Raw genomic sequence first — 228,544 nt, 5'->3', positions numbered from 1 at the left:
ATACGTTTGAGAAATTGCAGCAATATGGTATGTTATGTTATGCTTGCTTTCAATTCAGGCAGAGTTTGTATGCCCCCTCTATAAACATGATCTTTCAGATATATCCCTACAACCACATGGATCACAAAAATATGTCAAAGAGAATGGGCTCTATACAGGTCTGAGTAGGGCAACTGTAAATTATAAAATAGTTCTAATAATAATAAATCTATAATAAAAACTATATTTATTATTAGAACTATTTTATAATTTACAGTTTATTTCATAATGGATGTGACCAGAGGGTCGGTACCTCTTTGATGCATGTCGGTGTCACCACTGACAAGGTGTCTTTTCAGACGGACACAGAAACCCCACGAGTGCGAGTTCTGTTTATTCCATACGATCCTTCAGGCCATCAGACAATGTTGTGTGTGTCATCCAGTCTCGAAAGTATATTTTAGTTAAAATTATGAATATTTGCATAATACAAAACCCAATTATGATATGCTTTACTGTGGAATTTGAATTTAAACTAAGTATTAAATTATTAAATAAATTTTAATTGAATTTGTATAAATAAAAAATTTCTGGAAATGGAGAATATTCCAGATATTCCTTTATAAACTCTAATTGATTTAATTCTTTCACAAACATTATATAAATTAATTACAACATTTAATATGAAAATAAAAGAATATTTATTTCTTAAATATAGATGTTATAATTAAAGTGATGTATATATTAAATTAACAAATTTTTATGAATTTACGTGCCTAAAACAAAATATCGTGTATTTATTTTACGCGAAAGAATCAAATATTATAGTTCTTTCTATGATGAAATTGAAGAAAAAAGTAATATTACTTGAAACAAACGTTCCTATTATTAAAAAAAAGTGAAGTGATATTACTTGAAACGAATGACTTAAGACGATCTAAAAACACTCCATGCCAGATACGCATCCTGGTATAAATCACTTTTATCCAAGGCAAATGCTTCCATCAGGATATGCTAAACTTACCAAGGACGGTAAAACAAGAACAGAATAGTGGAAGACTATCTTTGAGATTTATTGTAAATGTTTCGTGAATCAAAGAAAATCACTCACTTTAAAACTTCTGTACACATTTATCTTAGTAGGTTGTATTCTGTGATTTTACCTAAACAAAAAAAAACTCAATATTTCCAGTTTCGTACTGCATTAGTCGCAAAAGCAAAGATTGAGGGGAATAATATGCCTAAAAAGTATAGAAAATGGTTAAGCAACTGGACAATAACACTTCCTATCTGGGAAAAAAATAAATAAATCACGTAACAGACGTTCATTTATGAAATACAACTTGATAACAAACAAATAAAAATAATATCAAATTTATTTTATTAAATTACATAAAATAGCTTAAAAATTGTAGTTAGAATTTTATAAAACTTTTTTAATTGAAAGACAATTACATTATTTTGAAAATATTCAAAAGACTGTTGTACAACACAGTTATTACACAAAGTTACGTCAAACATTGTGCTAACAAAAATATGCCCGAGTCCAGCGTAATTATCGGAAGTTATCGATACTTCTTCACGAGCGTACATCATCCGAATCTAATTAATTGATGTAAAATGATGTGATAAATTTGCAGAAAGCTTTTCCTTATGATGGATTATGAAATAATGAAACAGTTTTTCTCTTAGCGTATCAAATTAGAACAGACATATTCTGATTAATTTATATGGTTAAACTTATTAACAAAAAAATAATTGTGATGCCAGTAAAAATAAAATCTTTTTAAAAACAGTTCTTTAAAGAATATTTTTTAATTAAAATATTTAATTGTGTTCATTTATGATTTTCTGTTAATAATATAAAATGCTGCAAAAATGGCTAACAAATAATGATAGAACGATCCAATTTGCCGTATAGCATTGCTGCATGCCAAACCTAGAACATAATTACAAATTAATTATACACATTATTATTATTTTTATATTTTGCAAAAAAATCTATTTTATGGTTAGACTACACCTATAACACTTTATACACGATTTTGAGTTCCATAAGTAAAGTGGTTGTGGCTCTCATGCCATAAAGCCGTGTCACAAAAATTTTATGGCACGGATGCCACAAACACTGTTTATACATGATTTTGTTATAACCGTAAGTATAGTGTTGTAAGTGTAGTCTAACCACAAAATATTGTATGAAAAGTCATTTATAATTAGCAATAGTGGCATTCATGGAAATTGGCCAACTTGTTCCACTCATGTGCCAAACTTCCATTCATGTCATGATATGATCGATATTATAAACTAATTACACAATATACTATTATTACCTTCATGATTAAATGTGACTTTTATTTGCTTTGGAGTCTTGCAGGTTGGTTTGTGAGATGACTGTTCATTTTCATGTTCTGATTGTTAAATATAAATAGTAATGTAAAATTTTGTCTATTAATAAATCATTTATTTAGATAAGAACAGTAAATACAAATTAATAATGTTTATCAATCTGTAAAGGTTAATTAATTAGAATAAAAATGCCCACCTGTACATTCTGTAAGAAATGCATCGTCCAAACCATAGATTCCGAAATAAAATGGATTGCAAGTTACGGCATCGAAACCTGTAATGAAAGCATAAATGAAGTATTAAAGTCAGTGGAGCTATGAGGTCCTGGCAACCTCCAAAGAAACAGAAAAACAAATACTAGAAAATTTTGCAAAAATCTTTTCCTAATTAAAATTATTTTTTATTTATATTGTGTCACGTCTTCTATTTCAATACTACTTAACAAGTCACATAAGATGAGAATTTTATTGAATTAACATTAAAAATATTTTATCCATTCGACTTGGCTTCCCTGAGATTAAATTCCAAGTGCGCCACTGATTAGAGCATTAATATAAATTATTAATACTGCAGTTGTAAACGTTTTATTTATTTACTTAATTTAAATAGTAATAAAAAAAAAAAAACAAACCTTTGCAAGGATCTCTACTGACAAATTCTATTTCTCTCTCTAAAAAAACAAAATTTCATTATTAAATTTTGTAATGTATTTCAAATTCAACATTTTACAAAGTGGATTGTTCTTAAATTTTTATAATGTCCGGTTTTAAAATTTTACTAATATAGATATTAAATAACAAAATTTTAACTTTTTACAATGTAACTGTATGAAATAAACATAAGCCCTTTTTTTAATAGTGCTTTTATATGTATACCTTGTAAGATATTGACCTATTATCCCTGTTCTGATTCCCTTAGCTAGTTTTTCTAGGTTTATTTCATTTAACACTATTTTCCAGCTGTTTTGGAGGTCTATTGCGTCATTTTTCTTAATGATATTAATGTATTTTGCTAGTCTCTTAATATGTAATTATTCTATAATTCTAAGAATAAAACTTTCCCTAAACTCTTGTACTAGTTTTGCCTATATAACCCTTAGGACAATTTTTTAAATCATTTTTACTAAAGCTAAATGTACCTTTAACAGCGAATGAATTTTAAAGAGCACTAACATTTTTGATCTGGGGGTCATTCAATATGATGTCCACATTGGGGAGGGGGACGTGTAAAAATTTTGTGACTATGACAGGGCCTATTTCCTATTGGCCTATTTTTAAAATTAGTCTCTCCTTGGCAAAAAATATACATAAATGAATGTAATATAGATCTCTTTTATAGAATTGCTTGGTTTTAATATCAGGATGGCAGATCGAGTGTGACATCAGCATGGGGAGTGTCTAAAAACTGGTGACAAAATATGACGGAGGGAGTAGGTAGTCGACAGGAACTTAAAATTGGTGACATCATATTTAAATGACTCCTCTGAGTAACACACCATCTTTAGGAGTGGATAGTTGGAAGTGAAATGCCAGTGTCTATCAGGAAGAACTTTCAATTATCCATATCTGAAGATTGATTGTAATTAATCAAAAACATTAGTGTTTTTTAAACTTTGCTTACTGTTAAAAAGGGCATGATTAATTCGGCTGAGTAACTACAGTGACTTTAAATAATACATTATTAATTTTTATGAATTAATCATAAACGTAAATGAAAAATTCTCTCACTCGTTTCACTAGTCTGTCGACAACCTTCATCTGATTTATCAAATTGTTTCACCCTCTTGAAGCACACTCTAATGTTACCATTTTCAGGTCTGAACTAAAAGCACATGAATAAAAAGTTTTTTCTTTAATGGCATAAATGTTATTCTTAATAACAATATAGTTAAAAATACATATATAAATGAATTATATTTTATTAAATATTTAATAATACTCAATTTAGATATATATGAATACAGAAAAAATTTTCCAGATTCATAATTAAAAGAGAATAAATAACATTTATAAAAAAAAAGTCCAATAACAAGTTGCATAGCTTTCCTGGCAACAACATTGAAAATTCTGGCGGCATCATCTTTTATGATATTTTATTAAAAATCTTTTATTATTATTAATTATTATAAAATGGCAAAATTCTTAATTTTGAGGGAAGGAATGGGTTTTATAAAAAATTCTAATTGCTAATAACCAGTAAAATCATCATTAAGATCATCAATCTGACCCTACTTGACACACTACTCCCTTTATCTTCCCACTCCAAAGACCTGTAACCACCAAAATTTAAAAACCATAGAATTATGTCCAAATTGCTCTTATAAGATTATAACATTTCTAGTAAGTTATAACAGTGTTTTCCAAAATAGAGCAGAGCATTTTGCAGAGGTTACCCCTTTCAAATGACTGCCAACTCAAGTTTGTTTTGGCCAACCACCTTTTGTTATTTATTCTCAATTTGCCATTGCTAATTTCTTCCTCAGATGCTCCAGCCATCCCTCCAACAGTCCCTCAGCTGTAATTATTGTCTATATCTGTCTCCACCATCTGTCAAATCTTGCCACATCGTCTTTCGGGTCGACTCTTCCTCTAGATCATCTAAACTAATTTTCGAATTATTGCTGGATGGTGTCAGAATCCTGAAATAATTTTCCCACAATAATTAGACACTTGAAACTATCCGAGTGATTGTAACAGTAATATACTAACAACAGTGCTTAAAATGCTGATTCATTTCCATAAACTTTACATTTAACAATAGGAAAGTAAGTTTTTTTTATTTCATCTATTAAAAAAATTGTCATACAGAGATTAAACTTAGTTAAACATAGAAAGTTTTAAATGTAAAAGACATTTTCAACATTCCACAGACAAATTCATAATATATAGAAGTTCTTAATATGGAAACCTGACTGTATATTATTTTGATCTAAAAATAAGTGAGGTGAGGAATTTATGGAAAAGTTCCACCTAACTCCACCAGAAGAATATTATACAATTATACAATAAGCAATGTTATATTATGGTAAGGTATTTTATTTAAGGCGATTTTGCTTACTTGTAGGCAGAAAACTTCCACTTCCTACCATCAAAATTAAAAATTCACTATCTGATTTGTCGTCTTTGACTGATGATATTACTCATGTGTTTATTCTAAATTATTATAATTATTTTAGAAAATACCAAATAATCATACTGTAAATTATAATTAAACAATTAAAAATAATGTTTACAGATTACTGAAAACTTTACCGTTACTCTCGGGAAAGTTCAACAAGCAAGTGAGGTAAATAAGCACTTAGCTTTGTAATGTCATTAGCATTGTATCCAGAAAGTAGAATAAGACAATGACATGATCAATAGTTTGAGGAGGCGTTTTGTCAAAGTTCGGTATCTTTCTGTGTCAATTTTTTGGAAAACGATTATGAAAAATTGTATCTACACAACTGGAACAGAAAGTTCATAGTACAACCATAGTTCCAGCAAAAAATTAATACTATATATTGTAACATATGGTATTAATCCTAATTTTTTGCTGGAACTGTAGAGAGGTGTGGTTGTACTCAGATGATAATTTAATCAAAACAAATTACGTTATTATTAATAGTTATTGTTTAAATTTAAACCAAATTTTTTACTTTCATTATTAGCAGTCACAAAAGTCCAGATCTGGCAATTTAGAAAAATCCTGAAGTTTAATACTGTTATTTAATTTCCAAGAAAGATTTTTTTATTTGTTTATATTACTAAATGTTATAATATATATTTTATTTATATATGCTACTGATAAAACCTTACCCTTAATTTGTAGCCAAAACTTTTGTAGAAGTATTTTGGCTGCATTTGCCAATATTGAACTCCATCAGGATTTACATGTAGTAAAAATTCTTGATCCATTTTGCTACGTACCGTACATTCTAAATACTGAAATTCAGCCGATGCTGTGAATATATACAATATATTATAAACTTAAAATTTAAGAAAAATAAATAGTAAAATAAATTATACTTGATTTACCTGAACAAATTTTTTTTTCTACTATCTCAAGGACATTATTAACTCTGGAATCTATGACATTTAAACTTGGTACAAATTTCTGAAGATATTCTCTATTCTCTCCAACTGCATATATTTCGGCACCTATTGAGAAGGAAAATGAAAATTAGATGTAAACAGAACTTCTTAAAGAGATTTTAAATGTAAAATATGTAATTTTTGGCTACTAGATCATTTATATTAATTATTCAGAATATTTATTAAATTAAACTCACAAATTCACACTCGGAAAATTTTTAATATTAAATTTATACAAAAATCTCATTAAAATAACTAGCTGTATTTAATGTTTTGTTAATTTAATTAACTAGAATATTCTGAGAAATGAAAAGATGTTTTCTCAATTCGCTACAGCTTAAATTGTTCTGTTCATCCTTTTTTAAATTAAACTGTAATTAAAATGTTTGCACTATAAAATGACACAGAGTAAAAGGTGATTAGATAAGAAATTAATTTCCTCTCAATATACTCCGAATGAGAAAGCAAGTTAATTCCTAGCATATCAGCAGTTTTCTTAAATGGACAATGCATAGGCTTTTATTATCCTTTTAATCTACTCCATTATTTTAATAGTTAGTTTGGTGAGTTTTGGTACCAATATTTTTTATTTTTCTTTTACAGAAATGTCTTTTGCATGTCTTGAAATGTCAACCATACTAGATACGGTACATTCAGACTGCTAAATCTCTCTCTAAACAACATTGACTAGGAGAGTGATTCTCAGCCTTTTTTTTGTCATGGTACACTTTTAATAATTTAAAAATTTGGTGGCACACACAGTTAGTTCAGTAAGTACCGCAGGACGTCATAACAGTGATTTTTAAACGTGGTTGGTTATTTAGGTCACATTGTCTAAACGCTTTGGTAACTACCAGCAGTTACCAGTAATACTGGTTACAATTTCCAAATGAGCCCTAGGAAGGTAGAACTTATTGACCTACTTGTCTGACGTCACTTATGTATGGGTATTCGCAGTGGCAGCACATTTCAAAAATCTCGCGGCACACTAAAGTGCTGCAGCACAGTAGTTGAGAATCACTGGACTAGGACTAGGGGAACACTTTAATTATAACTAGAAGCATAGACATTATGGTTGAATTGATCGTTTCTGTTACTAGTTTCTGTGGATTTTTTAAAAATCTAAAATTTTTAGCTTTTTTTCAGTAACTTACATCACACAAGGAACTCTTATTAATACAGGCTTTATTATATGGATATGCATATCCACATCCAATAATAAAGCCTATATTAATAAAAAATCCACATGATGGTTTAAGCTTTCAGGAGCAAATATAAAATATTTCAGTGTAAAACAATAAGAACGAAGTCAAGCACACAGAGATTGAACCTCCCCATTGGGAATAACTGAAATATTAAATCAAAGTAATAATAAGGAAGAAAATTTACTTTATGTAGCGATACCATAAAAATTAATAAACTAAATTACAAAAAAAAATTTTTTTACTACTTCCATCATTTTTAAAATCCTGTGCAAAGGTCTGAGCAGAAACAAAGTTACAGCTATTTTGTTTTAATATGTTATGGAAGAATATACTGTTTGAATCGACGATTGAAGTTATTGTTAAATATTATATGATATCGATATGTACTGTACAACGCATTGTGCCGTGGTGATGTTAGCAAATATTTTTCTTGTTATGTGGGTTAAAAGGTTGGTGGTGCTGTTGACCCCTCAGGAAACCATTGGTGACTGTGAACTCATTTTACTCTCCCCTTTTTCAGCACTGACCTTCTGTGAGTCAAGTCAATATTATCTTTTGTGTAATCTTTGTTCCTTTGTCACGTAACCAGTTACTCAAGTCTAACCAGTTTACTTAATCTCCAAAAGGGAACATCCAGTCTAACATATACAAACTGTACATTTTAGAACACTTTTCCCTTAATAAAAGGATACATCAAAGATAAAGAGTAAAATTCTTTTGATAGTATAATAAAAACAATTATATAAAATCAATTCTACTACATTTAATCATTTTGGGACCGATCTGTAATGATAAGATTTCAATGTGTCGGTCAGTTATTATTCACTTAACCTGGTTAATTAAATGAAATTCTGGTTTTATTGACTGACATTAGAAGTACATGTTAAAAAAAATTAAAAACACATATCTTAGATTTTTTAATTCTAATTATTAGTAATTCATCTAATATTGTTTGACACTTTTAACAATATGTAGTCATAATTGATGCATTAGTGCACTAGTAATATAAACTACTGTACTCTGAACAATGGTTAATGTTTAATGCTCAAAGCACTGGTTAAGACATAATGGGCAGTTATCAATTATCATTATCTGATATATATTGAAGCAAATAGTATGAGAAGCCAAATTTATTATTATTATTTTCAATAGTAAATAGACAATGATAACTATAACCAAATTTGATTAAAATAAACTTAATGTTATCAGCAAGATAACATTAAACAATTGATAACAAACTCTGTTATTACAATAAGCAGATTCTATATTATTTATGACTGAGATAATGAGAAAAATTCATAAAATAACAAGTAAATATTAAACAATCTGCCAGGTTAGTAGTAGTAATAATAATACCGGTTCAAAAAAATATTTCTGAGCAAGTATTACTATTACTAATAACCAGGTCAATTAGAACGGTGTTAAATTGTTATAGTATTGTATTTTCAAATATATTACCCATGGTCATTTGTTGAGTTGTGTGGTGGAGAGTTATATATGCTAATTTTAAAATTGCAATTATGAAACTATCATCTCTGAAACAGCAGCTGCTCCTAGGTACAGGGTATATTGTAGAGTGAATTATGTAAAGGTTTTTATTTTTATTCTAGCAATTTTCTGCGAGTTATACATTACAGATTATATGCACAAAACACAACAGTCTACAGATTTATTTATCTAAAATGTTTATAACTTAGAGCTTTTTGTTGATGTTCCAAGAAACAGAATTTTAATTTTTTCTAGGAGCAAAAAGCATTAATCAAATATGTCATTAAGAAAATTTTATACACAAACCTCTATGTTTATTTATCAATTCCCTTCTGGCATCATCAATTTTTCTCAACAGTTGTACATTATTCTCAATAACTAATCCATAGTTGTAATAAATTACTACCTAAATTGATAAATAAATAGAAAAAAAAATTAAATTAAAAAAATATAAAATTATTTTGACATATATAAATTTATAATTAACTTTAAATGTTTATGAAAAGCATCTTAAACGATTCTATTTCAAATAAATCTTGAAATTAAAAAAAAATAAAAATCTGCTTCTCTGTATGTCTATACAGAGAAGCAGTTGATTCTCATAAAGAGACAATAAGAGCACATCTAAATAGAAGAATCACCAAGAAAAGCTTTAAAAATTTGGCTTAATATGAATTACAACTGGACTTAATATCATTTACAACTGGAAGATTATTTCACATGATATTTTTTACTAGAGATTTTTTCATAAAAAGTAGATGATATTTCTTACAATTTAAATCTTAAAATTTTAATACCTTTGATGGCATACCAGGTAAAGAAGCGTATTCTTGTTCAATATTCATTAATGTTCGATTTATGGCTTGTAAAACTAAATTTTCTTCAAGTAATCCAGCATCATTATCTATGAATGAGAATTAAAATTGCTGTTTAATTAAAATGTTCTTATTGTAATTTATTAAAACGAATTAATTCTAAATCAATTTCACATTACGGTACATTAAAATCCACCAGTACATACACCAGAAAATGCTTGCGACACAAAAATTATTTATCTTTAAAAATTAGTTGAGCTTGGTGTATGTATTAAGTCCACCTTTGAACTGTAGTCATATCAGTTCATATCAACAAATTAGAAAAATGTGTATCATTTTCATATCATTGATGAATTTAATGCATCAGCCATGATTAACAGATTCATTCTAACCTTAGGAATCACATGTATAATATACTGTGTATAAATATACATATTATATTTTTACAAATTTACAAAATAACAACATTACATTTGAAGTTTTCTACTAAATTATAAATCAAAATTCAAATTATGTTAGCTATTCAGTTTGATTTTAAATAAGAGACTATACATAGCACAAATTAATTCTATAATGAACTGTCAATAATTTAAATTTTTAAAGATTATGGATTTTATATCCCAGATGTTCATAATATATATATATAAGCAATAGAAAAGTATTTAGAAGGTTAAAATTATCTAATACAGAGATTGTAAATCTATGAAATGCATACAATGTTGACATCAGACACACTACATACACAGTAAGAAATAAACAAAATTATATGATAAATTTATCTTAATTTTAAATTTTTTATATTCAGTTCAATTTATCATCTGTTTTCATTCAACTTTTCTTAAATTATTCTAATTAAAGTACCAGCACATTCATTTCACTTTAAAAATAATTGTTCAAAATTTTTGACGGGAATGAATTTCTTAAAGTTGAATATAAAAATGTGTGAAGATTGAGTGTTAATACAATTTGCCGACAAAGGTAATATAGAATGTAATACCAAGACCGGTGAACAGATACAATTAATACAACACACGTCTTAATTGTCAACTTTTTCTACTCTTTCTTGGCATTGTATTTAGCGAGCCAACACTGATTATAAAAGTTTAGTGCCAGTTAGCAACTTTGGATTATTGTTACAAGAAATTTGAAGTAATTTTTATTTTGTCATAAACTTTATTAAATACCAGAAATATGTTATGACAAGACCAAACTGCTAATAAACATTTCGGTCTTATCTATAGAGTTCTTTTCTATTAAAAAATGCAAAAACACATTACATTTAATTGTATCATATTATAGTCATTCAGAATGATAAAGAAGTGAGAAATTAATAAATTGATGTAGATTTTATTACACCTGTATTTCCAACAATTAAGTAAATTAAAATACTTTCTGATCAGAAAATAATGACATTAAAAAAATCATTTGCAATGTTAGGACTATACCTTACATACTGTAAATATTTCTAATTTATGATAAAATAATAACACTGCTTTCTTGGCATTTATTAACAAACTCCAGTAAACAGTGTTTTTATTTTATTGGGTTTTAAAGAACTTGGAGTTATTTTCACATTAATTATTTCTAGTTTAACATGTACAAACTTTATAGATAACAATCGCCTTTTTAAAATGTTTCTCCACATCAACTTCTACTTTAAATAGTTTTCTTTGCTTCACTGATATTACTGCTTTCTCAATTTGACAGAAAGCACTGAATATAAATAGTTATGTCCTAAACACTATATTTCAATGCCTGGCTGTATATTTCAGCCAGATAATGAAAATATGAAGTTCTTATTTATTATTTTATTTCAGTTACAGTAAATCATATAAATAGATAATAAAAGTGAGGGAAAAAATCTATAATTGCACAGAAATTTTTTTTTTCTATATATTATATAATCGTCTTATCATAGATATATGTTTTGAATTTGAACTTTTTCTAGGGTAAATAACCTAATGAATAGTGTGATGTAAATCTTTTTTACCTTTGATGTATTCATCTAAATCACAAGATGCAATAATTCTATTAGCATCAACAGTATCAGTTATAGTTTGCATGTCAATCTTTGTTGTTTCATCTTCAACATTTACAAAAACTCTGAAGGTGTTTTCCCTTAATCCATTATTATTTATCAGTTTTCTGAAAAAATATAAAATTTCATTTTATTATAATTACAAGAAAGTTTTAATTTAAATATATTAAATTTTCTCTTGTATTAGAACAACTTATAAACAACTTTTGACAAAAAGAGTCCTGATTGTAAATAGTGTTTTCTGAATGTTCAAATAGGCAAATTTCTTTTACAGATTGAAATGGCATAATAGTATGCAGAAAAATTTTAAGAAAATTCTTTAGAATAATTTATTAAAATATGTGGCAATCATATTACAGCTAAATAAATAAATAAAACAGAAAAACTTTGGGTATTTAACAAATAAACTTACGCTATAGTATGTAGCTGCGTATCAAAGTGATTGCGTTTATCAAGAACGATGACGACATTGCTTGGTGTTTCACATACGTCTGCAAATCCATCAAATAATGTAATGTATAATTTTAAAATATATTAAAATCAATAAAAAATTATAATTCATAGTGCTTTAAAAATAATATATTTATTTTTTTGAATATCAATTAATTTATCTCTCCAAGCAATTAACAAGTACATCTCTCTGCATTTTTGGAGATCATGAACACAGTATTTCCTTTAAACTTTGTATTCTCGGGCCTTTCAGCCTATCCTCAGAAGACAAACTATTGTGAAAGAAGTGTAACATGCACAGTGCCGTAACTAGGAAGGTGCAACAGGCCTGCACAGGGCCCAAAATGCATGTATTTGTTTTATTATTTTCCCAAACTTTTAATCAAGGGACCTAAATGCAAATTCTCACACAGGGAACAGGAATGGCTAGTGATCACAAAAGACAGTATATGTAGATGTGTATTATTTTTAAAAAATTAGATTCTAGAGTAAAGTGGTTTAAATACAAAGATATGAATGCCTGATACAAAAGATAGGAGTGGCATTTGTAACCCTGTATTTTAAATTGCAATCTACAGCATAACCAGCCACTTAAAATGATTGAAACATTCATTCATTAAATAGATTTTGCTAAATTTAAATGCTCCCTGTTTTAAAACTATGTATTCGGTTGAATTGTTTACTTGATCAATTTGTATTATAGTGGAACCTCGCTTAACGGGCATAATTCGTACCAGAATCTCACTCGTAATGCGAAACACTCGTTAAGTGAAACAATTTTTTCCCATATAAATTAATGTATAATTTGATAATGTGTTCCATGCAAAAAAAAAATAGTCAAATATTTTGTGTATAATGTTTATTCAAAGAAAATTACACAATATACATTGTTAAGGAGTGTGAATTATCTTCATCTTTTCTTCTAGTGCAGAATGAACCAACCTGAATGAAAATTCAATTTGCAAAAAACAAAAATCAGATAATTTGTTTGATAAACACACCAAACAATATGCCAAATTCTTGAACTATGTAAAGGCTATAATTAAATATTAGAAATTAATTAATTTGACTAGAGGTGGGTAGTTAATTATTAAATTTAATACGAGATGGAAACATTAATTTTTAATTTAGACATTTCTGGAATTTAATTTGGAATCAGTCATTAAATTTAATATGGATGGAAGCATAACTGCCTACCTCTACTCAAATTAATTAATTTCTTTCTAATATGTAATTATAGCCTTTACATAGCCCAAGAATTTGGCATATCAGTTGGAGTATTTATTATATGGTTGTTGTTGTTGTTTATACATAATATGTGTGAACACAAGCAACATTAAGATGCTAGCTGAATGAGTGCTAAACATGAATTGATGGAGCATTTGGGACTTCCCCTCTCCTGGCCACATGTTATGCGAAATGTCGCTCGTTAAGAGAGTCATTTTTTACAATTTATTTTGCTCGTTATGCAAAACACTCGTGCGAGATGCTCGTTAAGTGACTTTCCACTGTATATGAAATGAAGAAAGTTTCAAAGTATAAATGAAATTTTTTAAACAAAATAAACATACTTTATTTACATCTCATTTTCTGACAACACATATTTTATTTTAAACTTTAATAATTGTTGTAAGTATCTAATAGATTCTTCTCAAGTTTACTATGCAAAAAAAGTATTAAAATTTTTCAGGAATAAATTGCATTATTATTTTATTTTATAAATCTATTTATGAAGTAAGAGTTAGGAGAGATGATAAGAGACACAAAACAATACATTTTTAAAAAATATGTAATTATATTAAAATTTAATAAAACTAATCACCAAATTCTAAAGATAAATATAAAAATATTAAACTTACTCTCTTTAGATGGTGTACATTTTTTATCCTCAACTAGAAAAAATTCAAGAATATTAATTGAAATTTTTAAATTTAAACACACAGTAAAATCGCAATTACAGTAGACCCCCCTATAACACGAGTTCATATAACACGGATTCTTATAACACGGCTAAAAAATTGCGATCAGGTTCGTATAACACGCTAAAAGAGACTCATATAACACAGTAAAATGTCATTGCCGATTTGTGTCACGACAGGACTGGTTGAATCTGGACCAATAGTGGATATTGTACAAACCGTTAAGTTTAAACGAGCACCGGACCTACTAAAAAACATTTATTATTCAACAGCCATAAAAATTCTATTTTTATTAATGATGTCTCCAAAGTTAAGTTATTTTTCTGCGAAAAATTTGCTGATCAGGAAACACGCGTCCGCCGTTTGACGAGCCGCTTTGCGACGAAAACAAGCTTAAGCAATGGCGTCGTCGAACGGTGCACACTCGGCAAGTAATCCTACAATTTTTTGTTTATAGCATAGTTTATATGGATTATTCCCAAAAAATTATATGTGATTTGGAAATGTTGAGTCAAATTAGTCTAGAATCAATTAATTTTATGGAAGAAAACCTTTCAAACTGCCGTAGCCCCTAAACTGCACATGTGCCGGGCTGTGATTGGCTCATGTATTTAAGTGGCTCGTACAACATGGATTCATATAACACGAAATGTATCTACCATGTTATAGGGGGGTCTACTGTATCTGACAATATTGAGACTGGGAATTTGACAAATAAATAAACAAAAACAAAAAAATATTAGGTAATGGACGTGTTGAAATTTGTTAAATTATTGCTATTATTACCACACATCTGGTGCACCCAGGTTCCCTAATATATTTGCACATCTATGATAATATATTCAGGTTTACTCAGCATCACAGAGTGAAGATTGTTATAAAGTTGTTCATTACATGGCAAATAACCTCAGGGTTTACAGAGCTTCAGAGATGGTCACCATAAATGTAGAATAAAATATGTATCATACAACAAGTTCAAACACATTCTTGTATGCTTTTTAAAACCATCAACAATACGTGTTTGTTTCAGTGCATTTCCAGCCTTCACAGAAGCAATGTTGGGAATTTTATGGAAGAGTAACTTAGCACTTTTGACATGCAAGAAGTAGACATAACATAACTATTCAATGCACTTTGACAGCATAATTTTTCAACTTCATTTTGACTGATTTTGATTTTACTTTTTGTCAACTTCACCTTCCTCACTTTCACAGTAGTTCATTGTTTTTAATTAATGAAGAAATAATGATGAAATTAAAAATATAATAATGAGGAATAAATGTACTGCACTTACAACTATGCAACTTTACAGACAGTTGGCACATTCCAGTGGTGTGAAGATAACAAATACTGATGAACAATGGATACTGTATATGAATATACAGTATCCATTTTTCATCAGTGACACCAAGTCAATGTCCAAATTTTATTCTTCTCTTTAACAATCATCCAAAAGACTTGCATTGCCGAACATGCAGCAACGAGGACATCGTGGAAGAGATGGAGGAATTGCAAGTAAAAGTTGGTATACACAATTCGTTTTTTTTACATTTAAATTTTCACTGATTCTTTGAGGAGGCATTTTTCAAGAGACTAATCATCACTTCTTAGATTCCGGTTTCTCGTAATCTGATCATATAATTAATAAACCAGAAGGGAAATGAGGATAAAAAGTACGAAAGGAAAAGCTGCAGAACAAAAAAAGATGATATAGCAAAAAGTTGTCCAAGACATTGGCAATGCTGATTTCATGCAGATATAACAACAGAAATTAATACAAAGAGATACAGGAAAATAAGATGGCAAAAAATAAATAAATTCACAGACAAAACTTTTGATAGTATGTAAAATATTATTAAAATTCACTCACTGAAGAACAGTTGGTTGAAAAACATATATCATGTATATTGAATAAAAAGCATAAATCTAAATAAAGCATGATATTGGGTGTTGGCTATAACCCAGGAATGTCTTGAATACCTTTATGTTGTCAATGTATTATATACAATAAATTTTTTTTAGTTATTTCTCTTAATTTTATATTTTGTTTTATGATACTAGTTCAACTTTTTCACTTTTAAATTTTTGCTAATTTTTAAAAGTTTAGCATTGCAGGAAACAATTTTCACAGAACCATCTCTCATAAATAATTGTCTTGTGATCTATAATTTTTGATTTTTTCTCATATAGAGATGATCTACAATTCTTTCAGGATGCTAATAGTTCCTGATAGAGTTAAATCTCATTAGTTAATGTTATATCATACAAAAACTTTTGTTATTTATCGATCAACCGTAAAGATTATGGATTTTTCAGAATTCAATTAAAAGTGACTTTGAAGTTTTCATCAATTTACTAAATAAAAAGTAATAAAACAAAGTCAAGAAATGCTTAATTCATATTTAATACTTTTTATATTAAAAATTAATATGTATTTTTCCTGAATCAATTTCAATTATTGCTTAAATAAAAAAATAATTTTTTAAATTTTTTTTACCTTTTACTGGATCAGTTGCTTTTGGTATTTCATTTTCAAACTTTGCCATTATAGCTTTAGTCTTTTTCTCTGTTAAGTTAGTAGTGTGTGCTTTCTTTTTTAAATTATAATATAAAACATAGTTATAAACTTGGTTTTCCAATTCTGATTTAAATGTTTCATCTCCCATTTTAGATCTTCTTTCACAAAAACTTAAAGACTGCTTAGAAAGGGATGACGAAAAACCTTGTTTACTGTAGTACATTCTTAATAACTGACTTAACTTAGGAAGTCTTTTATCATTACGAAGTTTTTCCCCCATTAAGTAACCTATGAAGATAAAAAATTTATTATTTGTTAAACCATTTATAAATAATTTAATAAAAAAATAAAAATTTCTATTTACCATCAACAGAACCTATCAGAGTAGCATAGGTAAACATTTCTGTATTGGTTTTTGGAGTATATTCTTTACTGCAGTCAGTTGAAATCCAGCGTCCTGCTGATAGTTGAAAATTTTCAGGTAAATGAAATCCTGATTCAGCAACTTTAGCTAAAAAAGAAAACAATTTATTATAAATATTGTATTAAATTAATATCGATTAAAATTCATTCTTTTAAGTTACTTTTTCAAGATTAAATTTTTATTTTGATGTGTAAATGGGGAAAATTGTTAAAGTTTTGTATAACTACAGTCGAGTCCGCATAAGTTGACACCCCAGGTGAAGTGGAAATGTGTCGAGTTATCCGATATGACGACTAAAATGAAGTTGAAAAAAACCACAAAACTACAATTAGGAAAATACAGTAGTGCTTTATACAGTATGTGTACATACATGCAATGTATCTCTCTGACCATCCATCACTGGCACTAAAGTTGGTTTCTACTCCAAGTACCCCAACGATTTTCATCTCCTTTTGTTTCCGTATCGATCCCGAAACAGGAAGATTCGATGAAGGAATTTGCTTCAGCCAACGTACCAGAGCATCTTCGACGTCTTTCTTCGGTGACTTTCTCTGGCGGGCTAATGTTACCTTAGGTAGCCAAGATGGCGGCTCGTCTCTGATTTTAGCAAGGAAACAGTGGGACGCACGTTCATACCTAACCTAACCTATTCTAATAAATTACCATCATTATTAGCAACAAAATTATTAGAATAGGTTAGAACGTGCGTCACACTGTTTCCTTCCTGGAATCAGAGACGAGCCGCCATCTTGGCTAGCTAAGGTAACATTAACCCTCTGGCATTTTCGAGACAGCCGCGATAATCTCCATATTAAATTGTGAAAGAAAGAAAGAAACAGCCGCGACGAAGATCCAAGAAAAAGTTTCTTAATTTCCTCTTTTTTCTCCAGGATTTCCACAAATGTTGTTCTTGGAAGAATTTTTCTTTTTGTTTTGCAAATTCGGCTTGCGAAGTTTCCTTACATTCAAATTCAGACACAAGTTCGTATTTTTCCTCCGGTGTAAGCGTTGTCAGCTTTCCAACACTCATTTCTAACAGAAATGTGAAACACGTGCTACAAATAACGCATGACGTGAGAAAATGCAAAATCGGATTCTGCCGTGACGTTGATACAGATTGTATATTTTCTTTTTGTTTATCTGTTATTATTATACATTAAAAAAAATACATAAAATGTTACGGCATTTTTATTAATATATGTATATATTAATAAATAAGCCGATTCCCCTCCTGATAAAAATGAGTTCACACCGCATGCGGTGTAAACTCATTTTTTTCAGGAGGGGAATCGGCTTATCAGGTGTCTAAACGAGTGTGGGACAGCAAAAGTATGTCGATTTATTCAGTGGTGACGAGTTAAACGGTGTCGAGTAAACCAGAGTTTTTTTTTTAACATTAATGCCTATGTAAGTCGGCCGGGACCACAAAAAACTGACTACTTCACCGAAGGTGACTAGTTATACCTATGACGACTTATGCGGGCTCGACTGTATTTAAATAATTTGCAAATAAGTTACCTGAAAGTGAAAAAACAAATGAAGTTTGAAATACTTTATCATCAAACTTAGGATCACGATTAGACGGAGGCAAAAATTCATTTATCTTTCTCTCTTCGTTTCTTAATGCACCTAATATTCCAAACAAAACATCTGATAAAGAAATTGCCCGAGTTTCATCTCCTCCAAAACTCACAACACCATCTTCTAGAATTGCTGTAACAGGTTTTTGCCGATCCTGATTACTAAAAAGAAATGATTCACAAAGATAAATCAGATTTCGCGTATATTAAATTATTAATTCTAAGATCAGTTTTGTAGTCTTTTAGTCGTTAAAATATTCATTTTGAAAAATCACAATATGAGCGCATGCATTGCTATATGCATTATGCATGTTTAAAAAGCAAGTAAAGTAAATTAAAATCGATGGGTTGAATGCTTACGTACTTCCGTCTTCGAGAAAATCGTCTCAAATTTGCCCATAGATTTTATAATATTGAATATTTCAATTTCTTTTGCGCCTTTCGTCGGGTTTACTTTAATGGAAATTAATAGTACATTTTTTTGTTCTTTCTTGTCCTAACTTTCCTATCAACCAGGTCGTCGTTTTCTGCCAGTTAATTGCCAGACTCTTGTTGTTTTGCATTAGTCCTTTGTTTTGTATAGCACGGATTCGCTTAACACGGAATCCGTGTATATGAATGTAAATTTTCAGAATGTAATTACCGTGTTTTATGAGGGATATCTGTATTAGCATTTGAAATCATTCAAACAAGTTATAAAGCACTTATTTAGCTCCGAAAATGGCCAAATCCGCAAAACATGTAGTCATAAACGCGTATAAATTTTAAAAAATGGTTGTAAAATATGCATTTCGGACAACCTTAATTTGATCCACTTGGACATAAATCGTGTTAATATCGAAGTTCGTGAGGAAACAACACGCACATATCTACAAATCTCTTGATCTTAAATGAAAATATGAGGGGTTTTGCAGAAAAAATAAGTCAAACATTTTAAATATTTTACTTTTTAAAGTTTAAACATAATAAAATTAGTTATCATCAAAATTTATTCTAATGTTAATTTTGAAGATAAACATTTAACTTACTCTGGTAAAGGTATTTCATCGGTAGTATTAGTTTGTCCATCAGGTTTTCTTACTGGTCTGGGTTTTATATCGGCTTCATATACTGTATGCGATAACGAAAAGAATAAATTGCATATTTCGTTATCCGTGAAATCACCTTCCTCAAGCTCTGCTATATTATCCTGCTCCTTAATAAATAAATCCAGCAACTCTCTTCGTTCTTCGGCATAAATTTCTCTTTTTCCATAATATGTATCTCCAGTCTTTTGCACAGGATATTTCAATCCTTCACAACTAAATCTAAAAAAATTCAAATCAAATTAATATGTATTGTTATCAATAAAGAAAAAGCTTAATGAATACTTACTCTTTTAGGAATGTCAATATGTTAGTTTCAATATTTCGCTGGGGATGCTTTTCTTCAAATTTTTCTACTAAATATATAAAATTATCCAGAGTTAATCCTAACGATGACTTTCTAGGCATAGCATCATCAAAGCATTTTGGCTGAATTTTCTTAGTGAATTCATTCGGATTCAATAAAGCTGTGGCATGTTGAAAAATAAACACTGCAAATATATTAATATTTGAAAAGATATTTGAATAAATTAATATTTGAAAAGAAAAAGAATATTTTTAAAGTGAATAAATATAGAAAGAAATAAGAAAATCTTTACTTACCTAATACAAATATTCGGATCATTCTTTTTTTTCTGTTAAAAAATATTTCAAACTCTTTTAGAATGAAAACTCTCTCTTTAACATTAATTTAATCTTACGTATTACTTTTATGAAAAACTTTAATCCTTATTTACAAGGCGAGAGAAAAGTAGCTAGCAAGTTCGTGTTGATCCAATTTGATTTACAGGGAAGTGACGAGTGGCATTCGAGGAAGTCACGAAGCCTGAGTTATGTTAACAGTGCCTACGTCAGCATTCAAGGTATCACTGAGCGTACAGCAGCAAGTATACAGATACGGTTGACATGAGATTGTAGAAATGTAATTTCAATACCACTTCCAACACTTGGCTTTCAAATGCCGCTATTCTGTTTTCCATTTCATGTAAACCAAATAGCGTTAACACGCCATGAGGTCAAACGTATAGCCACCTTTCTGACTCTCCTACATATCAAGATTATTTTAATATAGAGATATTAAACAGTTAATTTCTATAATGCATTTTATACTTTCAATATCTGTTCAATCTGACAAATATTTCTAAATCAATTTATTGATTATATACTGTAATAATGAATTATAACATTATTTACTGGAGAACAAATACATTAATAAGCTGAAAAGGAGTATTTGTTAGCAGGCTCCGTATTTCAAGGAGTCGACTACAAAGTATAGAGGAGAGGAGGGTATTATGGAATACCATTTACATTTCTAAAAATAACTTTACTGGTTTTTGATTAAAATCCCCACCATCATCATGAGTATACATACTATTACTAGTTGTAATGAACTGTCACTTGTAAAAAAAAATACTATTTATTTTGTTGTTATAAAAAAAAAAAATTATTTATAAAGTCACAAATGGAATAGTCGGGTAATATGGAATAGGTGGTTTAAACCATTTAAAAACTAACTATACCTCATAAAACAGTTATTTTTAACTATAAAAACCACATTTTTAAAATTATGTGCATGTCATTTCTGCTTCGAGTCTATTTACAAAGCCAAAGCCACAGATATAATTTTCTTTCTCTGCTCCGGTACAGTCAAGGTAAGCCCACAGAGAATAGCTGAAGCATTGAATCCAAATTTCCCTTCGTTGATCTTCGGAGAATTTTCCGTTACAGAAGATACATTCAACGTCTTCATTTTCCAGTTATATGGAATACTATACTTTTACGTCGGGTATTATGAATTACCTAGTATTCCATAATACCCGACACGCCATCTTGGAAAATGAACCTTTACACTGATGAACAAAACACTGTCAGCTAAAAAACGACCACAGTATAACAAACTACAATTCTTTTAGTGTACATTATGCTTAACATCAATGTTCAAGTCACATGTGTACTAGTAGGTTAAAATGTTTGAAAACTTGCTTGCAAAAACTCTTAAAAATCACAAAACACACTTTGTAGCGAGTGGTACGACAACAAGCAGTCAACTATCACTGCACTGTATCATAGGAGTCTTTCTTGAGTAATTTATGGCATTCCCAAGTGATAGCAGCAACAAACAGAGCCGAAACCTCGGTATTCCATATTTCCCGACTATTCCACAATACCCTCCTCTCCTCTAAATGCCGAGGACTTTCATGAATTTCGCGTCATTTTATCATTCATTCGTTCATTTTTATTTAAACTTATCAATACTAAATATTAGTATATTCCCGGTTCCGCTAAGCATAGCCGGAAAAAGCATAAGATGATGGCTAAAGCATAACCGTCATTTTATCAATAGGATCAAACATTAATCAAGTGTTAGGCCCCTCTCGTAAGCGCGAGATTCTTTGCAAATACACGAAACACACCCATAAAGCCGGATGCGGTTTGAATGACTCATAAAAAGTATTGAATTTCGGATTACATGCACATAGAAGATTGCCAAGTCTGAGTAGTTGTCTTTTAAATAATAATCTACGCAGGCCTTAATTAATGTACAGTACGTTATATATGTGTTTTATATTCGTATCTTTGTTTATCCGTATAATATTGATTCCTTACTGAAATACTGTATAATTTAGTAACAAATACAATTTTTACGAAAAACTTCTATTGTACATTCGAAAGCTACAAATTACACCTCTTCATTGTACAACAAATAAATTAAAGCCGTATAAAAGTAATTGCATAATTAAAATTTTAACATTTAAGTTTAAATTTTATTTTACACATTCTCTTAGTTTAGCAGCAAACTCTTCAATTAATTCACAGTAATTAAAAGAACAAATCTCTCTGCTGGCATTTGAAACTATTAAGTAAAGAAATATAGTCCGTGTAATGTAATTTCAATATTTGTATCAAGTTGTTCGCTTTTAAACAATAATATAAGAAGAAAAAAAAGGGTAAAAAACCGTTATTCTTGAATCAACCCTTATCCTTTTTAAGAATAGTGAAAGCACTAACTTCTACCGAAAAATAGTATAATCGAATTTGGTCTCTTATTTAAATACACGTGTAGCCTGTACTGTATACTGTATATTGTACAGCAAGATTAAATATTCATTTGAAAATTTTGAAACTAAACTCAATAGGAAGACGTTGCATTAATTAATATCTGTTGAATAATGGGAAAATCTGACGTTTGTATAGAGAGTTTTGCTTCATAATCCACGTCTATTTTCAGGTCGTTCGAGAGAAATAAAATTGGAATATATTGTACACTGAAAATGAGGACCACTTTCGGCGTGAAGCCTTCAGTCATGGCTGATTCAGACGTTGTATTAATCCGTGCTGCTAATAATGTATGTATGAGTTTTCTATACGGTTACCACTTCTCCAGGTATTCGCACCCAATCTCTGAACTCTGGGTTTCACAGATTTTTAAGAACCACTAAATCAAATTTTCGAGCTTGCCTCTTCGCTACAGTTGCCTCAAAGTACTCAGAACTTTAATTCGTTTCTGCATTAAAATAAAAGGAGAATAGAAAACTTCAGCATCTTTTAAACTGTGGAACAATAAATTAACATATATGAAGGGAACCTTTGCCCTTTGTACCCAGGCCGCCTAATACATTTGCACATCTGAGTGTTCATTGATCGGGATAAAACTGCTAGTCACGTGACCAAAAGAATTCGGCTATGGTCACGTGATAAAGTCTCTTCCGGTTTACAGTTTCAGAGATGATCATCTCAGCTTCCTTTATATAATGCTACTTTCTACAACGTACGATAGTGTTTTAAAAGAAATGTGTTCAGATTGAGGAACGAAACGAACGTTTGAATAATACTAAAATATTCATCAGATATTATACAATTAATTTTGAATTTCTCAATTATTTTTACACAGAATATTTCGCGATTTAAGGATTTTTTTTTTTTTCAATACGAAAATTTCATTTTTAATATAATGTTACGATTTTATTTTTCTTTCTGTAATGAAATTTTACAAGTCGGATTTCCTTAAACGAAAACAGAACTAAATTTTATCTATTTGCATATATTTGTTTAACGTTACATCTGCAAGACGATAACCGTATCGGTGCTTTTATATTTAGTTTCATTATATAAATTTTAATCTTTATATTACGCAAATACAAGTCTATAGCGTATTATATACATTGCTGGATGATATTTCTGAAAAAAAAAGCATACGCCCTTACATACATAAATTAGTTATTAAATAAATAAAAATGAACATCTTCCATTTTTTTTTTTTTTTTTTTTACGATTTAACTGTTGGTCTTTTCTACTTTAAAAATTAAAGAGTAACTAAGAAACTACTGCATCTACATTTTGTTTTACTAGACATTAAAACTGCAATTACCTCAAATTCCCGAATAGTTTCGCTTTACCGAATGATATACTGTGTATATTTAAATTCTTCAAGGAAAATATTCCTTAAAAGTTCTTATTTTCAGTATTATATTCTAAATTATCCAATGGCAGTGAAGATTTTATAATCTTTAACAAGCTATTTTATCTGGGATAATACAGATAATTTTCTGATACAGACCCACTTTCACAAATAATGATGTAATCGCTCTATTACAAGTATTACCATACTTTTAAGCAATATGCCCGTCTAGATATTTAAATTTTATTTTCCATTAAAAGTTTGCATGTGTTTAACAGATTATTTTAAATAAATGCGCTAAACACCGTTAAGATATTTACGAAATTCGTGTAATTTACATCATTTATTCGTGAAAATTTCAAAGTTCTATGGAATGTTAACCTTATGTAATTATTATCAATTCATAAATTATGAAAAAATTAATATAATTATCATTTTTTTATATTAAAAAAACTAATAAAAATATCAGTCAAATGCGTTATAAACCACTTAATTATTATTCGTTAGGAAAATACTGAAACATAATTTTACGAATAGAAAATTCTCTATCAAAAGTGATTATATGAAATAAAATCTGGGGACGCCATTTTGTTTGATTACATAGAAAAGTAATACATTAAAAGTTACTTACATAGAACAGTCTTCAAAAATATTTCATATATATTCTCTCAATTGGATCCAATTCTTCACGATTGAAGAGAAAAAAGAAATTTTTTCGAAGGTCCAAAGCGCACCTTACTTCTATCACGTGTTATCACCACCCAATTCTAACACTAAATTTAAAATTTATCTTATCAGTCTGTTGTTAGGGCGGTACCACCTGACCGTTACCTTCGATAATATGCGGTACTGTATATTTTTGTCTCCCACATAGAATAATTTGCACCTTATATCACTGTTTTTCAAATCTGAAATCATATCATAAAAGCTATAAATGTATGAGTTGTCCCAGATAATATATATTTGAAGGTGTTGTATAGAATTGCACATAAAATACATAAAAACCACTGTCATAGTAATTTTAAAAAAAAGTTTTTCAAAAGACAAATTGTGTAACATTCTTGATTCATAATTTGGAATGGAAAGTAAATACTTATGCAAAAAAAAAAATTCCAATATTCCTAATGCAAATTGTTCTATAAAAATGAGCAAATATAAAATTTTAATTTTAATTTTTTTCTAATATTGCACTAGTATTGAACCAAAAATCATTTAGCAATTTATCTATGCCCTTAAGTGCAACTCTATCAAAGTCCGAAGTTTACCTCTTCATTATTTTTCAAGATAATACTTACCTAAACTTTAAAAGTTATTACATAAATAAAGAATATAATTAGGGCACTTACATTTTGAATAAACTTACTGACAAATACATATAGAGTATGAAAATTGAATTACCATAGTAGAATACGTATGGATATTTTTATGTAAACGTTAATTATAAAACCAAACAATTTCGTAAAAATTAAATACGGAAACAATTTCTTATCAGAATTTACGAATGATTACAAAATAATTCAATGCAGTCTGAATCAATTATTAGGCATAACGGGAAATGAAATAATTTTTCAGATAAAAATCAGTCTGACTAAAAGAGTAAATCTAATCGGGCTGGCAAATAGTTTTGATAAGTTTATATGTTACTTAAATAAATTCAGAAGGAAAACATGTATAGTCAATTAGAATTTCATTTAATAAATATTATACATTTTCACAAAAAAAAATGCTATTTCAACTAATACTGTTTTGTAGAATTTTTATAAACAGTATATTTTACAAACACTCATTTATTAACATATATTTTTCTAATATATATTAGCATGTAAAATAATTTCATTTGAATAACAATGACTACTGGGATGAAATTATACAGGGAGATTTCTTAATTTACAGGGGAAGCTCAAATTTCACATCAACTGCTGCAGACCTGGCTAGACCCACTATTGTAGATAACTTGACTACCTAAAAGAAAAAAATAAACATTTAGGTAGTGTTTCTAAATGCTTATATAGAATAACTGGAAAAAAAATAATCAGAATTAATAATAAACACCTTGATAATCCAGCACACCAATAATATTTAATAATGTAACACTTTCAACCATATTAAATGGCCATTGGAATTCAGATTGGAATTCAAAAATGTACAAAACTGGAATACAGCATATGATTTACTGTAAATATCAGGTGTCCAAAATTAATACAAAAACTAATATAAAATCAACTTTGATATGCTTATGTATAAAAGTATACAATTGAGCAGACTGTCATATAGCAGACCAAAGTTAGGGTACTTCATAGCATGAATTCAATACACTTGCTCTGATCTTCAGGATGATTTGTAGATTTCAAGTCTAATGACTGCATCCCATGTTGGTTTTAGGGAGTTTAGCCTCATTGAGGTTTACTTCATCATCATTGTCCAACTCATTAGCAGGACTCCTTTGATGAACAGGTCATTAGAGATCTAGATAAGGAAGTCTTACCAACATACACCATGAACATACTCTTGTACACAAGACACTGCAGTGACTCTGCACCAAGTAAAAAGCCACAGACTGATTATATATACAGGAATCAGAGTTGCTGATTTTTGGGGGTCAATTTCTCCATCCCCAAATGGCTAAGTAACTCTGAATATCTCATACAAAAGATAATTGTTTTTTTAGGTAGTGTGCAAAATTTCAGGTTTTTCTATACAGGCATTGTGAAATATAATCAATTGAAAAGTGCAAAATTCACTGAAAATACTTTATTTTTCTTCTTCATCTGGCACTGCAGACACTCCAAGAGTGTCTACTGGGTCTAGAAACCTCAAATTTTAAACTTACACCTCTCTCATTATCAGTGAGGTGCTGGCAAAACTTCTGGGTCAATAAGTCAAAATTCACAGGAGTTTCCCTTAGAGCTATATTAATTTTATAGTTTAATTTCATGCTTATAAAGATAAAATTACATTAAAACAAATGATTTTCATTCACAATGTTATCCAGAATAACGACAGTTTAAATTTATGTGAATTGAAACTTTTTATAATGATTTTACTAACAACAGTGTATTGAAAGCATTTGGTCAGTGGCTATTGCTGAATGCCAACCAAACTAAGTCATTGTCTTAGGTCTTGATGTAATAATACAATCATTAACCAAAAAATTACTGATATCCAAATTAATTATTTAGATAATAAACTCCTAAGAAAAAAAATTTAATTATCTTTACCAAAGAAAATCTTGGCATTTCAAAGTGGCATCTGCAAAGTTTTTACCTACAGGGTGCAGCACCAAAATCCGGACAAATTACACATCTTTTCCAAACATATTTTTATTGCAAAAATGAAAAGGTTTACAAATTTTTTTAACCACATTGCTTGTAAGGCCATAAAGAATACATTTACTCAATATATCCCCCTCCTGCTTGAATGACCGCCTCCATTCTTGGTCTGAAGCATGTGCAGGTGCGCTTTAAAGTGTCACAGTCCGTATTGGCAAATGCCGCTTCAATAGCGTCTCTCAATGATATGATGTTTGGATGTCTGGACTTGTTCGTGACCCTTTCAACTAAGCTCTATACATAGAAGTCCAAAGGATTCAAATCTGGGCTGTTGGGAGGCCAGAATTCTTTCAACCAAAACATGTCGACATTTTCCGACAACCAATTTTGCACCAAATGACTTGTGTGGGTGGGCACACCATCTTGCTGGAAAACATATGGCTTTCCAGACGACACAGTTTCCATCCATGGCTTCACTTCATTTGTCAGAACATGCAAATAAACTTCTTTTGTGACATTTTCCTCTTTGTTAAAGAAATACGGTGGCATGACATCACCCTCATTGTACACAACACCTAGCACATGAACATTTGCTGGAAATTTTGTTCTTGCAATAATAGGGACATCTTCAGGTCATGGGTGAGCCAGTGGTCATTCCTTTGATTGATTTTCACATCAACAGTAAAAATTTTCTTGTCAGAAAAAAATCTGAGTCATCCAGCAGCATTGTTTCTTAATTAAGGAACACAAAAGCAGGTTACAGCGTTCAACTTGCTTTGTCCTGGCAGCTTCGGAAAGCATCTGTCTCACTTTAATTGTGTAAGACTTGTAGCAGAGGTCCTCCTTGATGATTCTATGCATAGTTTTCTCACTCACATCAACAACCGTCGACAATTTTTGGATCAACTGACCTGGATCCTCAAAAATCAGCTCCTGAGCCCATTGAATGATTTCGGGTGTCCAGACAACGTGCTCCTTCAAGCGAGTTTTCCTCACTGGTGTTGTAAACCCTTCATTGGACGTCTCTGACTCATTGTACTATGCGACAACATCATACACAGTCAATCTTGGGTACCTGAAGAACAGAATGATTTCTGTCGCCGAGCACGAACACTTTTGATAATTGCGGCTGTTCGGTTATACTCCACACTTAGTTTCAACATTGCGACTGTTTCGAGGTTATGATGGTTTAGTACATGTGTCAAGCTATTTGAACACCAAACACGACATCTACTGGTGGTATAGAACGGAGGGAATTTGAAATTGAATTTTGTCTGGATTTTGGTACCGCACCTTATATTTTCTTGTTTTCTACATTTTGCTTCAAAATGCAAAGCTTACCTTTATTAGGGATGGGAAGTCAGTGTTAAGGAGTTGAATGTTTTTATGGGAGTCAGAGTTGATTGAAAAAAATACAGACTCAAGAGTCAAGATTCATGTATTTTTCTGCCAACTCTCCATCCTTGATCTTTAGTAAAGAAAAACTCCTAAGAAAAAATTTGACTGTTATCTAAATTGTCATAATTTTTATTTGGTGCAGTTTTTACATCTCAGATGTTTGTTTGGATAACAATTATTTTTGGTTAATGATTGTGTTATTACATCAAGATCTAAGACGATGACTTACAGTTGGCATTCAGCAATGGCTACTGACCAAATGCCTTCAATGTGCAATTAATAAAATCATTATAAAAAGTTTCAATTCACATAAATTTAAACTTTTGTTATTCTGGATAATGTTGTGAATGAAAATATTTGTTTCAATGTAATTTTATTCTTATATTATTTTATTCTTAAATTTTCATAATTTTTTACTTGATTCAATTTTTGTTTACATTTCAGATGTTTTTTGAATGTTATAACACCAAAGACCTGACTTCAACAACAATCACACTCCCTCAGTTAAAGGAACACAAAGTGAACATAAAGAAAAGGAAACCTGATATTGTCGTCTATCACAACTGCACTAGCAGCCTACATTATAGACAATGTTGTCAAAGTAAACCTCATTGAAGCGAAGCTCCCTAAAACCAGATCTACAAATCATTCTTAAATGGCAGAGAAATCAATCACAAAGATATTGAAACAATATCAAGCATGTGGAAATCACGCTACAAAACACCCAAATTTTTGTCTGCTATATGATGATCAGCTCGTTATATACTTTGTGGATATACTTCTATATATTTATATAAGCTGGTTTTTTATTAGAATTTTGTATTAATTTTGAATGCCTGGTATTTACAGAAAATCATACTGTATTCAAATTTTGTATATTCGTGAATTCCATTAGCCTGAAAATGGTTGCTTAATTTTGTTAAAAATGTTACATTATTAATTATTACTGGTTTGCTGGATTATCAAGGTATTAATTTTGAATATTTCTAAATTTGATTAATAAAAAATGTAACTATAAAGTTATAAACATTTTTAAAACTAATTTTGAATCTTTTTACAATACACAAATTTACAAAAAGATTACTACTTTCCTGGTTGTTAGAAAATATAGGAAAAGTATGATGAAAAGAAGTCAAATCTTGAAGCCCCTTTTTTTGTGTTTCTCAATGTTTTGACACTCCAGGAACCCAAAAATGTAAAAAAAACTTTATAAAAGTGTGTGTAAGTGCATATGTCAGCATCTATTTTGCATTATATCACAGGACTAGATAAACCAAAGTTTTGAAGCTTAGCAGGATTATTTCTATACATAGAGTATTGACACTATTAAATTTTGATGGTTAAAAGATCAAAGGGAAATAGAGGGACATGTGTCATACCTCAAGTGGGGTTGATTTAATAAAAATTTTATTCATTATTGACATTTACAAATTTTTTTAAAAAACCCATCTTTACCTTCAAAATTAAGCCTTTGTCTTTTTATAAATAGCAATATAAAAATTATTTTTTAAGAAAATTGCATAACAAAAGTCATCATACATAATTTTAACTTTGTGGTAGTGTGTCTTAGTGTTTTTTAAACTTAAATATTTTTTTAAGTAGAGAAATTTCTCATAATTCAACAAAATTACTCCATTTAATTTTTTGTTAATATATTATGATATAAAATTTAAATAACTGAAAATTATCAGACTTCCTTTTTGATTCCCTTAACCTCCTGTCTGAAGGCCAAGAAAGTCAAGCAAAGACCTTTGCTAGCTTTTGTATGTTTATTACAGTATTCATTTTATGTATTTATACCTCCAATTTAATTTGAATATATACAGGTCTTTTTTGTTGTAAAATCAAAACAATACAAATATTTAAATATTTTATAAATTTACTGCATTCTTTATATCAAAAGGAATATAGTCATATGTATTCATGTAATAATACTATATAAACATACTACAAATAACAGTTTAATATTTTATACATCCATGCTATTACTGCCATATCTGGATGGCTCTGGGAACTTGGATTCAAGTAACACTAATGATTATTTCTAAAAAATTTAAGATTCTATGATTCAGCTAAGTCAAGCCATTGAGCTCACAATCCTCACTGTGGAGATGAAAAAAAGAGCCTCTTTGTTTCTAGAATGTAGAAAAATAAAAAATGCATGTTTTGATAATAGCAAAGTTGAAACCGAAGTTTTCAATGCGAAAACGTGTACGTCAGACATTCTGCGCTGCTTTCCTGTAAGCCTAGAAGTTTGACAATGGCGTTTGGAAAGTCAGTGGAATCATGCTCGACATTCCAAACGCCATTGTCAAACTTCTAGGCTTACAGGAAAGCAGCGCTGAACGTCCGACGTACACGTTTTCCCATTTAAAACTTCGGCCTCAACCTTGCTAATTTTAACCTACATAAACTTATGACTTTTTTGATTGTATTATTCATCTTTTATCATTTGCTTTTATCATTACTTTCATTTTTGTTTTATTTTAATGCAAAAACCTATCAAAATTGGCTTATGAAGCTCTTATTTTAAATTTAAAAAATGTACCCACAACAATTTAATTAAACAATAATGATAAAAATAATTGTTGTTATTATTGTCTAATTAGTGTCTGAATATCAGTTATTATAATTATTATAACATCTATTTTTCATTATTAATTAACATTAAAAATTCGAGATGGGTAAATACTCAAATACTAGAACATATTAGTATACTTGAATACCTGCTACAGTATTTTTTATCCATTTATTAAACATTCTATTGATAAAAAATAAATTTGAATACTTTGAATATCTCCAATATTTCACCATATGCACAGTCACAGTGGCAGATCCAGAAGTACCCAAAGGGAAATTAACTCAAAAATTAAAAATATTTGAATAATAATTACCTTTTATTAATACATGCATGATGATTGTATTACAAATAGTTCAATAAACCATATATGCCATCATAAATATTTATAAAACAATGTTTTGAAGTCTGAACAAATTTTAATTTTTTTTTCTTTGTGTCAATGGATATCCCAATGTATCCACCACTGCATACAGAAAGAACCTCTTTAGCACCTCTAGTCTAATTTGTGACAAGAAAAGAAACAGACTAGATTCTGAACAATTTTGAATTCTTGTTTTATTAAATAAAAAACTGCAGGAGGTGAGAATGAGAACAATTAATTGTTAATCTCTTGATAAGATAAACATAACTATAGAAAGCTACTTTAAAAACTCAGTCAAAATTTTTTAAAATTTACTAAATTGTTTTTCTTTTACTTTTTGTTTTAAGTTAAAAAATAAATATTAAATTATTAACTAAGTATATAAGATAATAAGTTCACTAAGTATTCAGAATATTCAAGACAATTGATAGTTCAAAATAGCCAAGATCTAGTTAATATTCAAATTTTAGAGAAGTGATATTTGCCTATCTCTATTAAAAACAATAGCAAGTAGGCATAGAAATGTAAAGGACATATACAACAATATGTTCATGAAATTTTCTCATAATATATTGACTGCAAAAAAAATTTATTATATAAAGTGCTTTAATATAAACTTTATATAAACTTGATGATAAATTTTTACAATTTCACTGTAAAAATAAAATTTAATTAATATAGAAAAACTGTCCAACTATAAACATTCCCGATAGATTGATATAAATATGAAAGTTGTATCAAATGAAAGAAATAGTGAAAGAAAAGCTACATCTATTATAGGAACAGAGAAATAATAATAATAATAATAATAATAAAAAGTATCATCTCATAATGCTTTCAGTAAAGTTATGATCAACTAAGCAATGAAGCTCTGTTATAAATTTTGTAAATTATTGATTTTTCAAATCTAAAATGTTTTATTTTTATATAATTATATATTTAAATTGAAATTATTATTAATATAACACATTAGGTGACAAATAATCTATTACCATTTTTGCAGCTTCATCTAAATCTTCACAAGCAAGAATTCTTAATTTACTATGGGCAATCAGTGCTTTAGCATCATCAACTTGTGTGCCTAAAACAAATAAAAAATTAATAGATAATTTCATATAAATTATTTAAGCAGAAATGATTTTTACCTTGTAATCTGCACACTATTGGTATTTTAAGCTCTAATAACTCAGCAGCTGCGACGATTCCTTCTGCAATTATGTCACACCTCATAATGCCTCCAAATATATTCACTAAAATAGCTTGAACCTTAAACAGAATATATACATATTTATACACTTTTCAAATAATTTTTGAAAATTACTAGCATCAGTTTGAATACTTTAATTTCCAAAGTTTCATTTAATGACTATTTTAAAGTATAATTTTCAACAATTTATACCCAAAACTTGATAAATTATTTATTTAACAAATAATAACCTTTGGATCAGCAGTGATTAATTTGAAAGCTTCTGTTACTTGATCAACTGTTGCTCCACCTCCAACATCTAAAAAGTTAGCAGGATTACCACCATGTAACTTGATTATATCCATTGTTGCCATAGCTAATCCTGCTCCATTCACTTTAAGAAATTTTTAAAATAGAAGTTTAACATATATTAACTTATAAATTAATACTATATTTATTTTTAAGATTAAATATTACAAACAAACATCATTACTAAACCCAATATATTATAAAGCTACACACCAACCAATGCTAAATATTATCGGGCTAGAAACGGCTATAATATTAAGACAATTTGACACTAGAGTTAGGTGTTAGGCACCATCTCTTGATAAATTTAATAATTATAATTTTAATTAAATAATTTAAATAATTTAGAACTACTGGAAAAAAAAATCAATGGTTATATTGTAACCTTATATATACTGAAAGAGGAGATCGGACCTGAGGTCCAGGTAGCGTAATTGGCAACGCATCTGCACGGTAAGGAGGAGTTGCGGGTTCAAATCCCGCTCGGGGCTGATTCTTTCTTCCAGTAGTTCTAAAATTATTTAATTAAAATTATTAAATTTATCAAGATATGGTGCCTAATGCCTAACTCTAGTGCCAAATTGTCTTATAAATTATTAATATTATAGCCATTTCTAGCCTGATAATCATTGGTTGGTGTGTAGCAATAAATATTACACATCAACTATTTATCAAAACAAAAAAATTTAAATGAAATAATAAATCATAATGTTAAACAATAATCTTGTTCTGGACAAAAATCACTGACAATAAAACTGTTAAGAGCTTTTACTATTATGTTTTCAATTGATAATATTCTCAATGACAAATAACTAATCATGCTAATTAGCTAATTAGGGAATTAAAGCTAATAAAAAAAAGTATCTAACTTTGAGAATGACACATTCTGCTGATGCCACACCTACTGATACTGTTAGAAGTATTTGTAAAGCTATAATTAATATTATTAATGACAATATATTTACAGTGAGTTCTCAAATTATGAATGTTTGACATATGCAATTTAAAAAAATAATTTAACTATTAAATGAAATTAAAATGAATTTGTCTGAGGCTTCTGCCTGTCTTTGGATGATGGACAAAAAGGTTGCAGCTATTTTACTTGTCTCTTGATGGTCATTTCTCATAGTGGTCTGCCTGGGACATCCAGTCTACCTACCATGTATATATACCCTCACATATCCATTGTACTTAATGCCTCATCACAATCAGAAATGAACAGCCCATATGGTAGGCAACTCAGCCATCCTGCTGCCCTCAAGATGCTACATTTTCAAACTATCAAGTGTGTATACTGTCTTTGATTATGTCTCGTGGAAATTGAAAGCCTGACATTTGGAAACCTCCAAACAATAGATACACTGAAAATTCTAAACACTTAAGCATCTATGATCTTTATACGGGAAACTAAATTAGCAATTTTTAATGCACTCTGGTGGCATTACCTAGCATGCAATCAAACTACAACTGCAATCATTTATATATCTGTCTGAGACATATTTACATGTCAAGTTTTGCAGTACCTTGGTATGTAACTTTTTGGATCATTCTAGTAACAAAATTTATCTTTTTACACACTTTCTCTTTTCAGAATATTTGATTTCTTTATATTTTTCAAAACTAATGTAAAATTTATCAAAAATATTTTAATTTTATTTGGCTATCATTTCAAAATGCTGATTTTAATTATCTACAGTCAAATTTTACCATGTAACATAACAGTAAAAAGAATTCTCTTAAAATAGACAAGTTCCTGCATTCGAAGCATTACTCTCTGTAGACTTCTGAAATAACAGCACACTCACTAATTAACATTTCAGAAAGATGAGTACTAGATGATAAATCTTATGGATATGTTAAATCTTAATATTTTATTGAAATTTACTCTTTAATGACACAAGGGCCATTCCTTATAAATTAGGCTTGTTGGTTAAACTTGGTGACCAATTTTGTGCATCTTTCTAATACTCATTGCTAAAAAGTCCATAAAGTATTGGTTGCAATCATTACAATAACAACTATACTGCTTGTGATAAGTGGTTTGGTTTAACTTGTAGTACAATCAATGAGATTTCTTGGATAAGAGAAACTTTTAAAAATTTTGATTTTGTAGAAAATGGTAAACTAATAGATATCTGACTTTTGATTTGAGAAGACACTATGATAAAGATGTTTAAGGTCATCAACGCTAATTTTTTTGTAATGATTTTTGCCATCAATGCAACATCTATGACTTTTAGATGCCAGGCTATGTTATAGTGTTGCCATTAAAAGGAAAATAAATTCATTTTTACAAATAATAATACTTATGAGTTTACATTTTCTAATTTCATTTTTTATTTATTTGTAAAAAAATTAAATACATATATTATTTCTTTAATAGCAACACTATTTGCAATGTTGATATTTAAATATAATTAACCAAAGAAAACTTAATTATAAATAACTACAAATTTACCTAGACAACCAATATCTCCATCTAGAGGAATGTAATTCAAATTAAATTTTAGAGCTTGCTTCTCTCTAGCATCTACTTGGGACCAATCTTTTAATTTAAATAAGTCTTCATGCCTAAACCCAGCATTGTCATCAAATCTGCATTTTGCATCAAGACAATAAACTGAAATTTAAAAGACATACCATTTTTAGATTATATATAATATGATAATATTCAAAAACTTATTTCTAAAATTAAAGAAATTTTTATTTAAGAAATTCAATGTATTAATAATTAATTTATTTGTAGTTAGATTATATTTATTGTTTATTCTTTAGTTAATCAACATAAAATAAAATGCAAGATATTGATTTACACTGAATAATAAATTTTAATAATCTCATAGTGTTTTCCTTTCATAAAAAATTAAAATTTGTGTCAATGAATGAATGAATGAATGAATGATGATGTAACATGACAGTATGCAGAGTTACAATCGGTTATGTTCAAATTGCAGGTGTTCTTAACTTTGAACTTTTGAGAATCTTGATATTTTTATAATAAGCATTTTTTTTCATATTGTAGATGCCATATTTGACATCCAAGAAGTATTGGCCAAAACTTGGTCTCCATTAAAAAGTATTTAGTTTAAGATCAAACCTAAAAGTTCACTCTGCCTTCCCAAACACAAATGTACAGAGTGAGTTATCAAAAGTCTCTTAGCCTTTTCATTTCAAAAGTATTGAAGATATATTAATTTTGTTATGACAGGATCTTTTTCTGTTGGCGTTGAAAATTATTTTCAGTCAACAAAAAAAGGAGTCCCATCTAATGAGTGCATTAGGAAAATTATTTCATTGAATGAGAATCGAATGAATTTTTTTTGATAAAATGATATTTTGAGTAGATTTTAGTTTAGTTCAAATTTCTTTGTCTAATGAAGATTTACTTTTAACATGCAAAACTTCAACATAATTTGTAATTAGATAAAATTATATATAATCTGCATATTACATGAATATTGTTATGTATTGAAGAAATCTTAATGTTCTTAGTGTTCACATAATAAATTAATTTAACATTATATAATACCATTAAGCATGTTTGTGTTAATAAAATATTCTTTGTAACGAAACTTAAAAAAATTTCTATATATTGAACATAAAATTTTATAAAGAACTTAATTACCTGTTCCTGAGGCATCTTCAATCATTGGATTAATTTCTATCATAACTGAATCATATTTTAAAAATGTTTTATACAATGTTTCCATCATCTCCACAGCCTGAATAAAAATATAAAATATTTAAATGAAAGCAATTCATAAAATCAAATAGATTAATTAATAAAGAAATGACAATGATTTCAAATATGATTCTCTCACAAAAAAATAACAACAACAAATATTCATAAGATTTTTTTTAGCATGTTTTTGGTTTTTTTGTATTTTACAGTGCTATCTTAATGCATAAAGACATTAGGCAGTTGCCCAGATGCCCTATGCTAATCTATACACAGACCAGAATTTAATACTAAGTTTCCGATCACCCACCAGTTACGTAGGCAGGGCCAAATGCACTGCTTTTCCCAGGGACCTATAATGCTGTTAAAATGGTTCTTTTCACAGATATTTATCAGTTCATTTCATATCTCAACAACACGACATTAGTATGAAAAATATACTTAAAACTCATACTATACGAAATATGAAATAAAAACAGAAAACTAGCTTACTATTAAAAATAGCATTAGATAGCATTAAAAATAAACTTATGAGGCATGTTCAGAAAGTAAGTGTACTGTGACCATAATGGGCTGTGGTTTTTTGTTTTTTGAGGGTTGGCAACACTAAGTGGTAGAGAGAGATCTCCTGATGAAGTGAGCATCGCAAGAATACGGTAGTATGTAAACTCACGTTGTAGTGTCCAGTTGTGTGAAAGATGTCAATAAGAAATCCCGCCAAGTGTGAGCCATGTGCTGTGATCCACTTCCTACTCGCACAAGGAATAACACCTACTGAAATTTTTTCACAAATCAAAACAGTTTACGGCAAAGATGTTATGAACAGAACGAGTGTGTTTTAGTGGCATAGGAAGTTTAGTGGAAGTAGAACAAATGTTCATGACAAACAGAGGAGTGAAAGACCTTCCATTTTGACTGATGAGTTAGTGGGGGGAATCAAGGAAACTGTTCGTGAAGACTGCCGATTGACAGTGGATGAAATTTCTGCAATGTTTCCACAACTCTCCAGAACTCTCTTATACGAGACACTCACAGAAACGTTGGGATACCGGAAACTGTGCGCAAGATGGGCCCAAAAACAGCTGACAAAGAAGCACAAGAAAAATTGGGTCAGTAGCACCTGCGAGTTTCTTGAGCGACTTGAATTGGAAAGTGAAGATTTTCTGAGCTCTATTGTGACTGGAGATGAAACGTGGGTGGCTCATTACATGCCCGAGTCAAAAAGACAGTCGTCACAGTGGTGTCACATCAATTCCCCATCTGCCAAAAAAAAATTCAAAACCACAATTTCAGGCAAAAAAATCATGGCCTCAGTGTTTTGGGATTGAAAAGGCATCATTTTGGTTGAATTTCTGCCTCAGGGGGAGACCATCAATGCACAACAATATTGTGAGACCCTAAAAAAACTCAAAAGGAGAATTCAAAGCAAAAGGAGGGGAATGCTGACAAGAGGAGTGTGCTTGTTGCACGACAATGCCCGTCCTCACACAGCTTTAGCCACCAAGGCACCCTTGGACTCGTTTGGTTGGGATGTTTTGAACCACCCCTCGTATTCCCGACTTGGCGCCTTCAGGTTATCATCTTTTTACCTCCCTGAAGGCACACATGGGTGGAATTAAATTTTCAACCAACAAACAGGTGCAGAAAGAGGTTCTGAAGTGGGGGAAGGAGCTGGCAGGAGAGTTCTTCAAGGAGGGCATAAAGAAGCTTGTGCCACGGCTCACCACATGCATTGAACGGAATGGTGATTATGTGGAAAAATAGTCAACAAGTGTAACAACAATATCCTGTAATTTTTTTTTCAAATACACTTTTTCTTAAAAAATATAAAAATCTAGTACACTTACTTTCTGAACATGCCTCGTTCTAGTAATAAACCTGATTGAATTATAATAGTTAATCAAGGTTCTGAAAATAAAATACATAAACACCAGACTTTTCTAGTCTAAGACAATATTCTCAGTAAATAATGTTAATATTAATGTAAAATATTAAAACATAACATTTTATTACCAATATTGATATAAAAAATAATGAACATTATTAAGTAGTGCAGAATAACAGAAATGTAGGATATTTTATATCTGATAAATTTACTTATCACTTAACAAAATTCAATGTACAGGAAATGTACATTGTCCTATTAACTTCATTATTCACAGAAGTCATACACACATTACATACAGGAGTCATATTAACTTCAAATTAAAAACTAATAAAATGTGTTAAATAGAAATGCTATGTTTCTTATGTTAAATAATGTTTCTTATGTTAAATGTTAAATAGCTATGTTTCTTAAAAAAGAATTTCAGTAACACAAAAACATTTTTACTTAATTTTTTTATATTTTATAAATATAAGATTATTTTTTTACTGCATTTTAAATAAAACAAGCTTTAAACATTTCTTTTTGTTTTTTTGTTACGTATTTCATATTTTTAAAATGAAACATTTACAAATAAAACTTGCAGAAAACTATTTTACTGAAGAAAACCAACATAAAAGCACATCATTCATCAATGACCAAGTAGTCTTAGTTAATTAAGATCATCATCAAGAACAACTAAAATAACAATTTGAATAATTCAAAATTAATTCAATATTCTTTCTATCAGTTAAAAATTTCAAACAAATTCTATGAGTAGAACATCAAGCAGATGAATCCTAATAAAGCTCCACGTTTTGAACCTTTTTTTATTTTATGAAAAAAATATTTCTGATTGAACTTTTTCCTTTCTCCTCCACTAAACTTCATTATCCATTTCTTTGCTGACGGTAGTGCTTCTCCATGTATAATGTTAACTATTTCTGATTCTTGACTCTTCTTCTAAATCTGTATCTTTTGGTTATGTATTAATTAATATATATTCTTTCTTATTCTTTCTAAGCTCATACCTTTCTATTTAACGCCTTTATTTGTATTGAACACATCTCCTCTAAAGCAGTTGTCAGTCTACCTTTCACACAATATTCTAAATGTTCCTTTTCATTCTGATGTGAGAGGTCCCAGAGAGTCCAAATCTCATTAAACGTACAAAAATTCAATTTGAGAAAATATTGTTATGAAAAAAATGTATGAAATTGATCTGTCATGAAGGTATGAAATAAACTATATAGTCAACCCCATGAGGTCATGAGTTGTTGCTAACTAACAGGTTAGAATGTTTAGAATGTCAATCAGAAAGATCAAGCTTTGACTCTGATGCTCATAGACATCACAAAATTTAGAAATAAATGAGAAAATGTAGCATTCTTTTTAAAGAAAAACTATTGCATTGTAAGTTATAAAAACATAAAAAAATTCTAAGATATCAGAAAAGAAAATATCATCACGTGAGATACGAGTGAAGGTTGCTTCTCTCTTTCAACCTTTTTATCCTCTGTGTTGGTTTCCTTGTCATCTATGATTTCATTTTCACCCTGCCACTTTATGCCAACTTCCAGCCAGTTTTCCCTGGGGCCACCAATCAGCATCGAGACTAAGTGATCACCATCAGATTGCATGGATAAAAGACTGACCTTAGACTGAATTTTCTACATATCTGTTTGAGAGAAGAAATTCTCAACCGGAATTGTGTAAGCATTGTTTTCCAAATAAACAGCTTGTACTGTAAAGGTGACTGTCTCAGTGTTGACAATCACGCCCACATTATTTTCGCATCCTTGTTCATCTTGACAAGAAGACAGGTTAACCTCCCACCCTCTCCCTATCAGCAAACCTCACAGATATCTAGTTTTCTTTGTTGCTCTGACAAAAATTCATCTGACCGATTTCCCTTCCATCAGTACTATAAATACTGTCAATTTCTATGTCAAATTTTGCTCTTCTTTCTCATTTCTGAAGCAAACAAGAAAAGTATGGTTCCTCTTCAGTATGATCTTTTTTCCTACTGCCTTCCCTAAGGCTTTGTAAAACCTCAGACCTCATAAGTCCACATAACGTGAAGGGACCTTATATGCTATATCTTCTGTTTTCCTCTTTTTGGTGTTCAAAACTATCTTTTCAAACTCATTGTGTTCACAACCCATGATGTTTTGCTAGATCTTTTAAGAGTAATAATTCAGTCACCAGAAATTTTCACTTCAAAAATAAATGCCTTTTTTGTAATTCTCAAAAGGCCACTTTTTCTCTAGTCTTTATTTTGTTTATTCTGTATTTTTATTATTCTGTTGCCTTACTTTTATTTAATTTTTTTATGGATCCTACAAAATCAAACTAAATTATATAAATGTAAGTATATAAGTGTATATAAGTGAAAGCATTCTTTCTGTATTTCCTCATTTCATATTCTTCCACCTCATTATAAATCCATATGTATAAAAAAATATGTTGATCTTTACTTTCCAAATAATCAGTAGATCATCTACATACCATCTACAAATTTTATCCTACCTTCAAACTCATCCAGTATTTCATTTTCTATCCTAACTCACACCTGAGTGTAATGATTAAAAATCTACTAAGGTAAGATAAAGTCATATGCTTACCAGATTAAAATGGGTTATATCAATATTACCATTCCTATTAATTATTAAATACTAATAATTGAATACAGTAGAGTGTCGAAAATTGGAGTCAATTGGGGACTGGGGTTGTTCCAATTAGTCATTTGTTCTGATTTCCGACTTTGTACGAAAAAATATATTAACCTGTCCGATGTTCAAATTTTTCTCCGTTGCGTGTCGCTTCGTGTTAGAATTTTCGTCGATTTTAAGCCTAACAAAAATTTTTATAATAATAATCGAGGCTTTTTACAAACAAGAGACAAGTCGCTCCAAAATTTATTAGACGATCACCATTTACACTGATGTTCCAGAACAATTTTATAGACAGCCGGACCTTCCTTTTTAGGCTACTCAACTGCCTACTTTTTAAAGAAGTCCCATACCAATTTTAAAGATTTTTTAACTTTATTGGTTTTTCTGTGTTTTTTAAAGGGAACTTTTTAAAAAGTAGGCAGTTGAGTAGCCTAAAAAGGAAGGTCCGGCTGTCTATAAAATTGTTCTGGAACATCAGTGTAAATGGTGATCGTCTAATAAATTTTGGAGCGACTTGTCTCTTGTTTGTAAAAAATATATTTATCCATCTGACGAAAATTAAATAATCGAGGCTATCGTATCGTTAAAAATTATTTCTGCATTTTGTACAAACAAAATAAATATATCAAAGAATATAAAAAACATGAAAATTATACTTTAGAAGTAAATCTAGTATCAAAAACGTTCGATTCAGCACGACACAGTCTGACTGAAAATTGTTCCGATTTCCGGCCATTTCAATTACCGACGTTCCGATTAACAACGCTCTACTGTAGTTTGAAAGTGAAAGATTGGATGGAGATCCAGGAAGCATAACTGACAACACATCTGCATGATAAGCAGCAGTTGTGGGTTTGAGTTCCACTTTGGGCCAATTCTTTTTTTCCATAATTTTCTAAATTATTTAATAAATATTAATTTTAATAAGAAATGGACCTAATGCCCATTATTCAGTACTTAATTAATAATAGCAGTAATATAACCCAATTTAACAAGGCCCAATATAATTATTTGGCTTTAATATAACTATTGGGTTTATATATGTATGGTAAGATAGTCCTCTTCCTCTAGTGTCAGCTCAATCAGATTTTTGTATAACTGATTCTTAAGTCCATTAGCTTTCTCCAATAAAATTTTTTTTATAAGTTTTAAATTTTTTTTGGATTTGTTCACGTATTGACTTTTACAAACATTTCACTGAAATGATTAAGCATTGATAAATGTGAATTAGAAAAGAAATCAAATTAATAAATTTGTGTAAAACAAAAATTTTTCATAAAAAATATTGTCCAGTTTTGAAATTTTTTCGTCATTGATTCTTATCTAGATGTTTTATGTAAATCACATTTCTAAAATCTTTTTATAATTTTAAATACAAATTATAAAATCAAATTAATTTATCATCTAATGATAAATTTAACAAACACACCCAAACAACCTTTAGTTATTAAAGAATTGCAGCATTTTAAGAAAGTTTGGGTGTGTTTGTTACTTTACATGACAACTGTAAACTATATGATAAACTTACTTGATCTAAACAGTTGTCTGAAAAACCAAGCTCTTTTGCAATTTTATATAATTGCTCTTTATTTGTACCAGTCGTAATATCTATTGGCTCTTTTATAATAGCATTAGGATTCTCTTTAGCCACTTCTTCAATATTAACACCACCTTGGGCACTAGCTATTATTACAGGTCCCTAAATAGATAAAAAAAATAAACTTTATAATATTTCAATTTACATGAATTTTTAAACAATGTTTTTAAAACATAAAACATAATTAATACATTAAAATAAGTAAAAACTATTTTTATATTAAAAAACATTAAAATTTTTTTAAAGAAAATCATGCAAACATTTTTCATAAAAACTAAATGAAAATTGTGCACTATTTTAGAAGAAATTTTAGTATTTTCTACTAGTTTGACAGAATCATATTTAGAATGAAGTTAAATAATTTTTGTTAAAATTATGAAAATATCATGCAAACAGCCAGATTCTTTATCAAGCTACTAAAGAAGTAGCCTGAAAAGATCTGGTTGTTTGTCTGATATTTAAATTAGTTATCAGGTTGGTTGCATATGTTAAAAATATGCTTTGTTCATGTATTGAAAATATATTAAAATCACTGAATACAAATAAAATTATTTTCTACATCAAAATTATTTCAAACAAAATGAGATTTATATATTTTTATACAATTAAAAATAATAAATAATTATGAAAATTATATCATTAATAATACTTCATACTAAAGACAAATTAAATTTTTTAAAATATTAATTTAAATTCTATGGAAACAATGGCTAAATTTGTAAAAATGTGTGCTTGCAATTAATTGGCAAGGTTTATTACCAAAAAGAAACCTTTCTTAATAAATTTTCCAATTAATGTTCATACTTCTTTCACATTTATTTACTTGATGGAACCAAAAACCAAAATTAAAATGAAAAATATATAATTATTTCATACAAGTAACAAAGCAGTATATCAGAGTGGTTAAACAAAACAAAGTTAAAAGAAATTCGTGATTTTTTCCGTTGAAGACTGATTGAAAAATTAGAAAATATCTTTTGGCACCAGAGAGTAAAAAAGTAGCCAAACTTGGCACATGGTGTGCATCCCTGATATGCAAACTAGTGCATGTTTTTTCATGAGACCACATCCATTTAAAGGAGCAAGTGCCCGTAATTAACCCCTATTTTCTGAGTAGTGTAAAATAGTCTACTAAAACAGATGTTTGAACTGCTCTACAATCAACTGGTTTTTACTTACTAAAGGAAGGAAATCTATTCTAGTCAAAATGGAACATTTATTACATTTCAAAATAAACAATAAAAAGTGGTAAAGTGTAAAAAGTAACCATTACTGTAAATACAGTTATTTCTTGGGGTTGTGAAGGTAATTTACAGTTTGGTTTAATGAATTCTGGTAAAATTTTTGTTCACTTTACCACACGAAAACTAACATTGACAATGGCATTCAACCACGGCAACCAGCAAAATTCATCTTAACACAAGGATTCACTTTATCAGCATTCGTTTTAGTGAGAAACTATATTCAATTCTGTAAATCATTTAAAATGTTCTTTTCTGTTTATAAAGTTTGTTATTTATTGAGAAATGACCTAAATTTAGACTGAAAATATTTTAATACAAATTTTTTCATAACTTTATAGTAGTGATTTTTTGTTTATTACAGTATAATGTCAAATTTTGACTAATTTTTCCAGTATAGTTAATATAATTGAATACACATGCTTCCCTACTTACAAACAGGTTAGGTTCCAGAGGATTTGTTTTAAGTCAAAAATAACCTAGAAAGTACATTTGTACATAGAATAATCACAAATTATTAGTGTTAAATCTTTCAATGTACTGCACTTAACTTTTTTCTGCTTTATCAGCAGAAAAAGGTTAAGTGCAGTTTTTTTTCTTTGCGATACAATTTTTATAACCACTTTTCTAAAATTCTTCTCACAGTTTCTGCAGATATTTTTACTCAAAATTCTACAGAAACCTCAGCAGCAAGCTTAGGAGCACTTATTCATAGATTTTTCTTCACTTTTCTGACAATGGCACATTTCTGTCTGAAGGTAAATATTTCAGGGCATCCAGTTTGAGCCTTATTTACTACATTGTTTGTTATTCTGAATTTTGTAATTATATCTTGTATTGTAGACTTTGGAATGTGGAACTGTTCTGAAAGATTTTTTACAGATTTTCCATTTTGTCATTCCTTAATAACAAGTTCTTTAACAAGACTGGTTGACTCTTGTTTTTATTATTTACAACAAGAAAAGAAAACAGTTGAAGTATCAAATAATATCATTTATTTCATCTGTCAGGATACTTTTACAATGCATCCCCTGCATTAAGCAGGGTTTTACTATATATATACACATGTTACCAACAAAACCCGATTTTATGCCAAACTAGTTTGGCGTAAGCGTGTCAGGCCAAACTAGTTTAGAATTATTATTCAAGTATATTAATGGTTAATTTAAAGTTCATCATAGAACACAATCAAGTTGATTTTTAATTTTAGTTTGATTTTAAAAGTTATTTTTATTATTTTGTTTGAATTTTTAAAAATATTTTTGAAAGTTAATTACCTTTAAAAGTGCATGGCTTAATTTAAAAAAATACAAACTGATAAGTACTGATTAGCTTATTTTTATTTTACAGTTTTGTGCAAGTGTTGTGTCACTTTTAATCAATACCATTTTTGATTAATGTTATCCTAGGTATCAAAGATGGCGACTCGTCTCCAATTCCAGCAATCAGAAGACAGGGAACAGTGGGGACGCACGTTCTAACCTAACCTAACCTATTCTAATAATTTGGTTGCTAATAATTATGATAATTTATTAGAATAGGTTAGGTTAGAACATGCATCCCCACGGTTCCCTGTCTTCTAATTGCTGGAATCAGAGACGAGCCACCACCTTTGATATCTAGGGTAACATTAACTCCGTTTTTTATAATTAAGTAGACTATGTTTGAATAAATATTGTTCATCTAATTGATTGCCTTTTAATTTTATTTTAACCATTATATACTTGAATAATAATTATTTTAACCATTGAATAAAATTATTATTCAATTATTAATTTAATTTAACATTAATAATTGAATAATAATTATTATTCAATTATTAATTTAATTAATTTAACCATTAATATACTTGAATAATAATTATTATTCAAGTATATTAATGGTTAAAATAAAATTTTAGTTTGACCTGACACGCTAGAGTTTGACCTGACACGCTTACACCAAACTAGTTCGGCCTAGGCAAAACTAGTTTGGCGTAAAATCAGGTTTTGCCGGTAACATGTATATATATATATGCAAACTATCATTTGTAACATAAAATACTATAATTCAAATATAAATATTTGTCATTTTTATCATAGGAATTCTGCATAAAATTTTTAATTATTCATTGACTATTTTATTTAACATTAGTTCTTGACTAAGTATAATAAAAGATACAATTTTCTCGTATGTTAAAAATTTTCATTAAAAAGCATAATTTTTTTACATAAGAATAGTTAAATACTAAATGATTATAAGTAACATATAGTTAATTATTGCAAATTCTGAAATTGTTTTGAAAATTTTAAAAATGTTTACCCCATATTCACGTTCCAAAGCAATTGCAAAATAAAATTCTCTTCTTGGATAAAGTCTTTCAGTTATCATAACTTTTTCACAAAGCTGGCCTTTAGAACCTGTCTGTTTTGTTATTAGCATTCCACCTATCATTCTAGATGCCATTTCACTAGCTTCTTTTGGTCTACAAAAAGAAAATAGCAGTTTATATACAGTATAGCAACTTATTCTAATCACTTTGTAATCATATATAAAATTTTTAATTATTCCAAAGACACTTTAATAAAGAATTCTATTATTCTACATAGAAATTAAAATTAAATTTAGAATTAATTTATAAGAACATATATTAAGAATAGAAAATTTTTTAAACTTAATATATTTTTAGATTTCAAATGATAAAAACAGGATCAAAACTAACCAATTGTAATTTTTCAATATACAGTACAATCTTACTAATCCAACATGTATGGGACTGATCAGTGTTGAATTAAAAAAATTGCCAGATTATTGGAAATTCACACATTTTATGTCACATAAAAATGTGGTATAATGAAAACAATTAAGTGCACAAACAAATTTGACAGCATGAAGTCAACTGTTGGACACAGCAAAACACATGTTGGACTATTGATCAAAACATCAAATAAACTGCTATTGCTGGTAATCAATATGTCAATTTAGTAGATTTCTATTAAATTTAGTAGAAATATTGGTTTAAACTAGTGGAAAGCTTCTTCCAGAACCTTCGAAATTAAATATTAAAATATTAATTAAATTTAGCAAGAGATGGCACTTAACACCTACCTCTAGTGCCAAATTAGCAATCATTTGACTTTAGGATTTAATGATGTTCACTCTCCAAAATAAAATATCTAATAAAAATATTGGAACATAATGAAGTGTGTAAATGCTATTTCAAAATTAAAAATATATAGTTTTAATTTGTTTTTAGTTCATTGTTTTTATAATCTGTATATAAAATGACGATGAACAATATTTGTAGTCATTTTCCTTAAAGCAGCATATTTGATTTCTTAGAATTTTTTGCTAAAGAAAAGTCTTCATTTGATAGATATTTTATGTTAAACACACGAGAAAAAAGGTAAATATCAATTAGTGCAAAAGATGTTGATATAAAAAAAAAATTACAACATATTCAATGAAAATCTAAAAATTAATTCTTATTTTAATCTATTTTAGAAAGATTATAAATATCTAAAATGTTAACAGAAAGATGAACTTACGAAAAAACTTTTTGAACACCACCTTTTAGTCCATTGTCAAAATGTCCCTTTCCACGCCCTCCTGCCAATACTTGTGCTTTTAAAATAAAATCTTTTCCTCCTAGAATATAATATAAAATCAAATACAATATCTATTTTAGCTTTTTAAATACAGGTAAAGTAAAGTAAATAGTAAAACGATATTGACTTTAAAATTATCAACAAAATTTAAATTAAGATCAGATCAATCATTATTCTTGATTGATATTTTAATCAAAATATAAAAGGAATTTTTATATTTCTTTTGGACAGTGCTATAGCCTACAACAGAAGGTTAGCAGGGATGTCATTTTAAGTGTTATTACTAAAGTATAAGTGAGAATAAAGGAGATTGATTTTATATAGATTCATTTTTAATTTTTAAAATTACTGTTATTTTATAATAAACTAAATTATAAAAAAAATAAAGAATAAAGTAAAATGAGTTAGAAACAATCTCCAATAGTTATTTTAATTTAAATATAGTGAAACGTACTACACCTTTAATATATCCAGTAGGAAGTCTTTAATAGCTTAAAAAACGTTAATATAGTGAATACATAAAACCAAACTAAACATGTGAAAGTCACTCACAACAAAAAACGAACCTGTTACAGACATGTATTTTGTAAAAAAATCGTCTCACGAATGTTTTCGAACTGTATAAAGTTCTTCTTCAGGTGGAAATGGAACACTCAAAAAAATAGAACAGAAGATTTCAAACAGAAAATATTTTACGTGCATCAACCAAAAAGAGGAGCTCAACCTTTCACCAGCCTGGCAACTCCTCACAGACACGTATCGCTAATAACTAACATCCAGCCGCAACAGCGCATGTCCATCACAGCGGAATTCAGCAATTTTTCTGTTTGAAATCTCCTGTTCTATTTTTTCAAGTGTTCCATTTCCACCTGAAGAAGAACTTTATACAGTTTGAAAACGTTCGTGAGACGATTTTTATGTGAAAGTAATTTTTTTAGACTACAATATAAATAATTTAATTTTACAGATAATTTACATTAGCAAAATTATAAAAAAAAAAAAAATTACTTAATTTCACTTAATTTGAAAAATCTTTATACAAAAAAGCATTTTATTATAATTTAAAAAGTGCTTTAAATTAATTATTATTATTCCTTATAGACTTTCAATCTATTAACAAATATTACCTAACTTTTGTGCTATTTGTTCTGCTTCTGTTGAATTTGAAGCAACACCAAAATTTGGTACTTTAACGCCTTCATTTTTTAATAAATCCATACTAAGATATTCGTGAAGGTTCAAGTTACGTTGTTGTTGATAACCATCTAATGATGCTGCTGACCATTTTATCTGAAAATTGTAAAATCTTATTAATATACTAAAAAAATATATATTTTAAAAATTAATTTATTTATAGAAAAAAATTAAACTTTTTTATTTTAATAAAATATTGTTACTTTCAACTATTTAAAAATTCCAAACTGGTTAAATCTAAAACTCATTTATTAGTAAATCATTAATGAAAAGTAAGTAAAATACATTTTTTAGTATTAAACAAAAATGTATAGTACATAACACAATTATATTAACAACAAATATCATGTTTAATAAATTAAACTTTACCATTAAATTTAAGATTACAGAAGACTGATAAAAATACTTTTTATATTTTATACGTAGAATAACATCAGATAAAATCGCACTAATGTTATTTTTACTAACAAAAAATAAACTGAATAATAAATACCCTGGGTGCAAAGATAATGCTTAATTGTCAGACATGATTCATCAGTTCACACATTATCAATATATGCTGGAGCAGTATTCACACTTAATGTCTGATAAATAGTACAATGCTGGATATTTACTATATCATGCATTTATTATTTTATTTAGCATTCTTTAATATGGTTTCATGATCAAGTAACATCATTTTCTCAACTATCTTTATACTGTATTTTAAGTTAGAAAGGAACAAAGTTTTCTTAAATTTATGTGACTTCTAAAAGTAGAAGCAAATTTTATTCCTTCCTAATTTATTCGTAAAGAAGTCAAATATTTCTGAAGAAATGTAATATTGTAAGATAATTAGCTTGTAGCTAATGTAAAACCTAGCACAAATTGTTCCAAATTGTGTCAGTTTATGAAATTCAGAAAATCTGGGTCACCTTACTTCCGTATTATAAAGTGTACTAAATATAATACATTACACTCATCTGACCCATCATAAATTTTTAAATTCATAAAAGCCAAAATAATATTTGAATAAAAAACATTTACATTACAGTTCCTGTTGACATTAACTTCAAATCATTACAAAAACAGTTGTAATCAATGCAATTATTAGAACATGTGTAACATATAGAAAGCTACAGAATACATTAAACTAAAAGGAATTCCAGTAAATAAATAAACTCCTGATCAAAAAGCATACAATCATTCAAATGTAAAATTTATACAGTGGGTGATCAATTAATGAACAGTTCGGCTAACAAACAAATCAGATAATGAATACTTTTTTAAAAGATTTTTATGTTCGGACAATGAACACCTCACAGAACAAACACATGAAGAAGAGACGTAAAATAATGAATACCGATTGGTCTTCCCTTGTCTTCAGGCAACAATTCAAAACTTTTCAGAGCATGGGAGATGTTGGCATCGACGCTCAATCTGGAATATACTGATTGGATAGTATTCCTCCAAACTTTGAAACTCTTCCTTGTAATTCCAGCCTTTTATTTTTCTGACAGAAACAATTCTTTTATAGTATTCATGAGACTGTCGGGTGTGCACTCATTAAGTTTTGCTTCAGCTTTTATTTTCAAAAGGTGAGAGTATAATAGCAAAGATAGAGAGTGGGCAGAAGATGTCTGATGTTGCTGGGTAGTATGGCTCAAACAGGTTTACAGTAGGCCACAGTTCAATCTTATCTAAGAAAGATACTGTATAATCAAGAAGATTCAAGCAGCTAAAGGAGTAACAAAAATCACATCTGAGAAATAAAGAACATTGAAGAGCTCATAATGGAACCTGAAACTGATCTGATGACAGAAGAATGCCAAGAAAGTTGGCGAGATATGTTTTCTTCTGAAAAAAAGGATTAATATCAATATCTGCTATTAATTAAAGATCTTTTGAAGAAGTGGGGAACGTCAGATCAATGGTCTTAAAATGGCATACAAACCAGGTTGAGGTTAATAGGCTTAGAGACCTCTACAATTACAATGCTATTAATTACTTCTGAAAAATCATGAAGAAGAGAGAAAAGCAATCGACATTAGACAGATTCTTTAACCCCACAAACGAAAACAACATGACTAATAAAAATGCAAGACTGTGTAGGCCCTATATATGTATTTTTATTATTACATATAAATAAATGTAGTAAGAAAGTATATATTTTTTATTTTTTGGGGTCTGCAGAACGAATTAATCAAATTCCCATAAAAACGTGCGGTAAATTGATTATCGGTTAACGAACAATTCGGATAGCAAAGTCTTCGAATGGATTATGTTCGTTAACCAATCACCCACGGTACTTATTATATATTTCAATTGCCATAGATTAGTGCATTATGAATATGTGCCATTTGGAAAAAATTTCAATACTTGTATTTTGCAAAATCTAAGAAAGAAAGTATGATAAAAAAAAAGATGACTGGATTTGTATAAGAGAAAAATTTAGCATTTACACTGTGACAATGAAAGATTACACACAACCAGGTCATTACAGGATGTTTAGTATGAAATTCTTTACCTCTTCTTCCTCATCCCCAGATTTGTCACTGGCAAATTCTTTTTTCGTGCCTCAAGTGAGCACTAAAAGGACAACATTGTATAACTAACAGGAAATTGTGACCAATTTGTGGAATGAACTTAGATCCATTCCACAATTGGCATTTGCAGAGCCAGAGATGTAATGCAGCAGGAGGGTCTCTATTTTGAAGATAATATTTAAATAGTCTAAAGATGTATTTTATCAATAAAATGAAAAATTACTTTTTTTTTTAAATCAAAGCTTGTATTAACTGAAAAATTATAATAATAATACCTTGTAAAATATTTTATTTTCTAAATTTCCTCATCAGTAAATATAAATATCATCTTTATACTCTGAATATAAAGCAAGTTTTTTTTTTCATTTTCTTTTGTTTAAAGAAAATGCAACCTCCATAATTTTTAAGTACAGATATTTTGGATTAGATAATCACTTACAACCCACACCTATCTATATTATTTATATCAAAAATAATGTTTCTTATCACAAAATTATTCAGATTTCTTTTATTTAATTAACAAGTGAAGAAATTGGTGCATGGTATGGTTGAATAATTTTGAATATAAGGTTTTAATGATCCCAGAAGTGCACCATAACAATTGCTACTTTGTTGAAATCGTATTACAAAAATCTATGTATAACAAAGATATACACAATAAAAGTTCATTAATCCTGCACCTGATAATACTAAATTGTCCAATAATCCCGGCATTATGTTTTTCAATCAATCATAATTACAGTATATTCATGCACTATCATTTTTAGATTGATTAAAAAGCATGTATAAATAAATCAAAAGCATATAGCAGTAAGTCTGCTACAAAATGTGCAGTAATATCTATAAAATTCGGATTGCATATAGCTTATCAAATTTTACAAAAATATAAAAACATGACACGTTGGCATTTTGATAATTTGCACCACTCCAGTCCTGTAGGTGCCACATTATAATAAATATAGTAAAAGTTTGTTAATTAATAAAGGAAATTAAAATTTTATACTAACCATCTTGTTATAAACAAAGTTATATTAATGTTAATGTGACTTAATGCCAGTTGATCATCTATGATTGTAGACCGATTAAAATAATTTAGTTTAAATTTCTTTGAATTTTTGTAAAAGTTTTGAGCAAATTGTAATAATTCAATGAACTTTGATATCAATGTATTTAAACAAAACATTTCTATTATCTAATCTTATAAGTCTAGAGGTATCAGTTATTTAAAAGTTCGTCTAACATTCTATATAACGTTTAATAGATCTATAACTACAGTAGACGAATTAAAAATCTTAAAACTGACAATGTTCTCATTAAAGATTATTCAACAACATTAATATAGGTACAGTTTTTGACAATGATAAAATATTTAAAACTTCGATAAATTGTGGAGAGAATAAATTTAACAGATAAATATTGTTCATATACCAATTTAATACTTTTACTACATTAATTTATTTCCTATTAATAATTTCAAGTAAAAAAAAAATTGAATTCATGGATATTTAAAAATAAAAACTTTAAAATTTATTTAGTTTGTAATGATATTTACTCTACATTTTATCTACAGTTCAAAAATCATTTTACTTTCATTCCTCTTTATCATCATTTGTTCCATCATCTATTTTGAAAACTTTTTGCAAGGCATTTTACTATGCTGTAATATCAGGAGCTTTGCATTCATTCTATTTAAAATATTTGTTATATTTTCATTAAATGACATCTTATTCCAAGTATATTTTCTTTCTTAATTTTGTTTCCTTAAAAATGATCATAAAAACAAACAGTAATGTTATCCTTAAAAAACTGATGTCATTAATTACAACTGTATTATATTTAAAACATACAAGAACTATTGTTTAATTAAACCTTTAAGTCCAGCAATAATTGAGTTTAACTAAAGTGAACATTTATGGCCATAAATTTAATGGTCTTTTTCCAGCTTCAAAAGAAAAACAAAATTCTTAATAAAATGAAAAGAACTGTATATCATCAGTTCAAATTTGAGTTAAGTTTGAACTCTAAAACGTTATAGGATGAATACTTTTGAAAACGTCCTGAAAGACAACTTATAAATCTAATTCCTCTATGGGTTTCAGGAGACAAATAGTGTGTATCAGTCTGATGAGCTCAACTTCCTTCATTTTCACTTCGGATCAGGACCGGATTTACATAAGGGCATTTGGGGCCGGTGCCCAGGGTCCCCACAAAACTATGTTTAAACATAATTTTTTTTCTATTACCGCAGCCTAGTGTGGCCTAATCATGAGGGCCACAGGTAGAGAAAACCAAACCTGGGGAGAAAACCTATGAAACATAGTGAAAAAAAAATTTCGGAAAAAAAATTTTACATAGGTACTTTTTAATTAAATTAAAATAATAGTTTTACACAATAAAATATACATATGTTTACAATAACCTTATTTTTAAATAAAATTTACAACTTCCTAGTTGAAATCTAGTTGAAAGTACAGTATTTTGTGTAAATTTTCTAAATCATCAAATTTGCCTACTCTTAAAGGGGGCCCCCACCGTATTTGTGCCTACAGGCCTCTAATTGTTAAATCCGTCCCTGCTTCTGATCGTTCTAAAGCATCAGCAGCTAGTGCTGTGAAGAGTCTAGTGCTGAGGGAGATAGCAATGGCACCTATATATTCCATGCCATTGTAAAGGACCTGCCAAGCTGCTGATAGAGAAAGTTCCTCCTTGTAATTAATTAATAAGAACCAGCATTATAATATGTAGTTATCGGATGACTCAGGCATGCTCTATTGGCCTTATGCCAATAGAGCATGCCTGTACTCACATATAGCATTTTATTCCATTTTGTGTAATATTTAGGCCAGGGGTCACCAAAGTGGTCGATATATTATTATTAGGGGGTCGATTATCAAGCTTAGGCTAAAGATAAGGGGGAGCTAAGGATCAAGCTTATCCGTCTCACTGATTGTCAGTTACAAAAATTATTATTAACACACATACAATAAATGAAAAACAAATGCAAAATTAAAAGAAATGTATTAAAGTAGTAAATGCTTTGTTTTGCTTGTAACACAAACTTTTTGGTGGGGTCGATGTGAGGTTTCAAAAACTTGTAGGGGGTCAACGATCAGAAAAGTTTGGTGACCCTTGATTTAGGCAAACGATCCAATGCCTCCCATTTTTAAATCCGTTCCAATTGCAACGGATATTTCAATAAGATATAACGATTTGATATCTTTGAACATTCAAATTAATGTTCTGTCAAAGAAAGGGCAACATTCACCTGAAGCAGGACTCTGGTGGAGCCCAAAAATGCTAGTGAAGTGAATTTTTTCTGATACTGGACCTTAGGTTTTGGGTGAGAATGATTTAATTCTCTTTATTGAATACAAAGTCATCGTTCTTCTTCCTTGAAGACCATTGTTCCAGAAAGTTTGAATTAAACACACGTATATTCACCACCTGGTGTCAAAAAGGGCTAACCCGTAAAACAAAAAAAATATGATCTCAATGCTTACATAATAATCCTTTGTGTGGCATGAAATGTAAGGGTTATTTTGTGACTCTCATCAGAAAATTGAAATGGAGCAATGTGCCAACATTAAGTTCTGTGTGAAACTAAAGAAAACTTTTACTGAAACATTTAAGTTACTAAAATAAGTATATGGGGATGACTGCCTATCCCACATACAATTTTATGAGTTGGCTGTCTTTGACACGATTAAACCAGAGTCAATTGAAAATTATACAAAAAGTGGTCATCTGAATGTCAATTACAGACAATAACACTGAAAAAGTACATTAAATATTGGGTAAGGATCAGAATGCAAACTGTAGAATGTTGGCAGGAGAGTTGGGATTGTCCACATGATTTTACATGATCATTTGAACAAATGTAAGGTCTATTCCTGCTTTTTCTGCACTCACTCACTGAGGGACAAAAATATATGTGCATTCATCATGCTCAGGACTTCAAAACATTATGCCACAACACAAACTTTCCTAAAAACATTGTCATGGGTGATGACACATGGTGCTAACAGTACTATTTTATTAAAAACACTATTTTATTTTCAGAAAATAGAAAAACACTATTTTATTTTCAGTAAGTCTAATTTGATTTCCTTGGTGGTGTAATAAGTCTAGCGGTAAAGTAAAGCCAATTCTTAGTGTTCACAAGCCATTAAGAAGACTAGACAAGAAGCATATAATAGTACTTTAAGTCAATTTCACTTTCTAGTTGCACTGTTAACAAACATTTGCTAATCAGACTTTTTCCTGTTTGATCAGTCAAACAGGAAAAAGTCTGATAAATGTAATTAAATGTTTTCAAACCTCACAAAAGAATTTTTATCTAACATGCTTTTTTCCATAATGTATCAAAAAGAAATTTACAAATAGGTGATACAAACTCTTATTCATAGATTTAAAAAAAAAAAAAACAAATCAGATTTATATCATCAAAAATCTCTTAGAGGCCATCTATTAATTACACATACAGTTTAATAGGGGAGGGGGTTCACAAAAAGTATATCATTGTACTTGATGGGAAGGAAAAGGTTAAGACTCTGTCTGCATGGACTTTTTTTACTGATAATAATGGCATACAAATTTGTTCTTAAAAGCCTACTTAGTAGTCAGTGAGTAAACTATCAATTACAAAATATTTGCAGAACTTAATGGAAATAAAAATACGTAAAACTGAATTAGTTATGAAAATATTTGTTTTTAGATTTTTATCAGACACTGCTTTTTAGCTGCTGTCTCAGCTAGATTATTTGCTTTAATTTATAAAATATGAGATTTTAGACTGGAATAGATATATTCTAATGTTTAATAAAAGTGTACAAATTCTGCAACTTGAACACAAACTATATGGTGTATTTTCTCGGACACATGGCAAATTTCATCACTAATTTTTCTTCAGTTGATACGTGTATTAAGTTTTGTACACGTTTCAGGCTGTTGACGTCCCTCTTCAGCCAACTTTAAATCACAGATTTTTACAAACATAAAATTGTTTTTAAAACCTCTCTGTACATTAATTAATTTTTATCATCTAGTCGATCTTTTTTCATCGAAGCCAGAGGTTCTATTGTACAAACGAATTCTTATTGGTTTTGTTGCGTATGACTGTATTCATTTACATAGTGATGTGGTAGATGGGCCACCTCGTGGCAATCTTCTGTTTATAGGCATTAATTTTATTTTATTATTTTACATAAAAATAATTTACTTATTTAGATTTATAATATGCTGAGCCAATTTTTGTTTATTTTTATACTAAAGTTTTTATTTATACATTTCTTACTTTTTATAATTTCTATGCTTTCTTTAAACTTTCTTTTATATGTTTCTTTTTCTTTATGAAGGATTTCCACATTATCTTTATCTATTTTGCAACCGTTTAGAGTACAATGGTCATGAAAAATGGAATTTATTCTATGATATTTTAAGTCAGCTATATGTTCTTTTAATCTGACTCCCAATTTTCTTTTTGTTTCTCCTATATAGTGCTTATTATTATTACAAGTACAAGGGATCTTATATACTACGTTTTTAGTTTCAGTTATTGCTTGTTGTTTTTTCAATAGGTTGAGGTGTTTTAATCTGTTAGACAGTTTTTGGTATGACGGTGCAAGTTTAAAGTCTAGTTTTTTGATTTCTTTGTTAATTTCTTCGTATAGGCCTTTGATATATGGGAAAGCAGTATACTTCATATTATCTGCTTGTTCATTGTTATGTGGTATTTTTGGAGTATTTAATTTAATTTCCCATTTATTTAATAGTCGTTGCAGGTAGCCCGCTAAAAGAAATTTCTTTTTAATTCAGCTACGTCCTTATGTATATATATCTTTTGACTTGTTCTATGTTTAATCTTAGAATATTCCATTTTAAATGTATTATATTTGATATGCAGTGGTATATTAGATTGATATCTTATTGTTATGTTTCCCGAACTTGGCTTCTTGAACGCTCGAAATTCTAAACTCTGTTTTAATCTTTTTATTGTGATATCCAAATAATTAATTTCTTGACTGGTTTCTTCTTCTTCTACTTCGAATTTTATTGCTTCATGTATATTATTGATTTGTTTTTTAATTCCTTCTATTGCGATTTTTGCTTTATTATATATTAATAGAATATCATCAACGTATCTTTTATAGAATTTTACACCTCTTATGCTGCTAATTTTGTTATCTACATCTATCATGATTAGTTCCGCTAATTTTGGTCCTAATTTTGGAAACGTGTACAAAACTTAATACACGTATCAACTGAAGAAAAATTAGTGATGAAATTTGCCATGTGTCCAAGAAAATACACCATATAGTTTGTGTTCAAGTTGCAGAATAAGTACTGGCACGGTTTCATAAATACTACAATAAGAGTGTACAAAATAGTATGGGGCCATCCATTAATTATATATATGGTTTTTGAGCCACTTTAGATTTCCTCCCGTTTAATTTTATGTATGTAGTTCATGGTTTCCCTGACATTGAAGAAATAATTAAAAGAGAGGGGATTTGTCAAAAGTAAAACTGGAAAGGAATACTAAAGGATCAAAAATGACTTAAAAACTATACACATAATTAATGGACGGTTCCATACTTATGTACACTTTTATTAAACTAGAATATATCCATACCAGTTTAAAAATCTCACATTTATAACTTAAAGCAAACAAACAATCTAGAAGAGAAAGTGGCTAATTAAGTGTCTGATAATAATCTGAAAGCAAACATTTTCATAAAAATACATAAAACTATTAACGTAGTTATTTCCATCAATGTTTTTAATCAAATAATACAATACCTTCTTCTCAATAACCAGAACAAATTACAAAACACAATCAACAAAACCTATAAAATATCCAGTAACGAAATTTAATGTAAAACTTGTCAAACATTTTCAATCTTAAACAAGATTTGCATCAGGTCAACATTATATTCTAAATTGCAATGCTCAGTAATAATCTGTAATAAGATGTTTGATTTACATAGTTATATTTTATGTTCTAATTATTTTAAAACTAGCAGATAAACCCGGCATTGCTCAGGCAAAAAATAACAACAGCAAAGATTAAAATTATTAGATTATTTTGTACTTCTAACCATTATACCATATTATATTATAGTATTTGATTTATATTTACAAAAGTTATCTTATGAAAGAGTCTATCACACCGAATGACCAATCTAACACATTTAAAAAATTTTTTAAATGTGTTAGATTGGTCATTCGGTGTGATAAACTCTTACATAAGATAACCTTTATAGTTATATGGCCGATCTTACCCGTTTTCATCGGGTGCAGGAATTAGGTTCCCATCTTCCGAAACTAATTACAGAATTTTTAGATGGGTCTAAAAATATGTTCGATTTTCCACAAAAATGCAAAAAACTGCATATAAAATAGTATGGTAGAAGCCAAGTTCTTCCAGGTAATCCTTAACCCTCTCCCTCCCTCTATGAGGAGAATTTCGAAAACTCCCTAATTAATGTGCATTCTCATGACGTACTTTACTAAAACGCAGTTAAAAACACAGAAAATCGCATCTAAAATAGCACAGTAGAAGCAGATTTCTTCAGAGTAAGCCTTAATCCTCTCCCCCCGTGAGGAAAATTTCAAAAAATTCCTTCTTAGTGTACGTACATTCTCTTGACATACCCTAACTGTGTACCAAATTTCAACTCCTAACGGTTTAGGCTCTGCGCTTATTATTATTATTATTATCATCATCATCAACCCATCTCGATTATATTATATGTTTAGAAAATTTTCAAAAACTTGTTCTGATCATTCCAATTTGGCACATAATGCCGATCCAATGCAGATCTCGTTTAAGATCGAAAACGTTCGAGTTTTACATTAAATTTCATTATCGAATGTTAAAGTCGTAATCCAGTTTTCTAAGATTGCACCAATAACCGTGACATATTTCTTACGAAGGTGAACGACATCGACGAATAATCCAGCTGTAATAATTTAACAATACGCTTACTAACGTTTATTTCACAACAACAAACACAAGACGATATAATCCACGTACACATATATCTACAATTCACAACCCACATGTATTTACAAACAAATTAATGCAAAAATAATTACTTCTTGACAAAATGTAACGTTTGAGTACAGTAATTTAAAGAAAATGAATGAAGAAATCATAAATAGGTTTAATAAGTACTTTATGATTTTACATATAAAAAAACTTAGCAGGCAAACAAGGTCACTTCGTAAGGAAGTTTTACTTTTCATTAAGATTTTGACTGTTTATGATAAATTTTTAAACTTTTCTGTTTCTTGTCATCATCAGACTTACCAATTTAGGCAATTAAAAGATAAATGTAAGCTTTATCATATTTTATTACCTTCAATTCTGAATGAATTAAATCATAACACAGTAAAATACACAACATACCTTTGATTTGAATGCAGTATGATTTCCAAAATCAAGAATTCTTCTCAGTAGACGAGACATATTGAATAGTTTCTATGTTATAATCGAGCTATTAGGAGACGTCGTCCAGTATGAGTCTTAAAAACACGCTTCCAAACTAAAAAATAAACACCACAACAGAAAGTAAAAACTTTAGGGTCAGAGGGACATCAAACATCAACCTTGAGAATTTATACATTATATAAACGCTAGATGGCGCCATATTTATAATCAAAACTTAAAAAATAAAACCGGTGAAAAAAATATAATCAAATTATTATTATTATTATTATTTAAAATGATATTTTAAATATAAATTAGAATATTAATATATTAGACTTTACGTGTATTTCTCGTATTGTAAGCGGTGATATTTATTGTATTGTATGTATTGATACACGCGCTCTTCGGAATGTAAACGTCAGCTTTTAACTTTGCCGCTTGAGTAGTTTTATACGAATCATTGCAAAATTTCTCGCGTATAAATAAACGAATTACGTGGTTAGAATTTCCTTTTGTGACAACAATAAATAAATTTCGGTTTAAATATTTATTCGCGTGTAGTTTTAAAAATGATCGCTGATTTACCGCTGGATACCTCACAGTCTAATCATTAATTATGTGAGATAAGCAGTGTATTAATTAATTGAGTTTATTTGTGAATTATTTATGTTAAATAGTCTTCATTTAGGCCAACTTTATATATTTTGTAAAAAATTGAATCGTAGTTTAAAAATTGCAAAAAGATTTACAGCAATTTCCTCTCGTCTGAAAGACTCCTAATTACTATTAATTTACTCTCGTGATTATTTTAAGCATTTCTGTCTGGATTCTAAAATATCCCACAAAAAATACAAAATAAGGCGCCATCCATTAATCAACCACGTATAGCTTAGAGCTTCTGGGCAATTTGTATGCAAAGCTGTACTCTAGGAAAATCATCTCCCCCTTTAATTACGTGTACAATAGTTTCCGAACTCCTCCGACATTGAAGAAATGACTTAAAAAGTTCTGCAGATATTTACTGATAAGTTTATTCAAATGCCTAATAAGTAGACTTATAAGAACAAATCTGTACGCCACTAATACTCAGTGCCGTAACTAGCCATTCCTGTGCCCTGTGCAAGAATTTGCATTTAGGCCCCTTAACTAATTAGGTTTGGGAAATTAATAAAACAAATACACGCATTTTGGCCCCCTTCCAAGTGCGGGTGCACCTGTTGCAGCTGCCTAGTTACGGCACTGCTAACACCACTAAATACTGCTGGAGGCCGCAGACAATACCGCGAACTCCTCCATCCCACCATATATAGCGATGTATTTTTCGTGCTCCTCCCTTAAACTGTAGGCATAATTAGCCTAATAGACGGTCCCTAAGTTTTGTAACACTTGAATAACTATTAATACTATTATTTAATAAGTACACTTGCGTACAAACAATGACAAAGAAAACTTTTTGTGGATAAACTATAAAATATGATGTTATTTCACTGTAATTGTGTCTGAAACTCGATGAAAGTTTTAAATATTTCTTTCAGTAAGATGTACAATTTACAATTCTTATTCTTATTGCTCTTTAACACAATATATATTGTTTTGAAATTAGTTAAAATAAGAATGAAACAAAAGGTTTATTCTGTTCTGAGTGAAGGAAGATAACCAAAATAGTTTTAAGAACTATCCGGTTACATCTTGTTGCTATTTTCGATTGTTCAGCGACACAGAATAATGCTCGTTTCTTTATATTTTGCAATAGAATCTCTAAAAAATTCGTGAATATTCGTAAGAATTACGTCAATTTAACTTTAATTACTAATTTGTGATAACAAATTTGATGAATCGAATTAATACGTTTTAAGTATTAAACAATTATATAGAAAATATATTCAGTATATTGAACCAATATGAACACTTAATAATTCATTAGAAGGTAAAACTTCTTAACAAGATTGTTCTTTTGTAAGATTTCCTACAGCAGAATTGTGTACAGGAATTTTTTCGTTGAATTTTATAAATTACAAAATTTCCTAAATGAGAAAAATACCTTAAGTTTTAAAATTTATTTTTGAATGTTATTTTAAATATTTAAATTTATTTTCTTCCTCTCGAAGTTTAGTAACAGATTTAGGTTATTATAAATAGAAAAAAATTAATTAAAATATTTAATTTTCTTTTTATATTTGAGCAATCAAAATTTTGGAAATTCGACTACAGATAAACCTGTGAACAACGGCCACCGAATGGAATGTAAAAAATGGCCGTTGTTTTGGGATTATTTTGTATACATTTTTGTTTAACGTTCCTAAAAAACCGGTCGCCATTTTGAGGTGGCCATTTGTGGAGGTTCGACTGTATTATATCTGATTCTTTTAATAAAAATTTACATTTATAAAACAATTTGGTTCATACCGGAAGAAAATTCTCACTTTAGTTTTAATTTCTTTACTTTATATATTTCTTATTTCATGTAAAATCGAGTCATTTAATTTAAAACTTATTCATAAATGTTCTCTCTTTACGAAAGGGATAATTTTCAAAAGGTTAAATTAAATATATTATAAATTTATTCGGAAATTATATCAAACTTTACTGGAAGGCAACGGCATAATCTCGTTTCGTTAGTGTAATAAAAATAGGAGGATAAAACACCTTAACTTGCAAGATTTCTTTCGATCATCATCGGAAACCCGACACGTGCTATTTACGAGATAACGCATTAATAATTTGTTGAATTGTCAGGTATATATAGAGGCTTATACATAATATCATTCCTTATATACAGCGACTACTTAGCAGAGCTGCTCGATTATCTGGCTGCTGAGATTTTTGAGTGTGTATATATCCACAGCGCTATATGATAGCGGGTGATACCTCCACTCGAAATATTTCTGATATCCATCAGATAATAACATCTTTCTCACTACTTATAACAAAGTAAGTATTTTAATATTTTCAAACTTATAAGAATAAAATTTTAACTTTTAAAAAATGATTTTCAGACTTCCAAAATGTTATCCGCTCCAATCAATAGCCCACTTTCGCATGCCACCTACGGAGCACTGTCTTCTCCGTATCAACGCAATGCCACCGTTGTCGATATGGTACCTACAGACATGTTGTATATGATACACGAACATTGGTATCGTTTTCCACCAATGAATCCACTTTGGCACAGCCTTTTAGGAATAGCTATGATTTTGTTAGGGATAATAAGCGTTATAGGAAACGGAATGGTTATATATTTAATGATGACTACGAAATCATTAAGAACGCCGACGAATTTATTAATTGTTAATCTAGCATTTTCAGATTTCTCTATGATGGCATTCATGATGCCCACAATGGCTGCTAATTGCTTTGCGGAAACTTGGATTTTGGGACCTTTTATGTGCGAAATATACGGAATGGCCGGATCGCTTTTTGGTTGCGTGTCCATTTGGACAATGGTGATGATTACTCTCGACCGATACAATGTTATTGTTCGAGGAATGTCAGCTACTCCTCTTACTCACAAGAAAGCCGTCGTAGAGATTTTGTTTGTGTGGGTCTGGTCTATCGGTTGGACGATTGCGCCAATGTTTGGTTGGAATAGGTAAGATTTTATTTATCGTAATTATTTAGATATATGAATTGAAATTTAATTCGCAAATAGGTACGTTCCTGAAGGTAATATGACAAGTTGCACTGTGGACTATCTCACAAAGGAAATTGTATACATGTCCTATGTTATCATTTACGGATGCGCGGTATATATGACGCCGTTAATAACTATGATCTACAGCTACTTTTTCATCGTGAGGGCGGTAGCACAACACGAAAAAACTTTACGAGAACAAGCTAAGAAAATGAACGTCGCTTCTCTTCGTGCCAATACTGATCAACAAAAGCAAAGTGCAGAATGCCGATTGGCCAAGGTTTGTTGTTAGCCTATATAAATGAGATAATGTATTTAATTACTTAACCATCGTGTTAATTCGATCCATTTTATACAGATTGCTATGATGACTGTTGGTTTGTGGTTCATGGCTTGGACACCCTATATAACTATCGCTTGGTCGGGAATCTTTACGAAGGGGGATCGTCTGACTCCTCTTGCAACCATCTGGGGTTCGGTTTTTGCTAAAGCTAATGCATGTTATAATCCTATCGTTTATGGCATCAGTCATCCCAAGTATCGAGCAGCTCTTTATGCAAAATATCCATCTCTAGCATGCGCGGGCGAAGACACCAGTGATACAAAATCAGAAGCTTCTGCAACTACTGTAGTTGATGATAAACCAAAAAATCCAGAAGCTTAATATCAACAACTTCGTTCTTCTTAGATATCAATTGTGAACAAAATGTCATAGCAATAAAACATTTAACATATGTAACAAAAAATAGAAAATTATTTTTCAGAATAAAATTTAGAAGCATGCAACCAAAATAGTTTTGTAATTATTGCTATATAAATTTTATACATAAATTTCATTTTAAAAAAAATCTCTTAATTATTATTATGTTCTAGTAATAATTAACGAATTTAGATAAAAAATTACCAATTATAATTTATTAAAATATCTTACATATAATGGAAAATAAAGGACTTATTACAATATTTTACAATGGAAAACGATTTGTGACGTTCAAAGATAATGTGACGATCCGTGAGAAAAGCGGGAATCTAAATATTTTGCATTATCGATCAGTTTTTTCCTTTGAGAAGGATTTATGCGATTTATTGTTAAATCAACATCTCGATCAAATGGTCGTCGTTCTTCTGGTTTCGATTTTTCCATTTCCTAAAAAGATCATATTTAAACATAATTACATAATATAAATATTGATAATTTAATGTTTAACTTACTAATAATTTAAAATAACCCATTAATTAGCCAGTCTCTCAGACAGCTCCACGTTCATTGTTGTAAGTTTTGCCAACTGATCAAATCATTCAGCTAAATTTGAACGGGCCGGTATTGATAAAATATCCGTATTAATAACGTTTGAACATGTCGACCTACAGTTAACTTAAGAATTTAAATTTGAAAACTTTCTTTTTTACTTTTGTAAATAAGTAAAATCTATCTAAAACGGAAAGCCCTGTACTGGTAAAGATTGCTGTTCTACAGGAGTTAGTTATATTATGCAATTAATACCTAAAATGTCTTCCTTTCCCCATTAGACAGGTTCTAGTTTATATTAGTACATTTCATATAAATCGTTCCGTTTTATTTTCTGTTTAGGCCGGTTTACTTTTTGCAGAGTCTGTTTTAGACAGGTTTGCTGTATTTAGAATCAGTACAGTTAATTGGGTGATAAGGAAATATCCTTGACCTTGGAACAGAAAAGTCTGAAAAATCTTAACTATAAATTTAGACAAATAATTTTGCAAATGTTTCCCTATTTGCAATTATTATTATTATTATAAATAACTAATGACGATGAATGTCTGTGTGTGTGTGTGTGTGTGTTTGTCCTTCATGGATTACCACACCATTTATCCGATTGCCATGAAACTTTGGGAAGTTGTTTAATACATTCCCGCGAAGGTTTGTGGCATATGTGAAGATCACCATTTCCCCCCTTTCAAAAATATATTTATATATGGATTAAGGCTTTTATGTCCAACAGATGGCGCTAACTTCAGACGACCTAAGTTTGCTTTTCTGTGAGGCATTATGCTTTTCTGTGAGAATGGACCTAAGCAGATCATTTTCTACCTATCTATATAAATAAAATACAACGTTTGTTTGTTCCTACCGATTCCTTTGAAATTTTGACACAACGTTGCATTCGAATATGCACGTGTTTTTATATAATATACATGTCGAAATTCTCCCTACGGGGGGAGATGGACGGGATTAAGGCTTACCGTGAAGAACTCGGCTTCTATTTATACTATTTTACATGCGGTTTTTTGCGTTTTTAATTGCGTTTTAATAGGTGACGTCAACAGAATATACACTAAAAAGGGATTTTTCGATATTCCCCAGCGGGGAAAGGGACAGGATTAAGGCTTACTGTGAAGAACTCGGCTTCTATTTATACTATTTTACATGAGGTTTTTTGCGTTTTTAATTGCGTTTTAATAGGTGACGTCAACAGAATATACACTAAAAAGAGATTTTTTGAAATTCCCCCCACGGGGGAAGTGTTACACATTTATAATAGATACATTTTGAGCCACAACAACGCGTGGCCGGGTCAGCTAGTTATTATTATAAATAACTAATGACGATGAATTTTTGTTTTATTTAAAAAAGAAATTTTATCCAATAAATTTTATGTGAAATTTTGTTTTAACAAATGAACTTAATAAAGAAATTTATATCAATAGCTCATAATAAATTTATCTAAACAGTTTGTTTTCATACAAATTAAAAATAAATAAATAAATACCAATATTTAAAATAGGATTAAACACTCTTTTCAAAATACTAAAATAGGGGAAGGTTTGAAAAGTCATAAGATCCCAACCACTTTGATGAGAACGATAATTTTTTTTAATTCTCAGCAACTACAACGTTTGATAATATATAATTTAATTTTTGAAAAACCTTTTTAAAAACAAGAAAATTTAATATTTTAAAATTAAATGTAAATGCACCATCTTGCCCCACCCATGAGGTAAGATGAGGATATCATTTTTATATACAAGAAGGACAAATTAAAATGGTTAAACTGTCGTTTTCTTCAATATTGGCACAAGAACAGTGTGCCCACTTAACACAACTGCTACATTTAGCCCAACTCTCTGTAGATGAAGAGTACAACCCTCCACAATAGAGGCATTCTGTGTAATATGTCTTTTGTTAGGCCTATCCTTGCTGATGCCTGTAACTTTTGATTTTATGGAATTACTTTCAGTAAACATAGACTGTTTTTCTGGGAGTGCCGAAACTGTTGTTTATTGTTTTCGTTGTTCCATCGGCTGCTGCTTGTACAATGTATCTGTTAGAATTGCTGTTTTCCCTCACGTTCTGCTATTTTTGATTTTTTTTCTTTGTTCCAACATGTGGAATTGGCATTATTTCTACGGGGGTGACTTGAATAAAAACAGAATGAGTAGGCCTACTTGTAGTGGTGTAAACAGTGACTGTTTCTGCACCCAGATTAGGCATACCTCCGCCTTCGTGGCTTTGGTTGTTCCAAAACAAGCATCGTGATGTGTCCTGCTGCTGAAGGGGCCTGTTTGTCATCTCTGCAGCAATAAAGTCTGCCTCCGAAAATACTTCTGGATTCATTGGCCATATTCATAGTCAACCTAGGGCTGGATGGATACCCCATCTTGCCCCAACATGCACATTTCATACTGATTGCAAACACAGGTAAACTTCATTTCAAAATTAAACAATTATAGTCTTAAAGGTTACTTCGAATACCATAATATCTTCATCTAAAAGGCAATGTAAAGGTTCACAATGATACTTACTTTGTAGAAACTTTGTAGAAGGCGTAAAATTAAATGAAGTATTGCTGAAACATGAAAAACGTTGTCTTACTTCCAAAAAAAGAGAGTGATTTGGACGTTCTCTCGCTCCATGATCCCTTTTGAGGCTGACATTTAGTTCCCCAAATAACAGCTAGATGAAAGCACATTAACCATGAATAAACAGACGTCCCCATCTTACCCCATGACCCCATCTTGCACCACCTTCCCCTACTTCTTAATTGTTACACATGTTACTGCAGATATTTGTATTTCTTAACAGATTTACTTTAGGTTAGTTTTAATTATAGGTGTAGTTAAGATTTTCAAGGTTTTATTTACATAAATCAGTAAATAGAAGTAGAAAATAAAATATATTTTTTGACACACTGCAAGAATAATAGAAACTTTTTCACTTAGCTCTTGGACATGAAAAAAATACAGTGGGTGATTGGTTAACGAACATAATCCATTCCAAGACTTTGTTCGTTAACCGACTATCGATTTACCATACGTTTTTATAAGAATTTGATTAATTCGTTCTGGAGACCCCAAAAAATAAAAAAATATATACTTTCTTACTACATTTATTAATATGCAATAATAAAAATACATATATACACAGTCTTGCATTTTTATTAGTCATGTTCTTTTCGTTTGTGGGGGTTAAAGAATCTGTCTAATGTCGATTGCTTTTCTCTCTTTTTCAGGATTTTTCAAAAGTAATTAATAGCATTGTAATTGTAGAGGTCCCTAAACCTATTAACCTCAATCTGGTTTGGATGCCATTCTAAGAACTGTTGTTCTGACATCCTCCCACTTCTTCAAAAGATGTTTAAAAGCAGATATCGACATTAATCCTCTTTTCAGAAAAAAACATATCTCGCTGAGTTTCTTGGTGTTTTCTATTCAAGAGTTCTTGGCATTCTTCTGTCATCAGATCAGTTTCAGATTTCATTATGAGCTCTTCAATGTTCTTTATTTCTCAGATGTGATTTTTGTTACTCCTTTAGCTGCTTGAATCTTCTTGATTATACAGTATCTTTCTTATATAAGATTGAACTGTGGCCTACTGTAAACCTGTTTGAGCCATACTACCCAGCAACATCAGACATCTTCTGCCCACTCTCTACCTTTGCTATTATACTCTCACTTTTTGAAAATAAAACCAACACAAAACTTAACAAGTGCCCACCTGACAGTCCCACAAATGCTATAAAAGAATTGTTTCTGTCAGAAAAATAAAGGCTGGAATTACAGGGGAGAATTTCAAAGTTCGGAGGAATACTATCCGATCAGTATATACCGGGTTGAGCGTTGATGTCGGCATCTCCCGCACTCCAGAAAGTCTCGAATTGTTGCCCGAAGACGAGGGAAGACCAATCGGTATTCATTATTTTACGTCGCTGCTTCTTCTGTTTGTTCTGTGAGGTGTTCGTTGTCTGATCATAAAAATCTTTCACGAAAGTGTTCATTAACCAATCACCCACTGTGCCACTGATCAGTTAAAAATAATTTCTAATTTAATTATATTGCAATTGTTATAATATCCATGTGTGTTAACAAATGTAAGAAACACATACTGTGCATGCATATTTTTATAATAATGATCAAAATTTTATAACTGAATAAAGCATATTTAGTTACAGTAATATATATTAGAATAACTGCTAAAATAAAATATTAGTAATCCTTCTAATTCACATCTTTAATACTTAAAGTATCAAACTAATTTAAAAGCTTTCAAAGATTTGCATACATCAAGAGCAGATTGCATTAGTATTATCCACATAACACAGTTTACATTATCTAAATTTTTCAATTTTTACAAGAATATGGCAATCATGATAAAATACAAGGTAAAATAGCCACTAAAAGTTTTTAAATAAATTTATAATGTCAGATGTACAAAATAAATTTGTCAAAACTAAAATGAAAATGAAAATTTTACATCCTGGAAATGTTGAATGAGTCTTGTGAAACTTCATAATCTTAGCACTCATACTGAATGCATCAATTGATCAGAATGTGACAACGACAATTTCTCATTTATATGAAATATAAGAAAACTTATAATGAATAGATGTATTTTTATAACATAGCAAAGAATTTCATTTGCATTTAGTTTTGTATATTGTGTTTTTTAGGTTGTTTACAAAGAGAAATGCTATGAAGTAGTTAGAGTGCATTACACTCTTCTCAGACTTTAAGTAAGGTAAACTTACTTTGTTACTTGATATACGTGCATCCTTTTGTAAGGTTTCTGATAGAGTTAACCTTTATGCAATGACTATTCTAAAAGTGACTGAATAATGGAATAAGGAAGACACTCGTGTCAGGAATCTAGATTAAGATGTATCAGAAGGATGACAAAAAGGCAGTTTTGAGAACTGTTTGACTGGCTCTCATTAACAGACAAATAATTGCACTGAAATTTGATCAGTTGTTACAAGGGCATCAACATGTACAGTACAGTACAGTACAGTACAGTAGGAAACAGACTGCTTGAGAGTGAACCTAAGAAAATGACTTCCCAAAAAGTATTTAACTTGAGTAATATGGCTGACAACAGACTGACCTAATGATAGCCAGAAAGAACTGATATTCTGAATGGCAAAATATAGAGTTCAGTGATGATGAATCCAGAATATGTCTGGAACAAAGTGATCAATGTTGACATGGTTAAAGAAAAGACTTGTCAAGGTTTAACTACTGAGAGGTATAAATTTATAATATCTGCAACAATGGTTTAGGAAGCAATTGCATATGAAAAGAGTTAGATTTGGATGTTTGTGCCTGAAGTACATAGACAGAATGATAAATTTGGTGGTTACATCCAAATCTGTTTTATTATTTAATAATTTTCATTAACAAATCTAAAATTTTTTAGCAAAGATTATAAGCTAATAAATAAAATATAAATGTGTCATTTGTTTGTGGTATTGTATCTGTGCAAAGCCTTTGTAAAAGTATTTATGTTTGAATTTGTAATATTATTGAATTTGTTTTTCCTCGATATTTTCAGGAAATTTATCTTTCTTTTTATTTATGTATTTTCCTGTAAACCCATTTCATCAAATTTTATAGAAAATTTTGTGAAGGCCCATAAGTTTTTCAAATGTCCAAAATTTCATTTTAGTGAACAAATCATTTTAGTTTATTACTTCTGATGTAAAACCTAATGAGATGTAAATGTTTTGAAAGTATTTACTTAAAAAATCTTATTCAAATTATTTTTTCCATCTATTTTTGACGTTTCTTTAAAATATAATTAATATTTCTTGAAATATATAATTTTAAATTATTTTCTTGCCAACTGCTCCACTAATAATTACTTTCATCATCACCGAGAAAAATATTTTAACCTTTGTGAATATTTCTGTAAAGTACGATAAATAGTTAAAACTTAAAATATCAATTATAATTTCATCATAAACAAACAATATTTGAGAAAATACAGTATTCAAAATATTTGCTTAAGGTCATTGATTCTGGTTTGTTTATGAATCTTTAATGCTTGACTTCCTCAGATTTTGTTTCAAATTAAATTTGATCAATATTTATTTATACACAACCACTTCTGTGAATATCTTAAGAATTTTACTTAGTTATTTTTGTTGTTTGTCTTTTTATTTCTATTATTCTCAGTTCTGAAAAATGTTTTTGTTTAAAATCTCAACAGCTATCTCAACTTAAATCTTATTTCTTGAATTTACATTTCATGCAAAATAAATTATAAAACTTACAGCTTTTCTTTTCCTATTTTTCCTATGGATTTCTAATAGAGATTCAGGCCGTTTAGATTTCTGAAAATTAATTTTAAAATTAATCAACATTTAGCAAATTTATTTTTATAACAAATTTGTTCATATTGTGAAAATATACGTTATACAAAATATTAGTATATTTATATTAAATGTGTAAATTCTGCAATTTTCTAAAGAATTATCATAAATAAATTCAATTATGCAATGTTCAAATTATACTAAAATGATTATCAATTAATGATTTTCTCATTAATTAATAATGTCAAAAACTGATATCTCTAACAAATACTTTGTGATTATATCAGTAACCATATATAAATTAATAAATTACACATAGTTACTAAAACATATTTCACAAGAGTAAATTTATAAATACAAAATGTTCCAAAAATTATACACACACAGTCCATAATTGTATAATATGTTTTTGTTTAAATAAACTTCAACACTTTTACACTTATGGAAAGAAATTGAAGAGAATTGTCCCTAAATTATAAAATTATAATTAAGAAACTAAACAATAAATTTTTACAAATACAAAGTATTTTTTTGGGAAACTCCAAATATCAGTAACAATAAAGCATTATGATTCATTTCGTTTATTAAAATAAATAATCATTTTTCAGCAAGGAATCCTTAAATAATTTTAAGAAAATTGTGAAATCTCAATTTAAGTATAATAAGTGCAGATAATTAATGATAATTAAAATTTATTGAGTTTTTTTTTTTCTATAGATATGAAAAATTTTAATACACTCAATTCTGTTTTCATACAGTTTCGACATAATGCAGTCTAGAAAAATTCAATTCTCTTTTTACACTATTTGTGTTCTAACACATTTCTATAGATTTCCCTTTTTATAAAATCTCCATTTGTTTTAATTCTAATAAAAATATTCATACTCCCTTTCTTAAAAAAATTACTTTTTAAAAAGCTCAGATTTTTTTAAAAAGCATAGCAGTCTTAAATGTCTATGATTTGACTGTTTGGCTTATTTGAACATGTGTAGTGACAATCTTTCATTTTGACTTTAGCCTACAATTGAAAAAAATCAGAAAAACTTTAAATTAAAGTTTTGCAATTTATTTGTATAATACTTATGATTTGTTTCAATACAGAATAGTTTTTGTATGCCATTTAGCGTTAAAAACTAAAATTTTACATAAAAATTTTGTTGATAAATAAGTTGCAATTCCTCCTCTGATTTATTAATTAATTAAAATTGAAATATTAATATTTTGTTTAAAACCTCTCAAACCTTTATTAGCAAAATTATTATTGACCTGCAGTTTTCAAATTGCAGATCTATAGATTCCCACTGCCATCTATCTGTCCATCCTTGGTCTTGGGAACAGAATTAGACAAAGATCGAGACCAGATATGGAAAGATTAGGGTCTGGGTCAAAAGTCATATAATTTTTAAAAATTAAAATATGTATAAAAAATTACAGTCCAGCATTATGACAATACTACAGTATTATCAAATATTTTTGGCTGTCTAAAAATCTTCAGGATAAATGATATAGAACAGAACATAGAAATTAATATACAGATTTGAACAAATTATATTATATTACTGATTCACATTATTTTTATTGGTTTTTAAGATCTGAAACCAATCCCTATTTTTCATACAGACAACATCTTTTTTTATATAGTTGTTTTTCTACATGAATTTCTTGGGAGTGCACCAACTGTGTAAAACAGAATTGGGTTTATATAAATCTAATTCATTATTTATAAATATAATTTATTAAAAGAAAATTCTTAGAAAAAATATAATAAAAATTCACTCAATAAGCTTTGTCCTATTTTTTTTTTTTTAAATTTGGTATAAGAATATCAGATCTCATTTATAAATCATTTATTCATGTAATTTCTACCATTTTCCAATGCTTTTTGAAAGCATCTTTTGAAAAGAAAGGCATGTAGTCTTTTTCAATAATGTACTTCTGATAACTGCTGAAGTTTTTTCATTTACTGTTGAGATTTTTTCTTTAATTCAATAACTTTGTTATTGAATTAATGAAAAAAATGGCTTCAACAGTTATCAAAAGTATTTGAGTTATTGAGTCTAAACTTAGAGTCAAATCAGACAGAAGAATATCTGAAAGGGTCAAGTTTGGAATGTGATAAGACAATATAATCTAATTTAATTTAGTAAAACTTCTATATTTGCAAACTGGTTACAGTTTTTATATCATCACAAAAAGAAAAGAATATCTTACATTTCTTTGCCTATCATATCATATATATATATGTTACTATATGAACACTAGTTATGTCAAAATTTCTCCCAATTCTGATTCATTTGAACAGCTTCTAAAGTTTATTTTTGTTTAAAAAAATTGATTTAAATTATGAGCATGGTGCATTCATTAATTAATAAACTTCAAGCTTAAGAATGGAAAATGATTGAAAAATCCAGAATCAATCTTTCAAAAGAAACCCCAAAATTCTCCATTTATATGTAAATACGCATATTTTTATTGTGTACTGCAAAACAAATTTGTAATCTTATTTTTGATAAAGTTAATATTGCAACACTACCATGAAAAAAATTACAGCTAATTCTCTTTTACTCAAAGAGCAATCCCATAATGTCACTTAAGTCCACCATCTTTGGAAATTGCTTTGTTGGCCAATGCAGTGACTGGGGAGAAGGAAAAAGGTAAATAAGGAGATGCACTTCTTTTTTTAATGCTTCTCACAATTGGTATGTCTTGTATGTGCTTTAATCCATGGTATTTAACACTAAATTTGACATATGAACAAGCATCATCATCACGAATTAACCAATTTTTGAATTTATTCACTTAAGCCACAAATGTCTAGACTGTCTCATCTTGAAAAATCAATTTTTAAAATTCAAAACAGCAGAAAACCTATTGCAAACAATTATTTTTACTTAGAACTGAGCAAATTGCATTTGTTATGATTCACAGTATCATCTGTGAATCATAACAAACACTTCAATATAAGCTGAAACTAATTTAACTTGAACAACAATCTTAAATACTTTTTCAGTGATAATATAATGACAATGAAAGATCGAGAGGATGTGGAGGCAGAGAAAGGTCATGTGTCTCGAGAATGATTTTTAATATTGTTTTGTGTTTATTATTACGTATCTCAAATTTCAAAAGTATATTACAAATTGAAGTTGAGTAATTAAAACTAAATTGTTGCATAATTCTGTTACAAGATTGAAAACGAAAGCCAACAATTGTAAAAACATCAGTTTATACTTATTATTTTAAGCTTGTGTACCTTTCTAAATGTTCTACCTTTGTCCCTGTTGACTTGTACCCTAATTCGTTTAATTTCTCTTGTAATTCCAGCAACTGTTAAATTCTTTAAGTCCATGTTTTTATAAGTACAGTAGAGAGTCATTAATCTGAATCTCGGTTATCCAAACGATTTTCAGTCGGACTGTGTCGTGCTGAATCGAACATTTTTGATACTAGATTTACTTCTAAAGTATAATTTTCATGTTTTTTATATTCTTCAATATATTTATTTTGTTTGTACAAAATAAAGAAATAATTTTTAACGATACAATAGCCTCGATTATTATTATAAAAATTTTTGTTAGGCTTAAAATCGACAAAAATTCAACACGAAGCAACACGCAATGGAGAAAAATTTGAACATCAGACAGGTTAATATATTTTTTCGTACATAATCAGTTATCTGAACAAATCACTAATCCGAACAACCCCAGTCTCCAATTGATTCGGATTAACGACTCTATACTGTAGATTAAAACTTCCCATTGAGTTTCCACTGTTTACTCATTACTGGAAGTTAAGTACATATCAAGCTGATGCTAGCACCAGAAGTGACAAGATTTAAACCATGCATACCCATTTAAAAAATTTTTAATATCAAACTGAAACAAATAATTAGTTTTCTTGTTAATGTGGAAAAATCATTTTAAGAATTGGAAACAGTGATGAGATATGCTCAATTCCAATTTCCAAAAATTGCCCAATTTTTTTAGATTCCTAATTCTGATTAATAATCCCATCACTAATGAACGTATTATCTTATAAACTAATACTATGAATAATAATTATAAAATAATTAAAAGTTATTAAAATTAAAATAATAAAATGAAAAACAATTAAAATAACAAATAATGATAATGAATTTCAAATATATTAATCAAAGTCAGATTTTTTTTACAAAAATGTATACATACATTGAAATCTTCCAGTTCTTTGGCTATCTTTTCATTCTTAAAGTGTTCAGTAATTTCTTTTAAATCTGTAGTTGGTTCTTTTGGTTTCTTTTCCTATTTAAATATTAGAACTTTTATGAATGATTAAATATGGGAAATTTCATTATTTTCTCAAGATGTACTCAGTATTGTCACTATATTGAGTTGTTCGGAAAGTAATTTCGTTTTTTTATTACTAGAGGAATTAGATGTATTTTTATCAGCCAATTTGATTTTAAACCACATTTTCATTATATAATTTGACAGCTGACATTTTAAGGCTTATTTGTAAAAAATTTTGTTTGATTTTGTACAATTGTTTTTCTTCGGTGTCCCATCAAATATGGAAAATCAAAAGCATCATTTTCGGCATATTTTGCTTTTTTATAACTAAAAAATCAAAATGCTGTTCAAACAAGAAAAAAATTGTGGTACATGTTTGGAGAAGATGTGTTGAGAGAAAGACAGTGCCAAAACAGGTTTACAAAATTGTGTTCTGGCAATTTTAATATCAAAGATATACCACATTCTGGATGGCCATTTGAAGCCAATGAAAACAAAATAAAGGTACTGATTGAAGCAATCTGCCATATAACAACACGTGAAATCACTACAAGATTAAATCTGTTAAATTGAATCTGTTAAAATAATAAAATAATTTTATTATTATTATTTAAAATGAATTGGTTTCATTTCAAAGCTTGATATATGAGTTCCACACATGTTATTAAAGAGAGATGCTCTCTATGGTGGGATTTTAAAGAAATTTTGTTTTGAGCTTTTACCAGACAATTTAACAATTGATTCAAAAGTGTACTGCCATCGAGTAAACAAATTGACAGAAAAGGCCAGAATTGATCAACAAACAAAGTGTAGTGTTTTACCATGATAATGCCAAATTTCACACAAGTTTGGTAACTGGTCAGAAACTGTTATAGCTTAGATGGGATGTGTTATCACACCAACCATATTCGCCAGATCGGGCACACTCAGATTATTACTTGTTCCAATCTATACAAATTTTTTTTTAACTGTAAGACATTTACTTGAAATGACAAATGTCAAAAATCACTTGGATCAGTTTTTTGTAAACAACGATCAAAACTTTTATGAATGTAAAATCATGCTACTACCAGAAACAATGACAACAGGTTTTTGACCAAAATGGTCAATATATAATTCAATAAAATATTTATTTATTATAAGAATATTGTGTTTATTTTTCTATGGAAAAAACGAAATTACTTTCCAAACAACCCAATATAAGTAAAAATTATTTATATTTAGAATACAGTGTTCTTCTCAAGTTTGTTTTAGCAAGTCAATCAACAAGCTAAATGTTTCCCCTAACCAGTTAAAAACACTTTTTATTTTATTATTATATTATCTTTTAAACGTAACTTGATGAAGGATTAGTATGCTGTTGAATATTATAACATAATTATTAATTTGTTGTCATTAACCAATGTTTCTAAGTAAATTTGGAGTAGCAGCCAACTAACATTGTAACCAACCATTTAAAATTTTTTCCTGGGAAAAATACTGAAATATAAATCATATTTTATAAACAATGTTCCCTCTAAGCTGCATGGCCGCACACTGCTCAAATTGTTGCTGCGCACGAGAATTTATGTGCCACATAGGCAAGCACTGATTTGAATTGTTGTTTACTTATTTCTCACTCTGTCTGCAACATGATTATTGCTACATATATTTTGATTAAATACATTAAATCATTGACAAAAGGTAATATTTCATATGAAAGTACGTTTTAAAATGTATTTTAATCTCTACTTTATAATTAATTATTTTAATTTTTATAGGAAAAAATAAGATTTTATATATATACTAGCGGGTGGGCCTGGCGTTGCTTGGGCAAAAGTAACAATACCGAAGATTAAGATTATTACCTTACCCATTTTCACAGAATGCAAGAATTGGGTTCTCCTATTTCCAGAGAGAATTTTTAGATGGATCTAAAAATATGTTTAATTTCCTGCAAAAATGAAAAAAACTGCATCTGCATCATGGATGTCACTTTCTCTTAACAATTCCATTGTTACGTAACACTTTCATTGTTACTTAACACTTCCATTGTTATTTGACACTTCCATTGTTATTTGGCACTTCCATTGTTATTTGGCACTTCCATTTTTACTTAACACTTCCATTGTTTATGGAAGTGTTAAGACTTAATCCTGTCCCTCTCCCGTGGGGAGGAATTTTGAAAAATCCCTTTCTAGTGTGCGTCCTCGTGATGTACCCTAACTGTGTACCAAATTTCAACTTTCAACGCCTAACCGTTTTGGCTCTGTGCTGATGATTATTATTATTATTATTATCATCAACTCGTCTCGATTATATATATAGATGCTCAGAAAAATTTTTTGCTCAGAGAAGTACAGCTAGCATGTTCTGCTCAGCTACAAAAACAATTAGAGGGAACATTGTTTATAAATTCATCTAAGCTAATATAATTTAAAATTATTTTAAATTTCTTTTATTGTATGGCTTCAAATATTATCTTAATGAAGAGCTATAAAAAATTCAAATAAAACTATCCACGAAATTGCAAAATTCTGCATGTATAATGAAACTGTTTACAAATTTAATTATCTTTTTGTCATACTTTTTTCTTAGTGTTATATATTTAATGTTTGAATAATTGTAATGTCCAGCAATGATATTTTAATTTAAAAAAGTAAACAATAATGGCTACCTGTGTTGATAAAATTACCTGACTGTAAATATAAAAATTATAAGATAATTTGTTTGAAGTTGCATAGAAGTAAATTCTGTAGACAGAGCAGTTTCCTTCTCTGCCTCTCTCTATTTTTAAATCTAAATATCACTAGTATATTTACTTTTGATTTCTTTAATAAATGGTCATTTTGTATGTACATATATTGTTTTAATTTTTATATGTATAATAAAATTTACTTGTATCATAATACAAGTTGAGCTTGAGTATACACAGTGTATACTGTGTCCTTTCAACATCACAACTTCACTATATAATCCAATAGTATGAAAGTATCAAAATAAATATTAAATTTAATTTATACATAAATAAAATATGAAATAATAAAATTTATAAAATTCTTTATAAAATATATCTATACTTTAGCTTTTCTTTCTACATCAGAAGGCGTATCTGTCCAACAAGACCGATCTTTCTCCTTTTCAGAAAGGACTCTTTGACTGAATGTTCTGGGTCCCAATCCAATTTTCACTCCAAAGTTATCAGGTAGCACAGTCATCCATTCTTCTCTGTGAGATGTAGTAACATTTTGATTCTAGAATATTTTAAAAGTTTAATTTATGTATTTCATTTAAATATTACACAAATATTTAAATTGATTGTTAATATAAATATTTTAAATTGTGCACTTTAAATTTAATCATATTTTCTTGTTCAATAATATTATATATTAAAATAATTACAGAATTTTATTATTTTTGTTAAATAATAATCGATTATAATAAATTTAATCTGTAATTATTATTTACACATATCCATATTTAAAAATAATTTAAATCTAAAAGTCCAGCATATTTTAATTAAACATCATTGATAATTTCATAATCAATGGCAAACTCTAATAAAAATATCATTTGAAACCATTTTTTAATGGTAAATGATTTCAAATGATACAAACTGGTGCCTATTGGTAGGAAACAGTGACAAATGGCAAGTCCTTTGCAATCATTTACTTTATACAAGAGAATATTAAATGATGGAAATGATATGATGTGTTATCAAATTATCTTGTAATCAGATGTAAATTACATTAAAATTCTCTTATTTAAAACCAAGGTTTAAAAGAAAAAGTTATAACATATGGAAATGATATCTGCAAAAAGATACAGAAGAAAAGAAGAAAACAAAAAGAATAGATTGTTAAGGAGAAATATAGACAGTAGTTTTATTTTAGTTAATTTTTAAATAAGAGAATCTTAAGTTGTAATTAACATAGTTTTCAGATTTTAGTTTTGTATTTAAATTTGATAATGTTTATTTATTCTGTTCTAAACTGTTGGAATTGAATATATTTAGTGTTCTAAACAATTTTTTGTAAATTATGTTTAAGCATCTGATGATGAGCTTATCAGCCTGAAAGGACAAGGCCTAAGCACTTTCAGACTGATAAGCCCATCATCGTATGCAGGTTGTTGTATGTATTATATTCCTAATAATAGTAAATGTCTAATTTGTTAAGTTACAAAGGAGTGTTCATTATTTTGATCTTGTAATGTTTTCGCATTTTTAAATTCTGAATGAAAAATCAAATAATACTGATTTAATTTAGTAAGCAACGTCAAATGACATCATATGGAAAATGTTCTATCTATAATCATAACATATTATTTGATTTTATATTATTTCACATTTTAAATACACTCATTATCATAAAAATTAGTGCATCAAGGAGTTGTCGTACTTTTGCAAACTTGGCACGCAGATAAGTCTCAAGCAGATACGGAAATGATTAGAGTTATAGCATGATGGCTCATTGTGTAATACCTTTGCCTATAAAAAAAGCATCAAAGGCATCCTGTCTGTATTTTACCTGTTGTAGAGGAATGCTGTATCACTAGGTATGCCTTTATGTTGCAATCAAAGACTATATGAACAACTAATCAAGTTTGAGAGGGGAAGGTTCATGAGGTTGAGAGAAGACAAATGGTCATCTTACCAAATAGCCTGCCACTTAAGCAATTCTGACAACACCGTGAGGTGTTGGGACCATTAGATGAGAAAGAATTCACACACACACAGCCCCCAGGGTCAGGACACCCTCGGCAGACCACTGGCCAAAAAGACCGCCCAGTGATCTGACAAGCATTCACACATCCAACCATATCATTGTCTGCCATCCAGACACAGATGGTGCCATTGGTGTCTGTCTACCATTTTGAGATGCCTGGTGAGGAACATTTGTTATTGTGGCAGCCATTACATGTGCTGCCATTGACAGCCACCCACCGTCACCTCCATTTGGAGTGGTGTTGCTCCTGATGAGATTGGACCATAACTGAATGGTACCGGGTCATCTACAATGACAAATCCAGATCCAATTTGGGCACTGACGACAGTCATGTTCATGTCTGGAGGCGTCATGGTGAACACCTCAATCCTGCCTACACTTTGGAGTGGCTCACTGCCCCACAGTTGGTGTGATGGTCTGGAATGCCCTCACATAACAGCCATTTGCCTCTAGTTGTGATCCAAGGGACCACAGTATGTTAGTGGCATCCTGAAGCCACATGCATTGTCTCTCATGGCAGGGTCCCAAGAGCCATTTTCCAACAGGACAATGCTCGACCACAAACAGCAAGGGTATCACAGGACTGCCTCCACCACATTGCCACACTTTCCTGGCCTGCCCACTTCCCTGATTTGTCACTGATATAACACATTTAGAATCACCTGGAATGCCAAGTTGGACAACCTAAGAGTTTGGCCAAACTAGAGAACCGCCTGCAGCAACTGTGGACCAAGATGCTTTGGGACACCAGACAGCACCCATATGCCTCCACTCCCACCCATAACATATGGGATATTCACTCTAGAAGTAGCCCAACAGGATACTTGAACCTCCTTTCATTTGTAGTTTTTCCTGCAATAAATGTTCCTTTTGCTTTCATTTTGTAATCACTTACTTATAACACTGTCACACTCACACAAGTAAAATTTCGTTAAATTCCGACAACTCCTTCTTGGTGCACTAATTATTATGTCAACGCGTGTATATCAAATAAATTTTCACACCAGTTTTTAATGTACCATTTAACATCAATTAGTCATACAAAACGATTCTTTTGGACATCATTTCTCATGAATTGATACCAACTTATATTGTGTTGCATCATTTGATCATGTTAGCTCATTTTATGGGGATACTATAGATTACCACCTATGGAATTTTGAGACTGAGTATATTTCTGAGCTGAGGGGACTGAGATGAGTTCAACGATACCCTATTTCGGACCAGAGATGAAAAATAAGAAAGTTATCATACTTTTTTCTGGCAATCGCGCGATGATCGGGAGTTGCGTTAAGCCTATTGCGTGTTTAACAGGCAGTCTGGCAAGTCAGCCATATATACCTTCAACAGAGACAGATGTTGATCCACGAGCACACTGATCGTCTGCAGTTGGAGTTAAGTCCTTTTTGCACACCCTCGAGCTCCTTAAACTCGAGGCCTACAGCCCCTCAGTCGCCAACACACTCGCTATCGCTTGCGGTCGGCTAGTACTATACACCGCTATTGCAGCTTGTCCAACAAACCTAACGTATCCCTCCGGGAGATGACTGTCACTGCTAGGAGGCGGAAAAATCTGAAATGGCGTGGAATGCACTGTGAAAGGCAAGAAATCGTAAATATTATAACTTTCTTATTTTTCATCACTGGTCCAAAAGTAGGGTATCGTTGAACTCATCTTGGTCCCCTCAGTTCAAATATATACTCAAAGTCCCGAAATTCCATAGGTGGTAATCTATAGTACAGCCCATTTCATTAATAACAAGCAATATCACCTCGCACCATGTATCATTTGAAACAGTCCAAAACCCAATCCAGAAATATTTTAACTAGAGAAACCACAAACAGAAGCTGATAACTAAACAGAACCGAAACTTCTAAAGAATTTGAATTTGTCAATATCCTAACATATTCAACATCCATTTTATTTCTACAGCATCGTTCTTACTTTCTGTTCAAGATGAATTTTCATGTTCTTTGCACGACGTTCAAAATCTTTGATAACATCAGAGTTATCCTCGCTGTTTTGAGCTTCACACGGAAGAGGTCCGATGTAGCCATCATCAGAATCCTCCGAATCCTCCTCCTCTTTTTTAAATCCCGGAGGAAGCGCGGGACCGTAAACATTGCTGTTAAAACTCTCAGATTTCCAATTGGAAGGAAGAGCGGGTCCAATTATTTGATTGTCTTCCTCGTTTTGATCTTCGGCTTCATCGACAGAATCATTTTCAACTAATTCTTTCTCCTCCTTTTCTTCTTTACGAAAACCCGGAGGTAAAACCGGTCCAATAAAGCTGGAATTTCCTTCCATAACAGAAAAATAAATAAAATAACAAAACAAAAATCACATTTTATTTTTATTTTTGTAGCTGTCAACTTCCTGTCTTGCACATTTTAAAAATTAGCCTAAAAATAGCCAAAAGTTAAAATTCTTTGTTATTATTTTATTATTTTATAATATTAAAAAAGAAATAAGATTAATTTACTTTCTTAAATTAATGTTAATACGACAATAATATAATATATTGTCTGAAGAAAAATTTTTTCTATGTATATCGACTTTATTATTTAATTATATACGAAAATAAACATTAATATTTTCAAACTTTGTAATTATATTTTCAATCAATAAAGTCTGAAGTAACAAATAGTACATTTTTTAACTGTTTCCGCCTTTTGAGCGCTGAAAGGGAAGTTTTTTAACCGGCCCATTATGGGGAGTGGCCGGGCGGCCGAGCGGTCAAGATGGCTTACCGCTCTGGAGGATCCTGGATCGAATCCAGACGGTCCCCAGCAATTTTTCGGGGGTGTTCCTTTCGGATATGTCGAGCCCTGTCCCTCACCACCCGGCCTGGCCAAAACCCGGCTTGCCAAAAGAGGTCCTCTTCTTACAGAAAGAGTTAAAAAAATAGTCCACAATGGGGCGGCCGGGTAGTGATGACGGTCCCAGACGGATTATCCCCCTAAAAATTCCTGGAATTTTTTTCAACCCGTCCAGATTCGATTCCGACTTTCCAGAACTGTAGACTGCTCGGCATCTAGCCATCTGCAAATAATAGTTGCAACTCGTGAATTAAAATACTTAAAATGCATTTTTGTTCTTTCCAACCTGTGGGCACTAAGAGAGCCTTTTGTCAAGCCCAACATGGGTTTGGCCAGGCTCACGATGGAGAGAAATTGGCCCCGACAGATTCGGGATGCAAATGTTTTTATACAAGCAGGATAAGCCAAGGCATTGTCAGCTCGCGTTTATCAAAATTTGTTACGACCGAACAGCCATTAAAGAGTGCTAAAACTTCTTAATTTTTAAATAAACAATTTAGTTCTTTGTTCACAATTAAATTTTTCATATGTATTATTTTTTTCTATTTATTTATTTTGTAAGAAATCTGATACTTAAACCGAAAATGTTTACAGTTTTTATTTTCCCGGCTGTTGTTTATAACAAAGAGAAAGTATGGCGAGCGGTCAAAAATTACCTCCTCCAAGAATTTCACATTTTTTGACTCGGAGCACCTTGAGACGTCAAGAAATGTAGAAAAAGACAAAGAAAATCAGGCATTTTTTTCTGTTATGGATGTTAATGTGTGGGAGGCATGAATTTGTTCACTCACTTTGAAGCTTATAACTCCTATGTGTTTTGTCGAAAATTTCTGAATTTTGCAGAGAGGTTTGTGTATTAGGAGGATTGATGCTGTTAAATTTTGGTGGTTAAAAGTCGAGGAGTGGGAAGATAGTGAGAGGGTTACGTGTCATATCTCGAGCGGCGGACGTAATGAAGATTTTACTTCTTATTAACATTTGCAATTTTTTTTTTTTTTTTTTTTATAAAACTCGATTTTACTCTCAAAATTAAGCTTTTTGCCATTCTGTGATAATAATATAAGTTTTTTAATAAACTATCTTAACATATGGCACCACACATCAGTTTTAAATGTTGCTGGAAAAGTTAAGCAACTCCTTGATGAATTTTTTAAATGAGTTTTAAACAAAATTATTATATGAATATCATGTATTTAATTTATTAATTTAAAAAATTTTAGAAATGTAAGATTAAAAATAAAAGCTATTTTTAATTTTGTAATTTGATATTTGCACACTTAATACACATAAACTTCTATGCCTTCGATTTTATTGTTCCATAACTTCTTACGATACATAAAACTGACCAAAGAAAGCTGCATCAATTGTATGATTTTCAAAATATTTGAGCACTTCCATAAATACGAATAGTCCTATCTAACTTTTAATAAGACTGATTTATAATTTACCTTTTTTATTTTTACGAAAAATATTATTGGCTGAATTCAACGCAATTTTAAAGTAATCCTGATTAGTTTTGTTAATGGTTCTTGTCTAAAATTCTTTACAGTTCTTTCCACGGGCTTAATGTAGAAGAACTATGTCATTACACCGAAATTTATAATATGTTAGCGCAGTGGCGTAGCTAGGATTCTCCGGACCCGGTGCAAACCAGATTGTGGACCCCGAAAAAATTTTTCGGGTCTTTTTTTCGTGATTTTGGAGCCCCCATGGGCCTATCGTTTTCCAGGGGCCCGGTGCGGACCGCACCTACCGCACCCCCCTAGCTACACCACTGTGTTAGCGTATAGAGTGCTAAAGATTAACTTTCTGTCTTTCAGTTAGCAACTTTAAATCATGTTGAAAATGCATGACTGAAATTTCCAGATAAAAGTTCAAACTTTGAAGTAGATGTAGTACTTTACAATACATTTCCAGCTTTGGAATGTATGAAAGAATGTGTAAAAACTAATAAATGAAATGTTTTACTTTGATTTCTTTTATTAGTTTTTACACATTAATTCTAATTTTTTCAGTATATATATTTTTATTATAAATTTGTAATGCAAGCATTAAATGATATAACTATTATAACTGTAAAGATTTCCTTCTTCACTATAATATACCATTAATAACAATACATTTTCAACTAACTTGCTTTTTTATTTTATTAATTAACTACACTAACTTATCAATTTTACTACGTTCTTTATTAACGCATAACTCTTGAGTAGAAGTTAACTTTTTGAAGTTTTAGTACTTTATATATTTTGTTTTCAATAACAAAGTAACTTTATTCACTAATTATCAGTTTGCTGTTTGAAACTAATCAGACGAGGACTAAGGTGGTAACTGTTTCAGATGCATTTTATTACCAATTTTTCTGTCAGATATGTATTTCGGACGTAGCTCCTTATCAGCATGGGCGTAGCCAGGAAGGGACATGGGTGGGCACGGTTTCCCCCAGTTAACCTGGTGTCCCTCCCCAGAAAATTACAGCGCGGCCCCCTCAGTTGACCTGATGCCACTCCCCAGAAAATTACAGCCTCTACTATGCCCCCATAACAAAACCCTGGCTACGCCAATGCTTATCAGCCTAACCTATTCAGATATCAGAACAAATGAGTTTCAATATTTAATAATGCATGTTAATTTAATAAAATTGAAGACAAAGTCTGTCCAAAAGGGACCATCATTTATTTTCTCTGTGTTCCAGACAATACACGTTCTTGGCGACTGACCTTTCTCTGTAGGCTACTTGTCGCCAGAAGTCAAAAAAGTCCATTTATAAAACACAAAATATATCCAATTAAAATTACAAGTAATTTCTAAAAAAGAAACTGGTGGAAAAGGAACTAATTTATAAAAATGGAACTATACTACACTTAATAATGTATCATTTATCTTATCTTTATATAGCCACTTTTTGTATATATATACAACAAAATGATATAAAAGTAGCTTCTACTCCCGTTTATTTTCTTCGAATAATACCCCGGATACAAATACTGTATATATATATATATACAGTATTTGCATCCGGGACAGACACTAGACTTTTTTGTTGACTTTGCCACATCCATTCATTAATCCTTTTGAGCCTGTAGCTTATACTATTACCAAAAATACTAAAAATAAAATTCCAATTTACAACCACAATACTTGCATTGTAAGATAATTAAAATATGGAAGCCCTTCATATAATAATATATGAATTTTACTATATTTAATTGTAAGTAAACAATAAAAATAAAACTGTCTTTCTCATCCTATTCTCGCAGAATATTTCCTAAATTCAGAGTAACGCTTCAATAAGTAAATGATTTATGAGTAAAATGTCAGTACGTGAGGATTAATTTCGTTCATACTCCATTGCTGATAATTTTTGTCGTAATAAGATTGTGACATATAAAAAGATTTAAAACTGATAAGATAATTAAATATAAATAGCTTATGTTTGTTTTTTTAATTGCTTTCCTTATGAGATTAGCAGTGCCATACAGAACTACACTAGTGTAGCTGTACAAAAGTAATTTGTTGAAGTAAATATAATGATTAGATTTTATTTACACATGCTAGTATCTCCTCATTGTTTCAAAATTTAAAACAAAATAATGATTATTTAAAAAATTCTCTTTGCACCGTAACGATACGACACGCATGCAATCACGTAGCAACGCCATATGAAAATAAAAAACCAAAATAAATAAATTTTTAATTATATAAGTTTAAAAAGTATCTATTGGTTTTTTTTATTGCTTAGATTAAATTTATCTAATAGTATTCAAACGTTTTCAGTGTTAGCGTGCATACTCTACGCGTTGTTTTATATATTAAACTAATAAAAATTAATTGCATGTAATTTATAATGTGTTACGTGTATGAAAAAGTATAATTCACTGCCAAATTTTCTATTATCCTCCTCCTAAAAATTCCAATTCGAACCCAAATTTTCTAATTTTTTAAGCAGATTTTCTCGCATAAAATGTTTAATGCGATAAATAAATCTATTTTGCAATTTTATAGGTAAGAGGAACTTTGTATAAACAAACATTATGCATCTTACGAGCATTGAACTCAAAAAAAAAAAAAAAAAAAAAATACACGAAGAAAACCGCCGACGATTCCTTTGTAATAGGTCAACATTGGCGATTGCGCTTTTAATAAACGTCACTAATCTTTTTATTTATAAATTAAAACGCGTAAAAAATTATATTTCCTTAAATATATATAATATTTTTATATAGAAGAATAAGTACAGTTTATTTTATTTTAATTATTATTATTGTTTTTAATAAAATTATATTTAAGGTGACCTATAGCTATTAGGAAAGGTGCGGCGTCGCAGACGAGAACGGAACTACGTCATCGTTTGAAACGACTGTAGCGACACGCATTAACTTCCTTTGATGCCAAAGAGGCTTTTCACAGTAGTAAAATCTTAATTTAACTTGATTTTTCGAAAGGTAATCGTAAACCGAGTTAAGTCTGAATAATATTTAAGCATGAAAATGGGCGAAGAATCACCTATTACGGCACTCGTGCTACCGATATTAGTTCGTCCGATACTGGACAAGGTAAAGAATAACATATGTAATTTTTTTTTTTTTATTTAGGGAAAAATTAATAATAATTCGATACGTTTATATTAAAATGCAAACTTCAATGTTTTTAACTTACAAAACTAAATGTAATTAGCATTTCAATTGTATACTTAATTATATTTTCATATAATTAGGTGTAATTGATTACAATCAGTTCTATGGATTCATTCTGGTGGGAATATATCTTATCTTGTACTTAAATAAACAGATAAAGCTCATTAATGGTTTCACTATACAAGTCTGACCGTAACATTTACAGTTGAACCTAACTCAACTATAATGTGGACTTTTCATAAACTTACATGTAAGAACAGAAATTAATCATTGTGGTGCGTTATCCTATGGGCAAAAAGGGCAATTGCCCAGGGCCTTGAATTGTATCTCCCTAAAAAAAGGTTTGAAGTTGACACGCTGCACGAGACTTCCTAAGTAAAATTAGCCTGGGCCTCATAAACGTGCCGTTGATTAATCGCTGGTAATTTCTATCTATTAAACTATATTCCTTTCAAAATGTATTTTGGCCACTCTTCGGTTGGAGTGCACTTTATATTATACATTATAAACACGAGAAGAGAGTACATTTATATTAGGTCACCATAAATGGATGGAAATTACTTGGATGAGGAAGAAGCAATTGTTACATAGCTTTATTATAATTACTTATTATTTCTTGCATTTACAGATATATTTAAAATTTCAAATAGTAAATATTGTTAAGGGTAATTGCTTCAAAACATCTGACTTTAAACTTGACTTTTGTTAAGAGCTGAGTGATTACTGTATATTTTTTGGTCCTATAAGATACGCCGTTGTTGGATACGTCATATTTTTTGTTAAACTTTTTGGGGAAAAATAATCTTCACAGTATAAGATGAAAGTTAAGACGAGTCTTATAAGCCTTATGGGACTCGGATAAATTTTCGGTACAAAAAAAGTGTCTTATAAGGTAAAGAATATAGTAAATATAATGTAATTTTCCTAATATCTTATATGTAAGACATGAGTGATCTAAACTACAAATTAGGAAAAAAGTGATGAATTTAATTGAAATGTAAAATTCATAATGACAGGATTAAAGTAAATAACTTAAATCTTGATTAATGATTGTCTTAAATTTTTTAGAGAGAGGATTAAGGTTTTTTTTTAATTGATTCTGTTAAAAATTTCCATTATCATCTAATATGTCTTTTTATAAAGACATCTTAATGTCCTAAAAAAAATTGTTTGTGAAATTGAGATAGTTTATAAATTTTGAATATTTCTTGAATCTTTATTCTCATTTTCTGACATTACACAAATAATTTAAATAGAGCTTTATTGATATATTGTGCTGAATAAATTAAGGATTAAAAAACAAGGAAAACATTTAAACAAACATACATATGAACATTTTCAATAAATGTTCTAAAATTAAACTTTTTTCATTAATCAAAAATTTGAATTAAATAAATTGAAGTGCTTATTTAATAAGCAAAAGCCTCTATAAAGATATAAATGCATTTAGAGAGGAATAATTTTGCTTATTATACATTATGAATATTTTATTTTAATTTTTGTTCAATTTAAGGAGCATCACATGCATATTAAGATATTTAAACTTTTAAAGGTTTTTTTTTTTATAAAGTTTATCTTGTTTAATTGTATTTAAAATTTTATTATAATTTATTTAAAAAGTAATGTAAACAAAAAATTAAATTTATAATTACACATTCTTACTCGTGCAAAGGTTTTAGCATTGAAATATAACAAAGCATTATGAGATAATTGAAATGAGTTTTGTCAAGACTAAACCTGTTATGTTGTATGATGAATATAATATAATTTTGTGTCATTCCAAGCTAGCAATTTAAAGCTATTATCAATGATTAATTTGGTTAAAGTTTTACTCCTTAATTTGAGATTGTATGTCTTTTTTGTTACAAGATCCTTTTTCTTAAATGCCTTTCTGTCACTCTTATACAAAAGTTTGCATTTTTTTCTGACAGACAAAACTTATTTTTTAAAAAAGTTTGGTACTGTTACGTTAAATCTCTGCAAAATGAGTCACATGAAACATTCCAATGTTGCACTGTGTCACGTAGCATGATTTTGAGGCATGGTAGATAAAGCATGTTATAAGAAAATTCAGTCAAAATTTCTTTGTATCTAATCAAAGTGAATTAATAGTTATTTGTTATATTTTGACAATTTTGTTAATCTTCCTACATTAAAGCAGACATTCAAAACTGCAAAAACAATATTTATTTGAATGTAACAGTAACAAAGTTTCAAAAAATTACAATTAAGTAAATTTTTTTGTTAATTTTCTTATATTTAAAATACATTATCAAAAAGTCAAAGTGCAAAGTTAGGTTTAAAATTAATCTAAAATGAATATTCTTGGACAGTTAAAATTACTTAATTTTTGTTATTTTTGTTACATTAAATCATTTTGATAAATATAAAGAAAAACTACAAGCTACTGTTAGCTTAGATTAACAATTTGCATCTAAAAAGTGCAGGCTGAAGTTAGGTAATGACAATTCCTCAATCATACAAAACTCAAATCTAAAATAAATGAAAAAACCTTTGATCTCTGCATTCATGTATTCGTCCACACATCAAAAACAAATCTACATGTTAGATGCAACTCTATTTTAGCTTTTTGACACACTTAAAGTAATTTCAAACCAAACACCCACTGGATTACATTGGACTACTTTATCGTAATTATATTTAATTAATTACTAAATAATTTGTTACAAGAAGGAGGTGTTAGATGCAATTTCTTATTAAATTTATAATTATAATTAAATTAATATTTATTAAATAATTTAGAATATTCAGAAGAAAAGAATTGGCCTGGAGCAGGACTCGAAACCTGCAACTCTCACTTACTGTGTGGATTGTATTGTCAGTTACGTTTCCCAAGTCTGTTTCAATCTCTTCTTCCAGACATATTTAAATATGATATAACCATCCTCGGTTTACATATAGTACCGACTGGGAACGCCTTTGGTGCCCTTGTCAAATAAATTCCTACTCATGGCACTCATCTGGCCATTGCTCAACCCACACATACATACATAAATAAATCTCACAAAACCCAATAAATTTGTAAAGCCAAACAGTAATTAATTAAATATAATTGCAGTAAAGTAGCTCAATATAATCTGGTGGTGGTTTGGCTTTACAAATTTATCATGTTTCATAAGATTTGTTAATTAAAATAACTTCATTTCATTTGCCCTTTTTGAAAAACAATGAAAAATTAAAACTTATTCTTACAGAATACAAACAGCTCAATCATCTTTCATAAACAAAATGAAAATAGATAACAAAAACATCGTTCTCCTCAACAGTATATCTAATGGGAAAGCTAAAATAATGGACTAATTTGCATAGCAACAGATAACAGTAGATTAATTGCAGAATAAACATTTCATTAAAAATAACTAAATCTGAAACTAAAAATTCAAATAAAAAGAAGCATTTTTAATATTTTTTTAAACTAATAATTTTTAGTTAGGTTTTACTTTTTGCATACTTTAAATTCCTTGTTTAAAAACTAATCCAATAATCCAATTTGGATACATTCTTTCATAAGCCACACAACAGCTCACAATACAAATATCAGAATGTGGCATGCAACACATTGTGAAGGGGTTGAACATAACAGTACCAAAAATTTTAATGGGTGTAGTATAGATTGCTCCCTATGGAATTTCAGGACTTTGAGTATATATTTGAACTCGGGACTGAGATGAGTTCAACAATACCCTACTTTTGGACCAGAGACCAAAAATAAGAAAGTTATGATATTTACAATTTCTTGCCTTTCACAATGCATTCTATTCCATTTTAGAGTTTCCACTAGGTGGCGTTTGACTGTTCAGACTCCTCCTGGAGGGGAGCTGCTGGTAGACCGCCCAATGTTTAACCTCACTAGTTATTGATTCATGATAGTTCTTGAACAAAAGAAAAAAAGGAAATGTATACTGAACTACAAGTTCCCTACATCTTGGTTCCCTGAGTCAAATATGTACTCTGTCCCAAAATTCCATAGGAAGCAATCTATAGTATTCCTATTTTAATTAATTGTAAGCTATTTTTTTAATTCACTCATTTTAATTTAAAAATTACTATGTGATAAGTTAGACAAGTTTTATAGAAATATTTAATATTATTTATAATTGATATACATTTAATATAAATAAACATCACTAAGCCCATGAGTATCTAATGAAATACCAACGATCGCCTTAAAAATCAGGCTATAAATTGGCTAATTAAATGATTGATATAAAGTAATTTGTTACTAGAGATAGACGTTAGGCACCATCTCTTATCTAAGTTAATAATTATAATTTAAGTAAATATTAAATAATTTAGAACCTTCTGGAATAAAAGAACTGACCTGGGGCGGGGCGGGGCTTGAACCTGCAATCTCCGCTTGCTGTGCGGTGCGCTTGCCAGTTACATTACCTGGACCCCAAGCGAGTCTTCGCTTTCAGAAGTATATTAATTTAGATATAACCTTACTTGGTTAAATACGGTACTGTAAGCTTCTACATTCATGGAACACCGGGGATGTAAACCACACGTACAGGAACCACTTACTGGTGTTGGAAACGAAAAAACGTTAACGTTTTCGAACTTTGGAAGTTCTTCTTCAGACGATAAAAACAACGGAACGCAGATCCAAAAATAGAACGATTATTTTTAAACAAAATCAAACACTTCACATTAAAGCCGGTTGATTGGACATGTGCATTCCGTGCGGGTAGAGGACGATTAAAGGTCCGTGTTGATGAGGGCCTGCCAGGTGATGGACAAATTGAGTTCTTCTTTATAGTTTATGCGGTGGTGGCGCGGCTAGACTTGTAAATGGAGATAGCCTCTAACCACCTCAGGTGTTCAGGGTGAGGTGATGAGCCTCGCTTGGTTGAGGGCCGCCTCAATGTCAGGATTGGCTGCGTAAGTTGCAAGAGCAGTAGGGTTCCTCCCATGTAGAATATCTGCATTGTGCTCACGTATTCTGATTCCCAATGATTGTTTGGTTGAACCGATATAAACAAAGTTCCTGTCACACCTGTGATCCTTAAGAGGTGTAGAGTAAACGCCCGGAAGAGGAGTCCCTATGGGGAGCCCAGTAGCTGGAGACTTATGCGAGATAGTCATCAGGCAATTAGAGCAAAAGGTCCTACTGCAGTATCTTCCTAACATCATCTTGTATAAAAGATATATTGACGACATAATCATCTTATGGAGAAATGTACCTGATGTGACTGCATTTGTAGAATCGGTTAATGACAATCCTTGATCGGTTAATGGCTTGATTGTAGAAATACAACAGGCTAACAATATGGGGATCCACTTCTTGGATCTAAACATCAACATTTAAGGATTGTCTATACACACTTCAGTCTACCGTAAACCAGGTACAGCCTCCCTTTACATCCCAGTTGGGTCATGTGACCCTTTCCAATACAAGACCACTGCATTCAACACGTTAATTAAGATGGCGTTTTCACATTTGTCCACTCCAGCAGCACTGGCCACCGAATTAGAACATATCAAACACCTAGCGACCATCCACGGGTACCACAAGCTAATTAATAGATTGATTAATCGTCACCATCGCTCCACATGTGTATCCGCCATCCACTCACGTCACGACAATCAACCTGAAAATGAGACACGGATCCCCATCACATATAATCCGTACATGGCTTCGTTATGTAAGGGGATTGCCAACAAACGCCGTATTAAGATCGCATACAGAAGATGTCCTACCATCTTGGACATCCTCCATAACGGGAAGGATTCCCCCAACAGACTTCCGGGCATTTACTCTATACCTCTTAAGGATCACAGCTGTGACAGAAACTTTGTTTATATCGGTTCAACCAAACAATCATTGGGAATCAGAATACGTGAGCACAATGCAGATATTCTACATGGGAGGAACCCTACTGCTCTTGCAACTTACGCAGCCAATCCTGACATTGAGGCGGCCCTCAACCAAGCGAGGCTCATCACCTCACCCTGAACACCTGAGGTGGTTGGAGGCTATCTCCATTTACAAGTCTAGCCGCGCCACCACCTGCATAAACTATAAAGAACTCAATTTGTCCATCACCTGGCAGGCCCTCATCAACACGGACCTTTAATCGTCATCTACCCGCACCGAATGCACATGTCCGATCAACCGGCTTTAATGTGAAGTGTTTGATTTTGTTTAAAAATAATCGTTCTATTTTTGGATCTGCGTTCCGTTGTTTTTATCGTCTGAAGAAGAACTTCCAAAGTTCGAAAACGTTAACGTTTTTTCGTTTCCAACACCAGTAAGTGGTTCCTGTACGTGTGGTTTACATCCCCGGTGTTCCATGAATGTAGAAGCTTACAGTACCGTATTTAACCAAGTAAGGTTATATCTAAATTAATATACTTCTGAAAGCGAAGACTCGCTCGGGGTCTGGGTGGCATAACTGGCAAGTGCATTGCATAGCAAGTGGAGGTTGCAGGTTCAAGCCCCACCCCAGGTCAGTTCTTTTATTCCAGAAGGTTCTAAATTTATTTAATATTTACTTAAATTATAATTATTAATTTAGATAAGAGATGGTGCCTAACGTCCATCTCTAGTAACAAATTACTTTATATCAATCATTTAATTAGCCAATTTATAGCCCGATTTTTAAGGCAATCGTTGGTATTTTATAATATACATTTAATTCTGCAAACAAATTAAAACAAATGCTAATACAGTAAGACCCCACTTAACACTGATTTGATATAATGTGGTCTGCTTGAAGCCTAAAAAAATGCTCAAAATTTATGCTGATTCAAATTATTGCAGCATTTCATTGATTTGTATATAATACAATTATTTACAAACACTAATCAATCAGCAAAAGGTGGCAATTCATTGTAGCGCTGTACTTTCCTTAAATCTATGTTTGTTTTGTGCAATTTTGGAAAAAATATAACAACATGGATGCCATAGGCAATATAGACTTGGTTTGGCAAGAATTAACTGATAAATGTATGAACAGAGTGTGGAAGAAGTTATGGCTGGAGGTATCCAAGAATTCTCAACAAGAAGAGCCTATCGCTGTATTGTTAGGTTGACCAAATTGTCAACCTAATTGATACAGCAGGTCTAGGAGATGTAGATGAGCAGAATAGTGAGGAGGTACTGCAGATTTTCTGGTGAGAGTCTTACCAACAATGACCTTCAAGAACTGGCAGAACAAGGAATTTGTGTAGAACTGGAAAATAGAGATTCTGAAAACAAAGAACCCAAAGAATCTCTCTACAGATTTCCTTAGTAAAAGTTTGGTAACAATAACCAAAATTGTTGATCATGTAGCGAATGATCCAGATTTTGAAAGGAGTGCAAAAGCAAAACAAGGCATTTTGGATGTGATCTTCTGCTACTGACATTTGCTTAAGGAAAGAAAAAAGATGACAAATGAAACTACACAACTTTATTGCAAAAAACAAGAATTTCAGAAAAGCCAGAACCTTCATCACAAAAAAATGAACTTTACATTTCTGTGTGCATATGTTTGTGTTATTTGACATATATTATTATGCAAATTAATATAAAAATAACTTAAAATGAAAGTAAAATTTGTTTATTTTTGGTCGCATGCTCCTCTTTCTCTATTTACTCTATGCTAAAATGACCTCGTTTAATGCTGGTTTGCTTAGTGCTTTGTCATCTAGGAACACATCTCTCGTGTTGAGCAGGGTCTTACTGTACTTTAATATTATTTTATTTTCTTTTGAAAGCATATAATATTTAAATTTTCATTCTTCTCACAGAATGAAAGAATTTTATAATGTATAATAAGTGAAAGTATACTCTTTTAAATAAATCTATGTATAGCACAGTATTATCAAATGTGTTTTTTTATTTTTTTATTTTGTTTTCAAGTATCATAATATCATATGGATAACTCATAATGACCTATATGAGCACTACTGGCAACCACAATCTGAATCTGGACTGCTGGATAGTTTTGTTTAGATTGTCAGCCAATTGCAAGTTTTCAAACCATTTTTTCGTTTGGCTTTTTCTACTTGAATTACATCAAAAACAAGTACTGGAACTGCCTAACTCAATGTCATTTGGAACAATGCATTCAAATTACAATGGTATCTAATGGTATCAATATACATCTAATGTCAGAGTAATAGTTAGCAATAGGAAGTACACTTTCTCTCATTAATCGTAAATAATAGTTTGAATGAATAAATAGAATAGCATGTTATACTTGTATACCCAAATAGATGTAGCAACATGACTGATGATTCCATTTTCTTTCCATTAATATAATAGTTGAGAATAATTGAGCTGGACTAACAGTATTGCCTACCAATTCTATATACAGATCTGACTGCAAATTAGTTGAGTGGGGCTGGCCTAAATCTTGCAGAAAATTGCTAGAACAGAAATAAAACCTTTTGCATAATTCATCCCATCCTCTGCAGTAGTCATTGAAAGCATATCACTTAAGTTATTAAATAATTTATAGTGTATAAATTTGTTTTATATTAATATAGCCTTACTGTCTTAAGTGGAGCAGAAGAGTGACACAAATGCACATTTCCTAGATGTCAACTTTCGCCTTGATGCAGACAGAGTGCAAACCTGCATACATTACAAACCTTGCTACGTACCAATATTTATTCCATCAAACTCTGTGGACCCTTTTTCTTACAAGATCGCTGCATTCTGTGCGCTAACTAGAAGGGCACATATGCACCACACTAGATGGGAGATACTGTGGCAGAACTAAAGCGCATTGAAAACGTAGCGGTAAAGCACGATACATAATTTATCATGCGTGTACGCCAACCTAATAACAGTATGCCACACACATAGCACAAGGTAAAGCCTAACAGCACCCATAATGATAGTAGCAACCAATCACACACAGTGGTGCAATACAACCAACACCTAAGTTCTATTTATAAAGAAATTGCTACCTGTAAAGACACAAAGATCTCATATAAGAGATCTAACACAGTATATGGGTTGTTTCACAATGACATAGACAGGACAGAGGAAAGTTGAACACTGGGTGTCTATATGGTTCCTCTCAGAGACCAGATTCCAGCGAGATCTAGTATACATTGGATCCACAAAGCACTCACTAAGCAAAGGAACACGGGTAAGATATCGCCAACCAAAGACATACCACAATCCTAGCTGCCTATGCCACAGACCTTGAAATACAAGCCAACCTCCATAGGCCAAATTGGTAAAAATGTCAGATCAGGTTCAACACCTTCGCAACTTGAAAGCATTAGAAATATACAAAGCCGGTCTTGCTGGCAACTGTATTAATGCGAAAGATGCTGCCAATATTTCATATGCATGGAGGTGGTGCTATAAGAAAAAAGCATGAACAACATTAGCACATTGCTAATGTTTCTACACCAGCAAATACATTGTATTATTTGTGGGGGTCAACTAAATAAAAGATGAGAAAAACTGCCAAGTGTATGAATTATAGCACTTTATTGTGTCATAAGCAATATTTTTATCACTTCAGTGGCATGTACGATGAAAATTAGTTTCTAATTTTTAAATAATTTGAAATTTAAAATAATTTTAAACACATTGTTTGAATTCCAGTTTTGAATTTTATACTGGTCAATAGCCTGACGAAGACCAAGATTTTGGTCGAAAACATTAGTTTTTATCTAAAGCTATTCATACTGGGATACTATTCGTATTAATCAACACACTAAAAAGGTTTTTAGTGTGTTGATTAATATTAATTTAAAAAATGAAGTAAATAAATCAATTTTTTAATGATAACATCTCTGTTTACAATTTCATTAGCAAAATAGCATAAAGTAATGTTGTTGTGTATAAACAAAACAAAACAATTGCACAATCAAGATAGGGAATTATTTTAAATATATATATAAAAATAACAATTTTTAGTTGTCAAATTTCACTTTATAACAGTGAAAACATGTAAGTGTTTATATCTTATAAGGATGACAATTATTCTCATATCAGTTATCAAAGTTTCTTTAAAAACACCATTATGTAAATAGGAGACAATTACTTGAAATTGTCTTTTAGCTTTCAAGATACACATTCAAATAAGAGTGTCATTGAAATGAATTGAGCATAAAGAAATTGAAGAGAACTAAAGACAACATATATATACGACCTACTGTATTTTCTTGAATTAGTGCCTGGGTATTCAATTTCACAAGTCAAAATCTCACTGCATTTATTCAAGTCCAGTGGCTTTTTGAGGTCAAGTGCTTAATTTTTACTGTTGATTATTTCGACTACTCTATTTCATTTTGTTTCAATGATAATACAGTTGGTAGGTAGCTTTTAGTCAAAAATGGAAAAAATATTTAAAGCTTCTCAATTGCTAAATTATAAAAGTAACTCTTAGTATTTTTATTATTACTATAAATTAGTAATAAAAATGATTATTTCTTTAACTTACTATATGATTTTCTCAATAGTTCAACTAATTGGGCTGCAATTTGAAAAAAATTGTAGACCTATAAATTCCCACTGTCATCCATCTGTCTTTCCTTAATCTCAAGAATGGAATTAGGTAGACAAAACTCAAGACCAGATATGGAAACCTTAGGAGCAGGAGGCCTGATTAACTATATATAAACTTCCAATGCAAACCAGAAGTCACATTATTTTAATTCAGAACTTTTCCCCTGAAAAGAGTTAATATATGACTGTCATGACTCTATTGCTAACAGGTGCAAGTCTGATGTATAGGGGCAGGACACTACTAATTTGAGGTGGAGAGCATATATTTTAAATGAATTTAATTAAAAATTGCAGTCCAGTTGGCATTGTGACAATGTCCTAATAAATAATCGCTCGTTACTATCTGATTTGCTTACAGATGGTTTGTTGTTCTGCTGTTCCTTCTTGTCTTCCTGGTATGCTTGGTTCTCCAGACTGACTTAATAGTTCCAAGCATTGATGGGCTATTCTGATGGCTCAGAGGACTGTTGGTGGGCCAGAGATAACTTTTTCTTGAATTGTTGAGAATGATGGAGATCACATAGACCTTGAGGAAATACTTGATGAGGTCTTCAGGAAGCAAATTTCATGTCTTCATCCAGTAAATCTTTGCTAGTTTGACTTTTGTGGGAGCTGTGATGTGGCACCTGTGAGTGCACTAAACTAGCAGCTATCATTGAAGCACTAATCAACTCCAGAATTTCGTCAGCCACCTGTCAGTCACTTCCATGTTCATCCGACTATTTGTGCTGAACATAATTTTGACTCCCTTGATCTTCATCAGTTTTTTTATCTTTATGGACCTTATTGAAGACAATGAAAGATGGCAACTTCCTATTATTGGGTTTTTTGCATAAGACAAAGGATGAAACAGGATTTTTGTTGTCGTTTGAATCAAAGAACAAGAGCTGACCTGCTTAAACAGTATTGTTACAGACATTGTTCATCTAATAGGCAGTCTTGTCCATTGTTCCAATAGTACTTGGTTTGTATTTCTTTCTTATAATTAAAGATTGGATGAACAGAATGAACTTTTCCTACTTGTTTTGAATACTTCTGAAAGAACTTTTTGGCTTACAATCATCTATTGACATGGGAATAGCAATTCTTGCCAGAAAACTTTGCAACTAATCATGACTGGTTTCAAAGTTTTCCACAGATGAATCACAAACTGTTCACTATTGAATATTTTCCTGTCCTTCCTCATGACCATTTTCCTCAAATGTAAAGGTGTTTGCATCTATCCAGTCTTCTATTTTCTCCTCCATTTCTTCATCTGCAAGTTTTCTTTACTTCCTTGTAGTAGCTTTTTAGATGCAATGCTAGCTTGAAACTTCTTTTCATCATTACAACATTTTCAAAATCTTTTGGATTCAACTCTGGGTTTTCTGGCAAACTCCTCTTGCCCATTAGTTTTAGCAAATCTGTGGCTTCCAATTTAAAACTAATTTTTGTAGCTGTGAATCTTTTTGCCTTTGTGTGTAAAAATAGGCATGTATTCGACATTATTACCAAAGGCTAAAACTGTTTATAGCAATGTATTATATCTATCTACATTGATTTGTTAAACAACCAAGTCAAATTCCAAATTGGAATCTTGAATTTAATTTGGAATTTAGTGATTCTGATTTGGAATTTTGTAGTTGAAATTTTAAGCAGGTTTCAAACTACAAAATTCATATAAAGGCAATTTTTATATGACATCATATAAAAATAGCCTCTTCTATTGATATTTGCTAGTAGTAATAGATATATATATAACAGAAATGAAACAGAAAAAATGATATTGATAGTTAATGCTTGAAATGGCAACTTCTAAACTGAATACATGTAATTATCTTGTTTTCACTGACTGTTCTGGAGGCCAGGATGTGTGGTAGGATGGGTTATATGAAGATTTTATTTTCATTCTCTCAATTTTCTGTGGATTATAGGCTGTCATGGGTTATCCACATGAAATTATAGTAATATGTTATTTCTACAGCATGGTTTCACTCAGAGCATTGTAGGAAATTCTCTACTTTTTCTTGAATATATAATTTTTTTTTTTTCAATATATCTACCTTTCCAGCTTAACAACTGATGCTCATTTTTTCACATTATATAACAATATATGTTAGTTTTAAAGTGTTCTTAGAACATCAATACTGATCTTTATCCAATCATTTATCAAAAACGTGTTCTATTGAATGATGAATTGTAGCCTATATTAGAATCAGCTTTTTCATTAAAAGCAGTAAAGTCATCAACATTAAATGCATATTAGAAAAATGTGTTGCTGGAGTCAGTTTATTTGGAAGTATGTCAAAACTGACAGAAAATTGAATCTGTGCAATAGTACAATTTACAAAATTAATAGGGAAGAAGGTTTTGATATAACTAGTCAAGAATTATATGTAAACGTCCCAAAGCCTACTGTATTAATACTAAACCAATTGATTACTGTATTTTATCAGGCTATTTTTTTGCTACATAGTTTAGTCAAGAATTGTTGGTAGGAAAAGAAAGTTCAGATAAAAATTCTGAAGTTTCAAATTTTACACTAAAAAGCTTAAAGGAAGGCATAAACTTAGCTGCGAAATTAGAATTTTTCAGTTGAAACATCTTCATTCAAAAAAATAAAAATAATAATAATAAGAATAATGTTTCAAAGAGTTTCAAAAATGCAGTGGAACCTCGCTTAATGAGCACAATTTGTTCCAGAATCTTATTTATAATGCGAAACACTCGTTAAGTGAAACAATTTTTCCCATATAAATTAATGTATAATTTGATAATGTGTTCCATGCCAAAGAAATAGTCAAGTATTTTGTGTATAACGTTTATTCAAAGAAAATTATACAATACACATTGTTAAGGAGTGTGAATTATCTTCATCTTTTCTTCTAGTGCAGATTAATCCGACCTGAAATGCCAATTTGATTTGCAGAAAACAAAAAGAAATCACAGCTAATATGTCTGATAAACATGCCAAATGATATGCCAAATTCTTGGGCTATGTAAAGGCTATAATTAAATAGAATTAATTTGACTAGACATAGGCAGTTATGCTGCCATCTCATACTAAATTTTATAATTATAAATAATTAATTTTTAATTTAGACATTTATAAAATTTAATTTGGACTTGGTCATTAAATTTAATATGAGATGGAAGCGTAACTGCCTACCTCTAGTCAAATTAATTAATTTCTAATATTTAATTATAGCCTTTACATAGCACAAGAATTTGGCATATCGTTTGGCATGTTTATTTTATAACAGGCTACGGTTGTTGATATTTATACGTAATACGAGTGAACACAAGTTTGGAAAAATGTATGATTATAAGCGACACTAAGATGCTAGTGGAATGAGTGCTAAATACAGACTGATGCACACAATCCAGGATTTCCCCTCTTCTCGTCACTCATTATGTGAGGTACTCGTTAAGTGAGATTCCACTGTATTTAGCACCACATTATGAAATTTACAAATAACTATCAAGCAAAAGCAAACAAATTCAGCTCTTTAATTTTTTTAAAAAGAGAAGATATTGTACATGAGTTTAGATTCTGCAGAAGAAAGTTCAGAAAAGTAAAAATATTCTGCAATAGAGAAAACATTCATATAATTCGCATTCAACCTTTTAAAAACCAGTAATAAAAATTTGAAAACAAACGTTTTCGACCGTTAACTCGGTCTTCATCAGGTTCTAACTATTGAGATTCAAAACAGGAATACGTTCTGGAACAGTTTTGAATCTCAATAGTTAGAACCTGATGAAGACCGAGTTAACGGTCGAAAACGTTTGTTTTCAAATTTTTTTTACTGGTTTTTAAAACGTTGAATGTGAATTATTTGCTCACACCAGTACAGAAGTCGAACCTTTAGAGAGAAAATTCTCAATTATATATAAAAAACACATCTTTTCATGTTTCCAGCACTTCTTTATAGTTCTAACAAATGTTTTTGGCTTGATTTACAGGCCTTCTTCAGGTTAGAAGCCATTCTAAGTAGGAGTTATGCTGTGTTCCAAAATGGAACAATTCAAAGTTCCTTTGAGGTTATTTAAATTTCATATGTTATAACTTGAGATTTATAAATGTAAATAAAATTATTTATTGAAAATATAAAAGAACCTATAATAAATATTAAGCATATGAAGGCGATTAATAAAAAAATTATTAATTGATTTAAGTACATTTATATAAAAACACTTGCCAAGTTTGCAATATGCTGAGGCTTTCCTGTTGTTAATGCAAAGCCCTTGACTTGCTACTTTATATATGTTGATGGTTTCACTTATTCTTTATTTTTTCACATCAAATATTTTTCTTACTAATTTTGCATCTTCTCAACATGGGGACACCCCGGGCTTGCTTGCATATTGGGCTAAGACAGTGTTATAATTTCTTTTAAGAGTGTCATATTTGTTATTTTATTCCGGCCTCAATCGATCTGTTAGTTGAGCCTATATAAGTTAGCCATCTGCTGAATCTAGAATCTTCCAGAGGTATGGTGGCACATCAGAGGCTCTTTTCTTGTTTATTTGATCTTTTCCATTGGTTAATAAACTGAATATTGTTGGGTTTCTTTTAAATGCTGTATCTATTTGTATACCTTTTGCTATGCTAGAATAAACATTGTTAAGCAAATGAGTTAAATTCAACTGTTACATATTTGCAGTCAGGTTTTGGTTGTTCTGCTTCCTTGCCTGACTTGTTTTTTAAAATTCTAGCCAGTTCAGTAATTTCAGGTGTAGTTAATGCACTTTTGTTTTGTCCAATTGGTTTAGTATTAGTTTCAGCATAACTCATAATTAAAATGGCTTCTAACCTGAAGGTGGCCTGTAAATCAAGCCAAAAAAGTTTGTTAGAACTATACCAATTGGACAAAACAAAAATTATTCTTAATAAAAATTAAATTTTCAATAGTTATAAAAATAAAATGATATACTTTTGAAGTTAGTCTTTTTTTTTTTTTTTTTTTTTTTTTTGTCCTTAGTCTGGTATAACATTTAATGCTATACAAGATTCTATAGGAACCTAAGCACTATGTTATATGAGAATTATCTGTGGTTAATCCTATAAGAATATTAAAAAATAAAAGTAATGAATAATAATATTTAGTAGTTCCTTTTTATACTTAAAAGAAAGTTTTTTTAAGTATCGTTTTTGCAGTCAGAGTTAAAAATTTATTATTAAATGTCTTTTGTGTTTCAGTGAAAGGATATTTAATTTATTAGACATATGTTAAGAGAGTTTTAGCTTAAATTTGGGCTCAATTTTCTCTTAAATGGTAATAAAGTTGTGTTATTTATATTAGCAGCTTATATCACTGTTGCCTTGGATTGTGTATTATAAAACAGAGAAATGCTTCTTATCCATTTAGCATCTTTGTGAAGTGTTTAATATTAATTACAGTATTGAATCTTCTTCAGTCTTTATAATCATCTGCCTGAATTATTGTACTGTGGATCACAAGTGGAAATCTGATCTAACAATACTTTTTAGTGATTGAAGAGTGACTAAATGATAAACTTTTTTCACTTGCTATTAGCAATAACAAAGGCTCTTTTTCAATCAGAGCCAGTATAAAAGTATTGATAATTAGTAAATAGTAGTGATGATGGTTGCTCAATAAAAAAATTCTATGTTTAGACAAGAAGTCTGATGATTGGCACAATAAAAAATGATTGAAACAAACTGGGCCACTCTGTTTGCCATAACACATGCTTTAGGCCAATTGGAACTGATGTAAGAAGCAAATGGGGTGGGGGCTCCACCTTTTGTTGGAAGCCATTTTCAATTCTTCTCAAGAAATGAGATATGGAGAAGCACTAATGATAATATTTTGAAAGGAAATGGTGAAAATATGGTTACTAAAGTACACCATTTAGCACCTGACACTAAATCCAAACAATACACGGAAAGAAAGTGTAGTCAGAGATATACAAAAAGTTTGGAAAATACTATAAATGTTAGCATATAAATGCAAATGCACACATGTATAAAGAAAAAGTAAATAATTAGTAGTATTAAACATTTCTTTTAACTATAGTTACATGTTTCCTAAGATATAACTATAGCTAAATTTAAGAAAATATGATTTTACTTACCATATGTGGATACTAGAAGTAATGTTTTTTTAGAAAAACATTACTGCCAGTTATATATTTAATTCATAGTGATAATATACATATATGACAACTAAAATATGGCAATAACTAAGTTCTAACATTTCTGATATGAACTGCATTCTAAATGGAGTTCATATCAGCAACCAAATTTTGTATTTAAAGTAAGAAGCAAATCCAATCTCCCGAAAAACCTTGTAACCGGTGCAGTCCAAGTTGTTACGCAAATGTTTTCGGACCCTCACTAGGTCCTTCTTCAAGCGAAATTTGAAAAAGAAAATTTCGCTTGAAGAAGGACCTAGTGAGGGTCCGAAAACGTTTGCGTAACAACTTGGACTGCACCGGTTACAAGGTTTTTCGGGAGATTGGAATAGTATTAACCCGGTGTGTATAGGTGAATTATATGTAAGAAGCAAAATTAGTTTGCTTGTCATATCAAATTTTTAACCCTATTGCTTTGAAAATTTATCAAAACATATGATTAGAAATAAACTTGATTTTAATAAAAGAAAAATGAATAAAAAATAAGAAGCTGAAATTTCATTTTGAGATGATAACTTAAGAAATTATTGATTATTTAAAAAAGTCTAGGATTATGATACTACTAGTTAACTATAAAATTTAATAGAAAGTATATTGAATATTAGATTTCATAATTCTTAGTCAATAATTTGAACTTTTTAAATTTTAAAAATAAATCTTTCTAAAATATAATACTATCCTGTAATATTAGTTTAAAATGACATCCAGATTATATTAGATAATTCATTTACATGAAAAATCACTTCATGGTGCTTATTTTCATCATCAAATTTTTCTTTCTAGCAAGGATATTTTTGTTACAAAAATACAATTAAGCAATGTTAAATCTCAATTTTTAAAATTCATTATTCTAAAATTTCTCAGAATATATTAAGCTTTGAATAGAACAAATGATTTTGTTCAATTGAAATAAAACCTTGTAGGAGTAATGTATGATGTGATGTATGCAACTAAAGAAAGAGTTCAAGTGCAATTTCTCTATCTACTTGACAATCTTATATCAATGGAAAGAAACAGGAAAAAGTAGAAAAGGAAAACTAAAAAAAAGATATTTTTGAATAAGTTCAAAAGACACAAAGTTACTTTTATATATATAAAAAAGAAATTATTGAGATTAATGAAAATATAATATAGAATAAAATAGAAAAAACTGCACACTTTTTTTGCATTGAAATTATATTTATTAATAATTTCAAGGATAATACTATATTTCATATAATTGAAATACTATATTTCATATAATTTTCTGTAGCGATTTTCTCAATTCTAAGCTTTCCACAAGCAATAAATGTTAATAAAAGTATATGAAAATAATTTGTTTCAATGGTTCTATTTTCAGATATTGTTTTAAATTTAGATTTGTTATAATTTTGATCTATAAATGATGACATAAAAAATAGAATTTATTTTTGATTCATAAATTTACTGCTGTTTCAAAAAAACAGCAATAAATTTGTTTTGTTTTCAATAATAGTAATTTCAGATTGAAACTTCAGTATTATTAAACAAAATTGTCATTAGAAATGATGATTATAACATTTACATTATGGTATGTTAAATAATATAAATATTTTATATAAAAATATAAAAAAGAAGAGACAATGTCTTCACATTCTTTTCATATACTTCAGGAACACAAATGTCTTTTCAGTGAATTTGACCTTTTATTAGAGGCTCTCATCTACCTCAATATGCAAGAGACATCAAAAAAAATGTCAAGGTGATGATGTGTATATATATATCATGAGGTTTGTGAAAAGGATTTATGTATTGTTTCTTCTAATTTTTATATATTAATGTTGTCTAGACCATTCTATTTATTAACATAAATATATTATAATGATGATGTAGGAATAGTTTAAATTATAATGTGTAAATAGAGGTTTTGCTACATTTAATCACTATTAGTGTATATTTCTTTCAGTTACAACTTTTTTTATTTATTAAGATCATACTTTGGTGAATTTGTATTAATCTAAACAATTAAAAATTATATAAAATTTTTATTTTCAGAAATCCTGTATCTTAGTTGAAACATTTTAACTGAATATAAATATAAAATTTATTCAAAATTAAATGTCAGATGTTTTGAGGACGTGTCAGTATAAAATTTGCAAATGAAACATGAAAAGTTTAAAGGAAAGGTTGTATTGTGCCTCGTACTGACTTTTTTCCTCAAGAAATGTATATCCTCCTAGTTTTGTTTGATGGTAATCTTTGCTAAAGCAAAAAATATCACTAAGCGCATTGCCAGTGTTAAATAAGGATGACCCATTCTCCATTTATATCACTACTAAATGATTAGTAAAACTGGGTCAAGTAAATTACTCTCATCCTTTGAAAATTCTTTATAAGCCATTTCTTGATGACCTAGTTATCATTTCTTATGAAGTTTAAAATAAAATTATTGTTTTATTAAATATAACTCTAAAATTTATCTTTTTGTTTTCAAAATAAGTTTTTTTTAGCATGAAGTTAAGATTTGAATTTTACTGATTTATATTCAGATTAATATTTCTGTAACTTAAGAATGAATAGAAATAATAAATAGAAATTATTAATTTAAAATAAATGTATGTTGTTAGTTAAAAAAAAAACTTGTTAGCCTTTTCAATTGAGATAATTTTTATAACATTGAAATTCCATAAATTAAATTATTCACTATAATTATTTGAAGATGACGATTAAAGTAATAAATATTTAAGAAATTTCATATATAAAATAATTGTATGCATTATTTGATAAAGAAACATTTAATAAAAACTTTATTTTTAAATATATATTATTTTTTTTATATTTTTAAATATAAATTTTTATTGCTATTTTAGTTAGAAAGAAAAGATGTCACTGCTGCACAACAGCTAAAATTGGCTATTTCTAAAGTAAGTATTAAAGATTTGGTTATTTGATACATAATTAAGAAATTTTCTCAAAAAAGTTAACTTTTATTGTTTTATTAATTATTTTGTTTTGTGCTACAAGGACTACAATAATGCTTACATATAATATAGTTATATATAATAGTTTTTTAATCCTCATATAGATTTTTTAATTGCCTTTTTACAAATGCATTTTGGATCAGTATTATTTTCTCTGACCCCTCTTCAGTGCTATAAAACAAAATTTGTATAAGTAACAAAACTAATGCGAGAACAAAAAACAAGAAACGCTTTAAAAAGCTGTTTTTCTAATACCTTAAATTCTTCATACACTCCTTTTACACCTATACAGTACTTTCGGTTCTGTTCACATTGCCTTAAAAATTACGGTTTTTTCCATTGCAACAGTGCACTACAGCAATACTACACAAATAATTACAAAAGTATAACATCTAATTAACGTTCTAGCCTATTTTTAATATAAATTTCAAAAGTCTTTAAAACAATCAATTATACATACGTACATACGTACAGGCTTCCCATAAAAATGTTCTAAAACCGTCAATTTTTCGGATTAAAGAGACTATTACTAGATCAACATATAATACAGCTACCATAGAAAATTTAGTAAGATTTTTTAATTTTTTTAATCAATATTTATTTCAATCCATATATGACATTTAATAATCCAAAAATTGTATTGTTAAATCTTTAATTGTAAGGTTTTTCTAAATATAATCATATTTTAATTAACAAATCTTTCAGCTCTTATTAAAATATACTTAAAAATGTTTACCAATAAATAATACACATGATTGGCTAATTAAGGAAACCAAAATCTTTTTATTAATGAAACATTTGACTTGCTATGAGTCATCTTCAGCACTAAAACATTGGAAAATGGAATACCAAAGAATTAGAACATTTTTGAATCACAGTTAACTGCACATGCAGTTAACTGTATTCCATTTTCCAATGTTTAAATGCTGAAGATGACTCGTAGCATATCAAACGTTCATTAATAAAAAGTTTCTGGCTTCCTTAATTAGCAGTCATGTGTATTATTTATCGTGGTGCCAAGTTTCGGACGCTTACCAATATTCTTTGAATGCTGACATGCAAAGTAGAATTAAGCTATCCATTATTTTCTCAGAAATATTGAAACAAGCTTGAGATGTTTTTCTTTTAAATACTAAATTATTTAAAATTTACCTATAAGCAAATGCTAATTTAAAAACAAATTTTAAAAATTTTGATTTTTTTTTTGTTCTTATGTCCTTGTTTATTTACTTTTCATTGGTTAATTTTGACTGCTGATAAATATCAGAGACAAGTTTTTCAAATTGGCAATGTATTAAATATGTGGTGGTTTTGTCATTTAATACTGGTTTATATTCAATAAATAATAACAATAATTTTGAACTGATTAATTTTTATGTTTTTATTAACTTTGTTTTGAAATTAGGTTAATACATCTTTTATTATCAAGTTAACTTGCCTTTATTTTTAAAAATTATTGAACTTTAAAATAATTTTCTAATTTTTCAGCCAGTTTTACATATATATATATATATATATATATGAGTATATAAAATGATGTTTTAAAAAATGTTAAAATATAATTGTGTGTATTATTTACAATTATAAATACATAAACACATTAAGTGAAACAATGTATAACAAAACCAATTTTACTATAGGTTAAATTATATAAACAACAGTTATGTTTTCTATTATGTTTGCAACTTCCAGCATTTAATTCCCCTTGATGAAATCAATTTTATTGTTTATAAACAAAACTCAACATAAATAACTGTAAATTATTACATAAGTACTCAGCAATATTATAATGAAACAACATTAAGTGAAGATTTGCTGTATGTGTAAAAATAAAATTATAATTATTAAAAGAGAGAAAAACATTGGTAAATTGCATTTCATCCTTATAATGTTTTGTTTGAGAAAAATTTTCAGTTAATGACTACATGACCATTAAAAATTTTATACAAATTGCAAATGTTTAGACTTACATGAAAATATAAATCATGGACTAATTATATAAATAAAATTTAACAATAGAAATAAACAACTTTAGAATCTGTATAGTAATGTTTCATGATACTACTAAAGATATATTTTTAAAATTGCAATGATTTGAAAACAGCAGCACCTGCAGATTATAAAAAAGGGGGAGCACAAGCTATAAAAAGGGCATCTTAGTACATTATGCAAGAAGATACGTATATATATATATATATATGGGTATTCCTTGATTAATGCAGTTAATTAATGCTGATGCTATCATGTTAATCAAATACACCTCTGTACCTGACTGAACAATCACCACTCACTAGAACAAATTTTCAATCAATAATAAATATTATTATTTTAATTTCATCATCAGTAAAAAGTTTTCTGTGATAAAAATGAGTAACTAATTTAAAAATAAAATGAAACCTCACAGCTCCCTCAGGGATTAAGAAAAAAGCAACCCGAAGACACATTGGGGCACTTGCCAATGTATGAGTGTTCCTTCTTGAAAATAAATGTAAATTGCATAAAATTTATTAAATTTTTATATTTAGTATTATATTTCATTTTGCTATATTTGTAGTTTCTCTAGTACGTGGCATCGTTCTGTTTGAAATAATGCAAGTATCTCAACTTCAATCAGAACTCAAACTTATAAGAAAACTATGCTTTGTTGAAATGAAACTTTTAATCTTTAAAATCCAAGTGCTTTTATATCTAAATATTCAAGCCTTAGTTTTGAAAAAACAAGAAACAAAACATTAATTATTAATTCTAAGACATACAAATAAAAAGTAAATGCTTCTTCTGTGTAATGAAATGAAATGGGTTCATTTAGAATGTGGGAAAAAATGTCTTCTCAAGAAATGTAAAAAAAAATATATATATATATATATATATATATATTAAAATATCTAATGGTTAATTTTTGACATTCGTGCTCTGAAGATCATCCACCATGGTTCAAAAGCACTTAGGTTTTAAAGACTTTATGATTTTCACTGCAATAAAGTAAAGTCCCTGCCTTTCAGACTTAATGCATTCCTAAAAATATGTATAAAAGTTTGAAAGTTGAGCAATAGAGTTATATGTTAGAAAGGGAGTTTTATTTCACAAACCATCAAGAACCTTTAAAATCCAGTAACACAATTTAATGAAAACATCTAATGAACATTTTATTTTCAGAAAGCTAAAAAGAAACATTAAGATAGGAAAGTTTTACTTTTTACAATGAATATATGACAAAGCATACATTATTTAAAATGTTAAAACTAGATTGAACAGAAAACTGATAACAAAAATTAACTTTTATGAATGATTTTGATGTTACTGAAACCAAAACTGGTAGAAAGCAATATGGCACAATAATTTTAAATTTTTGTTTATTAGCTGAAAGTGCACAAAAGTGTAAATTGAATGTATGAAAAATTATTAGGATGTCACTGCTGCACAACAGCTAAAATTGGCTATTTCTAAAGTTGAAGCAGCACATACAGGATTTGTATATGATCTTGTCATGGGATTAGTAAGAAGAGCAGAGTTATCAGTAAATATGGCAGAAAGTTTATTAAAGTTACAAGGATCAATTCCAGACACAAACGGTAAGAAATGCATTTTTTTAGCTAGGCTAATTGAAAATTTTTGCATCGATAATTTAATTATTTTAGTTTATAATAATACATGATTATGAATAAAAATGATTTTTACATTAAAAGTAATGTTTGTTATATCGTAAAGGTAATGAAGTTCATTCTTCATGACTTGCACTGATTTTTTATTAAATATAATTTTATTAAAATCTCTTAAAAATCAGAGGAATTCTTTAAAATCTTTAAACAAAATGAAGTACACAGATCAATTAGTTAGTCTAAAGACCAAAAATTCTTGTCTCACTATCTTTTACTTGATGAAATATATATCTGGGATGAATATGTTAAGAAAGAAGTAGAGAGAGAGAAGAGAATGATGATTGTAGAAGATGGTGATATTCAAGAAGATTACTGGCAAACATTATCCAAAGATGATCTTGACAGAAGAAATTGGATCAATACAAAGAAATAAAAAAATACTACAAATGAAACTGGAGAAGGATGTTAATAAAGAATATGACATTCGAAATGCATTTCATCAAGTAGAAGATAGTGAGGCAAGAATTTTTGGTTGTTAGACTAACTAATTGATCTGTATCTCATTTTGTTCAATGATTTTAAGAGATAATAATACACTGATAATAAACAAAATAAAATTCATTGTTTAGAATTTTTTCCGTTTTTAAGCAATAAGTTTTAAAAACTTTAATTATTTACTGTTAAAAATATATCAAACTTAGTTTGATATATTTTTAACATTTACATATTACATATGATATTTTTTATATCATAACATATTACATATGATATTTTTTATTGCTTCAAATTTTTCTCACTTCAGAATACAAATGTAGTCGTCCCGAGGATAGTTTTCAAGAATTGAACAGGAAGTCTTCGTCCTTAAAGAAAATTTTGAGTCGTATTCCAGATGAAATTAATGATCGTAAAACATTTTTGGAAACAATCAAGTTAGTGTGTTAGTCTGTGTGTTAGAGATTTTAATGGCTTTAGTTTTATGGATTTAATTATAATTCAGAGTTCAAAGTTTGACTAAGAAAATAATATATATATATTTCTTTTTCTATGGAAGTTAAAATAGTTATATTTGATTATTGAAATTTTGTGTTTGATTAAAAAAGTGTGTAAATTCAATTTATAATTAATAGCACAAAGATGACTTTTAATGACAGTAACTTGATAAATTACAATTTATCATTATGTTCTCGAAAATAATCTGTCAATCTACTAAATGATAGGCTTTGTACTGGATGGTTGTACTGGAACATTTTCATATTTTTCAAAAGAATGTCAAAGTGAATTATGTTCATATTGCAAATAGGTAGAAAATTTATAAAACTCATTGCTTCTGTTCATTTTCAATTGTAGAGAAGTATTTATTTATTTTATATCTGAAAAACTAAAATTAACATTTTAAGAAATAAACAGTGCTGTGATGTCTAATTAAATTTATTATACATTTAGAAAACATTATAAAGCATTAAACTTCAATATTTTCCAAAACTTATTTTGACCTAATATATAGTACCCTCCTTCCAATTTGTACTAATAATTATTCTATACAATTGTTTAGATTAGTGAAAGTTTGGATTAATTATGTTACATATAATCAAAGAAAGCCAAAAGACAGACAAATAAATTTTAATTTTTTAAAATATACATATGCTGCATCTGGGATATATATATATATATATATATATGTTAAATGTGTAGTGTATACTAATTTCACAAATTCATCATAATACCATAATTATAAAATGATGATATAAAATAGAATTTTGTATTTTATTTTTTGAAAAAAATAAGAAAAATGAGAGAGAGAGAGAACCATTGGGAAACTATTACAATAGAATCTCATTTTAACGGATTGCTTGGGACACTGAAAATTATCTGGTGTTCTGATAATCTGTTTATATCACAAACAACAGCTTCCCCACTCACCCAGGAAAATATTTATTTGAAAACATTTCTATTTTTTAACCTCTACATATAAGACATAACTGTACTTGAAATTATTCAGTCTCTTGAGATCTCTATCCTTTATTCTATAGAAGTGTGTTACAAGATCATACATTATACTGTACATGTGTATGACAAATCTGATGGAAACTGCCTCTTTTAATGCTTACAGTATATACAAAGTGCAGTATGTCAAGTTATTTCAGTGCATTGATTAAAATGGACTATTCTGTACATATAATTTTTGTGAATAAATAAATAAGTTTTTTTCTTCTTCTAAATGTTAGAAAGAAAAATTTCTTTAACTTTTGCTTTGGTATATAAGAAAAAGAAGTATTGAGATTAACAAATAATTTTTAAATAGACATCAAAACATGATAAGCCCCTTAAAGATTCTTTATTTATAGAAAGTTATTAGATTTAAATAGGTTTAATTTTTGTTTTGGAATCTATTTTAAACATTAATGTAGTATATACACATGTATATATAATACTATGTAAAAACATAGTATATATAATACTATGTTTTTTTTTAAGTGTATTTTTAATTACAAATGCATGAGAAATATAGGATGTTGTATTTCTTAAAAATTAAATAACATCACTTACCAAGTAACATTCCAATTTCAAATGTTATCAAATTGAAGCTAGAATGTGAAACCTGACACAGGCTTATGAAACATGCAAAAAAACTTTTGTGTTCTTGATAAATATGTTTGCTGGAGTGCAAGGAATGTGTTGAGATTTTCAGATTAATATTAATGTATACATAAAATAGAGAAAATTTCACTTTTTCTTTTTTTCTTTGTTTTATGTATATTGTATCTGCTTAATAAAAGTTTTTATTGTGTATTGTAAAATATGTATTAGTGCTATTTTTAAAAAAAATCTTATTACTATCTTGTAGATTTTGACATTGATATTTCTTGTTTCGGGTATTACTAAAATAGAAAAATTTAGCTCTTGTTGCATTTTGAAATTGAAATGGAATTAATTGAATTGATGCTTATAAACTCAAAAGTACTGTATTACACTTAATTTTATAATTTAAATAAAATATAAAATAAGATTAATGACTTGAAACCGTGTCGTGCTTGATTCTTGTTAACTACGAAACACAATATAGTGCTTTGACGATCACTTGGCTTTCTTCTCCCTTTTATTTAGTTGACTATTTAGTTGGCTTTCTTCTCCCTTTTATTTAGTTGACTAAATAAAAGGGAGAAGAAAGCCAAGTGATTGTCAAAGCACTATATTGTGTTTCATAGTTAAAAAAAAAAAAAAAAAAAAAAAAAAAATATATTAAGAAAATATTTGAAAATTATATATATTACTCAGATGTATATAATTATTTTACAGAGAAATAGCAAGTGCAATTAAAAAACTTTTGGATGCTGTAAATGAAGTTTCTGGATATATTCCCTCTCCTACTGGAAAACAGGTTGGAATAATGAAATTAATTTTTAAAATTTTATTTAAATGTTGTTAGTCAAAAGAATTCATTTCAAAAATATTCTCATTTTTATTAGTTTTTTTCAAAATATATTTATTATTCTTTTTTATATAATGCTTTTCTATATATTGATATTATTAAAGAAATTAGTAATAATGTGATAACAGTAATAAATGCAAAGTTTAATTACATGTAGTATTGGTATATATTTTGACAAAGACACTTTATACAAAACAAAATTGTAACCAAAATAACACCAAAACTAATTACAATAACAAAGAATAACTTTTAACTTTAATAAATTAGCAAAGTCAAGTATTACATTAAAGTGATTAAAACCACTCCTTTTTAGAAGTAGTATGAATCTCAAATGCCTGAATCTCTGAATATTCTAAAGCCTTCTTTCTGTTCATCTGAAGAAATCTCAAGTCACTTTTAAGAGTAATGTGAGTAGTGGATAATGTTCTGAGAGGGCTCTGAGCTACTCTCTCATTGTATGGAGAGTATCCAATTTTCAAATGGACATGTCTGAATGTTCTCAGTTTGAATCCACTTTATATAGTTGCAAGTTTTCTCAGACATTATGAATTGAAAAGTGTGGAGTGATTGATTGGATGTGGTTGATTGAATAAGGCAATACAACACATGGGCACTCTTCCAAGGGAGATGCCCGCAAGGAGTTTTTATGGGAAACTGGCTTCTGTTTAGGTGTTAGACATGTGAAAAAAAACTTTGTAAATTCCACTTGGCCAGTCTGTTGGTAAGTTGCAAACCCATAATCAGCTACCAGTGTTTGGTGGTTTTATCTGCTTTGCACTGGTGGACCTATGCAAAACATGTACTGAAGACTATTGTACAAATCTCCAGTAAAACATTACAATTAAATTAAGAAAATGTATCTAACCTTTACTTACCTGATGCCAAAAATCTTAGATATCATTACTTTGTCTTTTACTGGAATTGTCTTTAAATTTAGTGTTATAATTGCACATTAAATCTTTTTCAACTAATTGACAAGACTATGTCTTGTTTATAAAATCATGGTGCTGTCATGGCTTACCAGCTTAGAGGTATGAAGAAGTATAGTACATACTTAAATTCATATTCAAATACTATGAAACTCCATGTGTTTCTGAAAAAGACACCTTTGTTTTTTTTCTTTGTGAATTGTAAAGCTTACAAATTTTATAGCTTTACTATATTTATAATGTTATTGTTTGTTCATTTTATTACTGCATTTATAGTTATGTGAACAAACAAATATAGAAATTCTTTTTTTTTTTGTATGTTGTACTGTAAATTAAATTTTATTTTAATTATTAATTTTTACTCAAAATATATTTAAAGTAAAAGGAATAAAAATAATTGTATTCAGTAATTCAAGTTTCTATTTTTAGTTGTTTGATTTGTATCTAGTGTGTATCATATATATAAATTTTAAGCATATTTTTTAAAATACTAATGAATAAAAAATTATTTGTAGGCATTAGAGCAACGAAAAAGAGAATTTGTGAAGTATTCTAAGCGTTTCAGTAACACATTAAAAGATTTTTTTAGAGAGGGACAGTAAGTATCTTTATATTTTGAACTAGTAATTCAAAATGCAAAATATTAAATAATTCATTGTGTGTCAAATATTCACTAAAGAATCAAAATAATTTTAGGTTTAGTAGTAAAAAGATATTTTTATAGTATTTATAGTATTCAAGGTTTTATTTTTTAATTCATAAGCTTCCAATGTTAAATATTTCCCAAAAAAAAACTTAATCTAAAATGAACAAAGTTGAATTAAATAAAAACAATATAACTAAGCTCATTAAAAAGAAATAGTTTCAAATATTCAAAATAAAGTGAAATTTTACATATTATTTATGTATACTTATTTAATATGATGATATTAATTACCGTATTTTACAGACTATAAGATGCACTTTTTTCTTCGAAAAATTGCCTCCAAAATTTAGGTGCGTCTTATAGTCTGTAGCGTCTTATAGTCCGTAAAATACGGTATTTCTTTTGATTTATCAGTTGAAAATGTAAAATTGTACATTTAGATAATTTTTAAGTGATAGCAGATGAGATATTCAAAATCATTATATGTAAGTCATCTGTTTTTTAAGAAATATTTTTTCCTCCTTTTTAAATATGCAATAAAATTAATATTTGATTTTTAGCTACATTACCAGTAAAATTACTTTAAAAGATGGATTTCTTTCACATTTTGTTTGCAGGCACCCATTTGACAAATTGTTTTAAAGAATTTTTCCTGTTTATTTTAAAATGTATGAGAATTATGTTATTCCTACCATAATGCAGTGTTGACTTACAAGTTCCAACTAACAAGTTTTTTGAGATATGAGCAGTCTCTCAGCCAATTTTTTGCTTCAAATTGAGAGCTAAAATTCGGATTACGAACCAGCTTCAGATACCCCACCACGAGTTGTAACAGAGAACACCACAGCAAACCATGAGTAAGAAAGAGGATAGAAAACTGCCATAAGGTGTGTGGTGTACCAATGTTTGATGCAACGCTACACTAGTGACAAAGGAGAGAAGTGTGCAAGACACTTCTGTGCCTGCACGAAAACAGTGAAATTACAGTGCTTTCCTATCAATGGATTTTTAAACGAATAAGCAATAATTATCAAGTTAAAATTGTTGCCTACTGCCAAATTGGGCAAGTAATTTAAATGAACTGAAGATAAAGAAACACATAGCACAACTTTATTCAAAACTTACAAAGCTTTTATATTTTTAAAGTACTGTACAGTATTATACAGTAAGACCCTGCTTAACACGGGGGAGCGTTCCTAGATGACAAAGTGCTAAACGAGGTCATTTTAACATGGAGTAAATAGGGAAAGGGAAACATGCACCCAAAAATAAACTGATTTTACTATAATTTTAAGTTATTTTTATATTAATTTGCATAATAATATATGTTAAATAACACAAACATATACACACAGAAATGTAAAGATCATTTTTTATGACGAAGGTTCTGGCTTTTCTGAAATTCTTGTTTTTTGCAATAAAGTCGTGTAGTTTCATTTGTTGCTTTTTTCTTTCCTTAAGCAAATGTCGGTAGCAGAAGATTGCATCTGAAATGCCTCGTTTCACTTTTGCACTCCTTTCAAAATCTGGATCATTCATTACAATTTGATCAATAATTTCAGTTATCGTTACCAAACTTTTACTAAGGAAATCTGTAGAGAAATTCTTTGGGATTCTTTGTTTTCAGAGTCACAATTTTCCAGTTCTACACAAATTTCTTGTTCTGCCAGTTCTTGAAGGTTATCATTGCCAGAAACCTGCAGTAACTTCCCAATATCTTGCTCGTCTACACTATCTCCTAGACCTGCTGTATCGATTAGGTTGACAATTTGGTCAATCTAACGATACAGCGATAGGCTCTTCTCATTGAGAATTCTTGGATACTTCCAGCCATAACTTCTTCCACACTCCGTTTATGCATTTATCAGTTAATTCTTGCCAAGCAAAGTCGATATTTCCTATGGCATCCATGATGTTATATTTTTTCCAAAATTGCACGAAACAAACATAGATTTAAGGAAAGTACGGCATTACAATGAATTGTCACCTTTTGCCAATTGGTTCATGTTTGGGAATAATTGTATTATATACGAATCAATGAAATGCCACACTAATTTGAATCAGCGTAAATTTTGAGTGTTTTTTTATGCTTCGAGCAGATCGTGTTATATTGAATCAGTGTTAATCAAAGCAGCATTAAACAGGGTCTTACTATATTATAGTTACTACTGTATATGATTTTTTAAATGTTTTTCAGCTTTTTATATACAGTACATTTATTTTTATATTCAATAAAACATATACAGTATTACTGTTTATTCATCCGTATTCATATGTATATTTGTTATCCAGTGTATTATTAGGCTTAGCTCTGTCATTGATAGACATTGTGAATTTGATATGAGGAAACAGAGATTTTTAGTAAAAATCATTGTTTTGATACATAATTGAAGATGTTTTTGCTTATTTCAGTTGTTCAGAATAATTTTCTGGATTATTTTTCCTAAAAATCCCTAGAAAGCTCTTCTAATATTTATCTTGAAAAAAAATGGAATAAAGACAATAGAGTAACTATCACTTGCAAGTACTATACAGTGTGCAAGTCATGTTAAGATGAAAGTACAGTACTGTAATGACAAACTTACTGGTTATAACCATTTTTTGGAAAAGCAAAGCCCCTACAAAGTGCACTTTTTACTACAGAATTGTTTGAACAAAGCAGCACTTCACAGTGTTGTGAAAATTTTTTAATTTTCAACCATACATCATTTTCGTTACTCTTTCAATGGCTGACGGGCTAGCTTATAGAAAAACACATGATCGAGTGACATAGGCATTAGTTCACTTTCATGTTGTGTGTGATGCCACTGCCTCATTTCTGAAGTTTTCCATTTTTTCTTTCTTAATTTATGCAGCAAATGCTGCAACATATGCAAAACTTTGTTTTTCCAACCATGAGTCCGAAGAAAGTGAGTGTGAAGGACAGTGCTGAGAAGAAGCAAATAATGTGCATTAAAGAAATTTTCAAAAAACATGACCAAGGTGTGTGTGTGTGTGTGTGTGGTCAACTTGGTGAAGTAGTACGAGCATAGCACTTCTACAATCTGCATCATATTGAAGCAGGAGGAGTTGATAAAGGCTATAACATCGGCTAAAGGTGTTAAAATAATTTCTAAACAGCACATCTATCTCTATGAAAATATGGAGAAGCAACTCACAGGATGATGGCTGCTGATGTAGGCTACAATCTGCAAGCTATTTATGCTGATTTGCTGCAGTAGATCCCAGGCACTTTGACAATTGGAGCATTAGTCAAGCTGTTTAAAGCCAGTCGTAGCTGGTTCAAGAATTTTAAACAGGACCTGCATTCACTCTGTTGTCAGGCATGGTGTGGCAGCTGAAAATTACCTCAAAACTTTTGCCGGAATTATAGCAGCCAAAGAATACATCCCCAGCAAGTCAACTGTGACAAGATAAAACTCTTCTGTCAAGAGACACCAAGGTGGATTTACATAATGCAGAGGAGAAGAGGCTGCTATTCCACAAGCCCGTGAAGGATGGGCTAAACCTCTCACTGTGTGGCAATGTGAGTGGTGACCTCAAGATTAAGCTGCTGTTTGTTTATCATTTAGAAAACCCCAGGACCTTTTAAGTCACATAACCTAAAGTTTTTCTTTCAGAATCTTATCTGGAGGGCAAATCTGAGGGCATGGGTCACCAGGTAGTTCTTTGTGGAGTGGGCGAATTTGGTTCTTGGTCCTGACATTAAGAAATATCTCCAGGAAAATAACCTACCCCTGCAAAACCACCTTGTCCTGGACAATGCACCTGCTCCCCCACCTAACCTCAAAGAGTTTAAGTTTATAAAGGTTCTCTACCTTCCATCCAACACCATGCTATCCTGCAGCCCATGGACCACAGGTGATTTTTAATTTTAAGAAACTCTTCATCAAGCACCTGTTCTTCTGCTGCGTTGAGGTGACGGAGAGCACAAACCTTGCCCTTCAAGAGTTCTGGAAGAACCACTATAACATCATGATATGACTTGGCAGGATGTTACCTTGACCTCTATGTGGAAGAAGCTGTGGCCCGAGGTTGTGTCTGAAACAGACTTTGAAAGACTCTAACCTGAAGCAGAAGTAGTGGAGTAGATTGTATCCCTCGGCAAGTCCATGGGCCTGGACATGAATGAAGGTGACATCAATGAACCCATTGAGGAGCACTCAGAGGAAGTGACAACAGAGGAGCTAAAGGAGCTACAGACACAGCAGCACACAAAGGTTTTACAGGAAATAGGTAATGTGGAGAAACTTATTTCTACAAGTGAAATAAAGAGAATGTGGTAGAAACTTTTAGACTTTATTGAAAAGAAACACCTAGAAAATGTTTTCAACTGGGCAGATGACAGTGCTATTTAATGACACTTGTCTAACACGTTTCGGAAACAGACCTTATTGGTCAGATTTTTATCGAAAACCCACGGATGAACATGAGGAAAGCATGGCAAAAAGGGCAAAAATCAGCAAATAAGTTTCAGTTATTCAGTTTGGCTTTTCTCTTCCACCTCATCAGCATCTCCAAGTCGTCTGATCTCCAAGGTAAATGCTGTACATTATACAGTACTTAATTAAACCAGTTTATTGCAGTACATTCTATTGTATTTTTATACAATATTCATAAGTACTGTACATACATTTTTCTTATTTAAAAACATGTAACAAAAAAATTGTGGTGTTTTGGGGGTCTGGAACAGATTAATGGCACTTCAATTCATTTCAATTGGGAAAATTGATCTAACATATGAGTAATTTAAGTTACGAGCGCCATCACGGAACAAATTGAACTCGTAAATCAAGGCATCATTGTACTTTAATTCTACTATAAAGTAAATCTTATTGAAATTAAGTAATTGTTTCTACTTTACTCATATGCCAGCTTTTTTAACTACGAGTCATCTCGTAGATGGCAGTCAACGTGTTAAAGGTTTCATATGATTGATATGTTTCATGTTTCAAATACTACCATATTATCTCACACTTTCATTAGGTTTCGTAGTCAATTAGTTTTAAATAGAATTACTTAATTTCTGATTTAGTTATCATAAATTTGTGCATGTTTTGAAAAAACTTAATAGTTAGAATGTTTTTCTTTAATAATTCATAAGATTCTGAATGTATGTTAATCTAGATTTAATAGCAGTTCTGCTATTAAATCTAGATTTATCAAGTCTTCCACATGCTGCAATTCTTGTTAATATGTACAGTAAAATTCATTGACAAACAAACAATAAAAAAGTAAAATGAATAAAAATAATCTTGCAGAATTGGTGATCAAATATTAAATTAGTATTTTAAATAGTGATAGGTTCATTTGAATAAAAAATAATTAAATAATTTTAATAGTTGAATAATTTAAGTATCTCAAATGATTTACTCATCCATTTTGGTTTTAAGATTAAAGTAAAGAAAAACAATTACCAAAAAGATATTTTTGTCCATTTGCCCATGTTGGGAAATAGCACACTGCCTACTAGTGTTGTATTAAATGTAAAAACTGAATGATTTTTATAACATGAATTATTTAGGTTGTCTCTCCATTTGTTTCCATGATGAGTATGTAAGTTTTAGGTTTTAAGCATACTTATTCAAAACAAAAACACTTTTACTAAGACTGTTTAATACTTTATATATTATAGTGATACTTAATAATTTGTTTTTAATCGAGTTTAAATATATTACTTTATTAATATGGTATTTTCAAAATAGTTTGAGAATTTTTATTTTTCACACTAAGCCTGAAACATATATCATTTTAGCATTGAATATCTGAGAAATTGCAAAAATTTAATTCAACGAAGGGATTTTACACATTTGAATGATTATTTGAGTTTTCAGATTATTCAAATGAATCATCACTAATTTCTTACAAAATTTTTAAATTTATATTTTGTAATTTAAAGAATAATAATATATTTTATAGAAATAATAATAAAGAAATGATTTCTTTTTTTTCAGAGCTCAAAGTGTATTTGTAAGTGCCATTTATTTGATTCATCAAACTAATCTTATAATGCTAACAGTGAAGAGTAAATGTGATTAAGGATTAAAGATTTCCTTCCAAAGTTCATTAACAGCATGCATCAGAATCCACTGAACAAAAATTCATACAAAGATGAAAGTTACTGTGATATAGCATTAAAAAAAGAGAGAAAAAGAACCCTTTGATTCATGCAGTATGTAAATGATGTATATAGAATTACCATAATCCCTTTTTATTTTATCTGTAAACTAAGAGGGACAATTCAATTTTGATCATTTATTTTTAACATTCCAAATATTTTGTTTTATAAAATCTAATTAAGGAATATATAAAATTCTGTGTGTAGATAGATGAAATATAAGGAATTTTATTCTTTGTAGATTAATTATTAACATTTGGTTATGTACAGAGAATACTGAATGTTTTGAAAGGTGAATGAATGAAAACATATGTGATAAATATAAATCCTAATACTTATGTATGAATATTGAAACCTTGAATATAATTCAATGGTCTATATAAACAAAAATAAATATTTAAAATTTTTTATTTTATTGTTTGAATTTTTTTAAACTATTATTTTCTTTTCATGAAATCTTGATTTTAATTTTTAAAAATCTGATTACAAATGTATAATACAAGCTGGGGAGAGGATTGTATACAAGAAAATAATATATAGGTAATCAAAATAATTTTATATATAAAAGTTTTTTTGCAAAATGAGTAGTTTTCTTGCTGTCATTTTCAGACTTGTTGCAGATTAAATTTACTTATCTAGATTATATAAATTTTATAAAAAGTAGAAAACGAATTAAGAAGAATTAATCTGTATTTAAGCCTGTAAATTTTGACAGCTGTTATCTGTTCACAAAATGTCTCGTGAAGTTACTGTTACTAATCTCCATTTATCTGTTGTCTTTATATATCAAGATGAGCATAAACCATTTGTCTAATGAAAATATTGTTGAATCATAAATTTATTAAAGAAATGAAAATTAGCAAAACAACAGCATATAACAGTGACAATACTTTACGTATTAATCGGATATTCAGCCAGTTTTAAAGTGGCCTACTTTTGCTTTGATGCAGAGCCCCAAACGCGTTTTGAAATTCTCAGCATGGGCCGCGCTTTTCTGGAGACAGTTTGTCTCACTCCCAGCGCAAGGATTGCTTCAGCGACTCCAAACTTTCATGGCGCTTAGAACAGGCCCTGGCCTCCAAAATGGACCACACACTGTAGTCCATTGGGTTCAGATTCGGTGAGTATGGTGGCCATTCCGCAGACAAGATGAAATCGGGAAAATGAGCCTTGCACACTCCTGAGTCTTCTTCGCTCTGTGTGTCGGCGCCGAGTCCTGCTGAAACGTCCATTTCGCACTGCCAAAATGCTGCTGAGCCCACAGAAGTACCACAGCCTCGAGAATGTCATGGTGGTACACATCTTGATTGATTTTGGCCCCTTGATCGACGAAAACAAGGGGTGTCTTGCTGCTCGCACAAATTCCGCCCCAAACCATGACTGACATTGGATTTTGTGATGTTCGATGACGGCTGAGCATCCAGGAGTCCCCGCGGACCAGTTCCTGTCGTTTTTATGGTTGTACGGAGAAAAGCTTCTCGTCTGTGAAGAGAATGCACTCCCATTGTCGACCTGCGGCCCGACGCTTGAGTCAACGGGATCTTTGGAGTCTCACGCACTTGTTTTCATCGGTGAGGAGCTGAACCTTTTGGAACTTGTAGGGCTTGAGTACAAGTTCCTTTTTCGCCATTAAACGCACCAATTCGCGATTGATTCTGATCTCACGAGCAATTTTTCTCATGGAGACCTTCGCATGTCAGTCAACTCGCTTTGTGATGATCTTGCGGTTCCTAGACGTGTTGACAGTGCACTTTCTTCCACGTCCGGGACGGTCACCATTGTGGCCAAGCTCCTTGAATCGCCGAACTGCATCTGAGACTGTCATTTTTGGAACACCAAGCAGACAAACAATTTCACATTGATGCTTTCCTTGCCGGAATAGCTTCAAAATTGCACAACATTTGTTTGACACCATTAAAAAAATAAAGAACTAACCCTTATTACATCGAAAGTACATCTACACGGGCAGGAAATCATGGAGAATTAAACAATAGTATGTAAATTGGTGACAGTACAAAAAGTCTCAGGTGCAAGTTACTGTTACTAATCTCCATTTATCTGTTGTCTTTATATATCAAGATGAGCATAAACCATTTGTCTAATGAAAATATTGCTTGAAGATATATTATTTCAAATGATATATCTTCAAGCCAACATAACAGATCACAACATTATACTTTGTGTAATAAATTACATTCGAAGAAACTACGTAATTGCTGATGTTGAAAACAAAATATAGAAAACAAGATTGTAAATGCTTATATATAAATATTTTTTACTTCTGTTTTATTAAATGCGAATTACTATCATTCCAGATGCTCAATCGTTTTCACTTTTCAGGGTGTTAAACAGATGGAGTGTTGAATCTGAAATTTTGGCCCTTCCGGTTTTTTGCCATTTTTCCACGTTTTAAGATTCCGATTCTAAAAACATCAAAAAAGGTACAAAATTCTGTGCGCGTGTTGGTCTGTATTTTACTTTATATCTCAAAACCCATGGAACAAAAATTTTGAAATTGGCAGGAGTACTTCAATATGGGGCATTGGTGCTATTACATTTTGAGGATAAGAGATGGACGACCTCCTCTATTTCTTCCTTGATTCTATCTTGAGAGCAGTCAAGTATAAGGAGTAAAACTGTAGATGAAAATTTTGTTAAAACACCCCTATCCCAAAATAAGGCTTTTGCCTTTTATAATAATTTTATAAAGTAATTAACAGAAGACGCCCCACACAGTTTTAATTTTGATCCATACTCGTATGTATCGGAAATGCTTACCTCTTCAATCGTCCAGACCAGCCGTCATTCAAAACTACCTGTGTTTCCGGTGATTTACCGGTTGCTACCAGACTCATCAATCTTCAAGGGGATTAGACAATTACCAACCAACTACCGATGACATCATTCGTGGTTACCATTCAACCAACCGATCGGTAAGCCTTTCGGAACAGACTCTTAGTATTTCACTCTATAATAATCCATTTTTTGGAATATTGAGAAATTTTTTTATAATTCAGCACACTTACTTCTTTTATTATTATTTTAAATTTTATATCGTGGTATAATTGAAAATTATCAGACTTCCTTGGTGCTGGAGTGCCAGGAAAATCGTAGGCCTATACGAGCCCTTGCAATATGAAAAATAGTTTTTAAGATCATATTTTGATTTCCAATTCACGAAGAAATGCTTCTAAGGTGATAACCTGAATAATTATAATAATAAACCGATATTTCATACAGTCGCCGAAGAACATTTCTGTTCTCCGATTTGACTACTTTGAGTATTCTGGATATTGTGTTCGGCATTAAAATTTCGTGTGCGCGCAGAGATAATTAGATGTTTGAATTCTATTCACCATTTTATCAGCGTTAATTTAATATATGGCCACACGTCCCGAATCTGGGCGGGTCGAAAAACCCGAAGAATTTTAATGGATAGTCAGTTCTGGATATACCAAGCTTCCTCCCTCGCCATTATGGGCCGGCAGCAATTTGTACGATTAAAACGAACTCTGTGTTTATAGGGTGGAAAGACGAAAAAATCCGTAAATTAAGAGGAATGAAAATAATTCGGATTACAATTAGTAGTAAGGGAAAAGGAACAACTTGATTATTTTTCTGAATATTTTATTTACCGAATTTCGGTTATTTTTTTTAAAAAACCGAAATTCGGAACAGTACTATAGCTCTAGGGGGGACAGAACCAAATCCAGGAGAGAGAAAACAACGTACATATTTTTCATTGGCGACCTGTCTCGGATATAACAGGACTGTCCTCAGTGTGGGCAGACCCATAATGGGCCTGAAAAGGACCATTTTAGTGCCCCTAGAGCGGAGAGTCAAAAATGAAAAAAGCATTAATCTCATATGGTATGAGTAATACGTGTAATTCATACATAAATCAAATAGTTGCCAAGGGATCGTGCTTCTTAGGTGAAGATGTTAATTGTAACTTTACGAGTAGATAATTATATACGTTGAATCTATTTTTAGTTATTCAGAAGGACATATTAAACATACCCTTTAAAATATTTTAATATATATTATTGAATATATATATAAATGATCCCTCGAATAGCCTTTCAGTTCATTTTAAGTGATCGTTTTTAGAAGGATATATTCTAGGCAAAATTATATTAATTATACTGGAAAATCCCCATTAGAGGTGGCTTTACTTTGTATCGATGTCCTTTTTGTACAAATTTATAATGTCGCATGTCATGGACCTTTCAATTTATATTTCACAAAATCTAAAATTTTATCCAATGGCTTACTAGATTTCGAGTACTGAACCAAGACAGAATAAGCGTACTGTACATAATTTGTGTGTATCGGAGGTCTTAGGCAAAGGTTTGAGTTGCTTATACCTAAACTTGCAGCTGTCCAATATCAAACTATCAAATGAAACTTTTAATAATAATGAAATGATTTTATAGCGAAATTCAGAGAAATGCAAATGAAAATGTTAAAGTGAATATAAAATATTTGCATAATTTTTCTCATTTGTATTAATGTTTAAAATATTTTTAAATTATTTTTTTATAAGTTTAAAACCAGTTTATTAAAGACTATTAAGCATTTAATTAATCTAAAAATATATTTTGAATATTCTAAAAATTAATCAACAATACACTAACAATGTTTTCATTCTTCAACAATACGAAGTATGCGAAACAATAACATGCTTCTTTATTAAGACTGAGATAAAGAAGACAAATACAAGGAAAGAATCCGAGTCGCTGTATTCAGGATTAAAAGAACATTGAAAGCAAGGTAAGTTATCAGTTATATAAAAAGGAAATGCAGTAATTTTCGTTTTTGTCCGCTCTATACTCCGTTAGCTTTATATAGAAATTAATATGTAGTGTACTCTGCTTATTCCAGACATCAGTACACTCTGCCTACATTTTTTTTCCTCCTTCTCCTCAAAAAAGATTTTTAAATTCTCCCCCTTTACAAACATAATATGGCGAAGTCGTATCGACTTAAGTCTCTTGAAGGAATGAGGAAAACCCATTGCATGGGGAAATTTATGATGACAATGATTTAAAGAACGTTATATTATAAAATATATTATACAAAATATTTTATGATGGTGATCCACAATATACTTATAGTTAACGTTTAAATTGCAAAATCTATTCATTTTTAAAAAGTAGTAATTTATATAATGTAAATTGATGAATAACTGTATTTATTTAATAGGTTAATGTAAACCATTTAATATTAAAATTCACTTAACATTCTTAACTAAAAGACGGCAATAACGTGTATACATGTATAAGTTTTGGTAATAATATTTTACTTAAATTTTCTGGTACTTATGGGTTAAGAGGACGCCAGTCGGAAATTGCGATCAAATCGCGTTTTTGAATGAAATTATCTAAATAACAATAGGCTAGTAAATTTAACTCTAAAAAGAAGAAAAATTACTGTTTAAGTTGTAAAAATGAAAAAACAGCAAGTTACCTATGGTGACAAAATGGCGGCGCTTCGGTTAGGTTCGTTTCGTTTCCGTTAGATTAACGTCACTAGTTATTGATTGACGGTAGTTCTTGAACAAAGTAAAAATAAACGAAACGTCTACTAAAAATATAGTTAAACACATGGCGGCCTGCCGGCGGCTCCCCTCCGGGAGGTCAGTCGGGAGCACGAACAGTCGGAAGGGCGGCCATTTTGGCACCATAGGTAACATTAACCAAATTTTGTTATATCGTTATAAATCGTGGAGTGTGGCTATTTTTATTATTTTATTGCGTGTATAATTGCGATTTAACAATTGCATCAAGAAAATCAACTAAATAAAGATGGAAATAAAGCCAAGTGTTTAATTAAAACTCAACTTTGGGTTCATAGTCCAACAATCAACAAAACACGGTTTCAAAGAAGAAATAAAAATATAAAATAGATTTAACAATTGTTCAAAATTTGAAAAATAAAAACTTGCATTATTCGGAAAAATCGCAATTTCCGACTGGCGTCCTCTTAACCCATAAGTACCAATTGGATAATATCTTTCTAAGTTAAAGAGAAGAAAAATTCAAGTTACATCCGTTGACGATACTAGCCTACTGTGCTGTACGTTCCTTACATAACATCATTTTAATAATAAATAAATGAATAAACAATAATATACAACAAACAATACAAAGAACCGAAAATAAGCTATCGCTGTAAACAAATTGCAAAATTGTGCATCTTGGAGAGTCAAACCTTCCTACCCATGAAGTGTTTCTCTTACACTTGGATATTTGTATCACATTTGATAATGGAAATTTAAACACGAGAGTTTACATTAAGCTTACGCACGATCCGCTATATATTCCCTCTTGTTTTAATGATCCTTACACATACAAAATATCAGCATTTCGAGGACTTATTAGAAGGGCTTTCCTGTACTGCTCCAGCATATACGACAGACTTGATGAACTGTATAGAATTACAGAAATTACTGTGGGTTACAGAAGAGCCATAATTGAGGAACTGATTAAAAGTTATAAAGAACAAAAAGAAACAAGAATAGGATCTCGAAGTTCACTTATAGTAAACATATGAAATGCATTCTGAATAATCATAGAAATTCGGAATTGATTTTTAAGAGAGCATCCACGATTTACAATCTTCTTTAAAAAATGACAAAAAAAAATGGATGAAGAAACAGGAATGTATAAAATACTATATGAAAATTAACAGCAAAGACTCAAAAAGGAATAGATCATCGTCACAAATAGAAACCTTGCCATACGCTTTAAAGAACACAGGTAAAACTCCGAAGAAAGATAAAATTGCGCGGCATTATCTAATGGCATAAGCTGAAGCTTCGGTCGTAAAATGAAAGGAAACAGACATCATCAAACCAATACAATCTTTAGCAATAAACATGGAGAAAATTGAAATGTACCAAAGCAGATTAATGGACAAATGACTGAACGTTAGAGATGATGAAGAGTTTGGAAGTGTATGGCAATGTCGTATCGACTTAACTCAACTTTCTTGAAAGAATAAGGAAAACCCATTGCATAGGGGTTTTCTTTCCACAATACACTTCCAACGGTTTGGAAGTGTATTGTAGAAAAGAAAATAAAAAAACAGGATGAATCATAACTTTGTTTTTAGGTGCTAGTCGCTTGTGAATTTTTGACACGAATTCCGGTTCAAATTAAAAATGAATAAATTCTCCACCAGCTACATTTTACCAGCGCCTATTTTTCAGTAGATATAAAACTGTAACATACCCAAGTGATAAAGATGGAAGGAAAGATGTCTGTAATACCGCTAGTTCCAATTTTTAAATTTGTATTTTTAATTGGATATTTTTTTGTTTTTTTAAAGAACGTTTTAGTTTTGATGGCCAAGTAGCCTACAAAAAAAGGTCGGTCGTCAAAAGTTTGTATTCCGGTACACTAAAAGTGAATACATGGTGGTTCCTTTGTTGGACAGACTGTCTTCAAATTTATTTTTACGTAATTGCCATCCGACAGGATTCTACAAACTCAGCATTTATTGTTGTACAAGATCGTCGAGAGGATGCGGAAAGCTTAGGGACAGGAGGCCCGATTAACTATATATTCGTATATAGCTACATACGAATTCCCGCTTTGGGCCAGAAGTCATGTTATTTCAATCAAAACTTTACCCCTGAAAAGAGTTAATAGATGACCGGCATGACTCTATTGCTAACAGGAAAAGTATGATAGAACAGGGAAAAGTCACTACTAATTTGAGGTGGTGAGTATATATTTTAAATTAAATAAATTGAAAAAAATATAATTAGAAATTGCATCCCGGCATTGTGACGATGTCACAATAAATAATTGTTCGTGTTACATTTAACATCAGGAGTCACGGCAGTGACTCCCCGCCAAATAAAAGTCACTGACTGACTCTATATACAGGAATCAGAGTTGCCGATTTTCGGGCAACTCTGATTCCTTACTTTCGGAATTACTTCAGGCAAACACCTGAAGTAATTCCGAATAGGTCATTCGAAAGAAAATTGTTTTCTTAGTGTGCAAAATTTCAAGATTTTCTGTAATGCGGTTGCCGAAATGTAAGCAATTGAAAAGTTCAAAAATCGCCAAAAAAGTTGTATTTTCTTTTATTTCTTCATCCGGCAGTTTAGACGCCCCTAGAGAAAACTACTGGATCTAGAAAAGTGAAATTTTAAACTTAAGTCTTTCTCGTTATCAATGAGGTGCTCGCGGAACTTTCGGGTCGATAGGTTCACAGGGGTTTCCCATAGAGCTGTTTCAGTTTTATCGCTTAATTTTATGCTTAGAATTATAAAATTGGATGGAAACAAATAATTATTCAAAATGTTATCCTGAATAATAAAATCTCAAGTTTATGCGGATTAAAATTTTTATAACGATTTTTCTAAACGGCGTATCGAAAGTGTCGGAGCCGACCGAAATGAATATTGAAAGCTTTCAGTTGATAGCGCATTCGGCCGGCGCTCGCCGAGCGCCGAACGAATTGTACTGTACGTTATCGTCTTATGTCTTGATGTAATAATACAATTATTAGCCAAAAACAATTGATATACAAAATACAAAAACATCTCAGATGTAAAAATATTGTGCCAAGTAAAGCTTGAGACAATTTAGATAACAATTTTTCTTGAGGTTTTTTTTTAAATTTTTGGTAAAGATAAACCTGGCACTTTGAAGTGGTATCCACAAGATTACCTCTATTATTATTTTCTGCATTTCTCTGCAAAGTGCCAGGCTTATCTTTACCAAAGAAGAACTCAAGAAAAATTTTGACTGTCATCTAAATTGTCTCAAGCTTTACTTGGCACAATTTTTTTACATCTCAGATGTTTTTGTTTAGGCCTAATTTCTTATTGTATCAATGTAATTTATAGAAAGCATTCATTATTTTTGATAAATTATGCCAATGAGCATAATTTCAAAGGAGGAAAGTGATTTAAGCAGTTGATATAGTGACCATTCGATAAAATGGAATTCCAATATAGCAAGCAATTTTATTATTATTTATATAATGAATAATTTAACTCAATCCTTAGAGAATTCACACCATATCGAGAACAAATTGTATATATAACAGATTATGTTGTGATTTTTAAACGTATAAGAATATAGGCTAAAAGATATAGTATCTAAAAGACGCCTTAAAGTTATTGCTCCTACAATGATTTGGCTGATCATCATTGAGCAATATTAGTGAAGAAATTTTAAGGTACAAAATAAATCTTGAAGCCTTTTTCTATAATGATGCTTGTTTTCCTGACTTATCATGGCTTCATCCAAAACTTCCTGTAGTTGTAGTCTGTGTAATATGCACTTTATTCACATGTTGAGTCATACTGTTAAATCTGTTTCCGGTATTCTTAAGCAATAACTTTCATAAGTTTTCCTTATCTAGATGTTTTCACTGAGGTTTACTCTTCAGTAGTTTTGTATGGGATTTTAAGTATTTTTCAGTCATTAATAACTTCGTAATAGAATAACTTTCATGCTATTTCTATATTCACCTAATAGTGACGTGATAGCTTGCAGAAAGTCATGCCACATGATAACCACGTGATAACTGATTAACCAATAATATGTTATTTTTTAAAAATGTGCTATTATTTTATAAATACTAAATACTTTTAAATAAAACCTTCAAAATGGCAAATAGCTCTCGAACGAACTATTAAACATGTTTGCAGAGTCGCAAACTTCTAGATTGTTCGGTATATTCGTGTCACCATTATTACTCGTAGTAAATCTAGGCGACAAAATACTGATCTCATAAGTCCAAAACGATCTAACGAATTAGCCGAAATATAAGCAATTGAAAAGTGCAAAAATCGCCAAAAAAAGCTTTATTTTCTTCTCCTTTTTCTTCATCCGGCACTGTAGACGCTCTTAGAGTAAAACTACTAGGTCTTGAAAGCTCAAATTTTAAACTTAAGTCTTTCTCGTTATCAGTAAGGTGGTCGCGAAATTTCCGGGTTAATAGGTCACATTTCACGGGGGTTTTCCATATAGCTATTTTACTTTTATCGCTTAATTTTATGTTTGTATGGATTGCATTGAAACAAATTATTTTTATTCAAATTTGAGTTTTTTTATCCAAAATAACAAAATCCAAATTTATACGAATTAAAATTTTTTATAACGATTTTACTAATGGCGTATTGTATTGAACGCCATCTTAGGTTTTGATATAATAACACAATTATTAGCCAAAAAACAATTGATATCCAAACAAAAACATCCGAGATGTAAAATAATTGCTCCAAGTAAAAAATTATGACAATTTAGATGACAATAAAATTTTTTCTTAGGAGTTTTTCTTTGGTAAAGATAAGCTTGGCGCTTCGAACCGAACCCCCAAAATATTTTAATTATTTCTTTCTACATTTCTCTTTGAAGCGCCAAGAAGAAAAATTTGACTATCATCTAAATTGTCATAATTTTTTACTTGGCGCAATGTTTTTGTTTGGATAGCATGATTTCAAAATTTACCATTGTAAATCTCGAACTACTCACTTCTAAATCTTTTGTGGTCAATTTTAGAAACACTTTATAATAAAGTAACGTTTTTGTTTCCTGTAACTTTATATAAAGGAAGAGATGCAAATTCCTGTATCGCTTTCCTGGTCATAAATTCAAAGTTTGAAGGAAATAATAACTATTTTCTGTATTTTTACGCATAAGCACTTGGGGAATAACACTTCCTACTTTAGAACAAAAAAAAATGAAAATTTGCTACACAGTGTTATTTGATAACTGAAAAATATCAAACGTGCAAGAACAGAGTCATTATTGGCCATTATTATCTAAGTGACTTCATAACAAAATTAGCAGAGCGAACTGTCCTTCTCTTCAGAACAATTTGTCTTCTATTCATAATGTTTTTTAACTTGTGTATTATGTATATAACTAAATATTTCTTAGGTGCAGTATGCCTAATTATTTTCTTTCATTAAATTATTGAAAAAATAAATAAGTAGCTTAATAACTTTTAAGGTATTTTCTTTTTAAATAATATTAATCACGATTTATTAATTTAAATCACATTAAACTTTGTTTATCCATAAACACGTGTAACAAAAACTTGATTAAAATGAAATTAATGCTTATCGCTGTGAGTTAATGGGGAAAAAAAGAACACTTGTATGATAGGGTAATAAAGTAATAATAATAATAACTTAAAATAAGTCAGAAGCTTAAATTTTTCTGAAAATAAACATTCCAACAAGCTGGAGGTGTCGCCATTATTTTGTCTCTTACTTCAAAAATTTACTTTGTTAATTATTTAAAGTGATTTTTTAATTAAAATTGTTACATTATATAATTTTTTTTAATCTCAAGTATCCGTCTTGCACGTAGCCAATCAACGCAATTAATTTTAAATTATTCTTTGTTTTGTAAACACAGGAACTGTCCATAAATTTCGAAACGCAGATATGGGTTCGTGGATACGCAGATAATAGTTACAATACCTTACAAGGGAGTATGGGTATTTACAAAAACGTTAGATAATGGTAGAAATCTCACTCCTTATTTAACAGAATGATTCATGTTTGTTTCCAAGAGGCAGATAGCAAACTCTATTGTATATGTCACTGTTTAGTACGTAAATAATAAAACAACAATAGTTTCAGTACTTTGTGCTGTGTAAGCTTATTATGCCTTAGTACAGTTAAGGGGATATAGGATATGGGTTACGTAATTTTGAGGGTGGATATGTGCGACGCGTTACTGAGCGTTACAGATAGTTGAAAAGTATAAAAATAGCTTTACATAACTTATGAACGATCCCATACCGGTATATTGATTCCTGCATATTTCTAAAGATCCTTATTGTTTGGCTGTAACAAAAACAAGTACAATCTACATTGAAACATAAAAAAAATTTAATTCAGACTATATCGTATATATTAGCGAGGTGATTGCGCCGCGCACCTGCTAATGTTAACATAATCTAAAAGACAATTGCATTAAATCTCGCTACTCAGACAATTGTCAAATAAGAAAGACTAGTCAGCTATCTTGTATATATACTCTACGCTATCATTTCAATTTGACGTCATTTTGCACTTTCCCATTAAAGAAAATATAGAAATGATGTAAAAGCGTATCATTTTACATCATTATTCTGACAAAAAGTAATCATCTTATATTTAATAATTATACTTCAATGTTATTTGAGCATATATTATCTTGAAAATCGCTGTTACAATATAAATTCTCATCTAATTTGATAAAAATAATAAACTATAAATTTATTTTACAATCTTTAAATATCAATAGTTACATAAATATTTTATATAGGCTAAGAATAAATAGGTTCTACTGTTGAAGACTTAAGGATGAATATTATTTAAACATACAGTGAATTAATTGGGCTTTTAACTTTATAAATAAGTTATATGTTGCAATAAAGATCAATAAATGTTGTATTAAATTTTATTTTTCAATTCCAAACATGTGAAAATACGTTAACGTGCTGTTTAATAGGATCGATTATTAAGTAAGCAAAATTTTGCAAGTGATCATAACTGGATGGATAATATTTAACATTGTCATTCTGTAAAAGTGTTTAAAACGTTAACTTTATTGTTAAAAATAAAGTAAATGGAAATAATATACTCACATAACAGTTAACTTTCGTAATAATTGATATGACTCTAATCTCTTTAGTTTCAGGATCTTTTTGCACACTAAAATAAAATAAAGTAGATAACTTCGTACATAATATAAATAAAATAAATTTAGATTGCTATTACGTACTTAACAATATCCTTATATATTTGCTTGGCGACGTTAAGATAGTCGTTAATGTAATCTTCATATTGACATATGCTTCCTCCTAAACAGAGATGCGCGAAGAGTCTAAATAAAAATTCCCTTCTTTCTATGGGAGTAAACTTATCATAATTATCACTTTCTTCTATTATCAACATCTGCAAAATAAAATACAATAAAAATTTTAGCAATATTTATAAAATTTGTCTGTAACAAAAACTGAAAAAAAGAAAGGTATTTTTCAGATTAACTGTAATATTTCTATATAACGTCAAAATTTCTGTTTTATATTATTACATTTATAAAATTTTTATTGTACAGAAATTATTTATATGTAAAATTCTTCTATAATCATGTTCTTATTTTTGATTTTCTAGTTACTATTTCAAGTACAATATTTTTTATACAAGCTGAAGATGGTTTGAGAAAGGAGCCAAAACTTTAACAAGTATTTTCTCTATTACTAGAAGTAAACATCTTTATACAGTATTTATTTTTTAGTTATCTTCCTTCTTTTAAAATGTAAAAATATATTAATATGTTAAAGTTGATTTATAATATATATATATATATATTGTATTATAAATCAACTTTTTATCAACTTTAACTTTATATACAACTAATATACATATATCAGATGTAAAAAAATAACGAGAAATTAACGAATTAAACGTTAATATATAATATATATATATATATATATATATATATTAACGTTTAGTTTTGTTGAATTTATGAGCAGTTTCAAAAATATTAACATATATTTTATATTTTTTTTAATATCTGATTGTCGTATAATAATAGTAAAACAATACTATGATAACATAGCCATGTAATAGCATTTAATTTAAGTTTAATTTAGATCCTATTAAAAATTATTAATTTTTGACATGATTTTTAACATGATTGAACAAAACTTCAATTTTTAGAAAGGAAAAAAAAAACCCAAAATTCTCTAGATAATTCCCAAATTAGCTTACAGATGGCGCTAGAGAATTAAATGTTATTTACTAAATAAAAGTTTAAGAAACAAATTTCGCAGTTTTGCTGTTAAGATATTTTATATATTTCTGATTTTTGAAATTAATTGGTTATATATAATAATTATATACAGTATATAGCAAAATTATCCTTTTGATGATATTTATTGTTAACGTATGATGGATCACTAGTTTCAAAATAAAAATTTGAATAATGTTATCAGTCACTACTAGTGATTGATGTATGATCGTGGCCTAAGATATGATTTTGAATAAAACTATGGCAGTTGCCATCACCCGAAAGATGATGCATCGAATCGTTTATATCGATGCAAATGTCATTGTTGAAGATCAGAAATCAATAAACTTTGCTCTTAATTTTAGTAAGATTATTCGAAACAATGATAAGCAATACACTATATAATGTAATGGGTTTTCTTTTATAATTCCCACTAATTTGCGTTTTAATTATACAAGGAAGCCATTTTTCGTATAGAAGTTATTGAAAAATTACGAAAATAATTTTTGAATTTAAATAATTAAATAAAAATATTAATGTTACTTAATTAAAGTTCGTAGAAAGATTTTATGAATAAATTCACAATGAATTAAAATGGCATGTGTTATGAATATTTTCTACTAATTAATAAAATATATTTAATAAGCTTCGAAACTTTTGCTTCTTTGTTAGAACTGAAAAAAAAATCACATTTCCTTCCATTTAAACTTATAGAAAAAAAAGCATTAACTTGTAATTAATAATATAAATTATTAATTCGGATATAAATGTATTTATCTTTGTTAAAGTCCTAAAATTTTTCGGCATGCTATAATAAAAGCTTAAATTTTATGCCACTATAAAATTTTCAATAAAAGATTGAATAGTAACTATTATTGTACTGCGTATCTTTGAGAATATAATGATAAGCAAACTTCTATTTTTACTAGCAAAGTTATCTGTCAAATACAATAGGAGTGTACAATACAATATAAAGTATCTATTTGAGTTTAATATTATCGAAATATGTTTTATATTTTTCACTCTACAGACAGATTAATAGTGTTAAAGTTCCCAATACCGTACTGTCGAAAGCAAGAAATTTGTCTTAATCGTCATTGAAATGAAAATATGCACTTTTACTCGCACTCACAATAGCCTAATTAAAAAATTAAATGTGACTAGTTTACTTCAATACGATGTACAGTACCTAACTGATAATTTCAACAATTTTAGTATAAAATATTAAATCTACAAACAGACTTTGGTAAGATTAATTTTCCTATAATCAGCCAAACAAATATTTCAAATGTTTGTGACAAAGTACAATAATTAAATATAAGTTCGTTCAGTTCTGGGGATAATATACGTACAGTACAGTACAGTATAAAGGCTATCTAGGAAGTAGAGAGACGGAAATCGCTTCAGAAAGGTTCGGGTTCGTAATGCGAATGTGTCATATCTGATGAAACACATCTCGCTTCCGTACTACGACTTAAGCGATATTGATCAATAGCTGAATTAGAAATATATCGAACATTAAACTTGGCCAGAACTAAATTATAAGAATATTTAAATTCAATACCAGATTATAAAATCATGTCAAAAGGAAGGAAGGAAAAAAGGAAGATAAATAGGGTACGAAACAATAAAAAGTCCTTTTCAAACAGCAAATAATTAAAGCTAAATGAATAAGTAATAAGTTATTGTTAAACAAAGAGTACAATATCATTAGCAGTATACAAACTGAAGAAAAAAAATTGCTCGTAATAGCTAAGTAACAGACAACAGAATAATAAATTTATTATCATCGCAAAGATGCACAACATTACTATCAATAGGTAAACTGATAGACAAAGCAATATCTCTCAGCGCACGATTGGAACTTCAAACAAAAGATTTTTTTAAATGACATAACAGAGCAGAAATCATTAATTTAATAAAGTAACAAGAAACCTTTATAATGCAGTGACCAGCTATCAAATCATAATTTAAATTTTTTTTTGTTTTTAATTTTTCAAAATTAAGACAAATAAGATGAAACGCGTTATAAACTGCGAAAAGGTCATATTATCATACAGTTAAGTGGTTTTGAAATTAATTTATTTAAATAACAATAGTATTTTTGAGTGTTAAGCATCAATAGCCATATTAATTCGAGATAAAATAAAATGAAAAGAAAATATTAAATCAAAAGAGGAAGCTAAGCCAAATATGAATACGCAGAATTTTATGGTAATTAGCCATAAGAAAAACTTAATTCAACGCTAAAATTTGCTTATATAATATAGTAATATGTTTAATTTTGTTAACTAAATTATTATTGTCATTACAAATTATAATAAAATGCTACTTAAGACTGTTATTAAAGCACGTCTTGTTTCATTTACCTATTAAATTATTTTTTTCCATTCATATTTACTATACACATTATTTACTATATTTTGTTAATTAATGTGAAGTGTTACTCCTAACTTATCAAACATTTCATTAAAAGTTTAATAGGCTACTTCCTATAAATTGATCTATTTTTAAAACTTGTTTTCTTATATAATTTATAAAAGTATTATAAGTTTTGTTCAATAATACTTGAAGTATTGATTATTTTAATTTATATAGTATCTGCTGAATATGAAGTGTCTATGATCATAAACCTATGGGCTATAATTAGAGATATTAACTACAATAATTAGTGGATATTAATGATCTTAGAAAAGATGACTAAGAATATGCACTAGCATTGAGATAGAGCTGCTAAGAGGGAAAGTATGACAATCGGTCAAAAATGATCCTCCAAGATTTTGACATTTTTCGACCCAGGGGACTTTGAAACGTCGAGAAATGCAAAAAAGTTTTGGGGTTTTTTTTTGTATTTATGAATGTTAGTTTGTTTTTGTGTAAATGGGTGGGTGGGTGACACAATTTTGTTTACCCTCTCTGAAGCTTAATAACTCCTGTGATTTTTACCGAAAATTTCTGAAATTTTGCAGGGAGGTTAATGTATTAGCGGGATTGGTGCTATTAAATTTTGATCGTTAAAAGTGGAGGGGTGGTGAGACAAAGAAGGTCGTATGTCATATCTCGAGTAGAATTGGATTTTACTCGTTATTAACATATATATATATATATATATAATTTTATAAAACCCATTCCGACCCTCAAAATTAAGCTGTTTGCCATTTTATAATAATTAAAATATAAAAAGTTTTTAATAATGAAATATCATAACAGATGGCGCCACACGTGCAGTTTTAAATGTTTCCGAGAAAGTTAAGCAACTCGTTGCAAGATTTTTAAAAAATAATTTAATTTAATTATATATACATATATACACACATACATAAAATATAGATATTCAATCCAGATTTTCCTCTAGATCAAGAAAATTTTTAAGATAATTTTCATATTCTACATAAAAATGAATAGAAACTAATTTTTAAAAAAGATAATTTATTAAAATAGATGATTCTGAATAAAATAAAATAAAGATAAGTACGGTATTCAGTATCACGGACAATAAAGAAAATAGAGAATGTAACTTATTCTAGATTACTAAATTCAATAATAGCAAATTAGACAATTTGCATAAGAACCTCTTTAAGAAAGAGAAAGTAATTGAGGTTATGTCTGATCATAAAAAATCTTACACTAAATAGAAAAAGATGAAAACGAAAAGAATATCAAAGAAGAATAAATAATAGGAACTTCTATTGTTGCTAATACTATTATTGCTTATTCTTTTTCTATTATTGCTTATTCTTTTTCTATTTGCTTGTCCCATCTAGGGTCAGTTGATCTATGGTCTACACATAATATGTAGAATATATACAATAATTTAAAGATTAATAAGAATATCTCACTTTAACCGATTCAATGATTAGGCCTAATATTCTTTGTTCTGTTTTACATTATTCTATGAAAGCGTTTATATTAAATTGTACTCTACATTCGTGTGCATTATATTAAATTGTCATATTTCGATAATATCAAATTCAGAGCGAAGTATGAAAAATTATATCAGCATGAATCGAAGAAAATATCTGAAATGTTTCATTATGAAAACAACACGAACTTTGTCAAACCATTCGATTATTGTTCCGATTAAGTTGCCGAATAGTTGAAAATTGAGCAACTTTCTCGAAAAAGAAAAAATAATAATTTTACAGCAACGACATTATAGATAAATAAAAATAACGAAATTCTACATCAAAGATCAATCATGTTCAAACTTAGTGCAGAAAATGTTAACGCTTTATTATCGAAAGTAGAAAAAGTGCTACTTTCAATTTTAGCAGAATCTTTAAAATTGAGTGTGAAAATTGAATTCAAGTAGTTTTCCTGCTTCAGAAAAAGAAGTAAAAAATACAATTTTATTCTTACGTGAAGCATGAGTTTATTAGAAGAACCCAATGATTCATCCATAGAATTGTTTCTAGTATCTCTATAGAAAATCCTAGGAATAGATGTTATAAAAAGTACGAAAAAATGATTCGAATAAGATTAAGATCTGATAAAAATCTGGAGAACTGTCTCAATTGACGCCATTTCCGAACGAGACCGAAACTTGAATAAACTTTGTGAACCTTTAAAGAAATCTTATTAGGAGAGATTGGTGATGGAAGTTCATTCAGCAGCTTCAATTCTCGATTCTTTTCATTCATTGAGAATGACAATGACTTAAAAGAATTTAGAAAAGAGAAATGTCAAGCTTTTACAAACAAGAGATTTTCATCCGAAAAGAATAAAAAAATATATATATATATACAATATGTTTTTGTAAAGAAAAATTCTACAGGCAATCCTTTAAGATCTCTAAACGACGAAAACGTCAACGTTTCTAATTTTTAAAAATGATTGAGTTTTCAAATTAATTATTATTTATGAATGTATGAATCGTTGGTATTTAGCACAATAGTTATCAGTGTTATTGTTTTTAAATATTTTAATTTTTTTGTAAAATTATCCAAAACAGTAACAATTCATTGTCGAAAATATTAGGAATTTTCGATATACTGAAATTGTTTAGTGCCAATTTTGAATCTGTAAGTATAAAAACACTTTGAAATTCTAAATAGAATAGTATTTTTCATTTTTATTGTCGATAGATAGATGTCATCATTTTACTTTGAAATGTCTCATTTCTTTGATTCAAAAGTATTGAAGTATTCTGTTTCAAATACTTACTACTTCAATTCTATTGTAGAGATGATTCAAGAGGAAACCAGTAAAAGATTTAAATTTAGATTTGAAAAACCACTAAGACTTGGTAAAAATATAATTATGTTCAAATTATAGAATTTTTAAATCAAACTTAAATAAATAGTTATATACACCGTAATAATAATAATAATAATAGAAGAAAGATGAACTGCTCATAGGTATATTTTAATTGTTTTATTAATACGGTAATTGCTATAAAAGCTAATATAACATTATATTTCATAAGAAATTTTCTTTCTTGCAGCAATTATGTATTATCTATAAATGAATGGAGTATTAATTTCTAAAACTTTGTAATAACTTTTAATGATGTTTAATCATATTTCTTTATAGTGAATTTAATTCCTATTATACACAGAGATATTTAGATATCTCCTGTCATAATAGGAACTAAATTCAGAATAAAATGCTTATAATTAAAGTTACAATTTAAAAAGTATCGAAGTTATTTATTTTTGTATTTTATTCTAGTAAAAAAAAATTATATTATACTGTATAAGAATAAATATTGTGTTTTGGTTTCTTTGCATAACTGATAACCATAAGGAGAAAATCGTTTTACAGGGACCTTCATATTACCCTTTTATTATGAAGAGTAAAATATTGAGAATCTGAATCTGGTTTGTTAATTGATATTCTAGCTAACTAGTTACATTAATTTTATAAGATATTAGTTAATAAAATATATTTTATATTAATCTTAGATTAAAGACAATCAAATTCTATTTTATGTGGAGGAGATAGTTTTCACTATAGCCTATTTTTAAGAAGTTTTAAATTAATACGTTTTGCAGTAGTTAATCTGAATAGTTTATTTTCTGAATATTCGACTTTTGCGTACTTCTTAAATATTATCGTGTTTAAATTTTAGAATTATTTTTTTCTTTAATTACTTGAAAACAGCTAATTTTTCCTTTTGTTAATCTATAAAATTTTATATAAAATACAATCTACCATGCATTTTACTTTGAAAGATAATAATTATTCTATCAATTCTCAAAGTGGCCATAATTATTGAGATTAAAAATGGTAAAATGTGATAAAATTTTACTCGGAAATCTTTGGGTGTGTCTATCTAAAAACAAAAAGGAGGTGACTAAAACAAAACAAAATGCTTGAACTAGCTTTTAGCATACTCTACTTATATAATTCATTATTTCTTAAAAATGCATTCTGCTTTCTGTAAAAAAATCAACCTAGACGTTTTAAAATTTCAGTTAGTTCAAGATAAATAATTATTCAGCCTCAAACAATATAATTCGATATTCTAACGATGTAATTCGATATAAACGATCTTCTAAATAAAAATATTTAGATGTTTTCTAAAGTAACGTTAGACTTTTAACAATAGATTTATTTAAACAAATCGTTTTTCTCCCACTTAAAAAGTTATCCGCCGTAGTGTATTTAGCATAAAAATAAAAATCAAACTGTTAAAAATTGTATCTAAACGTAATTATAAATTTAAAATATTAGTCTATGATTTCCATTTGTTATTACACAGAGTAAAAATTGACTGCGTAGAAAGTTATCTTACAATTTAATAAGCACTTTCATTTTACAATTAATCGATTGTTGCTTCTGTGAAATTCCCAAGGAGCTACCATAGTTATCATAAAATGCCTGATAATGTAAACATAATGGTTTGTTAGTATTACTGATGCAAGCGAATAATTGTGAAATGTTATTAATCTAGACAGTGATTTAACAACTATACACTAAATAAAGCTCATGATAAGTCGTTTTCCTTATTTAATTGTTTTATTTATTTATTTATTTATTTATTCTATAACGAACATTTTTTATTTTTAAATCGGATATTCATGAATAAGTTTCTAACTGAGTATAGTAGTTTGATTAGAAAAACATTTAAAAGATGGATCAGAGTGTTTAATTTATTTTTGTCATGTTTTTTTAAATACACGACTCTCAAATAATGCGTAGTGTTTTCATAAACTTCTAAAAGTTGGCGAGAACTTTTACTTGGCGAAATCGTATTTGTAATTTCCGAAACAGAAAGAAAGTAATTCATAATTTATAATAATACTTAAATCCAAACTCGATAAATGTAGGACTTTAAGAGTATGGCAAAATTAATTTCTTTGAATTGTCGTTTTTGAATGCATTTCGAGTCTAAATCCCTCTTTAGCTGTTGAAATTCTTTTTAAAAAAACTGGTCTTGGGAGGGAGCCAAACTGTCTGCGATTTTAAATATCAAAATGCGATCTAAAAACTGTGTAAAATATTCCAGAGTTTAAAAAAAAACCTTAAAAATTCCAAAAATTAAAACCGGGTAAATAAAATAATTTAAAATTGTCATCCGCACAAATTATCCGATTTAATAGATATTTATAGATAAAATTAAATATAAAGAATAAAAAGATAAAAATAAATTTTTCAAAATTAGAAATACGACCAATTATAAAAGTTATAGAAAGGGTGTATGAACCACTGATTGACTTTTTCTACACTTTTAACAAAGTAAAAGTGTAGAAAACGCGACAAAAGTACACATTTCTGTCGAGTTTAAGACATCAAAAGTACTACAATTGTATAGAAGCTTTGAACACACAATTTATAATCATTCAAGAAAATACATATAACGATTGGTCAAATTAAAGCGTTTTTCTGTTTCTAAATTTTATCAGAATCTTTACAGAGTATTAAAATATAATAATTATTAGACAGAATGCAACCTTTAATATTGCAACTTTAATGCAATAAGTATTTGTGAATAAATAAAGAATCCTTGAAAATTGAAAATTCCTATCACAAAATCCATAAAGAAAAAATATTTATTTGTCAATTACTGAGAAACGACTTTTAATTTCAAGTTATAAAGATTTTATTTTAAATTTAATTTATAGAAATTTTTATTAATTAATATTTTCTTTACTGTTTGATCCTTAAAGTTGTTATATATGTATAATTATAGTAACTAAATGAATTGAAAGAAAAAAATCAAGTGCAAATCTTAACGAAAAGGACTAGATAATTAACTTAGTTATCAAAATACTCAATTTATGACTTGTTTAATAATGTTCTCTGCGTATTACTTTCTGATGATCAAATTTTAAAAAAATATTTGTTTACAAACTATAATATACGTAAGTGTACATTTTTTAGAATTAATTGTTGAATCTGTCATCTATATAGTGTTTTTTAAAATATTTTATCAAAATTTTTATTTTCATTCAGAAATAAAAAAAAACTTAGTAATATTTAATAACTATTATATAATTTATCTATGCAGAAAATTATGCTAGAGAAAGATTAAGTCTATTCCTAAATATCTAAAAGATATAGGCTTGATATAAATATGGAAAAAGTGCTTATTGGAAACATGAAAAGATACCAGTGTCATTGTTATAGTCAATTGTTCCAAATCTACATATGACACGATTTATAACAGAGAATTTAAAAATTTATTTGATAAAATAACGAGAAATTTATACTTTCTTTTATTTAGGAAGCAGTGTCTTTAACTATATCCAAAAAATATAAAAATAACTAACTCATTTATGTTGTTATGAAATTTCTCATTTAATAATTTCTTACTTTTTAATTAGCATTAGTTATGTCTGTTTTATAATATTACTTGACTAAATTGTCATTTCTTCCATCTCTTGAGGAAAATTTCATAATGATGTAGTAAGTGACATGCCTACAGTAAATAATGTTCGAACTAATATTTATTCTAAGCTTTGTTTTATCATTTTATATTTCAAGATAAAAGAGTATATAATTTAAACTAAGATCAACGAGATCATTTTTCTATTTAGATCTATAAAGTATTGATAGGGAAACTGGACATATTGTCAGCTTTTCAAACTCCATACTTTTTAATGACAGTTATTTAAGGAGTCTGCTACTTATTTTTCAGATACATTGCAAATTCCATTATACTCGTATTATTGAATTTCCATTTATATTTATTAATAATAATACAAATATTATTATCCTTATTTGATTTGATCTCTTATCATATTTCGATTTCTTTCTGATATATCTCAAGTCGACTAAGAGTCCAATATCCCTGATAGGAATTCTTACTCTTGACTTTGACTCTTGAGTACTTTGTAAAACATGTAAACGGCATATAAATTATATATTATTAATGTTATTAACAATATTATTCGATAAATACTTAAACATTGTTTATATTGTTACTTGTAAATTAACCTGATAAAAATAAAAAAATTATAGACATTTTAGTTTCTCTTATCAGAAACATTTTTCATGTTTAAAATTGAAAATAATTACTTTTGAAATCAGTTTTCAAAATTATCATAAAAATAATATTGTATAAAAACTTTGTTGAATTTATAACAAATTAATTTCAATTATTTCTATTACATGCAATTATAAAATGTAAACAAATAATGCTAATTTTTTTAATTCGAGAATTTATATAATTATTTGTTTTTGCTTTGACAATTACTGGTTGTAACTTTTGTAAATAAATTCGAAACATACAGTTTGAAGATTTTTTAATTACAATAATCATTTTAAATAAATTATTTTGATAAAATTGTAATATCAACCTTTTCTCAAGCTAAATGTCTATATCTTATGATATTATTAATAAATATAATGTTCGTTTAAAATGCATAAATGAAATTTGTTAAAAGTATATAATTACGTTAAATATTGTATCGAATTTTCTAGAGAGCATCTTATTATTTCTATTAGTATAAGGACGAAATTGACGGAAATAAATCTTTTTTACAAGAACATAGAAATATTTATCTATGAACTCACCTTGCGTAGTTCGTCTGCTATATATATTTCATCGATATAATCTTCATAGCATTTTACGATGCTTCCGTCAGTACGTGCAATCTTGTTGTCATATAAACGATTGAAAAAATTCATAGACGTCAAAGTAGCTGGAACTGATTCTATTTCTATTTCAGTGGCTGCTGTAGACACTGAAATCGAACTACCACGGTAATAAACTTGTAAGAATTGTAATATCACAGGATCTTGGAAGAAACTCTGAAATGAAAATAAGTTTTGAACAGAAAGAAAAGAATATTTTATTTTATTTTACTAATTAATATTAAAAATCTTAAATGTAAACTCTATTATACTAAAAGTAATTTAGCTCATACGTTTTAATTTGAGTAAAATTATTTTTATATTATAAATCTATTTTGATAAATTTAATACTTACCCATACAAAATCATTTAACATATAAGATCGAAATTTTTCATCAAAACTAAAAGATTGAATACTCATATTATCCAATAGAGACCTGATTATAAATAAAATTTAAAAAAATAACAGAATTATTTCTTTTTAAAATATTTAGAATGTTTTCTTATATTAAAATTAAATTAGTCTAATTTCTAATTATAATAAAAACAAAATGTTTTAGATTTTTACGTGAAGAGTTTATCTTTATATCTTCAGTTGTTGATCTCTTTTTAAAAGTCTAAATGAATATTTGAAAGGATTATTATATTATATTAAAATCATTTGAATTGTTTGAAAGGGTTGTTACGTATTATAACATAATGCATTTATCAATATACATAAACAAAACTGTATTTATCGATGCGTTTAAATAACAAATTAATAACTAGGTCACTCGTAACATATTTCAAGGTGATCAGTCACTTGTTTGTCGCATGAAGATGTAGACAGCTAAAACTGCAAGATGCTAAGCAACATCCGTTCTTAAGTATATTTAAATATTTTAAAGTTATTCGAATAAACAGGAAAAAAAAGAATCAATATTAGAATTTTTCCTTCTTTTTGAAAGAAATATAAGAGAAAAATAATAATAAATACAATCTACAAAACTTTCATCAATCATGTTCAGTCCATTATCGTATTGTGATTATTCATCGATCGATGCATAAGATGGAATACAATGGTGGCATTCGAAAAATCGCTCATCGCTCAAACTTGTTCAAATTTCCAAAAGGCACTTTTCAGATCTACCATGATGGTCATTGTGCTCCACAAAATTACTTTTAAGCTTTTTAAATCGATTCTCTGACAAATACAATGAATATAAACTTTATAAATCAATTTAATTATAACATTAAAATCTTCAAAAATTTCAAATCCCAACTTTGAATTGTTTTCATTCTATAGTAATTTTCTTATGTTATTTTATGAAATTTATAAAATAATGTTGAATATTAAAGCTTTCAAAACATTCTTAATAAAATTTACACATGGATATAAAAGATTTAGAAGTAATTTATCACTTTGTTTAAAAAAAGAAATCTTAAAAGAACTAATATTTAGTTTAATAATTTCAGTTATATTTAGACATTTCTAATTGCATTTCTTAATACATAACCAGATCATCGGTTCATGTTCAACAGGTAAATGTGTTCAAAACTTATGAAATTTTTGATAGTAAAAAATATTAACATAATGGTTATAAATTATATCAACTTTTTTATTGATTTCTTAATAAATGCGGATTTCTTATCTTCTTCTACCTATACTACCCCGAGGGTCGAAAAACCAAAACGATTTTTTCCACAATGTGAAAATTGATTGAACTTTCTTTTGATAGATAGCTCACAGCTAAGAATTTTATTTAATAAATAATCTAAATCATAAACTTTTTACGGGATATTTTATTCAAAAAAATAATTTAAAAATTTACAATTGAACAATTTCATGGCTTTTATATTTAAAAAGAAAAACAAATAAAAAAATAAAAATAAGACAATTCAAAATTTTTAAATAATTTCATCTAATTTAATGCTTATTATCAAAGACTATTATTTGACTATTAAGCCAAATAAATAATTTAATTTAAATTTTTTTTAAATAAATGTGTATTAATATATTTATTTTTTGATTAATAATTTTTGTATTGATAATAGCTTGAGCTTATTATTAATACAAAAAGTTAATTTATTTTTTGTATTAATTTAAATACATTACTTAATAAAAAATCGAAATAAAAAAAATTAATCATACTTTATAATTTAAAATAAAACAATTAAATAAATCAAATATTATTTATTTTTTACATAACAATTAAATATTTAATTACAGTTTATTTACTTAAAAAATCAATTTGTAATTAAATATAAAATGAAAAAGGATAGAGTTAAAACACTACTTTTATTAATGATATCTTGAGAAATAATAAAATTCCATAGTGTATTACATTATTTACTAAATATATAATTAATAACATTTATTACAATTTATCAAATTGTAATAAATGTTATTAATTATATATTTAGTAAATAATGTAATACACTATGGAATTTTATTTTATATATAATGTTTTATTAAACTTTTTATTATGTTAAAAGTGTAAAATGTATGAAAGGTTATTTGTGTTTTATATATATTCAGAAAATAAAATTTATTTTATTATAATAATATAGAGTTTAAAAAGTTAATTCAATTAGATTATATTTTTTTCCTTTATATATTAGTACCTTGTTTATAAATAGGACTAGTATAATAGTCCTATTTATAAACAAGGCCTAAGTAGATAATATAAAAAGGAAAAAAATAAAACATTATGGAGGTAAAAAGAATTAGATTTATAATAGTTTATAAAATTTATTATTAATATAAACAATTATAAATTGATGTCCTTATCACAGTATAAACTCAATGACGTGTATTCCTGTAAGATGATTAACTTGAAATTACACCGAATAACGCATTTCTTACCACTTTTTAAGCAAATCTTTACAGTTATTATCTTCATAACAAATAAATTTTCGATCGGGTAAAAAATGAAATGTAAATTTCCTCTCCGTTCCAACATATTTGTTACTTTCCGCCATGTTTTTTGTTGTCATGACAATAACGCGCTACGACAACAAATTGTCGTCTGGTTTTTTTTTGTTTTTTAATAATCGAAATTTTTCCGAAAGATTGAAATTTAATATTATATATTATCTTAATAAATCAAATTAGAATAATTAATTAAATATTAATTTCATTAAAAAATTCATTTCTAGAGTTATATTACCTGCGAGTGACGTCATAAAAAAATGGCGGTTAGTGAGAGTTTCGCAGATGTTATCCTATTGTGTTGTCACGATGAATAATTTCTGGTTTTATATATGAATTTTTTATCGTTTAAAAGCATAAAATTCTTTTCGGGAGTCTGTTAGACTTTATTATTATTTATGAAAGAGTTTATTCAATTCTTAAACAAGTTTACTTAATAATGTGATGCAATATATTCATTTCTGGTTATAAACTTTTAAAATATTTATCATTTATACAATGAAACATTATATAATTTATATTTTATGGGTTTTAATGGTATATTTTTCAACATTAACATTAATATTTATCAAACCTATACTGTACATAAAGGTGTATATACATTGAATATACACATGTACACAGTGTACAGTACATAACTGTATATACCTGTATGTATATTCTGTGTGTATATATATATACAGGTATACACACAATATACAAATACAGGTATACATATATACAGTTTATATAGCTTATAACAAATCTATTTATGAAGATATGCACAGTTGATATATAGGTTTATTATGTAGATTTAATACTTGCATCTTTACATAAAGGTTTTACAATCGAAATATCTATTTTTAGCAAAAAATAATGGTTTAAATTAGAAATAATATATTTAAAAAGTAATAAGTTCGTAAAGATTGTTATTAGTTTTTATTTCAGTAAAGAAAATAATGAGATGCCAACCCAAAATCTTGAGTAAAAACTTGTGTTAGCAAATCAAAGTGTATTTTTCTATACTTTATTATAGTCTTATTGTTGATCTCTGATTTAATTTATGCATATATTTATAATTAATTCTATTGAAAGTATCATTTAAAAGTAAAACATGCAATACATTTAGTCTGGAATATTTTAAAATTCTGTATAAAATAATTTAGAGAATGATACTTGTAAATACTATAGAATCTTGTCAATATTCTGATTTAAATATTTTTTAATTTGTGAAAATAAGGTGATATTCGACTCAGGAAATGATAAATATGAAAAATTCCACGAGGAAGATGGATAGATTTAATGAAACATTAAAACAATCACTATAACGTAGCATGCGATAAGGAATATTTACTTACAACTTGTAACTCCAAGATAAATATTATGCATGAAATTTAATGAAATATCGACAAAACATGCATTAAATATAATATAGATACAAATAATCACGTCAAATCCTACAAATCAGCAAGTTTAACGTATTTTTCCAATCTAAAAACATTTAAGAATTTTTAGCTTAAAAATTATTGAATAAAATTAATAAAATTGTTTATATAATATAATATGTAGCAAAATAAATATCGTATTTCTAAAAATTTTCCTTTTATAACGTTTAAATTTTCAGTTAATCCTTAAAACATGATTCGAAAGAACATTTCAGAACTTTCACAGATACATCATTGATAAAAAGATAGTAAGAGGATTCGTTTTTTTAAAGTATTTTTATTTATCTAAATTAAATATTAGATGATTATTAAAGTTTCAATATGTCAATCTATTAAGATAATGTAAAATAATGGGTTCATAACTGAAGTGTTTGATAACATCTGCCTTTATTATTGTTGCTAAAATTAACAATAACAAATCAAAGTGATAATATTTGCAGGTGGCTCTTACCGCATTTTTTTTTTTTTCATTATGTTCAGGAGGAAGTGAACATTTGTTTTTTATTCTCAAAGCGAAAGGTGTTTTATAACTTTATTGGGCTGCAATTTAAAAAATTCTAGACCTATAAATACCCACCGTCTGTCTTTCCTTAATTTTAATACTAAACTTTTGTTTATTAGAAAAAATTTACGAAGCAAAAGTTCTTAATATTAAAATAATTAATAATAGATTGTAATGTTTAATTAAAGCACTTTAATATATAATAACGTAATCTCCATGCAAACTCATATATCCTATACACATAGATTTTTGTTTTTTTATTATTTTCAAAATAAAATAATAAAAAATTATTAATATTAAATGAACTTTTGAAAATAATACTTATTCTTAATTTTATTATTAAGATAGAAGATAGGAGAGTTTGTAAAATTATCTGGAAGATACTAAAAGTGATGAGCTATTTCTTTCAAGCTTTAACATGGACATTGGTGAGTTAAGACAAACTTATCTTCCTTAAACTATAAATAAATTATTAATTCCATATTTTAATATTATTTAGTTTTAAAAATTTATTTACAGTATACAATCGAATAAAACAAACAAATAAATTAGCTTCTATTTCCAGGAATATATTCAGATACAAATGAGTCTAAGATGATTGAATGCGATGTATGTATTATTGTAAATATAATACTATACAAGGATAAATATTGTTAATCATATTTACGATTAGAACATCATTTTATAATTTTAGATATTGTAATACAGTAATAAATACATCCATAATATTACGAGTATACTAATTGTTTGTTTTGATGCTTAAAATTTATTTTCATTTTTTTGAAAATTTAAATAAAATAATACTTATTTAAGTGATATTTTTATTCAATATTAAATAATAACTTTATTATAACATACAAATATTTTTTATATTAGTTTTATAATTAATTTTTAATAATATTTTTGATTTTTATAGTATGATATTTAACACGCCTTTTACATTAATCTACTTTATTAAATTTTTTACATAACAATCTTATAATTTTTTATCATAAAAAAGAATAAATAAATAAACTATAATTGTATAAACTTTCCGTACATTTTATTTATACATTTTAAATCATAATTTTACATAAACTGTTTTAATTGTATTAAGCAAGAACTCTTAAACACGTATAGGACACTTAGATATAACTTCGTGTAAGCAATGTTAAATATATATCTAAAAGAGTTAAAATATTATAGAAATACGTGTTATTACGGAGAGGAAAAAAGACGAATAAGATGAAAATGCTCATTATACGTAGTGGAAACTTTGAAATATTTCGTATGTCTATAATTGACAAGAGTTGTGTTAACAGCGCCAGTATTTTCTCGGTGGCCGATGATCGAACCAGCAGAAGGCTATTCAGTTGCTGGTTACAAACCAGCTGTGTTAGCAGCTGGTAAGCATTGCTCGAGTGATGTATGACATTTTTCCAAACATTCGAACATATCGAAGGAGCAAATCAATTCAGGTAAGTTATCTATACCTCGCATGTACTTAAACTTATATAAATTATAAATAAATAAATATATATATATATATATTTATTCCGTGTATTAAAATTTTAAAATGTAAATTTTCAGACATGAAAATAATGCATGTTTGTTTGTTAATTTTGTATATATATAATTTAATAATCATTTAATATATTAATAAGTAGAGTTTTAAGGGTTTTTATAGTGCACATTTCAAGCATATTTTTAATTATTTTAAAAATATGTTTTAGCCCTATTTTAATTTTTGAATTAATTTTTTTTTCTTTTTTTACAAATCATAGAAATTTTAGGATGTTTTTTCTTTAATTTAAAAAATAAAATAAATAAAGACATATGAAAGAAAATATTTTAAATAAATTGTTTTTTCACTCCATTAAACTTTTGTATCTTTTGTACACTTTGAAGAAGAAAGTTAATAGTAGAAAAATGTTATTAAATAATTTTTTTCTGAGATTTTATATCAATTTAAAGGCTTTAAATACATTATAATATATAATTTTTGCATAAATTAACAATAATTAATTTTTATAAAAGGAATACAAATTCTGTTTATAAATATTAATATGAATGAATCAACTTAATTTTTAGTAAGTTTTTTTTTTTACTTATATTACTATTATTACTGAAGGAAGATGATAATTAAAATCGCTAATTAAGCATATTATAATAATTAAGGATCTCTCCTCTGTTGGGTCGCAATCATGATATGAAAATTAGGATACTTGACGGGACACGATGAAGTTTGACAGTTTTCCAATAATTTTGTAACTTTTTAAAAAGTTTAGTGGGGTTTTAATATGTTAATCAGTTTTGTATTTTTTTTTTTTTTTCTTTTTCAACTTACTGAAAAGGACTTTTGTAAACAGAATAATAAAAGACGAATAGAAAAGGCTTGAATTCTCTACGTGTACATCGAGTACGTGTTTATAATGAGTTAAACTGAATTTTCTATTTTATGAAAGAGTTTTGTCTCATAAGATTTCTTTAAAAGAGTTAGAAAGTAGTCCTGACCTTTATAAAATTTAAAAATTTTAAGTGTCCTATTAGAAATTTTTGAAGGTTGCACAGAAAAGTATTGAAACACGTGGAGTGAGTCGTTGACATTTACGTTTAAAAATTAAATAAATAAGATAAATTTTAGAGAATTATACGTGAAATATTTAATAATATAAAAATAATTTCAAATTTTAATTTTTGTTTTATTCATTTAAAGTTTCATTTCTTCATCGAGAATTCAATAGATTACTCTGTATGAAAAATATTTAATTCGCATCTACCATAAATCCTTATAATATGCATAATACTTTATTATTCTTATATACTTTTTTTTTGCATAAAACTAAAATTAAAAATGTATGATTTACATAAGAATGAATAATATATTTACAGAATATTGTCGACACATCAGATTTAAAAGATATCTAAGTCGTGCTGACATTTATTCTTAAAGTTTCTTTGTGGTTTTTGAGAAGAATAGAATAAAGACAATTGGTATTCTCTTCAATAAGAAAATGAATTGAAAACCGAGTTTGAATAGAATGACAAGCATGTCAGATCGAATGAACAATGGCGCAAGTTCATCTTGTATCATTGTTCATTGGTTATTATCTTGATGTAATGATTGGAAGGAGAAAAACTCCGTTACACTGCCACAACATTGGCTTGACAATTAAGCTGATTCATTTGTTGAAGCAATAAGATTGTCTGTACAGTGTATTAAAAAGGCAAAAAACGCTTGGCGGTCACGACTGTTCCGTAATGAGTGTACATTGATCCGTTCTGGTGAACAATTGCAGGTTGGATACGTGTTAATATTTTCCAAGCATTCGAAGAAACGAGTTTTTCTCCTGTTTTTTTTTTTTTAAGACATTGACTACATAATTTATTTTTATAAATAAAAAGTACGTTTTGGCACGAATCCATCAACAGTTGAGAAATTACAGATTCTTTTTTTATTTTTTGTAATCATCATTGATAGGTAGATAGACGAATTCGAGAATCTTAATTTAAATTTTCGATTATGTTTGAATACTATTACTGTAACAATATTCCATTATTACCATAACAGTATACAGTTTTATGAATTATGTAATGTTCAATTTAATCGCAGCGCAAAGTTTCATATTATTCAGTTTTTTTCCCCCTCTTCTTTTTCTTATCAAAGAGTTGATGATGCGCTCGAGAACCGAATTTGTCTTCGATATATTTTTGCTTGGTTGAATAACTCGGTTTTGAGGGAGAAATGAAAATCTTCCACAGATCATTTGACCAATGCTATGTCCAGAAATATTTTCTTCCTTCCAAGGAGAAGTTCTCGCTCATTTATTTCCCTTTTGCAGGAATAATTATTCTAGTTTAGAAACCATTTTTCAAATTTTATAACAGCCCATTGGTTCCATTAAATTTACATATACGTATATTAAATTTCTCTCGTTTAATTTTAATATTCTATATTATAATTAAAGCGTTAAATACGCTTTAATAAACCCTAATTTATATATAAGATAATAAATTTATAATAAATATAAACATTCTTTTTTTTTTTAATTTTTAGTCAAAAAACTAATAAATATTTCAAAATACATAATATTTATTTTTGCAAATAAAAGTTATAAAAATAATTAATAATTCTTTTTAAATAGTAAAAAAAACGAAATTTAAATATTAAAAAATAATAATAATATATTGTTATAAACATCTTACAGATAGGTTGATTTAAATTTTTAAATATAAATGTTAATTATATTTTAAATTGATCTAGTTATTAGGATTGTTTTTATTAATTTATATAAGTTGTTATTAACGTTTTTTAATATTAAAACGTTAAAAAAAAATGTGATGAGATCGGCCGGGTTAGAGTTAAGTAAAGGTGGAAAGAAGCTAAATAAAGAAGGAAAAAAGCTAAGTAAAGAAGAAGAGAAGGTAAGTGTAGAAGGAAAAAGCAGAAGTAGTTTATCAGACGCCCTTGTCTTTCATTAGCCGGTCTTCTAACGTTTTACATTGCGATCTTCCGGATACGACACGAAGTAAACGAAGGAGCATAAGAGCATTTGGGTCCACTCAGATAGAACGATAGGAAGTAAACGGCTACGATTATTGCCGGGCGACACCTACAAGACAGATAAACGCGGGGAGAGAGGTAAAAGCGCGTGATGTAACTGTCACCAGAAAACGTGCTTTGTTTATCTCAGTTACCGGGTGCCAGGGCGCGGAAATGGGGGAGAAGATCTTGCTTGATTTATGAGTGGCCAGCTATTGTGTGTGGTGTCAGCGACATGGCTGATTGTCCCCCTTCCTCCCCTGGACAGCCGAGACCAGAACAAAGGGGATCCTAGCACAATCATTATCTACGGCCTATACTGTTCGACAGTGCCGACCATTCAGCCGCGTGGCATGCTCTGACAGGTCCCGTCTTCCCCATAGAAATTCCGTCCAGTAGATAATACGGAGTTGGAGCCCCCATGCTGCTTACTCTTTAATCAAGTAGCCGATTCTAAAGCTGCCGCGCCGAACTTTCTAATAAATGACATCCATATACCGCGACTAGCATTGAAACATTGCGTCATTGCTATTGATGGTGTTGATATCGAGCCATCTATATTAAACAGTTGTTTCTGACGTCATTTCGAACACTATTAATAGTCGCTTTAAGTGTTTTGTAGAATGACGCGTAGAGTTCTTTTACAGCCCCGCTTCATTGTTTGCCAGCCTACCTCAAAAGAATGTTTATCTCGTCTTTTGTCTTTAAAAATAATTAAAATTTATTCTCTAACGATGCCGAAATTGAAAAAAATTTAACGAGTTAACATTGTGCGGGTCTTTTAAAGGATTACTTAATTAAAAAAAAAAATATGTGTTCTATATAAAATTCGGGATCGATAGGCATAGATAATATTTTTCCTCCAGTCTCTAAAAAGGATAAAAAGAGTAATGCCTGCGATCATTTATAATGGATATTGTAAGGCAAGTATCGATAGATCCTTCACTAACAAAATAGCTGACAATGAGCAACTTTCTTTCACTTAAGATGCGTTTCATCATGAATAACAAAGTATCTTCCCTTCCGTCCTGTTCCCCGCATCCTTTAGTAATCTAATCATTTTGTAGCCACTTCATCCCGGTTGTGCAGTGTTTAAACCGCGTTATTTTCGACCTGAGGCTGATTTGCCCTTAAGCGGTCAGGTGCCAGGATCTGCTAACATTGTCAAGAACAACTCAAGAAACTGACTAGTAGAGAATATTGATTTTTGGCAACAATAACTTGAAGCTTCCTCTCCTTGATGTCCGTCACAAAAGCTATTTACGATGAAAAATGACTGAACACGATTATGCAGCGCATTGTAAACTTTTCTCGTCAGCAGAATAATAGCTGTGCTCTGAATTCCATCCATCTGAGAAGATGACGAGATGTGAATACTTTGCATGTTCTAAATGTTGCCATTTACTCAGCTAACGTTGACAAAACACATTCCGCTTTGCTCTGGCGAAATTTCTCATTTGTCATGAGTTTCTTGAATATTCACAATGAACTATGTTATTTCTATTTAATAACTGATTGAATGTCGTCATTCGGCCCGCAACATAGCCATTTTTGTTATTATTTCAATAGTTTATGCATATCTTCGTTGAGATGATGAATGGCTACAGATAATTCTTATTCCTGAATAGAATTGGCTTGCTTATTGATATGCATTTCTTCGGTATCATTTCCATCCTGCACCCATTACAAATTTCACTTTAAGTATAAAAATCTCCAATAAATTCAGATTAAATCTTACTACCTCGCAATTACGTCTCATCATTTCCTATCTTGGAATTCTTGATGCGCGTAAAGAACAGAATTCCATTGCAACTATTGGAATAAAGACAAAATCAAAATTTCCCTTAAATATAAAAACTTAAAAACTTTCTACATTTACAGAAAAATAATAAAAAAAAAATCGGAAGAATTCCTTTTCAACTCTATAGACGTGTGATAATTTTAACTTATCATAATTTAACATAAGCATCACCTCTTTTTCTCCTCAAAATTGCTTTACTCAAGATGATCAATAACGATTATGGGAAAGAGTTTTTGTGGTCGAAACGTCAATAAATTCTTCCAAAGCAAAGCTTGTTCTCAATTTAGGTGGGTCAATAATGTATCTTGTTTAATCGTTTTTCATCTGATAGATCTGATGTAGAAGGGGGAAAAAAAACTTCAATTTTTCTTAAATAAAATCCAGGCTATCTATAATCCCATTAAAGGAAAGAATATATAGCTTTAAAAGTTATGAAAAATTTAGACTATTTTCACGAATTATTTAGCCTTAAAAATTTTAATTAAAATCTCAAAACAGGACATGATAATTATCATGCATATGTGGTATGCTTACTTTCATTATAAGTACGGTCTATCTATAATAACTCAGTTGTCACTTGCTCTCATCTCTGTTTCTCCTCCTAAACTTTATCTTTTCAGAGAAAGTTTGGAAAAACTTGATCACGCGAGAAACTTTTTTTTCAAATTTTTAAAAAATTTCATATTAAAGGATCCACAATCGAAATTTTGAGCCAATCAGACATCATATAATAAACGAATTTCTGTTAAGAGATTTATCACCAATTTCTTTTTTCTACGCCAATGTTTAAACTTTTTATAGGAAAATAAAATTTATGCTCTTCACCTGAGTTAGTATTTGTAGATAATTTTAAAGTAAGTATACCAAACAACTGCTTAGTACACTTGTCAAATAGACAACACTTTTAATTAAATATTTTCAACATATGATCCTCTTTAGCTTAGAACACATATAGCAAATCGTAACGTATGTTTCGTGTGTTCTACGTCATCTAAATGAGTTGTTCGAATCTAAGAATGGTCAGATATTTGATCTGAAACGTTTCTTTTATTAAAATCATCGGTTAACTGAACTAAGCAGTTGTTTATCTACATTTATGTACTTATAATCAGTTTACTTTATTAATAAGTTTTTAATAAATTGCTCATATAAATTTGTGAATTGTCTATTAATAGAATACCTCTCTCAAATAGAATTTAACAGAAAAAATTCGCTAAAAATCGCTTAAAATTTAGAATTTTATTTAAAGCATTACTCGTCCATTGTCTTATGATGCGCTTAATAAAGATCTTAAACAAATTACGGATCGATTGTTATCAATTTTCACAATTCTATGAATCTGAAAACATATTGATAAGTTGACAATCAATCAATCAATCAATATTTTATTTGTCATAAGAAATAAACCCCTATCTGAGGATGAAAAAAAAAAATAATAGAAGATATAAAGGTTCTCCTTGTATAATTTCAAGAAAATTTTCAATTAAAATAAATATTAATAAATATTTTTTATTATTGAATTAATACATATAATTTTTTTTTCTTGTTAAAAGACCTAAAATCCAGAAATATGTAAAATCCTAAAAACTTTCAAACTTTTTGGGTGTTTTCATACTTACTGTCAAGTGTCAAGAGGTCCGACACTTAAATTATAAAAGATAGTATTTTACGTATGTATTGTGGAAAAATTGTACATAATTTAGTTTTTAAATCTCTTTTGAAATAAGATAACTTTATTATTACTTTTTTAATAATTAAATATTATTTGTAAATATTAACATTAAAAATACTTTGATACATAAAACATAACCCATTTAATTGTTACATACGAGTAAATTAAGCTTATTAAACGATAACGGAGACTAAATTAAAACTATATATGTATATTGTACGATGTAGTTTTTGTACAAAGATGATAAAAAAGAAAGAAAATTAATAATTGATTGGTGATATGGTTGTTTCAATGATAATTCACAGGGGAGGCAGAATACTGATGTAGTGTACAGTACAGTACGTAAGGTGTTTTATTACTTTTTTGGTATATCCAAAAGTCATTTACATCTATATGAATTTTCCTACTTAATATGTTTTGTAATTTTAGAAAGTATTTAGCAATTAATAGTGTATTTACAGTACACGTATCAGTACAGTACAGTATCGAGCTCGCTCGTATTGTGATACGAATAGATTAACAAAATATAAAAGAATAAGTTTAAAAATCGCTAAATTTTGCTCCGATATAGCAGAATTGAATGTAAAATTATCTAAGTTTGAAATTTTTAGTTAAAGTATAAAAAAAAAAAAAAATTAATTGCGAATGTGTGTTCATTTGTCTGTTTCACCCTTACAATTTCCATTATATTCGATCGAGTAATTGCTATTCTTTTCCGTTGTTTACAACGTTTTTGAATATTTTTTGATGCGTAACTAATCTATATCGCTATTTTAAATCGAGAATTGAATCAGTAGCTCCGAATCGAAGGAATTGATCAAACTGTACAACTATTGTTTTCTATTGTAGATGCTCAATGACACTTTCTTCGTTAGCATTCGGCTAACAATAGTAAATCAATACGGGGTTGCTTATTGATAATTAAAGATATTTTTCTAAGCTGTAAAGAGGCAATTCTTTTCGATTAAGCGGTTAAAAGCCAACCGTATACAAAGAAAGCGAACTTATGACCAGAAACAATACAATAAAAATATACAAAGACAAGCTATGAAAGTTTTATCGTAAGAGAAACAATAGTGCTGCTGATAGCTTCAAAGAAAACTTCAATAAAGCTGCGAATTTCTAAATTTTTTTTTTGCTTATTTTACATTTAAAATTAGCAAAATTTTAAAATCTTTTTTTAGTTGATTTGTCTTTCTCTTTGTAACCATTGTAAATTTGTTTTTTAGAATTAGTTTCCGTGCTGAAATTTAAAATATTCTTTAATTAAAAATTCATAAATTATTAATATTGAAAACATAAGCGAAGATTAAGATTCCGCCGAACAAAATTATAAGGTCGGTTCGAACTGGAAGTTATTAAAATAAAATCCATTAACACAGCTTTACGGCAATTTTCGGAATGAATGAAACGTTTCAATTTTAAAGATTTAATCCGACTAAAACCGGGAATAGCGATCGGCACGACAAAAATGAATTTTAAAAAAATCATAATAAAATCGACATCCATCTTCCCGAGAGCATAAAAATGCATTCATTTACTGGCAACACTCTCTTCATCCGACTATTATAATCCGAATCGATAATTCGTAACTTTTATTGACAATTACGCCAGTTCATCAAATATAATAAATTTCTTTTGTACCAGTGGACAATAACCACATTTCTTTTTTTTTCCTCTCTCTCTCTGTTTCCTCCCCCGTCTCTTTCTAAAACCGAAAGAGCGAATTTCCATAGAATCCTCCAACAAAAGAATCCAGTTCTCATTAATCGCCATTCCATAACCAAACTCCCATTCAACTGATATTATCATTCTTTCAAAACTTCCATAAAATGCATTTTCGAGGCAAAGAAGTCGTCAACAATCGTCTAGATTTCAATTGGGCGAGGTTCTTTTCCGACATCGACGTCCTTAATGTGATGAAAGTGTAAACTCGGTGACGACACAAACGTCCCCTACAAATCACGGTAGCTTCATTGTTCTGGTTCGCCCCGTCTCTCCACCAGATATTTCATAGCCATTTATTGAAGGCTTTGTGAAAATAGAGGCCCTATAGACACTCGAGCCCGCTGCAGTTATGACGTAGAGCCGGTTCTATCGCCGTAGTTCTCTCTCTCTCTCTCTATTCAACTAGACTGTCGGCCAGAATAGCTAGTCGCACTCCTCCTGATAAGACGATCCTGCTGGTTTGCAGAATGAACTTATACCCAAGTTCCGGCCGTGATGAATGGAACGGTGAGTTATTACGATGGCTAGACATTGTGAACCCGACATAAAAGCTTGCTGACGTCGCTCTTTTCTCTGCCGACCAATAAACGGACGCTTTACGGTGGTGTGTACATAAAGGAGTGTGCATGTAATTTGGTCGGCTGTGTTCTCTCTATGCAGCGCCACGCGGCGGTTCTCCATCCTCCGCTGTCACGTGACCCCGGTGAGGTAAGGACGACTTTGTTGGAATTTCTATTTTGGGCGGAGGCGTGATCTCGCCCCATAGTACTCAGTTCTCAGTCCTCGCTCGCCCATAGTAGGCGTGTGTGTAGAGCGGTTGTAATGTTTAAATGGAGCGTGAATTTTAATATGGGTGCCGGGCCCAACCGCGGAGTGGGCGCTCACTTGTTTTAATGTTTTATAAAATCGTTCGTTTATATTGATTCGGAAGGAACGAAAATGCATAATGCGTTCGGGAAGAGAGCGAGGATTATTAATGGGCGTTTATGAGGGAGGAGTGCGTCTCGGCCCCGTTATTACATAATTTGGATAAGTGATTATGGGAATTTGCCGAGGGTTGTAAGAGCTCTCGTTCGTTTCCCTGCTTAGTAAGATTTATGTTGTGTCATATAATTGCATAATTATTTTTGACAATTTTTTAAATTAATTCTTTGTTTTTTTTAAATTATGATATTGCTATATAACGTGCTGAAATGAGATATTTTCGAAACAACCAGTTTTTATCCCTATCTAAACTCTAATAAATAGAATAAACTGTACTAATATAGTATTACCTCTACTAAATACTACTAAAAACTGTAGCTATATTTATACATTATATATTAAACCCTTTTACTACAATTTTAATTTAAGAATATAGTATCGAGCCGCCTATAAATTAAATTATAAAAATTCAATTTTTAATTACTTATTATATTAAAAATATAATAAGTGATGATCGATATCGAGATGTTACAGCCATAAATTACGCAACGAATTCCTTTATTGGGTTGACGTTCAATACGAGTAAACAGCTCCAAGAGATGGGTTTAAGTCTCACAGCTTTAAATAGTACATCAAACTGATGGGTTTTACAATCAAAATTGTACGAAATTCCTCATTAACACTTAACTTATGTATATGGTAATGTTTATACTGTAGTACCATCCCTCATAAACTTGGAATTGAACGTACCGTTATTCGCCGATAACTTTTACCACAATGGTCTCGTCTTTCAAAAGCAGTTTTACTCAAAGTGGTGGGCCTAAAACAAGATATCGAACAGCTCTAGTCCCCCCCACATAAATATGCAAAATAGATCAATTAATCACGATTATGGTCTATATGCTGTTTAACCGAGGACAATAAGCAGTAGATATCGTCGACGAATCAACATTATTCTACGAGCGTGGTTATGTTTGTTTAGGATTGGAGGTTGGAGGAAATTAGTTAACGGTGCGATAAAACAAAATTAATTGGATTTCTAACCAAATAACCGAATAAGTAGAACAATACAGTTAAGCAACAATTGCCGATGCATTGTTATTTAGTTGCATTGTAATTAACCATTACAACACAATGGAGGCAATTCATTACAGCTATCAATAATGACAACAATTATTCATTTTGTTTTCATTCGGCATTAACCTGTTCTGTCTGGCTTTGAAAAATTTATCATCGCCAATCTGAAATTCAGAATAGCTCCTATTCATTTCACTATAAAAGATAATCCCTTTGATATAAAAATTCTGCCATTTCACTGAAGGGAAAAAAAAACCTTTTTTTCTCTTCGCTCGCTTGCATTATTTTTTTGAGAGTCGTAAATTATTTTGCCGATTTTAAATTCTTTTTAAAGTAATTTAGTATGATTAATGGTGAATGAGAATATACAGAAAGCTTGTTCAGCATATTTTAAGTTATCACTAAATTAAATGTTAAAAAAAAAAGAAAGAAAAATTAATAAATTTTCACATGTGTAGCGACTTCTCGAGAATTGAAAATAAAATAAACTTTATTAATACTTTATTTGGGTTAAATTTTTAATGACGAATCGAATTTAAAGAGCGATGCTGTCAAGTGCAATTGCTGTTTATATAAAGATGTAAACAGTATTTTAGTATTAACACTCGAAATATATCTGAATAAATACTTTTTGAGCATTAATAAAATATAACCCAGTCTTTAATCGAGGGAAGAAATTGATAATTAATAAAAAACTTATTGACTGTTGGGATTCAAAGAACCCAATTTTAAATGAATTTTTCAACGTGATTTGCGTTTTTCGTAATTAACGGCTGGGTATTGACTCAACGAAAGTTCGATCGTAGAATATAATCGAGCGGGTGAAACGGAATTTTATTTTTTTATTTTTTTGCTTAATATTAAGTTATACTAAATTATATGAAAAAATTTCAGATACTTTTATTTGTGAGAAATGTTTACAATTTCTGTTTAATATTTAAAATATATATTTTTAACAGCCATTTAATAGTTTTGGAATAATTATATAAAGACATAAACAAAATTAAAACAGAAATTAGAAAAGTAAACAAAAATTCACTTTGCCGACACGAGATGGCAGCACCAGCTTGGACGGATCGTAAATTATAAGATTTTCATCGTAATTTTTCTCTTTTTCTTTTGGAAAAATTGTGTTAAAATACTTTTGTAAGCATATTTACATCAATCGGATTTTAAAATATATTTTGTTTTATAATTTTTAAATTTTTTACTTGAAAATTGAGTGTCTTCATTATTTATATTGAACGTTAGAATTCAATATAAATAATATTACATATAAGTTTTTAAATTTTATCACTGAAAAATCATCGTTTAGTAAATGTAAAGAACTGAAAAGACTCGATAAGGTAAGATTTTTATTACAATTATTTTCATCAAAGTTTTCATTGATTAATAAAATACATTTCCTAAAGGGGGCGCAGTATTCTACGTGAACGCCCCCTCGTTTCACTCGTAAAATACTTAAAAAAAAAAAAAAATTATTAAATGCATAAGTATTTATCTTTATATATTTTAAAATAAATTTTAAATAGTTTAAAAACTTGCTATTTTTTATATATATATATGAAATAGTTAATATTATATTTAATTTATAAACTTAAAGAAATAATTTATTTTTTATTATTCGTAAGTGCGACGATTTAACGGTACACGACGCCATCTAGGGAAATTATTTTAAACTATTAAATTTATAATTTATTAATAATTGTAAATTTTATGTAAATATAAATAAATAAATACTTTTAAAATTTATTTATTGCGAAATTATTTCATTTAATTTTTTAATGAATAAACAATTATTCTAATGAGTTCAGTTTAATAAAAACTGATCAGTTTTGTGTGTGTAGATATAATGGATGCAATGATGCGTTTATTTATTTTTGCCGGCATTTCTTTTTTTTTATTGCAAAAAAAAAACTTTAATAGGTTTTTCGTTTGTCGAAATGCAAACATTAAAGTCCATAATAAAAATACTAAAGAGAATAAATGCAATTACATGCTGCAAATGACATTTTTCAATAGCACTTGTCTCATTGAGGCGATGGCCACACTTATTTATCATCAGCGTTTGCATTCTTATGACACTTTGAGATGATGACTAGAAGATTTACTCTCATAGCAATATTATGCCTTCAATCTCAAAATTTCGCAATTTTCTTTCGCATTGTGTCCAAAGAAGAGACATAAATCTATATAATTAATTATATTTAACGGGATTATAGCTTCGATTTAATAATTATTTTTAAATTATAAACTTATAAAATTATTTTATAATATTTGTTTTTTTTATAAACGATCGTTTTTTAAATTATAAATAAATATTTTATCACAGTATCGTTATGAAATGTGTCAATGGTGACCTCTGGTGTCGAAATAATTTATGATTTGTAATGTTATTAATTATAATTTTTATTACGAATTATTATAGTATTGTTTTTAATTACGTATTAAAATGTATTTATAAATAATAAAATTAGTTAAAAATATAATTTAAATATTTTAAAAACATATATATCGGTTTTTGTACATGTTTGCAGTTATGCTCACTAGATGGCGAGTTACGTCTGAATCAGTTTCGTTTATCACGAATAATTTTTTTTAAATTTTAATTAAGCTTTATTTTTAAAAAAAAATTCATTAAAGTGCAGCATTTATTAATTAATATTTAATTTATTCAATTATTTTTAAATGAATTTTTAAGATATTTGTAATTTTTTAATTTAAAAACGCGTTATTAGCCGACTCCATAGATGGAGCCACGTACACTTCAGCCCGTGTGTACAGTACCTGTCTCAACGGAATTGTTTTTCAAACACTTGAACTCGGGAAACTCCTTTAAAGGAAAAAAAAAAGTCAAAAATTTAATTTTAATAATTCCTCGTGTCGGTAATACTTCATTCCCAACGGAAGACATTGGCATAAAGCATAATTAGCTTCGGGATTTTAGGGATTTTTCGGCGTTGACGTAATAACATGGTTCGGTCTCCGGAGCCCCTGTCACGTGACGGGAGGAATCGTGCAGGTGGCCTAACCCTAACCGATATTAACGACGCCCTAAATCCAGGAGAGCATCCCGGTAGAATATTGAAAATATTTAATATCGCGTCGCAGACAGGGGCTAGCAGGCTTTCAATTACTGCTTTACTCTAGCAGCTACTAAGTAGTCATTTTTCATCGCATTCGCTTCCTCCTCTCTCTCTTTCTCTCTCTCTGTCTCTCTCTCTCTCTCTCTCTCCCCGCCCCTCTCGGCCTTCCCCCCTCGATATGGCGATGGCATTGGGATTCAAATATGAGGGCAATTTATTATTCATGCCTGGTAGTTAGGGGATAGCTAGTTGTCATAGGGTCTAGCTTGATATATGATTTGCATGCTCCCATCTCGATGTCGATGTGTTGATGAGGCTGAACAGGGAGAGATGCTGAATATTTTCTAATCCCTCGCTCTCTCTCCTACTATTTCCAACCAAGCGACAACAGATTTGGCGGTTGTTATTCGGTTACAAGCTTTTCACAATCCGTCTTATTTGTTCATCTGTCACTGGCCACCATCTATCAGTTGCAGAAGTGAATATTTTGATAACAAACCAAATCAATCTGAACGAGTTGGTTTTCATATCCTATCCCAATGCTCCTTCCTTTCATTTTTTTTTCTGCGCGTTATATATTAAACCGTCCGACTTCTACAGTATCGGCCATTATTATTATTATTATTTCCTTCTTTTATCAGCAATAATCCTTACTCTGTGTGTAGAAAATAATTTTTCGGTTGTTTTTATGGCCGGTTTTACAGCCGTAATGGGGGTCGACTAGCATATTTTATTTAAATTGCATTTCGAGCTGAAAGAAAAATTCTTCTTGCCGTTTTAACTTATATTTAATTAAGTGCGTCTCTCTCTTACTGTCGTCGGGGATAATTTTTTAAGTGCAAAGATGTTTTTTTAAGATGGATTTTTATTAAAATCGAGAGTAAGAAAGCTATTTTTGTTTTTTGCTTTTCTTTATCGGCAAAGTAAAAGAATGAAAGAAGCGACGAGTAGATGAGACTCAATTAGATTCTGATCCATTCAGAGCTTAGCAATTGGTCTGATAAAGTAGTCGCCCATTGTCTCCATATTGAACGGTCATTTATTGAATGTTGCGTGTGTGTATCCCTCTATTCAGGAAGGTTTTCCCTATTTCCCAGTTCTATAACAATATCTACTTACAATAATATTCCATTGGTAGATTGTGAATAGAGAGTATGTAGCTTTCGGACTGTCGCTATTATTGTTCACTCTTTTATAGCCAAGATGTGGATAGGCAGCTTTCATTTGCACTGAGCTTGAAAGAAGGGCGAGCTTTTGTTCTGCACACGGTTCTGGGGTTATATAAAGCACCTTTTGTGTAACCACCAAAGATAAAAGGAGAGAAAAGCCGTTTGAAAACCATCGTCCTGACATAAGTTTGCCCAGCTCTGGGCTCGGAGGCTGGATGATGTGCGCGCTATCCTCTCTCTCTTTCTATCTTTCTCTCGTTCTCTCCTCTCAACTCGACTACGGATGGTGGAAATGAAGATTGTGCCGAGCCTTGGATGGTGGACCGATATTCGACACGACACTGAAAACACTTTTATATGTAATTTAGCCTGTAGTGCTAACTTAGATCTGTAGCTAGTGTAGCTTAAACTGACCAAAAGTAAGTACATTTTGCTTATGTCGCGACAAGTCCAGAATGGGCGCTAAACTTTTAAACGACGAATATTTTACTGCCCTGCTCCTTAAAATATCAACTTTATGCCGTTAAATATGTTATTCCTTATATTTAGAGAAGTTACTTGTCTGTGCAAGAGTGTATCTCTTCCTTATCTTTTTATATTACTGGACATTTTATCTCTCGCTTCTTAGGATACATATTCTGTACAGATATTTGCTGTAACTTTCTAGCTTTTTAAATCAAATTCGTGTTGTTAAATTTTAGGGAATCTTACTTCATGCATCGTACAAAGTTTTGTTTATTTTCAGAATTTTAGGATAAATGAGGACAGCTTCTCTTCTTTACTACCAATTGTCTCAAATATCCTTTTCATCCTTTATCCATGGAAGAGTTTAGCATCTTAATTATACATTTTTATGGCTGTACTTTCAATATTTTAGACTATTATTATCGAAATTGAGATTGTAGTAAGGATCCGTCCTCACTATTAGCATTAACAGTTTATTTATCTTCTTAGTTAAGTGTTCGTCTCAAATGATTTATAATCATTAAAAATGTTAAAGTTATTATAGGTAATTCTAAACTAACTTTTCGATATGTTTAAATGATTTAAAAACGCGATCGAATTAAGGTTATAATGGATATTTAAACAGTAAAATGGATGGCTTCACTGCAATGGTTCCTGTTACGAAGGTGAAGCGCACAGGGGCAGGTGGAAGTTAGAATTCGGTTAAGGGCGAATCTACCAATTTTTAATTTGGAAAATTAATTCGCTACAACAGAGATTATCGCGAAGTTTCTGAAAGAAGAAAAGAAAAGCAACGAAGAAGAATAAATAGAAGTTTTTTTTTCTGTCGGAATTGACGTGGATTTTTTATGCCAGAGAAAGGAATTGATTTGATTCATGATTCTGCACTTTTTCCCCCTTACTAATGGACAAAAATGGAAAAACCGTTTATTTTACGCTACCGTGTTATTTTTTCCACATCAATTCTCGGTGTGTCTCCGAATTTAAGAATAAAAAAAAAAAAAAAAAAAAGAATGATAGAAAGAGATGCTGAACGGGCGATAAAGGTTTATGAAAAATCTTATATAGAAAAGGTTGAACGGCCGATCTTACATTATAATTTGTCATCATAAATTTCCAGATGGGGAGGGATATTTTTGTTTTCTTCTGTCGGCGTGGGCGTTTCTAGAAGATACAACAACAAATTTTGTGTTGCGTGAATAAATTGTCTGGCAAACAATGTGGAGTGGAGCCAGGCAATTTTTGAATGGTTGCGTGTATGGATTTCCTACATGTGACACCGGTAACTTCATTACAAAACGACTCTGCCGTGCATTTACTAACAATGTTTTCACTCTGCCGAGGTTGGCTTGTCAGCAGGCGCCTCCCCCTTATCAACGGCTGTCTGCTTTTATCGGACTTTCCCTGCTGGACTTATCACCGAGCTTAACAAGATCTGCCTGCGGAAATGTGTTTTCCTGACACCAACACCATGTTAGTTTTCTCCACTACCGCCGGGGGCGCCGCTATCGACCCACCGACATCCTCAACAGTTAGGATGAAATCATCAACTGTTTAATTATTTTTCTTCCTTTTCTTACAGATTACATACAATACTTGATTTTTTCCATCCAAATAAACGAGATAGCGATTAGTTTGCCTCGACTCGCCTCTTACCTCGACGTCTTTCTGGGTTTTGTGTCGTCTCTCCTTCGGAGGTCCTCTATTTCTCCTCGAGATGAGGTTCTTTCGTATGGGGAAGGGGCAGGAAAAAATAAAAAAACACTGGCGACAACGTGACCATTAAGCCTGTCCGGCCATTCACCTCTGGCATTTCAATGCACCCCAGCTCGCGAGAGCCTCGTGGACTCGTTTACGTCTTATAAGACCATTTCTAATGCCGAAAATTTCACTTCCACTTAGCATAACTTAGCATAGGAACTTTAATGTATCGAACACTCGTATCCAGAAATTCCAAACAAAAAAAAAACGATTAGGCCTCGGCCGGTGGGCATTTCGATGGTGGCCATTGGCAAAATAGGGGATGGTTGGTTTTCTAATAGCTCGCTGACACGCAACAATCACCTTTATTGAAGAGCACAGCAGGGAAATCTAATATTGACACTGGGTGCAATGTTACCTTATTGACAGTGACATTTTAGATCTGGATATGTGTAGACAGGAAATCTAATCGCAGGTTCCCACTGCCCACACTCGTCTGTTTAGTCCATTAAAACTTTATTCGCTAAATCGACTGCTACTGCATTCGAACGGGAATGACTTAGTTCGATTAAATTATCCAGTTCCGCTAGAAAATGGACGGCGAACGAATGGCGACAAATCACGGTAACAAGTTGTATATATCTATTCAAAGCTAAATTTTACACTGTCGAAACTAGTTTAGGGGCTTATATCGAGAGTTGTGACACGTTTTCTTTTCCTTTTTTTCCTTTTTTTGTCAGTTCCGGTTCGTCGGTTCACACGAAACAATCATAAAAAAGGAACGAATGTCCCGCTCTTGTCCCTCTCCGAAGAGGGGTGCGAACTTTGATCATATCCGGACGTGTATAGAGAATTTGCACAGTTTTGCTCGTCATCCAGTCTGTCAGTTCCTTCCATTTCCGGACTGCGATGTTTCGGGGTGAATTTCAGGTCACTGGATAAAAGTGAGTAACGAAAAATGGGTCAACCGTGTCCTAATCTGTGTCGTGGTTCAGAGAACACCCTCTGGGTAGTCTGTTCCCAGGCTTCATTGTCAACTTGTTTTGATTCAGAATGTTTGGGGTGATGTTTCCATAGCATCCATTTGTAAAATTTTACGATTCGGCTAAAATGTCTTTGGAAACTTAGTCGTAAACAACTTTAGAATTGTGCGAAAGACCGGAATCGAATTGTATAATTTCAAAGTTTACTAAAGTAAAGATTTCATTTCGGTTTAACGACCGAGTTTGTTGCTTCGACTACCGATAAGTTTTAAACCAATGGAGCGGTTTATCCTTCAGATTTCAGATAGTTTCGGGCTTTCTATTAGTTAGCAAAGATGTTTCCGGAACAGGCAAAGTTCAATCAGTAGAGACGAGTGAGAATCTGACGAACAGTAGGAAGGGGCGAAGGTCTGACTAGCCAGCCGTTGTTAATGGGTAATAAAGGCCAACCCTCCGTAACCACGGCCCGATCTATGATATCACGTTAACGTCATGCTCATATAGCCGGAATAATCCTGCTGCCTGTTATTGACTTCTAAGCTGCTTGGCTCGAGGAAACTGTCTGTCTCTTCTCTGACACCTTCGTAGTCTGTAACAGGAGGAATTTTAGTCTGTGCTTGTTTAATCTGTAGTTGAACAGAAGTGTGAATAATGGCTGGAAGATTATGTACCGAATCTCTGATTACAGCTCGATTATACAGCTTGGCAATGGCTGATATAGGAGACGATCGACTTGTCTTTTATTATTTTTTTTCTTTCAATAAACTCTCTGATCTCTTCCACCGAAGCTTGTTTTTCATATAACCATGACGAGATGCGGCTCGGTTAGCCTTAACTTTTCTTCCAATATTAGACTGCGGTAGGCTTTTTTTATTTTTTACTTTTGTAAAAATAAGGTTTGAAAAGATTTAAAGACGTAGCCAAAAGAAATGGCGAACATAAAGTTAACGCTCTTTGGATGATGTTCGGTAATTGGATATCATTTGTACGACTCGGGCAGCTGCTGACAAATGATAGTCTACTGCATCGCGGCCATCAGAGAAGCGGATAACAGTAAATATGGGGAGAGACTGCCATTGCATCGAATCAGTCTCTGTTCAAAGTACATTCGAGCTTTTATCTAGCTGCAATAAGCTTGAACTTTAGCCAGAGTAATTTAAGATTTGTGAAAAGTTTGAGAGTTTTTCGCGCATCTTGGCCTACATGCTAAGACCTAACGTTAATAAATTGTCTTTTATGCTTCGGACAGTGCATAGAAATCAACAAATTATTGATTTTTTTACGTGTTACGATCTATAAATACCGAGTATTTTTCATTTTAGCCCCAAAACTCTTGACATTAAATGAATTTTTAGAAATATTTCACAGGTCTGGCACGATCCAGAAACTAAACACTTCTTATTTTTTTCTATAAGTTAATGAGTTAATAAATGATTATTTTAGAAAGTTATGCATAGCATAATCCAGAGACACCCTTTCTAGAACAGGTCTACTATGCAAGCTTTAAATTATTGAACGAGAAACTAATTATGTCCACGTTACGTTAAATAACGGAAAATTATATTTATCTACATCCAGCAGCTTTAAACCGGGGCTAAAATCTAGTGTAAATAAATCTATAATGGACAGATTTAAGTTTTAAACATATCGTCGAACGATGCTTTAAAGTTTAGAGTTTCGAAGATTATATCTTTGGTTCTAACTTTAAACTCTTCACTCTTTATGGTAGCGTATATATCAAATAGGCCAAGCTAATATAGGCGTTAATGACGTAGAGAGCAATAATGTGCATTTTGCGATATATTAAAATGTAGGCATGTAGATAAGAAGGATCTAATGGGCCGGATTTGGAATGCAATATAGATTGCTCTCCTTATCTAAATGAAAACAAACCCTTAGGCCATTCTGGAATAAAAATGCTCCCTCGGCCGAGATGAATAAATTAAGACGATGGTATCTTAGATTTTGATGTTAATTAGACTTTTAAATGCATTTCGTTCTCTTTACTTTCTCCATTATAAAAATATATTTAATATTATTACGTACTGTACGTACTTATTTGAAATTATTAACGTACAGTACGTGGCTCGGTACGTTTAGTTGGATGTGCAAACATCCGTACACAATCATTCTCCCGGTTATATCCGTTTTTATGGGTGGAAGAGACGAAAATATTCTGTTTAAAGCCCCCAAAACCGAGCTGTAAACTTGTTAAAAGAGGGGCGAACATAAAGAAGGAATTAAAATTTGTTTATCCCTATTCCTCATCCTATAAATAAGCTATAAAGATGCGAGATATTTTATTTTTATCTAGTGCATCATTTGATTTATACCGAGCGAAGAGCGTTTGTGTAGATCAACTAAAGAAACAAGTTAGGAGAGCGGGCGAAAAAAGGAAAACTTTTACAAAAATCCACTCGTGTTAGGGAAATTAGTTTTGTGATTTAAAAGAGTTTATTTGAACTATTTCCTCGCGATTGATTCTGACTATGTCAAATAGGGAGAAACAGGAAACTAGCGAATGCAATAAAGAGACATTCCTAAACTAGATAAAGCAGGAACCAAGCTTGGCACGTAGAGCATGTGACTGTCAGTTCCATCTAAGTGCACAGTAGTTAAGAAATATTCAATTTAGTCGCAACGTCATTTAGGATGCGGCTCAGTCAAGCCACGTCGTCCTTCTACCATCCTCGGCTTAATGGCAGCCTCTAAGAAGGTGACACAAGCCACGCCTACCTGTAGCACTCGCCAGCGCACGTGGGACAGGCTTAAGCTCCGCGGCAGCGATGCGGGAGAGGCGGAGTTAGCTTAGCTCCTCCTCCGGTGGGCGGCAACTTGAACGACTCGACAATGCTCTGACCCGATAGGCGGAGCCAGGCCACGAATAAGAGCCAAAGCCGACTGACTATTGGCAATGATGAATTTCTATCGGGTTTTCTTTTAACCGTTTTTTGCCGTATCGCAGGCTAATGGACTAGTTTTGCCATCGGAGCTTTCGTAGTCGACACTTAAGATAACAGTCGGCGATCATGACGGCCAGACATTGTTACCTGTCGAGTACGGGCGTTACGCGCTCTCCGATCGACCACAAAAAGCGAATAAAGTTTTAAATTACTCGATTCTCTCGGATTAAGTTTAATTATTTACTTAAAACCCCGGTCCGAAAATCTAACCGTCCTCTGTTCTTAACCTTAGAGGTTGGTTTGCTTAAATCAATGGACGTAGACATAACTAATTCCGTACAGCGGTAGAATTGGGAGCGTGGAAGCCTTGGGGGCTTGATGGTGCCGTGATAGGCCATTAGTACGATTAGCTTGTCCCGTTAGCTTGGAGTCGAGAAGATTGATTTGAGTAGATTACGGTTGGGATCTCGGTGTCGCTAGCTACAGTGAATAACGACTTTAAGGCCTACAGGTTCGCAAATTAATCAGCTGCTTTTGGGGGCGCGTCACGCCGATCTCGTGGGGCTCTTTACACCTCTCTGGGGATGCTCCATTCAATAGTGCATTAAATTCTATTTCCATACTTTAATATCGTCCTTCGGGTTTACGTCCTGGCGACCGGGCTTTACGGGCATTCTCCAAAATTGCTTTTTATTCTCTTTGTTTTCTAGTTTTGGAAATCTGGTTGCCGCGATGTCGGTCGAAGCCTAAGTCTTTCTCTATTCCAGTTTGTTTATGGAGAATCGGATGTTTAGAGAGTCAATGTCGGCTTCCGTTCTCTTCGAATGACAGCGACAACAAGCAAAAAGATTCCTCTTGATCCATCAACAAGTCTTCAATGATCTTAAAATGAATAATGGATTTAGCGCGAATCCAAATAAAAATAAAAGCAGCCGAAGTAACTAGTATCTCAGGAAGGCCATTAAAGAAATGGGTAGTTTTCCCCCGGGCTTCAAATTTCATTTCTGTTCGACAGAAGCGTCGAGTAAATAGAAATAGTCTTGTTTGTCGAATAGTGCCTCAGTTTGTATGCATATTTCTTTCGTTAACTATTTATAGCGTTACGTCCTTGCCAGAAGCTTCCATAATCCTACACTAAAGACAAAATACACTTTAAACCAAATCATTTATATGACTTAAGTTATTCTAAGCGCGTTGCCGAAATGTTTTCCACTAACTTACGATCAGAAATGAATTTCGTTTTACATATTTTGTATTAAAATTATTAATATCGGGCCCACTTTCATTAATAACAAGCCTATTTAACTGTACGATTTAGGCCTTTCATCAATAGTGCACATTTTCTAAAATTTATGCTCAGCCTGGAGCGATGCGAGATGCGAATTTTCACGGCATCACCAGGATTTGAGCGAATATAAGGCATTCATTTTCATTTATCGAAGACTTAGAATAGTGAATTCGATTAGGCCTTTTCGAATTATGCAATTTATATGAAATGTGAGAGTGTGGAAAGGTTAGAAATTCGTTTTGACGAGAGAATTGTTTATGGAACGATGCCTATTTCGATTAGTATTATTCTTCGGAGTACTCAAACTCTAACTGTAGCCCATTTTAGCTTGTCTAATTATATCTATTTGGATTCATTACATAAACATAAAGTAAGGTTTTTTCCCCCTTTTTTTTCTTTTCTTTTTTTGAGGACGAAACGTCACGGAGAGAACAATATATCCTATCCTCTCCCGATGCTTTTATTTTATGAAGCAATTTTTTTCACCATTCATCGCTTTGAATCTATACTTTAATGACACAAAGTTCTTTTTGTAACGAGTGTAATTTCCGACATCATGATTATCTAATGGATATTATCTTTTTTCCCCTTCTTTTTCTTCTTCTTCTTCGTCGAAAAAAAAGGGAAATAATGGAATTAAAAAAGCATAGTCTAAGGGGATAACAGTCTGCTTTTAAAAAATATGAAAGCTTTTGTTAATGCATCTATTTAAGCATTTTTTATATTCATCTTATTGTCGCTGCGTTTACGCGGTTATCTCGTCCGTCTGTCCGTTTCGAAAATTTCTATTTTTTTTTTTTTTCTTTTCTAGAATGTATTTTTTATATATAGATATATGTTTTTTTCTAATATTGGTTAACGATTGAAATAGCAATTATCATAGAGGAAGCGATCATTATATCCGTCCTTCGTCCGGCGAGTGGCATACTTCAAATTCTTTAAGATCATTAATTCGTAATAGTAGTTTTTAATGTAAAAAGTGTGTTAGAGACCATACTCGACTACATCCATTAGTAAGGTCGTATCGAGGGAAAGTATGTTATTCCACTTTGTAAGGAAGCTTATACGGGGCGTGAATGCAAAATAGTTTCGCGATAATTTATGTAGTTCGAGTAAAAACTGCGCTTAAAAAATCCTCCCCTAGATTATCTTCTTTTTTTAAACTAGTTTTATTCGAAGTAATCGATAGCTTCGTCGCTTTTTTTTAAATTTTAATTGCTCCAAATCTTTTAATATTTAATTATTTTTATAACTATTCGCTTCGATTGTGAATCGCAATTATGCGTACACGTTATTTTTAAACACCGAGGCATTGTTACTCGATGGTTATAGTCTTTTTCAAATTAATTCCTTACTTTTCTGTGTTAGTTGTCTCTGTGCAGAATGGAAAGTGATTGCGTGATTCGAATTCAAAGTCGAAAAAAGAGGTTTTAAAGTATAATATTTTCTCGCTCTACCTCGCTGTAAAAAATTCGTTTTTGAAATGCGCATTTCCTCGGCCTTATAAACAGAAATATCGGTATTTATATTTTTGAATAAGCTTCTTTACAGGCCCATTCTGTGACACGTTAAAGGAGCCGGTATAAAATCTCATTCCTTTAAACCATTTTCTTAAGGAAGATGCAGTGCAGCTGTGTCCGGCATCGCAGCTTCTTTCTACTCGCCACTTACCTAATTAAGCACATCTAGTGTGAAACCATGTCATTAGCGGCTTCTAAGTAGCGTGAATTATTAATTTCGCCCCTTGTACGACTGACCCGTTGCTTGCCTACAATCAATTATCGTCTTAATGAGCTCAGACTATTTCACATTTTACAGCCACCTGTCACTGTGGCGTGGTTTACATTCCTCTTTCATTAGTTTCCTTCCGAAAAAAAAGCTGCCCGCATTGCAACTCTTATCCATTTCTGACTCCGCTTCTCCCATCCGTTCTAAACTTTCCACAATTTTTAAGCGTTTCTTCGCTTCTGTTCCGTTTTACTGGGTTCTACAACAACCGCGGGGGTCTAAATTTCTTAGTAAATTAGTCTAAACTAATTAAAGCGGTTAATGCTTCTGCAGATTTGTGTGGTTGGTTCCATACTTTAAGAAAAATGCAGAAGTGGTATTGAAACCAAGGCGTCTGTGAAGTACGGTGTCACATTGTTCGTCACCTCTGTAGGGGAATTCGGGACTGCAGCAGCCTCCATTGTTCGCGTATTCAAAAGAAGGTGTCCCATGTTCTAAGGCTTAGTTCTTTCTTCTTACTCTTTGGAGCGAATTCTCCCTACCCCCTGGCTGGGATGTCTGCTAAGGGACAATAGAACCAGCTGCAGCTGGTTGTACTGACACCATGCTTCACTGGTTCATTTCGACCCACCTTCCATCCCAAACAGGTTTACTTAGACATATTTTTTGTTTATAATAAGTTCCGCTCTTCTAGACCGGTCCTTTTTCTCTACTTCTCACTCCCACTAAGAAAACATTCGGTCCGAAGAAAAATTTACAATTCTAAATAACTGCAAATGATCGATACGCCTAAGTAAAATTCGGGCGAAGGTGGAGCAATTCGGCACGTGCTGTTTGTCTTTGTTTCGCATCCATCCGTCAGAACTGTCAGTTTTAGCGGGGTCTGTCCACCGAATGTCAACTGCACCACGGGAAACTGAGCGATGTGCCACGCAGGTGTGAAGCTACCTGAGAACCAAATAGCGTTTTCTATACCGGTAAGAAAGTAGATACCATAAATAATCAATGTCAACTGTCATTGCTTCTATTCCCGGGATCGTTCGCATCTTTCATTTTGCCACACACCCCTTTAAAGCGCGTACTGTACTGCACAGCACATAGCTCTTTTAAATCCATCTTCTATCCAGAATTCGCGACTCATTTACAACATAAAAATAAAGAAATAGTAATTGCCAGGTTTAAAAGTTCTAAAACAGCACAAACGATAGAGGAAGAACTCCTTTTTGGCGAATGTACCGAAACAGTTATCTAATTGAACTGTTCAGAACTTTTCCATTAGTATGCAAAGTCCAACGTCTCATGTACTAAAGCGATAGCATAACTTATCTGTATGTAAAGCAACAGAGTCGGATTCAATCTCGGCTTTAGACGATAATAGTGTTTTCTGCTTGACTTCTCACTGACATTCAGTCCATTCGATTGTCTAAACTTTTACCGATTTTCTTTTCTTTTTTTTCTGTTATTCCCCTCACCAACTGAATCATAACTTCGAGTCAGATTAAGCTTATCTAGCTACAGAATAAAATACAGAAATATTTATTATGTAAAAAAAATATATATATATATATATTAAAATAAACGATGTAATGTTTGTAAATATCTAATAAATCATTTACAACAAACTGTACTTGTTTTAAACTTATTTTAAACTCAATACACAGTGTCTCATTGATATGTAAGTCAGACGTTGTATCACTCTCCGAGGAACTTTTCTCCTTATGTTCCACTGTACACAATCTATATTCGTAGACTGATAGGACACAAAATGTAAACAGCAGTATGTGGACAGAGTAGGAGGTCTCTATACAGTCATAGTATTATGAGGAATGGCGTAATAATGACTGGATATTTACACTGTACACAGTTACTTAATTAAAATGTTTTCTTTCATATGACCAGGTCGAATAATGTGACGCATTTGTTTCAGTTTGGATTAGAAACGGGATATATTGTTAAGAAGATTAAAATTAATGAATTTCGTCAATTTACTCATTACGATATCTTCAAAATAATCAAGAAATTATCTTTATAGAACGTTTTTTTAATTGGTGGAACGAGTAGAATATATATATTTTTTTATCGCGTTAAAAAATGATTAAAATTAGTAAAATTCTTGTTAAGTTTAAATAATTTTGTTTGTTTAATTAGATTTAATTTGGTGATATTTTGCATATTTTTTAAATTTTAATTATGGAAAATTGTGTTTAATGTGTTAATTTTTTTTTTCCTTCGTTTTTCTACCGGAGATGGAAATTTAACGAAATGAATTAATGTTAGATGAAGTACAATGTAATTTGTCGGTGCGAAGTGGGGAAAAAACAGTATGGGCATTGAACCTCCATCAGGTCGAACCAGAAGGAAAGAGAGAGGGAAAAAAAACTGTTTATTTTTCTGTACAAACAAGCTTGCCCAGAAACTGTGCTGCTTTGTTGGAAGAGGTGCAGCACAGAAACGTTATCGGCAAAAGACTACAGGGAGTCAACTCCATTTCCTTCCTCCCTAGTGCAGCCCTGTCAATCTGGTAGTCTCCCCTTGGGATTAGTCCCACAAAACCTGGACGAAAATTGAAAATTCCTGCGAAATGAGATGCCATTCTGCTCATGGTCCATATTGCAGGCTCCTGCTAATCCTGGTGGGTTGGAGGGGATGTATCACACTTCAGCTTGGCAGGAAATAGTTCTTGTATGTGGATTAAATAGACTTCTAATCCTCACTTTGGTCACACCTCGTCGTATCCAAACTGGTTGCATGCGACGATCTGATTTTCAAAAGAGTTGACCCAATGAGGGCCATAGATATGCATCTTTCTATTAAAATACCTATCGCCCGTAGCAGATTAGGGGCATGTAAGGGAGAAAAGCCTTTAACGCCCACTAGCTACCGTTTTGCACCTTTTTAATAATGTAAATTTCCAAGGAGGAATCTCGCTACGGATTTTGCAAATTTACAAAATTGTTCGAAACCATTTCAAATTTTTTAATATATAAAACACCGTACTTTATTCTACTCGTGTAAAACACTTCTAAAAAAACGAGAATAAATGAGCGTTTTAAAAATTTATAATTATGCTAAGTAAGAAAAATGTCAGGATACTTATTATTGGTAGTGTATAAGGTCATTAGCTGTTTGACGTTCTCATGCAGTTTAATTATTGACGCATGAAAACCGATGACGAACATCTCGTAATAAAGTGCAGGTTATTAGTGGTTTGGAAAACTTATTCTCAAAATTTCAGAAAGTTGGACGAGAGTTTCTGTGCAAACAACCAGAGAACATAAGTGCGCCCGTATTTTAATGAGAATTATACGAGTGGAACTCGAGTGAATGTGCTATGTTAAGTGTTACCAACAAGATACTGTACATTAGAATTGCATTAATAAGTGTGATAAGACGGAATTTATTCGTACAGAACGAACGTAAAGTTTCTCTCTATTCTCACAATTATCTTACACAATTTATAAATAATAATTGTTAAGATTTTTGCGTCTATAACAATAGTAAAAGGCCAATGGGTTTAGTGAGAGATCGATATTCATTAACTATAATCGACCTCATAATTCTGTTTGCTACAAAACCCTTGTCGTCTAACAATAGTGTCGCTAGGCCTGTCAATCTCTAAGCGAGTTACTCGGGATTGTGAAACTCTCTTCCTCTCTAATAGATAACAATTAGTTACGATTGCAAGAACGTTACTTCGCCTTTACTATAAAATTATTTACGGTGTATATACGAGTAACTATCGTTTATCTGTAAAGAATTTTACGTAGTGTTAAGCTACGGTCCATACTTGAAAGTAAAATATGGTTTATTTAGGATTAAATTATCTTGTAATAGTTAGATTTATTCGTTGGGAAAACAATAAGGACACTAGAGATTCACGGGTGTTGCTAGTTAATAAAGTAATATACGGTGTTATAGGAAGAAACGAAAATACTTTACAGCATCGAACAGTAAGAAGTGGAAGAGAAAGAAAAGTAAGAAGTCGGTGCTAACTGTCGATAAATGGAAAATTAATCCCGTTCGAACGTTCATCTCTTTAATTAAGAGTGTAGCTTGTCTGTCGTCGACCGAAAACAAAATACTGGACGTAACTTTTCCAATAATTCCGGAGAGTTAGAGGAGTGAAGATACGGTGCTGTGCAATAATCCATATCCCCACAAGATTTGACGGAATCGGCGATAGGGCGGGTCTGGCGACAGAAGATAGGCCTCTACCCTGCTGCTTGATCATATAATCCTTCTGTCGCATTGACTTCCATGGACAACAATGGGGGACATGGCTCGGATTACCCACGTGCTGCGGACAAGTGGGGATTCAATTAAGTTGTCCATTCCATCCTGCACATTTACATTTTGTCGCTGTGGGAAATCCTCCATAATATCTGCACTACTTTCTGTTCCACTGAATTTTTGATATACTCCAACACCTCGCCCGTCTACTAAAAAAAGATCTGCCCGACAGAATATCTCACTATTTCTACTTCCCACTTTCGTGCTCCAGATTAAAATTTTAATTTCTCCTTTTTTTCCCCGGTTATTAAAAAAAGTTTTCATTTTCTAACGCGATTCTCTTTTTCTCCTCTCTTTTTTCCGTCCGTTTTCTTTTATAGGCTCGATCGGTTGACCACGTATAAAAGCTTAAATTCCAATTTAAAGCGCGTTATAGCTTAAATTTTAAAGAAATTCCGTATTATTCTCATTATAAGCTTATAAATTTTACGAGCCATTATAAGTAACATTAAGATTTGATTCCGTTTTAAATCCGTAAAAAATTGTTAAAAAAAAAATATATAAGTGGTGGTTACATCGGCTTAAAAACGACGATCAGACTTCTTAGCCCGCTAAAGATTCGGATTTAATCGATTTGAACTGTATTTAATTTCTTTTTGATAAGTTGTAAGCTTTCTTGTAGGATAATGTTTAAGCAAGATTAATTCTACAGGCAGCGAGAATTTTCGGATTTTTTACTCATTTTAAGTGCGATTTTGACGGAGACAGGATTTGAGTTGTATTGAAAATATCTTTTACTTATTCTTGAATGTATTTAAAAAAAAAGGCGAACTCGACATTAAATTCAGGCGCAGGCTCGATCCACTTAAACTACATTTAATTACTGGTTACGGTCGATTAAACAGCAGGTGGGAAGTTATCTATCCGTACATCCCGACGAGAGAAGAGCCTGAGAGTAATATTTACTTCCTACCCGACGATAAGGCTCTATACCATTTCATCCGGTTATCAATGCGCAATTTTATTTAATAATTTTCGTGGCAGCTTCTGGCTAGCGAACAGATAACTCGACACAAACCTTGCTTATCTGCGACAAAACATCTGTCAATACAAACAGCGCTAATGACAGAGGTATTTATCGAATTTTAGTCTCCCGTTACACAACCACTCGATTAGGATGCACTCTTTTTTTTCTTTTTTTTTTTCTTTTTCTCTTCTTCTCTCATTTGGCTGATGATGTGTGAATGATGGTTACAGCAGACGGACTAAGGATCGTTTCTATTGATTGGCGATATTAAGCGAAAGTTATTTCCAAACCGCGAAATGAAATGCTTAATTGTGTTTTCTTTAGCTCTTCATTAAGTGATAAAGCTGTTGGTGTTCTTCTTTCAGTTCGCTAATTGTGGGTCGTGCCGAGAAGCATCATACTCGGGGACCTTATAATGAAGCGTGATAACTAAATAGCGATATAACTGTCGTTCTCGCTGCAAAATGCTTTCTAGATGCCTACTCCTATTTTTCCGTTGTGGACGGGGAGAGAGAAGAGAGAGAGAGAGAGAGCCTACGTTCCTGCTTGATGAAGTCAGCCCGCTGCAGCAGATTAAAACAAACTTGCTGAATACCGCCAACACGTTGCGATGGGAATTTTCACCCAATCCGACGTCTTATCGGCTTATCTGTGCAATGGGAGGACTTCCTCGCCGTTATTAAGTAGGAGAACCGGGAACTACAGCTTAAGCGGATAGTCCGCATCTCCCTTCATTACGTCGAATATGTTTAAATTTTCGTGATTTACCTGTTAACGGCCAAATTTGTATCGAAGGAGGAAAAGATAGAGAAGGGAGAAAATAATAATAATAATAAATATATATATATATATATATAAAAATTGCTACTTGATCCGATACAAAATGGGTATTAAAAAAGTTTAAGGTGTAGACTTTCGCCCCGTTTTCTATCCCGAAACCTTCCTGTTAATTTTCTTGTGCCGCTTCGTCTCTTCTTAAGTCGACGTCTTTCTTAGAGTAACTAGATTGTCGCCTCTTGAAGTGACAATCCAGTTACTTTTCTTTTTTTGCCAAACTTCATTTCACTTTCTGCCAGTAAGTACGAAGTGCTGGAGTACATTGCAGCTGCCGATGGACACAATGACGATGAAACATGTCACTGAAGTTGTTTGGTAAAAAGACAACTTTCGGTTTGAGAATGTGACTGACGTCTTTTTTTTTTACACGTTATATATATATATATATAAAATACATCTTAGATACTGTAAAAACTAAAATGTATAATAAAATTTTATTTTTATAAATAGGCATTGTGCGCGATTTATTTATCTGCCGAGGGACTTAGCTTCTAATTCTTGTTATGAATCGAAATTACCTTCGAAATTTTTAAATAATGAATAATTATTTAAAATTTATGCGCTATAATTAACAGAATTTTAATTTAACGTATGCCAATTATTTTTAAGATCTATGGAAGAAGAATCGGTTGGTATAAAATCGATATAATATCGACATTTTGAACGTCGGAACCTTCTTTATTTCATAGATTCTAGTAATCTAGTGCATAATATAAAATAATTTCGTGGTTTTAAAGACACGAAACAGCTACAAATGAAGTAGAAAAATGTTTTAAAATTTTACACAATTTTAAGTTTTTCTTGGTATTTTCCAATCGAAATTCTATTGTTTTTAGAGAGAAAAACAGACATTTGAGATACGTCGAGTTCGTGTTATAAAAAGTAACAAATTGTCAGTTTTTTTAAACTAGAAATAGAATAACTGGAGTATATATATACAAGATAAGTAATTCATAAGCCTATAGATTATAAAATATTCTTAGATTTATTGAATATGAGAGAGAAAGAATAAGGATAACTGAAAATAGCTGAGATTTTATATACTTTTTTATATTTAGATGGTAACATTTCTAAGATTTACGTGCCGTTATTTGTACTGTATAAGAGCGGTATTCTCTTTATGTATTTGTAATACTTATGCATTATGAACCGCAGCAACTGTGAATTAGTTTACTTTCATACGACAGCTTCCAGGTTGATACCACGCTTTGAAAGTGTGGTAATAAACGGAAGAGCGTTAATACATTGACACGGATACATTTAATTCTTAAGACTGTGGACATTGACGAAATTAGAGAAGGGCTTTTTCGCACTCGAGACGTCAAACAATCGGAGCAATGTTAAGAGGCATAATGTGGAAACTTGACCAGATTACGCATATCAGCGATCATTACCAGATATATTAATTTAATGGAAAGAATCCGAGAGATTAGACAGAAGTGATGGATGCGGCTCGCAAGAAAGACCAGAGCAGAGAAAATCGTTAATTACCACTTATAAATTAACCACAGGCGGACGGACGGGAGATGGCGCCGAAAAAAAAAGATGACGCCGACAGATTATCTGCTTGACAGAGTGAAGACAAGGCTGGACTTTGTCTGAATGTTGCTGATTTCGAAGTCAAATTAATCACAGCCATTGGTTAGCACGCTTTTTAATTAATGCCGTCGGTAAATTGTCGATCAATTCGACTGCTAGACATTTATAACCGATTCTGCAGCTCCCAAATTATTTGCCATTAGTTAAATATGTCCAGACTTGTTTTTACTCCGTTCGGTAAGGTGAAACTCGTGACAGATGAAACTAATAAAATAATTAAGCGATCGCATCTATCGCTTTGCTCTGACGAATTTCAGTTCTGCGACAAAAGGAATAATTTCGACGCTACTCCTCAATTTTTGAAGTTTACAGGAGGAAAAATTGTTTTCTGTTATAAATATTGACATAATCGTTTGGTTGAGTTTATTTAATAGCAAAAAACTAGTGGGTGGACGCGTGTCGACACGTGACGCGGAATGTCCTCTCACAAATTTGTTTTCTCTTGATACTGATGAAGTGGACAACACGCGCGTGAGATGACAATGAGGTAGAAATCAATGGCTGGAAAATTGAACGTTTCGTGTAGGCGTGACAAGTCACGTCATCGTATTTGCTACCGAACTTCTTGCTGTTAGCTTATAAGAAGGGCTCCAACTTAATTTTCTGAAACTAATCCGTGGCTCGAAATTTGGATGGTATAGTAGTTACTGTTACAATCTCGACACTGGGAACAATAGTTGGCATCCTAATCTTCCTTCTCGTCACGTCTGAGTGGAGTGCGGCTTGTTAAGCCTACATTTCCTGTGGTGAGATCCTCGACATGTGTACTCGGACTTGGAACAAACACTCGTGTGGTTTGTACAAGGATAGTCGTCATCGCATACAACTCTAGTACACTGAATCATACAGCGAAGCACGTACCCTTCCGTATAATAATCGTTACATGATGACTGCATGAATCGTTTTTCGATGCGTTTTAAAATTTCGTCTTACGTAAAAATCCTCGTTAAATGAAACATTTCTGAAACAACGTGTTTATAAATGATGTTAACCAGATAATTTCCCGTTCTGAACACAGATTAAAATACGAAGTTTTGTTTTCCTTTTTACAAAACTGACCGATTTACGGACAGAGATATATTTTCTCGGAAGATTTCAAAGAGAGCTGCTGCTTAATGATTCTCACTGTAAAAACAACAGATTTTAGTATAATTACACTTTGTTTTATGCCGCTCTAATGAATTACTTTACTTATGGTTGAAGACTAATGAATAGTTTTAGTTAAAACTTTGCCAATTTACAGACGTGACTAATCGTCCAATTTCGTTAGCACTGCCACTGCTAAGAACAAAGCCCAACTGTTCCGAAACTTGGAAGAGAGTAGAAAAACTGGAGAGTAGAAGGTGGTCGTCATCCCGCCTCCATCCATATGTATTACATCTGTATCGGCCACACCATCCTAGCCTCGTCTCCATTATAATAGGCTGCAATTTCCGGCCCGATCCCCTCCGTCGATGTTTTGTTGGAAGCTGATTGAATTCCCACAGCGGCCGCTTTTAATTGATCGTGCACGTTACTCTCACTGGGTGTGTGTGTGCGTGTGTGTGTGTTTGTGACAAGAAATGTCTACCGAATGAAGCTTGGATAAAATGCATGGATGAGTAAAAGAAAGAAACCAGCAAAAAGTGTTGCAGATTTCAATTAAAAAGTTACTCTTTAGCTACTTTTTTTAGCCACGTTATCGATCCTTCTCCTGTTTTGTTTAGACATTCAACACTTTTTTTTAATATCTCTCCGGCTAAATCTACTGAGATTGGATGAGTTAAACATCCACGTGGCTAACTAACTACAAAAGTTAGATCTCACTCGAAAGTTTTCACGGAGCAAAAGTTAACATAATGTTACTTGAGAGACCGACTAACGAGCCGGACAGGTCATTGTGAAAGGTTGTCTGGACCAGGTTAGTGGAGTTAACATGGAGAACCGGACTAATTACTCTCAACCGTTACTGAGTAATTGTCAGTGAGAATTAAGGTTAGATCAATAGTATCTGCGGCCACTAATTAAGTGCTCGGCGAGGAACAAACCTATTGCTGTATGGGCATACCTGCAACAGTAGATGGCTGATGAATGAGTTTTGAAACTTTAAAATTGTTTAAGCGTAATAAACAAATGAGGAAATAAATATGTGATTAGTCTGTCGGAAGTTCTGTAGATTCAAAGTTTGAACAAGTTAGTTTAGTTTCTATCTTGCACTAACTGTAATGATTATACGATTAATTAATAAGAAATAAACTTAGGTTATAATGATATTTATCTTTATTTATCATTTGCCTATAGGTAACTTACAGTTTATATGTATACAGGACCTATACATTGGTAGACAGAAGATCGGAATTCTTATACCTGTAAAATAAAATGCGACGTATTATATCAATAGCATTTTCAATAAGGTTGCAGTGAATAAATTTATACATTAAAAGGCGTAATTCAGTTACGTGTAAGGTTATCCGTCCTTTATAAATATTCTTTTGGAGAGACTTCGGCAATGAAACAATTCTGTAAACATTATCCACGCCTTATTTGTACTTCTTGGATAAATCTGCTTGTTTACTGAATGTACAATGCATCTATAGACAATTGCAATGTGTCTTTTGTGCAATCGCGGGTGATAATTAGTAAAACTGTAAAAGGGTGGATGTAACTACGAATCGAGCCTGTTATGTAACTTTGCATAACAAACCATTAAGACTTATCAAAGGAACAATATCTGTTTCAAACCGGTGCGAAACAGATATTTTAGAAAGCCGAAGTGAATCTTAGGAAATCTTTTAGAGATTATTTTTATGCAAAATTTACAGCCGGGTTTTGAGTGATGTAGTAGAAGTTTTAGGAAAATAAATCGAAAGGGAGAAAGGAGGAAGAAAAGTAGAGCGTATCGTTCGGGACTTTGTAAGTACTGATGATGAATCGCATACTTGACGATGCTTGATCTCCAAACTCTTGTACTGTATTCAAACCTATCAGAGTGGCTATTGTAGACAGAATCAGATCTACGAGAGATTCTGGCAGACATCGATGTCCCGGGACAGAAATATTATTGAACAATCATCTCCAATATTATGGAGAAGGTGTATTTACACGAGATGGGCGATGGAGCGAAAAGATTGCCACCATCATACTAGTCTGGGGTTCATAAAAACAGGTCATTTGTCGAACGCCCAACGTCATTTTTAACATGGTCGTTTGGCAGGCGAGTAAGAAAAAATGTCTGACAAGCAATCTGCTCTTGATGGCAGTCATTAACTCTTGAGACGTGTTGCCAGAATCTGGCCAGTAGAGCAACGCCTCCCTCATATCGCTCGGCAATAAAAACTTAAATAAATTGAATAGTTTTTGGCTAATTATGATGTAATTTTCTCCTTTATTGGATGATAATAACCATCAATTCGATCAAATTTTTATACAGAAATTTTCTTTACAAAAGGGAAAAAACTGCTCGCCTGTATCGCTAGAAAAAGTAGCAAAACGGTGATCATCAAATGCTTCTTCCTGTCGACTTTGTCGAAAAAAGAGTGATGGAATTGTTTAAGTCATTCCCTCCTCTAAACGTTAATGTATTTCCATTCTTTAACTCTATTTATTATTTAAAGGCTATAATAATAGCTTTCGCTAAGTTGTACAAGTTTTTATGTCCTCGTCTAACTATATCTATATTAAAGCGAAGCGCGCAACTTTCATCTCCGTCTTGCATCTAAGTATTCAATAGGCCTATATTGTAACTTAGTTGTTTACTCTCATTTAGACCAAAATATTTCATCACTTGAACCTAACTTAGAATTGTTTGGCCGGCCTAAAAGAATACACCAGCAAATAGACTGATTAGGAATTGCTTGTCTTTGAAACATACCAAAACCGTCATTAAGACCACTTTGTTCTAAGCCGGTTATTTATAGAAGAGAGTTGAATGTCCAACTAATGAAGCCATAGAAGAAGATCCAGCACGATATCATGCTATCGACCTTCTCTGCGGGAAATTGTATCGCCAACAACCTTTGTCATTCGGAGCGGCAAATCATTTCCTGCATGACAATCTCGACTCACATTCGAAATATCAGTCAATTCACTGGCCACACTACTACTTTACTTAAAGAAACGCGACACGTCTTCTCGGCGCTCTTGCCACTTCTCTAAGGATAAAATTGATATCTTAAAGAATAGAATGCAAAAGATAGGCCTACTGCAAAATTTGATTCATTTCCGGCAGCCAGAGCGCTAGTTTGTTAAATAATCATAATTTGCTTAAAAACAACATGATTTGAAATTGTTTTGTTAATAAAAAAACCCGGCATATTAGGATTTTAATCATTAAAACTGCAGAGATTATTAGCGGATCCGTGATAAAGAAGCTGGATGTTTCAATCGGGGCCAACCCCGTCTCTTTAGAATGGTAGCGAAGACCGCTGGGTACTAATAGGTTTGGGTCTCGGGTATTTGTCACTAATGGCGGATTCTGATTGAAAGTGGAAGTGCAGGCAATGTTTAGTGGAGATATATTTCCTCTAATGGCTCCTTCAGCCACTTTTTTCCCCTTCATTGTTTGTAGCATTGCCGCTATTGGACCGTTTACAAATGAGTTCGGCCTAGACTCGGATTCAAAGTCCTTTGTCCTAAATGTAATTCACAAGTCCAACTTAATCTTCAACACACAAGTTTTCTGCTGGACCAAACTTTCGTCCTAGGATCATTTTTCAAAATAAATATATGTTCCAACAGTCTGGAAGTTTTCGTCGTTTTATTTTCTGTTTTGCAGGTTTAATTATTTGTTGAAGTCTCATCATTTCCTTGATTTATATCCTTAATTTTCTAATAATAAATAGACTTATTAGTTTTCTTTCATTTTAAAACTATCGAGAATTGATTTTGGTAAGATTTATCTCTCATCAAACCGATCGGATAAAACTAATTATTTTTGGAGATTTAAGCTCATTCGCTCTGAAATTTATTAAGACTTTTGAATGTGTGATATCTTCGGGCTTTCGGGCTAGTTTTGACTTAAACTTTTGTGTTTCACATGTATATTAATGTATAATGTCTAATGTTAGGTTAAAAAAAGTCAGTTATTAGCACAACGTGTCTTTTATCCTTTGACACAAACCGTGAGAGATTAAGTGCTTAGAATCACGACCCACAGTACAAGTGAGAAGATAACAGTAGTATATGGGTCTGTCCCTAGGGCTTGGCATCACTCCCAATCTGATTGGTTGCCTGACCACTATCTGCACAACAGCTGGGAGAAATCAGGAAGTGTTAAAGACTGCTGCACATTTTAACAAGTTTATTTTCAGTTTAGCTGGAAGCTACTTTGGCATTTCCACAGCCATAACGACCAAGGTGGTTGTCGGTGGGAAAGTCTGGACCCCGAGGCTGCTGACCAGAATTAGGGATGGTCGTTAGCGGGTGAAAAGCTGAAATAATTGATGTTTTATCGCCAGCCAATCGTAGAACACATAAAGTTGCCTAGCTTGTTAGATTCTAACACAATAACTTACAGTCGCTACCTTCGATCCTTCTCGGTTGGAAAAGATCTGTAAATTGGAAAGTCCCCGTTTATATAGAAGATTTGAACCTCTTCATTTTAACAACTGTATGATTGATCTAGGAGATGTATTGTTAATGAAGATCGTTTTCGAGTTTTAACGCGTTACGGTTACATTTTAAAATGTCACTAGCGGGCTTCAACGGAGGGAGACAATTTACCGCCTCCTAGACGCCTGAGATGCCAGTTTCTCCTGTAAAATACAGGCGTATGCGGTGAAGCAAGCAATATTTTATCTCAACTTTTTGAAAAAAAACGAAAATTATTCTAATTTATTTTATTAAATAATTAAATGTAACACTAAAGAATATTTTTAAATTAAACTCGTTAGGTAGATTTTTATTCACTTTTTTTAAATCAATTTTCTCGTTTTAATATATAATATTTTCAAATTATTGAGCTTTATAAGTAAGTTAAACGTTTAAACGTTTAAATTTAACAATTTAAACAGCACGAGTTCAATAGACTAGATGTTTTCTGACTGTACAGAAGATGCCAATATGGTAGGGTCAAGCTCAGTATGTCTCCCTCCAATGAGCCACATAAAAGGTATCTAGAACCATGGCGACCATTCTGTTCATAACGACATCAATTCATCACGACATATTAGACATTATCCTCGACTGTAGACTTCTGTGATTTACGAACATCTCTAACGGCCTCTTGCTTCTGATTGGTCAATAAGGTGCGACGTAGAAGGGACAGCTGTCTGGATGGTTGTTTCTTCATTGTTGACATTCGTTTGATAGTTCCACACGTAATGGGGCATGACTGCATGACACTCTTTGCTTTTCTTCTTCTAACCATGCATTGGAATGACATTATTACTGCTTTGAAATATTTTTCCTTTCTGGTTAAAAGTAATTGTTGCTTCAGAAGATAACAACCGATGCAGTGCTGAGTTTTTCTTAATTCTCAAAGATCAAAGCATTTTTATTGTAATGCTACACAACAATTGTTTAAAATTTGTCGTATAATATTGTTTTGTTTTTAATAAAGTTTAATTAAATCGTATGCAATGCTTAATATCATTACAGCCGAATCTCCGGAACTAAGTTATTCAGAATTTACGACTGAAATTAAAAATAAAATTTACAGATTCTTGCAAATCTGTAAATTTTATTTTAATTGAATTATATATAAAAATAATTAAAGCTATCTTAATGTATTAGAAATTCGATAATGGTATGATTACATATAAAGAGAAAAGTATGCCTCAATAAACAGACGCATAAAGTTTAGGAAGGGGCATTTTGGAAGATGTAGCGATAAGCATGCATGTTCCAGGCAAATCTTGCAGATAGAAGCGATAGATCACGTTTCTAATCCCATTTCTAGTCATTGAGTCTACAATGGATTGCAGAACATCTGTTCCTATTTTGCTTTAGTTGATTTTTCCATTTTCCCCCTTTCTTTGAGTGGACTTGATGTATGGATCAACTTTGAATCATTCTCGAATTTCTTGTATGCATTAAAGTTTTATTTTTCACACTTTAAATATTGTTTGTATAATATACTCATATTTTCTGTCATTGAATGGAACATGTAAAGTATAAAATAAAAATATAATCTTAAAAAATTTGTGTATTGTAATTTTAATAATTTCATTTAATTCTTACCTGATAGAATTTAAAATATTCAAATATGTTATATCTGTAGACTTGATGCTGTTGAAGCTAAATGAATGGGAAAAAAATAAAATATACCCGTTTAATATATTTAATTAAAAAAATTCAAAGATAAATATTATTCTTAATTATTTTTTATTTGATTTAAACTATGAAAAGTATAGACTATATTAAGCGGCACGTAAATTTTGCAAGATGATTTTATTTAAACAATTAACTGTAATAATTTAATTGAGATAGTGAATTCTTAAGTAAAAGAAATTACTCTTCTATTACACCGAATTTGAATTTAAACGTTAATTAGAATTAAATAATTTTTAAAAAAGGATTAATTAAGAATTAATTAAAATATTTACACAATTAATGGAAAAAATTCTCTCAAGAAAAACGATTCAAGTAATATTATTGAGAAAATAGACAAAGTTATATCAATTATATTTTTAATATAAATTACAACAAGCGTTACAAACATAAATATTATACAATAAGACATATATAATAAAGAAAAATTAAAATTCACTTAGTTTAATGGAAGAAAAATTTTCATAACTATAACCTAGATCGATATAAAAGCAAAACATACAAAAATATAACTTTATAAATGCTAAATCCTTAATAATTTAACCTATAAGTCTATTTATATAAATATTTTCTTTAATCAGCAGGTTGAAATTTGTAGACTAGGCCTATTTTAAGCAACCGATTTTGTAATGGATGATTTATTTTTCTACTTTCAAGCTCTTACATTAATTATTTTCTAAATTATTATTTTAATAATATTCAAATACTTAAAAAGTATTTACTCATTTTAATAATTAGGCCATAGTTTACGGCGCTGAATTTTATACGTTTTATCTCGTAAAATAAAAATCAAATGAGATTTTCCAAAAATAGAACTTCATCGTTCACTTTTATTAATTATAACTTTTATTCATAATTTAAAGGAGATTTCGGTTTATAAGTAAATTCTTGAGATAATTTTAACGCTATTTTCTTATTTTATTCACTGAAATTAAATTTCATTGTACAAATTGCCCGCTGCTTTCTTATTAATATAATTTATCAGATTATCTGAGTATAATGCGCAACATTTATTAAGAAAGAAATATTACTAAATGCTTTATACTGTAATCTTTAAAATCACAGGCCTGAGTAACTGTAGGCCTAGAAACGAATTTCCGAAATTGATAATTTTAAATATGAATCTGATAAATTTTAATAATGAGAAATTTATAAATGAAGAAGTTATTTGAGGCCTGTAAAATAATATAAGAGAAGCGAGCAAAATAACGTATATTTAACAATTCTGTATATCGTGAAAGTATAAATTTCACTTCGTATTAATGCATAAAGCGAAATATATTTTCAATAGTAAATAATCTGATACGCTCAATTAGAAGTAAAAGATTTGAATGTAATGGACTTAACAAAAGGTTTAAACAAGTGGTGTGTCGCTAAGCTTTTGGAATTTCTCATCAGAACAAAATGTCGGTAGGTTTTCATGAATTTAAACTGTCAGAAAAATTTAACATTTTTTTAAAAATATGCTTCATTTCTAAATTCGAGATAAAAATAAAATAAAGCGATGAGAAATATTTACAAGTCCTCCACGTTAAATCCTAAAGAAATAAAGACGAATAAACGATCACTTAAATTCGTCGCAACGATTCATTAAATTCCGTATGCTTTAAAAAATCGTGACAAATTAATGTATTAAAAAATATGAAATATTAAACTCTGTTAATAAACAAAACTGGATTTTCGATTTTCAATCTCATTTCTTGGTTGGTTCGTCCGTTTTCATATTTATAAAATTAATTTATTCTCTTTCATCACCGCTTTTTAAACTGTGTATGTACATATTTAATTTATCTTAAGATAGCTTCTCGCTTATTTAAAAAAAAAAATCGTGTAGTAATTTAAACCAAAATTTCGACGGAAACAGCTGCAATAAGTTTTTTTGGTATTTCTACATCTTACAAGTAAAGTTTCGTTTGCAAATCTATGCGATTAAGAAAGCTTCCAATTGGTTAATTATAGATTAATACGCTTCACCAAATAAATATGTCGGGCGAGTAAAGAACCAATGAGATTTCTGTTTCTCTATTGAATTCGGAAAAGACCATTTGGAGTTGTAAGTTCTTCGAAAGGTTCTTTCTCTATATAATAGTTTGTCGTTACGAAATATTTTCATTAGAAACATATTATTAAATGGGATTTGGACTGACTTCATTCGGAGGAGGAGGAAGGAAGAGGGGAAAAAAAAATGAATAAAAATCTGTAGACAAGGAATTGCTCCGGCTAAAAGGAATCAAAAGAAAACGAGCACGGAAAGCAGAAATATTATATCATTGCTGTTAATGGTTAGTGACATATGGATGCTGACGAGTTTTATGTTTCCCCTTTGCAAAGAAATTTTAAAACAAACTCCAACACAGCGGGTTAATGGCGCGTGCAGGGAATGAAGACGTCATCGTTGTGTGCGGCACGTGCCGCTGGAGGGCCCTTTCATCATCCAATAGCGTGCCAGCTAGTTCCAACTTTGTCCAAAGTTTGCCATTCGGAGGAGCGGGACAGACATGAAAGCCAGTCACAGAAGAAAAAAAAGGAAAAAAACTGGAGGCCAGAATTCATCAGCTGCAGGAATGCGCGACTGATACGGCAAATAAGGGGAACAGAGCGGCCAACTTAATGCTCCGGCGTCGATAAAGCTGCGAGCCCGGGGGGCAAGATGTATTGAAAGCCCGCGGCTGGCTGGCCCAGTATTACGTCGCCATTTGTAGGGCTGGAGCTTCCATTTGGACGAGGGACGGACTGAATACGGTCGAGGGGTGGAGAAGGGGGAGCAGCCGGGAACTGATATGAACTGTAGGAGCTCTTGATTTCAATCGTTAGGCCCGGGCGACGCTGCCGTCACACAATAGAGAAGTGGAGAGCAAGAAAAGGGAGGGAGAGAAACGAAAGAGAATTTCGGTGGATGGCTGAAGAGCGCATCTTCACAAATTTCATACGCAGCCCAAGGCTTTATCTTCGCTATCGTGCCAGGTCCTCGTAATTGACAAAATGAACACACTTCAAAGCGTAGCTTATAGGCTGTCCCGAAATCACGTTGAGTCGCTGTATAGCGCGTGTGGTAGTTGAACAGAGCGGCCTCTATTGTGAAGCTCCACTACTCAGATCTATACCGGCTGGCGTTGAATGGTAGAGGCGGTGAAAAGAATTTCGGGCTACTATTATTTGCCCTTTCAAAAATATTGTGCAGATTTTCAAAAGCCGACTCTCCTTATCAGGTTGCATATTGTATTGTCTCACAGGAGAGTCATGTCCCGCTCTGCTCCCTAGAAAATAAAAGCGGCGACCAACTCCGACGGTGCCCAGTTCTCCGTCGCCTGTCCTCCAGGCCGCCAGAAGCAGCTTTATAGCTGGCCCGAGCAGTGCATCATGGGATAGCAGGCCCCCAGGTAGGTGTGTCCACTCGCAGGCCTGACATCCTAGGTTAGTTTGGTATTGTTGTTTTCGGCAAGTTGCGAAATATGTTCTTCGCGCGTGCCGCTGCCTCCTTTGCCCCGATTGCGCTGACCCGCAGCTCCCGCCTATCCTTAGCCCTTTGGGACCGGCGCCCTCGACTTTGGCAGCCCGCATCATTTATTGAATTTTTTTTTTTTTTTTGCAGTATAAATCACAGAGCGAGCCCTCATAACTTTTTCAGGAGCGCGATTTTCAAAATTTTACATCTTGCTCTAGTAGGATGCGAACTTTTCCAAACTTTTAGAACTTGGATTTTTTTCTTTTTTTTTGTTAGTTGATTGGTGCGTGTTTTTGTATTGTGACTCTCTTCTCTTATTTGCCTCTGCCGTCGATTATAAATAGATGCAGGTACAGTACCTGAATTTTAGATTTAGAGCATTGGTGGAGACATAGTGCAGATCGAATAGTAAAAATGTTCGACTCGCATGTTGCAAATCCCATCCCTTTTGTGCTTTTGGGATTTTTCTAAGTTTATGAGAAGAGTCCGGTCATGTGCCTTATCCATTCTTGATGTTTTTGCATTTGTATTGTAAAATATGCGGTAAAGATTTAGAAATAGTCCTTAAATGTATGTAATAGTAGAAGTAAGTAAGTACTACTGTATACGCGTAGGGTCTATCAGAATCAACGGATTTCGGAGAGATTTCTTCGCTTCTACACGCGGAGAATACTAAAAATAGGAAGGTTGTTTGATCTGAAATTTTGCATCGATCCAACAGCTGCAGCAGGTTATTACTAAGCTTCATTCTTTTCTCTGTTATAATAACGCAATCAATCAGAAAGTCGTTTAGAAGATTAAAGTAGAACGGAATGAAAGTATTTAGCCGGGCCGCGATGGGGATATTTTTGCTCCTCTTATCTTTTGCGTTTTTAGCGATAATTTTGGCTTTTGCTTTTAGGAAATAGGCCTTTTCTGTACTTAAACAACAAAAATGTGAGCTTAATTCCTAATTCGTAAACTGTAAAATATTCGTATTTCCTAGTTTTTCTTATAAGCTTCGATCTTCAATGTTTTCTATCATCAAATTCACACCAGTTTATTTATTTATTTTTTAATTTTGTTTTTATTGTTAGATTTTATTGGACTGCCAATAAGTATTAGCTATGTAGGATCAAATATAATAATAATTTGTTGCTTTATGCAACTGATATAAAAGATCTATTCCTTAATACATGAATAATTTACCTATATCAATCAAAAGATGTAAGCCTGTAGACAATTTTAAAGTGATTATATTTTGAAGTGTTGTATCGTATGAAAGTTATTAATATAAGTTAATCGTAATAGAAATATAAATTGAAAAGTAAAAATGTTTATTTTGTTAAGCTTCTTCGAAATGCATTTTGAATAACAGAATACATTTTTAAAAATATGTAAGGATATTTAGTAATGAAAAGGTTCTTATACAGTAGCTTAAGTTACATTTTTCACTAGATTCTAATAGTTTTATGGGGAAAACATATACAGTCAAACCTCGTTATTACGTTATCGGTTTATGCGAAGTCCGCATTAATGTGAAGTAGATTTGTGGTCTTTGGACAAGGGCGACTAGACATTTCAATGTTAACGAGTTCGGTTAATACGAATTTCGTTAATACAAAGTACGAATTTTTCAGTTTCTTCGACTTTGTATTAACGAGATTTAATTGTATATATAAAATTAGAAGTTTTAGTTGTGTTTATATGTAGCATGTAGTCTAATATTTACTGTACTTCGTAAATGTTAAAAATTTCATTGTCTTAACTCGTCAATCATAACTTTCTAATTGTAAGGTTGTAGACGTATATAATTTTTGTTAATTGAGGAAGTTAATAATTTCGTATGTCTACAACTTTCTTCCAGACATCCAAGGTTGTAGACATACGATAATTGACGTGTTTCAACAACATTAAAAAAACTGATCAAACTTTTTAAAACTCATTTTTGTAGGCCTAGGCCTTCACACATTCAATAACAGTGACTTGTTTGCAAGTTTATATTTCTAGTTTTTATTTTATTTTTTTTGTATTTTTCATACGCTTGATTTCCGTTATGGTCTGTCATCATAGCTAAGTTATTTAATTTTTGTTGAAGAGTTTTGATGTCATTATTTCATTGTATTGTCATTATTTTCTTCAGTCATATGCATACATGAACTGTAGGCCTATTGTTTTTGAATAAGCTTAGTTTTCCCCTAATTTAGCAAGTACTTGATATATACAGGAAACAAAATTTTATATGAATTTGTAGCTTATATATGATAGGTAATGCTTTTCAGAGAGTTGCATATAGAAACTTTATTTTCGGTGGCCTAAAATCGTATATAAACCTGTTCGTTTTTCATTTGCTAGGTGAAGAAATACTTAGTATAGTGCCTACCTACAAGTATAAATTTGTCGTTTCGTACAACAAACAGAAGTGAATTATCTAAAGACTTTTATAACTGAAAATTGGGGAAAGAAACTAAATAGATATAAAAGCTTTGAAATTTAAATGGTATTTATACTTAAATAGCTTATATATAATCTTATATAAATTTAAAAGAAAACTATATCTAGATCAAAAGACCATTTTAAAGTTAGTAACTTAAAAGCTAAAATTAAAATAATTTGTTTTGATTTTATCAAAATTTTAAAAAAATATTTATAGGATATACTTTGTTACATTTTATTCTGTAAAATTAATAATCATCGTAAGCAAATCTTTAATATATGAAAAAATATCAGATTAAAGTTTGTCCGAATTATCAAAAGAGGAGAAAAACGGAAGACACAATGGACAAACGTGTCAAGACGAAGTCAAATAAATTAGAACACAATGTTAAGTGGGTAATTCCAGTGGTTGCACTTTAATTGTTTTTGACAATAATGCCGACAATGGACCCTACAGAATTAGCTACCTATTGTTGTAGTGAAGAAAGGTGTGTGTTTTCCTCGTGCTGGTAACTGTCTGGGGTTAATCACGTGGATGGCATCCACATTCGACTACTTTTTCCGAACTGTTTCCGACAAGCCGTAATAAATGATGCAAGGCCAACGGTTCTCCTGGGCCAGATGACCCGTTTCCACGCCAACTGCTAATGTTACACCCAATAGAATTAATGAGAACACGACCCACATTAGGTTCAACTATTAACGCCTCATAACGAAATTTCATTCTTAAAATTTGATAACGGATACACGAATTAGATCTAATTTATTCGATTTCCTTTAATCGTAAGCTCTAAAATCTAGAGAAAACAATTAAGCCGATTGCTGAAAATTTAAGATTTTAATGGTTTATTTTAAATTTATTCTATACTATTGAACGTGTTTTTTTTAACTAAATATCTCTGGTGCAAATATAGGATTAGACAAGGCTTACATTTATAGCATTGATTTCCTTATCGGATATCCAGAAAGGAATTAAAGGCCTAGAAACTAATAACTTATCTTAGATCTATAGTATCTTTAATGCGAATTTTTCTTAATTTACAGATGCAATAGGATGGTTTTAATTGTTAAATTCTAATGAATCCGAGTACAGATTTTATCAACTTTTCGGTTTAATTTTAGAATTAAGGACAAAGGTTCCTTAAGATTTCATGCAATTTAATTTAGTACAAAATGTATATATTTCAACCAGTTAACTCGAGTAAAGGTATATGTTATTAGGCCTATAAATGTTACATTATAATAGTGGTTTCTCTACTAGAAGAAACAATAAATTGTACTTTTTAGAATAACAATGATTAGAACAATAGATAAACTGTTATATCGGAAGATAAAACGTAAACATAATCTATAAAAATGCGCAACATTTACTGATACACAATTTGAAATTTAACAGTTGAATTTACTTTAATTATGTAATATCTAGTTTCTAATTTTCTTATATTATTTATTTTAAAAGTAAATTCTGGTAACTCGAAGTTAAATTAAAATTCTTCAAAAGTCTCGCTGTATCCTGACGGAATGCGGAGAGAATTGTCTATAATATACTTAAGTAGAAAAATATGTAGACTTATATACTGCTGAACTTAATAATATTCAAGTAATATCCTTTTAATGGAATTCGGGATCGGCTTTCTTTAGCCAATAATTGGCGCGGGAGAATCGGGATAGGCTGTAGATAATGAAAACTCTTCAGTATTATAGAATTCGTGACGTTCCTCTGTAACTTTCTGTGAAATGTGAATTTTCAGTTTGTGTAAAGAAACTTTACACGTAGTCTAATGCAGTTCCGCTCTCGACTTTTGGCAAGTTTTCCTCTAGTTAATTATCCGAAATCTATTGAAGATAAATTTAATTGTATTTATAAAATAATGTAAAGTAATTATCGTTGAAGTTTCTTTCCGGTTGATAAAATGATGTTAGGCATTTATTCTTTTGTCATCAACGTCGCGTTAGAAGTCTTTAGCTTAGCAATTAAGAATTTTATACTTTTATTTCAATATTTTTCTGAAATGTTTAAAGAATGTAAGCTAAACAATTGTTGTTTTTCTTAGACTGTTATATCAAGACAAATATAAGCCAAAATAAGGAAATTAAAATGTTAATCTGTGCCGTCTTGACTTTATTCTACGAATTTCTTAAACTTTTATCCACATTGCCCTAAACATTTATTCAGTCCAAAATACACTAATTAAGTTATAACTTTTTGAAAGAATTTATAATACGTTTTTATAAAAATAAGCAAAATCTGGCATAAATCTTTTTAAATTTCAGAATTTTAGATTTGATTAATTTATGAATCCGTAATTATTATGCTATACGGTAAACTACAATATCTGTATAATAGACTTTAACGTGTTAGTCTAATAGGCTAATTCTAGCGGCTTACTTAATCTAAATAAGGTAATTTATAGGCCTAAAGATTGGATAAACAATACTCTTTAATCAAATCAGAATTATCATAAATAGACCTACAGAATTAATTTATCTCTTTTGTTTGAATAATTGTTGTCATGTGGAAGCAAAAGAAGTTTTATTAGACTTCTGTAATTCTTATAGGTGTGTATATAAGTATATAATATTTCTTAAAGTATCTATGAATTCGTTTGTTTTACTAATCAATGATTTAACTTAATATGTTACTTATCACATTATATTCTCTAAGTCAGTTAAAAATGTGAAGCATAACATACTGGTACAGTACTGTACAGTACATAGGTTACAGACAGAATAGCGCGATATTGAACATATTAAAAGGCATTAAATATTATACGGATAATAAATTATAATCAAGTTGAAAGGTTCAAGATTGAGATCTCGTCGTCAATAGTAAGTTATATATTCAAATTTTTGATATTTCTAGTTTGGATATGAACTTTCTGAAATGAGAACATTATAGGCCCGTGTTCTTATAAAAATTAATAATAATAATACGATCATTTACAAAAACTGAACTTAGATTATTGCAGCAATTGTGCAAGAGCAAGATGGTCTAGGCCTATCTCTGGTTTAAATACGTGATTTGGAATTATCACTCCGAATATCGAATATCTTTATCGTTAAATCTATCGAATTAGGGCAATTCTGAGTTTGTTTCTTATATAAGCTTAACGGATTTCGTTTATGAGCTTAACTCCTAATTTGTTCTAGTTACAGAAATTTGTCACGAATGGATTGTGGATTCTAGGATCAAACAATGGAACTTTCAAGGCCTAGTAGGATATGCAATCTTGTTTCCGATCTACTCGAGTACAGAGTTCGAATTAGATGGATAGTCCAAGTGTATATTTAAAGAGAGGAAAACTTAGATTTATAAGTAATTGGGGCGACCCAACAAGTTGAATTGATTTAAGCAAGAACGAGATGAAAAGCAAAAGGCAGGATGGCTAACATGCTGTATTGATAATGCAGGCCGTTCCAGTAAAATATTTTTGAGGGATGGTCATTGCTACTATATAGTGACATTTGTTGCTTCGGGACAGAATGTAATTCACTGTATACAATCCATCATTTTTCCTTTCCGCAGTCCTAAGGACACTTGTCGCTTTATCACCGAGTTGGCCAAGAAAACGAAATAGCGACAAATGTAAATGATAAAGATAACTGACTTGTCGAAACTGTCAGCTAATCGTAATTTATAGTTTTGTTGAATGGTTAATGCGTCTGTTTGTCTCTCCGTGAATCTGAACTTTGCATCGAAGATTATTAGCTTTCTCTGTTGATTCTCTTCTAAAGATGTTATTGCCGGTTTTTGATTATAAGGCCATATTTCAAAAACTACAACTTTGTTATAGAGAAAAACACAAAAAAGTCAAAATGTTACTGAGGATTGCTTTTAACTAAATTCAAATGGAAAACTCAAAACTACACATTTTAGTACACACTTCAATTATTTTACTCATAACTTTGATGTCTGGACTTTTATCAATTTTCATTTTGCAGATTTAAGAATTTGTGGTTTGTTTTTTATGAATAAAATAAATCTATCTTATTTATTGGCCACGCTCTTCAAATTTCCCGAAACATTAGTTTAGACCGCTTTGGATAATGTATTTGTGATAAGAGCGTTAAGATTTATACGCAGTTTAGTGAGGATTATTTAAGATTTAAGCAGACTTTTATCAAAAGAGTTCATAAAGCTGCAGTTTTGAAACAGCTTTTTATTTTAGAGTAAAAAAACTGTACGAAACAGAAAGTTTCGTTGCACTGAACTAAGAACATGTTAGGAAATATATAGGATGAAAATAGATGCATATAGCGAAGCCTTTATGAGATTATTTAACAATGTGGTTTTCAGTGATGGAAATGGTTATCCGATTCGAGTAGACCCATAAGACTTCATATATGATTTGTAAGAAGATATGCGAAATGGGACTAGTGGGATTTTGCATTTCAAAATTTCTCTGGCGTTATGTTATTATCCATTTTGAAGAGATTTCGTCAAAATCTTATTGATAACGTTTACCATTCAACATAACGTACACTTAGGAATTTCACAAAAACATCAAAACAATAATTTTCTCAACTTCTGATTTTCTTGATTTAAAAGTTATTGTTAGATAATTTTTAATATTAAGTCTAAAACAGTTTTCAGATGAATAAAAGATATTTATTTTGCTCACTAGGTTTCTGTGGGACCGGTAGAGCTTTTGTCTGGACCGACAATAGTATTGTCTGAAATAGAGGAACTGCTCTCGTCCACCCCCTGTTGGCACCTTGTCGACTCGAGGCCACAGAGTTGTCCCTGCAACGGTTGCGGCCTTCGAGGGGAGATCCCACAAATATTAACGATGAACAATCCGGACAGAGCCCGGTGGGGAGTCTGATGGGGCTATGGACGGTTTGACAAGTTGGTTGCTTTACTTTCTAATCTGACAGATTTTAAATGTCGAGTTGTGGATCGTTTCCTAGATTATAGTAAATTCGGGATTTCAGGAGTTGCATCCCTCGTATTGACAATCTTGTCGAAATAGAGACGATCTCTTAGCCATGTTTACAATGACGTCAGTAGTGTTCTCCACTCGTTTCCGTTCTTTCCTTCCGCTTTCTTCTCTCTTTTGTGTGACAAACGTATAGTAGCATAGTTAGAAGTAGATAGTTTCGAACAAAATGAAAGACAGTCTCGTTAGGAAAAACACTTGGATGCTCTGCAGAATGCGACATGATTGCTTACAAAATAAATTTCAGGCTAGGATAGTATGTTCAGAGGTTACTCACAAGTTAACTAAGTATCTAAAATAAAAATAAGAACTAAAATTGATTAAATTAGTCTAAAGAGCATTAGAATTGTATAATAAACTATTTGTAGGCTGTTACGTGAATGAATTTCATTTGAAAATTACACATTTTTCGTAGAAAATACATCAAAACTGTTTTATTTTGATATACTATTTAATTTCAAATCAAAAATATTATCTCAATGTATGTATTTTAAGCGGAACGCGTAGAAATATATTAATTTTCAATATTTAAACCAATGATAATCGATAGACTTCAAATTATTTTACTATTTATTAGAATTATAATGGTGATATAACTAAACGCTTTACATGGAAGGTGCTCCAAAATTTTATTTTTATTTTACAATATTTAATAACAAAGCCTATTATTATTATTGTCAATTTTCAGTTTAAGCGATAATGTTCATGACATTAAAAATAGAATTCCTTCAAATCATTTCTTGTTTAATTGAAAGATCGTAAATCAAATACCGGTTTCAGAATTAATATATTTATCATGAATTGTAGATAAGTTCGCTTAGCTAATTCTGGGTCTTAATTAATTTTAAATAAACTTATAATTAGACTCTTTATTTTAAAGAAGTTTTAAATGTGATTAATTCATTTAATAAATAAATTATCTTTCTGTTATGTAACTAACTAACAGACAAAATTACAGATCTATATTGTTATACTTACAATCTTTTATGTTTAAAAATAACTGCAGGTGATATTTAATCTAGTAGTACTGTACTCTACGAAATTTCTATCACGGCTATATGAATTCGAGCTTAGAACAAATTATTTAGAGAAAACTAGTAAAGCATAAATATTCTAAAATAGTAGATTTAACATGTAATGAATTTACAGGCATAGACAAAGCTTTTTGCTTTTTTTAAAAAAATACAGTAAATCTATATTTTAACTAATAAAGTGTAAATCGCTAATAATTAGATTGTTTTAAAGTGTAGTCTGTCGTTTAAACTGTATGTAAACGAGTGCATTTTATATGCGATTAACACATTTACAGCACTATAGTTATCTGTAAAACTTATTTTAATGGATTACTTTTACGTAAGGAATTTAATGATTCTATAAATATGCTCTTTCAAATTGTACTCTATATCTTAATCAGCAATCTTTGTTATTGGGAAAACAATATAAACTCTAAATCGAAGAAACCAAAATAATTTACGTTATGTCACTGTAATATACATGCCATATAAGTTTATTAAAGTAGGTATACAAGCGCAAATTATTTTGTCTCGTTGTTTTTTTCCTGTGTGCTTATGAAGTTTAGTCTTAATTTATGCAAAGTTATTCCATGACCGATTTTATTAATTTTAGGCATACTTAAGCATCTTATTTATGATTTAATTTAACTACTCTATCGAATATATGTTAATTTAGTTAGTTAAATTCAAATTATAAATAGAAATTAAACTAAGCGTAATTTTAATTATTAATCATTTTATTTATTAAAAACAATTGAAATAAATGATTTATTACATCAGTATTAAATTCTATTTTCGTTTTATTTACCAAGTTAAACGGACATATGCATAAAAATTACAATTTGTAAGCTACTGTACTGTACGTCGCCTTTAAAATTATCAACGTGAGCGACTGCATATAAATTGACCATTTAGCTCAGGATACCGAACTCAATTCCCTTCATTTTGATTCTAGTCTAAATCTATTAACCTTTTTGTAATTTTGATAATACCAACTTCTACATTTTAAATATTTTTAGATAATAGGCTCTTTAAACTGATCTAGTTAAAATTAGACTTTGGTTAAATATGGTCCAAACTTGTAATTAAAGAGCATTCCCGCAGCTCGATTTAGGGAATGAAAACGCCAACGAGTGCGGATCGAAAGCCAAGCATCTCTACATGTGTTCTATCGTTTATAGAGAGATTAGGTCTAATTGACATATGTGTCTTAGTTTTCCTCCACCAGAGGGAAGCTGTCACTATGAGTTCCCACAGGCAACTAACACGGGGTATATCAATAAAAATTTGGCACTTTTCCAACCAAGGATGAAAAAGATAATCCATATCCAAAATTTATCACATTCCCCATACCTATATCATTAACCTTTTACGAGACTAAAAAAAATTTAACAAATGGGTAGATTACAAAAAAGTAAATAATAATCATTCGAGTTATAAGAATTACTTTGATCTTAAAAGACCGAAACAGAATTTGAATTTAAAAAAGCATTCCTGCAGAGATTTTTACGTCAGAATACATTATTTAGTTTCCATACAATGTTTTCTCAGTTGGTAATAAAGTATTTCGGGGATATTGTGACCAACAGAAGCCTCCACTCCCAACGTTCTGTCGAGTCTTCTAAAAGACTGTATTCAGAGTGATAATTTATGGACGGTTAACCTCGCTCATTGACCACATCGGCAGTGTCCAAGTACCGGCCCCACACCCTCCTACATAGTCCTCGATGTTGTGTTTGTCTGCAGGAACGTAACCGATACTATGTGTACTACTGAATGAAACTGTCTTAATAGAAAGGCATTGTTAGCAGTTGGTACGCGATATTTTTTTTTTTTTTACTCATTCTGTCTTAAACGAAGAACTTTGATTTAGACAAGACAATTCGTTAATAAAAGTTAAATCATTTTGGAATTGTTTTAAGCTAATACAATCAAACTCGATTAATAAAGATTTTCAGATTTTCTTGGAAAGAGCTGAAGGATTTAGTTGCTGTAAAAGTACTAGGCCTATAAAGTGAGATTAAGAAATCATTCGTGTGTTCATCATTATCGATATTTATCCACGCTCGAATACAATTTATCATGTAATATTTTACCAATTCATGCTTCGCAGTGCGTTTAGATTACGCTTATATGGTTTTGAACTTTGAAAACATATTTCAACAGTAATTCTGACATTTGATATTCATTCCGTATACCATTCATACTTTAAGGTTTACGCGATGAGTGGGATTTATACTAAGCAAGCCTACGTATAGGCCTAATAAGCAAAAATTCAACTATACACACTATAAGATACATGTTCTATTAACTTCGCACATAAAATGTGTGTACATATTTATTCGAAAATATACTTTTAATAATACTTAAGCTAAAACAGACTAATAAATAGCATATATAAATTAAAATTAAAATTAAAACAGCAAGTTCAATGATAAAATAATTTAATAAAGAAAATATATGATTTTTATATTAAATATTAAATATCCAAACTCTCACATTTATATTATTTGTTTTCTTTTAGGACTTCATTCGGAGTCTGGAATAAAGATGTGATGATTTGCTCCTAAACTACATCTGCTATCGGGATCTGTAAGAAAATTTACTTAAAAAAATAAAGTTATTTTTTAAATACTTCCTAATGCTTATTTTTTGAATACTTAATTTTATTAAAATTAAACTTATAATAATCTATAATACAGTCAACACTAATTTCTATCATTAAGTAAAGTGTAAGCTTTTGTTTTAATAACATAATTTACAAGTTTTTCCATTGATATTAATTTAAGAATAATTAAATAATTAATAAATAATTTATGGATTTTTCTATTGGACACAGCTGCTGTTTTATTTAATGAAAATTTATCGTTTATAGAAACTTTTTATAGAAAATTAAAATTGGTGAAGTCATTGATTTTATTATTACAAATAAATTTAGCTTCTCAAGTCTGATGGTTAACTCTTAAACTTAGTTTTCTTCCTTACTGCTAATGCTATTTACATAAAGGATTCACGATTCCTAAAGATAAATTAGACAATTTACATGTGTGCCTGTATAAAATAGCATACACATAATTTGAACTTGTTTACTTTCCATTAGTGGCATTATAGTATAAACTTTGCAATTATTTTGCGGGTATAATAGAGACGGGGAATATAAAGTCATAAATCAGTGATTAGTTTAGTTACAGAAATTGTAGGTTATTCCCTAGTTAAATCTCTTTGTATATCAGTAAATACAAGCGATTTGTTACCTATTGGTAAAGTATATAAGTTTACTATATAGGCTGTTTCATAATGATAATTACTAACTCATTAATAAACAACTGATTTATTATATTAGCATAAACCAGCTAAAATTGATATTGAAAGTAGTCCCATATGCTGTATGCAGACTTAATTTACCTTCATTAATTTATTCGATATAAATTGATAACTTTCTAAACGAAGAATTATAAACTTTTTAAAAAATCGAAACAGACTTGTGTTAAAATAATAGTTTAATATATGTTTTTTTAAGCCTATAAAAGTTTTATGAATGCATTAAAAAACATGCACCATTAATAAGCTGAAAACTAATTTAATTTCGTACATTTCAAATATATTTATCCTTAATTAATTAGGCTAATAAAAATTTAAAAATTAATAAATCAAACTTCGGCAGAGAGCAAAAATTAAAAAGCTAGGCTCCTCGCAGTTTTAATTAAAATATTTACTCATAAACACGTCAGAGAAGAAAAAAACGCACGCGCTTCGGTGAGAGAGAACGAGAGAGAGCGAAAGAGAGAGAGAAAGAAAGAAATAGGAGAATTTATTAGCACATGTGTATTATTGATAAAAGCAGCGTTTGAAAAATGCATTTCTGTACATTTTTCAATCAACTCGATGTCTGGCAGATAAGCGGCGACTAAGGTAAAGGCTACCTACCTGAAGCGACGAAGAGAGAGGCATCGTGCACGGCCACTACTACAGGGGAGGTACTGAGTGGCGTCAATATTTCCCACCAGATGTCGCAGTGAGTCTACTGTTGACTGAATAGAAAGCTTTGGCAGGAAGGAAGGTACTGATTTCTGCTATTGTGGAGTTGAATACGTGTTGTGAAATAAGATCCGGTTACAATGCACCATTTGTGGCCAATACAGACTTTGTCAAACTGGCCAGCAACTAAGGCGTCGATTCTGACAGCTACTTATTGGATTTCATTATTATTCCTAAATAACTGTTAGTTCCCCGCTTGTTTCCCTTTATCGTCGTCTTCCACCACGTTTCTTGAACGTTTATTTTAATAATCCGAACCCATCGATTATGTATCTATCACTTTCACTAGTTGTCTACTCCATTAATAGATAACTATTCGAGCTTTCGACTAATAAAAGCCGATGTTAGTAAGTTATACAGCTACTGAGAACAAACTACGGCTTTGTGAACTATTAAAAATTTAGCATTTTCAAAGATAATCGTCTAGTTGTTAAATAGTTTACGAAGTTTGATAAACTATTTAGGAGGAGAAGTAATTTTAGTTAAAGGTTGTTTTAATAGTTTAGCGGTTAATGAGATTTGCAGTGTTTTTAGTGAAGAATATGACATTAAAGCTATTCTATAATTCTAAAGCGTAAATATATAAAATTGTTTTTCTTAAAGTTGGAGATGTTGAAGTGATACGCTATGAGTTTGAAAGGGTCGCGCAGCGCCTTTGCAAGAAAATAATGTGTGTAAAGGAGAGTGATATAATTGTCAACATATTTTTAAATAGACAAAACGGTACATAATGAAATATAGAAAAATATTGTTGTTAGGCGTGCAAATTTCTCACACCTTGCTACAAAGAAGACTTTCCTTTAGTTGGTGTGTTCGGCCACTCCCACTTACTCAGACTTACTCCGGCGTTGGTCCAATCCGAGTGGATCTGGTCGAGGAAGATGCTGGCACGCTATTGGCTGGAGTGAGCGCGCGGTCTGGCTATTGTCAATCAATAACGCGTGGACTGGTCGCGAAGTTCCCCATAGAAAGAGAAGTGTGGCGGTCCGTTCGACATTCAGTAGACGATCTCGTCTCTTGTTGGCTCATAGTTCTGTTTTAAAACAAAGTTGGTCGAAAGTTTTGAACTGAATCTCTCTATCACGTTAACAATAGTGTAGATATGTCGACACCGAAGTAAGAGCAAAAGGAGCAACAGTGACGGCGAGCCCGTACAGCGATCAGGCCTACTGGCGTCCTCTTCCCTTTCCGTTCCCAGCCGCCACGGACACCAGCATCATTAGGCCTAGCAGTAGTTGTCCTTGCCAGCTGTGCAGTAGCAGCAGCCAGCCGGTGGACCCCCAGCCCCAATCTGCTGCTAGCCCGACTAGTCTGGCCCCCATGGACCGCGACTATGGTGCCTACCATTACAATCTGCACACCAACAGCACCCCAACGTCGGGTGCCGGCATGGAGAGTGACTTAAAGGCTAATTCGGGCCTAGCAACTCATCATCATCCTCAGACGGCTCTGTCCGTCGTGTCCAGCCAGCCTACCACTCCCAATTCAGTGGTAGAAAGTGGCGGAACTACTACGGGCAATTCCGCTAGCAAGAAAGACCAAGATCGAGTTAAGAGGCCAATGAATGCATTTATGGTGTGGTCACGTGGTCAGAGGAGAAAAATGGCTCAAGAAAACCCAAAGATGCACAATTCGGAAATCAGCAAACGACTGGGTGCCGAATGGAAGTTATTGTCGGAAGCCGAGAAGAGGCCGTTCATAGACGAGGCGAAACGCTTGAGGGCGGTACACATGAAGGAGCATCCTGACTACAAGTACAGACCTCGAAGAAAGACCAAAACTCTCATGAAGAAAGACAAATATCCGCTAACAGGCGGACTCTTGCCTGCCGACGGCAGGAACACGGCGGCCGCAGCGGCCGTGCAACAGGTGAGTCGTGACATTTACCCCATTAACGGTTACATGCCGAACGGCTACCCAACTATGATGCACGAGGCTTATCAACAACACGCGGCTGCAGCTGCCAGCTATAGTAGCCAGATGGCCGGTTATCCCCGCTACGATATGACAAGTCAGATGCACACTCCGATGACCACCGGTTCGACCATGTCGATGCCTTATATGAACGGAACTTCAAGTTATAGCATGCCAATGTCGACGGCTTATACTTCTGCTGGTGGACAGATGACAACGTCCGCAAACATCAAGTCGGACCCTAGCCCACCATCGGTCGGACAAAACTCTCCCAGCGCTATGGCTGCTGCAGCTGTGGCGGCAGCAGCCACAAGAAGGGTCGGTTGCACAACCGACTTACGGGACATGATCAGCATGTATCTACCTGGAGAATCTGGTGATCCTAGTCTGCAAAGTCGACTACAAATGCAAAGTCACCATTATCCGCAGACTGAAAGTGTAGGAGCATTGAGTGCGGGGACCATGCCACTGACCCACATGTAGCTAGTTAAGTGACTTTGAACTGGAACAGGCTATGTTGTACGTGTGCCGGTTTTCATAATAACCCACCACCCAGCACGTAAGTAATGTCTACCCATTCATCTGTTCGTTTCTAATGTGGCTGGGAGCTAATTTTAGTTTCTAGAAAACTTGGTGCACCCCAGTACTATGTAAGAACTTGGTCTCTGAGGGTAGTGGGTGCAGAGAAGAGGGCTCCCGTACCTGAGTTTAGTCTAGTCGGCTGTGGACGACACGTTGTTCCATTCTATGTGTCAAGTGTTGTCGTGCGAGAAGTGACCGATATTTGCACTGTAGTTGTCCCTCTCTCTGCCTCCCATCTTGTACATAATGTCGCACGTTATGTAGTTAGCAGATGCCACACGGTTTGTTAGTTCATTGCAAAATAAATTGACAGAAATCTGAAGAAAGAGTTGCAGCCAGTGTCATCTTCCTTTTACTAAAAGTGAATCAGGAAACATATTTAGTTTTAACACACTTGCAAATAGTCCAGCATGACACATCTCAACCGTCAGTTTTAGGTTTTTAATAGGCAATAAAAATCGACTTTCGAATAAAGAATCAAACATAATCATCTCGGGCCATTAAACCTTTTTACATGGGTTCAATTTTTTTATTCTAAATTTAAATCGCCCTAAAACATCTTATTTACATGATTTTTTCTTCACAAATCTTCTCATATTTCTACCGTCTTTATAGGGATACAAAGTGATAGACAAAAGCGTGCATAGGGGAAACAATCGCGGGAGAACTCTAGCCCAATAATGTCTATGGGGGAATATATTTAGCTGACGTGGATGGAGGGGGAGACGCAGTAATTGATCGTTCTCTGTTGAACCGCAGAAATTAATGAGCCGCGAAAGGTGAAAAAAAGTGTCCCATACGCAAGTTTAAACAGCGTATGGGGGCGACAGAATGTTTTAAGCTCCATAACCATAATAAATGCGGCCAAATTAAAGTGTAGGATATATAAATGTTTTTTTTCCCCCCGAGTCAGGAATGATCCCATCTAATCCTCTTAAACCCAATTTAACATTAATCTAAGTACTTATATATTGCAAAATAAACTTTTATCTCATTCAAAATCAAAGCAAGAAAAATCGGGTCGATCCGCGATTCCAAAATTTATTTTGATCAACAGATGACTTTATGGATTTATTCGAGGAATGATTAAGTGCATCTTGTCTCAATATCTAAGTGGGAAAAATAATCATAGATAAAAACCTTTAAACGGAGCCAAAGAGTAAAATTGTATAAGCATAAATCGACTTTTTTTTTTTTTTTAATAAACTTGAAATTATGCAAAACATCTAGAAATCGATACTTGAAATAATTTCAAATGTACTCCGACAATATAGACTATTCATTAGATGTAGGCCTAATTTATCAGATCTCGTTTAGCATAAGGCTCAGTTTCAAAAGTCGAAAATTGCTATTCGCGCCAAACGTTATTCGTCTTTCTAAAGATCATTGACCCGTCGTGATCGTTGTGAAATGTCTACGACCCAATCTTGCTATTGTTATTACTTAAGTTTCAAACAATTTTTAATTTCTTAATTAAATTTTTATCAGTTAACAACTAATAAAACGGCGGAAAGTACAGAATTTACCATAATAATGTAGCAGGTTTCAAAAACAGAATAGTTTTAACAGTCTATGTCATCTCAGATTCTGTAAAGAGATTTATTTCTAAGTTATTTCAATAATTTTAAAAATTAATTATTTATTCTAACTTTTTTTATTTAAAAAGTTTTAGATCAAATCATTCAAAAGCCAATTTTATGACATCACGTTACGGTATTGCACTTTTTATCACGAGAATACTTTTATAAAGGTTTTACATAGTAGAGGTTTTTTTTTTAATTTTAAAAATTGGCAGGATTAAAAAAAGTAATTTATAACAAGAGGAAAAATAGGATGCGAGTGGGTCTACATCCTTTATGCGGATGGGACCGGTAATAAATTGCGCACGAGACAAAATAACGGATGGCCAAAAGGATGTAGTAAAGTAAGGGGAATCCGTCTTGCAGCTTCGTCCTATCGTAAGAGGTGTTCCGCCGTCGGCCCGGATCCCAGCTGTCTCTATGTACAGGGTTAGCTGCAGGCAATGTTAGCTTTTGTAATGAATTTATTCTGCCTCATATCTCCCCACCTCATCTGTAACCGACTCGACCGAGTCGATACCCTCACTTTCGGATCGTTCGCCTATCACCCTAATATCGCGTTTTAAAATAGGCGTGCATCTATCAATAGTTCATAATATAGTCGAAGCCTGCTACTTTAAAGCCTGTAGGCCAAGTTTATCCCACTCGAATAGTAACAACAATTCAGAAATTGGAGAAATCCAAGCTTTACAGATTTATCTGTACGCATTTAAGAATTAAAATCGTATATTATTTCGAAAATGTATCGAATTTGTTAAAAGCCAATTTGTATAATAAACTATTGGAAAAAGTTCACGTGCGCGGCTAAAATTTAGCTTTTAATATTGTTTTGCAAATCGTATACAATTTGATAGGATGCGAATTTCAAATTTAATCACAGCTTTGAAAGTGATGTTTAACTATCATTTTCAACTTATCAGAAAATTGCTTTATCGACAACAGTATTCTAAAATTGCTGTCTCCGGTAAAATTATCTTCCTTCTATATTGGATGAAATGTGCCGTTGTGTAACGCGCGATGTTATTCTGACGCTATATTGAAATATTATGACTAATTTTCTTTTCTCGCAGCTCGATTTAGGCCTGGTAGTCCATATAGTGGCTATAGACTATAAGGAGATGGATTGAAGAGGCGATCGTGTTTCGTTTCAAGACTCACTCCAGAAAGAAAAACGGACTTTGAATGAAGTATAAGAGGAGTGGATGTATTATTCTGTAAGATTTCTAAAAGTCGACTCGCTTATTCGATGAGGCAAGAAACCACGCCTGATTTTAACTTTAGAGTTTCCTTCGTCTTTTATAAATGATTCTCGAAACGAACTAGCACAAAGAACTTGGACATGTTTAGAATAAGGTTTTTATATTGGAATATTCCAAGAGACGATAGGTCCACTCTTTTGCCCCTTCGTTCTTTTCAAGAAAGTTTTTTTTCTTCTTCTTTTTTCTTACTTTGTTACGAATCATCTTGTAAGATCATTTTCTTATAGAAAAGCTCGGAACTGTAGGCCTTCACAACCAAGGCTTTCCTTTATATTCTTCTATTGCCAACCTTTTCTTTCTTTCCTCCATTTCCGGATTCACTCTGCTTATTTTAAAACCAGCGGTGATGAAGTTAGAATTATTCAAATGGAATTTATATTGAAACATTTATTGGATTAAGCCGGGAAGTATTGAAATTGTTTACATATTTCACAGTAGAAAAGAGAAACGAAAAACTATTTTATTTCGGAGATTGTGCCACGTATTATTATAACTAGAAGTTGAAAATGGTTAACGAATTTTACACAGCTGTCTGCATGCATGATTTTTTTCGTTAATAACACGAAATTTTATCAAACCAAATCGTCCAGTTCCACGTCTATATTCGATAATTTACTCTGTGGGGAACAATAGACTTATATAAGTCTGTTTTTAACATCGCAATTTCCTTGATCAATCTAAATAGGCCTATATAGACGAATACCTAAAACTAAGAATAGAGTAAATTATGTATAAACTTATCACAAATAAATTATATTATTGAATTTATTTATAAATGTAGACAAGTTATTGATACTTTTTCGGATAATGAGTTGAAGTGTTATCATGTCAACTTTATTTTCAGTCTGTTTTAGATTATTAAAGATATAAATCATTTTTCTTGTCCATTATTATGTAAGCTATTTTCTACGTAGGCCTAGACTGGACCGGCATTAGAAATAAGTTAGAAAGAGAAATCAGCATATTCGATTTATTTCGACATGAATGAAATAACAAAAATCATTTTTTCTTCATTTAGTAGTATGAAACAAAAAGGTAGATTCTACAGCATGCATAATAAAAGCTTCTTAGAAACAATGCATAGTTATGATTGTAATAATAAAGTAATTTAATTTCCTCCACAACCTTTAATTTAATTGAAAACATACTGTAAAGAATAAAATTTAATTCCCTCTAAAAAATTTATAGTTCTTAATATGGGGAGAGATAACAATATTAATGACGAGCCAGGGAAGAGCATCAGTTAAATTGCCATTTTCCGTCATAACTTCAGTTAAACCTATTTATCAAAATGGAAAATATTAGAAAAGCCCAAGAAAAATTCGTCGGAATTCGGTTTAATAAAAGTCAACTTAAAAGTTTAAGCTGTTTTCTATCCTCTTCTGCCAGGAAGCGGAAGATGAACTTCTCTTTTTCACTCGCCAATGGGTAAATTAATATCCACTTTAATTAATAATTAAATAGCATAGTATATATAGTTCTAGTTGTTCCTGTGGCAGTGCATTAAACTTTTTCGAGAATGTTACGCGAGAAATAGCATTAGAGAGCTTTCGAGACGAGTTCCTTCGCGCCGTGAATGGGTTTGAGTTTCGAAAAGAAATGCGGTATTTGATATTAAAATTAATTTTTATGTAACTTATTCTAATAGTAATCTACGATTTCGATTAATGTAATGCAACAGTTCACAGGTGGGTAGCGGTTTGCAATGGTCCAACATTTGCTCAGCGAGCGTGGATCCTGTAACAGAAAAATATTTCTAATTCCATCAGTCAGGTGTGGGGATGTAGAAGGAGTATTGTCGCATGACTGACCAGACCGTCCGCTACCTAGGATGTCCGCTGACGGGACGGGAGCCTAATGACTTCCGTTCGATGTCAATGGTGATAGGAAGTAGGACTAGAACGGCAGAAGGCAATTATACTCACGCTAACTTGTCTGGCTTTTTTTTAACAACTACTCCCCTACTTCTCTCGCTCTAATTCCATTTTCGCATTTTCCCTCTTTCAATCAGCCGCATTGGTCAACAAAATGGAATAGTTTCTGGCTGCACATGTAAAGATAAATCTGGAATTTATTCTTTTGCACGGATATTACGTAGAGGAGAAAGGTCGAATCTATTTTCTCTCAGGCCTGTGCAGAGATTGATTCAATTCTCCTTTAACATTGGTATGGAAGAGGCCTAGCAGGAAATTCCACTGTGAATGGGCTTGTACTCGTTTGATTTATTTTAGTAGAATATCTTATTTAAAAGAATATATATATACATACATATATATATTTAAGATTGTAAGACTGTTTTGGTAATTTATTCCCTGCCGGATTGTTTTGGCTTCCGCGTTGGGGTAATTAAAGTTCATCTACTTTTCGCAGTAAAACTCTCGCCGCGAGTTTTTAATAAATGTAATGTGAAGTGATAATGTTTATTTGTATTGTTTACTACTTTGTGTATATTTTATTCTCGTTTGTTGCGTCTGTTGTCACCACGGGAGTACCAAGTGCTTATTTTGCAATCCATCTGTTCTCAGTCACACATTCACCAAATAGAAAAACATTTCTAAATATCCTAGAAAAAGCTTGTTAAATTTTTATTTATTGCCTATTTTATAAATTTGGACCTTTCAAATTTGAATATCGAGTAACCTTTCACAGAATTGACAGAATGTTCACAATAGGTGTGTCATATGCATTATATCAAAAAATAAATTTACTAGAATTAAAAATAAAAAATGAATACTTAAAATTCCAAATATTCAAAAAACAGTGAGTTGAAATTAATTTGAAGTTTATTTTTCATCGATTTAAATTTTACTTTCAAATTTATTATAATATGGATTCAATTTAAACTTGCCTTATTAACTTAATAATATTTTAATGATTATTTGTTGAAAATGGACAGTTTTATTTTATTCATGTTGTAAGATTGAAAATAAGAGACGAGTTTATTATTAATGCGGATAACATAAATTTCGAACTGCTTGTTTCCTTTGTCTTAACCGGTACCAAGATTTAAACCATACAAAAGAGATCATTAGTCTAAATTATGTTTTAAGATTACAAAATATAAATGTTTAAGATACTCTTAAAGGATTACAACAAATCAAAAGATAGGATAAGAAGATTCTAAATTACAGTGATTCAATTAGTCTAAAGAATTAGAATTAGTTAGCCCTCTAAGAGCTCTATTAGCTAGCCCTTTAGGTTATTAGTACTACTATTGAAAATTTGTTGTATCCTTGTGTAAATTAAGAACAAATTTAAGCTTGAAGATAAGAATGAAAATGGATAGTATAAAAATGAGTTTATTCTAAGTTCTAATAGGTTTAATTATTATATTTCTAATATTATATACCTATACTTTCACTGTAATTAGTTATTCGAATTTTAGACATTTTCAACTAATTTAAGCAATAATTTAATTAAAATATAATAAACTGTTGGAAAGATAATCTTTTTATTTTACAGATAGGAATTATCCCATTTAGCGTATTAGCGTTCTGTTCGATACGTATAAAAGGAAAAACTTAAACACATAAAACTACAATTAGACTTTTATATTAAAGGTTAGAACATTTGTATATTGTTTATGCCTCAAAGTATTATGTAACTTATTAGGTTTGTAACTTATCTAAATTTTATTTTCTACTCATTTAACTTACTACAGTTATCTAGAATATGATATTATTTAAGATTGATTTAAGATTTAGTATAACATTGGCTATTTTAAAAATCTTTTCAATAAACAAAAATATAACATAAAATTTTTGTAAATGTTACTTTTATCAAGTTTTCGGCAACCATAGAAATTAATGCACTATCTTTTGAAAATTATATGCGAGATTCTTTTTATAAGCAGTAATACTTAGTAATCCTATATAGTAAGATTACTAAAACTTAAAACTTCTGATTACTTAGCTTATATTTCATTATTGATTAATTAAATCCTTTCTTGAATACTTTATTCAATTTATCAATATGTAAATGGATTTTCTGTTAATAAAAGCATTCATTTCAAATTTTTCGCGTTATCCTTTAGATTAAAAATTCTCTCTCAAAACTACTGTAATTATCTTTTATTAAACTGTAAATCCGTCTATTTGAACAAGAGAACAAATTTCAATACTTAAATTTGCTTAGTGTCGTGTTAATATATTTTGATCGACTTTATTTTCAACTATTAAAAATAGTTAAGTCGGAATGAAATGAACGAATCGTAGGCCTTATATCCCTCGATAGTTAGGAAAATGCACTCTCTATTTAATCTGATTCTTTCCAGATTGGAAATGAAGACAGCACGACAGCCTTTAATGGGTGTATCCTCCTTTTGTAATGATATTAATAGCTATCCTGCTCTATCCGATTGAAAGAAGTAAAGGTAATTCTCGACAAGTAAGAGTAATGTACGGACAGTTCTCGATTGAATATCGGTTTCATTTATTTCTTAATATTAAATATTTTTAAAGCAAATTTCAATCTTTATAATAACTTGCTGTGATGTCACTGATCAAATATGCAAAGAACATGACGTCATGCAGTCGGTATTGATAATGCACAGGAAATACTCTGACAGTCGCCTTTATGGCTCTCTGGAAAGAGATATCCGATGCATCGCTTCCTGTTTTCGTATATTGGACTTTTTAATCAGAATGTTTGAAATCTTTTTTAAATTTTAAATAATATAACTTACGATAATTTTTGCTATTTTCTGGATAAAGGTTTATGTATTATTTTATATCTTGGCCGTCTGTTGATTCGTTCGCAAAAACTGATAATATTTCGCAAGTTTCTCATTATCGAAGTATAATGCTTTGGACTAAAATGAGTGAAAATGTTGTAATTTGTTAATGGAAACTGTCAAGGATAACTTCTGTTAAAAGTAGGCCAAATTTATTCGAAAATTTCTGTTATCATAGAAACTAAAAGTAGTTTTCACACGACTAATTTCTACAGATACGATCTAATTTTAAACAAATTTTATTTCTAAAAAGTAAGAATTTAAACTTTCAAAAGTCGGATGCTATTCAGATATGTTAAAGTATTAAATTAATTTTATGAAAACTTACAAAAATCTTATTTTTATTTTTAATGAGCGGAGAATTAATCAAATTTCGAAATGAATTCTAGGCAGGCCTAAGTGGTTAAAGTAAATTCCGAAATCTACATTTAAATCCTTATATAAGTATCTTATATTTTAAATAAATAATTCGAAGGTATTACTTTCTATATTAGATATTTATTAAAGAATCAAATTTAAAAAAATAATAATCAAAATTGCTACTATTTCTATAATTTGTAATATCTGAAAATAAAAAAAGGATACACGCGAAAAAATAATATAAAAATTGAAACTTAAGTTAGCGACTATTTCCCAATGGTAAAAAATCCGGTCTAGCAAGACACCTCTAGTTTGGCATCGACAAAACAATTTCCAATAGTTTCCCTTGTGAAAGACTTTCTGTTTGATTGCCTTTTTCTCTTCTTTCGGCATTTGAAGATTACTTCGCCATAGTAATTCTTTTAAATGGCTTTCCGGCTAAAATTAAACCGGGATGCGGATCGAAGAACGACACCTGAACACAACTTCATGATTCGGGCACATACTTTTTACTTTTATTTTCGGATTCGTTTTTTTAGAAAGGAAATTCATCGTCGCTTCTGGAATCTTTTCTATGTTAACTCCCGTTCAAAAATAGCAGTTTATATTAGTTATGATTATCCAATACTTGTAAAGACACGCATAAAATTAAAACTCGGCATTAAAGATATATCTTTTAGATTGTATTATATTAAAATTTTAACTAGTTTTCACATATGATGATTTGATTTATTATTATAAATAGAAATAGACATTGAAAGTTTGAATAGCCCTATTATTTATTTCAAGAAAATTTTCAGATACGAAATTATTTAAAATTCCATCTAATTTTTAACATGTTTTACATAATTGCTTGCCAAATTATGGAATAATTACTATTATAATAAATAACAAGTTATCGAATGATAAAGTGTAACTTTATAATGATAAAGTGTAACTTTATATATATATATATATATATCTAAATTATTTAAAACATTTTCCACCTGAAATCTTTTCGTAGTTAATTCGAAATAAATGTTTACATTTTTCCATTAAATGAGTAAATTTGTTTAAATAATTATAGTTTTAATAGGTTAAATATGAAGATTGCTAATTTAAAACATTGAACTTGGCATTAGAAACGTAAAGATATTCCAGTAGATAACTTATTTAAATAAAATGTTTTTAAACGATTTTAACAATTTATTAATTGAATAGAGTAAACACGAAAATTCTTTATTTGCATGATACTTTATTATGTTATCTGTAATCGTCCCATTTTGTTATTACAACTGTAAATTAATATGTTTACATTAATAAATAATAATTATGAAAAAGTTGTGTGGCACGGCAGAAATACAAATGGATAAGTCTATCGTAATTTAATTTAAACCAATCTAAATATAATAATAATAATAAAATTAATCGTTACTTTTTAAAATCTTAGCAGATATTATTATAAAGAATTGCAGGTAAAGAGCAAAGAGAAATAAATACTTTTAGAAGTGCCCAAGTGAAAGTTTCTTATTTTTGCGAACGGATAGTCTTTCAGTCGAAGAGAAATTAAAGAATTCTGTAGAAAGTAAACATTATTATCTCAAGCACCGAAATTAAAACGCTCGAAGGGACAACATCTTTTAGAGAGTTCGTAATGAGTTGAGAGAGAAAGTTCTTTTCATAATTGAAATCTTTTGATCACTTTAATAAGTCTCTTTATAAGAAATCAGGCATCGACGAATTTTAAAGAAAATTTTCGCTTAAAAATTTACAAATATTTTTATAAGTAAAGTAAGAAAACAAGAAAATTTATAATTAATAAGAATCCAATTAAGTTCCATGTAAATTATTAAACGTTTCTTTTTTCTATTTTAAAATACTATAGTTAAAGATTGTTCAATAAATCCGCTTAAGATTATTTACAAATATAAATGGTTTCTATCCAATTCTTTAATTTTAAAGAAATAAGTATCAATTTTTTTTTTAATAATATAAACTCTGTATGATTATCACCGAAGATAATAACGCATTAACGATATATAAGATAGAATCATTTGAACTTAAGCACTTTACACAGTTATAGCTGTAAACCGGCAAAGTATTAACACTACAACAGATTTAGATTCAAGTAAGCCTCAATGAATTTAATATGAGAAGAGAGATTGATCAAATATAGAGCTGTCTAGAATAAACTATCGCTACTATAAGCTAGACTAGCTCTATAGAGAAAGTAATTCTCTATTGGCTAGAGGAATCAAAAGGATCGACTCAACGTGTAACAACTCTGCAATTTATTGACTCAACTAATCTATGGGTAGAAGAATGTTTCGATTTCTTCGGATGGCTTGCAATTGGGAGACAACCTCATCTGTATCTATGCTTCACTTCCCGACTGCTTTACTTGAATCGCATCTAAGGATCGGGTTCCTGCCTTTCATCCTGATACACAATCCTATTTGCACATCTGATTACATCACGGTTTCATTAGAAAGACATTTTTCTTTCTAACGTTATTAATAAGAGACATTTTATCTTAAGTAGTTCGAAAATAACGCTTATGAAATATTTTTGCTGCTTTTTCTCATGTCGCTCCTGAATATGAATAGAAGGAAACAACTCTCGAAGAATTAAGGAAGACCGTATTGATTTTCGTGAAATTTATATTTATATTAATAATATTTAAATTTAAAACGTTTTAAAACAAGAAACATTTAAATAAGAAAATATTTTTTAAATTATATTATTAAATAATTTCATATTTTACTTTTTTAAAATAAGATTTTATGTAATAAAAAAGTATAAATTTGGCCTATAGATAACTTATAAATTAATATATAGTATGTTAATATTCACAATTTATTTTTAAATTTCAAAAGTTCAAAATAAGAGATCATTGAATTTTTATTCTTCAAGCTATATTTTTACATACATTAAATATATTATCAGACTATTAAATGATTAAACAAATTTAAAGTTTATATTTATTGGATAAATAAAATATAGGTCTAAGTGAGCCCACGTTTATTTTCGAAAGTTTGCACTCGAAAGATTTTAAATAATATATATAAATTTGTGTTTGGCTGAATCTAATTTGATTGTAGATAAATCTAAAATTTATTAAAGAAACAATGAGTTTAATTAATTAAGTTGACTGCTTCGGTAGCAAGTTTATTAAAGCGTGCCGTCTGGAGATGGAAGATGAACTTGAGGTCAACAATTGGTGGGGAGCCTTTGTTACCCTCTCTTATCCATCTGTTGTGAGAATACGATTTCTGAGACTCTACATAATTATTTAGGAAGATGCCTGACGGATCCATAAAAATTGGCCATAAAAATCGCCCCTTAGTTCCATAAAAGATAAGAAGTCATTTAATGACCGTAAATATGCTTTCTAAACATTTATAAATATGCAATTCCGATTAATTCAATACTACTATCCGATCGTAATAAAGGAGTAATTTTAAAAATATGTATATAAAAAAAAGCTTTTACACTGAATAGAAGATATTGCAATATTGTCGTTTCTTCCCAGAGGATGGAAATAAGATATAAATTATAAATAATTAAAACGTAATAATCTAAATTTCAGCTAAGTTTATTATGAATAAGGATGGATATATCTATACTTTTGTTTGTAGGTCTGATGTATTACAGAATGAAGTCTATAAATGTGGCTTCTTGAATCGAATATATAATAATATACATATATTGGTTCGATTTTTATAATATTGGGCTTAGTAATAAAAATTATTTAAAAGTTTTTTTAATTTTCAGTCTTGAGTTTCAAAAGCATAAATATGTTGTGTGAATAGAAACAGAAGTTCCAAGTAATGATTTTGTGATACTATTAAAAATCTCTGTTGAAAATATAACTGAAAATCCGCGATGATTTTGTAAGAAAAGCCCAATAAAGAATTCCAGTAGATATATATCTAATAGATTAGATAACGAGAATCAAATTAGTTGACTATCTCAATATTTTTTCAAAAAAGAGTTTACTATAAAACACACTTTTATATCAATTAATTAGGTGATAAATATTGTAATATATTTATGTAAATGGCAATTCATAAGCACTAAAATAGTTTACACGCAACAAAACACGAATTTTTGGAAGCTGTAATAAGAAACCCTGTTTCACTGGAAATAGAGAGAGACAAACTGAAGAAGATAATCATTGGACGTGGTTCGAGTTGGACGGACAAAAAGCTTGTCTTCTGTCGTTGACAGGTAGTCCCACTTCACAATCGAAAAGATAGGGGAAGGAAAATTTTCACCCCTTCAAAGAGATGATTCAGGCATCCCTGTCTCAGCTAGCCAATTACCGGTTTGATTACGAAGACAGGACACACTCTGAATGAAATTTCATTCTAAGGTAGGTTGTATAATTATGTTGTCCCTCCTTATAACTGATTAAAATATTAAAGATTAAAACGTTTAAAATACATCAGTACTGATATAGATGTAAATGTTTTCTAATAATTAATTATACGAAAATTTTAATTATCATCTTCTTTTGTGTTTATAATCCTTCATCAAGTTTCAAGAATTTTGAAAGTACATCGATGATGTATTTTCGTTTAATAAACAGGATTTGTATTTTTTAAAAGACAATAATCTAAAAAATATAGATGTATAAAAATTTGTGTGAAAGTAATGAATTGTATTGAGTCTGTATTTTGACGTATTTTAAAAAGAAAAATGTTGTAATTTGATAAATAAAGTTAAGTAGACTAATTACAGTTTCTTTTTGTTTTATTATGAAGTGACAATCTTGTTAATTTGTCTCAGTCTTATGTTTATCAAGAAACGTGGAGTGGAAAAGATACTTTATCTTTGATCAAATTACTCTGCAAAAGCGCTCCAAATGTTTTTACATTATTACCTATTCTCTTTCAATAGAATTTTAATATGTTTAAAATAAAATCATTTCTAACAATTCCTCACAAAACTAAACGGATATAATTCCAATATCTGGTGGAATGCAAGAATACCGTTACCGTGAACTTCACAATTTTAAATTCAAACTTAAATGGAAAAATTTTCGAATTATGTAAAAAAGAAATTCTAATTTTAAAATATTTTTTCCTAAAGCAATATCTTTTCGATACCTAACAATCAAAATTATAACCTTAACGAAATATATTTTTTGATAAGCTCATATTTGCAGCTTTTCCAGGTACGATTTGAAGAACTGCCAGGTAGTTAACTGGACTATCAGGGATGCGATATATATCGTGAGAACGCCTGTCACAAAGGTGTCATTCTGTCACGATAGCAATTCTGATAAGGTTGGATGTGGGAGTTACAAGATAGACAGGCTATGAGCTTTCTTCGGTACACATTGGTGGAGTCCAGCGCTCCTTATACTGAAGATAGAAAGTTTGATCTTGCGAATTGTGCCGCCTTTTATGAATGTCGTAAATTTAAAATGAAGTATACAGGCCTCTGAAAATATCCTAGTTTATTTCCTACTTATTAGAAAATCATTCAAGGTTCCTATATCTTGATTGGTTTACTAATAAGAAAAGGTCGAAACTATACCTTTACATTAGAAACAGTTTGTTTATATCTTGAACCAGTACAAATATACAGGTATATAATCACGATAAGCGAATTTAATTTCCGGAAACAATATTTTTCCTTATTTGATTTTAAGTATTTAACATGGGTGTTTCTTAATGTTGTTTAAACGCTATTTCTTTCGAAATTAAATAATTGTAATACTGTATTTATGATGTTTAAAAGAACATAAATAAACAATTACAAAAATTTAAGGAAAACAAAAAGTTGAAATTTTGCATATAACATGGTATTTTCATCACATAAAAAAAATCTTTGAATGTAAAACACATACTGCTTAAGTAAAATGTCAAGATCATTATATTGAATATATAGTTATTTAAATAAGGTCTACAGTAAATCGAATTCAATACATCATCGAATTTTGTCAAGTTAATAAGCATCTTCAAACATTCTGTTTTGGTGTAGATCAATAATACCAAATCAATGTAAGGTTGAATGAGTTAGAATCAGATATTTCTCTAACAATTACTACAGAAAATTGTCGAAGCATGTCCTGCATTCAGGATGCATTTCGTCGTCTCGATCCATGCTTATTAATCGTAGTCTTTACTAGAGTAAGTGAAGGGAAGGATGTATGCCCAACTGAAGTTGCATGAATTGTACATAAAACTCCCAACCAATTAGGCAATCTTTTAGGAAAAGGAAATCATTTTGGACAATCAGTTAATCCATTTGTAAGAAATCCGAACTTGGTTTTACCTAAACTAAATAAGCTTTTGATCTAATAATATTCGCTGATATGTGCATTTTAAGTTTAATTAAAAAATATCATTATAATAGTAATAATTTATTTTTGAAATATTATAATACAGTAATTATATATTTATTTTCATAGACAACATAAGCTTACGTTAACGCACTTTATGACAAAATTTTTATTCTGAAAAGCTCAATACTTTTTACTAGATGACTCCTAAAAACCATAGTTAGATGTATTTTTTCAAAGGTGCAGTCGGTTTATTTGTGCTACCGTCAAAAAAGGTGGAGAACTTAACACAGCCGGAACGGATTAACCCCGCATGTAGATTGACACGAATTTTGCGTACTTGCAAGTGTAATGCATTAAGTTATAGTTAAACTTTAAGTTTTACAAAATACTCAGGTGGTAAAATATATTTCGACCTAAACAGCAATTTGAAATAATTTTTTAAATGGCATATTAATCTATTATTTTAACTAAAGCAATTTTACTTAGGTTCGATTTGACAAGACGTGTATCATCTGTCCAGATAAGCGACGTGATTTGATCGGCCATGTGGAGAGGTGGGATCAACCATGTGTGGATACCCGCAGGGTTATAATGGGATTCATTAGGTGAGGGGGAGTGAAGGGAGGTCCGCAGGGATCTTCCGACACTGTTAGACCTTACAACAAAATGATGGGCTGATAATTTCATTTCTCAAGCATGTAACAGAGAGGAAAACGTCTAATGATTGATTGAAGTTTTTTTGCAAAGAAAACTGATTAATAATGATAATTAGCGTCATTTAGATTTGAAAATACGAAATCAATATTATTTATTATAATTTAATAAATTATCTAATATAATAATTATTGTAATTTTAAACGTATGTTATTTAATTTCAATTAATTTATAATTAAACAGTTTTTTATGATCTTTTAAAATAAAACGCTAAACGAAAATTCAAAATATCTAAATTAACTTAAAAAATCTTATCTAAGTTTTTAAATATACTGTAGAATCAATTTTCTTAAGAAATGTTTCAAACAGACGAGTATTAGCCTATAGTTTTACCTTTATGATCTGATTATTTCAAATATAAACACTACAGATAATAATCATAGAATATTGTATACCTTACCAGCGCTTTTAATCGAATAAACATTAAATTTTTAATTAATTTTTAGAGTGGAAAGAATGAATATATTCTAAATTGATTATAGGCCTAATGATGATAATTACTATTGATCCAAGTTCTGCAGATTATAATAATCTTTAAGAAAATATTTGCTAGTACGAAATCGTATTAATATAAACTTCATAAAAGTTTTATATTATATTAACCATTTTTAATTTACTATAAAATTATATGAAAAAAAGTATATTAATTTTCAAATTGTAGAAATTCCTTCATATCTCTGTATTCTTCTTCTTAAAAGAATAAATTAATTTTGAAGAAAAGTTTATCTTCTTTTCCGTATTTAGGAATCCATAATTAACTTAAACTATTTTAAAAATTAAATTAAACGTTCTCAAAATATTTTTTAACTATAAATTTATCTTACAAAATTTAAACGAGAGTCGGATTTTCATCAATAAATTGTCATAGAAAGCATAGTCTTAAACTAATTTATTACGGATAGAAAAACTTTTTCGTCTTTAATCTCACATATAAGAATGGAAGATGGTATGATTTACAACAATAGAAAATAAAGGTATTAAAGAAATTCAGAAACAAAAACAAAAGCTTTTTATTTAAAGTTGCAAATTTTAAAACAATTATTGAAATCAATTTTAAGACTTAAAATTCCATACAAATATTGATTTTGGTCGTTGGTATTCCATTAATACTATATAACAATATGACTTGTTCCGACTGAGATCCTATAAACATTTTAGACAAATTGAAGTATTCAGGGCGAATTAGAAAACAGATCGAACTCTCCCAACACCTAACAGAGTCGGTACAAGTCACGCAAATATTATAAAATGACAAGTTTTCTAAAAGAAAGCCCTCGTCACCTTTTAATTTAGTAAAACAAAAGGAGAGCGAAGGAAAAAAATATATATAATAATAATAATAATAAAACTCGGTAATTGAAATTTAATAATTAATCGAGACTTAATCTAAAATCAATTTATTGTCATCCAAATTAAATCTTTTAATTAAAATCTAATCTTAATATGCTATTACAAGATGATTATATTTTTTAATATGATATTTCTTTTCCATTTTACAATAATTTTAAAATCGATTTGTAAAACATAAACTTTTATCAAGTTTATAAAAGAAAAAAAAAAAAAAATAGGAAAGTGATCCAACAGTTTTTATTGTTATCAATTGTGTGCGTATAGGCCTATATTATAAGATTTTTAAAGAAAAATCAAACAGTTCACCTTGTTAAAATAAATAGTATAAAATATATAAAACAGAACACGAAACACCTGATGTTCTGTTGTAAAAATAAATTTACACAGATGCTTTCCACAGCTTTTATAATAGCCCATCTATTAATCCATAGATTTTTTCCCATTGTATTCATGTATGATAATTGGCATCATAAAGGCTACAACATAGTAGACACGTGGATAGCATACGCGGATAGATGTTTATGCTAAAAAAATTATCTTCTAATTTTATACCTTTCAGTAAATGAATAGAATAATATAATAATAATCAGATTGAGATAACTATAGCATTAATTTACAGTTCAGTTATTATCTAAGCTCAAATTGACTATTTTCACTTTATTAATAATCTATTTATTATTGATTAATAATTTTTAATATTTGTATCAGCCAATTTTTAGAGCTTATTTAGTGCTTACTATTTTTAAAACTTTTTACTAGGAGTATTATTTTATGTTCATTTTTCAACTCACTCAGCCATGATTCCGCGTTATAATATGAAATATGAATGTATAGACAATATTAGGATTAAACGTACATTCACACGGAGAGGTTATAGAAACTACAACAATCCAATCGAGAATAAGTTAGTGTGACTCGCCAAAGAAGGAAAAGTCACGAAGAGATGAAGACGTGATTTTAGTTGTAATATCATATTATCACGTGATATAATAGGAGATTAAGATCTCTCTATGATTATAATAGCCTAAATACTACTTTTATGTTGTAAAACAAAATATTTCACCGTAAAAGTAAATCAAATTTTGCATTTTTAAAATTCAATAAATTCATTTGTAATTTTTATTGCGTACTTTTCATTTCCGGCCGTTTTTATAGTTGATTTCAAGGTTGCATTTAAGTAGAGGATTAGTTTATCGATAAATCTTTTGTTTTCATCAATTTACTTTTTGTTTATAAATTTGACTTTATCTCAAAAGTTTCTGGAATTACGATAGATACTTGTTTTTTGAGTCTTAATTAATCAAAATTCATCTTTGGGTTTTCATTTATTTATCTACTGAATATAAATATAAACTCAAAATCTAGGGGGGGAAATGATTGTTTATAACCTAGAGTTGTTATTTTTATATTGTAATTCTTCATTTTAATTTTAATTTTTAATGTAAACAAAAATCTAGATAAAGTGTTAAAAAAAATTCTCTTAAGACTATTCAATAACATTATAATTAAAGTTCTGAGATTCCATTTTCATTGAATTAGAAAAAAAAATGTTAAATATCAATTGATTTTATCAAGAACAGCTAATTATTAATTATAGATTAGACAAAATAATATTCAATTTCTGTGAATATGCAAATAAAATTTTTAATGTTAACTTTGAATTATAGCCTATATGTTTCCATATACATTTTACGTGATAATTATTGCATATCGTATACAAATTATAACAGGCCTAGAGTCAATTTATTTATAACAATTTTATGATAGTTTGTGTCAAAAGTCATTAAAAGTTAGAAATCAAATAATATTTTAAATTTTATATAATTTTGAATAATTTTATATTCCAACAAAAAATAATTATTTAAAGCTTAATCTCAAACTATTTAGAATATATAATTTGAAAAATGATAAAATTACAAGTAACATCAATCAAATTATCTATTAAATTTTCTCCTATCAGATATATACAGAAGTTATCCGCCAGAAAGTTAAACAGTTTTTTTTTTTTTCTTTCTTTTCAATCTTGCTTGTTTTCGACATAGAATAGTTTTCCTGTGTCGAAAACAGATATGGTGGACTGATTTGCAGGTCAAAAGGTGAACATACGGTAGATGTGGTTTTATTAGGAAGATACGAAAGCGTCCTTCATTCTGTGGCAGATTTAAAATAGCAAAAGCATTTAATATACTGTTTCAAAATTCGAAACAATAAAGCATAATATTACGAAATTTCCTTTAGACAATTCTTGTCTAATAGAGAACAATTATCAAAAAACAAACAAACAAACAAAAAAGATTCCAAAGTATACTTTTTGTTTTAATTATAAAAATCTAATAATTAATTTGTTACAGTAAAACCTGTATAAAACGGGAAGAATTCTTCGAAACGTAACGATTTTTTGTGTTAAAAAAAACCTGTTCAAAACGGAAACCTGCCAAACCGAAAAAACGTTCGGTACCGTACAAGTCCGGTTTACACAGGTTTTACTGTATTTTAAACAAAGACCTTTAACTTTAACGAAGTTTCCAACATTGATTTGAAGTAAAACCTGCGTAAATCGGACACGTGCGGTACCGAATATTTTCTCCGGTTTGAACAGGGATTTTTTTTTTGTTTTTGTTTTAAACACAGAAATGCGTTCCGAAGAATTCTTCCCGTTTAGGCAGGTTTCCGTCTTGAACAGGTTTTACTGTATTTTTCAAACTTAATCTTTATTTAAATTTTATTGCGAATATATAAATCATTATCTTTTTTTTCCTATTAATGTTTTATAAATCTTAAATTATATAAAAATAATCATTATAAATGGAAACAAATAAATATTTAGGCATAAATAGGGTAAAGTATTTATTTAAAAAAATTAAATTATGAATTTCTGTAGTATTAGAAAAACCGAAATGAATAGAATTTTCAAAAAATTCATTAAATATTATATTTAAAAATATAAATACAAAATGAACAGAAGTACCAGACAAAATCCAGACGACATTTTCTGAAGCCAGACGACATTTTATCCGAATCGAACGCTAAAGTATCGTTTGGCTATCTTAACCAATCAGAATGAGCTAAACTATCGTTTGGCTCATTCCGATTGGTTAAGATCACTCCGTTACTAAGGCAACGTTCAATGTTTAAACAAAAGGACGAATTTTGTAAGTTAAAAAAGAATTTTATCTTAAATTAAAAAAAAATGATAAT

At 30.2% G+C, this 228,544-nt stretch overlaps 7 protein-coding genes and 1 long non-coding RNA gene across 9 annotated transcripts; 4 read left to right on the top strand and 4 right to left on the bottom strand.

Moving 5' to 3' along the window:
• Positions 1–1,400: 1,400 nt before the first annotated feature.
• Positions 1,401–25,016, bottom strand: LOC136973249 (uncharacterized). Its single transcript, XM_067267959.1, has 19 exons — positions 24,954–25,016; positions 20,527–20,558; positions 20,213–20,414; positions 19,867–20,145; positions 18,777–19,000; positions 17,199–17,345; positions 16,814–17,122; positions 14,257–14,289; positions 12,360–12,438; positions 11,900–12,054; positions 9,892–9,998; positions 9,401–9,500; positions 6,345–6,467; positions 6,126–6,268; positions 4,056–4,149; positions 2,960–2,998; positions 2,525–2,602; positions 2,313–2,390; positions 1,401–1,918 (listed from the first exon to the last, which is right to left on the bottom strand). The coding sequence occupies exons 2-19, from the start codon at positions 20,546–20,548 to the stop codon at positions 1,821–1,823; spliced, it is 2,310 nt and encodes a 769-aa protein (XP_067124060.1). The 5' UTR covers positions 20,549–20,558; positions 24,954–25,016; the 3' UTR covers positions 1,401–1,820.
• On the bottom strand, positions 24,950–60,428 carry ScsbetaA (Succinyl-coenzyme A synthetase beta subunit, ADP-forming). The gene is made up of 12 exons (XM_067267964.1): positions 60,199–60,428; positions 49,197–49,359; positions 48,010–48,109; positions 46,784–46,946; positions 43,173–43,343; positions 37,052–37,148; positions 35,885–36,046; positions 33,369–33,511; positions 33,077–33,197; positions 32,924–33,012; positions 25,721–26,284; positions 24,950–25,230 (listed from the first exon to the last, which is right to left on the bottom strand). Exons 1-11 carry the CDS (start codon positions 60,256–60,258, stop codon positions 26,210–26,212), a joined length of 1,344 nt encoding a protein of 447 aa, XP_067124065.1. The 5' UTR covers positions 60,259–60,428; the 3' UTR covers positions 24,950–25,230; positions 25,721–26,209.
• Positions 60,429–63,194: 2,766 nt separating this feature from the next.
• On the top strand, positions 63,195–64,642 carry LOC136973253 (ocellar opsin-like). The gene is made up of 3 exons (XM_067267965.1): positions 63,195–63,808; positions 63,869–64,130; positions 64,209–64,642. Exons 1-3 carry the CDS (start codon positions 63,225–63,227, stop codon positions 64,512–64,514), a joined length of 1,152 nt encoding a protein of 383 aa, XP_067124066.1. The 5' UTR covers positions 63,195–63,224; the 3' UTR covers positions 64,515–64,642.
• A 108-nt stretch (positions 64,643–64,750) lies between these two features.
• On the bottom strand, positions 64,751–82,767 carry LOC136973255 (GPALPP motifs-containing protein 1). The gene is made up of 5 exons (XM_067267967.1): positions 82,332–82,767; positions 78,740–78,913; positions 75,600–75,692; positions 71,374–71,433; positions 64,751–64,997 (listed from the first exon to the last, which is right to left on the bottom strand). Exons 1-5 carry the CDS (start codon positions 82,692–82,694, stop codon positions 64,842–64,844), a joined length of 846 nt encoding a protein of 281 aa, XP_067124068.1. The 5' UTR covers positions 82,695–82,767; the 3' UTR covers positions 64,751–64,841.
• Positions 82,768–87,531: 4,764 nt separating this feature from the next.
• LOC136973259 (programmed cell death protein 10-like) lies at positions 87,532–122,532 on the top strand. Its single transcript, XM_067267970.1, has 7 exons — positions 87,532–87,762; positions 107,290–107,304; positions 110,807–110,972; positions 111,802–111,928; positions 114,297–114,378; positions 115,874–115,956; positions 121,959–122,532. Exons 1-7 carry the CDS (start codon positions 87,691–87,693, stop codon positions 122,041–122,043), a joined length of 630 nt encoding a protein of 209 aa, XP_067124071.1. The 5' UTR covers positions 87,532–87,690; the 3' UTR covers positions 122,044–122,532.
• Positions 122,533–134,533: 12,001 nt separating this feature from the next.
• LOC136973243 (cilia- and flagella-associated protein 300-like) lies at positions 134,534–148,906 on the bottom strand. The gene is made up of 6 exons (XM_067267949.1): positions 148,751–148,906; positions 146,261–146,342; positions 145,846–146,082; positions 134,872–135,044; positions 134,735–134,801; positions 134,534–134,668 (listed from the first exon to the last, which is right to left on the bottom strand). Exons 1-6 carry the CDS (start codon positions 148,879–148,881, stop codon positions 134,555–134,557), a joined length of 804 nt encoding a protein of 267 aa, XP_067124050.1. The 5' UTR covers positions 148,882–148,906; the 3' UTR covers positions 134,534–134,554.
• Positions 148,907–201,188: 52,282 nt separating this feature from the next.
• Positions 201,189–221,468, top strand: LOC136973244 (uncharacterized). 2 transcript variants are annotated; one of them, XR_010880465.1, is made up of 3 exons: positions 201,189–201,439; positions 205,068–205,135; positions 221,138–221,468. It is a non-coding gene; the product is annotated as an uncharacterized lncRNA (long non-coding RNA). The 2 variants fall into 2 exon arrangements; XR_010880464.1 differs by lacking the exon at positions 221,138–221,468 and having other exon boundaries at positions 205,068–205,180.
• LOC136973242 (transcription factor Sox-2-like) lies at positions 207,382–209,405 on the top strand. The gene has a single exon (XM_067267948.1). It carries the CDS (start codon positions 207,902–207,904, stop codon positions 208,976–208,978), a length of 1,077 nt encoding a protein of 358 aa, XP_067124049.1. The 5' UTR covers positions 207,382–207,901; the 3' UTR covers positions 208,979–209,405.
• Positions 221,469–228,544: the final 7,076 nt, after the last annotated feature.

The sequence above is a fragment of the Centruroides vittatus genome, unplaced genomic scaffold (genome assembly GCF_030686945.1).
Source record: "Centruroides vittatus isolate TY-2023 unplaced genomic scaffold, ASM3068694v2 contig_3125, whole genome shotgun sequence".
Lineage (NCBI taxonomy): Eukaryota > Metazoa > Arthropoda > Arachnida > Scorpiones > Buthidae > Centruroides > Centruroides vittatus.
This window is presented reverse-complemented; position numbering and strand designations above follow the sequence as displayed.

Bases quoted from the DNA above. Each gene is read 5' to 3' on its own strand.
- LOC136973242 (XM_067267948.1), top strand. From the start codon at position 207,902: ATGGACCGCGACTATGGTGCCTACCATTACAATCTGCACACCAACAGC.
- LOC136973253 (XM_067267965.1), top strand. From the start codon at position 63,225: ATGTTATCCGCTCCAATCAATAGCCCACTTTCGCATGCCACCTACGGA. The intron at 63,809-63,868 runs GTAAGATTTTAT...ATTCGCAAATAG, and splicing joins CCAATGTTTGGTTGGAATAG to GTACGTTCCTGAAGGTAATA. The intron at 64,131-64,208 runs GTTTGTTGTTAG...CATTTTATACAG, and splicing joins CAGAATGCCGATTGGCCAAG to ATTGCTATGATGACTGTTGG.
- LOC136973249 (XM_067267959.1), bottom strand. From the start codon at position 20,548: ATGATCCGAATATTTGTATTAG. The intron at 20,415-20,526 runs GTAAGTAAAGAT...ATATATTTGCAG, and splicing joins GATCCGAATATTTGTATTAG to TGTTTATTTTTCAACATGCC. The intron at 2,603-2,959 runs GTTTGTTTTTTT...CTTTCATTACAG, and splicing joins CAGTAGAGATCCTTGCAAAG to GTTTCGATGCCGTAACTTGC.
- LOC136973259 (XM_067267970.1), top strand. From the start codon at position 87,691: ATGAAAATGGGCGAAGAATCACCTATTACGGCACTCGTGCTACCGATA. The intron at 110,973-111,801 runs GTAAGAAATGCA...TTCTCACTTCAG, and splicing joins ATCAATTCCAGACACAAACG to AATACAAATGTAGTCGTCCC. The intron at 115,957-121,958 runs GTAAGTATCTTT...CTTTTTTTTCAG, and splicing joins GATTTTTTTAGAGAGGGACA to AGCTCAAAGTGTATTTGTAA.
- LOC136973255 (XM_067267967.1), bottom strand. From the start codon at position 82,694: ATGGAAGGAAATTCCAGCTTTATTGGACCGGTTTTACCTCCGGGTTTT. The intron at 78,914-82,331 runs GTAAGAACGATG...AAAATATTCTAG, and splicing joins AAATTCATCTTGAACAGAAA to AATCAAAATGTTACTACATC. The intron at 71,434-75,599 runs GTATGTATACAT...ATTAATTTTCAG, and splicing joins AAGAACTGGAAGATTTCAAT to AAATCTAAACGGCCTGAATC.
- ScsbetaA (XM_067267964.1), bottom strand. From the start codon at position 60,258: ATGTCTCGTCTACTGAGAAGAATTCTTGATTTTGGAAATCATACTGCA. The intron at 33,013-33,076 runs GTAAAAATCATT...TATTTGTTTTAG, and splicing joins AATAGTGTGCAGATTACAAG to GCACACAAGTTGATGATGCT. The intron at 26,285-32,923 runs GTAATAGATTAT...TTTTTCTTTTAG, and splicing joins TAGATGAAGCTGCAAAAATG to GTAGTCAAGTTATCTACAAT.
- LOC136973243 (XM_067267949.1), bottom strand. From the start codon at position 148,881: ATGACAACAAAAAACATGGCGGAAAGTAACAAATATGTTGGAACGGAG. The intron at 146,083-146,260 runs GTAAGTATTAAA...TTTTCATTTCAG, and splicing joins TGTTAAATGATTTTGTATGG to AGTTTCTTCCAAGATCCTGT. The intron at 135,045-145,845 runs GTGAGTTCATAG...TTTATTTTGCAG, and splicing joins TAGCAGACGAACTACGCAAG to ATGTTGATAATAGAAGAAAG.